Here is a 288,358-nt window from a genome sequence, read left to right on the forward strand (position 1 = left end):
ATGCTGCACGATAAATAGTAGGGTCTACAACCCACATAAGTTAAATAAGAGGCCAGCCATGATCCAGGAAGTGGACCAGGGAACTTGTGGGTATGATAGATTCCTTGTATGTCCACTTTTGCAAGAAGGGTCTTAAATATTTTAAAAAATTTTTTTTTATATATTCTGAAAGACAGAGAGAGTAAGCACACATGAGCAGGGGAGGGGCAGAGAGAGAGGGAGAGAGAAAATCCCAAGCAGGCTCTGCACTGTCAGCCTACGTGGGGCTTGATCTCACGAACTGTGAGAGCACGACCTGAGCCGAAATTCAAGAATGGGACGCTTAACCAACTAAGCCAACCAGGTACCCCAGGTCTTAAATATTTTTAACCAATAGTCTACTAGAGGAGGAAATGGTATCTGCAAGAAATCATATTGATAGTATGTCTGCTTGGTATCATGTGATGAAGGGGCCACTTTATCTCTGTGGTCTTCCTTCCAAAAAACCACAACCCCTGTCTAATCATGAGAAAAACATTAGAAAAATCCCAATTTAATTCTACAAAATACCTATTCAGTACTCCTCAAACTGCTAAGGTCATCAGAAATAAGGAAAATCTGAGAAACTGTTATAGCACAGAGGAACCTAAGGAGAGATGAAGACAGAAAGCAATATGTTGTAGTGAAATGTAGTCTCTTGGATAAGAGCCTAGAACAGAAATGGGACCTTAGGCAAAAACAAAAGAAATCCAAATAAACTATGAACTTTAGTTAATAATAATACATCAATATTGATTCATTAATTATGACACATGTACTATGCCAATGTAAGATGTTACTCATAGGGGAAACTAGTTGTGAAGTATATGGAAATTCTCTATATTGCTTTCACAATTTTCTGTATATTTAAAATTGTTCTAAAATAATACATTTATTTTTTTAAAGTTTCCTTAGATTGCCATCCATTCCACTCTTGCTTACTACCCTAAAAAGCAATGAAACTTCCCTAATATGCCTGGGAAAATGGTATGCTTTCCAGAAGGTTAAAGGCCCAACCTTACACGCCGACATTTAATTTTCTCCAAATATGCCTCAGACACTGATCTCTCTCCACCTGGATTGTCCACAGTTTTGGGAACCTATATCAAGGAGAGACACTAATGGATGCTCAATCGATACTTACCAAGTGATAGAGTGATTACTAAGTAACTCTTCATTAAGTGAATTCTAAGTTCCGGTCAACCTAGAGTTCTGCAAGAAGTGAGCCCGTGATCTCGGCTATGGGGACTATACCAATAGTCAGTCTGCAAATGTGCATACAATCCGGCTCTGCTCTTATTCACATTCACATGTGGCAATCAATCAGCCTGGGACATAGAGCACAAGATTCAACCATGGGAGTTCATCTTTTAACAGTGGACATAGCGGCTTCACTCTCCTTGCCTACAGATTTTGTTTGGGTATGACATAGTTTTTGGGTTTTTTTTTGTTTTTTTTTTTTACGTTTTATTTTTATTTTTGGGACAGAGAGAGACAGAGCATGAACGGGGGAGGGGCAGAGAGAGAGGGAAACACAGAATCGGAAACAGGCTCCAGGCTCTGAGCCATCAGCCCAGAGCCTGACGCGGGGCTCGAACTCACGGACCGCAAGATCGTGACCTGGCTGAAGTCGGACGCTCAACCAACTGCGCCACCCAGGCGCCCCAGGGTATGACATAGTTTTAAATACAACCAGCTCAAGGGCACCTGGGTGGCTTAGTCAGCTAGGTGTCTGACTCTTGGTTCCAGCTCAGGTCATGATCTCACAGCTTTGTGAGTTCAAGCCCCACATCAGGCTCTGCGCTGGCAGCACAGAGCCTGCTTGGGATTCTCTCTCTCTCTCTCTCTCTCTCTCTCTCTCTCTCCCCCTCTCTCTCTCTGTCCCTCCCCCACTCACACTGTCTCTGTCTCTCTCAAAATAAATAAACTTTAAAATAAATAAATAATAAATAAATAAAACCAGATCAGGCAGAAATCACTAATTCACCATTTAAAAACAAGCAAACAAACAAAAACACACCATCTCTCAGCTAGACAGTGTGCTAAGAATTTGCCACCCTTTTATGTAAATTAATGAACCAAATCATTTATCTGAGTAACTGACTAACATAAATGTGCACCTTCACATGAACGCCTACTCCAAGCCAATTTGGCGTGTTATCCATCTATGCACCCTGGAGTGCTGTACTATTCACAGAGCATGTGGGATATCGAGGAATGTCAGGTTCACATCTTGTGCATGCATGCATGTATGTGTGTGAGCATTTTAGTAAATGGGTATGTGTTGGTGTGTTGGTATGTTTGTTACTAATAACATTGAACTGGAGGAAGGAAGGAGGAGAAATGTTTTATTATTTAGTAGTCTTTCCAAATCAAAATGAAATGGTTGCTTAGTGTTTTCCTTTATGTTGGTAATGAAAATGGTGGAGGTGAAGACTGAATGCTGACTTTTCAGGTCCTAAGGAGGGGAACAGAAGGAGCCCAGCAGGCCTGCCCACTCCTGTTGTTAATTAAAGTATTTTCCCGTCCTCCAGGGTGTAATGCACTCTGGGCACTGAGCCCCAGAGAGACTTGTGCAGTCTAATGATCACACATTCAAATAAACACAGTCGGGGGCCACTGGGGAACAGATCGCTTCCCCCACCTCATTAACAGCTGCAACGTTTTGCAAATCTCTGAAATGCACTGGCTCCAATTCTTATGAATAATAAATATTAGGCTCCCAATTGCTCAGTGGTTCCAGGTAAGGTGGACCCCTACCTGCTCAGCTGAGACCTACACGTGGTAGGGAGTGACATTTACAGCTCGGAGCTATCTGCATCGCATCTGCTATGATTCTTGCCAAAGCAGATTTCCTCCGACTTATTACACCCCTTTGTCTGAATTGCACTGTAATTCTCATTTGCTGGCACTGTTAACAAGTTTGTCTGGGTATGAAAGGTGGAGAGCTTTATAAAGCTGACTTTGTGTTGTCAGAAGGCATGTCTACAGACACCAAAATCATCTTGAGGCTCTCACAGCCTCAGAAGAAAAAAAAAAAGATGTATTTTAAATATTCAACATCCTTCCAAACTGCTAAACTAAATTGTATATAAGTCTCCCAAATACTTCAAAGTTTAGTTGAAGGAAAGCAAGGGCAATTTTATGTCACAGAGGTATGTGTGTGTGTGTGTGTGTGTATATATATGTGTGTGTGTGTGTGTATACATATATATATACATATAATGTACATATAATGTATATATATACACATATATATGTATATATATACACACACATATACACACACACACACACACACACACATATATAAAACAAAAATGTAGGAACTAGATGACAAAAATAATGCCAGGATTTTGATACTTTGGGCTGTTTTTAGAGGATTTCACTTCTTTTTCAGGAAGGATAACACAAACACCACATAGATAAACAAGAATTACAACTTGCATTTTATTGCATATTGCATTTCCCAAAGTGCTATACACATACATAAATATCACCTAATCCTCACAACAGTCCATATGAGATAGATGGTTACTATTTTTATTGTGTAAATGATAAACCTGAGGCTCAGATAGGTTGACTGACTGGCCCAGATCACACAGCATGTAGCAGAGTTTGTCCTCAAATTCAGATCTTCGGACTCCAAGAATGTTTCCACCCGCAACCTCTTTCCACCCGATAGCGATTTATGTGTGTCAGCTTTTTGCTTCTGAGACAATTGGCCCTCTGTCTTTATTTGGTAAAGAAACCTGTGTTACATCTGTGGCATGTAAGGACTTAACTCTTTTGGACATGGATTTGGTTAGTTGTGAAAAAGTCTGGCTGCTCTCAGCTAAGAAGTTTAGGTTAACAAAATATCAAGTTTTGCTGAGTCATTCACGTGGTGGCATCTTGAACTGAATTAATTACTAAGCGTTGGGGTGGTCCTCGGTAACACTACCTCCCTTGGTATATAGAAAGACACATCAGATGCTCTAGATGAAGGAGACAGAGACCAGAGGAAGAGGAGGGGGGTTCCTGTCCCTCTTCCGCCTCTCTTCTTTCTCCCCAAACAGGTAAAGTTGGTGAACGTGACCGTGATATCTCATCTTTGTGTAATATTTTGGTGTACAATTTTTGTGTCCAAAAAGCACTTTAATGTGGTTGATATTATTGAAGCCTCACAAAAACCATACGTAGTTAGTAGATATCATCCCAATTTACGGATGTAGCTGGGCCATGGTTTGCACTTGCAAACTTCTTCCTTCCTTCTCCCTTCCCTGCAGATTACCTGACTTGTCCAAGGGCACACACAGAGCTCCAGGGGAAGGGTGTAAATTCAGCGCTTCCGACTTCCAGTCTCACTCGTTTGCTGCTAGCATTACCTTCTCACTCAGGGCTAAGCAGAGACTCCCCAAAATATACTCAACTCCTGAATGCACAAAAACATTCGTTTATAATGCTCACTGGGGCGAAACAGCAACAAAGAATATTGCACTCATCTGTCAGTTGGGACAAGTGGGTTCCATGCATCTGTATTCCCACTGCTTTCCTGGGAGGGTTGCCTGATAAATAGAAGGATCCCCAGTTACATTTGAGTTATTTTTTTTAGTGTAAGTATGTCCCAAGCCATATTTGGGATACATTTACTGTAAATTATTTATTTGTTGTTTATCTGAAGTGTGAATTCACAGGAACTGGCCTTCCTACATTTTAATCTGCTAAATGCACAACCCTATTCCACAGGGGGTCTGGACTCTGCCTGCCCCTGGGCTACTTTGGACATTGGTGTCTATTCTCTTGATATCTTTCAGGACATAGTTGGCATCATTAGGACAATGGCTCTCCTGGGGTCTGCCACGGGCACTATGTGGACGAGGGGATTTATAATCTTTAAAAGCCTTGGCACAGCATGCCATCTGATTCCCACATTGACATTTTTGCTCCGTTGAGGCTTCCTCAGGGAGGGAAGGTGATAAGAACTCTGGATCTCCTATTCTTTAGTTTCAAAATTTTTATTCTTACTCATTTCAGAAAGTCCTTAACGGGTGCCTGGGTGGCTCTGTCAGTTGAGCATCCAACTTCAGCTCAGGTCATGATCTCAAGGTTCGTGAGTTCGAGCCCCACATCGGCCCACGGCTGTCAGCCTGTCAGCCTGTCAGCAAACAGCCCGCTTGGATCCTCTTGTCCCCTTCTCTCTGCCCCTTTCCTGCTTGCACTCTCTCAAAAATAAATAATTTTTTTAAAAAAATAAGTCCTTAAGACACTCCCCAAGCAACTGTTATTGCATGAAAAAAAACCTTTAACACTTTAATATCTTTTAAAACTTTAATATCTTTGACTACATTCTACATTCAGACAATGACTACATTCAAAAAAATGTTAAGTAAGAAACAGTTTCAATGTAGAATGAACATATGAGTAAATATCTCTAAAAATAAGAATAAAATAAAAGCAAGTATCAACAGCATAAATGCCAGTTACAATTAGTAATAACCAATTAACAGTGGGACTAATGAAGGTCTAGAATTTCACAATGGGTAAATAACCAGACATTTGCACTTAAAATAGATTTTTTTTGTTCTTTGTACCATTCGGTAGCAGGTTCTTAGAAGTACATTTAGACTATTCCTATTTTTATCTGAGGTAAATAAATGTATAGTTTAAATGCAACTTTGTGAAAGCAGACTTTCTCTAACTTCAGTGTGAATTGCTTTAGTGTGAATTGCACCGCAATTAACAATTGTTTGCAGTGTTAACAAAGTCATCACCTAGAACTCTCTTTATACAATGTCTAAGTCTTTGCAAAGCTGAATTTGAATGGTCGGAAGGTGCACATGCACATACCCCCGAATCATTTACAGAGTTTGTAACCTGGAAGAATAGCCATGTAAAAACCCTAATACTATACCAGACTGCTCGAGTAAGTTCCTAAATTCTCCCTTGTGTGTCCTTGTCCAGCGGAGAGCAAGCAGAGCTGGTATAGGGAGGGGCTGGTGGGCTAGAACAGAAATGAAAAGAGGGACTCTTTGAACAAGGATTCATTGCAAGCTAGTTGTGTGACCTTGAATGTGTACGTTAACCTGCCCAACCTTCAGTTTCCCCATCTGTAAAGTGGGGTAAGAAAAGCAACTGCAGTGCTATTTTGAAGATTAAATGAATTCTCATTTGTAAAGGTCTTGAAAGAGTGTCTTAAGCATAGTAACCAATATGTAAGTGTACATAGGAATTGGTGTGTAGGTGTTTGTTAATTAAATAAAAGATTTATATTTTTTTGTATGGATGTATATATACTATATGATATGTATATGTGTGAGTATATATATATATATATATATTTAAATTTTCTAATGTTTATTTATTTATTTTTGAGAGAGAGAGAGAGAGACAGAGAGGTGGAGATCAAGCAGGGGAGGGGCAGAGAGAAAAGGAGACAGAATCCCAAACAGGCTCCATGCTGTCAGCACAGAGCATGATGTGGGGCTCCAACTCACTAACCGTGAGATCATGACCTGAGCTGAAGTCAAGAGACAGACGCTTAAACAACTATGAGTCACCCACGCACCCCTAAAATTTTTTAAAATTTTTTTAAAGTTTATTTATTTATTTTGAGAAAGAGAGAGAGAGCAAGGGAGGGCCAGAGAGAGGGAGAGAGAGAATCCCAAGCAGGCTCCGCACTGTCAGTGCAGAGCCTGACACAGGACTTGAACCCACGAACCATGAGATCATGACCTGAGCTGAAACTAAGAGCCAGATGCTCAACTGACCGAGCCACCCAGGTGCACCTATTTAAAAATAATAATAATAATGAAACCCAGAACCCAGTGTCACAAGAGACATCCCTACATTCCTATGCATTTTGGCCTCTTGACCACCTGTGAAGAAGCACCTCTCACCATGCGGTAGACACAGCCAAAGATAAGGAAAAACTGCCAGGAGGGCAAAACACCTACCTAGACATGAAGCCTACATACCTCACACTAGGGTAGAATGTATGCATTTGCCACAGGCAGGGTGCTGCCAACCTCCTTCACAGGCTTGCAGATCCCCAATAGGTCTCAAGATGCACCCTAGGTGAACACCTTTGTCTTTCTTTCCAGGCAAATGAGCAGTGTCTGAAGCTTCTGCAAAGGGCCGTGCTCCCCACCCCAGAGGTGAGAGCAGCCCCTCAGTGCAGGAAAGCCCTGAGACTCTGACACTTACCGAGTCTGCAAATCCTTTCATCATTAAAGGGGGATAGATACTCCGCCCACGGCTCAGACATCTTTCCAGAAATGTAATTCATGCTGTCTCTTATGAGTGAGAAAGAAGTATTTACAAACTGCTGCTGCTGCTGTTGCTTGGGGTTTACTGTGCAAATGAATAGTGTGTGTGTGTGTGTGTGTGTGTGTGGTGTGTGTGGTGTGTGTGTTTGTGTGTGTGTGTGTGTGTTTCCTGTGCACATATTTCTGTGATTTGTCATTTGTGTGCATCTGGTCCTTGCCTAGCTTAGGTTCTAGTTTTTAAAAGCATCTTTCAGATTCCTCTCAAATATCTGATTGCATCAAGAGACCATTGCTTCATGTTTAGGGAGCCTCCACTGCATGGATAAGACAGCTTTAAAGTATTCCTCAGCTAGTCTGCTGTCCTCCTAGCACTGGCTCAGAACAACAGCCAGGGGCTTAGTTAAAAAGCACCAAGGAGTTGTCTCCAAGCAAACAGGACCCACAGCTGCAGTTTCGCTGGGAGATACATAAGTGGTTGCAGTGCTCAGAATCTCCTGCAAAATCTAGGCACCAGAACCAAATACCCGCCTCCCCACCTGAAAGAACGAGCGGTGGGAAGTGCCTTCCCCTGCAACTTGCAGAAGACCCTCTTACCAATGATGGCAGAAAAGGGCCCAAAGATTTGCCTTTCAAATGCTTGGTTAAGTTCCTTAAAGAGAGCCTATGAGGACAGTTTTGAATCTGTCAGCTAATGAGCACTTTTGGCATTGAGATTTCAGCATGGCCTCAGGTTAGGAGCCAGCTCTTGGCCGGTAGGCTATACAGTTACAGGCAGTACTGATGAATCCATATATTTCCCCACATACAGATGGATTCTCAGATGGCTGGCCTTTTTCCCACTTTAAAAAAATAAAAATTTTTAAGTTTTTTTATTCTGAGAGAGAGAGAGAGAAAGAGGCAGGAAAGTGCAGAGAGAGAATCCTAAACAGGCTCCACACTGTCAGTGCAGAGCAGGATGTGGGGCTCAAACTCAAGAACCGGGACACCATGACCTGAGCTGAGATCACGAGTCGGATGCTTAACTGACTGAGCTGCCCAGGCACCCCTGCCCACTTTATATAGTCCCCATGCCCCTCCCTCCTTCTCTCTTGGCCCCTCTTGAATGTGAGCAGTCTTCAGTGGACTCCTTCTCACTTTCCCCTTCTTTGGGGCAGGTGAGTGGCCATCACCCCATTTGTACACCCCAAACTGCACCTGTTCCCGTGTGAGCACAACTTCCAGAATTTGCTTTGTAGGGTTTTCACTGTCTTGTCAGCTACTTGATCGTGCTTCTCTACCAGCAAAACTGCACACTGACAGCGCTTGGAAAATCCCTTGGGTTACAGCCACCTCTGCACCCGTTTTCTTAGGACAGATGGTATTTTGTGACAGCTGCCAGATTTACCAAGACCTTCTGAGTCTAGGAAAAAGATTCAAGTAAAGGCAGAAATCTTACTGGTTGGGGGGTGGAGGGGTGAGGGGTGCTCTTGGGTTTCAATTCTCTTTTCATCTGACTGCAGATTGCCAAGATTTACTGCCTGTTGTCCCTCCCATGCCCAGTACAATCTATACATATGCTCTTAGGGAAAGGTCTTTGAAAAAGGCTAGTAACAGTTTTTATTGAGAGTAATTTTCTTTCATCATGCTTATTGTACATTTCCTCTGTGGCTACTTGATTTGCTGTTCTCAAGATAGATCCTAGCAGTTTTTGTTGTTGTTTTTGTTTTTGTTTTTTACTTTTGGAAATAAATGGACCACTTCATCTCCATTTTAGCCTTTTTCTGTCCAGGTGGGAAGTATTCTGAAGTATATTCCAGTTTGCAGCCTGTCTATCTAAAGTACTGTATTAGAGGTCATGATCATTTTCACTCAGACTATCTATTCTTCTTGGAGAATCTCTGACTGTAGCCCTATTTGAGAGTTCAGGTGACCATGTGACATTGTCTCTTCTCTCTTAAGCCACCTGTGATTAGACCAGGATGGACACCTGTCCTAAAGCACTTCATGTATGTTGTGGTCAACTTCTGTTCTTTCACAAAAGTATGGGTGGGACCGATCAGACGTAAATGGGAATATCATGGGCACTAACAGTTGATAGTACAAGCTGCACCTGCCACATACTATAGACTTGGGAACTGGGAATGCCATGTGGAGTCATATATGAGGCAGGTAGGTAGAGGAAAAGGAAAGTGGAGGTGAAGGTAATTTGTGCCCCATGAGAAAGCATGATAATGAGGAGCCTCAGGCCTTTTTATTTTCATTGCAGACCACATGAAACCAGAGCATGGTATGGTTTCATTCCCACCCATGAGATCGCCTGTAATAGCCTTAAACTAACTCTTCCTTTTATATGACCTTGTTCTTTTAACCATCAACTTCCCCAAGAACATGTGCTTTTGGACTAAGACCACTAGTTTCATTCTAGTATCTCTTCTCTTCCTCTTCTTGGGTAATAGAACCCTGATTCTTAGCCAGCCCATTGATACTTGGCATATAGGCTGAATTTCCCATTTTCCCTTAGGGCTAGGAGTGGTCAGGTGATTCTCTATCGGTAAAAAAAGATATCATTTTTTATAACTTCAGTACAAATATTGCAACCAAGAAGGTAACACGGATACAATGCTATCATCTAGTCTCATCTACAGACATTCTTATTTTTCAAATTGTCATACTAATGTGCTTTATAACAAAGGAAAATTTAAAATCATGTATTACATTCAGTTGTCTGTCTCTTTGGTCTTCTTCAATCTGGAATAGTTCGTTCCTCAGTCTGCTTAATTTTTATGACCTTGGCATTTTTGAAGAATGGGCCAGGTATTTTGCAGAATGTCCTTCAGTTTGGGTTTGGTGTTTCCTCACAAGGAAGTTCAGATTGTGCATTCTGGGCAGCAATATCTAAAAAATGATGTGTTCTCAGTGTATTGTATCAAGAGGCACAAGATGTTGATTTATTTCATTATTGGATTTACTTTGATCCCTTGATTAAAGAGGTGTCTTCCAGACTTCTCCTCTATACAGTTACTATTTTTCCACTTTTATCATTTTAGAGCTGCTTCTATCAGGGGCTTGTCTGTGCAGCTGTTCCTTTTTAAATGACCAACAAATAATAAAGAAAGGAACATGCAAAGATAGTTTACTCCGTGAGATCGTTTTGATGAGCTGGTTGAGCAATCATTTAAGGACCTTGGCTAGTTTGTTAAATAGTCCTTTTTGATGCTGTGCTGCTGGCAGTAATAAAACAAGCAAGAAGCCAACAGACCTTCACTAAACAACTCTTTATTTCTGCAAAAAGTACTCTGAGCTAACTGTATACTAGGGCGAATGCAACATAAATGTGTAGAAATAGAATGGAAGCAATTATGAAAGAATGATTCAATAATCCAAAGGATCAAAATTAATTATATGGACTGTACCCACTTCTTTATTTTACTGGGTCTTTTAACCATCAAAAAGACACTTGATAGGAGTTTGCCTGGATTGCAAGTGGGTGTAGAAATACTCGAGGATTAACACCATGTCCAGTTATGATTTATTGCTTTTTAAATTCTGACTCTGTCAACTTCGAACCTCTTAAGTCTCAAACCCCATTAGGGTGAAAAGAACCCATTAGAATCTAGCACTTGATTCCTAAAAATGGGTAACTCTTGTGATTAAAATGGGCAGAGCTCATGCAAGAAACAGTGCCCAGAAGCTATTTTTGTTTTTAAATCCTTCATCTAAGTCAGAGCAGAGACAGAAGCAAATGAGAAATATTACTCCATTTATAATCCAGCAAGTCTGACTCCTGTGGTCCAGCATGGGCTAAAATGATGAGACCTATCAGGCAAGTCCATTTAGCAGACCTCTCTGCCAGTATGACATTCCACAGATCTTTCAGAAGTCTGCAGCAGTTTTTAACCTAGCCAGTTATTTGAAGGTGATGAAAAGTTTAAAAAAATCAGTAAATATGAAATGCACAAATTTCACAAGCCTAACTGATACAAATGCAAAAAAAATGCGTTGTCAGAAATAATAAAGTGACATAATCCAAGTGTAGCAATAACTAGACAAAAAAAGTGATTGTTAAAGTACATTTAGTGTTAGGAAAAGATACATTTTAGGCCATTTTGGCAGTGTATTTATCTACCACAATCCAATATATTTATTTCCGTGGTATGATCTTACAAAACTAATGCAGACTTTGTTTGGGTCAATATATTTAAAAAGATATGCCAGATTGCCCAAAGTGACTTCATTTCTTTATAGTGTCCTCAACATCAGAACCATTTTTTGAATTATCAGATTCATTTCTTGCAATTATTGGATGCAAAATGTGGCTTAAGGAATTAGACAGATACTTTTGTATACTGCTGGTCAAAGTAAGATTTGCCAAAAATATTTTCAGATGACAATTTAGTAATATGAAACAACAGTCTTTTAGATTTTCAGTCATTTAGATTTAGATTTTAGATTTTTAGCTATATTTCTGCTTTTTAAATTTTATTCTAATAAGAAAAAGATTCCCACTGTTATTGTTATTATTCAACATTGTTTTGGAGCTTCCAGACAATGCAATAAAATAAGAAAAAATATGAGTTTTAAATACTAGAAAAAAGATACAGAACTTTAGAGGTTTTTTTCCAGATGGTAAGCCAGTATATTTAAAAAATCTAAAATATATGAAGGCAAACTGAAAGAAGATTTGAACTAATGAAAGACTTAGCAAAGTAATCACTTATAAGAACAATGTTTAAAAAATCAGTATATTTTCCATAACAAATAACCAATTGACCATGTAAAGAGAAAGAGTAATTTACTGTAAGAATAAAAACTATGAAATCCTGAGAAATAAACCTAGTAAGAAACCTTTACCAAAAAAGTATAAAGCTTAATGAAGTACAGAAAAAAATTAACAAATGGAAGGATAGATTATGTTTAAGAGAAGACTCAATATTTTAAAGACAGGTATTTTTCCAAAATCAATATATAAATAATCCAACATCAACTAACATAATGGCAGGATATTTCATGGAAAGTAGTGAGTTGATTTAGAAAATTATCTGAGGAGGTGGTTCAAGGTGACAATGTAGGAAGATCCTGAACTCACCTCTTCCAACGGACTCACTGAATCTATAGCTACATATGGAAAAATTGCTTCTGAAAAAGACCTAAAAAGTAGCTGAACAGCTTCTTCACATCAGCAAAAAAGAAAAGGCCACATTAAGGTGGTAGGAGGGCTGAGGTATGGTCTTGCCATAACTGCCTCCCCCCACCACCTCCATCTGCATGGCAGCTCACAATTGGGAAGGAACTCACACATTTGGAGCTTCTCTCTGAGAAGCAAAGTGTTTATACCCCACATCAGGCACCTCAACCTTTAAGACCTGCACCTGACAGATGAGCCCTCAAAACATATGGCTTTAAAAATCAATAGGATTCACATCCACAAGATGCAAATGGATTTAGTGAACAAAGAAACTGCTCTTAAAGGTTTGTGTGCACTTATCCACCCTACAACCCAGTGCAGAGACAGCAGTCTATATGAAAGATATTTCTTTGCTAATCTAAAAACATCCACCAGAGGGGAAAGGGTCTGTTGGGATACCCTCTGGGAATGGAGGCACTGATGGGCAACATTTCTGTGCTCTCCCTCTACTTTGTTAAATCTAGTAAGCACCACTTTTTTCTGGTGGATATCATCTTTACCGTCCAACTTACAGACACCATTTTTGTACTTTCCTTCTGCCTTGTGTAAGCTGGCAGGTACCACTTTTTTTTTCCCTTGGTGACTGTGAAGTGTGTCATCTTCATGCTCTCCCTTTGCCATGCTCCAGAGTGTCAGTATCCTCTCAGAGGGGCACTTTTGCACACATCTGGTGCCCCAGTTTTTGTGGCTGTCACGCAGGGGACATATCTTGATCTCCTAGTTCCAGTGGCCAGAGGGGCTTGTGTTCCTGGGTCCCATGAGATTGTAACAATTCAAGAGAGAGTTCTTGTCAGGCTACAACCCACAAGGCACTACAAAGACAACAGACTGAAACATACCCCCAGTCTTTCTGTGAAATTAAAAAAAAAACTATTTACTTGGCCTGGAGCTTTGGCATGAGGGGCAGGCTTCAGGTTTGCCTATGGAGCTGCCCTAGGAATCATAGGCTGGGGAATGCCATCTCTGAGTTCCTCTTATGCCTTATTCCAATTTGCTGGTATCCCCCAGAAAATAAATTATACACTCATCTGGAGCCCTGATTTTTGTAGTGGTTGCCAAGAGGATACCTCTAGGTGGCCTGGTCTGGAGGCTGGTAGGGTTTACAATTACTGTCCCACAAGATAGTATATATTTACATACTTTAAAAGTGGCAGCCTGGGGCGCCTGGGTGGCGCAGTCGGTTAAGCGTCCGACTTCAGCCAGGTCACGATCTCGCGGTCTGTGAGTTCGAGCCCCGTGTCGGGCTCTGGGCTGATGGCCTGGAGCCTGTTTCCGATGCTGTGTCTCCCTCTCTCTCTGCCCCTCCCCCGTTCATGCTCTGTCTCTCTCTGTCCCAAAAATAAATAAACGTTGAAAAAAAATTTTTTTTAAAAAATAAAAAAAAATAAAATAAAATAAAAGTGGCAGCCTGAGGGTCTGGCTTCTTTTCAGCCTAAAACTAAGTGCTGACTGAGATTTCCCCCCCACCCCACTTTGGGACACTGACAGGTTTTGACAAGCACTCAGAACTGAAAGTTATTGAAAATATGATCAGCTGTTTGGACAATCACAAAGTTTTGAGAGACTAAAAACTGAGGCAAAGTTGAATAATAAAGTTTATCTTCTACCCAAGGCCACTCCTTCAAGACTGGGAGAGGTGGCTATTTTATCCAATACATACAAACAAACACAGAGAGCCAAGCAAAATGAGGAAACAGAGGAATATGTTCCAAACAAAAGGACAAAATAAAACTTCAGAAAAAAAATACTTAATGAAACAGAGGTAAGTAATTTATCTAACAAAGAGTTTGAGAAAATAAAATTGCTCACCAAACTTGGAAGAAGAATGGATGAGAAAAGTATGAACTTCAACAAAGAGGTAGTAAATATAATAAAAAATCAAATAGAAGTCACAGAGCTAAAAAATGTAACTAAACTGGAAAATTTATTAGGGGGTTCCAAAAGCACACTAGATGAAGCAGAAGAAAGGGTCAGTGATTTCAAAGACAAAGCAGTGGAACTCACCCAATCAGAACAGCAAAAAAGAAAAAAAAAGGTATTTTAAAAAGTGAAGATAGCTTAAAGATTTATAGGACAACATGAAGAATACTAACACATTACAAGGGTCCCAGAAGAGGAGAGAGAGATAAAGGAAGAAAACTTATTTGAAGAATAATGGTTAAAACCTTCCCTAACCTCAGGAAGGAAACTGACATCCAGATTCAGGAAGCCCAGAGAATTCCAAATAAGATGAAGCTACACAGATCCACGCATAGACACATTATAATTGAGGTGTCAAAAGTTGAAGACAAAGAGAGAATCTTAAAAGGAGCAAGAGAAAAACAACTTATTACGTACAAGGGAACCCTAATAAGACTATCAGCAGGTTTTTCACCAGGAACTTTGCAAGCCAGAAGAGGAAGCATGATATATTCTGTGCTGAAAGGAAAAAAAATAATGTCCAGCAAGGAATACTCTACAAAGCAAAGTTAACATTCAGAATTGAAGGAGAGAGAAAAAGCCTTCCAGCCAAAGAAGAACAAATAATCCTCAAAGTTAGTAGAAGGAGGAAAAAATAAAGATCAGAGTGGAAATAAATGAAATAAAGACTGAAAAGACAATAGAAAAGTTCAATGAAACTAAGACCTAGTTCTTTGAAAACACAAATAAAATTGACAAATCTTTTGCTAGACTCACGAAGAAAAAAAGAGAGGTCTCAAATAAATAAAACAGAAATGAAAAAAGAGACATTACAATAGATACTCCAGAAATACAAAGGATCATAAGAGACTACTATAAACAATTATACACCAATGTATTTGACAACCTAGAAGAAATGGGTAATTTTCTAGAAACATAGAACCTTCCAAGACTGAGTCATAAAAATAAAAAATCGGAATAGTAATAATACTGCCAAGGAGATTGAATTGTTAATCTAAAACCTCCCAACAAACAAAAGTCCACAACTGAATGGCTTCACTGGTGAATTCTACCAAACATTCAAAGAATTAATAGCAATCTTTCTCAAGCTCTTCCACCCTATGTTTATTGCAGCATTATTTAGAATAACCAAGATATGGAAGCAGCTCAACTGTCCATTGATAGATGAGTGAATAAAGAAAATGTGGTATGCATGTTTATACATATACACATACATACACACACATACATACACACAATGGGATATTATTCAACCATAAAAAAAGAATGAAATCTTGCCATTTGCAACATGGATGGAGCTACAGACTGTAATGCTAAGTGAAAACATCAGTGAGTGAAAGACAAATACCATATAATTTAACTCCTGTGTGGAATTTAAGAAGCAAAACAATTAAGCAAAGGGGAAAAAAGAGAGGGAGAGAGAGAGAAAAACCAAGAAACAGACTTTTAACTATAAAGAGCAAACTGATGGTTACCAGAAGAGAGGGGGATGGTGGGATGGGTTAAATAGGTAAAGCAGATTAAGAGTATAGTTATCATGATGAGCACTGAATAATGTATAGAATGATTGAATCACAATGTTGTCCACCTGAAACTAATGTAACACTGTATGTTATCTATACTGAAATTTTAAAAACAATAATGAATAAGAGCACCTGGGTGGCTCAGTTGATTAAGTCCAACTTCGGCTCAGGTCACAATCTCACAGTTCATGGTTTTGAGCCCCCTGTTAGGCTCTGTGCTGACACCTCAGAGCCTGGAGTCTGCTTAGGATTCTGTATCTCCTGCTCTCTCTTCCCCTCCCCCACTCGTGCTTTGTCTTTCTCTGTCTCTCAAAAATAAAGAAATGTTTAAAAAAACTCGTAAAAAATAATAATGAATAAATAAATACATAAATAGGATGAGATTTTGCTAATTGTGACAACCTGGATGGACCTAGAAAGTATGATGCTAAGTGAAATAACAAATACCATATGATTTCACTCATATGTGGAACCTAAAAAAAACAAAAGAATAAACAAACAAAAAGCAGAAAGATACCCCAAATTATAGGGAACAAACTGATATTGCCAGAGGACAGGAGTGAGGAAATGGGCAAAATGGGTGAAGGGAAGTGGAAGATACAGGCTTCCAGTTATGGAATGAATAAGTCATGAGGATAAAAGACACAGCATAGGGAATATAGTCAATGGTGTTGTAATAGCGTTGTATGGTGACAGATGGTAGCTACACTTATGGTGAGCGTAACGTTATGTGTAGACTTGTTGAATCACTATGTTGTATGCCTGAAACTAATGTAATGTAACATTGTGTATCAACTGTACTCCAATTAAAAAATGCATTACTGAAAAACTGAAAAAAGAAAAAAAAACGTTTCCAAAATACAGAAGCAAAGAGAAAGATTTCAGACTTATTTTATGAGGCCAGAATTACCCTGAAACCAAAGCCAGACAAAGACACCACAAGAAAAAAAAAGTATAATATCCCTGATGACCAGAGATACAAAAATCTTCCACAAAATATTGGCAAACTGTATTCAACAATACAAAGGATCATATACCATGATCAAGTGGGATTTACTCCAAGGATGTGAGGATAGTTCAACATATGCAAACTAATCAATGTGATACACCACAATAATAAAATGAGGGATAAAAATTATGTTATCATCTCAATAGACAGAGAAAAATCACTTGACAAAATTCAACATCCATTTATAATAAAAAAAAATCTCTCAACAAAGTGGGTATACAGGGAATGTACATCAACATAATAATGACCTTGTATGACAAGTCCTCAGCTAACATATTTCAACAGTGAAAAGCTGAGAGCTTTTCCTCTAAGGTCAGGAACAAGACAAAGATGTCCACTCTCACTACTGTTATTGAACATAGTATTGGAAGTCCCAGCCAGAACAATTAGGCAAGAAAAAGAAATTAAAAGCATCTGAATTGCAAAGAAAGACGTAATACTGTCACTTTTGGCACATGACATGATATTTTGTATAGAAAAACCCTGAAGACTCAACCAAAAAAATCTGTTAAAACTAATAAACGAATTAAATAAAATAGGGTATAAGATAAATTTACAAAAACCTGTTGCATTTTACATACTAATAACTATCAGAAAGAAAAATTAAGAAATCAATCTCATTCATGATTGCATCAAAAAGAATACCCAGGAATAAATTTAAGGAGATAAAAAATCTGTACATTGAAAACTAGAAGACATTGATGAAAGAAAATGAAGAAAGCACAAACAAATGCGAAGATAGTTCATGCTGACAGTTTGGAAGAATTAATAGATAAAGTGTCCAATTTACAGATTCAATATAATCTCTATCACATTTTCAATGGCATTTTTCAGAGAAATAGGACACACACACTCCTAAAATGTGTATAAAACCACAAAAGTCCCAGAATAGCCAAAGCAATCTTGAGAAAAGTACACTGGAGACATCACACTCCTTTATTTCAAAAAATATTACAAATCTTTAGTAATCAAAACTATATTTTATTGATATAAAAACAGACACATGGATCAACAGAACAAAATGAAGAGCCCAGAAATAAACTCATACATATACGGCCAATTAATTTATGACAAAGGAGGCAAGAAAATGCTACAGGGACAGGACAATACATGGTGTTGGGAAAATGAGAGACAACCACATGCAAAAGAATGAAACTAGATTACTGTTTGCACTTACACAAAAATTAACTAAAAGTGAAGGCTTGAATGTAAGACCTGAAACCATAAAAATCCTAGAAGAAAACAGGCAGTAAGCATCTTGATATGGGTCTTAGCAATATTTTATATCTGACTCCAAATGCAAAGGCAATAAAAGTAAAAATAAACAAGTAGGACTATATCCACCTAATAACCTCTGTACAGGAAAAGAAACCATCAACAAAATGAAAAGGCAACCTACTGAATGGGAGAAAATATTTACTAATCATATATCTGATGAGAGGTTAATAGCCAAAATATATAAAGAACTCATACAACTCAACAGCAAAATCATCATCATCATCATCTAATTAAAAATGGTCAGAGGATCTGAATAGACATTTTTCCAAAGAAGACATACAGATGACCAGCAGGCAAATGAAAAGATGCTTACCATCATTAATCATCAGGCAAATGCAAATCAAGACCACAGTGAGATGTTACCCCCCACTTGTTAGAGTGGTTATCTTCAAAAAGACAAGATGGGGCGCCTGGGTGGTGCAGTCGGTTGAGCGTCCGACTTCAGCCAGGTCACGATCTCGCGGTCCGTGAGTTTGAGCCCCGCATCGGGCTCTGGGGTGATGGCTCAGAGCCTGGAGCCTGTTTCCTTTTCTGTGTCTCCCTCTCTCTCTGCCCCTCCCCCGTTCATGCTCTGTCTCTCTCTGTCCCAAAAAAATAAATAAACGTTGAAAAAAAAATTCAAAAAGACAAGAAATAACAAGTGTTGGCAACAATGTGGAGAAAAAGAACACTTATGCACTGTTGGTGGAAATGTAAATTGGTGCAGCCACTATGGAACACTGTATGAAAGTTCCTCAAAAAATTAAAAATAAAACTACCATATGATCCAGCAACTTCATTTCCAGGTATGTATCCAAAGAAAATGGAACGCTACAGTTGATGCTTGAACAACACAGGTTTGAACTGTGTGCATCCGGTTATACACAATACACTATTACAAATGTATTTTCTCTTCTTTATGATTTTAGCTTACTTTATTATAAAAATACAGTGTATAATACTTATAAAAACATGTATTAAGCAACTGTGTTATCGGTGAGGCTTCTGGTCAACAGTAGGTTATTATTAGTTAATGTGGGGGGAGTCAAAGGTTATACATGGGTTTTCAACTGTGCAGGAGGTCAGCATCCCTAACCCCTGTATTATTCAAAGATCAACAGTAATTTGAAAAGTTGTATACTATTCATTGCAGCATTATTTAAAATAGCCAGATATGAATGTAACCTAAGTCTCCATTGATGCATGGATGGATAAGGTATTTGGAATAAGAGAATAAAATCTTGCAATTTTGCAAAAACATGAATGGAACTTGAAGGCATTATGCTAACTGAAATAGGTCAAACAGAGGAAGATAAATACCATATGATCTCATATGTGCAATCTAGAAAAACAAAATAAGCAAAAAAATTAAAAAAAAAACAAGCTTATAACAAATTTGTGGTTGCTGGGGCAGGGGGTAAAATGGGAAAAAGGAATCAAAAGGTACAAACTTCCAGTTATAAAATAAGTCATGGGATGTAATGCACAGCATGATGACTATAGTTAAAAGTATTGTGTATTCAAATTTGCTAAGGGAATAAATTCTAAAAGTTCTTATCACAAGAAAATATGCAAATATCAAGTCATTATATTGTGTACCTGAAACTAATATGTTATATGTTATCTATACATCACTAAAAATGCATACATACATACATCTTAAAAGCAAAAAAAAAAAAAAGGCCATCTGACCTACCCATTGTCCAATGAACTAGATCCTAGTTCTCGTATATCAAAATTCATGTCTTTCCCAATATGCTATGCTGTCTTGTAGTGTCTCTGAGTATTATCTTTTATGTCGCCCGTATAGAAATTGTCAGAACAAAAGAATGCCTCTGAAATTAGCATCAGGGTATGTGCATCAAACTGGGTGATGAAAGAAAGCAAAACTATATGCAGAAATGTTTTCTTTAATTTGTATTTAAAATATTATATCCCTTATAAAAACAAAAAATATAAGACCCAATTTTTAGGTTATAAAAATTACATACAAGGGGCACCTGGGTGGCTCAGTCAGTTGAGCACCAGACTTTGGCTCAGGTGATGAACTCATGGCTTGTGAGTTCTAGCCCCACGTCAGGCTCTGGGCTGACAGCTAGAAGCCTGGAGCCTGCTTCGGTTTCTGTGTTTCCCTCTCTCTCTGCCCCTCCCCCACTTGTGCACTGTCTCTTTCTCTCTCAAAAATAAGTTAAAACAACATTAATTTTTTTTTAATTACATACAGTAATTATTTAAAAACATTGAAAATGTAAATAAAAATCAGCTAGATGCTAAAAAAATCATCTCCAAAAGTAAATGAACAGGAATTGCTATAATAATTTTAAAAGAGAAGAACAATGAGAACTGCTCATATGGCATGAGACAATGTTACTAGATCTGTGGAAAAGTAAAATAGAACTTTGGATAGAAGCACGGCCACATGTCTATCTGGAAATTTGGTCTCTGAGAGCAGTCATACAGTCACTGTAAATCAACAGAGAAAGAAGAAAAATTCAACAAATTATGTTGGGACACTGGCTCTATACCTAATGGAAAAAAAAAAAAAACAATTTCTATCCTCCACCAAAGCCAAAGTAAATTTCAGATGCAAAGTCCTAAATATTAAAAGCAAAATTATAAATTAATAGAGAATTATTTTGTAACTGAAATGGAGAATGTCTTTAAGGCAAAACACAAAAGATTTATAGATATGAACCCATAAAATTAATATCTCCTCTATTAAAAAGACACTTAAAAGTTAAATGACAAATTATAATTAGATGAATGTAAATAACAGTTAAGGAATTAATAACTATTATAAATACAGACTTACAGTGACTAGTAAATAAAATACAAACAACCAATAATAGATGGACAAATGATATAACATATAATTCACAGAAGAAATATTATAGTTTAATTAAATACATTAAAATTTGCTTAGTTTCACTGATGTTGAGAAATTAAAACAATTAGATTTACTTTTATCAAAACAAATATGATTAAAAATCTATTTGAGTTTGATGGTATGTTCTGATGAAACTATAGAGAGACCAGTATTCTCATACAATACTATTGGAACATAAGTCAGTGTGGTTATTTTCATGGCCATTTTGGAAATAATTTATTAAAGTGAGAAATATTCATTCTCCATGATCCTTCATTTTCTCTTTTCAGTATCTGTTTCAGAAAAAATTGTTTTGTGAGGCAATTTTAAGCACACAACAGAGCACCTAGCCCATAATGGGCACTCAAAAATGTTGATTGTTTAGGAGGATTTATTTCACTTTTAGACACATGAATGTGAAAATGAAAATGAAATGAATGCAGAAAATGAAACATATTTTTCTCTATTACTGAGCTAATGAGGCTTCAGTTCTTACGAATGGAAAAAAACAATAGTCAATTCAAATTGAGCTTTCCAAAATAAATTCAGCTTATTTTTGGTGAGCACTCAGTGGATTTACATTTTTTTTTCTCTTTCTCTTCACCTTTCTTTCTCCCCATAGATGGAGCTTATTCATCATCTGGGAATCAATTACCTGACCTGCAGTCATGAGCGTATAACATAAGCTTCTGGGAGATGTAGGATTCCTACAGGTCTTTGGTAATTGGCAGCATCTACTGCAGCTACATCCCATAGGACATAATTTCTAGGCAATAGTGATGGCATGGCATCTCTACATGGCTATTCTCCCTTCCATTTTCCCCTGTATGGTTGATGTGGGTTTTTACCTTAAAAAGTATTATAACACTTAGAAACCAAATTAAAATGGGGCCCAGATAAAGGGAAAATGGTATAGAAGCTTAGGCCAGCTGGTTTGGGGAAGAATGGCTTGTTTTCCACCACTGGTTTTGTGTTTTTGTATCCTTCTTTCTTCACAGAAGCAAAGATAAGATCCAGAAGGCAAACCTACGGTGTAGTTTCAAGGAGATGGAACAAAGAACAGGCTATTTGGTTGGCTTCCAGTCTATGTCTTAGGATGACGGGGTAAACATAGTGTTTGAGGCTTACCTATTTTTTTAGCTTAGTTTCCCAGGATAGAAAATCAAATAGGAACTTGAGACCCAAGCCTCAGGTATGCTGAGTATGTGTTTTCATGGATTATTCTTGGTATGATGACTAAGACTCTGGAAATTTCCATCCTATCGCTGCACAGAGACATGAAAAACAACAGGCTCTCACAGTCTCATTGCTATGATCTGAAGATTCCTTGTTTAGTCAGATGTTGAAGCAAATCTCTGCTTTGGACCTCTGTTTCAGGTCTGGAGATAGAGGGTCTTGACTATATGATCTATAAAATTGTCTTTAGTTCTAAATACTGCACATCCGGCTTTTAAATGAAATGACATAATGGTTAGATAAGAACACTTTAGGTAATCTGTCAGGTTCAGTGGTTTAAATTTTATAATTTCTGGAGTAGTCATTCCTAGAGGTATAAATTCCTTTCCATGGAGATTGTGAATTCTTCCTTGCATTGATGAGCAGAAACTTCTCTATAAAGAAGACAAACTACTTGATTTTCAGCAAAATTAAACATGGGTTTAATTATGATTCTTGAAGAGTATATGACAGCCAAAAAAAAGCTTTTATAAAAGTGACTTGTGAGACGTCTGGGGAAGATAGCAGAGGAGGAAGACCCTAAGCTCACCTCGTTCCACAGATACAACTAGATAACACCCACATCAGTGTAAATAACCCAGAAAATGACCCAAAGATTGACAGAACAAACTCTCCACAGCTAAATGTACAGAAGAGGTGAGGTCAAAGAGGGTAGGAAAAACAGAGACACAGTTGGGAGCTAAGTGGACCAGTGGAATTGCCCACAGAGGGAGGGATGGCACAGGCACAGAAGGGGGAGAAAAATAGGCTCTCACACCAGAGAGCCCACACAGGGCATCCACCCAGGAGAGGCAAATCCCCATATTTGACTTTGAAAACCGAAGGGGCTGAATTTCATGAGTTCTTACAATCAGTGGAGCTTCACACTTGGAACTTTAAAAAATCAGCAGGCTTGGCTGAGCTAGGAGGGTAAGAGGAAACCTAATCCTCCCCTTATAGAGACAACACAACAAACAGCCCTACAGATATACAGCATAGAAGCAACAGTTTTAAAAATGCCTGGGGCATATGGGAGGGAGATTTGTTTACTAATCTTAGAGCATGTGCTGGAGGGGCAGGGATGTTAGGAGTCTTCTCCATGAACAAGGAGTTGGTGGACACCATTTTCCTCTCCTACCTCTAGCATAAACACGTGGACACCTACAGGAATCAGCTCAGTGCCAACACTTGCTACTTAACTTACTAATAGCATGCCCTGTCCCCACATTCTCCTGTGGACCTGCCCCCTCCAGCCAGGCCTCTGTTCCATGTCCCTTCCCATAGAAGATCCACCAAGCCTTATTAGTACTGATGCCCCACAGCCATCTGCTTCTGCAGATCTTCCCCCTCTAACCTGCCCTGCCTGGTTCCCACTGTCTGCAGGTCTACTCCTGCAGTGGACCAGCAAAAACGTTGCTAAGGCCACATGCCCTGCCCTAGCCAACACAATCTTGGCTGAACCCTATCTAAAGCAGTGCCATGAGCCTGGTGGTGTGTAAGCAGCCCCAGTAGGGGCCAGCACCACTCCAAAGTCCCTGCCCATGGAGAGGGAAAAATAACCACACACAACAATCAGATTAAGGCTCTAACAGTGGGCTGAAGGTAGACAAGTAGTTTGACTGCAGGTCCCACCCACCAACAAAAGTTTTTCAGGGCAGAACATTGTTTGGTGCTACTGCATCTCTGGCAAATGCCTGGTCTGACTCATCTCAAGCCCAGGGTGACCCTAGATTGGACCACTAACAACACAGGGAGTAAACCTTGCCCATAACGCACAAAATAAATTATTGCAGATGACTGGACTGAAGGCAAACATGGCTCAGCCACAATAGTAGGGTGCACACAGCATACATAGGAGATACCCCAGAAGGGTCAGGTTCTAATGAACAAGGGATGTTGCACTGCAAGGCACTACTAGACTTCTTCTTTATAAAGCCACTATTTTCAAAAGCAGGAGATAGCTGATTTTCCTAACACATAGAAACAGACACAGAGTATTAGGCAAAATAATGGGACAGAGGAATATGTCCCAAATAAAGGAACAGGACAAAACCACGGCAAGTCACCTCCTGGAAATGGAGATAACCTTATAGAAAATGTAAAGTAATGGTCCTAAAGATATACATTAGACTTGAGGAAAAAAGTGGAGGATCTCAGTGAGACCCTTAACAAAGAGATGGAAAACATAAAAAAGAACAACCAGAGATGAAGAGCTCAATAACTGAAATTAGAAATACACCAGAGTGAATAAATAATAGACTAGAGAAAGTGGAAGAGCAGATTGGTGACCTGGAGGACAGAGTAATGCAAAATAATCAACTTGAACAGAAGACAGAAAAATAATTTAAAAAAATAGACTTAGGGAACACAGCAACATTACGATAACATTCACATTATAACATTCACATAATAACATTCACATTGTAGGGATACCTGTACAAAAGAGAAAAGGGGGCAGAAAATTTATTTGAATAAATAATAGTTGAAAACTTCCTGAGTCTGGGGAAGGAAACAGAAATCCAGATCCAGGAGGCACAGAGAGCACCCAAAAAAATCAACCCAAGGAAGCCCACACCAAGACACATAGTAACTAAAATGGCCAAGGGTAGTGATGAAGAGAAATTTTTTTAAAGCAGCAAGAATAAATGAAAACAGTTACACCAAGGGAAACCCCATAAAGCTATCAGCTGATTTTTAAGCAGAAACTTTGCAGGCCAGAAGAGAATGGCATGATATATTCAAAGTACTGAAAGAAAAAAACCAGCAGCCAAGAATACTCTACTAGCAAGGTTATTGGTCAGAATAGAAAGATAGATAAAGTCTTTCCCAAACAAAAGTTAAAGGAATTTGTTCACTACATCAGTCTTACAAGAGATATTAAAGGGGACTCTTTGAGTGGGAAGTAAAGACCGTAAGTGACAGTAAGAAAAGTAGAAAGTGCAAAAGCAGTAAACTAAGTAGATCTATAAAATTAGTCCAGGGATTCATAAAATAAAAAGAAGTATGAAACCACATACTTAAAACATGGTGGGGGAGAAGATTATAGAATGGGTTCAAACTTAAATGAGCATCAATTTAAAATAGACTGCTACATACAGAAGATATTATATACGGGGGTGCCTGGGTGGCTCAGTCAGTTAAGTGTCTCACTCAGTTTTGGCTTAAGTCATGATCTCACAGCTCATGAGATCAAACTCACATTGGGCTCTGTACTGACAGTGCAGAGCCTGCTTGGGATTCTCTCTCTCTCTCTCTCTCTCTCTCTTTCTCCCCCCCCCACCCCCTGTCCTTTGCACACACAGTCTCAAAATAAATAAATAAACATTTAAAAAAGATGTTATATACAAACCTAATGGTAATCACAAATCAAAAGCCAGCAACAGATACGTAAAAAATAAATAGAAGGGAATCCATGTTTATCACTATGGAAAGTAGAAAGGAACAGAGAAGAACTAGAAAAACAACCATAAAACAAGTAACAATGGCAATAAATATGTATCTATCAATAATTATTGTGAATATAAATTGACTAAATGCTCCAATCAAAAGACATAGGGTGATGGAATGGATAAAAAAGTGGGAGCCATCTATATGCTGCTGACAAGAGACTCATTTCATGTCTAAAGACACAGGCAGATTGAAAGTGAAGGGATGGAATACCATTTATCGTGGAAATGGAAGTAAAAGAAAGCCAGGGTAGCAATACTTATATCAGACATAATAGGCTTTAAAAGTGACATGAAACAAAGAAGGATACTGTATAATCATAAAGGGAACAATCCAACAAGAAAACATAACAATTGTAAATATTTATGCACCCAACATAAGGAGGGAAGAATAGGGTAGAAGTAGGGAGATAATAAAAATTAGAGCCAAAATAAACAAAATAAATAAAATAGAAACTTAAAAAAACAACAATAGAACATATCAATGAAACCAGGAGCTGGTTCTTTGAAAAATCAACAAAACTGGTAAACCTTTAGCCAGACTCATCAAGAGAGAGAGAGAAGACTCAAACAAAATCAGAAATGAGAGAGGAGACATAATAACCAACACTACAGAAAGAAATACAAAGAATTATAAAGGAACAATATGAATACTTGTAACAAATTGGACAATATAGAAGAAATGGATAAATACTTAGAAACATATAACCTCTCAAAACCGAATCAGGAAAAAACAGAGATTAATTACCAGCAATGGAATTGAATCAGTAATCAAAAAGCTCCCAAAAAACAAAAGTCCAGGATGAGATGGTTTCACAGACAACTTCTACCAAACCTATTCTTCTTACAATATTCCAAAAAATAGAAGAGGAAAGAAAGCTTCCAAATTCATTCCATGAGGCAGCATTACCGTGATACCAAAACCAGATAAAGACATCACCTAAAAAGAGAACTACAGGCTAATATCTCTGATGAATATGGATGCAAAATTCCTCAACAAAATATTAGCAAACCAAATCCAGCAATACATTTTAAAATTTCATTCACCATGATCAACTGGGATTTATTCCTACGATGCGTGGTTCAATATTTGCAAATCAACCAATGTGATGCATCATATCAATAAGAGAAAGGATAAAAACCATATGATCATTTCAATAGATTCAGAAAAAGCATATGACAAAGTAGAACATCCATTTATGATAAAACCCTTAGTAAAGTAGGCTTAGAGGGAACATACTGTAACATAATAAAGGACATATATGAAAAACCCACAGCTAACATCCTACTCATGATGAAAAACTGAGAGCTTCTCCCTTAAGGTCAGGAAAAAGACAAATCCACTCCCATCACTTTTATTCAACATAGTACTGGAAGTCCTAGCCAAAGCAACCAGACAACAAGAAGAAACAAAAGGCACCCAAATTGGTAAAGAAGAAATGAAACTGTCACTATTTGCAGATGACATGATACTATATATAGGAAGCCTGAAAACCCCCCACTAAAAAGCTACTAAAACTGATAAATGAATTCTGAAAAGTCGCAGGATATAAAATTAATATGCAGATATACATTTCATTTCTATACACTAATAATGAAGCAGCAGAAAGAGAAATTAAGAAAACAATCTCATTTACAATTACACCAAATAATAAATAATAATAAAATAATAAAATACCTAGGAATAAACTCAACCACAGAAGTGAAAGACCTGTATTCTGAAAACTATAAAACATTGATAAAAGAAATTGAAAATGACACAAATAAAAAGATATATCATGCTCATGGATTGGAAAGACAAATATTGTTAAAATATCTACAATACCCAAACTGAACTAAAGATTTAATGCAATCCCTATCAAAATATCAATAGCATTTTTTCACAGAATTAGAACAAACAATACTAAAATTTGTATGAAACCAGAAACCTGAATAGCCAAAGCTATATTGAAAAAGAAGAACAAAACTGGATGTATCACAATCCAAGATTTCAAGGCATACAACAAAACTGTAGTAATCAAAATAGTATGGTATTGGCACAAAAATAGACACATAGATCAATAGAACAGAATAGAGGACCTAGAAATAAACCCACACTTGTATGGTCAATTACTATTCAAGAAAGGAGGCAAGAATATGCCATGGGGAAAAGACAGTCTTTTCAACAAATGATGATGGGGAAACTGGACAGCTACATCCAAAAGAATACAGCTGGACCACTTTCTTAAACCATGCACAAAAACAAACTCAAAATGGATTAAGGACCTAAATGTGAGACTTGAAACCATAAAAATACTAGAAGAGGCAGTAATTTCTCTAACATTGACCATAGCAACATTTTTCTAGCTGTCTTCTGAGACAAAGGAAACAGAAGCAAAAATTAAATATTGGGACCACCTCAAAATAAAAAGCTTCTGGAGTGTCTGGGTAGCTCAGTTGGGTAAGCTTCCAGCTCCTGATTTCCACTCAGGTCATGATCTCACGGGCTTATGAGTTTCAGCCCCACGTTGGGCTCTGCGCTGGCAGTGTGGATCTTGCTTGGGATTCTCTCTCTCCCTATCTCTCTGCCCTTCCCTTCCTTGTGGGTTCTCTCTCTCTTTCAACAAAAATTTTTTAAAGATAAAAATAAAAAGCTTCTGCCCAGCAAAGGAAACAACCAAGGAAACTAAAAGACATACTGAATGGGAGAAGATATTTACAAATGACATATTTGATAATGATTTAATATACAAAATATATAAAGAACTTATATGACTCAACACCCAAAAATCAAATAATCCAATTAAAAATGGGCAGAAGACATGAACAAACATTTCTCCAAAGAGAAATGTGTCTGTATGGCCAACAGACACATGAAAAGATGTTCAACATCACTCATCATCAGAGAAATGCAAATCAAAACCACAATGAACTATCACTTCACACCTGTCAGAATGGCTAAAATCAAAAACACAAGAAACAGCAAGTGTTGATGAGGATGTGAAGGAAAAGGAACCCTTATGTACTGTTGGTGGGAATGCGGAACTGGTGCATCCACTGTGGAAAACAGTAGGGAGATACCTCAAAAATTAAAAATATAATCTTTATCAAATTAATTAATTAACTAACTGAATTAATTGATTAAATTAAAAAAGAATCACCATAGGATCCAATAATTCCATTACTGGATATTTAACCAAAGACTATGAAAAACACCAGTTTGAAAAGATATATATTAACCCCTATGTTTATTGCAGCATTACTTACAATAGACAAAATATGGAAGCAATTCAAGAGTCTATTGATAGATGAATGGATAAAGATGTGGTATACATATACAACAGAATATTACTCAGCCATAGAAAAAAGAATGAAATCTTGGCCATTTGCAACAACATGGTTGGATCTAGAGAGTGTGATGCTAAGTGAAATACTACAGTCAGAGAAAGACAAATACCATACGATTTCACTCATATGTGGAATTTAAGAAACAAAACAAACAAACAAAAGAAAAAGAAGACAAACCAAAAAAACAGACTCATATAGAGAACAAACAGATGGTTAGCAGAGGGGAAGTGGGTAGGGGGATGGGTGAAATAGGTGAAGGAGATTAAGAATATACTTACCTTTTTTTAATGTTTATTTTTGAGAGAGAGTGCGCAAGTGGGGGAGGGATGGAGAGAGAGGGACACAGAATCTGAAGCAGGTTCCAGGCTCTGAGCTGTCAGCACAGAGCCCATGAACCCATGAACCGTGAGATCATGACCTGAGCCAAAGTTGGACGCTTAACCGACTGAGCCACCCAGGCGCCCCAAGAGTACACTTATCTTGATGTGTACTGAGTAATGTATAGAATTGTTGAATCATTATATTGTACACCTGAAACTAATTTAATACTGTATGTTAACTATACTGGAATTGTGAGCAGATCTCATCTAATATAACTTTATTGCTTATTGAAATCCTACAGCTGGAGACAACAAGGTCATACCTTCTGATTATGTTCAGCTATGTCTGAGGACAACTGTATTGCAGTTGTGAGCATATTACTCTGATCTTTAAAATATGTTACTCCATACTTTCAAGTACTATTACTAACAAAAACTTTAGAACTGTATCTCAAAATAGTCCTTTCTCTTGCAAAAGTTTTTCATCCTCAAATCTCCTAGCAGTGAAATCATCTGAGAAACAAGGAGGAGTTGGTCATGTTTAAACTGGTCTGCAGCTAACCCAGAACATAGATTTCTTTTTTCTGTTATCTGCTTCCTGATAGTGTTCCACCCTCTGTTATGGAGACCAATTATATTAAAGGCTTCTTAATATAGTTTCATTAACCAGAGACTTTTCTTGAAGGTCAAATTTGATTCAGCCCAGAAGTACAAGTCACTGAAGCACAATTTCATCTAAGAAATCTCCCAAATGTTGACCTGGTTATAGAACTCAAATATCTATCCAATGATTGTCAGACCTATGGAGACATATACTTTAATAATCTTAACAAATTTATCAACTGCCTTAGTTTTAGAAAACAGAAGAGCTATCAGAAGCTATTATTATTTATCATCATCATCATCATCATCATCATTATTGGAAACCTTTACAAACTGAGGATCTCTTTGTAAATTTCTATTCAGGATCTTCTATTTAGTTAGCTTTAGGATATGATAAAATTCTTTCAGTATATGAATTCCAAAAAAGTGACTGATTGATAGCAATTTCTTCACATGCTTCAAAGAAGCCACAAAAAAAAAAAAAAAGGTTTAGGAATTTCACTTCTTGTAATGGATGAGGAGCTTATGTAGATCAATTCTTCCTCAGGTAAGAAAAACAAAATGCAAAATATGAACAATCTGAGATCCCTGCAGAGGGACTAAAGCAGAAACTGTAGGGGAGTCCATGCTTGGAAAAATGATATGGCAGGAAGTGGGTTTCTTGTTTTTCTCACCTAAGTACAGGTCCCAGTCAGTGACCTGGAAGGCAGCTAGAATTAAGATAGGAAGCAGCCATTTTATGATTGAGAAATCAGAAGACCAGAGTTTTGGTTTTACCCTAGCCACCAGAAAGTGAAGGGAGAATCTTGGAAAGGAAAGAGCCATAGTGGGAAGCTACAAATTCTATAAATAAAATCTGCCCACATCTTCAGCATGCATGCAAAGGTTAGATCCCAAGAAGCCCATAAAAAACTGGAATAACTAGAGATTTCAGCCATTGCCCACTGAAAGGGAGACAGAATTTGGACTTTGAGTTCAGTTAAGTTAACTGACTGCCAAGACAAACAAACAACAAAGCAACGCTGTGTGGAGGAACACAACACAATTCATGGTCTCTACAATACATTATTCATATAATATCCAGGATGTAATCAAGGATTACTACACACATAAAGAAACAAGCAAAGATGATCTATGCTCTAAAGAAAAGGAATTAATGGAGACTAATTTTGAAATGACTCAGATATGGAAATTACTAGACAAGAAGTTTAAAGTAGTTATTATAACCATGTTCAAAAACATAAAAGAAAGTACGGTCATATCAAATGAACATATAAGATATCTCAACAGAGAAAAGAAACTATTAAAAAAAACCTAATGGAAAACTTGTTAAATAAATTTTCTGAAGTAATAAATTCACAGATGGATTTAACAATGAATTGGATATGACATTAAGAAAGAGATCAACAGAAACAGATTAATAGAAATTAATCCAATCTGAAGAGTGGAGAGAAAACAGATTAGGGGGGAGAAATTAACAGAGCCTAAATGATAAAATATCCAAAGTCTTAACATGCATGTAATTGAAATCTCTGAAGGAAAGGAAAGAATGAGTCATAAAAAAAATATTTGAGGAAAAAGAGACTAAATTTCCTAAATTTGGTTTAAAAAGCCCCCACAAAATATGTAAGTATGTTCCATACTGGAAACTATATTCAGTTGCTTCCTAAAAGAACTAAAAAGTGGATTGAAACACTAACTTGTCAGGTTAGACTTCTTTGAAAAAAGGATATTATTCTTAATGCCAGATGACATTTTATTTGGGTAGCATAAAAAACAGGCAAGGTATGTACAGTCTTGCAAGATACATGATTTGGTGAAATAAATAAAATTTAAACCAGATATAAGTAAATAATTAGAGACACCTAAAACCAGAATCGTAACAACAATAACAATGACAATAACAATAGCAAACTAGTACTATAGAACCATGATGGTCTTTCTGGATATATCATATTTTATTAGGTTAAATTTCAAATTATCGCTGAAGAACTACGGGAATGAGGTCAACTGAGAGAATGTGATTTGTTAGTGAACTTCTATCATATCTAAAGTAGACTTGGAATTTGAGAGATATAAGGGAATTTTAAAGGTCATTGCAGTCAACAAAGTTAGTGAGGATGTTGAGGCCAGTGCAGGTCTTGAAGACATAAATCTCAATTTTACTTCTTGGTTATGTTACCCTAGGAGAGTCAGTTAATTTTTTCTCATTTAGAAAACAGATTTTTAAGGACACTGCATGAAGGATTTTAGCACCTACCAGTATTTGGCCCATTGTCCACAAAGTTAGCACCCATCCCTAGCGATTTTTACCAAGACCACATAACTAGTTGGGTACTGATCTTAGACTCTACCATTCAGTGCTCTTCCTGGCCACATTCCCCACTCTTAAAAGATTCCTTCATTTCTTTATCCTTAGGGTCTAGGAACATAGTGTATTCAGAAGGCTCAAATGAGACATTACCCCTTTTTCTTTGGAATCCAGAAGTGGTTCCTCAAAGAAACTACTACTTAACCTGAGACTACGTTATAATTATCACACTTACATAATTATGATATTTATCATAGTATCAGCTCTAATTATCTGGAAAGACAATTGTAAGATCAACAGGAGGCATTACATGAGAGTTACATCAAAATATAGTGAAAAGAACACTAGAGATCTTCTAATGTTACTCCTTACTAACTGTGTGATCCAGTCAGATTCCTTCACCTTTTTTAGCCCTAGGTTTTCTCAACTGAAAAATGTGGATATGAGTCCTTGGCTCATCTATTTTACAGAGTTCTTGTGAAAGACAAATGAAATAATACATGTAAAGGGGTTCTGGAGATGATGAAGTGATATGTAAATGTGATTTCATGTTGCTCATTTATGAAAATTTTTGAAAAGTTAACAGCACAAATCAAAGACTGATTATTGTTAAAACCAAATTTGTTTACAGTGTGCTTCTTTCATGTCGGCACTCTTAGCATCTTTGGTTTATGTATGATAAATCATAAATGTGGCACCAGATGTTCCTTGGTCCCTGAGTTCTGGGAAGCATGTCAGAAAATGTCAGGGGTGACCACTGAGAAGCATTCAGAGTGCCTTAGTCGAGCTGTTGGTATCTAAGACTCACAGCAAAGAAGGCAGATGGTTTACCTATTTAGGGCTTGATTTATAATCCAAATGATGTTTAATCCAATGTGCTTATTTGTAAAAGTCTCTATTATGGTACAAGGCTTTCCAAATGAGTATAAAAATCCTTCAAGGATAATTATCTAAACACACATCTACAAAAATAACATGGTTTTTAATTCAACTAATACTTGTTATATTCTTTCCTCTTTCTGTCTTGTAAAGTGTGGTGGACTGTAGAACAAGCTCATCTTCTCAATCATCTGCCAAGTAGACTACGGTCTATGCTACCATATTTTCCTAAGTGATCTAAATTCCAAAGAAGAAGCAAAAGTTAAAAGCTAGGAACGGACATATGACAATGTGTCCATCATTACTAAAAAAATGAAAAGATTTCTTTCAATTCGTGAAAAAACTCATCTCCTGCATAACTACAAATTGTCTCATAACAGAAAAGGCAAAATTCCAAATTGACCTTTATTGTCTTCAAGCTTTATTTTAAGTTATACATCTTCTCCATTTAACCATCTCCAAGTGAAATTCAAATTGGCCACCCTCCTTTATTGAGCCACATAGAATAAGGCATGTACTTACTCTTTCCTCCATTAGGGGTGAAGGGTATTTGTGAGATGGCTGGAAAAGGCACAAGCACAGTCTGAAGACATGGCATAGATTCTCATGGTTATGCTACACAAGTTCATATGTTAATTTGTCTTATTTTCATAAAAATGTGATTAAATATATATGTCTCCATATACCCATAAGTGGAAGAACCATAATTGACTGCTCTCTCTGCATTGGGTGAACAGATCAGGAATGTGTCATCAAACTTTCTGGAGTCACAGACTCTTTATCCAGAAAAAAAATGCACAAATATACAAAATTTTTCATTCCATTGATGAATGGAATGCTATCCACAAGGTAGCAATTGATCTCAGAGTCAGAAACCCAAAAGAGTGAGGAAGGCAATATCTTTGCTTCATTTTTAAAAAAGATCCATTATGTTCTCTTCTTACCCTGTACATGCCGTGTGCATGAAAGATCAATTTCCCATTAGTGTCTGACAGATGGGTGCATGATCAAGACCAGTGGGTCCCAAACACATTCAATAAGGATATCATTTTCCATATTCCTCAACATGTGAGAAAAAATGAGCACAACCAGAAGGTGTACCTTTTGTAGGGTAGAATTTTTATTCTTTCTCATCTTCTCTTTCTTTCTTTTTCCTTTGGGGAAGAACAAGATGTTCTTAATTAACAAAATAACACCTGAAGCTATTCCATAGGAAGTTACCAATATTGGCTAAAAGAGATGGTTTTGATGTGGTTTTTATTTATTTTTTCTGCAGATGCTCCCCTCTAAGGAATCTGAAAGACCTCAGGCCTCCTCCCTCAAAGCGTAGTAAGGACATGGTTTTGGAGCCAAGAGCAATGCTCAGAACTTTTGGAACCCGCTGAGACTCACCTAGGGTGGGCCTGGACCCTGGGAAAAGTAAGCAAAGGAGGGGAAGCAGTAAGGAGTGTTTGGGGAAGTGAGGTGAGGGATAAGGGGAAGCAACATCAGAGAGAGGGGGGAGCCCCCAATTAGTTCTTTATGAGCTGAGTAGCAGCTTGAAAGGAATAGCTAGAAAAAAATGCTGTACACCATTATAGAAACTCTCTGTATATGTGATTATCACATAGAGAAGAGAGTTTCCTTTCTGGTAATGAAATGAACTAGCACACTGTCCCAAACATGGCTTTGTTGGTGAGAAGATGGCAACCTATTTCTTGAGGAAGACCCACTGTTATTTGGGTAGTATGAATGCTTTCTTCACTGGAAAAGACTTCCTATTAAAGCAAAATCATCTGAATTAAATGGTGCAAACAGTTTGCAAACTTGTAGTGGACCTGAACTAGAAAACATCTTAAGTAGTTGAGGTCAAAAACAGGGACTTGTTTGGTCCTAGGCACTCAGAAGACACAGGCTTTGGTGCAGACATGGCCAAAGCCAAGAACCACACTACACACCACTGATCATGAAAATGGCACAGAAACAGCATCAAGAAACCCCAATCACAAAGACAGGAATCTGTTAAGGGGGTGGACCCCAAGTTCTTGAGGGATACACACTTTGCCAAGAAGCACAAGAAGGGCCTGAAGAAGAGGCAGACCAACAACACCAAAGCCACGAGTACATGTGCCGAGGATATAGAAGCCTTTGTCAATCCCAATGGGGTTAAGTCCAAGATCCCAAAAGGCAGCAGCCACCAGCTCAATCAACTTGCTTACATTGCTCACCCCAAGCTCAGGAAACATGCTTGTACCCACATTGCCAAGGGTCTCAGGCTCTGTCAGCCAAAGGCCAAGAGCAAGGCTCAAACTAAAGCCCAGGCTGTAGCTCAGGCTCTGTCCACCAAAGGTCAAGGGCAAGGTTCAAGCTAAAGCCCACGCTGCAGCTGCCACTCCAGCCCTGGCTCCTAAAGGTTTCCAGGTTCCCACAAGGGCTCCAGTCCAGAGGTCTCTGTTAGTTGATGTGAGGACAGATGGACTGCAGTGACCCTCGGGCTTCTTTCTGCACGAGGCTGGTGCCCTCCTGTGCTATTTGTACAAATAAACCTGAAGCAGAAAATAAATAAATAAATAAATAAATAAATAAATAAATAAATAAATAAATAAAAAATAAATAAGAACTTAGGCTCTGAAATCAGGCAAGTTGATTGAAATCCTATGAGTGCTCCTGGGCAAGTAACTTAATTTTTCACTTTATTTGATTAGTGGGAATAATCATGGTGGCATGGCATCTGATTGGGATGTGAACATCTAAAAGAAACAATTGCTTTGTGTGTTTTGGCAAGTAGTAAGCACCCAACAAATGTAAGCTGCCAATATTATCTTTTCTTATTCATTCATGACATATGTATTAATTGCCTACTCCCTTGCTAACTTGTAAGGACACAAAGATGAATGAAATGTAGTTTCTCTGCATAACAACCTCACAGCTTAGGTTCTTTCCACTGCTGAGATTCTAGACAAACTGGACACTGCTGGTGAGTCATTCTTAATACTTCCTCCACAGCGTGCTGCACGAGTACAGAGGAAAGACTAGCATGAATGAATATTTCAAGTACAATGAAATGAAAATTTCAAATGTCTGTCAGTAGGAACCAGAGAGCACCAATTCCAACTGGCTAGCTCCAGTAGGAAATGTGTTGGCTCATGTAACTTTAAGTGCAGAGTAGGGTCAACTTCAGTGCTAACTTTACCCTAGGTTCTGGGTCCATTTTTCCCGGAAGTCCTTTGACTCAGCTTTTCTCAAAATATTGGTGTCACTTCTAGAGTAATAGGGAGATCAGATTTGACATTCTGCACCCAACCAGATCCAGAGAAAGAGAGCAGAAGTTTTCTCAGGAAAACAAGTATAAACTTTCCCAGGACTCTTGATTTTAATGTTCCCAACTTGAGTCACATGCCCATTTCTGAACTGATCACCAGCAAAGGACTCTGATTACTCCTAGATCTGGGGACCTCATAGAAAGGATCCCAGAGGTGAAAGCAATGGTGCTTCCAATAGGTGTAAGGAGAAAATGACAACAAGAGCTTAGAATTCCTAATGGGAAAAACAGCTGCACATAGCCATAGTAAATGTCAGATGTTGAAAAGCATTTAGAGTTAATCTATTTAAATTCCTCAGCCTATTGAAAAGGAACTAAGACAAAATAAACTGAATTGTCCAAGGTTGCACAGACAAAGGTGGCCCAACTGTGACTCTAACTTAGGTATTATTATTTCAAATTTAGAGTGCTTTCAATATCAGCCTATTTTTTTCCCACCTTAACTAATAAAAACAAAAACAAAGCAGCAATTCTGATTCTTTTCCCATTGCTTAGGGATTGCAACAGCTGGTGGAAACCATAACTTGGACTGAGGAGAAAAGTAAGTGTAGCTTAGGTGTTATAACTTGTTTACAATACCTTTTAGTTTCTTTTGAGAATATAGATTATCTTTCAACAGTCTTGTCTTGTGTAGTTATTTTTCCCTTTATCAGTAAAATCTTAAAAGGACATCCACTGTTCTGAAAAAGAACTATAGTACCTGTGGAGGAAAGCTGTATTAATTTGTGATGACTACTGTTTCGTATCATAAACTTTTGTATCCTATTGAACCAATTTTATGCTGGCTGGATTCTTTGAGTTTCATTACTTTGTTGTGCAGAATTTTAAGAATGTTAGAAACAAGTTTCTTAATTTTAAGCTTTTGTTGAGTGTATTATTTCATTGTATTTGGGATGGATCCCAGGGTAACTCTTATTCTAGTGGTTGACTTCACATACTAAAGGCTTTATCCTTTAATTATTCTAAAAATAGCCACATACAATTTGGTGGACTCTTTAAAATCCCTATCTCTGAAACAGTCTGGGGAGAGGAATCAATGCATGTGGGGAGCCTCACTGGTATTCTGTTTTAGGCCAGCCACTGAATCTTTAATGTAAATCTTTAACCCTAAATCCTTATTGTAAAAAATCAGTCACTGGACCAGCAGACCAAGTGACTGGCCTGTGACCATCAGGCTTCTTCCATCCTATAAAATATTTAAGTGGGATTTTAGTGTTACCACTATAAAGACATATGCAAAACTTATAATATTTTTTGGATACACAGTCCCATTGACTCTGCCTCAAATTCCACTAAGAAGGTTCTTGTTTTCATAGGGAAAAAAAAGCCAGTGTTTTAATACAGTATCTAGCTTGTGCATATTTAAACCATAGAACCTAAAAATTCCTTTCTTATCCTTTTAGTTCCTTCCAATGAACATTGTACCATTTCTAAATATTTGATGAAGGCAATAAAGTGGATTAGCCCTTCACACTTCAGTGACTTGTGGATTTACTCCCAGTTGGAAACATCTCTGTCCTAGGAATATCAAAATCAGTGACCTTTTATATGTCAACTTGTTTCTCCATCTGTCCCACAATGTAGATGTGAGAAATTGGGTTGATGCTATTGAACCATGCTTTCCTCCTTTTAGATGTCAATGTGATGATTCCTATATATTGAGCTTTTTTGGCAAGTTTTCATACGTGCTGTTTACCTTCATTCAAGTAAAGATGCTGCCCAAGTGAGGAGTGTAAGGATAAACTCTAAGATTTGTGATTCACTCCTAGCTCTTCTTTTCAGTGCATGTTCTCATAGTATCTTCTTTTTTTAATTTTTAAAAATGTTTTTATTTATTTTTGAGACAGAGAGAGACAGAGCATGAGCAGGGGAGGGGCAGAGAGAGGGGGAGGCACAGAATCAGAAGTGGGCTCCAGGCTCCGAGCTGTCAGCACAGAGCCTGACGCAGGGCTCGAATTCACAGAGTGTGAGATCATGACCTGAGCTGAAGTCGGACGCTCAACCAACTGAGCCACCCAGGCGCCCCTCATAGTATCTTCTAATATTCTAGTTCTTTTGTGATATCAAATGAAATTATCTATTTTTTTTCCTAGCAAGGTAATTAATTCAAGTACAGTGTTATGCCTGGAAAAAAGAATGTTATAGGAAAATGTGTTTTAATTTTCTGAATTGTTGGCTTTTTCATGTGGGGTGTTGGACCATGTAGCCTATCTTAACCATAGTCTATGAAATACTGTTGTATATTTGTCAATAACCAAACTAGAGACTAAAGGGAGCAGATATATTCCTAATAATTTCTAAGATCATACACTTATTTAAATTAAAGGGGATTTGGACCAAGTAGGTCATTAACTCAAGACTTTGTTAGTAAGTCTTTTGTTAATTATTAATTATTTGTTAACTATTCTTTTAAGTTCATTTACTTATTTTGAGAGAGAGAGAGAGTGAGAGTGTGCACATGCATGCATGAGTGGGGGGGGGTGCAGAGAAAGAGGGAGAGAGAGAATTCCAAGCAGGCTCCACCCTCAGCACAAAGCCTGACGCTGGACTCCATCTCACAGCCAAGAGATCGTGACCTGAGCTGATATGAAGAGTCAGTCACTCAACCAACTGAGCCACCCAAGCACCCCATGATTTTATGTAATCATTTTTGAGCCTTGTATTTTTGGGTGGGTAGATGGGAAGAATGACTATCAGCCTATCAGTCTGTTTTCTGCATATTTTCCTTCCTGAACTTAACCCTGACTGTGGTACACATTACAGGTTACTTTTTGTCATATATGCTTCAAAAGACTGATGGCTCTGTACACTGTGCACCTTGAACATACACAATATTATATGTCAATTATAGCTCAATGAACCTGGAAAGGAAGAAAACAACTGATGGTTTACTGTTTGGATTTGAAACTCTCGTTTTGAAAATTAGGTATCTCTGGATCCCAGCCTGGCTGTGTACCTCCTTCCTTTCTATCTAGTACTTGGGTTTTGGTTTCTGATCTGGATCATTCCCTTAGCCCCCATACCTCATACCCAGTTCAAAAGTAACCTTCCCAGATTATAACTCCTGATCCTAATGAGGCATTCCAGTGTCTAAAAGTCAACATGCAGACAGAAATTGTGTTCACCCATCTTGCCTTCCTTCCCTTGATTATAAACCCCTTTGCCGCCTGAGCATGTCTGGTCCCAACAATGGAATCTACTATAATCCAAAGCAAATGTTGATCAAAATTTACCAGAGGCACCAACTTGTAGCCCAAACAGCAGACCAGCTCACCAGTGTGTTTTATTTGGTCAGAAGCATGTTTCAGAAAAAGGTGAGTGTGTTCAGGCCAGGCATGGATTCTCAGGTTTTGAGTATGAGTTCCTGCCTCTCCAGTAGTCTTAAATCACACTGCATTTATATAATTTGCTCATCCCTGAAGGTATTTGAAATTGAGATTGTGAAGCCTGGCTTTTACCATCCAAATATTTTATGCTAATTCTGTTCTATTTTTTTTGTTTGATTGTTCTTTTTTTTCTTTTTTAAGAAAACTCATTATTTCTAACCTGAAGCTTTCCTGATATGATGATGTCATCACCGCTTCCACACTTGACATGACGTTATTTTATTCTTGGTGATTACATGAAGACAAACATCAGTGGCTGGATATAATGACCTCTCTTTTATCTTGTGTATATAAGCAGTTCTAACTCATTAAAGACTGTGAGCATGGTGGCTTACAGTCTGAAACTCCAAGAAGTAAGCTTTTGGGTCGATTTAGAATGATAAAATATAGAGAAGTCGTGTGTGGCATAAATGTTCTTCCCATCCTTTAAAGAACAATGCAACATTATTCTTTGTTCTTTGATTATTTTGGTGTATGTATCAATTAGAATTGGGTTTGGTTGCCAAGGTTTAGAAAACAATAACAAAAATAACAGTACTTTAAACTGGACACCTGTTTATTTTACTCTCACCTAAGGGTCTGACAAGGTGGCCCAGGACTAGGAGCCATCAGAGCTCAGGCTTTTTCTAATTTGCTGCTTCTTTCACTATCCTTAAGGCTTCTGCCTTATTCATGAGGCTGCTTTAGCTCCAGCCATAGTGTTCACATTCCAGCCAACAAGAAGGAAATTAGAATAACAGAGGATGCACTCCACCTTTAAGGATTCACACCAGACATTTTACACACATTTCCATTTATTTCCCATGGTCCAGGGTTCCATAACCTGGCCATAAGTAGCTTCAAGAGAAGTTGAGAAAAAAAAATACACATGCCCAAACATACTCAGCATGTCTGAAGTCAAAACTGAAAAAGTCCTACTTTCCAGGTGTATTGTTTATTTTAATAATATCTGTGTTTATTGTAAATGATAAATCTTTGCTATGGAGTTTTCAAATGCTAAAATATTTTACATTGAGTGTTTATGGCCATTTTAGCTTCCTGAATTAATTTAATTTGTGATGGATTTACCTGTTGAATTTTTCCATTAGTAATGAATTTAAGTGCAGCAAATAAGCAATTCAGAGAAAAAGTGAAAAGATGGCCAACACATGGGCTTCACTTAGAAAATTTAATTAAGTGCTCACAGATCACTAGAGATCCTGGGACCACATCAAGAGAGTTTCAGACAGCAAATGAAAATGGGATAAAGAAACAGGGTTGAGCCACCTGCAGAGCAGAGAGATGGCTAAGAGATTATGGACCATCAAGAAGCTGGTCAAGAAACCTGAAGGAAGGACATCTCTGCTGGAAGATATGAATTGGTAGGCCAACTCTGAGGCCAAAGCAGCAGCAGGCAGATGGTGAGAGCAGAGGGTATTCCCGCAAAAGCTCAGCATGATGTCTAGGAACTGCTGCTGTGGAGCCTTTTTAAGTGCTTGCCAAAAAAAGAGATGACCTTGCTCAGTTGCTTGGGACCTGCAGGCCTTGTAGGATGTTAGCTTTGGCAACAAAGGATACCAGGCTGAGTTTCCACTTCCCTCCATCAGCAGAGGAACTGGGGCCTGCGGCCACGTGCCTCTAACAAGAATCCGCAGCACTCCCCTCTGTCTGGAGACTTGGAAGCTCCTGCAGAAAGCGCTCAATTGTCCTTTCACATGAGGTCCAGGGGAGAGCTGTGGCCTTTAGTCCTTGATGCCTCCCCAGAAGCCTTGGCATCTCTGCAGTGATATAGGTCATAGCTTTCACCCAGTGAGCAGCAATGCAGCCCAAAGTTTGGGCTTTACTCAGGGGACCAGCATCTTCTCCCCCAGAAGTTTACTCATTATCTAGCTGAGGAGTTATAGAATACTTAGAACACAGAAGGGGCTCCTCAGTGCTCAGGAAGAAAGAAAAAGAAAGAAAAGGGGGACTCATAAGTCACCAGTGAAGTGGACTGAGGCTACAAGCCCACATTCCCAAAAGATGAATGGAAAAAAAAAAATGAAGGGATGGATAACATCAGGAAAACCCACAAAACCCTAAAGTATCCAACTTGAGAGACTGAATATACAAACAGACAATGGCCAGACCATATATAAAAATAGAGTTCTGGCCCGTGACCAGCAGCAACCTACCCAGGAGACCAGTGTCCTATGTGCAGAACAGGCATACTTTGAAGATACTGCAGGTTTGGTTTCGTAGCACTGCAATAAAACAAATGTGGCAATAAAGCAAGTAAAATTCATTCTTTGGTTGCCCAGTGCATAGATAAGTTATGGTTACACTATGGTCTATTAAGTGTTCAATAGTGTTATGTCTAAATATATATATATTTATATATACACATATATACATACTTTAATTAAAATACTTTAAAATAAACTAAACTAAAAAATAAACATCATTTCAGCTTTCAGTGAGTCATCATCTTTTTGCTGGTGGAGCGTCTTGTCTCCATGTTGAAGGCTGCTGACGGATCAGGGTGGTGGGTGCTGAAGGGGGAGTGGCACATACAACTTCTGAAATAACACAGCAATGAAGCTTGCCACTCTGACCCTTTCTTTCATGAGCAATTTCTCTGTAGCAGGTGACACTATTTGATAGCATTTTACCCACAGTAGAACTCCTTTTAAAATTGGAGTCAGTCCTCTCAAACCTGCCACTGCTTTATCAACCAAGTTATGTAATATTCTAAATCCTCTGTTGTCATTTTAACAATCTTCACAGCATTGTCACCAGGAGAAGCTTCCATCTCAGGAAACCACTTTCTTTGCTCATCTGTAACAAGCAGCTCCTCATCTGTTCAAGTCTGATCACGAGATGGCAGCAGTTCAGTCACATCCTCAGGCTCCACTTCTAATTCTAGTTCTCTGGCTGTTTCCACCCCATCTGCAGTTACTTCCCCCACTGAAGGAAGTCCTGAACCCCTCAAAGTCATCCACGAGGGTGGGAATCAACTTCTTCCAAACTCCTGCTCATGTTGATATTTTGGCCTCTTCCCGTGAGTCACCAATGTTCTGAATGTCATCTAGAAGGGTGAATCCTTTCTAGAAAGTTTTCAATTGACTTTGCCCAGATCCATTAGAGCAATCACTCTCCATGGCAGTTCTAGCCTTACAAGATGTATTTCTTAAATAATAAGACTTGAAAGTTGAAATTACTCGCTGATCCATGGGCTAGAGAATGGATGCTGTGCTAGCAGGCATGGAAACAACATTCATCTCATTGTCCGTCTCCATCAGAGCTCTTGGGTGACCAGGAGCATTGTCAATAAGCAGTAATATTTTGAAAAGAATTTTTTTTTCTGAGCAGTAAGTCTCAACAGTGGGCTTAAAATATTCAGTAAACCATGATGTAAATAGATGTGTTATCATCTAGGTTTTGTTGTTTTCATTTATAGGGCACCCACAGAGTAGATTTAGTATAATTCTTAAGGGCCCTAGAATTTCTGGAATGATCAATGGCCACTGCTTCAACTTAAAGTCACCAGCTGCATTAGCCCCTAACAGGAAAGTCAGCTGGTCCTTTGAAGCTTTGAAGGCAGGTGTTGACTTCTCTCCAGCTATGTAAGTCTTAGATGGCATCTTTTTCCAATAGAAGGCTGTCTTGTCTACACTGAAAATCTGTTGTTTTGTGCAGTCACCTTCATTAATGACCTTAGTTACATCTTCTGAATAATTTGCTGCAGCTTCTACATCAGCACCTGCTGCTTTGCCTTGCACTTTGATGTTATGAAGATGGCTTCCTTCCTTAAACCTCATGAACCAACCTCTGCTAGCTTCAAACTTTTCTTCTGCAGCTTTCTAACCTCTCTCAGCCTTCATAAAATTGAAGAGAGTCAGGGCCTTGCTCTGGATTAGGCTCTGGATAATGATGTTGTGGCTGGTTTGATCTTCTATCCAGACCCCTAAAATTTTCTCTATATCAGCAATAGGACTGTTTTACTTTCTTATTATTCATGTATTCATTGGAGTAGCCCTTCTAATTTCCTTCAAAACCTTACCTTTCCATTCACAACTTGGCTAACTGTTTCACGCAAGAAGCCTAAACTTTTTCTGTCTCGGCATTTGAGACAGGCGTCCCTCATTAAGTTTCATTATTTCCAGCTTTTGCCTTCAAGTGAGAGATGTGACTTTTCCTTATACTTGAACACTCAGGGGCCACGGTAGGGTTATTAATTGTCCTAATTTCAATATTGTTGTGTCTCGGGAAATAGGGAGGCATGATGAGAACAGCAGTTGGTGGAGCAGTCCGGACACACATTCATAGATCAAATGTCTTATATGGGGTGCGGTTCGTGGTGCCCTCAAATAATCACAACAGCAACATCAAAGATCACTGTTCACAGATCATCATAACAAATATAGTAATAGTGAAAGAGTTTGAACTATTGTGAGAATTACCAAAACATGACCCAGAGTCATAAGGTGAACAAACGCCATTGGAAGAATAGTGCCCAAAGATTTCTTTGATGCAGGATTGCTACATACCTTCAATTTGTAAAAAATCAAATACTTGCCAAACACAATAGAATGAGGCCTGCCTCCAACCAATCCAGAAAGACAGCCTTCTGTAAGTTGGGCTTGCAGGAAACCTGATTGCCATCTTGAGTAACATCCCAGAACACGAAACAACGACTTTAACAATCAGCCCCAAATGGTCAGGACCTAATTAATGACAGCTTCTCTCATTTTTCTCCCTACCCCCAACTTAGGACTAACAAAAGGGAATCAACTATGTATCCCTAACAAATCACACACAATGCCTTATGTTGTTAGCCTTTCTAGAGCTTCCCTAAGCCAATGGCCTCCAATCAGGGCACACCTGCTAGCTTCCCTTTATTCCACTAGAAAGCTATCCCCCTCCTCTGCTTGCCTTTGAGTCTCTCCTTGGCTGACTCCCTCATTATAGCAACATCAGTATAAGTGGCATTTTCTTTTTCTTATTTGTTAATCTTTGTTTATTTTCACAGGACTATTGTTAAATAACAAAAATTCAACCAACTTAATTTTAAAGATCTAGTTGACCTTATTAATCAGTGTTTGAATCAGACAGCATCCTACCTAGCAAGTAAAGGGGAGTTCCAAAGGTCTACAGAAAAGAAAGTGTTGTTAAAGACAGAGAGGGAGTGGAAAAAAGGAAATTATTAGCAAAGAATCCACTGTTTTAGGCAAGGTCATCCTCTTAGGGGAAATGGAAGGGATCTATCAGTAAATTTCCTGTACTGACCAGGAATTTCCTATGTTGACTGGTCTTTAGTTCCATTTCTGGAGGGTTGTAACTGCAGTTAACTCAGGTAGCAAGTCTTAGTTTACTGACTTGGGCCCTTAACCTATGTGATGCCATTTTGGGTTTGTGAATTTCTTTTTAAAAATCCCCCCCCACGCCCCCCGCCCTTGGATCAGGCTCAGCTTAACTGAGAGACATGATCAACATTTAAGGCATTAGAGCTACTCTCAGCTACACTCAGTGGTTTTGCAGCTCTTGATGCTCCTTTGTGTACTAGTCACAGGTCATGCTTAATTTCTGTGATAATCACAGGTTATAACTTCAGGTTCACATGGTTTGACTTGGTCTATTTTCTTTTTCTTTGATGTTCTGTATAAGGAAGATCATTTACTCGATGGTTAGTGGCTGCAAAATGCATTTAAAGCTTTTGAGAGACTATAATGCACCAGGGAGATTATTGTGATTGCTATAAATAGGATAATTCCCAATGTTTGGCATGCACTTTGAAGCCATGGTCCCCAACACCCAAACCAATCAAAGCACTTAAGTCAAAGAAAGACTCTACTGAAGGAGTCACCCTTTTAAGCCAAGTGGCTTGCTTGGTGATCTTCTGTAATTGAGTTTTAACTTCCCCGGAAGTGTTAATCCAGGTATAGCAGGCGGTTTTGGCCAGAGCAGACACCTCTTTGCTCAACTAAAAAATAATCAAGGGCTTTCTTATTATCAAGAACTATTTTGGCCATAGTGACTAAGGATCTTTGTTGGGCAGCTATTGCTTTAGCAGCAGATTGTGCAATAATTTCAAGAATTAAGGAGAAGCTCTTGATCAAAGCCTCATTTATTCCTAACCAGGGAACTAGGGACATACCAAAAGGAGTGAATCCTAAATCATGAAACCTCCTGGTAGGTTATTTGTAACTCAGTGATGTAAACTTAGGGGAGTTGACTCATGAGATGTCTTAGTTTCTTATGAAAAGTTAGAGGCACACTTAGATTTTCTCCTAGCATGAAATAAAAGATTGCTCTAAATTCTAGAGGTTACCCTCCTTGGCTATAGCCTGGGAAACACAAATGAAGGTATTATCTTTCCAGGCCAATGCCAGAGTAAAGGAAAGGAAAAGGGGAAAGGTTTCATGTTTAAAGTACGAAGTCTTAATTTGTTACCTTGGGTGGAAGTAGTCTACTCTAACATCAGCTGCTTCTCTTCTCGTCAATTTGATTCAGAGGTTTCCAGTGTCAATACAGGACCAAGTTTCTTTAGCTGTGTGATATGTACCCAAGGCTCAATGTCTTCTAGTTTTGCAACAGTGTTAGACATTAAGAGTACTTGGTAATGTCCTTTTCATCTGGCCTCGAAGGTTGTCTTCCTCTGATGACATTTCCAGAATACTCAGTCAGGCTTTACACTGTGAGTACCAGGATCCTTTGAACTGGAGATCTGGGGAGTCTTCTTTAACCTGTTGATGACATGCTTGAGCATAAGACAGTAGAAACTTACAGTAGCTGGTTAGATTATCACCAGACAACAAGGAATCAGCAGAAGTTTATATGTTGATAGAATTCCAAGATGTCTGCAAGGTTTTTGTTAAGGCTGGTGTGATTGAGTGGGTGCTCTGTTCACCAAAGGTTATAGAAGGTATATTCCAAGTAGGAAATACATTTTCTAACAGTTTTTTTTCTTTCGTGAGGGCATGATTACTGTGGCAGGAAAAGGCTTTAACCCATCAGAAAAACATATAAACAAAAACAAAAATATATTGATAACCTATGCTAACTGGCAGTTGAATGAAATCCAGCTGCAAGAGTTCAAAGGGCCCAAAAGGAGGAAGTCTGAAGCCTCTGGGGACAAAAAAAAAAGAGTTTTCAGGGATTATGGACCTGACAGGTTAGACATTGATGGTACACTGTTTTTGCAATTTTATGAAAGTCTCCTCACCAATGTTAATTATAATCTGAGTCATCTTAAATGTACCATGGTAGATGAAGGAAGGTAAAAATTTTTAAATAGGATTTTCCAGGGAGCTTTGAAGAACTAAGTAGCCATCCTGGACTTCCCATAGCCTGGACTATTCATTAAATTTACAATCATTATTTACCCATCTTAATGTCTCTGATTCAGGAGCAGACTGTTGCCATGTTACAAGGACATAGGATGGCAAAAGTCTGACAAGGAGGGGCCATTTTTTGTAGAAGCAGAATAGACTTCATCCACATGTGCCATATTCTTATTATACAACATAAAGAAAACATAGTATTACTTTTTATTTCAAAATGCTTTCCATGTAATTTAACATATCAAATAAGCCTAATTAGTTAATTAACAAATCCTTTGGAATATTCCAGGTCAAAAAGACTTAACCAGACCCAAAATCCACCCATCCAAAAAAAGAAAAAAAAATGGAAATGTTTGTCTTTCTCTCTTTTTTTTTAATGTTTATTTATTTTTGAGAGAGAGAGACAGATCATGAGCGGGAGAGGGACAGAGATAGAGGGGGACACAGATTCTGAAATGGGCTCCAAGCTCTAAGCAATCAGCACAGAGCCCAAGAAGGGGCTTGAACTCACAAGTTGTGAGATCATGACCTGAGCCAAAGTAAGCGCAACAGACTGAGCCACCAGGGCACCCCCCCTTTGTCTTTCTATTAGAGAAAACATCAAATTCTAATTTTGTACTAGCTTACTTTTGATATTAAAATTTCATTTCAATCTTAGTCAGTCCTGATCAGGCATAAAGTTCCTTTCCAAAGATTCCTTTGAGCAAATCTTCTACAACTTTCTTTCTCTCTTTTTCTTTGTTCCTCCCTCCCTCTTTCTTCCTCCCTCTCTCTTTCCCTCTCTTCCTCCTTCCCTCCCTCCCTCTCTCCCTCCCTCCTTCCTTCCTTCCTTCTTCCTCCTTCTTTCTTTTCTTTCTTTCTTTCTTTCTTTCTTTCTTTCTTTCTTTCTTTCTTCCTTCAGATTTTGTCCTGACTTCTCCCTCTTTAAATAACCAGCCCCACTTTAGGACAAAATTACTTTTTCCTTCAAAGAATGTATTTCCATTTCTCACACTAGTTCTTACCAAAACACACATCTTACATTCCTTGCATACAGAGTTGTTTCCCTTATTATTTCCAATAGTCTTAGTTATATTTACTAGAATTCTTAACTATTAGAAACCTTAATTTCTACTAAAAAGTAATAAGTAAGCAGTTATGAACTGTCTATTACACCAACATTCTTTCAAATGGCAAATTTATGAATACATTTCAAAAGCTCTAGAAACTATAATCTTTTAATAAAGCACAAAATGTATTTGTTAACAGATGCAAATTTATCTTCACTTACTCCATAATAAGAAAGAGAAAAATAGATAAATCCATGTTCAGTAATTAATGTTTCAGTATTTTATCTTATTTGGAAATGATCTTGATATTTAATAGATTTAATTTAATTTATCATTTAACCTAACTCAGCAAAACTGTAAGGTTTTAAGTTACCAAATAGATTTGGAAGACTGTTTAACATTTACCTAAACATTTTAATTTTATACACACCTATTTATTTTACTTGCTCTTAACAGTTATGCTTAAACGACCCAATAAAACCAATATTGCACTGTATGTTAACTAAATAAAATTTAAATAAAAACTAACTAAATAAAAACTTTATGAGACATCAAAGTCAGTTATTCTCCCACGCTATTAAAACAAAAAACATTTTATAACAGAGATCATATCAACTTATTTGACTTTAGTAAACCCAGGTGGAACAGAAGTTTGAACTTCAATGCTGATAATTCTAAAGATGGGTCTATTTAAATTAAACCAACAGCTAAATATTTTCCCAGATCACATGAACTTGAAAAACATTTGAGTTAGTTTCTATCATTTTGAGTTTTAGAATGCTCACTCCTAGGGTTCCTGGGTGGCTCAGTTGGTTAAGTGTCCTACTTTGGCTCAGGTCATGATCTCACGGTTCATGGTTTCAAGCCACACGTTGGGCTCTGTGTTGACAGCTCAGCGGTTGTTGCTGCCACCAAAGCTGTTAAATAACAAAAAATCAACCAAGTGAATTTCAAAGATCTATTTGGCCCTATTAATCGATTCATGAGTCTGGCACCATCCCATCCAGCAAGTAGAGGGGAGCACCAAAGGGCTACAGGAAAGGAAAGGTTTTTACAAGAAGATAGGGAGTGGAAAAAAAGAAATTATTAACAAAGAATCCATTGTTGTAGGCAAAGCCACCCTCCTAAGGGGAAGGAAAAGGTCTATCAGTAAATTTCCTATGCTGACCAGAAAATTCCCATATTTACTGGTTAAATGTTCCAATTTGTGTTGGGGGAGTGTGTTGAAACTGCAGTTGGGTTACGTAGTAAGCCTTGGTTTACAGACTTGGGCCCTTAACCTAAGTGATGCCATTTGGGATTTGTGGTCTTTTTAACACTGCGTACCTTGAAAAACTAATCTCATCAACTCTCCGTGCAAGCTCCCCATTAAATAATCACTTTTATTATCATTAAATATCATCTTTACTTTCCTGTCCCAGACAGCCTTCCCCTCTTCTCCACCCATCCATGTTATGCCCTTTCTTCAAAACTGCCACCTCCAAACTCCTTCCTCAGGCTACTATCAACTGACCAGTCTGATGCCTTTGGTCCACATTGTTCTCATCACCTTCTGAAGGCACTTGGCATTCTCTCTCTCTAATGTGCATTTGAGAACTTGGATAATTTGATTCTGCATTATGGGTTGTCTTATTATCTAATGTGAATATGTTTGAATGTCTTCCCACAAAACCCTGCAAATTCATTGAGGAGTCTATCACAGCAATGTTATTCAAAGGAGAGTCCACAGACCACATCAGCATCCCTTGGCACTTTTTAGAAATGCAAATGAATGGGAGCCTACCCCAGAATGAATGGGAGACCCATGCCATCAGAAGCTCTCCAGGTGATTCTCCTTGCGCACACCAGTATTTGAGAAGCACTGCCCTACAGTGCCCTATGGCACTGTTCTTAGGTCATAGGAAGTGTTCAATGAATGCTTGCAGAATTGAATTGATTGCTTCCCTTTGAATGAACCAAAGCTTCTAATGGAAGCACTGCCTTCTGCCTTCAAGGACTGAACAAATGCAGCTGAACAATACTTCTTTGCCCTGAGAACACAGGGTAAAACAGACATTAAAAGGCAGCTCCTCCCCACACATTCAGCTTTCACACACTTGAGAGACTTCAAGGAGCAGGTTTTTATGGTCTGTGATGAGTGAGTTAAATACTAGCAAATTCAGACTTAACAGTGGTGCAGAAGCTGTCTAGTAGATGGGAAGATTTGCAGAAGAAAGGAGGCTAATGACCATGGAGAGTGCGGTTTCTAACCAGGGCCCGGATCAAAAGCCAGACACTCCAGTGAATGAAGTCTAGGTAGCTTCGAGCTGCTAGCACACAAGACAGGGGATATCTCCAACACAAATCCAAGATACCCTCGCCATGGGGAGCAGTCAGGAAACCGGGAAAAGTGCCATCAGGGCAAAACTGCCAAAAATGAAATGTTAATGCAAAATCTAGGCTTTGTAAAAAGTTGAAAATGATTGGGGAAGTCAAGGATAAGGGATTAAGTGTCAGGGGAGTCTTGCATGCATTCCACCAGGGTGTGTAGCTACAATCACTGTTGGAAGAAAATCGGCTGCAGTAGGCAGACCCTGTATATCTCTGGTAACTTCCCTTTAGGGAAGTAGGGCCAGATGACCACTTTTTTTCTTCTTATTTTTTTAAATGCTTATTTTATTTTTCAGAGAGAGAGAGAGAGAGAGACAGAACGTGAGCAGGGAAGGGGCAGAGAGAGAGGGAGACACAGAATCCGAAGCAGGCTCCAGGCTCTGAGCTGTCAGTCCAGAGCCCCAACGTGGGGCTTGAACCCATGAACCACGAGATCATGACCTGAGCCAAAGTCGAACACTTAACTGACCCACGCAGGGACCCCATCTTCTTATTTTCTGAAAAGCATTTGCAGTTTGGTAGAAAGAGAACATCTGAAGTTAGAGAAAGATATTGGAGTTCTGGCCTTGCATGTAGACCCTTGGTAACCAGCAACTCTCCAGGCCTCTCTTCTCATTTTTATAGGACTGTGTTTTCTAAAAGGGCCCTGAGGTCCTTTGCTAATGGGGGCCACAAAGAAGGTCCAGGGACGGGCTGTGAGAGCCACTAGCTGGCTGCACTAATTTAATACAAAATCAGGCTCCTGCTCTTAAGGGGAGTGAAGACGCCCCCTCGGGCCGACCTGGCCTCACATCATACATCACTAACCACATGAGTGTGTTTTCTACCAAGAGCAGGCTTCCTTTGAAACAGGCCTTGCTTTTACTGCACAGATTTCATACTCTTCTTAAAAATCAAACTGAAATTAGAAAATAGAGTCTGAGGTTTGTTGTTGGCAATGCTCTGTATGCTATGCCACTGATGTGAAAAATGATAATAAAAAGAAAATCTATAAATAGCCCAATAATTCCTCCTTCTCTCCGCCAAAGGAAAAACGTGATTAACATTCCACACAGAGATGTGAGCTTGCCTGCAGATGGGAAGGCTGGTAAATACATTAAAGCCACCTTAAAATGTGAGCCTTATCATGGAACCATCTCAGCAATTAGACACGACACGCAGAATAAAGAACTAAAAGCCAATTACTGGTCTCCTGGGTCCTAGAGAGATTTCATAAAAAATTAATGCAGAGTAAAATAGAAACCATCTGAACTACAGCTGACGAACACGTGCAATGCACTTTGATCGCCAAGTCCCAGAAACAAAAGCATTTTCCGTTATCATTTGTTAGACTGGAAAGTTCTTCTGTCATATTTCCTGCCTGTGGTGAAAGGCATTTTTATATTAGAGAAGAAGTGAAGGCTGGAGCGAGGATGGTAATGGCTGAAGTACTTGGTGGTTCTAACCTGCTCTGGGGAACCACGGTGGTACACAATCCAATGAACAAAATGCCATAAGACTGAGCCATGCGAAAGAGCTCTCAAGGGTGGGAATATCAGGGTTGAAGTGTCCAGGATGGATGATAAATGTTGCTCTTTTCCTTCATTGATGAGCATAGGGGTTGACTAGTAAGCCCTGCGGGAAAGGCCAATCTCTCATGCTTGCTGCTGAATTCCCTACAGCCACCAGCAGAATCCCTGGCCCATACAGATGTCCAATAAAAACTATACTTTATTGCAGTCTCTTTACTGACAAGGATTGGGTAGAGGTGTGACTAGCTTGGGTTCTTGGGCTCTCTAAGCAATAGAAATTGACTAGAGGCCAAATGGGAGTTCCAGGCAAGGCTTCACTAGGGCTTATGCTCAAGCACAAGGGAGATAGCACAGAAGAAAGAGTCCTTTGGGCTAGTTCTCAGAACAAAGGCTGGGAGAGGTTTTAAAGGGACAGGAAAGAAGTGACATTTGAGCATGTCCAGGTGGAGATTTCCCGGTGCCTGTGCACTTACAGGTCATGCTTCTCTGCATCTCATGTCTCATGTTAATCTCCACCCCTGGGTGTGGTTTTTAGTATAGTGAGGGATAAGGTTGGTTAAAGGTCAGTGCTGGGGTCCACCTTGACGCAGACTTGATTTGGTTCAGTCTTCACCGGTCTTCCTAGTGGAGTCCTTCCTTCAGGTGAGCATCCTGCTCCCGCATTCCTGCAGGATAGGTTACTCAAGAGCCACAGGGTTTCAGGGGCGCCTGGGTGGCGCAGTCGGTTAAGCATCCGACTTCAGCCAGGTCACGATCTCGCCGTCCGTGAGTTCGAGCCCCGCGTCGGGCTCTGGGCTGATGGCTCAGAGCCTGGAGCCTGCTTCCGGTTCTGTGTCTCCCTCTCTCTCTGCCCCTCCCCTGTTCATGCTCTGTCTCTCTCTGTCTCAAAAATAAATAAATGTTAAAAAAATTAAAAAAAAAAAAAAAAGAGCCACAGGGTTTCAGTCAAGGAATGCTGGGCTTTGTGGTCAGGGTTGAGGGGACCCAAGCCAGTCCATGCTCTGTCCAAGGGCACTCCACCCACGGAGATGGGGTCCACTAGGTACAGGCTAGCCACCTCATTTTATTGTCTCCTACTTACTCTACTTGCTGACATCACCACTCAGAGGATTTGGATAGAAGCAATCAATTGTCTTCTGAGAGTAGCATGAGTCCAAACCTACAGGAATCTTGGAACATGTAGGTTTGAAGAGGAATTTTGAGTAAGAAAGTGATGGTGGCTTGACAAAAGTGTATTTTAGCTGAGACACTGAATTTTACTTAAAAAAAAAAAAACTCAAAACTTTAGTTCAAGTCCCAGATGTATAACTTACCAGCTATGTGATTATGAACAAGTCCCTTTGCCACTTCAAGCCTCAGTTTCCTTGTTTGTATTCAGAGATACCGCAGAGGACTGTTTTGAGGCTTAAATAGCAGTCATAGAAGGGCTTTGTATGATATAAGTTATTACAACTAGAAGGTATTAATATTGAGCAATAAATTATAACTGTGTTTTTCATAATCAATCCCAACTTAAAGAGTGATAAGTACTTTTTAGTATCTATTGCCTTTTTATTTTATTTTTTAAAGTTTATTTTATTTTTGACGGACAGAGAGAGAGAGAGCACACACTCGTGCCTGTGAGCAGGGTTGGGCAGGGAGAGAGGGAGAGAAAACCAAGCAGTCAGGGCAAAACCTCACTTGGGGCTCCATCCCATGAACTGTGAGTTTATGACCTGAGCCGAAATCAAGAGTCAGATGCTTAACCAACTGAGCCACCCAGGCACCCCCCTTTTGCCTTTTTGGTTTAAAACATTCTGAAGGCAAATGTTAAAAATCAAAATAATTTCTAATTTCTTTTTTTTTTTTTCAACGTTTTTATTTATTTTTGGGACAGAGAGAGACAGAGCACGAACGGGGGAGGGGCAGAGAGAGAGGGAGACACAGAATCGGAAACAGGCTCCAGGCTCCGAGCCATCTGCCCAGAGCCTGATGCGGGGCTCGAAGTCACGGACCACGAGATCGTGACCTGGTTGAAGTCGGCCGCTTAACCGACTGCGCCACCCAGGCGCCCCTAATTTCTAATTTCTATATCTTTCTGTAAGATGTTCAACCCTATGATATCTATTATACATATATGTAAATATATATATACACACACAGTATATGCTTTATGTATATATAAACATATGCTTTATATGTATGCAAATATATGTAAATATATCATAGAACTCCTACATAATAAAAAGATAATATTCATATGAAAATTTAAAATGTGCACTAATAAATTATATATATGTGTGTATTATATATACATATATTAAAATGTGCGGTAATAAATTATGTGTGTGTGTGTCTGTATATAAAGAACTTAGTACTATGGAAAGCTATATAAATTAGTATTCTCATAGGACAAAAGACTTGAAAAACATCGGACCATGTTAGTCTCAAGTTGATTTAATTAGCTAGATTGTGTTCATCTGTGACATACTTTATTTTTCTTTTCCTGTAGCACTAGCTCCCTCTCAAAATGAGATCTTGCCTGAAGTTTCCAAGTTTATACAGTTGATAGTAATACAAGCAGGGAGGGGAGAAGTTGGCAGAAGTGGCTCAAGGTATTGAGTAGATTTACCACCATTCATGGATACCAAGTGGCTCTGCCAACATTTCCAAACTCGGAACCTATCTGGGACCCCCTCTATTTGTTCTCAGATTCGGGATGGGCAGTAGTCACCCAGGTGTGCATTACAGGTTCCCAGGAGCCCCCTGTGCTTCCCTTTGTACTTGCTCCCTGATTAAAACAAGTTTGATTTGATGGACATGAAAGCCATGGGATAAGTGGCCAAAAAAGTGTGGGGGAAAGAGAAACATCATGAATTAGAATGTAAATGGGTAGTTGGTTATTATCTGGAGGGGAAGGGATTGGGCACATAGCACTTAAATAAGGACTCCTATGTTTGAGTAAAGCATTTTAGGAAACACAAATTATTATTTACACTTGTAGTTATTTGATGCTTTCTTTTATGTGGCTCTCAGATTTGGACACCCAGGTTTAAATGAGGGGCTGACTGTTTAAGGCTTTTCATACATAATTTACTAAAAGCCCTCACTTCCCATTTTTTGTCAGCAACCCATATTGCTTTCATCGATCAGATCGTCTACTGACTTTAATTCATTAACTAATCAACACGTATTTGAATATATATTATATGGTAGATTAAGTCCACATGACAGATACTTGTCATGGGAGTGAAAAAGAAAAAGTCTATGAAATTTGTAAGTCTATGAAATCATTGAAACAGACTTGTTGACTAAAGTCCAAAAGACTAGCTTTTAATATACTTTCCCACTCTGGACTGTATGCCATAAAGGGGACATTTCTTATTCATTGTGCATTCTACCAATGGTAGGTATTAGGTAAATATTTGTGACTAATGTGTCTCAGTTATCTATTGCTATGTAACAACTATCCCAAAGCTTAGTGGCTTAAAGTAACAGTCATTTTATTTAATTGCTCAAAAGTTTATGATTTGGGAGGGGCTCAGCAGAGTAGGTTGTTTGCTCCACGTGGCATCAGCTGAATGTCTTGCTTGAGGCCAGAGGATGCATTTTCAAGATGGCTGACTCACGCCAGTGGTAAATTGTCAAAGACAGGTGAAGGTTGGACTCATTCGGGACACTGGGACAGCCGGGCTCCTCTTTCTGTCCACGTGGCCTTTCCATATGATCCCTCCACATGGTGGCTGAACTGCATGAGTGTGTATATATATAAACTGTTTTTATTTAAGTTAAAAATAAGCTGTGGGAAATATTTTCAGTGGATCATGATATATGTCCATATGGTGCAGCTAATATTTCAGATGCCACCTTAACAACTTCTCCCTACCGTTGCGATTGCAGAAATGCACTAACAAGAAACACGTTCACAGGAAAGACTCTGCACCTCACTGCAAGCCTCACTCAGAAATTGCTAAGTGATGGTCCTTATTGTCAATGCAGTGCCTGCTTGGGATTTTCTCTCTTCATCTCTCTCTGCCCCTCCCCCCCCAAAATAAATAAATAAACTAAAAAAAAAAAAAAAGAAATTGCTGAGTGAGCACCAAAGGAAAGAGAACTTGTCCTCTTCTTTGCACCCACACATGATTATGCAATGGCCTTTGGCTTGCTTTGGAAATTCATAGATCCTTATCCAGAAGCTCTGCTGCTAGGAAGAACCTGCAGAACATCACGTTCTCTCCATTTCCGGCCTGCCCTCACTTGAAGGTCCTCTTCCGGTTTCCAACTTTCAGTGTTTGTCTCTGCTTTTGCTCCCCTTCAGAAGAGTCTTGCTTGCCTAGGTCCAGTGCTTTACCTCATCAGCAAGAAGGCAGTGTTGTGTGACTACAACAGGGAACAAAAGGGCCGTGGGCATAGTGCCTGCCATAGACTGGGGCACCCCTGCTGGCTGGCAACCACGGGCCTTGTTAGAAGAGTTTGATGTGATGCCCAGACAGGTCTGACCTTTGACCAACTTGGAAGCCAGCTTCCAAAGAAAGTTGAGGACCTCACAAAAACTCGTCCATTTGCTTGGCGTGCTCTATCCTAAATCCTTCTCTGACCCACTCCCCTGATGGCTTCCTTGTGTTGGAAGGTTTTTCATTCTCTTCAGTTAGAAGTAGACCCACATGTATCCTTACATATGCAGTTGCAACCTGCCAATTACCAATCTCCTGAAACTCCCAAAGAACTTCTGGACTGAAAATTGTTATGATAGGACCTCCTTTCAAATATCTGAAATTAGTAGCAAGTTAAACATTCACTTCCCTGATAATGAGAAGGTACAGATGGTATCAATTATTATAAAAAGTTAAAATATTCATCGTGGTTGGGACAGGGTTGTTCAGCTCACACCTGCCATCTTTGGTAATGTTGTGTTGGCTTCCTGCCGATAGTGCAGTGTTTCATGTGCATCCTCTTCTTTGACCTTCATAACCTGCGAGGTAGACACTATTCTGATCACACTCTACAGGTGAGGGAACTCTACAGGTAAGGAAGTAATTTGCCCAAGGTCACACAGGGAACAGGGGAGAAAGCCTAGATTCTAACTCCAGCTGCCATATTATACACTTGGGGACACTGGCAAGGTTCCTGCGGAACTTCAGCACACGAACATGCACACATTCTGGCAATTTTAATGGAGCAGGCATTATTTGTAGTGCCTTCCCATTATCCAGAGGTTGTTTGTGGCTTTCAGTTGCTACTGTTCTTTCAATCAATGCATTTGTAACAAATTTGTGGAATTACAGTTGGGTTTCACTTCTGCTGGTCAGTTGGTTTATATGCATTGCTATGTTTCCATTTTAACTGCTATTTTTTTCATAATTCTTTGTTATCACTGAATGCTTTTCCTCCTGAAAAGTGAGGTGGGTGGGATAGGAGGATGTGGGGTCTCTTGCTTTGCTTCTGTGGTCAGTAGGGTCTGGCACCAACAGAGTAAGGAGTGGAATCAACAAAACCAAGCAGGCTTTGTCATGTGTCTGTGTGACATATTGGTAAGGCCAGTGATAGCCTTGTAAGGGCCCCTCTCCCCAGTCTGGATGCCTTTAATTAATCAACATTTTACAAGATCTACCTTCAACTTTGAAAGCCTTCATCTGCAAGAGATCCAGTTCTAGGTAACTTCTGTCATATTTTATGAAGTCTTTTAAAGTTTAAAAAGCTCTTGTAGTCTCCTTAAGTCCAACCAGAACTCAGGAGGTGTTGTGAAGCCAGGCGAGAGTGTTGACTGAAGCTAAACCCATCTCCAAGAGTCCACATAGCTGAGACAGCCCCTGGGCAATTCTTCTGTCCTCTCTTGTCCCTGTGCACACACTCACAAACACCCTTACATATACACTCAGACACATACCCACTTACACAGACAGGCACACACTCACAAATACCCTTACACACACTCACACACACACACACTCACACACACACACACCTACAATTATTTAATGGGTACAGAGTGTCACTGCTGCAAGATGAAGAAATTCTGAAGGTTGGTTGCACAGCACTGAGTATACTTAACACTGTTGAACTGTACACTTAAAAATGGGTGTGGTGGTAAATTTTATGTTATTCGTGTTTTCCCAAAAAGAAAAATAACAATAATAATAAAGACAGAGATGTTCACTGGGAGCTCATGAGTGCATTAGTCAAATCTTGCTTTCCTCCATTTGTTTTCCTGGAGGACCCTGCCATGAGGAGATTGAGCCCAGCAGTGTGCTGCTCCAAGGAAAGTAGATTAAGGAAGATGGCAGAACACTGGCAAGGGGGGGGGGGTCATGCCTAGGGAAGCCTGAGCAACAAGAAGGATCTGCCATCTGGAACTGTCACTGGTGTGGATTTACGTCTCTCCTAAAAGAGGAGGGAAGAGAGCCATTTGAGGAACGATCCTCTCTCAGGATCCAAGCCCTATTGCAGAGGTGCTTTATGAATTCCTTCTTGATGTTTTAAATGTCATTGTCAGACTTCGTGAAACTCCCCTGAGGCTTCTACAAGACATGAATGGATGCAGAAGGCCACTCTCTACCAACTGCTCACTCCGGTGACTGGAACGTGATTATACACTTTCCACCCAGCCTCCCTCCCATCCTCTCCCCAACCCCACATCCTCTGGAGTGGAAAGTTCCCCCCAATTCCTAAGGCTCAAGGTCACTGGAGGAGAAAGTCTTCCCCAAGAGAGAGACTTGGATCAACTTCTGTTGGAGGGTATGGCATCTTTGTAGGAGGACAGTTGTTATTTATATCCACTCCCTGTGCTACTACATCTATAACCAACAAACTCCAGGTCCTGTTTCAACTGGAAAAACCCACTGGGTCCAGACGTGACTGAGGTTTTTGTTTGTTTGAGACATGATGTTGTGCATGTAAATCAAATAGAGTTTGCTGGAAAAGTCATCTCCTGAGCAAATACAGTCTGCTTTTGGGTATTGCCAGGAAGGAGAGAAGTGGTAGTTTATCTGAAGAGGGGAGTGTCCATACCATAGAAATGAAAACTCAGAAAGAGTCAGAGAACTTGGAATCCCTCCTCCCAGGCATCTTCTGTTTACCTACAACTCCCAAAGCTCCTACATATTTCTGGCAGGGGCCAGGATCCCTAAGTGATGGGTTTAGGCATCTTTGCTCTGCCCCTTGAGTAGGCAATGAGGGGTTTCTGTTTCAATCAACAGTACCCTGGGATCATGGCCCCTCCAGCTGTAGAGAAGTGAGAATATGTGTCTGGGGCCATGCACTCTGAGAGAATGCACATGTCCTCAGGTCCCATCCTGAGCCAGTGAGGTCAGGGAAAGTGGGGGGCAGACCTGTATCACCCCAGTCTGGGACCTTCTCCTTGGAGTTTCCTCTTGCTCCAGGCCACTGCTATGGCCCCAAGAGCAACATCTGCAAGACAGAGTGAGAGACTGGCCTCACTGGAACTTTTTGCCCTGAGACCCACTCTTCACTTTGTCCCTGCTCCCCTCTGTCTGGGATGACAGTGGGGTGAGAAGCAGGGAGGGTACAGAGAAAGAGGAGTCAACCCAATGGACCTGAGACTGCCCTCCTCAGAAAGACTTCTTTGCATGGCTGGCCCTTGGCTGGCATCTGGGAACTTGGACTTCAGGAGTCCCACTGTTCCCTAAGTGATGAGCATGGCTCTGCTGTGTCTACTTTGTACAGATGGTTTATGCTGAGCACCTGCATTCCTTCTGCAAGGCTGGAGTCTGGTACGTGCTCAGCACAGTGCCTGTGTGACCAGCCTCCAATAAAAACCCTGGACACTGGGTCCCTCATGAGCCTTCCTGGTGGACAACATTTCACAGGCATTGTCACATTCGTAGCTGGGGACTTTGCATGTGTCTGACTCCACTGGGAGGGGACTCTTGGAGGTTTGCTCCTGGCTTTCTTTGGACTTCACTCCATGAGGCTTTTCCTTTGTGGATTTTGATTTTTATCTTTTTGCTGCGATAAATCACAGCTGTGAGGATGACAGCCTGGTGAATCATTCAACCTGGGGCTGGTCTTGGGAACCCCTTCTCAACACAGGTGTGGTAGTGCCAGCTTTGTGGACTGTGTTGCCCTGACTCCTTTGTCAACTGATTTTCACTAAATTGGACAAATGCGAGACAATGGAGGGAGAGTGAAAAGAGAAGGAAGAGATGAGCAAGGGTCATTCTTCTCTCTCTCTCCTGACCTCAGACAGGCAGTGTTTCTGGTGATGACCAAATCTCAAGCTGTTCCAGTCCCGGCCACATAACCTCAGCCCTTGTGCTGTGATGACACCACTCTTCCCTGTTGTCACTAATTGCTGAGTTGACTTGCTTTCCCCTTTTTGGCTTCCAATCTCTTCCATCACCTGTGTAACCAATCCCCTGTGCTAAATTCCCCCTTTTAAAAATATCCAACCTGGTTCTTGTTTTACCAGCTGGAAACATTCCTTACATACATATGTTGTGTCACCTCCATGCCAAGCAAGAAACATTCAGAGACCAAAGACACCACAGAGTTCAGAGTCTATTCATCCTGCTGCTTCTATAGCAGTCACATTTTCTGGCATGGCTTAAGGTTCATTGTATGGCCAGGAAACTTCCTTCTGACTTCTAAGCCTCAGAACTGTGAGGAAAGTCTCTGTAACATGGCTGGGCTTTAACCATGTGCTAGGAATTGGTGCCCTCAGACATTCTCTTATGGACACTATCTTTTAGGTACAAGGAAAGCTATTGCATTTTCTTTAATTGAAAAAATTTTTTTGATGTTTATTTATTTTTGAAGGAATGAGAGACACAGCACGAGTGGGGCAGGGACAGAGAGAGAAGGACACACAGAATTGGAAGCAGGCTCCAGGCTTCGACCTGTCAGCAGAGAGCCCGACGCGGGGCTCAAACTCATGAACAGCATGACCTGAGCCGACTTTGGAGGCTTAACCAACTGAGCCACCCAGCCTCCCCTAAAATTTTTTTTAAGTTTATTTATTTTAAGAGAAACAGAGAGAGCCTGAGCAGGGGAGGGGCAGAGAGAGAAGGAGAGAGAGAATCCTAAGCAGGCTCCACATGAGAGCAGAGCCTAATGTGGGGCTGGAACTCAGGAAACTGTGAGATCATGACCTGAGCCAAAACCAAGAGTCAGACACTTAACCTACTAAACCACCTAAGCGCCCAGCCATTGTGTTTTTAATCCTTCTGGGTTGGTGATTTGGAGAAGTTAGGAAGCTAACCAATATGTCTGCATGTGCACACAATACTTAGTGAGTCTCGGGCCAAAAGTGGCACTGAAGTGATGGTTGTGAGGCTGACAAGCCTGTTCTGAATGCACAGCACAGCCAGGAATCACAGGACCTGGCAGCTGTGCAGCTGAATCTGGAGGGCTCTTCCCCAGACCCACACAGGCAAGGATATTTCTAGGAATCCGGAACACCAGGCTTGATTTTTGCCAGGACAACTAATCAGAGTAGGATGGTCCTTCTCTAGCACTCAGCAAAGAACATGGAAAGGATGGACATTTTTTAATGTTTATTTATGTTTGAGAGAGAGAGACAGAGAGACAGTGTGAGCAAGGGAGGGGCAGAGAGAGACAGAGACAGAATCTGAAGCAGGCTCCAGGTTCTGAGTTGTCAGCACAGAGCCCGACATGGGACTCGAAGCCACAAACCGTGAGATCATGACCTGAGCCGAAGTCGGACACCCAACCAACTGAACCACCCAGGTGCCCCAGGATGGACTTTTGAGTAATTGAATGGTCAGCAGACTCTCCCTGGGAACTCCAGTTGGGGTCTCTACCCTCATGTAGTCTAGCAGTGGTACAAGTGTGAAAGTCGCTGGGCTGGAGCATAGCATAGGGGGTGGGGGGCAGGGTTCAGGTGGAGGGGGGGGTCCCCGGCAGCATGCAAGAGAGAGTAAAGAGATAGGAATGGAGAGAAAAGCAGGGTCAACATGACAGAGGCCAGTCAACTGAGGTTTAGAATTTATTCAAAGAATTTGATCTCAGATTTGAGCCCCACTGAGCTGCTTCTCACTGCAGTGTGGAGAATGGATTAGAGGAGTCAGGATCAGAAGCAGTAGGTGGCTCTTGTGATTTTGACAAGAGAGGATGATGTGGAGGTCTGAGCCTCCACAGTGGGAGTGGGAGAGAATGGGTAGATTCAACAGACATTTAAGAGGAAGAATAGAGAGTATTTGTTGAGGGATTGGATTTAGGGATGGGGTGGGGGGAAGGAAGTGCCAAGAACAACACCACAAGTCTGGCTTGGCAAAGGAAGGCGGGGTGGTGGCATACTGGGACGGGGAACTTCTGACATGGACCAAGTTTCCAGGGGGAAATTATACATGTCATTTTAGATATGATGAGTATGAGTTATCCCTGGGACATGACAAGTGAAGATGGCTGGGAAGCAGTTAAACTGGGGAGTCTGAGGTTATAGAAAAGATCACGGCTAAAGACGTAAATTTGGGACATGTCAGGACACAGATGTGTCCTGAGACTCATGGGAAATCAGGGCAGTGAGAGCCCTCAGATGGGAAATGAGAGCAAGGGGGACATAGAGTTTATCCAAGGGGGTGTGTGCAGCACTGGAGGAACCCACCCCCCCCCCCAAGAGTGTCTCAGAGGTGGGAGGGGGAAGGGGAAGACCTTTCAGGCAAGAACGGGCAAGTTCAATGTCTCCAAAGGTCAAGTAAATAACCAAATCCTGTCCTTTGGATTTGGTGTGGGCCATTGGTGAGCTTGGGCTGGTTTCAGCAGAATGATGGGGGCAGATGCCAGAAGCTTGCAATGGTGACGAGAGAGAGGAACAATAGCTGGTGGGGGGGGCGGCGCTGGGCTGAGGGAGAGTTGTAAAAAGTATTGAAGAGACTTGCCTTGAAGTTGTGTAAATGCTATTGGGAAGCAGCTGCAGGACAGTGAGAGCTTGAAGACAGAGGAGAGAGAACAGATACACAGCAAGGCCCTGGAGAAGAAGGTGGCATGGACCACAGGCAAAACAGCAAGGCCCAGGGCACTTTGCCATGTAACAAGGGGGTAGATGGGAATCTTCCCCACTTGAATGAGAGGAAGAAAGGGAAAAGGTGGGTAAGTTTGCAGGCAAGTTCATAGATCAGTAGCAGAAAATGTAGAGAATCCCTAACCAATGGCATTTTTTTACCGTGCTCTCTATGAAATTAGATCAAGGGGCAAGGTCAGAAATTTGAAGACAGTAAAGAAGGTTAAAAATAGGTTGTTTGAAAATAGGACTATTTAGAGATACAAAGACTCAGAAAAAAATATATACATAGAAGAAAAATTTTCTATTTCTCCTGTTATTTGAAGATAAACCAGAATGGTTTTCAGGGGGAAAAAAAGATGTTATTTTCTAATGTTTTTGACACTCTAAGTTATTTACTCGTCCCCTCCTGTGGGAAGTCTTGCAGTAAGGTGGTAGCTGAAGTTCCCATGGATGTTTCCAGCACGTAGACCAGGCCCCTCAGCCTTATTTACACAAGAAGGGGATGCTTCATGCATGGTCACAGCTGTCTGTGACCTGTCTGCAAGAGGGCAGAGGCACTCTTCATCCGAGCCGCACCAGTGGCCCTCAGAATTCCGGAGGGCAGGGACATTGCCCTGTGCAGAAAGACATTTCCAGCCTCTCTGACCAAAGGGCAGAGGCAGGGTCTGCTTGGCACTGGAGAGGGGCTGCAGAACCGAAGGTGGGGATGGCCAGGAGAAGCAGGGCTGGACACTTGGGAGTCAGGGGGGTTGTGGGTGGGAGGAGGGGCTCACTCCGGAATAACACAGCAGGGTGGCAGAAGTAAATAGGAAGTCCTAGAAGCTGCTTGGTTTGCTCCAGCTGTCAAGAAGGGGGAGGAGAAAACCCTGTGGGACGGGGGAAGAGGGTGGGGGCTGTTAGGATGTTATTTAAGAGCCAACTTTCTTGTCCTTTTAACTGCGTCCTTTTGAGGAAGTGTCCCTGAGCAGCACAGCGCCAGCCTGAGGCTAGGGCACCTCGGGAGGGGACCGCAGGTAAGCAGCCCGGCAGCTGCGAGCCTGCAACCAGGAGCCAAGGGCCCCCCCCCCCCCCCCCGCTCGGTCTGCCCCCTGCCTGGGGTTTCCCGAAATCCCTCAGCGGGCTGCTCCGGGTGTAGGGGGCGGGGGAGGGGCAGCCTCCTTGTCCAGTTCTGTTCCTAGTCCCTATCTCCGTGCCTACCCAGCGCCGCGCCACTTCCATCAGAGGGGGCTCCTCAGGCTCTCTTCCACGTAGCCCTGAAGGCACTGCTTGCAAGAAGGCCACTAGCTGGGAATGAGGGACTTGGGAGTGCTCCCCCAAGGGAGGACTCTGGAGGGGTGAGACAGAAGGATGGAGAGAGATAGAGAGATAGAGCTAGGTAAGAACACCTACTTGGCTCGGCTTTCTGTCCCTGTGCATCCTCTGTTCCCTTCCCAATTCGAGAGCTGAACTTGAGCCCCTGCCTAGCCCCCTACCCCCCACTCACCTGTGAGAAGGGAGTGCTTCTGCCCACCCAGCCAGGCCTGCACAAGATCCTTTTACTGGCCAAGCACCTGGGGATCCCCAGCTCTCTGCTTTCTGGGTTCTCTCTCCCAACAGGCCAGTGCCCTGCTGGGCTCTGCTCTGTACTACCCCCAAACCCTCTCTCCCCTAGTGATCCTAAGCCCACCCTTTTTATTCCCCTGCAGAGGACTGCTTTTTCCCCTGCGTTCCCTCCATCATTAACCCTTTCTCCTTGTCCCCTGAGTTCACTGGAGACTTTGTGTAAATATGTCTGTAGGTATTTATGGAAACCTATTCAGACTTTATACTTGGAAACATTGCTATCTCCGTCCCAGACCAAATACCCTAGTAAGTGATTATCTTGTCTCCAGCTGTGTTGCCTTTGCTTCTAGAACAGTCTACTCTGGTTTGCCTCTATAGTGGAGGCTCTTCATCTTTGGAGGGTGTGCTTGGTTTTAAAAAAAAAAAAAAAGCCAAATAGCCAAGAGTCATGACTGGGTGATCCAGGTGATCAAGGTGAAAGCTTCATTTGGGTCAGAAACAAGGGCTCCCTTTATTTGGTCAGTCGGTCAACAAGTACAGACTGGGGAGTGACAGTGAGGTGTGTGGTATTTGAGCTGGCTCCTTGCCTGCACAAACTCCGGAGGAAAGGGAAGTAGGCTTGGAGCTAAGGCACTGTTAGCACCACTGACCAAGTACATTTAGAGAAAGGCTATTTATAGCCTTATTTAAAATTGCCAATGTCCCCCCCCCACACACACACACACAGACTCCATCTGCCTTCTCCTCTGTGTGGTCCTGGCTCCAAAGTAATGGCCACCTTCTTATACCCCTTTGTGTTTACTTCTGGAAAGTGTGGGCTCCACCCTAACCCTCACTAGACTCTAGGTCAACAATCCTCTGTTTCGTTCTCCGGTGTACATCACAGCCTGGCACATAGTAGGCCCTCACTAAACATAGGTTGAATTACACTGCAAACATGAATGCTTTAGAGGATGCTGCTTATCTAAACACGGCTGGATGAGGTTGTTCTTAAAAGTAACTTAGGCTTCCTAAGCCTGTATGAAATGGACATACATACAGGCATATGACAGTAAACATTTCTCACAAAGATACAGCCTTTAGAGGTAATGAAGGGATTAAAAAAAAAAAACCTGCTTTCTAAAATCGTTTACATTTTTCATTTCTTCAAATAACGCCCCTTTCTTCTGCTTTCCATATGTTTTGACAAACAAGAAATCTCCCCAAGATCCTTGGGGAGCTATACTCCATCATTAGACTAATCCTTACTGCCACTTCGCAAGTTTTATTTATGCGAAACTCAAAATGTGTTGCTCCAGTGCTATCTCACACAGATAGTCTGTTTCTCTATTTTTGAATCCTTGTCTCCAATGTAATTCACCTCACATTCCTTTTCTGTGTCTCCCTTCCCCTCCCCCCCATCCCTCCTCCCAAGGAGTTTGTGAAGCTAAGAATGTCGGAGACCTCCGCACCTGCACTTGGAGGCAGGCGAGCCCTGCCCCGAAACGCCTCCAATGCGGCAGAGGATGACCTCCCCACTGTGGAGCTGCAGGGGCTGACCCCCCGGGGCTTCAACCTGCAAGGTACAGGCACAGCCACCTGCTTCTCCCTGCAGGTGCTGGCTGGGTCAGCACCCTTTGTCTCCACTAAGCTCCCACAAAAGAGATGCCCCTGCCAGTGTCTGGTATTAAAGAAAAGACTCCCAGGCCTTCTTTGGAGTGGTCAAAGGACCAAAGACTCAGATTCTTGTCCCAGTTCTGCCACTTAATAGCTTTGTGATCCCAGGGAAGTCACTTTGTCTTTCTACCTCTTGGCTATTTCCTCTATAAAACAAGGGCGCTGGCTTAGCGGGTGCTTCTTCCAGGGCTACCGTTCTGTTTTAAAAATACTCTCTAGCTGGAAGTTTCCACTTCCAAAATATTGTGGCTGTTTTGATTGTCTGGCTTGTGCCTCCTTCCTTCTCCCTCCTCCCTCCTCTCTCCATCACTGTGAATTTCAGAGCTGGAGAAAGATGCCAGACTCTGACAGTAATGGAGATGGAAACCCTCTATTTGTCTCCAGAGCAGCCTGCTGAGCAGGTGAGGCAAGCTGCTTCCCCTGCTCTTGCCTCCACTGATCCCCAGGGACCTGCTCTGGGAGTAGCAGCCAGAAGCTGACCTCCGCTCAGCCCTGTCAGCTGTGATGGGACCCAGGTGCCAGCAGTGGCTTGGTGACACAGGTGCCATTCCCTTGGGCCATGGCAGGGACATTCAGACTCATGTCCCTGAATGGCATCTAGCAGGGAGCACTTTTTGTCAGTAGCACACTGCACCAAGCCCATTTTTGGTCCTGAGGGGGCTCTGTGCTAAGTTTCATTGGGTGTGAACACCCACTTGCTTGGGTAGGTGCCCACCATCACCTTGGGGTGTGTGGCTAATTTGCCTCATCAGAAAGAGGTCAGCAGTTGAAAGCAAAGAAAAAGAACAATGCCGATCACTAACAAGTACAGCAAATCAGAACTTCTCGACATTGTGGACAGATTTGATTGTGTTACTATCACATCTAGCTGGTTGATATTCAATTGTGAAAACAGAGAGAGATCTAGTACCATCCATTAAGGTACCATCCAAATTTGGAGGAGAGAACTCACAGAAGGGCATCTTCAGCTTAATAGAAGGGTCCAGACAAACTTGTGAACTTGTAGTTCTGAGCTATCTCTCCCAGCTGGGTGCCACATTCTCTACAACTTCATCAGTAGAGCCACAGAACAGAGTTAAAAAGGACTTGCTAATCCTCATGTTATAGGTGAGGAAGATTCAATCATCTAAATTCTCATGTTACAGGTGAGGAAACTGAGGCCAAAGCAAGTAATTAATGTCCACTCCTTCACGGACCAATCTAAGATAGGATCCTTCCTTCCTTCCTTCCTTCCTTCCTTCCTTCCTTCCTTCCATCTTTTGAATGTAAATAAAATTGGAAAGCATGAGCATGTAAAATTATCAAGCAGATTACCTTGGTGTATTCAGTTTTCTAGAAAAATTCCCCTCTGGCAGAGAAGACTCTGGGCCCTGGGGAATGGTGGCCAAGGTGCTAAAAGAAGAGGGCAGGAAGAACAGAAAGAGAGAGGGGCACAGGATCAGTGAAGAGAAATGTGCACAGAGACAGTGAGATGTAGCAAAGAACACCCCGGTCCGAGACTCAGAAGACCTGGGTTCTGTTTCCACATTTGCCACTTGCTTACTTTGTCACCCAGGGGAGCTTCATTTTCTCCATCAGGAAAATGGAAGCAATACCTACTTTACAGCTGCCATTGTGATCAAATGACCAGTGCCCATGAGACACCTGATCCATAGGACGCGACCTACAAATGCTCCTTGATTCAGAAGCAGGTTATCATACCCTACTAGGTTAGGGGCCCACCACAGTGAAAGGGGCCCACCACTTCCAAGGGGAATGTGTAACCACCTGCAGGGTCTGTCTACCTGAAATCTGAACAAAATGTTGCTAATAAGAAATCAAAACTTCCAGAAAACTTGAGCAGGTGGGTTGATTTAAAAAACAAACAAACCTGGGTTTACTGTTTTTTGTTTATTTTTGGAGGCACAGGTGGGGAATTATATTGAAGAGAATTATTTGGAAAAATCAGTCATCATGTATCCACAGCCCAAGTGACATTCTGGGATACCTATTACAGACCTTGGCAGAGGTGTGTGAGTGTCCAATGACTGTACAATGAATGAACAGTCAGTCACTGGAGAATTGAATGACTCACCAGCCCTAGAGTCATTATAATCTTATTATTAATAGCATGTTCCAGATTTCATAAACATGCATGCATTTAATGTGAACTAATTGCTACTCACTATGAGAATAGGGTCTCAGAACCCAGGGAGCATAGAGGAAAGTCCTAGATGAGTAGAACAGAAGAAAATACCAGCGTATAAACCACCTGATCAAGGAGGACTGTCTCCTACTTATCCTTTATATTTCAAATTTCTCTGACACGAAATACATCAACTTGTCCCAAGTTATCCCCTGCTAAAGTAGTCACGGTATTTAACTTCTGTCTTCTTGCAGTTTATGCAGTGACCACTAGGGGCGTCCAAGAGGGCTTGGATATCCCTGAGCCCTTGCCTGAGGACGCTTTGGCTCTCAAAGTCATAAGGCAAACTCTCCTCATTTTTTCCAAAAGCGTCCCTTTAGCAAGCTACTTGTACCAAGCTGACTGAAAAGGCAGAAAAGCAAGAGGACGAAAGGGGGGAAATGGCAGATTTTTCGCTTCAAACAGCCTTGTGGCAGTCGATGTATATAATATACACTGAATGTGAATAATACCCTTAATTCATAGCTTTTGTGAGTATTTGGTTAAGAATGACTTTAGCCTGCATTTCAGATTGTATAAACTCACATAAAGTTCCTCCCATCCAGCAGCACACTATTTACAAAAAATTGAAATATTTGAGGTGACAGTGAAACCCCAGAGATAGGACCAGCTAGTCTCACTGGTGATGTTTGACATCTTCATGTGTTTTTAGGGGTCCTTAATGCCCTCTTCCGAACTCAGTTGTAGCTGAGAATGGTATGTGAAAATCTCCTCAGATTTCTAGATTTGCATCTCTTCCTATTAGACTGTTCTGCATGCTCAGTGGTTATTTCTGAAAATCTCTTTACAGTTTTCCTGGTCTCAAAGGTTATTTTAGGAGATGTAATGTTCAGGAAGATAACCTCATATTCTTGGTCTGGTTTGACTCTGCATTGTTAACCATAGTGATCATTTACAGTAATGATTATAATCCTTATTGGATACATCTAATGTGATCAATTCAACTGTAAAGCAAGTCTGGATTTCTAAAAAAAAAAATCAAATGCAGGAGAGATCTCGAATCTTTCAAGCTAATGGAGTCTTGTACCTTTCTGAGCATCTCCTCCTTCCCACCCCATTCCCTGTCAGAACCAGATCAACTAGTTAACTAATTAATTATAAATCTCTCCTTTGTGCAGAATAAACCTCTCTGGGTTGAAGATTTTTAAAAGAATAAGAAAGACATTTAATGTATGATTCAGAAATGAGGTTGTATAGAATCAATTCATTCTTTCATTCGGTTTGTGTAAAAGCATTTAATGACTGCCACCTGTGTGTCAGGAGCTATGCTAAGTTCTCTCTGGGGACACAAAGATGAGTAAGCCAATCCCTGGCTTCAAGTGGCTCTCGATTTAGTAGATGATATAGACACAGAAAAGATCATTGAAATTCCATGCAAAAATAGCGTAACAGAAATTATGCCTATTGCAGCAAAAGAACAGAGAAAGGAATAACTTGGTGTGGGTACAGTGAGAAAGAGGACAACTGAGTTGGGTCTCAGAGGATGAATAGGAGTCTTCCAGACAGGCAATGCATGGGAACTGCATTTCTAGCAGAGAGAACAGTATTTATCAAGTAATGGGGATATGGTGGGGGATAAGCCTGGGGAAAGTAGGCAGGGACCTATTGTACACTGAGGTACACTGAGACCTTACCTTTCCTCCTTGCAAAGGATTCTAAATAGCAAAATGAAATCATCAGAATTATGTTTCATGAAGGCAATTCTAATGGTGAGGGGGAAATGGAGAGAAGGAAATATACTTGGAGGCTGCTGTTGAGATACTTCCAGCAAGAGGAGAGGTAGGCCAGACAGATTTCAGTCCCTGGAGAAGATGCTGGTCTCACTTCTTACTCCAGCTTGCTCTGGGCAGCTAAGCATTTCTTATACAGTTTACAGTACAGGACATTTGAATAGCAACAGTTGAAAAACAATAAGCTTCTTTTTAAGAAAATGTTTTTAATCATTCTAATTAATGATACTTTAAAACTTGAGGTTTCCAAAGGAAATATGAGAAAGGAACTTTTATCCTGTTGTTTCAACAATAAGCAGACCTACTTCCCCATGGACAGTATTTATGCCTACACTTTGGTAATAATATTACCGAAGATTGCATGGGGATTTCATTTCACTAGGGAATTCCTAGGATATGAACCTAAACATTTAACTTATCTCAAGATTCCATCTGTGACAGGTATAATCATTCTCCAAAGAATATTTTTACAACCTAAGGAGAAAATAATCTACTTTTTTTCATATTAGGGAAAGGGTAGGAGGACCAGGAAGCAGCTGGTTCATGAGGAGAGATTTTTTTTTTTAACCAGTCCATTTTCTGATGTGTTTGGAATTAGGCTAAATTGTGTTAGGTAGACTTTTTGAAAGCTGTCACTTTGAAAGAGCAAGCTGCCAACTTTCCAGCTACAATATCTCTCTAAAACAAAAACAAAAACAAAAACAAAGTAGCTTAGCAATGAGTGGCTCTATTTTGCCAGGAACTGGGCTTGGACAGGGAGAAGCAAATTCATTTCCTGTTTATGGCGAATGGAGCCTAGATGAGAAGTCTCCTTCAATCTAAACTATGTCTCATTAATCCAATAAGCAAAGCAAAAATCAATATGCCAGCTTAATGAGTGTTTACTGTTTACTACATGAAGAGGGACAGCACTGACCAAAATGGACAAGAGAAAGAACTATGATGTTTTTATATCTATGCTCAAATTTTACAACCAACATCTATAGACCCCTTGCTATTGCTAGGTATTGTATAAACACCAAATACAAAGCTTGATCTGTGGTGACTGTCCATGAGCAATGAAAAAAGTGTTGTTTAATCAGTGGTTTGATGACCTCACCTTATTCCCCAGTGCTCAGGCCAACCCCTAGCAAATCCACAGAGCTATGCTGTCCTTTCCTTCTCCCTCTAACGATAAACAACCCTGCTGGTTACCCTTCCATATGTCTTGTCCATTTGACTAAAGTCTACAACATTAGTTCTTTAAACTCTTACTTTTAATGTCGCTTTTAATCTTCCGCGTCTTGGTCAAGTTTTATTTTTTAAATGAAATGTTTTCATTGGTTTAAATTATTTTAATATGCAGTTTTATTTTAAGAGATTACAAAGGGAAATCTTACTAATCATTGCCTTGGTTTTTCCCCACATAGAGTACAACCGTAGTTTTCCATGATTTTTTTTTTCCTTTTTTCCTGTAGGCACTGACCTGTTGGAGGATTGTTGCAGTAAAGAATGAAAAGATCATTTAGAAAAAAATAGAATTTTTTAAAACTCCATACTTAGAATAAGCATTATCAAAATTATAACATTGCAGACTACATTATTTTAAAACAAATTCTTCATGTATATGCTAACATATGTTCATTTTATATATTATTATTTAATTTATATTTATAAATATATTTAATATATATTTATGTGACAAATGTAAACATATTATATATGTTTTTGTTTTCACTATGAAACCATAGTGGTTTTTTTGGCTTATGTTTTATAGACTCAAAAGAATCTATTAGTACTCTTATTTACCTTATGTTATAAGTAATATATGAATTATGAACTATCAAGGCATGGAATCTTTATTCCTGTCTGAAATGAAAGTGCTACTCTGGGGGCCTCATATTATGAAACCACAGATCACTATCTTCAACGCTGTACAATATATAATATACTATACACACATATATACAATATACTATATATAGTCCTGAAATTGGTATCTGTTAAGAATGAAATTGTCTGATAAATAACATTTAAAGGACTCCCGTGATTAATCTTCTGATAAATAGAATATCCATTTTATGATGAATAACCAACTCTAAGTTCCAAATTTTCAGGCATTACATTTGTTTAAAGTAAAAAGTGGCATATTTCCCATGGCGTCTTTTCACGTCTTCCCAGGTACAGTGAAGATGAGATCTTGTCCGCAAAGGCTTATAGTTTCATAGATAAATGGCCTATATTAAGATGACACAAAGTGCTTCATGATGATAAATTTTTATTAAAAAAAGGAAAAACATATTCTGGGAATATGGAGGGGAATAAGGAGGGGAAATTTATTTCATCCACTTGTGGAAATGCAAGAAAAGAAAAGCAAGCCTGTCTTCTCAGAATACACCTCCCCATTTTGCAGGTGATAAAACGGAGGCACAGGAAGTTTGTATAACTGGTCCAAAGTCATGGTGATAGTCAGTGCCAGAACTGGGATTTGAGTCCAGAAAATCTGCCTCGAAAATCTATACTCTTATCCACTATGCTATTCTCCTCTCTTAATAATAACAATGATAATACAATGAAAATAATTTGTGAGAATTTGCTAGGGCCAGACACTGTGCTAAAGCAGTTTATATACATTTTTTCATTTAATCCCTACACGAACCCTGTAAAGCAAACATTCCATTATCTTTTTAAAGGAAAGAAAACTGAAGCTCAGAGAGATTAAATAACTTCTCTGAGGTTGCACAATTAGTAAGTAGTGAAGCATCACCCGGAACATATTCTGCAAAACACTGAACTCCACAGAAAATAGTCCCCATGAGCATTTAAGTTTGGAAAACATGGCACCTATAGGATATTTACAATGCACATCAATATATTAAAGTCTCCCATAAATCCTGCAAGAATCCTGATTGACTTTGGTTAAGCAGCATTTTCCCAAACTGGTTTAACCGTGGAACTCTTATTCTTCCAATAGATATCAGTACCCCACAGAAGTAGTACTGTGTTTCACTACTTCAGGGATAGACTGACTTTAACCAGACTCACTAGACATTAACCAAATTCATTAGACAAGTTCATGGAACTAGAAAGCCAGAGTTTTCATTTGCAATAAGAATAAAACCAGTGAGAGCCAGATATTAAAACAAAACAAACAAACAAACAAACAAACAAACAAAAAACCTTGAATTTGTCTTTCTAGCTTTATATTTCCCTTTGGCAAGGCTGCTTGGGAAGCCAAGGCATAAAGCCAATATACTTATTTTCAGGGGCACATTATCATGGAAGAGGTGGTGGGATGAGATGAGGCAAATCCTGGCAGTGCTCCAGAACCAGTGCTTTCATCACCTGGAGGCAGATTAGACTCATCCCATCCTTCACCTGGAGTGCTATAGCAGACTCTCAGCCGACCTTCCTGCCTCCAACACTGCCACCATCCATTCCTTTTCTTACTCTGTCACCAGAAGCAGTTGAAATTTATATACATAAATCTAATCATGTCATTTTGCTGTATCAGATTTTTCACTGGATCCCCAGTGCCGTTAAAATCCAAATTACTCACGTGATCTACAGGACTGGCATGAGTGGCTCCGGCTTACTTTTCCTCTGTGGTCCCACTAGCACATTCCAGCCAACCAATCATGCTTCAATTTCTTTTTTTTTTTTTTTTTCAACGTTTTTTTTTATTTTTTTTATTTTTGGGACAGAGAGAGACAGAGCATGAACGGGGGAGGGGCAGAGAGAGAGGGAGACACATAATCGGAAACAGGCTCCAGGCTCCGAGCCATCAGCCCAGAGCCTGATGCGGGGCTCGAACTCACGGACCGCGAGATCGTGACCTGGCTGAAGTCGGACGCTTAACCGACTGCGCCACCCAGGCGCCCCGCTTCAATTTCTTAAGTAAACTACGCACTCTCTTGCCTCAGTCTTCACTCATCCTCCTCTCTCCCTGAAACATCCTTCCCCACCCCTTTTTCTACCTGGAAAACTTGCTCACCTTTCTGACCATTGTTTATATACCTCACTTCTTCCAAGGAGCTTCCTTAATCCCCCCTGCCAAATCTTGGTTACAGGTTCCCTATACCTTCCAGATACCCTCCTCCATCAAATACCCTGTACCACTTTATCAGAATATTTATGGTGCCATGTCATAACTATCTTTTCAATTTTTAGTATCTACCACTGTTTATTTATCTAGGTTGTATTTACTAGGCAGTGACCTAATCAGCATTTATATTCATATCTTGAATGGCAACATAAAATGACACACGTAAAATTCCTGGAGGACAGCAAGTTGGGGAGAGTATTAAATACACTGAATATATGCTTAGGGTCTAAAATTACATTAAAAGCTTGGAGCAATTAACCAAAATGCAATAAGATGAAATTCAACATAGATACATGTAAAACCTTAACACTGAGCTACAAAGAAGAAAATCTTTGCATAGATATGGCTAAATAGCAACATAAGTGAGTGGTTTCTAAGGGTCTAGATTGAGTCCTAATCATAGAAATGACATCACAATGTATTTTTAAGGCTTTCTCTTTATCAGGTGCTTCACGTTGATCAATAATAAGATAGAACTATTTAAAATACTAATGATATCTTGGACTGAAATAACAGAAATATACTATTTATTTGGAAAGATGTAGTGGTCTCATTGTTTTTTATTGGGAATTTATAAAATGGAATATATTCCAGAACAAAGTAGTGGGTAAAAGGTCTGGAAAAGAACAGTGGAAGAAATGGTGAATGTTTTAGTCAAAGGAATAGAAGCTTTTACATACCTAAGGAGTACCAGATGAAATGAATAGAATGCATTCTATATTTATCCAGAAGTCAGAACTAGGATCCATTGTTAGAAAAATTGCAAGGAAGCAAATGTCAGTTCATCTTACAGGAGTTTTTCAAATAATTAAAATTGTTTAAAAATGGACTGTTCGCCTTGCAAGATAGTGGGTTTCCCATTCAGATGAAGACAAAAAGCCTAAGCATTCGGGCTTTCAAGATGTTTCATGCAGTACATAGGTCTATCAGATGCTCTAGAAAGTGCCTTTGCCCTCAGAGATTCTGTGAGGCTATATCAGTGCATTCCTTCCAATCATGCTGATGGAGACCTGATTAAACCCATTTCTGAGGATTAAGTTTTTAGACATTTAAACAAAATGAAACGTTATGGAAAGGTACAGTGTGAAGAAAGATGACCAGATGAGTTGATTACTAAGGTCCTTTTCAACTAAGACATTTATGATTCTCTAGCTCTTTCTGAAGTTGGCTTAACACTGGGGACTGTAACCTTAATAAGGTCAGAGAACTTAGGGGAAAGGCAGCTTAGAAGAGAGAGGTCTAGAGAATTAAACATCTTCCACCCACAGCATAATGGAAGGAAAGTGCCCTTCAGGGGACCATGTTCAGGGTTCTGCGATGGGGTAAAAATAAAACTGTATCTTGCACTTTCTATGTGCTGTAATATCACAGTCACAGTAACCCACTGAGCATCACACCGACCATCAGAGTTTATATTTAAGCTCTCCACAAGTAAGACTATGGCCCCACTATATGCCAGGCATGGTATGAGAGCCGTCGTCATGTTATGTCATTGAATCTTTGTAGAAATTCTCAAAGTTTTAGTATCCTCATTTGAAAGGTGAGAAAAAACTCAGCTGCTATGAGGCAACATCCCTTACCTAAGTAATTAAGACGCCTGAGATTCACACTCAGGATTACCTGGACTTTGAATTAATGAAGAATGTTTCAGGAACTCCTAGACTTTTGAACTGGAGAGTATCTTAATGAGTCCAACTTCTTGATTTCACCTATGAGACAAAAATGGGTTCAGAGGGGACCAGGTGTCCTTTTACACAGGATTCCTGTGTAAAAGCAAAGGAAGGCACTGGAGTCTTTGAGGGTGATGATCCAGCGTGATACAGACTCAGCAGCTGTGCACCCTGTGTTCACAGCCGTGAGGGCAAAGCATGCAACAGGTGGGTTCAGGGAAAGGGTGGGTGGGCAGGAGGCTAGTGTACCCCCACCAGCCTCTCTCATGAATTCCCCTTTAGAATTCCAAGTGTGAGCACAGAAATCTGTCTCTAGACTAGATCTTGCAAACTACAATGTAGATGGGTAGAGTGACCTCCACATTGAGTGATCATTTGCAGAGGGAACGGGAGAAAGGTGGGAGGGGATCTAACTGTTACCTGGTGCTATCATGTCTCAAATAAGTGTATAACTGACATATACTCTCCCAATTCCAAAAACCAAAGGAAAAACCTATAGATTTTTTCAGCATACCATGGTTTGACTTCCAGACTGGTTATTTAGGAGCTAGGGAAATGTGAAGCTTGTTCCTGCATGTTCAAAGTGGAAACCGTTATATGTATCTCAATGAAATGTCAGTATCCTTTCTCCACACTTGTTCTTTTCTTTCTTGCCTTTGAGGAATCAGATCTACTTTTAGAAATAACAAAAGGAGATTTTTGACCCTTTCTAAAGTAAGAGGAGAATTTTGGATTAAAGGTTAACTTTGTCCTTGTAACATCTCTTTGAGGGTTTATCATATTTGATTCTTCCCTTTTTAAAGATAAGAAAATTGAAGTGGCTATACTCTGCTTATCCCTAGTTAGTGACATAGTGAGTTGGTAGTCATGATGGTGACCACCTGCCATCATGAAAGAAGTGTGAGTGTAGGAATGTGAAGACTTGAACTCTGGTCCTAGTTTCTCTGTACCTAGACCTGTATGGGAGGCATCATCAACACTGCTCTGTCTATCCTACAAAAGTGCCCTGTGGTATAAAATGAGATTAGAGGGGGGGAAGCTTTTAAAGTCATTGTTAGAACAGGAATGTCACAAGAGACTGACCCCCAAATCCACCAGCCCCCTGTAGAGGGTTCTATCTAACAGGCCTCATTAACTTGCTTCTTCAAGAAAAAACAATCTATTTTTTTTTGAGTTTGTGGTTAAACCAAAGTTACTCAATGGTTTCCCTTAATTGTTTTCTATGTGTGTAGACTACCTTAATGTCACAAATGTTCACCTGTTCAAGGAGAGATGGGACAGCAACAAAGTGGACCACCACACTGACAAGTATGAAAACAACCACCTGATTGTACGTAGAGGACAGTCTTTCTTCATTCAGATTGACTTCAATCGTCCATACAACCCCGGAAGGGATTTCTTCAGAGTGGAATATGTCATTGGTAAGTGCCACACATAAGTCATGTCATGATAGTCCATCTATGTCATCACATCATGATTGTCATGATATCATGGGTTGCATAGTAGAAAGGGATACAGGTGCAATTGTGTTATTTCCTAGAATTATACTGTGACAATTGGCTGGACCTGGGACCATATCCAGCTCCAGGACAACCTTATATTCTAAGATGGGTCTGTATAATGCCAAACACAATAATTTGGGCCTACCCTGGTAAAATTCTTACATACTCAAAGTGAGTATAATTAATACAAAATGTTAGTTAATTAAATTATTTTTCACAAATGGCTTTGCAATCCTATAGTGTGGCTTTTAGTTTATCAGCTCTACTCTTATGATTTATTTGGTTCTATGTACCAAAATTATTTGCAATTCTTAGTATTATTTGAAATTCTTAGTATATAATCTCCATACAAGCATTTCCCAAAGTTTGCTTTGCTCTAAACTGCTCCCGTGTAATGGCTCATAAAATATAGACCATCAAATAAAGTTCACTAAACATTTATACTCTAATCTCCTTTTGTAGGCTGACAATACACATTAGCTTAACAGTTCAAGAAGGTACCATTTAAGTCTGTTTGGTTCAGTGTTTCCCCAATTAATTTTATCCTGGAATCCTTTATGTTATAGCTATTAATATTTGACACATTTTAGTAAATATTTATCTAGACATTACAAATATAGCAAGTAAACACATGCACAAAAAAGCAAAAATGGTTCGATATCAAAAAAGCTGTCCATATAATCCTATATATAAATAAAATAAAAACCAGGCAATCAAACTAATACTCACTGAAAGGAACATATTAAACTCAGCAGCTGTTTTTTTTAAAGACTTTAAATAAGATAAAAGTAAAAGAAATCTCCTCAATTATAATAAAGATTATTTACCCCAAACCAACAACTTTTGGTATGTTAAGTGGCAAAAAATTCATTTAATTATAATCAGAAATTAGGCAGAGATACCTGTTATTGTCATTCTTTTGTTGTTGTTGTTGTTGTTGTTGTTGTTAAGCATTGCTTTAAGGATTTCAGCAAATGAACAATTTAAGAGAAATATCCTATAAATACTGGGAAAGAATAAAATTACATATTTTGCTAATGCTATGATAGTATATATATATATATACCCAACAGATTCAAGAAAAAAAGCACAGTGTTAAAACTGGTAAGATGGCTGGATATAAAATAAATTTTAAAAAGTCAATAGCCTTTCTCTTTAGCAGTGAGGACCTAGAAATAGAAATAAGAAAAAATATTCCACATATAAAACTTACTAAAACTATGAAATGTAAAAACAAATTTTAAAAACCAAGACACACAGTGCAAATAAAGCAGCTTTTAAATCTTAAAAAGAGACATGAAAAACCAATGAAAAGACAAATATGGTTTTGGATGTGATATCTCCATTTTTTAAGTCTCCCCAAATTAGTATATAAACATAGTGCATTTCCAATTGGAATCACAACAGAGGATTTTTTTTTGTCTTGAATAAAATAACAGAGTTCATTTGTAAGAGTAATTGCTTGGCAATAATGAAGAAAATGATACAAAGAAAGAATGAATAGTAGAGCACTTTCTATAAGAAGTATCTATTAGAACATACTATCAGAAGTGTTTCGTGGAACAGAATAGAGAATCCAGAAATAGACCTCAGTATGTAAGATTATGTAATATAGTTGTTGGTTTCATGGAGTAAGAAAAGTACATGGGCTTTTTGGCTTTTTGTTTGTTGTTTTAATAACGTATTTTACATCTCGGTATTTTAGTATATATGTATATTTTATTGGGTGTATATATTTGTTACATGTAAGTATATGCACTTGACATATTTTTGTATTTAATATATTTATCTATACATGTGTAATTATATATATTATTTTACATGTATATATATTTGGTTTATACATACCAAAATACCATAAGTGACCATATATATGAACAAATGACCAAAATATAAATATCACAAGTGAAATCAATGGATAAAAGATAGAGCTGGAAAAATATTCAGAACATACATATGAGATAAAAGGTTAATGTAGAAAAAAATCTCTTACAAATTGACAATCTGAAGACAAGCAATAGAAAAATAGACAAAGTATATGAAGAAACAATTCAAAACAGAGAAAATCCAGATAACCTGTAATCATATGAAAACCATGCTCAAATTCATTGGGATTGGGAAAGCCAAAGTCATTTATATCCAACAGGCAAAAATTTAGAAAAACTGTAATTGAAAAACACACATTGCTGATATAAATGTACAATTTCATAACCTCCTTAGAATGCAATTCGGCAGGATCAGTTTTAGGATTATCAGTTTCAGGATATTAAGAGGACATATGCCTTTGAGCTAACAACTCCACTCTTAGAAATCTATACCATAGGTATTTAAAATCTAGTTTATAAAGATGGCTATTATTTACTGCAGCATTATTTATAGTGGCAAAAAATAAAAAAGTCTCTTAATAATGGAATGGCGGAAATATTCACACAATGAATTGTTACTTTTAAAAAAAGAATGAATTAGACCTATGCCAGATGATTTCAACAGAGGTAGTATTGAGGAAGCAAAATATGGAGGAGTACCTATGATCTTCTCTACATGCAACTGTGTTCATGCATAGGTCAATAGAGTGTTGTGAGTGCAGAAAAGAGTAAGAAGCACACACATAGGTGATGATATGCATTCCTTGGTGGGAGGGTAGGAAGGAGGGAGAAGCAAAAGGAAAGGGGAAACTAGTGAGGAAGAGAGAAAAAAAGCAAGCATGATGATATCATTATATGTACACATCTAGATAAAATTATTGATCTATGTGGAGATATACATATGTGTATATATGCATATGTATAATTTATATATACATCTAGATTTATACATATACATTATATATATAAAGAAATTACAAATAATACAATCAGAACTAAAAATAAACAGCACTTCCTTAGAAAAAAAGTCTCTGGCCCCTAACTACTCAAGGTATATGGTTTGTACTCACTTTCATTTACAGTGCAAATTCATACATAAATGTGGGGAAATTGGTTGAAGCCAGAGTGGAAATGGGAAAGGAGGAAAAGAGATCCCTGAGTCAGAATGAACATCATCAGTACGACGTGTGGGTTCTGGGCAGAACTGTTTATTATCCCAATTGTGGGGTAAGAGAAAGAAAAACTAAATCACTATTCCTGTATGTTAAGTGAAATGTAATAACCACAATTTCATTACATTTAGGGAGCAGACTATTATTGTTCATATTTTTTAATACAATTACTTCAGGTGAGAAAAGACTGCACAGCTAATATTTTTCACAGTATTTTTAAATCTGATGAAAATTTATTTTTATTTCTTTCCCTAAGTGCATTTATCTCTTTCAAGTGTGGGGTGTGTGTGTGTGTGTGTGTGTGTGTATGCACATTTGTTTGGAGTAGAGTCGATTAAAATGCCCTTCACACCTTTATAATGTAATGATCACTCCATGTGAGTCAACAAACACACTTTTGAAGTTCCGTCCCCAGTTTTGCTCCAACTACACAGGAATTTTATCTCCTTCACAGCCAAGTATTTAGTGCAGCAAGGAGGGAGGAAGCCTTTGTCCCTGAAGTGGACTTGACTGAGGTGTGAGGCTCTTTCCACAGACCGTTCAGAAAATAGCTACGATAATGGAAGTCTTAGGAAAACCGACACGATGAGTGTGAGGTCGGGTTCCTAGTGAGAGCTGGGAGCCACCGGGACAGCATGCCTAGTCCTGAGGGAGAAGGTCTGGGCACTACCACAGCATCCCCCCAGCGAGCATGTGAACTCTTTTACAAAGGACTTTTTTCCTTCAGTAAAAAGGTGGGATGGGGGAAGCATAGCAAATTTGCCTTTGAGATAAAAATCTATATATTTTAAAAACCAACACGTATTCTAAATCCTTCTTAGAGCCCATGATGTGTACTTTCAGAGTTAAGCTGTATTCCAATGCGTATAGCCCATAATAGGCATCATTACATTTGAGGATTTTGTATTTCCAAATTTATTGCAGAAACAAGGAAAGAAAACTAGCAAAATTCCAGAGTCTACTATTTAGTGCATGAGAATTCAAACACATTTCTAAAGGGCTGTAAAAGACCAATGATAGAGGATTTATCCAAGGCAGTCTCCTTTGTGCATCCCAGGTCATTCAGGGGATGCTATGACCGCCCGAGGTTTCACCACCAGTGGTAGGACCAAGAGTGAAAAAAAGCACATTGTGGGACGCTCATGGGGCTCAGAGATTTTTCTCTTAAAATGCAGTATTTCTTTCAATAGGGTTGAATAAAACCATGAAAATTGGATTTTAAAAGTGATTATTGTAATGAGAAGAAATGTGTCAAATGTGCACTGGAAATGAAATTAAGATCAAGGGGCGCCTGGGTGGCGCAGTCGGTTAAGCTTCCGACTTCAGCTCAGGTCGCGATCTCGCGGTCCGTGAGTTCGAGCCCCGCGTCAGGCTCTGGGCTGATGGCTCAGAGCCTGGAGCCTGTTTCCGGTTCTGTGTCTCCCTCTCTCTCTGGCCCTCCCCCGTTCATGCTCTGTCTCTCTCTGTCCCAAAAATAAATAAACGTTGAAAAAAAAAAAAAGAAATTAAGAAATTAAGATCAAAGTGTTATACATGTGGGTGCACCTCCATTTCAGGAAACATAGAAAGTGGAAGTAGTGATTTAAAAAACAGAAAAGAGATGGGCGTCTGGGTGGCTCAGTCATTTAAGCATCCGACTTCAGCTCAGGTCATGATCTCACGCTCTGTGAGTTCAAGCCCCATGTCCGGCTCTGAGCTGACAGCTCGGAGCCTGGAACCTGCTTCAGATTCTATGCCTCCATCTCTCTGCCCCTGCCCCACTCACGCTCTGCCTCTCACTGTCTCAAAAATAAATAAACATTTAAAATTAAAAAAAAAAAAACAGAAAAGAGAATACTTTGTAAAAAATAAACAACACATAACAAATCTCAAATATTTATTTTAAAGTGTTTATAACACGATTAGATTTATCAGCACAGATCAATTTATGCACTACTTTCAAAGAATATAACCATGGCCTAGAGCTAGCTATTATTATGTTAAAAACACATAAAAAAGTAACTTTACACTTAATTGTTTCCAGTTTGCATTCAGTTCCTTATTATTGTTACCTTCTCTTCCCCCGTAACTTTATGTAAGATGAACTGGGATGTGTTAACTCACGGGAGTTTCCTTTTTAAATGTTTATTTTTTGAGAGAGAGAAAGCTCAAGCAGGGTAGGGGCAGAGAGAGAAGGGGACAGAGGAGCCAAAGGCTCTGAGCTGTCAGCACAGAGCCCAATGCGGGGTTGGAACTCACAAACCATGAGATCATGACCTGAGCTGAAGTCAGATGCTCAACCAACTGAGCCACCCCTGTGCCACTGAAGTTTCCTTTTGTTACTGTCTTCAGAGCCTAAGGCATATGATTTATTTATAAGTGATTCTGCCTTTAAATCAAGTTTTTTTTTCTTTCTTTATATTTATTTTTATTTTTTTAAACATCTATTCGTTTTTGAGAGACAGAGAGAGAGACAGAGCATGAGCAGGGGATGGGCAGAAAGGGAGGGAGACACAGAATCTGAAGCAGGCTCCAGGCTCTGAGCTGTCAGCACAGAGCCTGATGCGGGGCTTGAACCCACAAACCGCAAGATCATGTCCTGAGCCAAAGTCGGATGCTTAAACGACTGAGCCACCCAGGCACCCCTTTCTTTATATTTAAATATTTAAATAAATAGACTCTGTCAGATGGTCCCAGCTTAATCCTTTGCTGGATCCTCTGGTTAGAGAAGTGAACAGGGGAATTAGTGCATCTTCTTGGCTAGGGCTTTCCATGCATGAGCTACAGATGGTCTCCATGCTTTGGTAACTGTGTTCATTAGTTGCTGGAGGAGCACAGCCATCTCTGTGAGTTTGGTGGGATGTGTTAATGGATTTGAGGAGGTGGGGTATGGCTGAAAAATGTTCCCAGTAAGGTCTATGGAACCTTTTCTTTCTTTCCACCTCTGAGCCTAAAGCCATGACATATCATGAAAGGAATGGAGCAGGATTAATTATAGATTTTGCTAACCTGTAGCTGCAGCCATGAAAACTTAGGAATAGCTGATGGTGACACTTTGTTATACTTTAACATGGGGTCTCCTTCTTGTTTGATACTCTGTTGAGAGAAAGTCATTCTGAGGAAAGAATTCTGAGCTGGATTCCTTACCAGCCATCCCCCTCAAAGCAGCCCTACCCAATTAGCCCTCCAAGGAGAAGACAGGGTTCATAAGCAAGTTCCTTCCTCCCTGGGCCCAATCACACAGCCCAAGGTGTGCAGGCCAGCACCTGGCAGATCTTCTTGCCTTTTCCTCAGTCCCTCGGTGGCTCCCCCAGCTCCAAGCTTCATATTTCTGGTGATGACAGAAAGAAGAGGGGAGGCATGGCCTCAGCAAAGCCTGTTCCTCCCATCAGGACAATGAAAGCAAACTGGTTCAGCAAACTATTCATGTCTCATTTGCTACCCTTATCTGTAAGAGAAACCATTAGATTATTTCATTTTTTCAGTCTCTTCAGAGGAGAGGGAGAGGGAGTGCTAAGAGCGGATACTGGTGGACACCCAGTGGTGTGTGTTAGCAAGCCCCTTCCAGCTTCACCATCCCGTGAGTCTGAGAGTGCAGCTCACTGACAGCACACTGAGGATATTCATCCTGAGCCCAGGTGTTTACGGGACAATATCAATTGCACATATTCTGAATTTTTTTTTCTTTTTTAATATTTTTTATTCATTTTTGAGAGAGAGAGAGAGATAAAGAGAGAGAATGAGCATGGGAGGGGCAAAGGGGGGAGAGCAAGGAAACAGCCGCAAGCCCGATGTGTGACTCAAACTCACAAACCGTGAGGTCATGACCTGAGCCTAAGTTGGATGGTCAACTGACTGAGCCACCCGAAGCCCCTATATTCTGCATTCTTAATCACATAAACCATTGAAATATCCTCAATGCTTCAATATTTCTCTTCCACGCATTTCTTGAATAGCATTCATGGAAAGCCAGTCTGGAGTGTCAGACTCTGATGCATCTTAAGGATGGGTGTGACATCAAAATTTCTCAGTGGGGGGTTCAGGATTGGAGAGAGGGTTAGAACCTGGATTAGGGCAGTCATTGTAGCAATGGAGAGGTTGGATGGGATTTGAGGAACATTTGGGTGGCAAAATCCACAGGACTTGTGATTGGCAGTCTGTACAGGCAGAGGGGTGGAAAGAGTCAGGTACAGCTCCCAGGTTGCTGGGTTGTGTGACTATGACAATAGAGGCTGGCAACTCCAAATGAGATAAAGAATGCAGGGTAATTGGGAGAAAAGGGTGAGTGTGGGAAACGGTAATGATGATAGTGGTTCCCACTGATAATTCACTCACCAGCACTGGGAACTGTGCAGAGGTTCTGTGTACTTTCCATTTAATGCTTTAGGCACCCCTGTGGGCATGGGACTAAGGTCATCTGCATTTTTCAGATGAGTTGAGTGTTGGAGGAGTATAAGTAACTTACTCAAGGTCACATCTGGAGAATGCTGGGGCTACAATTCGATCCCAGACATTCTCTCCTAATCACAATGCAGACTACCTCCACCAATGAAACAGTGGAGGCATAATGGGATTCGGTTTGAACCTGCTGAGTTTGCAGTACTTGAGGGATTACCAGATAAACATGTCCAATAGACAGTTGCTGAAGCTTAGGGACTTGGTTTGGATTTCATAAATTATAGATGGGTGGCAAGATCATTCAGACAAAGTAAATCAGGTAAGAAGCAGACTGAGGCTCAAATCCTGAGAGCAAACAACTCTTAAGGAATCAGTCCAGGAACTAGAGCCCCTGGAGGAGACAAAGACCATGTGAATAGATAAGTATAAGGGAAAATCAGGGAGTGCCGTGTCACCAAATCCAAGAGAGTTGGGTGTTTAAAGTAGAAAGCATGACCAGCTTTATCAAATACAACAAGGAGATGCAGAGACATAAGAACTTCCAAATGGACTCAGCAATTATGGGGGCACTGGTTACTCAGGGAGAAACCAAATTTTAATGGTTTGAAAGTAAATGAGATGTGAAAAGTGGGCATAGAAAATGTGGACTTATCCTTTTGGAAGAGAAGAAAAGACAATTTGGATAGTAACTGGAGAAGAATGTAGGTTAGATAAGGTGGTGTTTTGGTTTGGGTGTTTACGATTGGAGGTACTTGAACATGAAGGGAGCCATGGGGGACAGAGCCAATAGATGAGGAATCCTCAAGAATCAAGAGAAACGCTGGTGGCTGATGGAGAATGCTGGAAGAAGTGAAGAGACATGGATGAGGGATTGTCTAGGAAGAAGAATCTGTTTCCTCTGAGGGTGTTGAGAAAAAGATATGGGAGAATGTGACTGCATTAGGTAGAAAGATAGGAAACTGATCATGCCTGATAACCTCACGTTTCTCAAAGATGTAGGAGGTGAGCCGGTATAGCAGGAGCTGAGGAGTGCAAAGAACCTCGTCTTATATCTGAAAGCATCATCCAGACCCTTTAAGACTTCTGGTTCCCTTTAGATTTTTGGCTCAGAGAATCCAGATAAAGTCACCATCCATTGGGCACCTGGGTAGCTCAGTCGGTTGAGCATCCGACTCTTGATTTCTGCTTGGGTCATGATCCCAGGGTCGTGGGATTGGGCCCCTCGTCAGGCTCCATGCTAAGTATAGAGCTTGGGATTCTCTCTCTCTCTCTCTCTCAATCTCTCTCAATCTCTCTCTCTCCCCCTCCCCCACTCATACTCTCTCTTTCAAAATAAATAAATAAACATTAAAAAAAATCACCATCTGTGGTTTTCATAGACATAGCGCAGTTTCTCTGCCAAGATATTTCTTGCCCCAAATCATGTAGCTGGTAAGATCTAGAGAATTATTTCTTAGCCTATGCTCTCTCTACTATCTCATGCTGTGTTTTAATAAAAATAGGACACCCATTCCATCATTTTGAAGCAGCATTTGTATGGGATGTCATTTCAAATTTTTCCTTCTGTGTGTTTCTGCATTGACGATAAGTATGTTCATTTTTAAGCCTTTGTGAAGTGACGAATAATGGCATCTAAGAAACTAGGACAATGTTTCCCAGAGTGTGTTCTCTATGAACACGTGTCATGTGAAAGACTCCTTTAAAAAGTGGTCAAATGCATTTAGGTCATGCTGTGTTTCATACCTTTTCTTGGAGAGTCCCAGCACACATTAGTATTTTAAAGTCTCTGGGGATACGCAGCGTTAAAAAGCAAATCTTCTTTAGCCGTTAGCTTCCCCAAATTGTCTTCCTATAAACACTACTCTACCATGTTTTTATTTTCATAACACCCTTCAGTAAAAATGCACAACTCAGTCTAGGAGAGGCTGAGCTACTGTTAAAAATTACCTTAATTCTACAAAATACTGTAGTCTATGGGTTATGGTAAGTTAATATACTATCTGCTTTTTTTTTTTCTCTTTGACACTTTAGATTTTGTGCCAACATTAAAATAACTAATAAATTTGGCACTTCTGTTCACCAACTTTTCTTTTCATAAAGGATTACTTTACTTTTCTTTTTACATTTGTATATAGTTATTTGCCAGATTTTTGTTTGGCTTCTGTTACCATAAAGTCAATTTACTTTCCTTTTTAATGTGTTTATTGGACTCTTACTGAACACCTTTCATGTGCAAAGCACTATATTGGGGTTGGAGTAGTAATATATGTTCATTTTCTGCTCCCAAAGACTCTGGAGGGGACAGCCAGCACACTAAGAGTTGAGCTGAATGCCTGTATCTTGAGCACAATGGTTGGAAAGCATCTTGGAGAGAGAGATTGACCATGTGACTAGTTGGAAGAGTCCCCCGGAAAGTGCTGGATCTCAAAGGATGAGTAGGAGTTAATGCCATGAAATGGGAAAGTATATATTCTAGAAAAAATAATGTGAAGTTCAGTGGGGAAAGAAAAGTTGGAAACATATTGATGGCCTCCTATGCCTTGACTTGAAGTTTAGATATTATTCTATAAACAGTCTCTGTGGAAAATTTTTTTTTTTTTAATTTTTTTTTTCAACGTTTATTTATTTTTGGGACAGAGAGAGACACAGCATGAATGGGGGAGGGGCAGAGAGAGAGGGAGACACAGAATTGGAAACAGGCTCCAGGCTCTGAGCCATCAGCCCAGAGCCCGACGCGGGGCTCGAACCCACGGACCGCGAGATCGTGACCTGGCTGAAGTCGGACGCTTAACCGACTGCGCCACCCAGGCGCCCCTGTGGAAGATTTTTTTAAAGGAGTATATTAAAAAGCTGTAAGTGTCTTCTTTTTAGATTACTGTAGCAGAGCATGAAAGATAAATCGGAGGGCTGAGATTGTTGTCAGGGACAGCAGTAGGAGACTTGGGCAGGGTAGGAGAAGGACTGTTACTATTGGATGACAGAGTAAATGTGCAATACATCATTCTATATGATTTTTTCCTCTTTAAAAATTTACCTTATAACAAGAAGTAGTAAAATTGAGGGTTTGTTTGTTTTTCTTTTTCTTTTTCTTTTTTTTTCATGGTCAAATAAGACTCACCTGTAGTAACGTAATATACTATGGTCTGAGGAAAAAGAGTGTGCTACAGCGACTGATACTTTGCCAAGCATGGAGTCACATCAGGGATGATAGCTCCTCTGATAAAGGGGGTGGGAACCAGCACAGTGGATGGGGAAGCTTTGGGGTCAGGCAGACCCAGTGAGAGTCCCAGTTCACCACTTAGAACAATGACAAAATCACTGAACCCCCAAGTGACTGTTTTCTTACCTGAAAATATTTACTTCTGGCAGCTATTTATGGATTAAAGGAGATAATGTATATGAAAGCATTCTTCTTACTCTCACAACAACACTGGGAGGCAGGGAGGGTAGGAGTAAGCCTCACTGAAAAATCTGGAAACTTAAGTGCACAAGGATTGAGGGATTGACCCAGGGTTAAGCAGGGGAGGGGAGATCCCCTGTCCCTAGCTTCCCCTCAGATGATCAGAATCTTAGCTCAGTGGTCTGTCCACTTCAGCCCCTTTAGAAGGCAGATGCATGGCCAAGATTGTAATCAAATAGTAAAATTAATCCTAGTTATGTTGTTTGGTATATTAATCCATTTATTCTCCTCTAAATTCCGTGATTGTCTACCTGTAAATGGGTACTTTTGCTGAGGCACTAGCTTAGCTTGACTCTAGATACAGGTGACTCTTCTGCAGCTTTCTATGGGATCAATTTCCCACTATTCTGTATTCCGCTGGTAATGCCCCACCCTCACCCTGGGTCTGAAGAGAGGGCAGTGAGAGAGAAGACGGCAGGGTGAGCCCTCAGAGACTATGTAGTCAGGACCAGTGGCACTGAGTGAGGTTCTCCAATGAAGGACTATTACCAAATAAGAACATGCTGTCAAAAAGGCAAATAGGAGGCCATTGCTCTCTCTTTTCTTTCCTGGTAGCAAAGCAAAGGTAATGACCATTGAACCTCCAAACAAAAATATCCAGTATTTACAACATCCATGCTGACAGCTTAATTAATCAAATAGAAAGCCTGACAACCCACAGGCCAAGTTCTGCTGGGAATTATTTGCCTACAGTTCCAGCTGAAGTGACAGAGGTTGTTTAGTCTCAAAGTAGGAGGAATCTACATCCATATTCTAGTGCAAGAGACCTGCAGGAGGCCCCTCAGCCCTGCCTTGTGACCCACATCCCATCCTGCAGAGCTGGAGATTCTAAGTGAAGCTTGGGATCCTTAGGGCAATAGAGCTGCCAGTGCGTTTCATAATATCAAGTGTGCTGTGTGGCACAGTCGTAAGGGACCTTGGAGTTTAGAACAAGAATCCCACACAGATGCCTGGCTTCTTCCTCCTCTTTCTCCCTCTTTTTTATTCCCCTAATTTTCCATTGCCCTCACTCTCCTCTGTTTCTGTCTTCATGCTGTGTCTTACATTGACCTCTTTCACTTATGAGAATTCATAACCTTGACTAATTAGCACCCACATAATTGAAACTGTACGTGACCAGAAACCCATGGTCTGAACTCAGGGATGATTCAGTGTGAGCACTGCCGGGCTTTTCCATATAATTCTAAGTCTTTCTTGCAGTATGTGAAGTTAGGGGTAAAAAGGGAGGGGGGAAAACATTTAATGAAAATTAATGTGCCCACTGTTAGACTTTGCTCTTAAGTCTCCGGTCGGTAAAAGAGAGACAGTGTCCAAGTGGAATGAAAATCCACTGAGGAAAGGGTAAAACTGAGCTAATTGTTCATAATCAGTGCCCTCTCATTACTCCACGAGTGTGTTACATGGACTGACGAGGGACTGACTGGAAAGCTCTTGGAACTCCTTAGTGATAGTTGCTTGCTAATAAGATGACCCAATTATCAGCCTTATTTTGAATATTGCAACTGTATAGGAAAGCTAAATCCTTATTGTATTCCTTAAGGCAGTATAACCTTCATACAACATTACTGTAACAGCAGCCAGAGCCAGACAGGTGTTAGATGACCACAAGGCAAGCTATAAATAGCTGCACCTCTCTTTTGCTTTCCTTTTCACCTTTTGTTTCTTCTCGGTATCTCAGCCCTTGTGAATTTCTACCTTTTCTTGTGATTTCTCTTAACTCTCCGTCTCTTTCTCTGTTTTTCTCTTGCTTTGACTCTTGTTCTGTCTCTCCTACACACATACACACTGTCCTGTGGGTGAATGTTTTGGTATTTACCCATCAGGGGAGTTGCAAGAGTTATAGCAATTTGTGCATGCGTTCACAGGTTTTCTTCAGCCTTCAGGAAGCCAGGTTGGATTCTCTGACTGCCCTGGACTATCTCTGGCTAAAGTGTATCTTAGTCCCCTAAAGCCTCCTTTGCTGTACTGTTGGAGTTTCTTCAGGGGGTCTTGATGTAGCTTCTTTCATTTCCCTACTTCCTTTCCGTTTCTGTGTAGGTGACTTTATAATATCTCATCTCATCCCTGGTTCAGTGAGTTTTTGATGCATAAACTTTTCTGTGTCTGGCACTGTGTGAGATACCACGGAGAATTTAAGACACCATTCCTGTCTTTAAAGAGCTTGCTATAGTTGAGGTGGGAAGAATTCCACAACTGATAAACACAAACCATATAGTATAAAATCAAGGGCTGAACTGACACAGTTCTCTACCAGAAATGTGTCACAGAGGCAGGCAGGCATTGCACTTGTCAGGCAGGAGGGACCTAAGCTAGAGTGGAAGGGTGAAGTCTTGGACAAAGCAAACAGGTCTTGAGATAGACCTTAAGGAATTGGGAGTGTCACAAGAGGGACAGGAAGTGTATACCCTCCAGGTTGAGAGAAAAGCATTCTTTGAAGTCCAAGAGCATAGTTTTTGCTGATGTACACATGTTTCTAATGAAAAAGAAATCCTGAATGGAATCAGATCTCATGGCTATATCTAGTTTGGGTGCCGCTGGTTCTAGAGGACCCTGGAGTTTCATGGAGCTTGCAGGGTGGTATGGAGACCCAGCTTGACAAGCCCATAAGGAATGTGTTCACCCTATGGAGTCAGCCTCCACTTATTGTTTGCTTAGTGAATGTTTACACTAAATAGAATTCAGAGCCCTTCTACTGGGTTTGTAGAGGTGAGGCTTGGAGAGGCTTCTCAACACAGCAGGATCATTATCGTCCCTAAGCAGTCCACTTCATCATGTCAGATTAAAACATGAGCCCTGAAAAACTATCTTTTGTCAAAGATCAGAATCTCATTAACGTGATCGAATGCAATTAAGTCACCATCAGCTTTCAAGAGCATTTTAAAGGGGGCTCAATAAGTGGTGTAAGTCTCGGGGCATAAGAGACTTGAATGATATTCACATCCTTTTTACTTACTCACCCAGTATGCCTGTAGGGGGAGGAGAGACAGGGATATCTACAATCCATGCTTCCTTGATAATCTTAGAGGTGATCACTGTCTCACACTTCAAACTGGTAAACCAAATATGCTATAAAAATAAAGGCTTCTGGGGAGGAATGTGTAGAATGAAACTAAAATGGATTATAATAAAAACAGATTTTCAATCACATTCACTCATTCATACATTATGTTCACCAACATATGAATGCCACCTGCCAAATCTGCCACTTGCCAAATCTATAGCCAGGTAGAGAGACAGCTGCCTATATGATGAGACATGAAAAGTATTCCAGTAACAGTATATTGGATTCCTCTATTATAGTTACTCCTTCAAATTAATGCATAATATCTGAAGCTTCCCCTAACGAAATGAAAATGCTCTGTGAGGATAGATAATACTATCCAACTGACCCGTTTATAAATTTGCACAAATTGGCTTTGCAGAATAACTAGCTGACACTCTGCAGAGAGCAATGTCCTGAGGAAATAAGATATTCCAACAATAAATATTGAGAGAAAAGATGAAAAGCATGGGGAGTCAGGCACAAAGAGATGCAGAGAAATAGGGTGCAATAAGTTGAAAGTATGTGGAATTAAAGAGGCTGAGGGTTGAGCTTGTATTCAAGGCAGAAACAGGATGCTGAAGGAGGAGAATTGCCCAGGAGTAATGCCCACCAAGCAGTTAAGATTGGCTTCTCTGAAGAGCATACCTGCTCCGCTCATTGTTAAAGGTAAAGCAGTCCAAAGCTTTGTTCTTTTCATAAAATCACAGACTCATAAATATTTGGGCACTGGAAAATATCATAGCCATCTTGGGCCAACTCATTTGTCTTACAGGTCTTGAAACTGTTCATCCCTAAACAAACGTTCAAATGCATTCTTGCACAAGGTCAACCAGGACTTAATAGAGCTCAGTGGATCACAGCTAGGGTGACCTATAATGCATCCTCCAAGCTAGGACACTTTTGAGAGAGAGGGAGGGAGTGACTAGAGTACGTGCTAAGAAAACAGGCATAAGCTGGACTGTCCTTAGCAAACCTTGGATATATGATTGCCAAATCAGAGCTGAAGCAAGAGGAAGCTACTAGAAAATAAGAGGAATGTAGAGGGAGAAGGAGAGCAATCTCATGGTATTAAAAAATGGACTAAGTGCCCAAACAGGGCACAGAAAAACTATTTCAGATGGGGAAGACATGATGAGTCAAGAGCATTGGATTGAGTGGGATGCCAGGTCGACCTGGCTTTGGAAGTGCAGATGTGGGATGATGACTTCCTCCAGCATAGGTGAGGTCAAGCAGAGACATCCATTCAAGGTGAGGGAGAGCAAAGGGAGAAAGACCCAGAGGCAAGAAATCGGCAAATAGGCACAGAGCTGGAAGCAAGCCCCAGTGTGCCATCTGAGGCATAGTTGGGCTCCTTTGTACTTCCTCACTGCAGCAGCAAAGAGACCCGAGCTACCCATGGGGGCTGAGAGGGAAGGCAGCCACTTTTGCCCTCTACCAGATAAGAACTAAGCTTCTCTCCAGATCTCTTTTGGGAGTGTGCAAGGTACTGCTACAATCCTCTATAACCTCTCAGGGTTCTGGGTGGCAGTGACAGCCTTGAGTTCTATGGATGTTTAATCAGATCACCAGGGAGCATACTAGGACTGGACATTAACAGATACTGGGAACAAATAGTGGAATAAATGGGCCAAAGTCCATGTGTGGCTTAACCAGTGTGGAATCCCAAGACAGGTCTATGATCATTCTCTGTGCACGTGGTCTAGCTCCAGGAGGTAGTTACAATTACAGTCTACCTTTTGCATATGAAGAAACTGAGGCAGTGGTCTTCCAAATGTATCAAGAATTTTGCACTGCCCATCAGGCAGCTCAGAAGTTCTCATGCTGACATGCTGACACTTCCTTTGCACCTGCCTTCCCTGGCAGCAGCTGATCACTAAACATCTCCACACTGTGTCCCATGAAATCAGCCTTTGGAAACTCATTCTAAGGGAACTGGTCCCAGCTAACAGCTAATGGCAAGATTCTAATAAACCCATTCTTGCTAAATTTGAAATATCTGATAAGACTAATTATGCTTCCCCTCACCTCCATATTTACTCTTCATAGAAATAATACCCTAATGTTTTAAATTAATAAGTTGCCATATTTTAATTTCATTAATTGCACACAATTTAGAGAGGAGAATGGGTTTCTGTCTTTGTTTCCCATTCAATGAACCTTTTATCCTTCCAAGACCTTTCTAGATCCCAGGTCCAGCATCAGGTGAGAAATGCTAGGACAAGCTAGTATTCAGAATCTGATGAATTCTACTGATTTTTCCTTGAGGGAAGAGACTAAGTATGAGGAGCTCGGCTAAAAAAAAAAAAAAGTCCTGGAAGGACAACCCAAAGGCCTTTAGTAAGGAAGAGGGGACAGACATTGCTATAGGCTGAATGTTTGTGTTACCCCATCCATCCACCAAATTCCTATATTGAAGCCCTAGCCCCCATTGAAATGATCTTTGGAGCTGGGGCCTTTGGGAAATAGGATTAAATGAGGTCATGACCGCGGGGCTCCATGATGGGATTTGTACCCTTTTAAGAAGAAGAGCAATCAGAGCTATGTCTCCCCACCACCAAGTGAGGACACAGCTGCCATCTGCAAGTTAAGAGAGTTCTCACCAGGAACCAAGTCTGTCTGTGCCCTGATCTTAGACTTCTCAGCCTCCAGGACTGTGAAAAATGAATGTCTGTTGTTTAAGCCAGCCAGTCTATGGCATTTTGTTAGCTGCCCCAGCAGACTGAGACAGACACCATAGAATGAGAATCTGTGGGGTTGACCCTTCTTGCAGTCCAGCAGCTAATCAAGTGTGTGCAACACTGTGCGCTGTGGTGTTTCCAGGGAGAAACATATGTGCAGGAATTTCTTTTGGAAAGTAGCAGTCAGCACAATGATATCAACTCTTCCATTAAAGGTGTTATGCTTTCCATTTGGACTTATAAGAATTAATGCTATCTCAAGTCCTGTTTCCTTGACTGGGAAAATACAAAGGCAAAATATCTTTCCCTCTCAATCCCCTAACTGGCTCCCAAAGAGACAAGCCACATTTGATGTCCAGCATCTCAAAGTTAGGTTGACATATATGCAGTAAAGTGCACCAGAAAATTAGCACACAGGGTAGACAAGAGCCCTTAGTATTCTGAGGCAGTTAATTCCACAGGAAGAGACAAAAACAAAGTTCCTATGACTAAAATGATGGAAACGAAGTAGTGGAAACAGCTAGATTGGCATTTTCCATCAAACAACTTTTTTATTTGTGCAACATATTTCTAAGTGATAGAAAATGACACACTGTCTCCATTACTTCATTTCCGTCATTTCAATTTTTTCTAACTTTCATATTTGTGAAACAAATTGCTTTAAACATGTCAAAGACACTTGAGTGGAGTGTTAGCCAAATTTTAAAAATAAAGATGATTCATAAAGACAGCATTTGTGTTTATAACCACCAAGATAAAACTTCAAGAAAAAGAATTGCAGTCCTGATTATTTAGGGCACAACTCTAAGGTAATCATCTTCAGAAGTTAGAAAGAAGTCTGTTATTGCTCTCTGCTTCATTTCCCCTAGATTTATATGACACAGTATACCTGGCCTTCTGGGTGCTCCATCATCCTTATTTCATTGATTTACTGAATAACCACCCCCAGATTGATTGTTTTGGACTTGGACTCTGGTTGCATTATTATGCAACAGGCTGAGCCCTTTGCTCCCAATCACTCAGTTCTGTATTCTCCTAGAGCCGATGCTTCTTGAGGGAAAGGCTGTATTTTGCCTGTTGCTAAGATAGGATTTAGCAGGGTATAAGGCAGCCAGGAGGGTATTCCTTCAGCACATACTTTTGGAGAATGGATATTGGTGTTCCAGAGAAAGAAAGCTTCACAAATATTGCTCAGTATAGCAAACTGGAAGATCTATATCACTGATGGCAAAAAAAGAATAAGAAGGAGAAGGAGAAGGAGAAGGAGGAGCAGAAGGAAAAGGAGAAGGAAAGGAGGAGGATGAGGAGGATAAGGAGGAGAAGATGGAGAAGGAGAAGGAAAGGAGAAGGAGGAGAAGGAGGAGGAGAAGGAGAAGGAAAGGAGAGGAAGGAGGAGAAGAAGGAGGAGAAGGAGAAGGAGGAGGAGAAGAAGGAGAGGAGGAGAAGGAGGAGGAAAGCAGAGGAAGAGAAGGAGGAGGAGGAGAAGGAGAAGGAAAGGAGAAGGAGGAGGAGAAGAAGGAGAAGGAGGAGGAAAGCAGAAAGAGGAAGAGAAGGAGGAGGAGGATGAGAAGAAGGAAAGGAGAAGGAGGAGGAGGAGGAGGAGAAGAAGGAGAAGGAGGGGAAGGAGAAGGAGAAAGAGAAGGAAACGAGAAGGAGGAGAAGGAGGAGGAGGAGGAGGAGGAGAAGGAGGAGAAGAAGGAGAAGGAGACAGAGGAGGAGAAGGAGAAAGAGAAGGAAAGGAGAAGGAGGAGGAGGAGGAGGAGAAGGAGGAGAAGGAGACAGAGGAGGAGAAGGAGAAAGAGAAGGAAAGGAGAAGGAGGAGGAGAAAGAAAGGAAGAATGTGGATAATTGTGCAAACAGTGGATACAACATGTTCTGTTGTTACAATTTTTTTTTAATTTGGAAACAAACACTGCACAGGAAATTTACAATAACACTACAAAGCACTTTTTTTCAGAACCATTAGAGAGGTGTCAATCTGATATCCCATGAGCAAAGACGTTCTCCTATATAGCTATCAAAATCAGGAAATTAACATTATTAAATTGTGATCATCTATTCTTCAGAACCCATTTGAGTTTCACCAGTTGTCACAATAATGTCCTTTATAGCAAGAGGATCCAATGCAGAATCACATATTGAATTTTGTTGTCATGTCATGTTTTTTTTTTTCAGTTTGAAACACTTTCTTGGACTTCCAAGGCAGTAATTTTGTAGAACGCTTCTCAATTTGGGTTTGTCTAGTGTTTCCTCATGATTACAATCTGGTTATGCATCTTTGGCAGTAATACACAGAAGCACTTTGCGTTCTTCTCAGTGAATCCTATCTGGTTGCATGTAATTTTTTTACACGTCCCATTACTGATGATGTTAACTTTGATCACTTGATTAAGGCACTGTCATAGGTTGGTGTTTTAGTCTATTTGGGCTGCTCTACAGAATGCCATAGGCTGGGTGGCTTATAAACAACAGACATTTATTTCTTAACAGTTCTGGAGGCTGAAAAGTCCAAAATCAAGATGATGACAGATTTAGTGTCTGATAAGAACCTACTTCCTGGTTCATAGACAGCTGTCTTCTCACTGTGTCCTCACATGGTGGAATGGGTAAGGGAGCTCTCCAGGATCTTTTATAGGGGCACTGTTCCCATCCATGAGGGTTCCGCCCTCAAGGACTAGTCACTTCCCAAAGGCCTCCCTCTAGATACCATTACATTGGGGTTTAGATTTCAACATAAGAGTTTGGGGGATGGGAATACCAGCATTCATTCTATAGCAGTTGGGTTCCACAAGAAGTAGACTTTGAAATCAGTATGAAAGAAATTGACTAGGGAGTGCTCTTGGGTATACTTAGACAGAGGGAGAGGTTGAGCTGTGAGCAATCCTAACAAAGGCCACAGCTGATCCCATGGAGAGATATGGAGCTGAAACAGGTCTTCATAGGCAGTTTTTCTCAGCTTAGGCAATTCCCAAAGAGACCTGACCCACCAAGGATCATTTTCTGGCATCACTCCCAGTAACTGAAGATACGTCTGTCATTTCTGAAGGGACTCTGGGCAGCACATCTCAGAACCCAACACTATGGTGTCTGTCAGGGTTCCCTGCTGCAAAGTTCTTGTTTTTTCTCTTTGTAGTTAACAAGTACTTTACAATAAAGTACCTTGAGACTATGAAATGTTTTCTATTCATCACAATTTCTATTGATACAATGATTGATTGATGTACATATGAATTCATGATTTCCTCTTTTAATTAAACAGGTTACTTAAATCTGTTACTATCATTAATTAATTTGATGTTCAAATTGTCCTAGATTTTGCCAGTTGGAAGCTCTTCCAACTGGCTTCAGTATCCTTTCTTCCTTATTTTCTGGCACAACAAGATGTCTCAAGCTCATCTCATATTTTCCCTGCCCCAGCCCTGAAATCAACCATTTCTTCAAAGAGCTCTGCTTCCTTTTAATAGAAAATAGTATTTAAAAATCACAGCCTGGGTCCTGTGTATGCTCACTGCTATTTTACCTCCTGTCAATATTTTCCAATCAAATCTAGGTTTATCTCACTTATTGTTTTTGCTTCCATGATGTACCTATGATGACCCCTGGCCCCTGACCCCTGCAACCTTCATAGTGTTTCTCATCCTTGAGGTTTCTCCTATTTCATACCCAAGCAGACCTGAGTAAGTATGGTGTAATGCAGATAATAATACCACTCATAAAATGATGCTCAGTGAATCTTCACAAAATGCCAGCTGTGTACTTTGTGTTTCTTTTAGCTTTCTATTGCTGATGCAAAACATTATTATAATTTTAGTGGCTTAAAACAACACAAATATATTATTTTGACATTAGGCATAATGACAATGACTGAATAAGGTATATTAATATCTTAACCAAGCTCCTTTTGCCTAATCTCTTCCCTCAGGGAGGAATCAGTAGAATTCAGATGACAGGCATAGATTCTGGAAAGGTCTTGGAAGGACACAGGATCCACTGATTGGGAGGTGAAGACAGATAACCATTCCCTCTCCAAATTGTGTGCAGTGAATGGATTTCAACCAAGGGAATTATTTCCATAAAGAGTGATTATGGAGGTGGGAGGGAGTGTAATTATTTTATCAGATATTAAAATTTTAGCAAGAGTAGATTTATTAGGCTCTTGCTATTTACTGTTAGCTGAGACCAGATGCCCCAGGATGAATGGCCAAATGGCTATTTATTGGATATAGCATGGAGATGTTTGGCCACTAGGAGCTGCTGGGGAGGCAGGCTCAGAGGAAGTCCCAAAGTGAGGATTTCTTGGCCATTCAGAAGACAGTGTGAAACTTCAGAGCACATGCCCTGAGTTTGGGGTTAAACTTTGGAGTTCAAGAGTAGACAGATGTTTTAGACAAAATTCCCTCATTGTGCCATTTTCCAAAGGACGGGTGTCATTCATGGAAGACCAACGTGTACACCTTCAGTCCACAAGTGAAGAGATACTTGACAATTACCTCTATTTAAAAATTTTTAGGTAAATCAGTGGGTGACAAGTTGGCAGAGGAAATGAGAGAAGACTGGAGTATCTTGGGCCATGGGGAGATGTCAAGAACAATCGCCTTCTTCCACAGGCATCTCTAGGCGGGGCTCCAGTAGTCCAACCCGGAATGTGGTTCCTTTACATCCTTGTGTTTAAACATGGTTTTCTTCACAGTCACTTATGTAGTTGATTTATGTCATTGTCATAAACACCAGGCTTGAGTGCAATTGTTTTTATGATGCTTTTTTGTAAATAATTTTTTAAGTTTATTTATTTATTTTGAGAGAGAGAGAGAGAGAGAGAGAGTGCACAGGAGGAGGGGAAGGGCAGAGAGAGGGAGAGAGAGGATCCAAAGCAGGCTCTGCTCTGTCAGCACAGAACCTGATGTGGGACTGGAACTCACGAGCCATGAGATCATGACCTAAATGAAACCAAGAGTCAGATGCTTAACCGACTGAGCCACCTAGGCACCCCACTTTTATGATGCTTTTATTTTTTTATTTTTTTTTCAACGTTTATTTATTTTTGGGACAGAGAGAGACAGAGCATGAACGGGGGAGGGGCAGAGAGAGAGGGAGACACAGAATCGGAAACAGGCTTCAGGCTCTGAGCCATCAGCCCAGAGCCTGACGCGGGGCTCGAACTCACGGACCGCGAGATCGTGACCTGGCTGAAGTCGGACGCTTAACCGACTGCGCCACCCAGGCGCCCCTATGATGCTTTTAAATGTAAGCAGTGATTAGCTCGTTACACAACTATGAACATCTCTAGTAAGCAAATGATCATCCACCTCTAAATGTACATATGAACTAATAATTATGCAACGTGCATGTCATTCTTTTTGCCCATCCCTCAACTTCTATTTTTGTTGTTATGTCTTTAATAAAGTCGTTCCTGACTCCACCATTGATCCACTGCTCTAGGTCTGTTACCATCATGTGGCATTAGTTTTCTGACTTAAATTACAGCCTAAACTTGGATGTTTGATTATGAACTCACTGAATGCCAGAAATGTATCATATACATCTCGTATACCTACCTTTGTCACTCCAGTAAAATGATATTACTTTGCTCATAGTAAGCAATTTATAAATATCTGTTTGAATAAACATTTATTGAGTATGTACATCCACCTGCAGACTAATACCAAATGGACTGCATCTTATTGCCTAGAATATTTTTCTATGCTGATTTTTGCTCTATCAGCAATTGGTTTAATTTCTGGCAATGCAAACTCATCTAACACTTGCTGTTATGAATTGCATTCATATATTTGCATTCCAAAGACAGACAAATATTTTGTTAGATTACCAATGATTTGTTCTTATTCCTATCATTTTTGATATTAAATTATCAGCAAGAATTGACTGTTTTAGTGGAAATTTCTTCAGAGGTCTGCTTTCCTTGGAAGATATTCAGCTAAACTTTTGATCTTATCCTTGTTGGCTAATGACAACTGCTTTTTAAGCCAGTTGCCATTATTGTAAATAAATCAGTCTTTCTCATAAGGCTCACAAGTCTCAGTCTGCTTACATGATGGATACAACTCAAACAAAGGGAGCTTTGGCTCCATGCAATTGCCATTTGCTAGGGAGATTTAGTTCTTATAAGAGAGAATTCCTTCTGGCCTGCTTCCTGAAGTTGGTTGAGAATGTGAAGGAGGTAGGCACTGAAACTGCTAGCTGTTATGAATCTGGTTAGTGATCCCCACTTTCAGTTCAAAGTGCATTTTCTGCCCCCTCCAAACCTGCACTGGGCTTCCAGAGCCCAGCTTGAGGGTGGCAGAACCCTAAGAAATGTGGAAACATCCTTTTTCCCCTGAAAGTGTTGCTAACAGAGTGAGGACAAAAACTGGTATGCAGTTTGGTTTGTAAACCCTGAAATCCAGCACGGTACAATAAATTAAACATTGTGACCTCAACATCCTATCTCTGTCCTTGACATCACTAGAATCTGAAGGATTTAGACCTCGATGAATTGGCAGAGCAACAGAGCCTTGTTTAAACTCATGCCAGGGAAGGACTAGAAATTGCCCTAGAAACAGTTGTTATGTAGACAGACTTTGTACTTCAAGTACTTCCACATTTTTATACCATTTTCTATGAGCAAGTTTCCCTATTCTTAACATCCGGTTCTCTTCCAGCTGTGAAACCAGTTTTTAGGAAAGGTACGTTAATCAGGTTTCATATCACACACTCATGAATTTAAGCAAATGTCCCAGGGATATAAACATTTTTAGCATTATCTCTAATTTGTCCTCTCTTGGAAGTATTTTCATGATCAAAAAGCAAATTGGGAATATTTTGAGAAGTCAAGAGGTCTTTCTATCATCTAGATTGCTCTCCTACAGTCTTCCCAGATTGTGATTTTTAAGAATAACTTAAGGCAGACCATGTGTCTTTTCTAGTGATTTCTTTTCTTACTCAGAGTCAGTTCTAGAGTCCTGACAACAGCCTTCAAGGCTCTATTTGATCTTCTGGCTCGCTCTCTCTCTCACCCCATCTCCTATGATTCTCTCCAATGTTCCCTCTGCTCCAGGCACATAGTCTCCTCAAGCATGCTGAGTATCACGTTCCTCAGGACCTTTGCACTTAAGGTAATTCTCTTCTCCAGATGTTTGCTCGGCTCATTTCCTCACTTCTCCTGCATCTCTGCTCAAATGTCACCTTACCAGAGAGTCCTACCTGGTCACTTTCTCCAAATCAGAACCACCACCCCATTACACTCTGTCCTCTTTAATTGCTTTATATTACTTTTTCATGGCATTTACCTCCATTGATGTAGTATATATTGATTTGCTTATTATCTGTTTATTCCTACTAAACTGTATGCCTCATGAACCTGTGTTGACATCACTGTTCTCAGTATCTACTATCTAGTACCTGGTACCTAAATGGTGTTTGGTAAATGCCTGTGAATAAATCTCTGAACCATGCCACATCAGCAGCCACCTTCTTCACTACCCATGTGGTCATGCTCAGAAATAAAAATAAAATATAAGTTTAATGAACTTCATTTTCTGTTGTGGCCATCAGACACTATAGAATAATGAGAAAAATAATAATTTGTTCAACCCTTGGCATGCCCTTCACACACATTATTATTTAAACCTCATCCTGTATAAAGCTAGTTTACTGATGGAAATTGATTGAGAGGCTGATTAGCTTCCCCGGGCCTGAGTGCTAGACCAAACAGACCTGGGTTCAAATCATTGTTCTGCAATTGACAGCTAGTTACTTAAGTTCTCTGAGCCCCAGTTTCCCCAGATGTTACATGGACATAACTGTTAAAGCCAATACAGAGTGTTAGTGCAATATCTCACACAAAGCAGAGTCAGGGTTCAGAGTGCACAAGAGAAACTTCTCTAGGTTTTATAAGCAATGGAAGTTTAGTCAAAGGAATTGGTTACAGTGAAGTCACAGTGAGGCATCTTGGAAATTAGTGACAGCAGAAACCTCCCCCGACACCTGGGGCTGGAGGCACATGGAGGAGGAGGAGGTCTTACCAGAACCCAGAAGTCATCCCTGAGAACTGGAACCATGGCAGTGCCCAATGGGAGCTGAGAGCCTTTGAGGGAATTCAGCAACTCCAGAAGCAGAGACAGAAGGGGGGACAGACCTGCTTAAAAGCCAGAGGGCAAAGGAGCCTGGGAATAAGATTTTCTGTAGAACCAGAATGAGGTGGGGTGGCATTGGGTCTGAGAACAAACAGGTGGTCAACAGGCACAGTAGATAAGCACAAACAGTAGTTCTCTTTCCCACGTGGACAACCTGGAACTCAAATCCAAGTTCTCTGATTTCCACTCCTCCTGTTCCTTAGAAATTGGATCAGCAATATGAACAAATCTTACAAAGTGTTATGTTCTATAACCTACCTCATCTAAATTGTAGAGATTTTATGTTCATGATTTTTTTTTCTCAAAGACTAAAAATATTCTGTCTTCTCTCAGATGAGGCACACATCCATGTGGTTAAGGGAATTTCCGGAAAACTAGTTATTGAGTAAGTCTGTATGGCAGTTAACCACACCAGGCCTGATTTTTGGAGCAGACCCTTATAAAGCATCATGCTCATCAAGTCTTGCAGCTTAGTCATGAGTCAGGGTTAGAGGGGATGATGTTTTACTCATAGCTGTATGCCCAGCAATGAAAACAGTGCCTGGCACCCAGTAGCAGTCAGAAGCTCTTGAGTGAAGAATAACCAAAACCTAGGGTCACCTTTCGCTCCACCCATCTCACTCTTGGCTAAGCCTCTATTGCTTTCTCCTGCTTCTACCTTACATCCATCCACTTATCCTCCCTCTTTAGGTCATTAGCCAGAGCTAGGCATTGTCACCCTGAGGACACCATCATGTTTTACCTAAATACTTCAGCAGCCCTCTGCATGCTTTTCCTCCATGCTTGTCCCCTCCAAACCATTCTCCATCTGCAGCCAAACTGATCTTCCTAATGTGAATATCTCATGAGGCCACTTAGAGCTTCTCAATGGCTCCTGCCCCATCTCCTGGGAAACAGCCTAATGTTTTTGCACAGCATCAAAGGTCCCTTTGGCTCTTACCCTGCCCAAGTCAACTGCTTCTACTGCCACAGGGGTTTCATCATTCCCTTATGCCTCGCATTTTCCTTATTCCCTCTGCCAAGAAGGCTCCTCCCCACCTTGTCCATCTTTAAGATTCCATCCCAAAGCCACCTTCTTTGAGGGATCCTCTCTTACTTCCATAGCACCTTCAGCCCCTTCCTCTTCTGGGTTTCCAATGCACCCAACAGCTGTGAAGATTATGTTTCAGAAGCTCTGCCACTCACTGTTCCTCATGGCTAACAATCCTAGATAAAGCCTGGCGTACTGTAGGCACGTTTACAGTGAGTGTCAATACTTTGTTGCAGGACCCCTGGAGTTTTATTTCACAGATGAGGAAATCCTTATATTTCAATACAATTGAGTTTTCTCTGATTTTTTCCTCATGTTTTTTGGCTCCTCTCTGTGTTGTTGGCAGACCCCTGGGCCAGGCTCTGGCCTTGCTGGGCCATCTAAGATATGTACTTCTTAATGCTGGTGGTCTGCATCAAGAGGTAGCTTTTATTATTATTATTATTATTATTATTATTATTACCATTATAATTATCATTATTTTAGTCACTCAAAGATCCTAACACAGTGCTGGTTACTTCACAAAATTTTATCTTACTCCCAAAAAGATTGTAAAAGATGTAGGAAATAGTGAAAAAAACGTAAAATAAAATTAAGGTAAACAAGCCTCCTTGAAGAGTGTATCTATCTTCAATTTACCAAATATTTATTGAGCACCTACTATATTCCAAGCGTCTTGCATGCCATTCAGTATATGACATTAAGTATAACTCAGTCTCTGTCCTCAAGAAGTTTCCCCTTCCTTCCCCAGTTTACTGGAGCCACAGAATAAACATTGCCAGGAAGCTTCCTTTCTTTAGGAAATATCTGAAAATATATGTATAAACTCTCCCACTGACAAGATATGAAATAGGGCAAATTCCTGAGGTCCTTGATGAAATGATTTGATTTTGAACAAAAGAATCTGTGCCATTTTTGATTGTTTCTTTCTTTCTTCCTTTCTTTTTTTTTTGTGGTGGTGTTTTGTTTTTGTAGTTGGTAACCTGATGTTTCTAAAAGTACATCCCGGCCCTGTGTGCTCCTGTTCCGTCCCAAGACTGATAAAACAAGGTTTGCTTCCCTCTGCAAGGCTACTGTATTCTTGCTTCTAGCTCTGCCACATACACCATGTTGCCACAGCAACACTTCCAGGGCCCATTTGGAAATAGATTGATTATTTTGAGCATGAAAGGTGCGTCTTGGGAAAAACAAATGAATCAAATGGAAAAATGAATTAACATCATGAAATTTACCTTCCCAGCTGGAGACATGATATATTCATATGTTCCCTGGAGATGATCCTCTTCTAAGAATTCACTATTAAAGAAAGTCTGCAGTTAGGTGGAGTCAGAGCTCAGCTTAAAACATATTTGTATGTGAATGGAAAACACCCTTTGAAGGAAAAGGTTTTGGACTAGAAATTTTTATTTTTTGTGAAGGATGCTTGAAATTGACACCTGGCTCGCTACAGGCGTCTCATTCCAGAGCTTCTAAAGTCTCTGTGATGTCCTTAATGGGACCTGACATTTGTGAAAATGTTCAATTCAGTCCCAGGGACATTTATTGGGCACCTATTTGGTGCATGGCATTGTGGCATTCTATGGGAGCTTTAAAGACAAGTAAGATAATATTTTAGTTGCATAAGAAAAATAGATATCTAAGTGAATATGAAGAAAAAGGTTTTTCTGGGGTTTTCAGGTGATTAATTAAGCCTTGAACAACCAGAAGTGTCTTACTATTTGCTACCACTAAGTCTAGCATAGATGGAGCACAGCTATGGTCACTTGACTCACAGATGTGCTTCCCAAGAGATGAGAGAAACAGGGGTGTCCTGAGATATGAGCTTCATTTCAGAGCGTCAAGGGCAAGTAGCTGACAGGCATGTCTTCTTCAGTGAAAGGTGCCTACTCCTCCTCCTGGCTGATTATGTTCTTCCCGGTTCTAGATCTGAGCAAAGTGAAATCAGAATAATTCTATTAGCAATAATTTTCAACCATACTGACCATACTATATGCTGATTAGTGGCCTTCCTGGACTACCTGGGAATCTAATTACCGCATAGTACATTGTGTTTCAATATAAAAATATTCCACACCATTAACTCACTAAAAAATGAATTTCTAAAATGCAACTTGTTCCTCCTTGGAATTTTATCTATGCAGCGCTTTGCATGAAGAGGGTTCTCTGGTCTGTGCAATGACTAGTTGAGAGCAAATTTTCCCCAAGGGCACATAGGACTGAGTCTGAGCTGGAGGTGGATTTCTCTTTGTCTTTTATGTGAATAACACAAATATGACAAATCCATGCAAAAAACTCAGAACCAACAAGCCAACGTTAGTAAAAAATGAAATCTTAAGGAACTAAATATGTTCACCCTCTTCCTCCTGGCTTCAGAATCGGGGTGTTAAGTTAGGTGCATCTCTCTGTATTCACTCATATATATGTAAGGAGAGAGTGAGGTTAAAGAATCCACAGGGACATTTAAATCTAGACATATGGTCCAAGTGAATTTTGCCTTACAAATAGTATTGCTGTGGCCTCAAAAACAATTTACAAATGAAAACAAGCACTTAAACTAAGAGCATGTGTTAATTTCTAGATCATTTGGGAAGATGGCACCAATTTTAGGTAAGTGTGAAAAAATGCAATTGGTAATTGTATTTTTCATGGTTGGGTAGTCCAATTCTAAAGATTATGTTATTAAAAGAAAAATTAGAATAGTTTCTGTGATATTTTGTTTCCACTTCTATTTTTCTTGCTCAGGTATTTTTCAACAGAGAAGTCACAATTTGGAGGGGTGTGGGAACCAACTCTCTGAGCATTACACACTTTCAACAAATGTGCATGGTGATCACTTGTGTAAGGCTGAGGTTCACATCCAGATTTAGCCAAGGATAGTTGATGGGCAGTCATGGATGTTGATGGATAGGTGTTCCGGATTGTAGCCTGATTGTGGTCTCTTAAACATGCTACCTCCTGGGGGTGAGAAGGGCTATTTAGTGAAATGAAATACTACTCTGTCACAACTTCCTCACTCACAACTCAATCATAGAAAATTCTCCCCCAGAGCTGTCATTGAAATCATTACATTTAGAATTAAACATGTTGTATAGAGCAGCCGACAAGACCCTGCGGTACTATTGACATGTCAGGTCTCACATTAATAATCAGCTCTCCCATACAGTGAATAGGAAAACGTCTGTGAATCTGGGCTCTTTTTTCCTTCCTTTGGGATGAATGTACTCACTACCTGTTCCAGGTTTGCTTCTATACACTGGTCCGGTGCCACCTGGCCTGACCGTATCAGCAGTATTGTTTTCCCTTTGTCTTTCAGTCGCTAACACCACTGACTCAAATCCATTATAGCCTGCAGCCCCTCTTTGCAAGCAGGTCTTCTTTCTGATGATCAGTTGGTTGTTAAGCCCTTGGATCCATGTTTTGGTCTCACGTCCCTTCTCTACACCATGGCATATTCCCTCACTGTCCTTTGACCTCATATCTCTTCAGATGTTCCAATTTATTCTTATCTTTCCTTCATCTTTGTTTTTAAGCGGTTTATTTTAGAATACTCTTGGGGTTAAAGAAAACTATGAGGATAGTACAGAGAGTCCTTATAAACCCTGCATCTAGTTTTCCTTTGTATTCACGTGGTACATTACTATGGTACATTTGTCAGAACTGATGAGCAATAGTGATACATTGCTATTATTATTATTTTGTAAGACCTTCAGTATCCTCCCCCTTAGCTCCATGTAGGCGACAAGATGCAGAGAAAAGACAATGGGTTTAACGGTGCAAATATCTTGGTCTGAGCCCCATGTCTACCTCCGCCTAGTTATATGGATGTCTTCCAAGTGACAACCTCATAGAGCCTCAGTTTCCCATCTGCAAAAATTCCCTCACAGGAAAGGACCCCAGGAAATAAACCTTCTTTCCTGTTACTTTATTTTCATCATTATATGAACGGCCTTAACAACTCTAAACAACTGGTACAGTAATAAAATTGGACTTTAGCTATGTCTAGTGAAATCAATAAAAAATCACAACCAGCTTCCTATGTCTTCAGCACCCTATAAGACTGTGAGGAATTTAACTACGAGGTGTTAAGGAAACTAAATGTTGACCTAATAGTTCAGATGCTTATTATTGGTTTAGTGATATATTTCTCTTTGGAAGGAAAAACTAGGTGATATTTTTTTCTTCTTAGATCCCAGTATTAGACGCTGAGTGTCTATAATAAATCACTCCTTAAATAAAAAAAATGTAAAATTCTCTAAGTCACAGGTTAGCAACCATTTACTGTAAAGGCCAGATAGTAAATATTTCAGGCATTGCAGACCATATGGTCCCTGTCACAGCTACCCTACTCTACTGTTTTAGCACACTAATACTCAAATGAGTGAGAGTGTGACAATGAAACTTTATTTATACAAATAGGTCATAAGCTACCTTTGACCTGTAGACCATCGCTTGCCAGCTCCTGATCAAGGCATGAATGAATGAAGATGACAGTGACCATAAATGATTTGGAAAATCACGAGTTAGGAGTGAGGGACAGGGTTCAGGTGATTCTTATATGATGATTCTGGAATTATTAAGGCTTTTTGGTTAATAATGAATGATGCTACTTTTTTTAATTGATTGTGGGAGTGAGCTGTATGTATTCCCCTGACAGAAAAATTACTCAGCTCAATGTATTTTACTCAGGAATGAACTGGCCTTTGAAAGTAGATTTGGGTTCTACAGGTTGACTGTCCATGAACCTAATCCTGGCTTCCTGCTCCTGGAGCAAAGGAAGGATCACTTATAGGAATAAGAAAGCCTGAGGCAATGGGGGAAAGTATAACAATACCTGCCATTTATTGAGCTGCCTTCCCCATCACAAACAATGACCACTGTTATCCCATTTTACAGAACAAATGAGAGACAACAAGTAAGTGCCATGATCACACAGCCAGGGTCTAAGCCAGCTGCATTGCTCTCCTCTTGGCCACAACACTTCCCTCCACAAAAATAACTGGCTTTCCCTGGAACATTCACATTTCTTCACATTTAGAACTAGATGGGGAAGGAGGGTGAGAATCACCTCTTCTTCCTTCTAGTTTTACTTTCCAGTAGCTGTTATATTTAAACACAAACAATAAATGTCTCCTGAGCCACCCCCTACCGTGCGCCAAGCGTAAAGCTTTCACTATGTTGTAAAATCTATTTTTTTTCCATTTCCAGAACTGCAGAGACAAGGAGGTGGAGGCTCACAATTAAGCAATTGGCCCAAAGGGATGTCTATAGTGAATTGTGGTGTCAGAATCTGAACATAGTTCTCACCAGCTCCAAAGCATTTTCTACACATACAACTGCCGTACAGCTTAGTGATTAAACACCCAGGCTCTAAAGCCAGACTGGTTGGGTTCAGATCTCAGCCCGCTACTTGCCAGCCACATCACTTGGACAGATTGCTTAATGGCCCTGTTTCTTGATTTGTCAAGTTAGGATGATGATCATAATTTCCTTCTCATAGTTTGATATAAGGAATAAAGCAGTAACAGGCATGTAATAAACAGCACAAGCGTTGGCTTTTTCCATAGACTACAAGCTCTAAGAGCAAAGGAGACTGTTTGGTTCACTGTTGTATTCCTAGTACTGAGAATAATGTCTAGCACATGGTAGGGGATATGGTTGCATGAATGAAAAGTGTTCAAACAAATTAGTCTTTACATTAGGTCGTGACTGTATTCAAAGCCAGGAAGAATAAACATGGCTCCTCTTTTTCTTTACTTTTTTTTTATGCCATGAATTTGATAGGTAAAATTTAATATGAGTCTTAGGGCACCTGGGTGGCTCAGTGCGTTAAGCATCCAACTCTTGATTTCAGCTGGAGTCGTGGTCTCGTGGTTCATGAGTTTGAGCCTTTCATTGTGCTCTGTGCTGACTGTGCATAGCCTGCTTAGGATTCTCCCTCTCTCTCTGTCCCTCCCCTACTCACATGCACTCTCTGTCTCTCTCAAAATAAAATAAACCTTAAAAAATTAATATGAGTCTTCAAAATCATAATTTCAAGTGTAATAATGGAAATAGTGATCATCTTAGTTATTTCAATGTTCCTAACAGAAGTGGGTGTTAGTGCAAAGTTGAGGCTCACAGCACACAGTACATGGCTTCAGAGACATTCTCCTACTTCGTTGCTATACTCCTAAAGGAGCATTCTTATGTAATACATTTTAAAGTTCCTTTTATCATTTTTGTTTGTTTGTTTGTTTTTACAAAACTTAAGTCTGTCATTGTCACATAGATTTTATCTCTGAACATTTATTTTTACTGAGCTTGTATGGTATTTGATACTGTGTATTCTAAATCCAAGCCAATATTTAGTGACAACAGCTTCCAGGAGCCCCTGTAATGAATGAATTATGGTTCCACTTAGCTGGTGAAATTGTGTTTGATGTCTACTCTTCAGTAGTGATGGGGTCTCCAGGGAGCAACAACACCTTCAGAGAAAAGGGCAGCCTCAGCCTCCCCACCACCCCAGTTTGAGCAGGCACAAAGAGGAACCTACCCAGGAAATACAGAGATGGAGGTGCCTTTGGAACAAGCAGCTCTGGCAGGATTTATGAGCAGGATTCCCATAGACTAAGCTCCATATATTCCCAAGAACACCACCTCGACACTGTTACATCTTGGCAGCAAACCATGTTTAAGACTTTATTGAATTTATGATAATATCCATCCTGAGTGGTGATTAACTGATAACCCCTAACACATAGCAAAGCACTGGGGTTCTAATCTTTCTCCCTAGCTTGCACTGGGTAGAATATTATTTTCATTAAGATTAAGTATCTCACAAAATTACACTGCAATTATCTTATGCAACCTCCTCCTTAGAATGCTCTGTCTTTGACAATATGCCTACCAAAGAATCCTTTAAGACCTCAGTAACTGGAGAGGCCCAAATGAAGCGTTGGTTTTGTTCATTTTAATGTAGAATCCTCTGCATGTTTTCTATAAAGCAAATAGGTTTTTCTCTTAAAGATTCTTCTGCTTGCAACCAAAAAAAAATTACAGACTTAGTAGCCTGATTTGTATTTTTCTTCAAGTCATGAAGAATTAAATATCTAACACATTTTGGAAAAGTTTGTAAATGAAAGATTTGCTCTAGTTTAAAATATCTATATGTTTGATTATCTTGTAAACTAAACTATAAATTAAACTATAAGCTAAAAAGCTAAAAAATGCTGTCACCTTCATGTTTTTCAGGAGTCCATGGTGAAATTTAGTTTTGAGGTTAACACCATGAAATAACAATTTGGTCTAAAATGACAGCAATAAAGAGAAATAACATTTATGCTGAGATAACTTATATATAAAGTGTGATGAGCCTCAAAATATGGTAAAATGCCCTGATGCTTAGTCTTCTATTTATTTTTTAATATAAAATTTATTGTCAAATTGGTTTCCATACAACACCCAGTGCTCATCCCAAAAGGTGCCCTCCTCAATACCCATCACCCACCCTCCCCTCCCTCCCACCCCCCATCTACCCTCAGTTTGTTCTCAGTTTTTAAGAGTCTCTTATGCTTTGGCTCTCTTCCTCTCTAACCTCTTTTTTTTTCCTTCCCCTCCCCCATGGACTTCTGTTAAGTTTCTCAGGATCTACATAAGAGTGAAAACGTATGGTATCTGTCTTTCTCTGTATGACTTATTTCACTTAGCATAACACTCTCCAGTTCCATCCATGTTGCTACAAAAGGTCATATTTCATTCTTTCCCCTTGCCACGTAGTATTCCACAGTGTATATAAACCACAATTTCTTTATCCATTCATCAGTTGATGGACATTTAGGCTCTTTCCATAATTTGGCTATTGTTGAGAGTGCTACTATAAACATTGGGGTACAAGTGCCCCTATGCATCAGCACTCCTGTATCCTTTAGGTAAATTCCTAGCAGTGCTATTGCTCTATTTTTAATTTTTTGAGGAACCTCCACACTGCTTTCCAGAGCAGCTGCATCAGTTTGCATTCCCACCAACAGTGCAAGAGGGTTCCTGTTTCTCCACATCCTCTCCAGCATCTATAGTCTCCTAATTTGTTCATTTTAGCCACTCTGACTGGCATGAGGTGATATCTGAGTGTGGTTTTGATTTGTATTTCCCTGATGAAGAGAGACATTGAGCATCTTTTCATGTGCCTGTTGGCCATCTGGATGTCTTCTTTAGAGAAGTGTCTGTTCATGTCTTCTGCCCATTTCTTCACTGGATTATTTGCTTTTCGGGTGTGGAGTTTGGTGAGCTCTTTATAGATTTTGGATACTAGCCCTTTGTCTGATATGTCATTTACAAATATCTTTTCCCATTCCATTGGTTACCTTTTAGTTTTGTTGATTGTTTCCTTTGCTGTGCAGAAGCTTTTTATCTTCATGAGGTCCCAATAGTTCATTTTTGCTTTTAATTCCCTTGCTTTTGGGGATCTTAGTTTTCTATTTAAGTAACAGCTGAGATTGGTTACGCATAAGAAATTATGGGCAAAGCATCATACATGCGTTATTTTATTTCATCCTTAGGTAATATTGTTCTCCTCATGTACCGATGAAGAAACAGAGAAGGAAATAGGGATTTGTAAAGGCCAAGTAATTTGCCAGAAATTGCCAGGGTAAGGAAGTAGCAGAGCCAAGAGTCAAATCTAGATAATTTGCCTCTGGAGCCTGAATTCTTGCCCATGACATAAGCCTAAATCACTAATGAGACTGGCAACAAACACATGTTTCAGTTGAATGTGAAAATGGCTACATGTGTAACCTATAAATATAATCCTGTTATAGGTAATATAATAAATTGTATTCAGAATAAACCCCAAAACATTTGCCTATCTCCCTAAAATAGCAATTCTGACTTTTTAGAGGGCAGCATTTTAGGCATTGGTAACTTCACAGTACCCTATAAGCTCTGTTATGTTTTTGCATCCCAAATTACTATTGCTACATCTTATTTGAATTCATCAACTAGCCAACGAGCAAAAATTCCTGTGATTATCATTATTCTTTTTTTTTTTATCTAGACATGACAAATCAGAGCGTCAGAGAAGTTCAGAAAATCAACTAACATCACGTAGCAACTTGGTAGCAGAAATGAAATTCATACCCAAGTCTTATGATTTCAAGTCTAATTAATTATTTTAGCCTTCAGCCATAAGATGACAGAGTCAGAACAAAAATGGTTTGTGAAATCATCTCAATGCTTCTTCCCACAGGTCGCTACCCTCAGGAGAACAAGGGAACCTACATCCCAGTTCCTGTCGTCTCACAGCTGCAGAAAGGCAAGTGGGGGGCCAAAGTTGTCATGAGAGAGGACAGGTCTGTCCGGCTGTCCATCCAGTCTTCTCCAGAGTGCATTGTGGGGAAATTCCGCATGTATGTTGCTGTCTGGACCCCCTACGGCGTTCTCCGCACCAGCCGAAACCCAGAAACAGACACATACATTCTCTTCAATCCTTGGTGTGAAGGTAAGGAAGGGGCAAGCATTTTTCTCATAAAAAAAATAGTTCATATTTTTCTAGTATATCTCTTTTTTGAAAGGATAGCAGAATTATTCTACAAGATATGCCCCTTTGCTATACACAGTGTTTCGCATTGTTGAAAGACAGAAAAAACTATGAAATTTGTCCTTAATGTATATAAGGACAAAACCTGTGTATATGAAGTTAATGCTGCTACACATTTTTTCCAGGACATAATTGAGGAATGCCTGAAGTTGCACAATTAGTTAAATTGTGGAGTGATGTGTCGATGGTGTCACTTCTGTGTATATGCTATTACTCTGTAAACAAAATAGGCTTATTGATCTTGGCTTTCAAAACTCTTAGGATCTATATAATCTGGCTTCAGAAAAATAGGATAAAGTTGATCTTGCCTATAGCAAAACTAACTTCTCTCTCTTCCTAATTTAAGAACAGAAAGCCTGAATGTTAAAAGAATCCCATAAATTTGTATATATGAAGAGTGGGTGCAGATTTCATAAGCCATAACTTTGGATGTACAAACATGTAACTTTAGTTTAATATAATACAACTTAATCTCTATACTATTTGGAGTATTCCTTTCTGTCTGTTACAGAAGCTTAATCCAGTTATATTCAAATAAAATAGGTCAAAGTCCAAGGATTTCTCCCTATTCCATTTAAAACCTTCTTAGTTACACACAGTATTTTCCCCCCATGACCATCTCTGCCCTTCTGTATCTGCCCCCTGCTTCATATTTGGTATGGAGCTGATTTTCAGTTCCAGAGGCAAAAGCAAACATTGCAACAGCATTAAGGGGAGAAAGTGCACTTTTAGATCTTAAGAAATAAGGTAATGAAACTTATAAAAGCTGATATAGGACAGATTATCACATTATCTTACTTCATGTGTATTGCTCTCCAATGTCTTCCCAAATAAGTCTACATTTTTTGCTGATTTTGAATGACCATTATTTGTGAGAGTTGCATTTGAATAAGGGTTGAGCTGCATTTACAGGTAGATAATAAGTGAACAGCAATGTTGTCTGCTTGTATATAACATAAATCTGGATCCAACTGCCCTTTTCTTTGAATTCTCAGTTCCAATGTCGTTGGCAGATGGCACTGAGCTAATCCTATACTCCCTGCTCACCACCCCCATCATCTTGTCCCTGATAATCCTATCTATGAGACAGATGTCCAAGGTTGATGGTAATAGGAGATGTTACTGGGGCCATGTGCCATTCAAAGGTGCACTCCTATTTACAGTAATCTAGTCAACCAGATATAAAACATTCTGTGATGGAGGAGATGCGGTGCTATTTATAGAGATGAGGGGAGTGAGGTTGTAGAGACAAACTAAGATTTTGAAAATGTTGAGTTGAACATAACTGTAGATGCCTGAGCAGAAATGGCAAGTAGGTATTTCAATATGTGAATCTGAAGATGAGAATCAGAGATGCAAATCTGGGAGATGTAAATCTGAACATAGAGAGGAAATACAGGGAGGAAAGAAGATATAGCATCTAGCCCCAAAGGACACCAGCATTTGGGGGGGTCTAATAGGCAAGGAATTAGCAAAGGAGACTGAAATGGAGGAGTATGTGGGAGACGGCCAATTGTGAAAAAAAATTGCATTTCAAAACTTCATGTTTGTAAAACAAATAAACTAGGAATTTGATATTGACTTTCTTTGCATTACAAAAAGAAAATCATATAACTTCATGTAACTATCCAGCACCCTAAGGGGTTTGTAAAATGATACGATTTACCCCAAATTTGGTATGTTTGCAGATTTTCTGGATTATACCACCTGTGTATCAGAGGGTACGTATTTACATGCATTTTAACTTATGTTGCCAGTTTTCCAGAGATAAAAAGGGTTAGTCATATGCCTCATGTATTGAGTTTATAGGAGAATTATTCAGGAGGTGTAGAGTCTAATAACTTTCTACTGCCTGACCACTGCCTTGGTCTTCAGTTGTATCCCTGGTGAGCAACTTCCAGGTTTCCCTGTTCAGAAGGAGTCACCTAGTCCAGAGATAATGTAGCCCCAGAACTCGATGCTGCATTACAGAAAAGGAGCAGAGGGACTTTCCCTAGGTATCACTGATTTGAGGCAGGTGAGAATAAAACTAGACAGATCAATTTGGAAGCTGTGACCCAGGACAAAGATGATGATGGATGGACTGGACTATGGTGGTGGCAGTGGAGATGAGGAGGAAGGGATGGGTTGGAGATCTACTTTAGATTTAGAACAGAAATTGCAGAAGGGTTATCATGAGAGGTGAAGGAAAGGGAGAAGTCCAGAATAGCTCTAGGTGGCTGGTATATGACCAGCTAGGTTGGTGGTGGTGCCATTTTCAGAGCTGGGAAGACTGAGGGAAGTGGAGAGGAAGATCTAGGGATGAAACTAGGAATTATATTTAGAAATGTTAATTTGGTGATATCTGTGGAATATCTAAGTGAAAACATCAAGTAGGCACTTGAATAAGTGAATCTAGAGCTCCAAGGAAATGAGTGAGGTTGGTATGTAAATATGGGCACTATCAGGAGCTAGCAGGGAAATTTAAAGAAAGAACAAACATGGATTTAGTATCATCCACAAATAGAGTCTAGACAAAGGAGAAGGAGACCAAGAAGGAGTAGCCAGGGGGTTAAAGGAAATCAGAAGAGCCTGGTGTCACAGAGCCAGATGACTGATTAATTCAAGAAAACAGCAATTGGTTCTTTGGAATACGGCTGATGAGTTAAATAGGATAAGGACAGAAAGTGGCCATACATTGTGGAAATATGGAAGTCGCTGGGGAACTTGGAAAGATTTCTTTATCACAGTGATGGGGACAGAAGCCAGAGAGACGGGTGCTGGCTACAGTATAATGGGAGGTAAGAAAGTGGAGATAACAGGTGTTGCCATTTTCTGCAAAACTCTCTGCAAAACAGAGGTGGGATATGAAGGTCAATGAAAAATTGTTTTAAGCATAGAGTAGGCAGAATTTTCTGGAGATGGAGACAAATCAGGAAAAGATGAGTTTACTGCCCAGAGAGAGGATAGTGGTCCACAACCTTGGCTGCATATTGGAATCACCTGAAGATGTCTCAGACTTCCTGGTTGGTCTGCACGTAGCATGGGCTTTAGGGTTTTTGAAAAAGTCTGCAAGTGATTTTTAATTTTTTTAAGTTTATTTTCTTATTTTGAGAAAGACTGAGAATGAGCATGAAGCGGGGAGGGTCAGAGAGAGAGAGAGGGGAAAAGAGAGAATTCCAAGAAGACTCCATCCTGTCAGCACAGAGCACAATGTGGGGTTTGATCTCACAAACTATGAAATCATGACTTGGGCCAAAATCAAGAGTCGGATGCTTAATCAACTGAGCCACCCAGGTGCCCCTGCAGGTGATTTTTAAAGCCAAGGTTGAGAAGCACTGACTTAAGGAATGAAATCCTTGAATGGGTAGGAGCCAGGGATCAGGTGAAGAGCCCTTGATAGGTAGAGCTGTCCATCCTCCACTGTGACAAGAACAACGTGGAAGATGGATGAAGTGTGCCACCTTTCTAGATTCAGTGGAAGGAGGATGAGGTTGTTCACATTTTGTGATTCTGTTTTTCCTGGCAATGTGAAAAGCAAAGTCATCTGCTGAGAACCAGAAGCAAGGAGGGGAGCATTGGAGGCTTGATAGAGAAGATCTGAGAGTTTGGAGGTGGGAAGTGGGCTTATTCCAGGGACAGGACAGGTGGGTCCTCCCTGCTCCCCAGAGCACAGGGAAAACCACCACAGTTGCCTTAGTTCCTTGGCCTGTGAATGACCAAACATGTCTGCAAATTACTTGGGGATATCCTTGTTGGTATCTCCACCTCCCAGAATCTGATTTCTCCCAGTGCCAACATCTGTGCTGCCTCTGAAACATCAAAAAAGGTCACATAGAACATTTGTGTGTCTACACATTGGCTGCAGTTTGGTGTGGAGGATGACAGGAGGGAAGACTGACTGCTTCTCAAACTTGGAGCTCATTGGAATGGCCTGGAGGGAGTGTCAAAGCATTTCTGCCCAGTACCCACAGATTGAGTATGTCTGGTGGGGCCTGAGAATTGCATTTCTAACCAATTCCCAAGGGATGCTCATGCTCCTGGGCAAGGACCACACTTAGAGAACCATGGGTTTACAGACCAATCACAAAACAGTAATGACAAAATGTAGGAGAGTGTACTTACTCCGCGTAAAATTTCACCAACTCCTCCCCAAACCCACTCCCAGTCTCTCCTCGCCTTACTGCCTCTTCTCTTTCCCCTCCCATTCCTCCTTGTTTCCAAATTCCTCTTGCATCCTCTCTTGGGAGCAGATTGTCTTTCTTCTCTCATGCAGAGCGGTTCAGCAGGCTTTTTAAATTTTGTTGTTTGGGCTCCACCAACAATGAGACTTTTGGGGACTACACACTTTCCCAAGACCATTCCCTCCAGAAAAATTCTGGTGCCAGTTTTTAAAATAATACCCTTGTACATTCTTATATTAATACTCACAGAGGTCTCCAAGGGAATTTTTATGGAATGGGAGAAGGACGTCACCTCCTCACGTCACTCGCTGGGTGGTTTTCCCAGCCTGGAAGCCGAGGCATAAAATCCAAAAAAGGAATCCAGTGATGCACCTCACGCACAACCAAATGCACTGTAACCTGACAACCAACCAGTTCTGTGCTTGCATGTGCTAATTCACAACAAGGGACTCACAGAAATATTGTCTGGTAATTGGGTAGTAGGTAAAAAGAGAGCCAATGCCTAAATGGAAAAGATAAGAAAAGAGGAAATCAGAAGTTGACAAAATAGAGCATGGTGAGCAAGATGCTGAAAACACAGCACATTTGATGTGGAAGTGACGTCCCAAGGTGGCTTAGGACGCTGGGTTGAAAATTACAGGCACATACAGTACTTACTGATAAAAGAATGTTCAGCTGGGTTCCTGGGGGCCTTTCAGCTTGCTTTGCATTCATAGGCAATTTATTCTCCTTAATCACTAAATCATTAATGGGGATCAATAGCAATACCACACTAGTGAGGGCAGGGGCGGATGCAGGGAGAGTTATTGGTCAGTTTTTTTTTTAATTTAATAGTGGTAACCAGGCTTCATATCCATTCCATGAGGGAACCCTTCTCCAGGCTGTTGGAGAGAAAACTGTACTCACAAAAGCAGCAGGAATGAGTTGGGCATTTATTGTGAACTCATCTTATTTTTCTAATTGCTCAAGAGTTCTGGATAATGGAATGTATTTCCTTATTTAAATTCAGGGTGTTCCAGATTGGTAGTCTAGCATTAGTGCCACATAGTGTGTTCTAAAAGATTTAGGTGTGCCATACCTGTTCTTAGTACTCAGGGTCCGTATTTGATTGCTCTGTTTGGTTGGACACCAATCATTTCCAGTGAGTCTTCCTTCTTTTAGTAACTTGTTTCTCCCCACATTCCCCACTGCTGATTTTCCCTTCCCTCATTCAACCTTGTATCCCAGCACCTAGCATAGTGCCTGGTACATACCTAATGTTTAATAAAAGTTTACTGCATTGATATAATAATTCTAACTAAATGCTTTTTTAGGTTCACTGAACCTACCATCAGATAAGTTGTAAATGTAATCTCACACCTTACCTTCTTGAAGAAAGTCAAAAACATATATGGTGTGTGTGGGAGTGAATTTGTGGGCAAAGTGTATGTATCTCTCTCTCTCTCTCTCTCTCTCTTAGCATCTGACACCAAATTAGCATCTGGTATTTCTGACCTTTTATTCAATATGACTTTTCTATTTTCCTTTAAACAAAGAAATCAATTAAATTTGGTATAAAGATATCAATAAGTTTCTAATATCTGGATATGTTTAACACACAGTAAATAAATATGACCAGCTTCTATTTTATTATGACATCCCTTTTTACACTATATACTTTGTAATTATACATGGTCTTTTAGACCCTTCAGTACAGAATGTAGTAATGGACCAGATCTGGTATTCCTGGAGTAAGAAAAAGCAACACCCCTTTATTTGGAGTCCCTTGTGCTCAGGGTCTCAGAGTTTATGCCCTCAGACTAGAGCCATTATCCATCAATCCACAAATATTGATGGTATATTTTTCTCCCCATGACAACAGAAGTACTCATGGGTAGCACAACAATATTAATTATTCATCCACAAATGTTAAGGGTCAATGTTGAATTAGGCAGTGGGAATATGGCAGTGAAAAAGATGACAATCTTTGACCTTATAGAGCTTCCACAAAGATTTCACAAATGAATTACTAATAAACATGAATTACAATTGTGAAAAAATACTAAAATAAGTCATGGCACAACAAATCATATAATGGGGCACTTGGCCTAGTCGAAAAATGGGAAGAGACGGGTCAGTAGCTTATCTTTGTGCCCTCCCCAGCCTCTTCGATAGTATTTGCATCAAATAGCAATCAGATAGTTGCTTAATTGACTCCTTATGAAGTTTTATTAAAGCTTATGTGAAAATTTTAAGCCTTTATTTATTCAAAACCTCTATTTAATAAAATAGCATACATCACTCTTGCAAGTGTCTGAAACATCGGAGGCTTATTCATCCTTTCTCCACCAAGTGAGTATTACTCGGTATGGCATTGTGGTCAGAAGGGAATTTGCAGTAGACATTTTTTATGATGACATTCAGATGACTCCAGAATCAAGGTCCAAAGGTGTTTATGAGATGCTTCTGGAAGGAGCAGAGTCGAGAGGGTCTAATCCAGAATCACAAACATCTGCCAGTCTTTCTGTGCCTAGTTGTTTCTACTCTTCAAAGAACGCTCAAAGCCGGTATCTCTCTGTCTCGTGTAGCAAAGAAAATAGGATTCTTCTCTCATTCAGCCCAGCATGGTGCCAGGCACCAAGTTCATGCTCAATGAATGTGTGCTGAATTGAATTGATAACAACCACTCTGGGAATAAGGAAGAGAATTATGAGCCTCACATTTCAAGAGAGAAAATAGACTCTGTGGCGTTAGATAAATTTCTCAAGGTCCTGTAGAAAATTAGGAAACACGCTTGGGGCTAAAACTTGGATATTCTGATGTGGTCAGGATAAGCTCTTTTATTTTGAAAACCAGAACCATTGGTATCCCATCTTGTGTAACAAAAAGTAAGTGCCAGCTGGGAAGCTTCTATGATTTTCAACACTGGAAAGTCCTGCTGTGAAAAATAAATAAATAAATAAATAAATAAATAAATAAATAAATAAATAAATATAAAACCAGGTTGATAGCTATAAGATCAAACGACAGTTTTCTTTGCAAAAAATAAAAAAAAAAGTAAGCATGCCAACAAGGGCACAGACTCCCTTTGAGGATATGTGCTAAGTAACAAAACTCTGACATTTTCTTTGTAGAACTGCTTTGTGAATAATAGTCTATCTTCTGAAGATATTTAGGTACCCTGAAAAGTCCTTAACCAGCAAAACTAGCAAATTAGCACAAATCAAGTAAACTTCCCAAGCTGGTCTGAGCTGTAATGTAATGCAACATATTTGCAAGGAACGAAATGGACCCAATTGTTGAGGAACTACTTGCCTGTGTTTCATGGATTCTTTTTATTCCAGACTTAATGGGTACAAAGGCAGGCCTTGAAATTGTCTATATTGAATCATTTTAGGAAGACAGTGGCTTTGGAGCCTTCCCTGGGAAGAAAAACAAAAGCACAGGCTCTGGAAATGCTGTTCTTTCATGTGATTTACTATTTCCTGACGGGAAGTGATTCCTTAACATGCCTATAGAGTGCAGAGCCTGCTGGAGTTCACCACCCCTTCTGATCTACTTTGAGATGGAAAAGGTATCATGATGACACCAACCCAGAGTCACATTTGCTCTGCAGATGAAGCCAGTCCCTTGAAGAGTGATTACCCTCACCCAATATGGCTTCCCTCTTCCTTCAGTGATGCTCAGCTTTTATAGAAAGAGGAGGCAAGTAAAAGTTATTCCTAATCCCCTCACTTAAAATTACTCTCTTCTCTAAAAAGGTGACACATTTTGCCCTTTTGAAGGGACTGAGCTATTATTTCTTCCGAAGGATCAGAAACAAAACCAAACTCTGATTTAAGCTGGTAGGTAGTCTTTTGGGAGAGAACTTATATGATAGCATTCCTGGCACTGTAGTTTTCTTTGATCCGTGAGTTCGCTTTGTGGAGCTTGACTTTAATGACTTTGGAAATGGGACTTGCTTAAACTTTAAAATAGCATGTAAATAAGCAAAAGGAAATTTTCAGCTCAGGCAGTGATGAATAGCCCTCCTTCTCCCAAAGAAGTTACACAGATACTAAAATCAATAGGCTTAGCATTCATTTTTACCTGTTTGTTATAAATTCCTACTTTCTTTGGGTATGGGGAGGTGAGTGGTAATTTCCAAGGGGGCCTGAAATCAGCCCTATAAATGAATACCAAAAATTTCTCAGCCCACAGTATTTGTTTTTTTTTAATTGCTCCATTATTCCCATCAAAGGAATAGTAAAATAAATGAGATCATTCTTCTTTACTACTTGCTTCACATTAGTCACCCTGGAAAGTTATTTACAAAGCATGTTGAAGGTCTGTTCTGGTGGCAGAGCTATGGGTAAGGCAGATGGAGGTGTCATGCCACATTCACCAATGACACCATGTGGAATCTGTTTTCTTCTTGAGTTTTATTTGCCAGAGGTCACTTAGGATCAAGAGGTTGTCAGTAAGTCCTTGGTGCTGCTGCTAACTCTATAAGCTATTTAGACCTACCTCCTCCTACCTGGGAGATATAGCTCCAATCCCTACACTTATATACAAACATACACACGCACACGTGTTTTCTAACAGTTCAAACTGATGGGTTTCTAGAATAGTGAGTTATTTGTCACTGTTTTTACTTTTAGTAGCATTCTCTATTTTACTAAGGTGGAGAACCAATTTTCACCCCAGGATCTGGTAAAACCTCCTATGCCTCTAAAGCATATTAAAATTTCTTTAAAAAAGTAAATATAAGCCCCCCCCCCCCAAAAACCAACAACAGAAATCTCCAGAGACAAATGATTAAGTTTTCTTATTTTTGTTAGCCTATCAAACATAGGGAGTGTTTTGGAGTTTCCATGGTGATGTAATTTTTTTTTTTATCCTAGCTTTGGACAACTATATTTTAAAGTGACAGATCTGAATAAAAACGGGGGAAAGAAAGCACCGCTTTCCACCTTCAATCTTCTTTTAAAATCATAAATAAATTTAAAATTAAAATCAAGGCTTCCCACTTGACTTCCTTGCCTTGCTGTGGATTCATGATTATGCCTTCCGGTTGTGAGGTGAGATTTAATTCACCTGCTGGAAGGAAAAGGGTAGCCTAATCTTGAGCTCAGAACTCCTCCTTATTCATAGTTTGCCATTTAAATTTATAAGTGCCCATCAATAATAACCCAAAGCCCAAAAGTAAATCCTTCACTTTCTTCTTCTCTCGCTCTCTAAGCTCCAGATATCTGTCCCCACCTCTCAATCTTACAGGACATATTCATTGTGCCACATTCCCAGGCACTCTGTGCTGGGGATACAGAGACCTGATGCCTTGGACCCAAGAGTCACAGTCTACCTGGGAGACAGCTTAGTATTCCTGACTTCACTTCTTACCAGCACTATGGTCCTGGGAAAGATACTTTACTTACTCTTCCTTAGTTTCCTCACCTGTAAAATGATGCCTTCCTCTCAGAGACATTATGAGTTTTAATGAGTTCATTGGTTTCTATACCACACTCAGAAAGTTCCTAGCACATGGTAAATACTAAAAACATACATTTTCATTTAATAACTAAATCACAGAATAATCTCCATATGAATGGATGTTAACTACAGCATCCACAGGAAACTGAGCAAACAAGGCTTAATCTAGCTTGTGCTGGGAAGAAAAGGGTGCAGGGACATTTAAAGGAGGAAAAAGTATGGTTATATGATGATATTTAATAAGAAGAAAAATTGGTACTTGAAAGTTGATCTTAACCTCTTATTAAATAGCTTCACTTAAATGCAACATTTAAAACTAACTTTTTAAAAACTTTCTTAAATGTTTATTTTTGAAAGTGTGAGCAGGAGAGGGGCAGGAGGGGTGGTGGGGGGGGGAGGGACAGAGGATCCAAAGCAGGCTCTGCACTGACAGCAGCAAGCCCAAAGTACAGCTTGAACTCACAAACCGCAAGATAATGACCTGAGCCGAAGTTGGATGCTCAATCAACTTAGCCACCCAGGCACCCCAAACTTAAAAAAAAAATTTTAGGTTTCAAAACTAACTCTTTTCTGATGATTAAAGCCTTATAGAAATTAAAATAATGAAAGCATAAAAGGAAATCAGAGATCTACATATCACAAACACTTTGGTGTATTTCCATGCATTTGATGCATTTTTGAGTGGATTTAATTTTAATTGACAATTAATTGAATACATTACACTTTTCAAATATATACATGTAGTCATATATATGGTAAAACATTAACTTTCCTTTTCACCTACTCTCTGATCCTTGAGAACCTCCACAGAAAACCCAACTTTAACTGTGTGTACTGTCTGGATACTTTGCTATAAGTATACATTTCTATAGAGTTTGGATTTTTCTAAAACACAAGTGGAATTGTTTGTGCATGTTACTCTATATTTTATTTCCTTGCATAATATATCTTGGAGAATTTTCTATATCAGTACATACATATTCTTTTTAATAACCATTGGGTGTGCTTGTACCATAATTGATTTGGTCTCCTGCTTACAAATATTTAGATTGCTTCCTATTTTCACTATAGCATACCATGCTGTATTGAATGTTTCACACAGATGTTAAACAAATGTATTTCTGTAGAATAAATACATAGAAATGTCATTGCTTGGTCAAAATCAATTCACATTTTAAATTTGCCTAGATGGGGCGCTTGGGTGGCTCAGTCGGTTAAGCGGCCGACTTCGGCTCAGGTCATGATCTCGCGGTCTGTGAGTTCGAGTCCCGCGTCAGGCTCTGTGCTGACAGCTCAGAGCCTGGAGCCTGTTTCAGATTCTGTGTCTCCCTCTCCCTGACCCTCCCCCATTCATGCTCTGTCTCCCTCTGTCTCAAAAATAAATAAACGTTAAAAAAATAAAAAAATAAATAAATTTGCCTAGATACAGCCAAATTACTCTTTAAAAAGACTGCTGTAGTTTATAATAAAGCCCTAGTACAAGAGAATATCCTTGTCGTCATACCTTCATTGACACCAGGTGTTATCAATTGTTTTAATATTTGCTAATATTATAGGCAAAATATGGTATTACATTGACATCTCATGGTTTAGTTCATATATCTCTAATTATTAGTGAAGTTGAACTTTTTAAAATACATTTATTGATTGAGTATTGCATTTCTGGACCTGTTCATATCTGGGACAATTTAGGTGAGTTAAGGGATGGCAGGAAGAGATGTACATGAATCTTTTAAATCTATTGACAAATTTTCTATTAGTTCGAAAAAAGGTCTTACTGAAATTTTTTTCCCACAGGAATAGCCAGTTGTCAAAATATCATTTATTGATCAGATGTATCATTACCTGTTGATTTTAATGCCATGTTTAGCATCTACTAAGATCTAATATACATCTAGCTCTTTGCATATGTTTTTCTATTACTGTGTCAAAATCAGTTTTCATTATAACTTTGCTTTAGTAATCATAGTAATGCATAGTAATGCTATATAAATATGTATATATATGTATGTATACACACACACATACACACACACACACACACACACATATATGTATATATATGACTGTTATATAAGAAAGAACCAGAAAGAGGCACCTGGGTGGCTCAGATGTTTAGCCATCCTACTCTTGGTTTTGGCTCAGGTCATGATCTCATGGTTTATGAGCCCTGCGTGGAACTCCATACTGACAGAGCAGAGCCTGCTTGGGATTCTCTCTCTCCCTGTCCCTCTGCCCCTCCCCCACTCGTGTACACACGTGTGCTCTCTCTGTCTCAAAATAAATAAAGTCGACTTAAAAGAAAAAAAGATTGCAATAAGTTTTAAATGTAGACCAGAAAATGTCATTGGTCTATAACAGCAAGCATTTTCTCTCATGAATCCGGGACTTGTCTGTGGTTGAGCTGGGCTGAACTGGCCAGCTCTGCTTCAGATGAGAATAGCCAGAAAGGTCCCACTCCTCACCACACAGCTATATAGATGTTCTGCTCCATATGTCCCTCATCCTTCTGTGACTAGTGGGCTTGCTAGGACAGTTTTTTTCTCATGATGATGGCAGAAATGCAAGAGCGTATGGTCAAGTGTGCAAGCACATTTCAAACCCCTGCCTGCATCACTTCGACTAACACCCTTTAGCCAAAGTAACCTCCAAGGTCCAAAGGGGGGTGTTCTAATGGCAGCTGAGTGGCTCAGTCGGCTAAGCGTCTGACTTCAGGTCAGGTCATGATCTCACTGTTCATGGGTTTGAGCCCCACATCAGGGTCTGTGATGACAGCTCAGACCCTGGAGCTTGCTTCAGATTTTGTGTCTTCCTCTCTTTCTGCCCTTCCCCAATACATACTCTGTCTCTCAAAAGTAAATAAATGTTAAAAAAATTAATATAAATAAATAAATAAATAAATAAATAAATAAATAAATAAATATTTTAAAAAGGGAGATGTTCTACCTTTAGATAGGATGACTGGTTACATGGCAAGGGGCATGGATACCGAAATGGATAAATTAGAGCCAAAGTGAGAAAAGTTCCTCAATATTTCTTCATTTTCAACATTTTATTTTTTGACTATTTTTTCACATTGCCTTTTTAGATGAAATTTTAAAATGCGGAATTCTCAAAAAATCTGAGTAGAATTTTGGTTGGGTTTTCATTGACTATATCAGCTAATTTGAGTAGAATTTATATCTTTACAATATTGAATCTTTACAGGAATTAGAAACATTTTGAAATTTTTTTCTTATTTATTCAAGTTTTCTTTTATGCCCTCTGGCAAGGTTTATTTTTATTATTAAAGTTTTCAAACAAGCTCAAAAATAGAAAGAATAGTACAGTAAATATCTATTTATATATCTCCCAGATTCAATGATTATCAAGATTTTGCCACATCTTAGGCTATCTCCTGGTGTCATGTAACATTTCTGTAGCCCCTGTATTTTCTGTTAAGCAGTTAGCTTGATCTGAGACTCAATCAAATTTGTCTTAAAGAGAAACATTTTCTTTTTGTGGCAGGGGCGGGGGTTGGGAAGGTAGAGCAAGAATGCTATGTAAGTCATGCTGTATGCTTCTCAGGGCATCCATCCCATCAGGAGATACATAATGATTGGTTGTCACTTTTTTAGTGATATTTAGATTTATCAATAGGATTAGGTTTTGTCAATCTTATCCATCCATTATGAAGTTCCCCACTAGCCATTAACAAAGCCTAGATTCATTATTTCATTAGCAATTGCAAAAATGGTGATATTCTAATCTTACTATTCCTTCTGCATTTATTAGCATCACTTATTTTGTTGCCTTGAGGTAGTTTTCATATAAGAAGTCTAGATATGTGTCTCTTTCCTTATTTCTAAGTTATCAGAATAATGAGTTGGTTTTTAGCACCCTGCAAAGATAACCAATGAATTTTTTTAAATTACTATAAATTTATGAATATTGAAATTTTTTGTGTTTTAATCCTTTGCAGTGACTTCTTTTTCATATTTGAATTGTCTTCTTTTTGGACAGTGAATGCCCCTTCAAATTTATTTCTGATTCCTTGTTGTGACTCTTAGAATCTTTAATAGCCTCTTTATTTTCTGGTAGGAGGAAGTATTTCAAAATGGTCTTGTACAATTCTTGACCCAGATTTGTTATGAGTCATGTCTCTTAAGGAACCTGGGTACTTTCTAGTAAGGAGAGGGGAGAGAAAAGAATGATACTTAGAGACCATAATCTAGGCTCAAGAGACTCACTGCTACTGCAATGGTTGTTTCTTCCAGTTCTTTTCAGTGGACAGAAGTTGAAAACGTAGTTTTTAAAGAGAAAATGCATTATGAGCTATTAAGGATATTTTCAACTTAAATTTATTTTTTATAAATTCCTTTTATTTGATATTTTATTATAATGGAATTAGATTTCTGACTATCATAGTATGCTCTGATTGAAACACTTCATAGTGTTGCAGGGACTAGTAGAAATAGAAAAAAATATCTTAATGATATTTGTTGATGAAAAATCATGGTAAAAGCAAATCTCCAAAAATGTGTTTGAAGGCCATAAAAGAATAAATACAAAAATATGGGAAAAGATAAGCAGTATCTTCATATATATTTTTTTAATTTTCTTGTTATGTCTTCCTAAAACAGAGATATTTGACAGCAGTTAGAATGTCCACCTTTCAACATTAAAAAAAAATCACACTCCCCAATGGGTGAACAAAGTGAAGAGTAGTCACCTATAATTTAGCTGAATAAGCCACTTTGGAGTCTTAAGTGAGGAGTTCTTCCAACTCCAGAGAGTGCCATCAACTTGTATCATCATTTTAGTGCAAATACAATTTAATTTTGGTGAAATGAGATTCATCCCCCCCGATAAGATTAGTAACTGCATTCACTGAATTTCACATTCTTCATTTGTGAACTGTGAGGAAATGAATGGTAGCTAGAAGATCAATGGGATCCCAGCTATAGCAGCAGGTGGAATGATGATGTACTAAGACAAAATTACCTATACTTTGAATTACAAAACTAACAGTGGTTTTAGATTTGCAATTTAATTACAGACCAACTACCTTTCATATGGAACAAATACCAAAAAAAGTTAATTATTACAAAATATTTCAGAAAAAAATACATAATCTAATAAAATAAAAGCACTGAAAAATATCTTGCTAGAGCGGGGTCAGCTTGGAAAAGTTATTACCAAAGCTAAATACTTTTCCTTCACACAAACTATACTCAAAAATAGCTTTACGAAACTAATTTCTGGCTTAAAACATCAAAGGATTTCTTAGAAACAAATATCTTAACTGACACGGATGGACAGAGAAGAAACAAAGAAGCCGCTTAACCCCAAATTCATACTCTTTAAGACTTCTGAAGTATTACTGCACTGATTTACATCTCTTAATGGAAGAATGTGGTAATCATGGAATGAATCAATGCTAAAGTCATTTTCAAATGAAAAACAAAACAAATTAAACCTGATGCAATCCGACCAAACACGTGTCAATATATAGTTTCAAGATTATTTTACAAAACACCTGCATTTACACAGTAGGCTCCAGGCAGCATTTTCAGACAAGTTCTTTGGCTTTATCCTTGACATGATTAAGTTACACTTTTAAAAGAATTATTTAATAATTTTATGTATTAAATTTCTTTATTCAATACATTTTTCTTTCTCTGGAGTAAAAAAAAAAAGACTGTGCATATAAGATTCAGAGAGGATGCACAAGCAGATAGGGAACTTCTAGAAATGGATGGCACTGGGAGGGTCAGCAAGCATGTGAACCTCACTCAGTTATGACGCTTTCCAAGGATGAGTCAGTCTTGTAGCCATTTTACAAAGATTTTAAAGAAAAATTTCTTTTTGAAGTCAGATTTTTTTAATGCTTTCATTCTTATTCAAAATCGGTCCAGCTCTTAGTCTGCAACAGCAGGAGTTATGATACCCATTTCTGGAGGCTGCAGTACCATCAGAGCATGCCTGTAAGTCACTAAAAAAAAAAGAGAGAGAGAAAAAGAAAAGAATGCCTTTCCCTCCAGATTAAAAAGAATTAATAAAACAATTGAGGAAAGATAGCACTAAATCTAAAATGATTTGCAAAAGAATACTAGGTAAGAAGTGGCTTGAAATTAAAATATGAGGTTTCAAATTCCATTTCTTTGATTTTACTTATGTATTTTTTCTCTTATCCTGCAAATCTTGGCTTCTAATGCCATTAACATGATTGCTTATATCATATTCATTTCAAAATAACAATATCAATATTATCAGTAACAACATGGTTACTAAAACAGTTTACTTTCTCTTTTTTTTTGTTTATTTTACAGTTTTTCTTGTCTTTATGTTATATTCTACGGCAGATATATAGTAAAATTACTCTGTTTTAAAGTAATTTGAGGGGTGCCTGGATGGCTCAGTCAGTTAAGCATCTGACTCTTGATTTCAGCTCAGGTCCATGATCTCAAGGTTCATGAATTCAAGCTGTGCCTAGGGCTCTGTGTTTGACAGTGCAGAGCCTACTTGGGATTCTCTCACCCTCCCTCCCCTCTCTCTATCTCTGCCCCTTCTCTGCTCACTTGTGTGCACTTTCTCTCTCAAAATATTTTTTTTTTAAATAAACTAACTTGAAACATGGGGCACCTGGGTGGCTTCACTGGGTTTAGTGTCCAACTCTTGATTTCGGCTCAGGTCATGATCTCACCCTGGGGAGATTGAGCCCTAAGTTATGGGGCTCTGCACTGGGCATGAAGCCTTATTAAGATTCTCCCTCTGCCCCTCCCCAACTGATGCACAAATGCCCACTCTCTTTTGTGCTATCTTGCTCACTCTCTCTCTCAAAAAAATACATAAATAGGGGCACCTGGGTGGCTCAGTTGGTTAAGCATCCTACTTCAGCTCAGGTCATGGTCTTGCAGACATGAGTTCGAGGCTTGCAGCAGGCTCTGTGCTGACAGTTCAGAGCCTGGAGCCTGCTTTGGATTCTGTGTCTCCTCTTTCTGCCCTTCCCCTACTCACACTCTGCCTCTCTCTTTCTCTCTCAAAAATAATTAATTAATTAATTAATTAATTAATTAAAAAATAAAACCAAAGTAACTTGAAATAGTTCTCTTTTTCAAAGCCACTAATCTATTAGAGTCATATTCATTTGTTTCATTTTGGCTTCGTTTATTTAGAAACTGCTTTGTCTTTTATTTCTATTTGGTTTCGTTTTATAACTTTACAAAACATTTACATAACCTCAAAGTCAAATTACAAAACAATAAAGACACTTCAGAAAGAAAGTCTAACTCCCAACCCTCCCTCCTACACTTTAGATAATAACTTTGTTAATTTTTGGCTTATCTCTACATTTAAAAATGTAAGTACATATGTGTATTTATATAAATATGTATTTACCTACTTACCTATTTATCTCCCTTCTTTCTTAGATAAAAAGTAGTAATCTATATACATATTTTTCCACTTTTTTAATCTAACAAGAGATCCTAGATATCCCTCTGTAGTAGTATATAGAGATCTTCCCAATGCCTTACTATAGTTGCCCATTACCTGGATAATCAAACTTCACCCAACCATTTTTTATTCCAGGAATTCCCCAATTCTTCTGGAGATGGTATTCTTTCTTGCTCCTACCTCTAATACTGTAAAATATATGGAATAAAATATATACATATTCTATGCACCTTATCATACTTTCTTATATACTGCATACATATTTTTGTGTACACACACACACACACACATACACACACAGATATAGATAGATATAGATATAGATATATAGATATACAGATATATATATGTATATATATATATATAGAGAGAGAGAGAGAGAGAGAGAGGGAGAGGAAAGTATGATAAGAGGCATGGAAGACATCGGGAAAATTTAATATCTGCCTAAAGGTCACTTTATTATAAGAAAATGCAGAAAAATAAAAAGAATAAAATAGTCAAAGATAAAAGGGAAAGAAATTCCCAAAGCTGAAGAAAGACTTACATTGTCAAACTATAAAGGATCATAGTGCATCAAACCTGGTAAATGAAAAAAAAAAAAAAAAAAAAAGACCCACACCTAGATGCAAACTGTTTAAATGTCAAAACTTCAAAGAAAAATCCAAACTTTAAAGTCAAGTTAAAAAATATTATCTGTAGAAGAATGAAAATAGATTGAAATTATATTTTTTGTGGATAAAAATTTATTTGTAAACCTTTGCAGTCCTTGGGTTATTACTCAGTTAAAATTGCTTTTATACATTTGTTTTCTATGTGCATTTTCTCTTCTGTGAACTGGTTTTCCTTTTGCTGACTTTAAATGCACTTTATGACTTTCTCATCAATTTATTGAAATTCTTTACATATAAGGAAAATATGCTAACATTTCCTGTTGTTGGACATATTTCTCTAGTTTTTTATGTCCTTTAAATTTTATTGTATCTGAAATTCAAGTTTTATATTTATATTAAAAAACCACATTAGTTATTTCCTTTTTTACCTTTTCTATTATTTTTGTTTGTATAAAACTTTTTCATCTAGAGACCAAATATTCAATTTATTTTTTTCTTTTTTTAAGTTTTTATTTACTTATTGTTTAATAATTTAAATTTTTATTTTAAATTTCCTATGCATTCTATTTTTTAATTCAGATTTTAAATTAATTTTCAATTTATTTTGATGTACAGAAAATTTACCTTTCCCACACAGCCAATTTTCTCAGCTGAATTTAATAAACACTCCAGTCATCTTCTTTGATTTATAATATTTTCTTTACCACATATTAATTTCATAGAAACATGCATATAGTAACATCTATTTCTAAGCTCTCTATTTTGACCCATTAATCTATTTTTATATCAATCGTTTAAATTACAGTGGCTCTATAATACAATCCAGTTTCTAATAGCTTATAGGACAAGGCCATAAACATCTCATATTGTAATGACATGTTAAAAAAGCATTCCCAAATGGCACTTCTAGACCTCAGTGATCTTAAGAGATTTCGATCTCAATAATAGGCATTTGAAACCCATCTGACTACAATGTTATCATTACAATGGTCACAACAGTTAAACCACTATCATAAAAGAATGAAAACAAATGAGGCCGTTACTTTTCAGGATGTTTTGATTGCATCTGGTGAAGGACTTCGCATGTAAATGATCATTGCCCCTTCAAGCACACCCTCATGTTATTTTCTTTTAAAAATGTTCTTTTGTGCTTCTCTACTCAGAAACATTGACTTCAGACTCCGTTGGCACTCCTTTATGTACTGTCCCTGGTTTGTTCCACTGGGAAATGAAGCTCTCGTTTCAGTTTAGGGCCCTTTGCCTAATTGGAGATTGCTGTAAAACCATGGCATTCTGCCTCCAGACCTGGGAAGGCCTGTATGAAGCATCAGAGCTCACATCTGCCAGGATGGAGGGAAGCCCGTAGCACATTTGTCATGTGACTCTGATTGTTCTGGAAACATGAAATGGCTTTGGGATGAATGAGCCATTGATACATATGACATGGATGAATTTCATATAACTAGCCTGAGTGAAAGAAGCCAGAACCCCCAAAAAGTAGACACTGGATTCTTCTTGTATAAAATCTTAGGAAATGCAAATGAATTTACAATGACCAAAAGCATATTCGGGGTTCTCTGGCAGGAGTGGTAGGTCAGAGAGAGAATCCAGAGGGCAGGATTACAAAGGGACATAAGGACATTTTTGTGGTGATGGGTGTGTTTACTATTTCGATTGTGAAATTGTACACTTTAAATGTGTGCAGTTTATGGGATATTAGTATCCACATAAATGTGTGTGTGTGTATGTGTGTGTGTGCATATTTGTTTACAGTTGCATGAAACCAGGCAAATAGTAGGCAAAAGGGAGAAGAAAGAAAGAGGAAGGTAGAACAAAGTACTGGAGATAAGACAAGAACAAGGATTCTCCCAAGAATCAAGCAAAGTTATAATGTAGCCCAGAATGGGGATCTAAGCTGGTTGGACTGAACAGTGCTTTGCAAACCTTAATGTATAGGTAAATCCCTACAGGTGTTGTTACTATGCAGATTCTGATTCAGTAGGTCTTGAGCTGGGGCCTGAGACTGGATTTCTCACGAACTTCCAGGTGCCACTGATGCCACTGGTCTTTCAACAATTTTTTTGATAACAAAGGGCTAGAGCATTTGTTTTCAGTTTGGGTTGCATATCAGAATCACTGATGTGTGAAATTAATTAATTAATTAAATGAAAAAAAAAAAACACCTGATGCCTGGATCTCCCCTACCCCCAGAGATTCTGATTTAATTAATTTAGAGTTCTAAGAGGAATCAGAAGTTTTTGAATCTACTCAGATGATTCTAATGTGCAGCCAAGTTGACAGCCACTCCAAAGAGAGTGGTAAAAGTCTTATCATGGAATGAGAAGGAAAGAGTCCCCAAAAGGTAATAGGGGTAGCATGTATGACCTGGGCTAGAGAAACATAATAAGTCATGTCCCCAATCAGAATCAAACATGCCCCTGTTCCAGACATGCAAATTGACTTGAGTGTAACTTATATCTGTATTGTCCTGCCTTTATTAATGATGCTTTTGACGCTTTCATACCTGGCCTGGGAATAAGTACCAGGCTGATTACTAAGTATGCAGGTGGGGAGCATGGCCTTTCTGAGATTATAGCCACAGGGAAGAAAAGTCCTTGCAATGGAAGAAGCTGACTCAGCAGGCCAGTCAGGCATACACACTTACCAACACATTCACAAAGGATTGTTCATTGATAGGAGATGACCCCCAGCCTGCCTCCTCCTGTCAGTGATGGGCCACACACACCAGGCATGACAGACCATGCTGTATTCTAATATGCCCCAGACTTGTTTTAAAAATCATTTCAGTTCGGCTAGTTTTCTATTAACGTTAATAGCTTGGAAATTATTCTTCGCTCTGTGTTATAGATTCATATCTGCATCATGGAATTTTGATTCTGAAACTACTGATGTCCCAGAATCCTAAAAATGTTTAATGAGACATGTCAATTTAATTGTGCTGCTTGGAACTTAAAGCCAGAGTTTGTCAGCATTTTGCTGACAAATGCCATCCTTTACATGCTGATCTCGGCCACTGATTAGGTTCACCATTGCTGAAATTACATATTGGGAAATGAGCTCTCTTTAGTGGAAACAAAAGACATTTTTTTTTCATTTAGTTGATTAAATTGCAGTTTAGGACCAGAACACACTTACAAGTCTATAAAAACAGTCTGGTTTGGTAATTGTCATTATGTTTAAATTCTGACACAGAGGATGCTGTGTATCTGGATGATGATAAAGAAAGAGAAGAGTATGTCCTGAATGACATCGGGGTTATATTTTATGGAGACTTCAATGACATCAAGACTAGAAGCTGGAGCTATGGTCAGGTGAGGCATTTACAATTTGTCACTGTCAAGGACATTTTTCCTCGATACTTTTTTGTCACATGTTTCACTGCAAGGCACGATATGTGGATATTAGACATGCACAATTCCCTGCTTTTCAGGATCTGAGGCTCCAAGCAGCCTAGGAGCAGAGACTTACAAAGGCATCTGCATAATTTAGCCACTGCAATCACGTCTCTTCAGGTATTACAACATTCCAAAGATCAGAGATTCTATGGATAACATGGCATTCTAGTGAGAAATGCTTGTCATCCAGTACAGAGAAGTCTCATTAGCTCAGACATCATTCTTCAACATCGAATGGACTAAAGTTCTCTTTTTCTTATAAGGAAAAGTGTTTTGATAATGATAACTGCAAGGTGTGTGCTCAACTCAAAGAAATCACCTTTTTTAAATGTTAGTATAAGATACTAGAAAATTAGAAATTAGAATTAGAAAAGACGATCACCATTTCATCAAAGGAGGGCCCACTGGACTTTTGCCTTGAGACATTTTATCAACTGCCATCTCACATGACTGCCTGGATATAAAATAGCAAATGATATTCCATTTTAGATATTCAATAATTCAAACTATTTCAGCTTGGTATCTTTAACAGTGGAACAAGTGACTGATATTTCTACCATATTACCATAAATGAATGCATTGTCCTGTGGATCAGCAAAGGTTCCTCCTTAGCAACATGAGAAAAGGTGAATGTGTTATTTAGTAGAGAGTTTTGGCTGAGCTGATGGGAATTGTGCACCATTGTTCTGGGTATCTAGGGGGCACATTTCATGGAACCCGGCGTCACCAGGTCCCATGATACTTTCTTGGCTTCTCATGTCTTCTTTTGACTTCCATGTGGGCTCCCCTTGCATCCCCTACCCCTGCTCCAGCTTGGCCACTGGGACCTGTGTCATCACTAGTTCTTGCCTTGTCTGCCTGACGTTATGTCCTGCTCATTCACCCGGACTCCTGAGAAATCACGTGCCCACCTGCATTTCTGATGTCCTGCCAAGAGGATCATCTGTGTGTTCTTCTGCTTTTGCAGTCCCACCTTGCTCCCTGGTTACAAGCCCTCCCTTCCTGAGTGACATACAATCCATGATATTGCCTATTGTCTAGTGTTCTAAATCCTAATGTGTAGGTGTGATTCTATTTATGTCCCCAAAGTGACATTATGTAGAAAACTAATAAGAAAAAATTCACCAAGGTGGGTAACAAGTAGGACTGGGAAAGAGTCCCAAGCATGATCAGGACACTCCTCAGCCAGCATGCTGAGTAGTTTTTGGGTATACCCCCTTGAGCACAGCCACCATCTGTCTGTTGTCATCAGAGTCCATGAATACGGGTCTTTCAGTCCAAGTAACCAGCCAAGCCAGTAGTTTGCTGTGATGCAGAGAAACAACTAGTCCTATAACTATTTCTTTACCTCTTCAATTCACTGCTTCATGTCCCACAGACAGAGAAATGGTGCTTAATAAGAACCAGAATAATGAGTTCTTTATTATATACCTGAAGAAATAGTGCCCTTACTTTACTGCATCCATCCCATCAGTTCAGGGTGCACACAAAGTTGGTATGCTAACTGTATTTAATAAAGAACTACATGGCTATTAGCCATTAAGACTATGGTTTCTGTCACAGGTACGTGGGTGGATAATATGCAAGGTGTTTATATTCAGGGAAGTCTCTTGTACAGTGAGGTGCAGTATAGGTGAAGTATCCCCATTTTGCCATTTTATTACTATTTTGTCCTTGTCCCCCTCCTTTTCTTTTAAAAGAAAATCGTGGTGTTTCATGGGGTCAGTAGTTCTTTCTAAGGAAATCAACTATGAACAGCCTCCCGTGCTGCTCTCTGTAGGGGATCCTGAAACATCTTGAAGAACACAGAGATTCTGCAATGGAGCAGACTACCAGGCTGTTCCCTTGATAATATAAACTTTCTCCAGGCCTTCTTGCCTGCCCTTTGACCCTAGAGTCCACTTTGTTTTAAAAGAAGGGAGACCTTGGGCAGACGTTTGTGACACGAGGTCTCCTACTACTTCCAGTGCAAGGTATACAGGCCCAAAGTACCTCCCTGTGATGTACCTGAGAGCCATTTGTTTTCGAAAAGCACAAGGATTCATGTTACTTTTGAGTGGATATTAAGAAGTTTCTCTTGGGGCGCCTGGGTGGCGCAGTCGGTTAAGCGTCCGACTTCAGCCAGGTCACGATCTCGCGGTCCGTGAGTTCGAGCCCCGCGTCGGGCTCTGGGCTGATGGCTCAGAGCCTGGAGCCTGTTTCTGATTCTGTGTCTCCCTCTCTCTCTGCCCCTCCCCCGTTCATGCTCTGTCTCTCTCTGTTCCAAAAAAAAATAAATAAACGTTGAAAAAAAAAAAAAAGAAGTTTCTCTTTTTCTTTTTTTTTTCATTTTATTTTTTAATTTTTCCCAAATAGTTTGAGGATGGCATCCTTGATGCTTGCCTGTATGTGATGGATAGAGCAGAAATGGACCTTTCTGGTAGAGGGAATCCCATCAAGGTCAGCCGTGTTGGATCTGCAATGGTAAGCGAGTACTGATTACTAATATTGACTACACATGTCATTAGCCTCAGCATAGATGCCGGTTCATTAAGAGCTGTTGAAATGATGACTGACACTTTAACTTTTATTTGTTAGAGTCTTGAATTCCCTGAATTTGTTCAGTGCTATAGAACAAAATCTTATCTCAGTACTGTATGTTTCTTTGGCTTCAGACAAATGGTGATAGATGAAATGATACTATAGACCACTTATTCTTAAGAATCTCTTGCTTAGGGACTGAGGAGTGACTGTGACAAAATGTCAGTGACTATTATCTATTAATCAAACAAACAAACATCAAGGAGCACCAAAAAGTAAAAAAAAAATGTGCAAGACACTGCTTTTCTCCATTTTCACACCCATAGTGAGAGTAAAGAAATAAATGACTCTAAATCCTAGCTTCTGTTCTAATGATACCTCACCATAGGGCTTTATAGTTTATAAAAGGTAGTTTAGCTTATGGTTTATAGTTAATTCTTCACATTAACTGCATGAGATAAGTAGGGTGGGCATTACACATACCATTTTACAAGTTAGAAAACAGGATGGTAACAGTTTGTCAGTGATTAAAGCCTCAGCTGGAACCCAGGTCTGCTAACTCCAAATCTAGACACTTTCTACCTCCCATGCTGCTCTCTGTAGGAGATCCTGAAGCATCTTCAAGAATTTAGAGATCCTGCAATGGAACAGCTTCCTGGAGAGGAGATAGAATCACCATGAATGGGAAGGTTGGGGGTCAGGTGTGGAAGGCAGATTAAATGTGTTGCTCAGGTTCTGTGCAGTCCTAGACTGTCCTGATAAAGACAGTACATACATCCTGCCCTTGATACATTAAAGCATACCAAATCTGGTTCATGCGCGGAATATTCCTGAGAAACATTCATCTAGGTGCTATTTCATTTACTCAAAGACTGAGCCCTTCCCCCTCAAAATCCTTTATTATCAATTTCCTTAAGTTTTCTAAAAAAACCAAAATTCTCTCTTCAGAAAAATTTTGTCTTTGAGTTTGGTTTGAGTTAAATAAAATCAATATTGTTCATGTAAACATATTAGAATGAGAGTGATATGAAATTTAATTTCTGGTTAGCTTTTAAGAAGCTGCTTGTTTTTTTAGAGAGAGAAACAGAGAGAGTGAGGGGGAGGGGCAGAGAGAGGGAGCGAGAGAAAAAATCTCAAGCAGACTCCACACTCAGTGCTAAGCCCAACTTGGGGCTCAATCCCACAACCCTGGGAACACGAGCTGAGCCAAAATCAAGAGTCAGATGCCCAACTAACTGAGCCACCTAGTAACCCCCAAAGGTTTTTTTTTACTAGTACTTAAGCTACATGTAAATTTAGAAGATCATGGACATAAAAAGAAGGTAAAAGCCAGTATCTAAAGGCAGTTTTGTTTTTTGTTGTTAGTTTATGTATGACACAATGAAAAGATGATGAATTCTAAAGAATTTAGGAATTTCTTTATAATAACTATTTATGACATACATAAGACCTGTAGTTGATCACTGTTTTTCCTGCTTCCTAGACAAGATTCCCATTTTTCTTTTCCTTTGAAGTTACCATGGCAGGTTTGCAGGGAGAAGGAGGCAACAGCTCTCATGGTTGAATATGAACTAATGCCTTCGTAAGCATTCTGAAATGGCATGTTCACCAGCCTAAGCTTACTCATATGTTGTGTGTATTTTTACTAATCTAGAAACCACTGTCTAACACAAGCAATGCGAGAGGGAAGCAAACATGGAGGTAGACGCACCTGGCCAATGGAAGCAGTGTAGTCTTGTTTTAAGCACACAATCCTAATGCAAATTGCCCTGAATGTTATTAATCACAAAAAGCCTATGGAGTTCTAATTTTGAAAGCCTATAACCCAATGATAAGATTTAGAACTAAACAGAATCTATGGGTGGTCAGGGAGGGATAGTTTGGTTTGGGTTGCCTTTATTTGTAGAGGGGGATGTCTTTCTTGGATGTTAGGGGGCAGAGGCCCCACTGTGGGCCATTTTGGACCATATTTCTGTTTCCACCCCCACCATTGTTTACATATACAGAATATATGTTTGATAGTTTTCAAAACCCTTTCATAACTGTTTTCTCTTTTAATCCTTAGAAGAGCTCTGCAAATCTTTCTAAAATCTATTCCGTTAAAATGATTTTAGAAACTGAAATATTGAGCCTCTGAAAAATCAATAAAAAACATGATCCTTCAAAAAAAAAGTCAACTGTTCTCTGGTCATTCAGACAGTTCCTCTCCTGTTCACAAATTCTGGATATCTATCCTGAAATTGCTGAGTGAAGTTAAACAGAGACTGAAAGAAAAACAAAACAAAGGACCCCCCCCCCAAATTTCTCAAAAATTTGCCTTAAAATAGGAGAAGATGCATTTATTTATTTTTTGAGAGACCCTACGTGTACATGAGCATGAGTAGGGGAGGGGCAGAGGGAGAGAGAGAAGCATAAGCAGGCTTCATGCCCAGCATGGAGCCCCATACAGGACTCCATCTCAGGACTGTGAGATCATGACCTGAGCCAAAATCAGGAGTCAGCCGCTTAACCAACTGAGCCACCCACGTGCTCCAAGGTGTACTTAGAAAGCCCAGAAAGAAAATGTTCTGCAGTTGCACGAGTCCAGCCAGAATGTTGATTCCCAGGCAAAGGAGTCTGTGCCCATTTTCTCAGGGCCTGGCCCAGTCCGTTGGAAAACAGAAACTGCTGGGGGGCTGTTTTAGGAACTCTTCCTAAGCATCTCCCCAGCCTGGTCACCGAGGCTGGAAATCCCTTACAGTGGATACAATACTAAGACAGGCATACATCATGACATGCAAATTCTCTGAGAGGGGCAACAACAATGATTTCCTGAGATCAACTGCTACCAGGAAGGAGTGGAGATGAACAGCCTGGTCCTGGCTGGACACCTGGAGAGGGCCAGGTAGGAACAAGAGGCAAGAGAAGATGATTGGGGCCTCAAAGACAAATTTGCCTACTTTGTCATGGCAAAGTCTAGCACTGAAGATTGGCAGGGAATTTGCAAGGAGTTGGTGAGTGCACCATGCTAAGTGAGTACAGACAATAACTCAGGTTGTGCAAACTTTCTAATGATAACTATGATAATATAAATCTGGGTGTTAAGTGCGCAATCCCCAGATAAAAATCTTTATTGTCCAGTGTCAATGATCTTGACATGTTCTTTGTCATGGGGGCTGGTCTGTGCACAAGAGGATTCTAGCAGCATCGCTGACTTCTACTCTAGAGATGACAGTAGCACCTTCTACCCTCCAGTTATGACAACCAGGATTGTCTTCAGATATTTCCAAATGTCCCCTGGGGGTCAAAAATCACCCCCAAAGAGGCCACAGCACTAACCTCCTTTGTGGTTCAGTTTCCCAGTCCATGCAATGGACACATAACCCTCTCTTCTCACCCGCATAGACGATCTGTCTTCTTAGCTCATTCAAAACTTGCTGGTTTTCATTCCTCTACTGAAGCAAAAGTGGAGGCAGCATTGTGTGGGAAGGGCCCTGGCCCTTGTCAGATCAGACCTCTCAGCTCTGACTCTACCACTAACTTACTGTGTGACCCAGAATAAATCACTCAACCTCTGCAGGTCTCACTTCATCCTTAAAATAAAATTTTGTGTCTCTGCTCAAACCACGTTAGTTATTCCCAGTGGTAACATGGATATCCTTTTATTCTTCAAACCAATGCTTTTCTTTCTTCTATTTTTTTTTCCTTATAAATTCAGTATCTTATTTTCTTCTTATTTGGAGTTGCTGTTACTTCACTTTGATGTGAAAACTGGAAAAGTTTATGACAATCTGGACAGCCTTGAGCTACTGGATTTTCTCTAGAGAAAGAAAGCCTAAAAATCCTGTAATCTCGTTGTTGGGGGATTGGGTCTGAGATGTTATAACCTTACATAAGATAACTTTTATTCAGGCTCTTCTAAACACTGAGGGGTACATTTTACCAAAGCTACACTGCAGAACAATTTGAGAGACAAATATTTTAAATAGAGGAAATTAGAAAAAAAGAAGAATGTTGCCCAAAGTTACACTTTCTCCTTTAAATTACATTGTTTGATTGCTGTTTTTTTTCTACATCATATCTGATGCGACACTCCCCATCAGGACAATTGCCAAGTTCTGGGCCAGGGAAAATTGTAGAAGGATGCTTTGTACCGCCTGAAAATTTATTTTGCTCACAGGACATTAATAAAGCATTCCATTGCTGGCCTTGAATTACTGGGAAGAAACCAGACATGGACTCTGAGCCACTGTCAGACTATCAAAACAGTTGTGCTATGCCATCTGTGACAAAAACAACACGGTTCTGGGAAAGAGGAAAGGCACTGACAATATAGCCTAGCATTACTGCTGGGTGGCTACCTGTCCTCTGACTGATTGGATCTGGCAGCAACTATGGGCAGAGAGGTTCTCCAGGGAGACACACTGCTGCTTCAGTGGCCACTGTTGCGGATGCAACTTGCTTATTCACTGAGAAACCCCTAAAATCTCACCTCCATGGCAGGTTTTCTCCTTTAGGTTGAGATTTTATCAACAGAAAGTCTATGTTGAAATGCACACAAAACCGATTCATGAAATCTGCAAGACCCTCAGGGATCTTCTAGGTGAAGAAGCCCTTGGAAATGATGTCACTCAATGTCACATAGCAAATGAGGGGCTGAGTTGGAACTAGATAGTATTTTTGCTGTCAGATCATATTTCCTAGGAAGGTCACTACCCACACATTAGTACGAATAACACAATTACTACATCAAATTACATAGCTGTCTCCTAAAGAAAACAAACACACACACACACACACACACACAAAGGAATGGCATCCAAAATAAGTGTACTTTGAAACAGGGGATAAGCGAAAGAAGGTGGAAATATAAAAGAATTCTGACTAGCTACAGGCATTGAATCCCTGAGGAAAGAGTTCCAAAAGAGGATGAGGTACTAAATATGGCTTGATGGTGGTATTGGTGGTAGTGACTGCTATAATGACGCCTATGGTGGTAAAACACCCAATATTAACTCATGCATTCAACAAGTAATTGTTGAGAATCTACCAGTCTAGATAGTGGGATACAGGGGCGCCTGGGTGGCTTGATCGGTTAAGCGTCCGACTTCTGCTCAGGTCATGATCTCACGGTCCGTGAGTTCAAGCCCCACGTCAGGCTCTGTGCTGACAGCTCAGAGCCTGGAGCCTGTTTCCGATTCTGTGTCTCCCTCTCTCTCTCCCCCCCCCCCCCGTCCATGCTCTGTCTCTCTCTGTCTCAAAAATAAATAAACATTAAAAAAATTTTTTTAAAAAGATAGTGGGATACATCTGTAGGCAAAACATAATTTCTGCCTTCCAAGAGCTTATGGTTTAGTAGAAAAGACAGACTGATGAATAGAAAATTTCAACACAGCATGGCATATTCTCTGATGAAATAAGCATGGGGTTGTATGGGAAACCAAATCTCTCGAGCTTTGCTTGGAGTTTTCCCAGGACTAACCACTGGCCTGACAAGTGTTGGGATATTGGATAAAGAAGTAAAAGCATGGCTGACAAGGGCCCATAGCAATAGTAAACCATGCTATTATTCATGGAAACCCTTCTCCATGGTGGAAATTATGCTCAAAGATCCAGTTACCAAAAGCAGTGCAGGAAAATGTAGTTGGAGCTAATTTACTCTTTTAGGGGCTTAATTCAATGATGATGATGATGATGATGATGATAATAAAATTGTGACATTATTGGGAAATTTTAGAAGGAAGGAGAGGAAAAAATTCAATATAGTTATATATTTTAAAATTCCAGTCTTTATATGATGCCAGCCTGGACTTTTCTGCTTCCCTTGAGGTATGCACATTTATTTTTAACCCTGGTCTTTTGCTAATATCGAACCACAGTGCCATCATTAATCCCCATTAATACCCTGTTCTGACTGTGCCTTTTGGGAACTAACTCAACACTGAACTTTTTTTAACCAATCGATGTTTGGTATACTCCTTTGTGTTATAAAAAAATACCTTGAACTCCAGTTAGTAAATCAAACTGACCACAACTGGAGGGAGGTCCTAGAGTTTCATAGGGCCCAGTACAAGATGAATGACTGCAGGCCTTGTGGATGAGACGGACTTCAGGGCTTCTGATACCTCAGTATACATGATCTCACGGATAAACTGAAAATAGAGTTATTTTTTACCTTACCCATTTTACTTCCACTCCTCTTTGTCCTGGTATTTAGAAAGGTTTTTTTTTTCTTTCCATGTATGTAAAAAAACAGTAGTGACATCACTACTCCTTTGATATTTTTCCAAGGAGTTCCACAGGAGGCTTACTACAAAACCACATTTTAATTTTTCTCTAGTTGTTGACTTTGGCATCTTACTGGAAACTTCATGTTGAGCAAACCTCTTCAAGCAATAAACTAGCATGATTACTCAGTACATTTCAAAAATTCACTTAGGTTAGAAATTCCACCCCTCAGTCATCCCAGCTAAACTATAAAGTCATAGATGAAAACATGAGGTCTATTCCCCTAATCATTCAGACCAACCACAACACAGTTCCCTAACAGTTTTACTTACTTATTTTTTTTAAATAAGATATAGGGGCACCTGGGTGGCTCTGTTGGTTAAGGGCCTGATTCTTGATCTTGGCTCAGGTCATGATCTCACGATTCATGAGTTCAAGCCCTGTGTGCTGTCAGCACAGAGCCTGCTTGGAATTCTCTCTCCCTCTGTGTCTGCCCCTACCCCACTCGTGCTTGCTCTCTCTCTTTCAAAATAAATAAATAAGCTTAAATATTTTTTTTAATAAATAACAAATAAAAATAAGTAAAATACAAATTTAAAAAACACCATCTAGCTGAGTCTTTGGCTTATAAGCAACTAAAACCCTCTTTATTGGAGTGAACTGAGGACCTATGTACTCAATGGCTATTGTCCCCATCATGCCACCACTGTGGAGCTTTTTCACATTTCCCTAGGTGGATCTTATTCTTGAAAAAAATTCATCTATCAAAAAAGCATGATTATGTAGTAATAATTAGTTTCCCCATTCCTGTGTCAAAGATTTATATAATTGCAAATCAGAACTTTTAATGGCAGTAGAGGTGATCACCACCACCAGGTAATCAGTGAGAGCACACTGAATGTTATTTGCTGCCATCTTTGCAAAAGTAAAGATATCACTTCCTTTTGATGTTTTGGAAGAGTGGCAATGACACACACATACACACCTGCATTACTAACTCTACAGATGCCTAGGAGTTAAAATTTCCAGGCTGTTGACCATTGCCAGAGGTAGGCTTCATGATGGATTTGAGTCCCCACCCAGAGTTTTTAGGTTGAAAATCGATTTGGATTTTGTATTTTAATTCTTTCTCTATGATTCAGGCCCAGGAATGTCAGAAATAACATTCTTCACTTTGGGATAGCAGGAAAAGTTAAGAGCCTTCTGTGCCTCTTTATAACTTTTCCAATGGTGATGTACCTCAGTCAGTGAGGGCCCCCAGTGATGGCAACTTTCCAGAATCTATAGGTTAAAATTAATGAAAAATGTGATTGTAGTCCAAAAGCATTAAATACTAAAATACCAATTCTAAAAAGATTGTTTTAAACCCTTAAATTTGGAGTTGAGGGTTCCCTAAGCATAGGAGGCATTTCTATACTTCAGGAATGAGGGAGGCAATCCAACAATGATTTTAAGCCAAACATGCTACCTTAATGTCACCTTATTCACTAGGGATTTTCATTTTCGCTTTTTGAAGAATTTTGACAGTTAACAAATACATTGGAAACCAGTAGGAAAGTGGAATTTACCCAACAGAATTGTTTTCATAGCCACTTTTAAGAAATTGTATTCATTCTATGGACAAGCAACATGCAGATGAAGAAATGAGGTATCAGGAAGTTAAATGACTTGCCCAAGATGACTGGTAGTACTGCAAATGGATCTCAGGTTGCCTGACCCCAGCCTTCCATACACAATGTCATATTTCCCTAGGTTTGTCCTTTCCACCTGTCTGCTTTCCATATCACATGAGCTCCTTGGATACAAATATAATACCTTTTACAAGCCCTGTCTGATTCAATCCTTCCCTTTTAGGTGAGGGGGTGGTGGGGAGAGGACAGTAAACTGACATCATTTTTTTCTCTTATAAGTCAGCAATGTAATGAAGTTTCCATTTGTGGGCAAACAGCTTGATTTCTCAATTATTAAGGTTACATTTCTTATGCCTGTTCTCCCCATATTTTTGGAGAAAAACAGACATTTATTACAAACCATCTCTCGAATGTGATAATCATAGTCAATCTAAATGTCTGCTGTCCCTGAATTGCTTCCTGGAATGAGGTTTCAATGCTGCATCTATTTTGTAATCACATAGGCAATTTCTGAAACACAGGGATGCTTTTCAGAGCTCCCACCAACTTGTGCAGTCGGGGCTGCTCTGGTCTCCTGGGACAACCACTGCCAGGATGGACAGATAAAATGCAGGAAAGCCTTTAGGATACACCACACACTATTATGCACTTTGGGTTCTTTTCTAACCCTTTCCTTCTCCTCTCTCCTCCATGACAGCTTTCTCCTTTCCTGTTTCTACTCTGATTTTTTGCCTTTCTGGTTCATCTATTCCTTTCATTCAGATGTTTTTGGAGGCTTATCTATACCAGCTCTACACCATACAGCAGTGGGATAGCAATGTAAAAAGCAGACACTTGAAGAGTTTAAAATCCCAATCTCTCTCTTTGTCCACATTTGGTTATTTCTCTCATGATTATCAATTAGTAAAATATGTTTTGGCCAAAGAAGAATCCTCAGTTACTAAGGGAGACAAGGTTAATAATCTCTAGTTGTAAAGGATTTCATGAAAAGTGAAACTAATTACCCATCCCTGTCAGAGCTTGTGTTGAGTAAATATACCAAAGGCCATTTGCATAAGAGTGATTATATGCTTCACAATATAGGGTAGGGTTGATTCATTTTTTTTTCTTTCTTGAAGTAAAATTTATGTACAGTGAAATGCATTGATACTAAATGCAAATTTCAGTGAGTTTGGATTGAGGTAATCTCTAACACCAAAATATAGACATTATCTTCAGCCCAGAAATTTCCCTTGTGCTTTCTCCTAGTCAATCCACACCCTCATAGGCAATGGCCATTCTGTTTTTTTTGCAATAGGTTAGATTTGCCTGTTCTTAAACTTCACATAAATGGATTTATACAGTATGTACTTTTGGGGACTGGCTTATTGTATTCAATTGGTTTTTGCACGTGTCTTTAATGTATCCTTTCTTATTGCTAAGTGGCATTTCATTGTATTCTGTGTCATAATTTGTCTGTCCATTCACCTGTTGATGGCCATTTGAGATATTTCCAATTTGGGGCCATTATGAATAAAGCTGCTATGAACATTCTTGTACAAGTCTTGTACTTAATCTTTCATATCTCTGGGACAAGTAGTTATAGGTGGCATGCCTATGTCATAGGGTCTGTGTAAGTTTAACTTTATAATAATCTGCCAGTTCTCCAAAGTGATTGGTCCATTTACATGCCTGGTAGCAATACAGGAGAGTTCCAGTTTTTCCACAGCTCCACCTTTTCTTGGTGTTTCAGCTTTCTTAATTTTTAACCATTCTAGTGGGTGCATAGTGGTATTTCATTGGGATTTTAATTTTTATTTCTCTGATAACTAATGATTGAGCACTTTTCCATGCATTTATTAGCCATTCATATATCTTTTTCAGTGTAGTATCTTTTCAAGTCTTTGCCCACTTTTTTATTGGATTGGTTGTCTTTTTATTATTGAGCTGTAGTTCTCTATATATACATGTCCTTGTCAGATGTGTGTAGAAGATATTTTTCCCAGAATATGGTTTGCCATTAAATTTTCTCAATAATATGTTTTAAGGAACAAAAGTTTAAAGTTATAGGTAAAGATTTCCAGAATGAAACCAACTGAGTTGCAAAGAATCAGTAGACATGCGCTATGTAAAGAAAGGGTTTGAGAATGGAAGGGCATTCCAAGAAGAGAGTATGACATTTCTAATAGTACTGAGTCAGAAAAAAAGCTTATTAAGCCCACCACTATGAAAAGCCAAGGAGATAATAGATGGCTTTCTCACTCAAAATCCCAGCTGTTAGAGGTGTTATGAAAGCCCCAAAAGGATCAGAGATGAAAATCCAGGCAAGGGAAGAAAGAGAGTTCTCACTACCCTGTTTCTTTCATGTATTTGCTCATCTCCCTTTTTACACTCACCACATGACTTGACAAACAACAGGACAAATACAAGTAACAGATCTCTACATTACAAGATGAATGAATTTTCAAAGTTTACTTTTTGGAATGATTTTTAAAGCAAATATCACTTGAACCCAAGTACAGGAAGGAAGGAAGGAAGGAAGGAAGGAAGGAAGGAAGGAGAAGAAAGAAAGAAAGAAAGAAAGAAAGAAAGAAAGAAAGAAAGAGAAATAGAGAAAGAGAGAAAGGAAGAGCTGTTGTCATTGCAGAGAGATGGTGCCTGAAGCCAACACCACTACCACTCAATCATCTCCTTCTCCACTCCCCCCAACACAGTGACCGCTGAGCTACTTTTGCAAATCCCTAGAATGTCATGGGTACTATTTGACATCCACTATACCACTTCCACCTACAGCTAAGATTGATCACCACCAGATTGTAGCTGGGGGCTGTGGTTCACAAAAATCTGGAAAGAATTTTACTCAAGGAATAATTATTTTCCTGCCCAAATTTAACTCTCTATCTTTGAAGCTAGTTCATGTAACCCAGATTTTATATCCAGAGGTCTTCCAGAAACCGTCATAGACAGGATTAGGTATAAAACTGTATTCTACAAGATTTACAGAAATCCTAGCCTTTATGAGAACATAACTTTTAACAATGAAATTTAACAAAATATAATAGGTTTATAACAAACAAAAGTCATTTCATCATAGCCATATACAGTGTGCACACAGGGTAGGAAAAATACCTTTATATAATTAAAAAGAAGCAGAAAAAAACTGTAATTATACAAAATGTAAAAGTATAGATTTTGGAAATTGGAGAATCAAGAAATGTCACTTCTCTTTATTGTTCAATATCAGTTAAAAATCTGTCCAATTCTCCAAGACCAAAATTACAGAGAAATCCAGTATTGGTTATGCTTTAAGTCCCCCCCTGCCCTTTGAATTGTACAGGAACCCAGGACTTATTCTGACCCTGGAGTGGAGGTCTACTGTGCAATGCCAGCACCAGGCCTTAACATCACAGTAGCTGATCTACTGGCAATCTCACTTCAGAACAAAGCATAGGCCAGTCCTGCTGCAGCCACACCATTCAAAGGGCCTCTCACCCAAAAAGCACTATTTCCTGACTGGATTTCCCACAGTCTCCAGTCCCCAATGGCTCAACTCCTGAAATGTTGGCCTCAAAGAGCACTGTCTTTGCCCTTTGCTATATATGAACAAACCCAGTGTAACCACACCCCATGGGCCTAAGCCTGGGATTCAGATACACACACACACACACACACACACACACACACACATATATATATATATATATATATATATATACCCAAGTACAGAAAATGCTTTCCTTAATACCCATCACCCATCTAGCCCATCTCCCACCCACCACCCTCCATCACCATCTCAGAGCCTGGAGCCTGCTTTGGATTCTGTGTCTCCCTCTCTCTCTGCCCCTCCCCTGCTCACACTCTGTCTCTCTCTCAAAAATAAATAAACATTAAAAACAATATAAAACAATAAATGGCACTATACTGTAGATGGTAGTTTAAAAAGTAGTACACTTACTTTTTATAGCCTTGTTAAGATATAGTTAAGTTACAATAAAATGCACATACTTAAGGAATGCATTTTGATAATTTTGATGCACCCATGAAATCATCTCTAACATGAAAATAATGCGAATATCTGCTGCTCCTCAGACATTTACTTTCTAATTTCTCATTTTGATGATTCTCTGCTTGGTCTACCATCCCCAAGCAATCACTGTTGTGCTTTCTGTCATTACACATTGATTTATATTTTCTAGAATTTTACATAAGTGGAATCATGCAGTTATCACTCTTTTTTTGTCTAGCTCAGGCTTCTTTATCTCATTTTGAGATTCATTCATGCTATTGTTTGTATTCCTTTATAATGCTGAGTAGTGTTCCATTCTATAGAAGAACCACAATTTGTTTATCTACTTTCTTGTTGATGGACATTTGGGCTGTTTCCAGTTTTTTCCTCTTACAAATAAAGCTAAGATTGTTCATGCAAAAGCCTTTGTATAGACATAAGCTTTTATTTTTCTTAAATACCTAGGAGAGGGATGTCAGGTCATATGATAGGTGTGTGTTTAATTTTTAAGAAACTGCCAAAGTGGTTGTACCATTTTACATCACCACCAACAGGGTATGAGAGTCCCAGGCATTCACATCTTCCCCAACACTTGATATCATCAGCCTTTTTTTATTTATTTAAATTTTAGTTAGCTAACATATAGTGCAATATTGGTCTCAGAAGTAGAATTCAGTGACTCATCACTTACACACCCAGTGCTTATCACAACAAGTGCCCTCCTTAATACCTATCATCCGTCTAGCGCATCTCCCACCCACCACCCTCCATCAATTCTCAGTTGTTCTCTATTGTCGAGTCTCAGATATCACCTCATGCCAGTCAGAGTGGCTAAAATGAACAAATCAGGAGACTATAGATACTGGAGGGGATGTGGAGAAACGGGAACCCTCTTGCACTGTTGGTGGGAATGCAAACTGGTGCAGCCACTCTGGAACAGTATGGAGGTTCCTCAAAAAATTAAAAATAGATCTACCCTATGACCCAGCAGTATCACTGCTAGGAATTTACCCAAGGGATACAGGAGTGCTGATGCATAGGGGCACTTGTACCCCAATGTTTATAGTAGCACTTTCAACAATAGCCAAATTATGGAAAGAGCCTAAATGTCCATCAACTGATGAATGGATAAAGAAATTGTGGGTTATATACACAATGGAATACTACATGGCAATAAGAATGAAATCTGGCCTTTTGTAGCAACATGGATGGAACTGGAGAGTGTTATGCTAAGTGAAATAAGTAATACAGAGAAAGACAGATGCCATATGTTTTCACTCTTATGTGGATCCTGAGAAACTTAACAGAAGTCCATGGGGGAGGGGAAAAAAAAGAGGTTAGAGAGAGAAGGAGTCAAAGCATAAGAGACTCTTAAAAACTGAGAACAAACTGAGGGTTGATGGGGGGTGGGAGGGAGGGGAGGGTGGGTGATGGGTATTGAGGAGGGCACCTTTTGGGATGAGCACTGGGTGTTGTATGGAAACCAGTTTGACAATAAATTTCATATTTAAAAAAATAAAAAATAAAAAAATAAAAATAAAGGGATAAAAGAGTCTCTTGTACTTTATTTCCCTCTCTTTGTTGAACCCTTTCCCATGTGCTCATCTGTTTTGTTTCTTAAATTCCATACTTGAGTGAAATCATATGATATTTGTCTTTCTCTGATTGACTTATTTCACTTAACATAATACATTCTAGCTCCATCCACATCATGTCAAATGGTAAGATTTCATTCATTTTTATGGCTAAGTAATATTCCACTGTGTGTGTATACCACATCTTCTTCTTCTTCCATTCATCAGTTGATGAACATTTGGACTCTCTCCAGAGTTTGGCTACTGTTGATAATGCTACTGTAGAAATCAAGGTGCATGTTCCCCTTACAATCTCTATTTTTGTATCCTTTGGGTAAATACCTAATAGTGCAATTGTTGGATCATAGGGTAGTTCTATTTCTAGTTTTTTGAGGAACCTCCATACTATTCTCCAGAATGGCTGCACCAGTTTGCATTCCCACCAGCAGTGCAAAAGGGTTCCCCTTTCTCCCATCCTCACCAACACCAGCTGTTTATTGTGTTGTTAATTTTAGCCTTTCTGACAGGTGTGAGGTGGTATCTCATCATGGTTTTTACTTGTATTTCCTTGATGATGACTGATGTTGAGCATCTTTTCATGTGCCTGTTAGTCATCTGGAGGTGTTCTTTGGAAAAGTGTCTATTCATGTCTTCTGCCCATTTCTTAACTGCATTGTTTTTTCAGTGTTGAGTTTAATAAGTTCTTTATAGATTTTGGATACTAACCCTTTATCAGATATGTTATTTGCCAATATCTTCTCTCATTCTATAGGCTGCCTTTTAGTTTTGTTGATTGTTTCCTTTGTTGTGAAGAAGCTTTTTATCTTGATGAAGTCCCAATTGTTCATGTTTGCTTTTGTTTCCCTTGCCTTCAGTGATGTGTCTAGTAAGAAGTTGCTGCAGCCAAGGTCAAAGAGGTTGCTGCATGTGTTCTCCTCTAGGATTTTGATGGTTTCCTGTCTCACATTTAGGTCTTTCATCCATTTTGAATTTATTTTTGTGTATGGTGTAAGAAAGTGGTTCAGTTTCAATTTTAGACTTTCTAACAGGTGTATAATGTTATCTCATTGTGGGTTTAATTTGCATTTCCCTCTGACTAATGATGTTGAGCATCTTTGGTTGTGTTTGTTTGCCATCCATGTATCTTCTTTGATGTGGTATCTGTTCAAATATTTTCCCCATGGTTTTAAATTTTGTTCTTTTTCTTATTATTGAGTTTATAGTGTTCTTTACATATTCTGAATACAAGTCCTTTACCACATATGTGATTTGCAAATATTTTCCCTCACTCTGGACATACCTTTTCATTCTCTTAATGATGTCTTTCAATGAGCAAAAGTTCATAATTTGATGAATTCCAATTAATTTGTAAGTATATCCTTATGAATCATTTTTCTTTTCTCTCTTTCTTCTTTCTTTCTTTCTTCTTTTTTGTACTATATCAAAGAGATCTTTGCTTAACCAAAGGGTATAAATTATTTTTCCTGTTTTCTTCTGGAAGTTTATAGTTTTAGGCTTTATATTTAGGTATATGATCCATTTTGAGATAATTTTTTATATGGGACAAAGTATGCATCAAAGTTCATTTTTGCGTATGAATATCCAATTGTTCCAGCACCATTTGTTGTAATGATTATACTTTGATCATGAAATTATCTTTGCAACTTTGTCAAAAACTAGTTAACTATATTGCTGGAGTCTATTTCTGTTCTATATTGTGTTCCATTAATCTGTTTGCTTCCCTTTATGCCAAATAGTGTTGTGCTATTTTATTTAAAAAAGCATTACATTTAAGTGTACTCAAATTCTATTTAATTTTAAGTCTTATTTAATCATTAAGTTTTGCTTTCACAGAAATAAAACTCTGAATTGCAACAGAAGACATTTTTAAACTTCAAATAAATGTTTCTTCACTACAAGAAATACTGTTTTTAACAGATCCCTCTAAGATTATTTAAAAACTATTAAAACCATTAAAAGAATAATTATATATTTTTAGATTATGTTTTAATTTTAGATGATGTTAATTACCTAAGAGAGACCAACACATTAAAACATCAATACTTCCATTCTCCCTCTCCTCTTTCCTCCCTCATGTCTAATCTTTTTAAAATTGTTATCATTATATTATCAAATTTTAAAATTCATATTCATTCTGATACCATAATTCCCAAAGGTTTTTAAACATACATGAGTTTTTCTCATCACTAGATCTCTTACCACAGTGTCTCTGTTCCTGGGTTCTTTGTTTGATTCAGCCTTTAATTATCTTGATATCATTTTTCAAGTAGTTTGGTTATAATGGATGGTGTATTCCCTGAGATTCTTCATGTTTGAAAATGAGTGCTGGCTGCCTTTATACTTACAGAACCTCTTAGCTGTGCATAACATTCTTGGGCCAACCTTTCTTTCTCTCAGGACTGTGTAAATATTGATTGACTGTGTTTTGCCAGTGAATGGTGTTGTGGAGAAGTCTAAAGACAGCCTAATTTCCTCCCTTGTTGCTAGTTTGCATTTTCTGTCTATATGACTGAACAATTATTTCTTTATTCTTGAGTTCGAATAGCTTAATTAATTAAAGTTCCTAAGCAGTGAGAATTCTACATCAAGTCACCTCAGAGCACAGATTGTACTTTTATTTATTTATTTTTAAATTTTTTAATGTTTATTTATTTTTGAGAGACAGAGACAGAGCATGAACAGGGGAGAGGCAGAGAGAGAGGGGGGCACAGAATCCAAAGCAGACTCCAGGCTCTGAGCTGTCAGTACTGACCCTGACATGGGACTTGAACTCACTGGCCGTGAGATCATGACCTGAGCCGAAGTCAGACTCTCAACTGACTGATTCACCCATGCACTCCTCAGATTGTCCTTTTAAAGTATAAATTCAATGTTTCCTCAATTAGGTAAAATTTTCTTATGTCATAAATACATATTATGCTTCATTTATTGGGTTCTCTGTTTTAAAGATAATAATTATTCTTATGTTGTATCATCCTTTTTTCAATAACTATTACCTCATCTCCAAATAACTTAATCTTATTATATTTTTCATAGTATTTCCTTTATCTCAAGCTTTTTTCTATATCATTAATTTTATTTTTAACAATATCTACTCTGTTCCTTATAGTTTATACTTTATTTTGAGTTCCATGATGATGTCATTTGATCTTCAATTTGTTCATTTAGATCTGTGATCTCCTAAGAGATTGTGAGAAAATTCCTTGTTTCCTACTTTTACTTTCTTCTATGTATTATTTTTTTTCATATTCTCTCTCCCTCTCTCTCACCCTCCCTCTCTCTCTCCATCTCTCTCTGTGTGCCTCTTCCTCCCTCTCTGCCCCCCCTTTCCTTCCTCCTTCTCTGCCTCCCTCCCTCCTTCTCTTTCTCTCTCCCTTCCTTTCTCTCCCTCTTGCTCTCTCTCCCTATATTTCTCCCTCCCTTTCTCCCTCCCTCTCTCTCTTTCCCTCTTTCCCTATCTTCCTCTCTTTTTCTCCCTCCCTCCCTCTCTCCCTCTTTCTCTGTCTCCCTCCCTCTCTCCTCCTCTCTTTATCTCCCTCCCTCCCCCTCTGTCTCTCATCCCCTCTCTCTATCCCTTTCTTCCCTTCTCTCCCTCCCTTTCTCTCTCTCCCTCTCTCTCTCCTCCCTTCTTCCTTCTCTCCCTCCCCCTTTGCAAGTATAAATACTTGCATAACTTTCTCCAAGTGTCCTGTTTGCTCTAATATACTGTAGGTGAAATGTTGACACTTCCCAATCTAAGACTAGTTGGATTTCTCCTCTGAACTACAGTTTAAGGCAAATGTATTTCATTCTATCTACTCTCCAGTACCCTGAGAAAAGCTGGAAGGGGGAGGGAAGGGAAGCTGAAGAGATGGCAGAGTCTCTTAGAATACTGGAGCTCTGCTCTTCCTTATAAGGTTCTGTTAAATTTCTCATCCGAGAATCCACCCCATCTAATTGGAGATGTAGCTCATGAAGGGCAGGGCAACTTTCAGACTCTAGGTCATTTCCCCACTGTAGTCCCAGAATGTCTCCCTCTTTAGAGGTGCAGACCATTTCTCACCCATTTCTCCACAGCAGTTGTTTCCACTGTTCTGGTCAGAACAAGAAAAAGATCAGCATTTTAATTTGGTTAGTTTCTTTACAGATTTTGAAATACTACTGAGAAGTCTCAGGATTTTGTGGACTTGACAGTAGGGCCTCTGAGAAACTGATGAGGGTCAGGTGCTGAGTCATGCTGCTTCTCTAGTCCAATATATATTCCTCAATTTTTCTTGGAACCGGGTTTTGTAGTTTGCTGAATTATGTTATGCCACTGGGTTGCTGATAATGACTTAGGGGGGGCCTGGTTTTTCACTTTTCCCATATTATAGATATTACAGGAGGACAATTTAGTGCAACCTCAATGTAGTTGAATAACACTCCCTGTCCAAAATCCTTGGCTCATAATGTCTCCTAGACTACCAATGATACAAGTCCAAGACATTTCATTCTGACACTGGTCAAACTCTGAGTTCATGACAGGGTATTAAAACAGTCAACTGTGGCATGAAGAAAGACCAGCATGCCCTTGAAGTTTCCCCCCAAACGTATCTTGTTGTCTATGGAGGGAGATATTACTTTAACTCTTTACATGTGTCACTAAAGACTTACCTCTTTCAGTGTCTGGGCTCCTCAGAAATCAATATTCTAATTAGAAAACAGTAGCTAATCCAACCAAATGCTAATAAATGAGAGTTGTGATTTATCTAGCAACAGGGAAACAGCTCAGCATTCACAATTATAAGGTCTGTAGAGGAGAGAGCTTTTTTTTCTCTTCCCCTTAGCTGACTGGGTTCAGCCAAATGCTATAAATAGTCCTCCTAGTTAATAGCTATCTGTTTGAAAATCAGTCATTAGAACCATAATTTAGGAACTTTTTTTCCTCTGAGATTCATAGGCCCTATTCTATTTCTCAAGGATAAGGATAAGGCAATGGTAATGTGAGTTAAACCTGAGACTGCCTATCCACAAAGACCAAACTACATCATAGCCTACCAAGGCACTCTTCAGGCTTCATTATAACAGACACAGATTTTTAAATAATCAATTCAACTGCAAAGAGAAATGTTGATCATAAATAGAGCCAAAATGGTTGACTAAACACAGTTGCACCCCAGTCATTTCACAGAGTTACATGATAAAGTCAAAGTTTACATCCAAGGCATGAGTTTGCAATTAGCTGAACAAGGTCCTTCAGAAATCTTGAAAGAATTACTTTTTTTCTACATTAAACAAATCAACCAACTTTAACCTGACCAGACAGAATCAAGGAGAAGAAATAGTTTATCTAAATCAAATTGAATGGTGATCTAGAGAACACTTTCCAGAAGGACCCTCTTTGGGAAATGCCAAATACTCAGTGCTAGAGTAAATCTCGTATTTCAGTGGAAGGTTTGTCATTCACAGTAGAAGGTGTTTGCGCATTTCACATGTTTTCTTCTGATATTTTATATTTATTTCATCTGCTATTGTTTATTTACATGATACCCATGCAGAGCTCCTAACAGGTGCCTGAACCTGCCATATTGTTTCATGTCACTAAGCATTTATTCAAACTGTTTCCACTATGTAGATGGTCTTGTCTGGCTCTCAGCCACTCAAGACCTAGCTTTCATGTAATTTCCTCTATTCAACCCACAACCACCACCACCCTCCAACCTGTTGAAACTGACTACTACCTCCTTTGGGCCTCCACCTTACCTGTACATCTTTCTGTCGTAACATTAGTAAACTTTACTTCCACTTGATTATTTTCTTGTTCATTTCTCTCCTGGGAGAAGGTCTTATTCCTATTCAGATATACAATACCTATATGCTTGTTGAATATACAAGTGGTTATTCAACCACTATTGAGCACCTACTCTTTGCCAATTCTTGCTAAAAGTAAAAAGACATAGATTTTTTTTAAATCTCTATTCCTAATGAACTTATGACCTAGTGAGGAGAATAGACTTCTATACAACTAAACTCAGTAAGCCTAAGAGAGGGCTCTGAGCAAGTGCTGAGGCTGAGCTGTTAACTGGCAAGGCACTGAACACATAAAGGCACTATATTTTAATGTATCTTCCATGGTTTTCATAATCCAAACACACCTGCTTCAATCATACATTTCACATTGCTTGCTAATATCTTCTCAGCATAGACTAAACCTAATGTTCTCAAGCTAATGTGCATGAAATCACCCTGGGATTTTGTTAAAATGCAGACTCTGACTCAGTAGGTTTGTGGTGGGGACTGAGATCCTGCATTCCTAACAAGCTCCCAGGGGGGATACGGCTGCTGGTCCACAGACAACATTTTGAAGAGCATGGCTCTAACCCCTTGTCATGTCACCATATAACCATTGTTGAAGTGGTACCAGTTTTTAGAAAAGCTCCCTCTGCTCCTTACCTAGACGATCTTCTAACTATAATTAAACATGATGAAAGTAACACCAAGAGAGGTAAGATTCAATAGTGCCCTCCAAAAAACTGAGGCCATGAAAGGGTTACTTCTTAACCATTTTAATGTCTAAACACACAATGTCTTTTTTCCTGCTCTCGAGGTCTGCTGCTACCAGAAACTGTGGTCTGAATGTGCAGTAAGATTTTCCCAAATATTCAAGAATGCTATTTTTAAGTCTCCCCCATACTTACACCATAATACCCAGGCCCTTCCTGTAAATGAAGATATCTTTTAACATAACCATAAACACTAATCATCTTTTTTTTTACTTTTTTTAATTTTTTTAATGTTTATTTATTTTTGAGAGAGAGACAGACAGAGTACGAGCAGGGGAGGGGCAGAGAGAGAGGGACACATAGAATCGGAAGCAGCTCCAGGCCCGACGTGGGGCTTGAACTCACGAGCCATTAGATCATGACCTGAGCCAAAGTCAGACGCCCAACTGACTGAGCCACCCAGGTGCCCCTAAACCCAAATCTTAAGCAATCATAAAGGAAATACTTTTTTTATTGCAACTTGTTTAAAACAAACATTGTAAGGTATTCATAAGAATTTAATGTCTTACTAACTGTTAAGGGTTCCTATGACATCTGCTTACTTTTTCAGTTCATTAGAGTCTACAATTTATTATAAAAGTCAAAAGCCACTAGACCATCAGACTTTAGGCCCCCACTCTCCCTATCTGTCTTTTGTCATGTGTCAGTTTCGAATTCTCCTTCGACAAAGTCAGGGTCCCTCTTTGATCCCTATTTGAGCTGTCTTCTTTTGTGGGTGCTCTTCCTCTCTTCCTCACTACTCCAACCAGACCGTGTCCTAGGCATATCTTTTCCTAAGCATGTGGTGAAGACATTACAACTCTTCCTAGCTGCTATTCAATACCACCTTAACTTCGATAATATGTTATTTGAGAGGCAGCCTTGGCTATTTGGTTTTCTCTTGCACAGTTATTGTGTCACTTTCTCTGATGACACAACAGTGAATGGAACAGTAGTGGAATTGTTTTTATCATGAAGGACATTTGGAAGGCACTGGATGCCTTAGCTTGCTTGATGTCAGAGACTAGAGGGAACTCTTCTAAATGTTCCTTCTTCCTTCTTACCACTCATGGTGTCATTTAGGTTAATGCCAAAGATGATGAAGGTGTCCTTGTTGGATCCTGGGACAACATCTATGCATATGGTGTCCCCCCATCAGCCTGGACCGGAAGCGTTGACATTCTGTTGGAATACCAGAGTACTAAGAATCCAGTCCGGTATGGTCAGTGCTGGGTTTTTGCTGGTGTCTTTAATACATGTAAGTATCCAATTGAGTAACATTTTTTTAATGTAAAGGGAATTTTACTTGAAGACATTTTATCTATAAACTGGCAAAGAGATCTAGCAACCCCTGTTAGCTCTCTAGAATTTATGGATGGCTATTCTGGGATGTAGTCAATGCATAATTAAATTGTACTGGGCCAAATATGCTCATAGTTTCTCTTTGGCTGCAGAATCTTTATAGAAAGGATGATGGACTATTTCCTACATAATCCATCACTCAACACCAAGAGAAATGGGAGGAAGGGGCCCAGGGGCAAAGAAATTTTGTGAGGGAAAAGATATGCCATTTTCTTTTCAGTAACCACCCCTCCCCCCCGCATTTTAAAAAGACTAAATTAACAAAATTTTAAGTGATAAATAATAAAAGATATATACTGTTTATTTGTTATTGAAAATGTTATAAATATGCTTATTACTCTCCTATTGTTTATCACAGAGAAGTTTTATAAATATATGCACTTAATTTTTACCATAACTGTGGTAGGGATTGTGACAGGTGGTCTCATCTCCATTTTTACATGCAAATCTCAATGCCCCTGAGCAATTAGATATCAGAACTTAATGAACAATCTTTACTCCCTAGTTTCCCTTTTAGTTTTTAATCCACCCAACATCTAATCTATAGGGGAAAACATATGAGAACAGAATTATTCTCCTCAGCCTCATGCATCATTTTTTGAAATGGCATTTGCTTCTCTAGATCTGGACAACATTATTGTTAATTCAGTGAATATTTTTAAAAATACATTTATCTCAGTATGTCTTCATCATTGGTAATGATTTCCATTCACTTGCCATTTCTACAGCCTTGGAGAAAACATTAAGCTCAAGTTGGAGTGTCCTTTCTGCTTGCTCATTAATAAAAAATGTTTTTTACCTAGTTAGCATTTTTTCTTTTAATCAGAAAAATCAAGGAGGGACTGGTGGCTGGAAGCCAGGATGAGGCCATTTTTTATAAATGATCATGAAGCCTCACAGTTTTAGCTCAAAGTTGTAATAGTCCAAGATTAGTCAGTGATAGCCAAGTGGAAAGAAATTGTGAGTCTTGTGTTGTGTGTTTTGATTTTCTATGGGATTCAACTAGGTAAGATTATTTTCTTAGTCATTTGCATATATCCAAGGGCTAAAGTAATATATTTAGAAGAAATAAAGAAATAAAGGCCAGTGTATCAGTTTTGTAGAAGTGCTGGTCTCTGATGTTCTAGCAGAAGTTAAACTTCATGATGGAATAACAATTAGAGGTAGCCCCCTCCCTCACCGTTCCCAAGCCCAGACCATGTGGAGGGTACCCTATGGGAGAAGCTTCTCATAGGAAATTCCTCCAGGAACACAGAAAGGACCCTCTCTCCCTTGTGTCTTCCTGCTGTCTACAATTTCACTATCCCAATGTAATTCCTTCAGGCTTAGAACCAGATAAAATAGTGAACACCTTCCATCCATTTACGCTTTTCTTTCACTGTTTTTTATTTATAATTTGTATATTTGTTACTTTATTGCTTAACAATGCTAAACATTCACATCTTCAAAAATAATTATTTTTTTATTTTTTATTTTTTAAAATTTACATCGAAATTAGCATATAGTGCAACAATGATTTCAGGAGTAGATTCTTTAGTGCCCCTTACCCATTTAGCCCATCCCCCCTCCCACAACCCCTCAAGTAACCCTCAGTTTGTTCTCCATATTTACGAGTCTCTTCTGTTTTGTCCCCATCCCTGTTTTTATGTTATTTTTGTTTCCCTTCCCCTATGTTCATCTTTTTTTTTCTCTTAAAGTCCTCATATGAGTGAAGTCATATGATTTTTGTCTTTCTCTGACTGACTAATTTCACTTAGCATAATACCCTCCAGTTCCATCCACATAGTTGCAAATGGCAAGATTTCATTCTTTTTGATTGCCAAGTAATGCTCCATTGTATATATATACCACGTCTTCTTTATCCATTCATCCATCGATGGACATTTGGGCTCTTTCCATACTTTGACTATTGTTGATAGTGCTGCTGTAAACATTGGGGTGCATGTGTCCCTTCGAAACAGCACACCTGTATCCCATGGATAAATGCCTAGTAGTGCATTTGCTGCGTCATAGGGTAGTTCTATTTTTAGTTTTTTGAGGAACCTCCATACTGTTTTCCAGAATGGCTGCCCAGCTTGCATTCCCACATTTATGCTTTTTGTATGAAAGAGTCATCAAGTCTATTCCTGAAAACAGGCTTTGGTGGTAAGCTAAGGCAGAAGCACAATGTGAGGAAGTCACAGTAAGAATAAACCCCAAGAGGGAAGTTGGGAGGAAGGCGCTGCTGGTGCCCCAGTATCAGGCTTCACCTGTCCTTAACATTATGAGTTTGGCAGACTCCGGAACAAGCCTCATTTTGGGAATTAGTGGTCAGCCTGAAATAGAACTAGGGTGCCAATCATATTACTGGTAAAACTGTGCCTTGAATAGGGTCTGTGAATCAATAGAGGAAGACAGAAGCAGGAAGCGGGTGGTAAGTGCCATCATTTTTGTTTAGGGTATTAAGATTAAGTCCATTAATGAGGACACTTGAACGCTACCAGACTTAAGTTTGGACTTCCAAGGTTGTTCTATTGAAGGAGGTGGATAGTCTTTGGTTAAAAATGCTAAACTATTCTGAGGGGGAAAAAAAGGCAAGCCAAGTCATTAATCTTAAAATTGTCAGCTGAATTATTTTCAATGAGCCCTGATGTCTGGCATCCTGGGAGCCAGGGAGGGCATTTGGATTGAGTTTAATCATTAGGTACATATGGCAAGAGATGCATCCAGGTAATTTATTATCTAGCAATTAAAATGAATCTGTAGTGTCGCCCTCTACCAAGTGTCACAAGAGCAAATTCCAACCAGGAGAGCTAACACCACTGAGGCCACCTTTCATAGCTTCCTATTAGCTGAGTTTTTTTTTTAATTATTTTCAGCAACATAGTCCCATTAGATGAACTAAAATAATATGACTTTAATGACTGTATGATTAGCAAGTAAACAATTGTAACCCTGTTATTGGGATTTTATTCCTTTTATTCCACTTATTTTGAATGATCACACAGCAAGATTTCTCTCCATAGTCCCAAAGCTTGACAGTAGTCCCCCTTCTTCAGTATGGAACATTTGAGGACAACCCATGCAAAGAAGGAAATCCCTTATGAGAAGGGATTGTTCACTATGTATTTATTAAATTTTGGTGATGGGTTTCATTGTGGTCTGTCCTTGCTTCCAGTTTTGCGATGCCTTGGGATACCAGCGAGAGTTGTTACCAATTATTTCTCAGCCCATGATAATGATGCCAATTTGCAAATGGACATCTTCCTGGAAGAAGATGGGAACGTGAACTCCAAACTCACCAAGGATTCGGTGTGGTGAGTTTGATTTACAAGGGCATTTGCTGATATCATATTAAAGTGATATTACACATTTACCACAAGACAGGCTAGGCCTAATGTTTCTTCCCATTCTATTTTAAGGATTGTTCAATACCATAGTCAGAAATGTCTGATTGGCAGAGATTGTTTTCAGCTAATGAATGAGAAATGTTACTGAACAGGCAGTTTGTGTTTCTAGTAATAAAGATCGATCATTGCATTATGACAGCAACCACTGAAAAAGCCCATAGTTTTAGCTATGCCTTTAGGCCAGAGCCCACAGTAGCTGCTCTCTACTTTAGTATAAGAATATTATGGTGAATGGCAGACATATGGGAACCCAGCATTCTCTTTCTCAATACTCTAAGAGTAATATATCTAACAATTATTAAGCACTTACTATGTACCAGTATCTGTGTGTAGTCGATCGTATCTTATTCTTTGAACAGCTTTATCATGTGGGTTCTTATTATATCGCCATTTACAGATGAGGAAACTGAGGCCCAGAAAGGTTAAAGTAATTTGCTCAAGGTCAAATACTTGAGAAGCCGAGAATAAAATGCAAATACACCTGACCCTTAACCACATTTTTTTTTTTTTTTGCCTTTGCAATATGGGACTGCTCTTGGAATGTAAAGATGTGGTTCTTCTTGATTTGTGATTTCATCTTTCAATCAGAAATAGAAATGGGAGTCTGGGGCGCCTGGGTGGGTGCCTCAGTTGGTCAACCGTCTGACTTCGGCTCAGGTCATGATCTCATGGTTCATGAGTTCAAGCCCTGCATAGGGCTCTGTGCTGACAGCTCAGAGCCTGGAGCCTGCTTTGGATTCTGTGTCTCCCTTTCTCTCTGACCCTCCCCTCCTTGCGCTCTCTCTCTCTCTCTCTCTCTCAAAAATAAACATTAAAAAAAGTTTAAAGATTATTTTAAAAAAAGAAATAGAAATGGGAGTAAAGTTGAAATTGTTACTAATACCAACCACATAGTACTTTCACTGCCCTGAACAACTTCATCACAAGCTGACTATGGGGAGTTTAAGATCCCAAAGAAATTTCCTTAGTCCACAGGACCTGCTCAGTCCAAAACAACATTCTAAAAGGAGGGGAGAAATCCAAATGTAAAAGATATTTATGGAGGTCTGCATGGGGGAAAACTGCCAGGCATTGAACTAGTTGGAATTTCCAAGCCAAAAATGTGTCTCCTATGGTTGTTCTTTATAAGTAATAAAGCTAAAACACTGTCAGTTGTAAAAGCATCCGAATGGGGATAGGAGGAAGTTACAAGCTCATTTTAAGAGAAATTAAAAGTTAGAAGTGCCTTAACTCCCCCGTGTTACAGGAATGAATCCCAGTTGTAGGAGCAGCGTTAACTTGCCAGTGCTGGTAAACGCTCATTTGAGGATGTTGCAAGGAGGAAATCGCCGAACTAGTAGCAGAGTGCTACTATGAATAAAAAACAGTGCAGTTCATTTGAAGGGAATGATCTGAGCAATGGTAAGCAAGAGAGGACAGGCAAGACAAAACCTCACCTCTATAAATTGAACAGCAATTTAAAGCATCATTTAAGCCCTTGAAATTACAGTATAGCAGCCCTGAATGTATATGGAATGACAAAAACAGACCAAAATAGCTGCCCCAAAAGCCTGTTGTCACAGTTTAAAATGGCAAAATGAGAATTATTTGGTATTCTGTACTGCACACCTTTTCCTTAAATACACACACGCGCGCGCGCACACACACACACACACACACACACTCTTAATGCCCTCGTAACCAACTGTGGCTGGAAATGATTCCTCCCTATTCCTTGGTCTAAATGTCCCCATCGTAAATCTCAGTGGGCACCCTAGCAAATAACCCCATGTAGCCCTAAACAAAATTGATACAAAATTGTGAAGCTGATAGATTTTGTTCTTGGTAACCCTTTCCTCTTTCGGCTTTCTACTTGAATTCCTTTCCCTGTCCCTGTTGCCCGTTGCTCCCTCATTGCCTTCCACAAAAGTCCCATCACCCTGGGACTATGATTCCGATTGGAGACCCTTGCCCATCCTCCACCACCGGACCACTGCCCTAGGCTCCTCTTCCCTCCCCGTGCTTGGTGCATGGTGGGTTTTCAATATATGGTGACTAACGTCTCACTAACCCAACCTGGGACACAACTGACCACGGAGCACAAAGATTAAAGGCTCAGTAAGGTCTGAGTCCAAAGCTTGGCTCTGCCATTGACCAGCTGTGTGACCTTGGGCAAGGCATAACCTCTCTGTGCCTCTTTCCTCCTCTAAAGCAAATTTCCTATTTCATTCAGCACAGAGCCAAGCATAACAGGTGCCTAATGAGTGTTAGCTGTTATTATTGCCTTCATTATTAGTCACACAGCTGGAATTTCTTGGAGGCGGTATGTTGCCATCAACCTAAGCACATTGAAGCAGTCTGAAAAAGAGGGGTGTGTCCCATGTCCTAAGATGACTGAGCTATTTCTTTCACTTTGGAATATTTTTAAAACAAAAGCAGAAATCTGTGTCTACCCCAACCCTCCCAGTGCAAACACTAGTGGATCCTACCAACTATAGATGTTCCATAAAACCAAAAGTATTTCTGAGACCCTCCTTGATTGAAAAAGCTGGTAGGGACTTTCCCTGGACACATCAATCAGTACATGGTCCCCACCTCCACACACCCCCACAGCAAGCTCTCGCTTAGACAGTTACTTGCTGTGTGACCTTGAGAAAATGACTTCACCTCTCTGAGGCTTCAGTTTCTTCATCAGTAGAATGAGGATAACCATTTCCTGAAGGGGTAGCTGTGACAATTCAATGAGGTAATATAGGTAAAGTACTTACTGTAGTGCTAGGCCCAGACTTCTCAGTGCTCCTCAGTGCCTGCTCTTTAGATTAGTAATGGCCACTGGTAAGAAGCAGGAGCTGCCTGAGCTATAGTTTGGCGGGGAGCAGAAGGCTGACAGAGGCTGAGGTGAGGGCAGGGAGGATTTGGTGGTCATCAGCTGACCATTGAGAAGCCAGTACAGCATAGCTGACAACACACAGCCTAACGAATCTCCTAGCAGGGATCTCAGGAGTAAGTGCCGTCCCCACAAGGTCCTGGACCCACTACCCTCCTCAGCCTCCAGTCAGACAAACTTGCCCCAACTACCTCCTGATTTGTGTGTGATTCCTGCCCTCCTTGCCCTGCCCCCTCCTCTCTTTCTAAAGGCAACCATGAGAATGACTTCTTGGTATCTCTGTCTTGTGCCTCCATCATCTCTTCAACACTGAGGTGTCCTGGTGGTACACAGTTTGTGGTGAATTAATTTGTCCAGTGGGCCCCAGTGGCCCAGGGTGTCCTCTTCCTTGTGACTCAGCCAAGCCCAGTGTGCCCAGAGCAGAAGTAAGCCAGTGTGAAGGGTTCAGAGGGAGAGTGCAAGAATGCTTTCAAGGGCATATTATCCTCAGCACTCCCCAAGACCAAGGTGGCTGAAGTGTGGGGTTTCAGCCCATGCCTTGACTCTTCTCCCTCTAGCTCCACAGACTGTGGAGGGCTGACTGCTTATTTTCCTGCTTCCTGGTTTGCCACCTCAGATCCCTGAATGGTAGACGTTCCTCGAAAGTGCCTCGCCTCACAGGGGGCCGTTTTGCACAGAGAGGACACACCGCTGATGCCCACAGAGGGAAGAGTCAGTCCCCTTCTTAGCAATTCAGGAGAGGGAGGGGCCAAGGCACCTTGGAAGGGCACAGCTGGACAAAATAATTGGACCTCACAGTAGCAGATGAAATTCTGAGAGGGCCAACGCAAGGTAACATATCCTGGAAGGAACAATTTAAGCCTCCTGTCCCCTGTGTGCCAGTGGGTTTTGAATTATGTGTAACCTCTGGAGGAAGGCATCTATGAATCACTGCGGACAGTTTAATGAAGATGCTTGTGCGATGTTTAGCTGCAGTGCAAACAGTGAATAGGGATATGAGGGCTCGTTGAGGAGGGAGAACACAGCTCACTCTGATGGGCAGGGGTAAGGTGACGGTTTGGCCTCACCTTGAAAGAGCTCAGTCTGATCACCTCATTATATGACTATCACAGTGGAAATGGAAACAATTTTCAAAGAAAGGGATGGTGGCACTTATTAGTGTCACGAAGGTATTTCCGTGAACAGCTCTTCTCCTTGTAAATGAAAGCGTTTATCCTGTGTCCTTTTTGCTGGAGAGGATGTAGTCAGATTTGATGATTCTGGGTGAAAGAACTATGCCCACCTCATGGCTGGCCCCCACCAGACTGCAGCCCCCACAGGGGGAGCAGTGTCTGATCTAATTTATTTTCATTTGTTTTGCCAGCATGTAACAGGGTTCAGGGCACAGAGCAAGGACTTAATAAATGGAATTGGTTGGAAAACATTTTTAATGCTCATTTAACTGAATAAGTGTCATTTAATTCATTTAACAAACACTATTGTGCACTAATATGTCCAAATACCAGATGCTAAGGATTCAGAGAGAAATTAGTCAGCCACTACCCTTGAGGAGCTTGATCCAATGTTCGTGGATGAGACAACCATGTATAGAACTCTATAAAATATAACACCAGGCAGCATGGAGATGAGGGAAAGGGGCTTCGATTCTAAACCCAGGGGAGCAAAGGCAAAGGCTGTTCACCTGGGAAGTGGCCATGGGCTCAAAGTCATTATCCCCCTGTAATCATCTGGCTGTGCTGTTCACAGATAGAATGTCAGGGAAATGACCTTGGCCCACAGATGAAACTCAAGGATATTCCTGTAAAAGTCTAAAGCACGAAGATGAGACAACCAGAGATCAATCTGCTTCAAGAACCAGGCAGGAAGGAATGAAAGTTTATGCAGAGTTAGCCTGTGTTCGTATGACCACAGTTGTTGAATATCCAAACTTGCTCTAACTCACCTTCTAGCCCCTTGCCACTCCTTTCCTCTATGCCATCAAGAACACCTGGCTCTTTGCCTGCCTTCCTGAAGGAGCTGATACCCCCAGGCTGTGCATTCAGTGAGAAGTTGGATCCTTGTTCTCCATCTCTCACCACCTTTTCTGCTTCTCTACCCTCTAAGTGTCTAATCCCTGGCTTCTTTAAGGACAAACCCACTCCTCACTCTCTTAGTTTTAGAGGTCCAACAGCCAACAGTGTCCAAAATTCCCTCTGGAAGACAACAGCTCTCTAGATCCCATGACTTCTTTTTGTTCAGTTTCTAAGCCACTCCTCCCCATGTCCCTTTCCATCCTGCTCACATTCCCAGGGAAGTTGTTCAACTCCTGACAATGGAGCTTCAAGAGAGATGGGCAGAAGCTCGTGCTATCCATGCCCTCGGGATGTGAAGAGAAGGGGGCTGAGCACATGCGTGTATGCCAAGATCCATAGCTGACCCATCTGCTTCTCGAGGTCCAGCTGATTGGCCAATTGGCAGATGTAGAAAACATCCTAACTCGGAGTTTTAAACATTTTATATGATATTAAAGATAATTGGGAAAATGGTGAACACTAAAACAATCAGCAAGTCTTTACCTCCTTTATTGCCTTTTCATTTGAAATTCAGGAGGTTTGATTAAACTGGCGTTTTCAATTTAATTTTTGAAAATAATTGTGAACAAGCACATTTGTATTTATCCGTTTCAGCTCAAAGTTGCAACAATCTAAGCATTAGTCAGTGATCCAAGTGGAAAGTAATCACAATTTTATTTTGTTTTTCCCCAAGGCATCATGGAAAAACACTATATCAAGTCAGACTATTCTTGTAATTTTTTTCCCTCCCTCTCTTCTCTCCATGGTTTAAGGTAATACAATTAGCTCTGCCACTAATTAGCTGGGTCACTTTGGGCAAGTTGCTTGATTTCTCTGGGCTGTAATGTTCTCATATGTAAATGTATGAGTTTGGTCTTAATTATCTCTAGGGACATTTCTAGCTTCCCCCTCAAAAAAAACTTTTAATAAATTTCACTGTTCTTCCAGCAAGGGCTTTCCTCTCATAATTCCAGAAAGTTCTAGAAAGCAGAAGTACCATATGCTTCTACAATGGTAGAGCATAGTTCTCTACCACTTGCTCTCTGTGAAGACCTGTTCATCTGCACAGGGCCAGCTGTGATCCACTCACTAGGTGCTGCTTTGCAAATTGACTTCACATCAGCTCTCAAGGAAGGAAAAAAAAATCAAACAGACACCACAAAAAAATTTTGTAGTTTTTGGCATCAGTGAATCTTGTTCTTTTACAAAAATTCCAACTTCCTTCAACACTTGTTGGAAAGAGTACAGTTGTTATTTTATTTTTTTTCACTCTAATTGCAAAAATCTCTGCTGCAATGGGAAGTATTGACTCTATCAATAAAGCTCTTGGGAAACAAGTTTTAGAGCAGAAATTAAGCAGCCTTCACACCTGGAGGCCAGCACGGGATATAATACTGATCCTAATTCTCATTGCAGTCTCTGCACTGGGCATACTGGTTTGCATATTGTAGGTGTGTTTTTGAAGTTTAGATTGATCTATCTTGTACATTGCTTTAGAGACTCAGTGTGTTCCAGCTAGTTGGACTTTCAGATTCTTGTATAATACTAAGCTTTAATTACTGTATGTGCAAAAAGGATTATACAAAAACTAATTCCAGATGAAAAAAAGTAGAGAAAATTTTCTGAATATAGACCAAACTGCTTACAGATGTTTGTAAAACTAACCTGTGATACATCCAGGCTACCAATTCCAAACATCTATGGAAGACATTCTTTTCAAATAGATTATCTTTTTAATGTTACCGTCAGCCAAATTGTCTTTGAGGGACTCCTCTAGAACAAGATCATGAGTTCTGTCACTAGAGAACTAAGAATATGCACTCTGAATCTATACCAGAGCCTTGAAGAAAGGATGGTAAAAGTTATTTGCCACCTCCAAAGAATCAAAATAGCTCATGCTTATGGAGTGCTTTCATTGTGCCAGGTTCTGATCTAACTGGGTGACACATAATAACTTGTTCGATCTTTTTAACAACCTGTTAGGGTACTTGCTATTATTGTCTCCATTTATAGATGAAGAAACTGAGGCACAGTAACCTAAACATAGTCAGCAGCCAATAAGTGGCATAGCCTGAATTACAAGCCCAAAGGGGTTGACTCTAGAGCTCACTTTTTAAATAATACTTTTACTGAAATATAATTAACATAGCAGTAATTTTAAAATTACAAGATTTTATATTGGGCTTACAATATAGAAAGATATAATCTAAATTATAATAATAGCACAAAGGACAAAGGGAATGGAACAAAGTTTTTGTACGTTATTAAAAATAGGTTGGTATTAATCTGAGCTAGAGTTTTCAGTTAGAATGTTAATTATAATCCCAGGGAAACTACTAAGGAAAAACTGAAAAAAATATATAGTAAAAGAAACAGAGAAAGAACTAAAATGGCATACTAGAAAATATCTTTTTACACAAAGTAAAGAAGGAATGAGGAATAAAGAAGAAAAAGAACATAATACATACAGCAAGGAACCAGTAAAATGGCAGATGTCAGTCCTACTTATCAGTAATTGGATTAAATGTCAATGGATCAAATATTAAGATATGCTTTATGGCCTAACATATGGTCTATTCCAAAGAATGTTTCATTCCCATTTGAGAGATGTGTATTTTGTTGCTGTTGGGTAGGACATTTTGTAGACATCCATTAGGTCCGGTTGGCTTATTGTGTTGTTCTAGTCTTCTATTTGCTTGTTAATCTTCTACCGGCTTGTTGCGTCCATTATTGAAAGTGCAGTATTGAAGTATCCAACTTTTATTTGTTAAATTGTTTTTTTTTGTTTGCTTGTTTGTTTGTCTTTATTAGGGTACAAGTGACATTGGTTCTGGGTGTACAACATAATGATTAATATCTGTGTACATTGCAAAATGATCACCATAAATTACATAGTTACAAAATTTGTGTGTGTGTGTGTGTGTGTGTGTGTGTGTGTGTGTGTAATGAAGACATTTAAGGTCTCAACTACCAACGTTCAAATAACTGGAAGTTTGTATCTTTTGACCCACTTTACCCCTTTTGCCTCCCCCCTACTCTTCACCTCTGGTTGTTAAATTGTCTATTTTTCCCTTCTGCTTTTAGATATGGGTATGTTAATGATTATTATGTTTTCCTAATAGCATTACCTTTTTGTCATTATAAAATTTTCTTCTTTGTCTCTAGTAACAATATTTGTCATAAAGTCTATTTTGTCTGACATAAATATAGCTGCTCCAGTTATCTTTTGAGTCTATTTTCACAGCCTGTTTTTCCATCTTTTTACTTTCAACCTATTTGCATCTTTGAATATAAAGTGCATCTCTTGGATAAAACATACAGTTTTGTTATCCATCTTGCCAATCTCTGCCTTTTGACTTTAGTGTTTAGTCTACAAGTGTTTAATGTAATTACTGATATATATCTGCAATTTTACTATATCCTTTCCATATGCATTATGTCTTTTTTTTCCCCTATTTCTCCATTACTTTCTTACTTTGTGTAAAAAAATATTTTGTGGTATACTATTTTAATTCTTTTTGTTTCTTTTGACTATATATATTTCACTTTTTTCCTTAGTAGTTTCCCTGGGGATTACAATTTAAAACCATAAATTGCAACAACCTGGTTCATACTAATACCAATTAATTTCAATAGCATTCAAAAACTCTGTTCTACTCCTTCTGCCTTTGTTCTGTTATTGTAATACAGATTACATCTTTCTACATTATAAGCCCACCAACACAATTTACAATTACTGCTTTATGAAGCTGTCTTTAAAATCTGGGGTGCCTGGGTGGCTCAGTCGGCTAAGTGTCTGACTTCAACTCAGGTCATGATCTCGCAGTTCGAGGGTTCGAGCCTTATGTTGGGCTCTGTGCTGACAGCTCACAGCCTGGAGCCGGATTCGGATTCTGTGTCTCCCTCTCTCTCTGCCCCTCCCCCACTCACTCTCTGTCTCCCTCTCATAGATAGATAAATAAATAAATAAATAAAATCAGAAAGAAGAATTAAAAGCAAATATACATTTATACTGTTTTATTTCTCTATGTAGTTACCTTTGCCTTCTTTTTTGAAGGATACTTTTCTTAGGTATACAGTTCTTATTTAACTTTTTCTTTCAGCAGTTTGAACATATCATCCCACTGTCTTCTAGCTTCCGTGGTTTCTGATGAGTAGTCAGTTTTCATCCTATTAGTGATCTCTTATACATAATGAATCACTTTTCTCATACTGTGTTCAAGATTCTCTCTTTATTTTCATCATTCTGCAGTTTGAGTCTGAGGTATTTAGGCGTGTGTGTGTGTGTGTGTGTGTGTGTGTATCTATAAATGTATGTATACACACACACACACACACATATATACATATATATATATGTATATACATATATATATGTATATATATATATATATATATATATATATATATAGCTTTGAGTTTGTCCTATTTGAGATTTTTTGACTTCTCAGATATATACATTAATGTCTCATCAAATCTGGAAAGTTTTAGCTGTTATTTTTTTCAAATATTTTTTCTGCTCCTTTCTCTCTTTCCTTTTCTTCAGGGACCTTCACTATGAGTATGTTTGTACACCTGCTGGTATCCCACATGTCTCTGGGGCTTTGTTCATTTTTCTTCATAGTTTTTCTTCTGTTATTCAGACTAGTCATTTCAACTGACTTATCTTCAAGTTCATTTATTCCTTCTTCTTTGTGTCTACTCAGATCTGCTTTGGAGACCCACTAGTGAATTTTTGAATTTTTCATTCTAGTTATTATATATTTCAGCTCCAGAATTTCTGTTTGATTCCTTTTCATAATTGTTATCTTTTTCATTGATATCCTCTATTTGATTAGACATCATTCACATGGTTTTCTTTAGTTATTTGAACATGTTTGTTATACCTTAAACTTTTTGTCTGGTAAACCCAATGTCTTGGCTTCCTTGGTGATAGTTTCTCTTAATTTTTAATTTTTTTAAATGTTTATTTCTTTTTGAGAGAGAGAGTGTGTGCATAAGTGGGGGAGTGGCAGAGAGATGGAGATACAGGGTCCAAAACAGGCTCCAGGCCCTGAGCTGCCAGCACAGAGTCCGGCACGGAACTCTAATTCACAAGCAGTAAGATCATGACCTGAGCCCAAGTCAGACACTCAGCTGATACCCAGACGCCCCAGTGACAGTTTCTCTTGATTGTTTTTGTTTGTTTGTTTTTCTGTATATGGACCATACTTTTCTGTTTCTTTGCATGTCTTCCATTTTTAAACAGTACTAGACATTTTTTTTAATGTTTATTTATTTTTGACACAGAGAGAGACAGAGCATGAACAGGGGAGGGTCAGAGAGAGGGAGACACAGAATCTGAAGCAGGCTCCAGGCTCCAAGCTATCAGCACAGAGCCCGATGCGGGGCTCGAACTCACAGACTGTGCGATCATGACCTGAGCCCAAGTCGGATGTTTAACCAACTGAGCCACCCAACAGGTGCCCCAACAATACTAGACATTTTAAATAACATAATGTGACAACTCTGTAAATCAGATTTCCTGCTCCCCAGAGTCTGTTGTTGATGTTTGTGTTGTTGTTGTTGTTGCTGCTGCTGCTGTTTGTTTGTTTGATGACTTTCCCAGACTAATTCTGTCAAGTGTCCATTCTTTATCATGTGTGGCCACAGATGTCTCTGCTGGGTTAGCTTAACGGTCAGTTAACAGTTGGACAAAAATTTCTTTAAATACTTTGAACTAACAAGGCCTCAGTCTTACTAAGGAGCTCTCTGTTTGTTGGAAGAAGGTCTTCAACACTCCATCAGCAAATTTATAATTCTGCTGGCGCCTTTACTTCCTGCTTGCACAGTACCTCGAGATCAGCTAGAAATGAGAATTTAGAACCCTCTTAGGGCTTTCTTGGGAATGCTCACAGCCCTGCATATGTGTGTGGCCACCTAGACTCTCAAGAGTATGTCAAAGTTGTTCAAAGCCCCCTGTGAACATTTCAGTCCTTAGGGTTTCCTTTTAAGTTTATTAGGGAGCCAGCCTTTTATTATCACCAATTGGTGTCACCCCTTTATGCAACCATGATTTTAAACAGTTGCTTCTAATTATTTGTGAAAAACATCCTTTGGATAATGTAATTTGCACAGAGTGAAGTCTGAATCAAATCAAATAAAAAGAAGTCCTGGGAATGGAGATTTTCAGAAAACTGCCAAACAAGTTAGTGACAATTCTTTGTAGATGGCGCTTTTAGGGAGTTACAAACCCATTTTCTCCCCTTCATTGGTTGCTAGGCTGGAAGTTTTTATAGCTACCATGTTTGTGAAGCTGCTTTCATGACTACCATGGAGCTATGGAGAGGGGGAGTGGGAATAAGGCAAATTCAAATGCTACAAAACTTACTATTCTTAATGAGATCCGTTTGTTTTTCTTGACTAAGTCTTCAGATTGTTGTAAGTCTTCAGTTCATTCACAGAGTTCTGGAAAAGTTGGCTTTCATCATGTTTGTTAGTATTCTTATTGTCTTTGTGAAGGAGCACTTTCTTGGAAGTCCTTACTCTACCATTTTAGAAATGTTTCCTTAGAGCACATTTTTAACCACTACACAAGTGATTTCAAATTAGGAGTCTACCACACTCCTTCACAGTTTTACATTTTGTAGGAATATTTTAGTATCTAGTATCATCTTCCTGACACATACCTATTGAAAGACGTGTTATTTTATGTATATCCTTTTATTTCTCTATTTATTTTGTACTTTATAGGGCATTATATTGCTCTTTTAGAAATTGTGTGTAAAATGCTATCTATGGACTTAATTTCAGTATAATAAAGGAATGTTATAAAATATTTGCTTTAAAACTAGGAAGGGGCATTGTTTTTTGAAGGTTGAAAATCATTGCCATAGACTTCCCTTTCCTATGATAGTCCTATAAGAGAATATCTTCAAAGAGGGCCTGAAGTCCCTAATATACTCAGCATCCACTTGAGAGAAAGCAAGGAGGGAGTTTGAGAAGTTAAACAAAATCAAAGGCTACTACAAATACATCTCAGAAAATTAAAATTCAAGAGAAAGTGAGAGCCATCTGATAAATCACATAGAAAGCACTAAGATATTTTCATTAATAAGAAAAATATCATGTTTTGGTTACTCATAAATTCTGCCTAAGAGAGTCATCATACATACCATTCAATATTTACCAGTTTTTACATAATTAGAAGCTAATAAAATATAGGGGCCTCTGGGTGGCTCAGTTGGTTAAGTGTCGGACTTCAGTTCAGGTCATGATCTCATGGTTTGTGAGTTTGAGCCCCACATCAGGCTCTGTGCTGACAGTTCAGAGCCTGGAGCCTGCTTCTGATTCTGTCTCTCCCTCTCTCTCTACCCCTGCCTGGCTCATGCTCTGTCTCTCTCTGTCTGTAAACAATAAACATTAAAAAAAGAAGCTAATAAAATATACACCACAAAGGCTATACTGAATGTATTAATTTCTTTTGATGATTAATAAGACCTCTAGAAAACCTTGTATAAATAAGAGCTATCAACCCTAGAATTTTATATTCATAAAGAGCTTTATAATGCAAAATGATAATTTTGGTACCTATTGAGACTGTTGGCTGTATTTTTTTTAAATCCCTTCAATGATTATGGATAAACTTGGGCAGGATTTATTATAGGCATTTTTTATACATTAGAGTTATCCAAAACAAATCTTCTCAAAATCCAATTTTTTCTTCATTTTCAGATGGGATATCAATTCCTAATTTTCTATGCCAGAGAGAGTAGTAAAGGTGGACAGGGCCTTATGTTCAAATTGAATCCAGCACAGGGAACCCAGAAGAGTTACAGAGAGCCTTCTGCTAAGAAGTAATGGCAAATGCGGGTCATATGGACAGGTGACATCTACTTCCTGAGCATTTTAAGAGTTGTTTGTTTTGTTTTTGCTTTGTTTTTGCCAAATTTAGTTTTATTCTCTGTCTTACCCTTTTTCTGGTGCCACAATGAGAAAAGTAAAACAGATAATCAAAACAGGGGAAGGTATCAGGGCACCTGGGTTACTCAGTCATTTGAGCATCAGCTCAGGTCATGATCTTGCATTTTGTGAGTTCAAGCCCCTCATTGGGCTCTGCTCTGGCAGTGAAGCCTGCTTGGGATCCTCTCTTTCCCTCTGTCTCTACCACTCCTATGTTTGTGTGCTTTAAATAAATAAATAAATAAATATATAACTTTAAAAAAAAAAAGAGAGAGAGGTGCCCAGGAGGCTCAGTTGGTTAAGTGCCCGACTTTGGCTCAGATCATGATCTTGTGGTTATTGAGCTTGAGCCCCACTTCGGGCTCTGTGCTGACAGCTCAGAGCCCAGAGCCTGCTTCAGATTCTGTATCTCCCTCTCTCTCTCTGCCCCTCCCCCACTCGTGCTCTGTGTCTCTCTCTCTGTCAAAAATAAATAAACGCTAAAAAAAAAAGAGGGGAAACTATCAAAAGAAGAGAAAAAAAGAAATCTATGTGATCATCCCCCATTTTTTAAAAAAATTATTATTAATAAAGCTGCTATAAAATGCTCTCAATAAACATGCAAGAAACCAGTACCTGGAAGCTTAAGAAGGGAGTGGAAAGACTCAGGACTAAGGAAAGACACACTCCCAGAAAACTTCATAAATGGAAACAAACTTCTTAGGTACTATGGTACAGTATACCCAATTGAATACATCTGAGCTGGCATTTATCCTGTACATACTGCTAGGAACATACAGTATTTAGGCTGAGTGTCCTTTCTGATTGGTTGCAGCTTCCAGTTGATTCATGTCTGTTTCTAGCAGTTATTAATTATTCTGAGCATCACCTCTTCTATAAATGCACCTCATAGTTTCATTTTGGGAGTTATTGATCATTCCCAAACCCACCCCCCATCTTCAACCCCCCTCTAATGGCATCTCTCATGCTACATCAGACTGTGCTTAAACTACTTTCTCATTGGAGGACCCCTCCAATGCAAAGGACATGCAAAACAAATACCTTCATTACTTCTCTTTTTTCTTGGTGGGCAGTTGGTTTCTTTGGGGGGATGGGGGGGGTGACACTAACCTGGTCTCCCCCTGATTGGACCTCTGACCTTTGAATGACAACCCCAGAAAGATTTTAAATGTCCCTTCCTGGTTTTAGTATTTCAACAGCCCCTAACTATGAACAGCTGCATTCTGAAGTAGGGTAGTGCTCCCAGCTCCCAGCTCCCAGCACCATAAAAGATTCTTCCAGCATGCCTCCCTTTCTCTGAATAATTCCTTTTTGTTGTCTTGCTTCATTACCTTTCCTAACTGACAAGTTTTTTCTTGGTCCAAGCTTTCGTTTCCTCTTTGGAATGTCTTGTTAAACAAGCCTCAGAACCCACCAACTTGTCCCTACTTCTTTCAACAATTCCCACCCCACCCCGTGCCTACCGCCATTGGAATGGCCAGATCTAAACAATTTCAGGGTGTGCTGTCATTTCTGTCACCAATCTCATTGCCTGGATTAAGAGTATAACAAATGAGCCAGGGAAGTGGGGCCGTGCCCATCTGCTACAAATACACAATTTGCAAGATAGATAAGTATCTTTCTTCCACCCCCTGTCATTTTTAAAATAAAAGAATTCAAATATTTGGTTTACACTTGAAGTTGGTCCAACACATCTCCTCGAGGGCTTTCTCTCGATCCTGTTTGTACCTTCCCTTGAACCATAATAAAGCTGCAAAAACAGGGTTACAAGCCCACAGCTCTTTCTTCCCTTTTAGGGAAAACTTTCTGGACAGATTGTAAATGAGATGACCCTGTGGAGTGTTTAAGCAGTTAGCCAAGTTAAAGGCGGTAAAGGTCTCCTTGTTAAATTATCCACTTCATTTTCTTTGAACATCTAGAACACAGAGCCCCAAAGCCCATCTGGATCTCAGCTGTGTTCTCTATGTCTTCAACATCCCATGGGCTCTAGCAACTGTAGATATGACCTGAGCCAGTGGTTAGAACCAGAGCAAATTTTGAACTGTGCACTTAGATTTTTTTTTTGGAGGGGGGGAAGGGAGTACTAGTGCATGTTTATTATAAAAATTTCAAACATTGCTGAAAAAATCGTACAGAAGTCAGTCATCCATATTCTAACTGTTCAGAAAATTTCCAGTATCTCCTTAAGTATCCTTTGATATGTCTCTTTGCATATCATATTCATTTTTTTATTGCTGCATGACAAATTACAAAAAAACTTAGCAGCCTAAAACAACACAAGTTTATTTTCAGTTTCTCTGGGTCAGGAGTTTGGGCCAGGTTAACTGGGTCCTCTGCTCAAGGTCCCAAGTAAAGGCAATCAAAGCGTTAGCTGGGGCCGTGGTCCCATGTGATATTCCGGGCTTTCTTTGAAGCCCTTTTAGTTTCTTGTAAAGATTCAGTTCCTTGCAGCTGTAGAACTCATGGAAGCTTCCATCTTTTACAAGGCTAGTAGGAGAATGTCTCTGCTGCTTCAGGTCTCCACCTTGCTCTGTCCCTGACCTCTACACCCAGATTTAAAGAGTTTACCTGATTAGGTCAGGCCCACCCTGATATCTCCCTTTTAATTAACTCAGAGTCAACAGGTTAATTACCTTAATTACATATGCAAAATCCTCTTTGCCACATAAAGTAACATAATCACAGGCATGATACACCATTCTATTCATAGGTTTCACCCACATTCAAGGGGAGGAAATTATACAAGAGTGAAGGTCATTTAAAATTCTGCCTTCCACGCATATCTACATGTACAATGAACACATACACTGTGTGTGTTCTGGAGTATGATTTTTAACATTTAATATGCCATAAGTATCTATCCTGCCTAATAAATGTAGATCTGCATTTCTGTGGCTGAATAAATTCTGTTTCGTATTTCAAAACAATCACATATTGGACAGTTAGGCTGTTTCTGATTTTTCTTCTTGCAAATTACACAAGGATGAACATTCAGATATATTTGTCTTTGCACCTATGCAAAGATTATTTGGTGCATATAAATTCCAAGGAAAGGGGTTTACTGAAGGGATAAACTAAACCAATGCTATGACAGTCCCTCCTAAGGTCCCTCAGCAATGCATGATGCTATTTTTCCAGTGAGGATCTGCCTTTGGTGAAGATTCTGTGGGTCCTTTGTACCAATTCTGCTGAGTTATTAGCATCCTTGAAAGAAGTTCTAGAAATCACTAGCTGTCACTGCAGGAAACAGACAAAAAGTAACATAAAGCACTTGTCACTTGTCACCCCCATCGTTATTCTCCCTCAAAAAAGTTATTTTCAACTTGATTAAATAGCTCTCAATGAAATGAGGGCTTTATTTTAATTTCCACACCACTTCTTTAGAAACCGGCAACAAGAAAAGTAGATCACTTTGAAGGTTTATAATTTTCTTTTACCTTTAAAGTGACACTGTGCATTCTGATAGTAGAGTGAGAAGTCAGGTTTCAAATGAAGCCTCTGAGAAAATATAAAACCGTGAATCTTAATAGCTAACAAACAAACAAGAGTTTAATTACACCTGCCTTGGAGATGTCCTACACTTACTAAAGGTTGTCCTTGCTTTTCAACCAAGCAATTCCTAAGGGCTAGCTTTAGTGCTGGGAATGTGACGGTGAACCAGACAGAAACCCAGAAGTGAATCACTCATGTTACGAATGCATAATGAAATTACAAGATGAAAACAGAAAGACCATGACAGATCTAGATAAAGAAACTTTAAAATAACCTTTCAGGAAGCATATGTATTTCCCAACCTGCAGAGCAAGGAAATGGAATTCAGAAATGTCTGTAAATATTAGTCCCTTTCACGGGGGACCTTGAAATCAAAGACAAGCATGTGTAACCAGAAATACTTAACATCCAGCCCAAAGGGAACTCTCATGGCATGAGTTCTCCCTGGCTATTCTTCAGCAGTGAGAATGGCATGATTTAAAAAAAGCCCCATGGCTTCGGAGGTAGCACCCTCCCACTCTGTTCATGGCTGGCCTGGGAGCACAGCCATTGGCTTACCACCCACTGTCTAAGGCCCAGCCCCAACCTCAGTTCCTTATCTGAGATCTGAAACTCAAAGCATGCTTATCTTGTTCAAGGCTAACCTGGCTCAGGGTATTTGAATTTAAATAAGGAGATTCTGGCATCTATTAATCTAGGGTAGTGGTGTAACAGTGGAATCTTAGCAAGAGCCAGGATTGCTAAACACAGATTGCCCACACGGATTGTGTAGGAAGCAGGACTATGTCCATTTGGGATTTTGCAAATGTTTCATTGCTGTTTCTCTGTATCTCTCTGCCTAATGATGCACTTTCACTGTTCTGAAGGGAGGTGAGCAGTCGTGTTTAAGCTCACAGTGACCTTCCTTCCAGCTTTAGTGCAAAGATGCAGGCTCTCAAGTGGGAACCAACCTCATGTGCCTGTCCAACACCTCCACACCTTGACCTTGACCTACATCTACATCTCCCTCCCCCTGCGGACAATGCCTCCACACCCATGCATGGTCTGGCTCTCCACCTCATCCTCCTGTGCTCTTTGTATTCCCATCTTTTATTCCATCTCCTATTCTCTGTTCCTGCTTCCTGTCCACTTGTTCCTCCTCTGTAGGCACAACAATCTCTTCTAATGTGAAAATCACCCAAATGATCCTCCCTGTGTTGCATTACCTTCTAGCCACTGCCCTATCTTCACAACCTAGATCACTCTGAGGGGAGAAACCTGTGCTCCCCGTGCTCCCCTCCTCTGGCTCGGTCCTCACTCTCCTCCACCAGCAGTGCAGACACCAATAACTTGTCCAATCCCGAGTGTCACTTGTGCACGGAAAAATGTCTCTAGGATTTCACTTCCTGGGTTTCTCATGAGCACCCGAGTTCATCACGTCCAAAATTGAACTTGTCACCCACCCAGTACACACACCCCAACACAAACCGTCTTCTCTTCCTCCTTCATTCAGTCTTGGTAAATGGAGCCAGCATACTCCCTGGAAACACGAAAGTCTTCCTTCCTTCATCCATCTCCCTCACCACCACAAGCCTGTCGGCAGTACCCGCCCATGGCTCCCTGCCCTCCCAAGGGATGGAGGCCACCTCAGCTCTGTCACCCATCCTGCCACCCCACCCACCTTCCACAAAGACAGATCTGCAAATTTAACTTGCCCAAGAATAGAGCTCAATTATTTGATTTGTGATAAAAGGATCTCACAGTCTCATCCTCCCCTATGGCATAGCTCATGGTTTAAGAGCATGGGCCCCAGAGATCTACAGCTAACCAGCTGTGTGACCTCAGGTAAGATTCTTAACCTCTCTGTGTTCCAGTTTTCTCCCATGCACACTGGAGTTAATAGTACCTTTCTAATAGGGTATGGGATCATCAGATGTACCAATGAACATAAAAGTTTGACAACAGTGCCTGGCACACAGTGAGTGCTATGCTATTTGTCAGTTTTGTGACTTCCTGCCCATGCTTGCCTCCCACCCCTCCTTCCCCCATGCACACAGAGATGGGAGCATGGCGCCCTCATGCCACAACAGTGTGCAGTCCCCCAGACATGCCGTGTGGGCTATTTCATGCCTCCACAATTTTGTTCTTTCATCTCTTGACTTTCTAAACTCCCACATTTTTCAGGACTTAGCTCAAATATCACTCCTGCTGTGAAGCTTTTCTTCACACCCTGAGAGTTGCCCCACTGAGACCTCAGTGCATCCCAAACCAATTTCCACTGTAGCTAAAACCACTGCTACTAATTATTTTTAAAAGTCTGAGACTTAACTATTTTGGGGCACTTATTGCATTCCAGGCCCTGTTCTAAGTGCTTTATATGCATTATCTTGTTTAAGCCTCACAGAAAATTGGTTTACCTGTTCGTCACTCCTCCTGGATCATGAGGGTCTTTATGGGCCAGAACCTATGTGTTGGTCATTGACACATCCCCAGCACCTAGTCTGGTACATAAAGGGCACATCGTTAAATTAATAACTCTGACTTGAGCCAACCAAAGATGAGCCGAACTCAGAGATGGGAACATGTCCGAATTCCTGACATTGAAGGACATTTAGGCAAAGGATAACTGTAGTTGGATTTGAAATTCAACAGTGCTATAAACAAAGACTGCAAGAACTACCTCACCCCACCGTTAAATTGTTATTACTATATGAATATTTTCTATAGCACAGACGGGTTAACGTGCTCTCATTTTTTTCTATACTGTCATATAATTTCAGGTCTTTCCAAGGACATAATAATATAATTCGTGATACCATTTTATTCCATGCTTTTGTCTTAAGGGTCACATGCGAAGTTCTGAAAAGTTTTGCATGACCCTCAGCTCGTAGACTGACCACCTTTGATAAAGGGTAAAGAGATACTTGTTCTGACATCTTTTTATTCTTGTTGGACACCAAATGGAAATTTACCACAAATGTGAGACAATTATAATCAGGAGTTAATGTTATAGTTTCTATGGCAATGGCCTAAGCCCATAAACACAAGCATTTTATTGCTTAATTGTTACAGGAAATATGCTTTTTATAAATCTAATATGCATAAATATAAATATAAAAGAAATTCAAACATATATGTATTTCTATTTCAATTAACTTTTCTTTTCTACCCGTTTGGCACATAGTGCTTTCTGTTTCATTAAAACAGAGAGTGGTTAAGATTAAAAGATCAAAACTGTTTAGGGTGCCTGGATGGCTCAGGCTATTAAGTACTAGACTCTTGATTTCAGCTCAGGTCATGATCTTATGGTTCATGAGATCGAGCCCTGTGTCAGGCTCTGTGCTATCAACACAGAGCCTGCTTTGGATTCTGTGTGCGTCTCTCTCTCTGTCCCTCCCCCATGCATGCATGCTCTCTTTCTCCCTCTCTCTCTCTCTTTTTCTCTCTCTCTCTCAAAAATAAACTTTAAAAAAAACCTGTTTAATGCTCTGGGTGGCCTTGAAACTGATATTAGAGGGAAAGAGCCATGTTCAGATACCTGGTGCCCTCCCATGGTGCCAATGGGAATGCATCTTCCCAGCAAACTCAAGGCCAGAATATCTCTCAGAGTCTTCAATTTGGTTTAAGACATTCCAGCAATTTGTATATAGCATATTTGCAGGAGTTTCGGTCAACTTCTTATTGAATGGGATGGGAAGTTTAATCTCACCAGAGTGGTGTTTTCTCAGGAACTACCACTGCTGGAATGAAGCCTGGATGACAAGGTCTGATCTTCCTGTTGGATTTGGAGGTTGGCAAGCCGTGGACAGCACCCCCCAGGAAAACAGTGATGGTAAAACTGCATCTTCCCTCAGGGAACTTGTTTCACTGCCATCTTTATTTTGCTGTTAGGATTGCTTTTGATGTGTGGGAAACACTCCCTTTGGGAACCAACATCAAAAGTGTGCTTCCTGGGCACATGTACAGTATTAGCTGCCTGTCAATCAGGTTTAATTTCCTTTCAATGGCCAGCTTTCCCCTGATTATTCTATAACTGGTAAAAAAATTTTTTTTTAAAAAGCACAAAACTTAACATATATAATTCATCTACTCTTGCTTTGATAAGCAGTTTTGAAGACAAGAGAAAAAAATATATCTGTGTAAGCATTTTTGCTAGGCTCTAAAATATATCTCAGCCCTCTGTGATATACAGTTATAAGATATAAGGCAGTAGAGAAAATAAGGAACTCAAAAAATAGTTACAGATCATCCTTTGAATTGTTGTTTTCCCAGAACCTGATTTCTTTTTATGTTGTTTGATTTCTTCTAAAACTTAAGTATGTATTTGTCATCTAACTTACAGGCTATGCTAAGCAATGAGCGGCAGCTGTGACCTCCCCCAGACTTTTATAAAATCACATCATAAGCCTCCATTTCTCTTTAATATGATGATAAACATCAGTGGCCTGGGGACATTATGTTTACTTCCTCAGGTGTTGATATGAGATATTGACGTATGTATATATACATATATATCCATAAACATTCATTACTTATTCATAAGAGTCTCTTATGCTTTATTTATGCTGGATTTTGAGGAAGAATGTTCAACACTTTCTGGTGTTCTGGATTATATATCATGAGGAGACATCAGAGATGACTAATGGCAGTTAATTTCTTATTAACTAGAGTTCGCTGGTTAAAATAAGGAACTTTATCAAAGTATTCATATACCTACTAACTTCCTGAATGCATGTTGGGCATTGATCAACATGTGTGGTTAATGTCCAAATTTCCCTATTTAACACTTGACATATGTCTATAATGTCCAAAACCAAAAACCAAGAATCAAAACAAATAACAACACAACCACTAGGGACACATTACCCTTTCCAACATTTCAAACACCAGTTGGTTGTAAAAGGATCAATCCTATGTAGGCAAACAGCTCGGTACAAACACACTTGAGTATGTGTTGTAGGTGGAAGAACAGACACAGAAATAGTGATGCCCTGTATGCTTCTCATGGCTTCAAATTTTTTTTTTGAGGAGGCATTTCCAACAAAGCCATCTTGATTACACATGTTGGTCATTTGCCCTCTCTGACCATGGGAAGCATTTGGGCTAATTCAGCAATGAAGTTGGGAACACTTGCCTCTACAGAGCCTGTATCTGCGTCTGGACAGAATTGAAGATGACAAACTCATACTTCCCTTCCTCTGTGTGATGCAGGGATGTATCGGTGTGGTCCAGCCTCTGTTCAAGCCATTAAGCACGGTCATATTTGCTTCCAGTTTGATGCACCCTTTGTTTTTGCAGAGGTAAGTGAAAAACTGTAGAAAAGTGCTTTCTTCCCCAACCTGTTAACACTTGAAAAATAATACACCAGGTTGTTACTTCTAAATTTCTCAGGTACATGGCATGTGTTTCATGTCTACAAAGTTAACTAGACATCATTCCAACCTCTAGGCTCTTAAATCAAAATGCAGTTGTTACTTAACTTTTTTCTTTCTTTGATATTCTAAGATTTTCTCCTTGAAAAGCAATTGCATTACTAACCTTACCTTAGTTTTTCATGCCCATGAAATAGGTATCAACTGCTCCTAAGAAATTAAGTGGCTAAGTGAATCTTTCAGCTAAAGATTGGTAGAGACAGTCCATGAATTGAAATTTCAGAGCATACTGCTTCACTCCCAGACTAACCTAGCTATTCATGTAAAAACAAAATCAAATGCACGCCAGACATGGTCTTAGTCTGGGAACTGCAACCCATTTTCTGCCACTCCAGGCCATCCTCCGTCCACAGGGAGGGAGAGCCAAGTTGCTGTAATATGGAGGGGAGGGAAAGGCAGCCTGGAGGCAGCACACTTAATGGGTTGATGGGGACACTTTGGTGAAGCGTCTGAAATTCTGGAAGATGTGGATGGGGACTAGAAGCAGATGAGGTGGTTGGAGATTACTCCAAGGAGATCTCTAAAATTCAAATTAAATATAAGAGGTGTTGGTAAAGGAGAAGGCTGGGAGGCTGCTGAGGGCAGGGAGTAGAGAGCAGAGAAACATGTGACAGGCTGAGAGGCAGGATTTGCCCAGAGTATAGTTTCACCAATAAACTCAGTGGAGTAATGTCTGTTGTATACTGAGTTCTTACTATGTAATCACTTTGCCTACCATTTGAGGCTCTTAGTCACCCTTTAAAGTTGGTATTATGGGAGCGCCTAGGTGGCTCAGTAGGTTAAGCATCCAATTCTTCATCTCCACTCAGGTCGTGATCTCACAGTTTGCAGTTCAAGCCTCTTATCGGGCTGTGTACTGACAGTGCAGAACCTGCTGGGGATTCTCCCTCTCCCTCTCTCTCTGCCCCTTCCCCGCTTACTCTCTCTCAAAATAAATAAATAAACATTTAAGTAAAATAAAATAAAATCAGTATTATGATTCTTCCCATTTTACAGAAAAGAAAATTGAGGCAGAGTGGTTAAGTAACCTTTCTACATTCATTGAACTAATGAATAATAATGCTAAGATCTAAAGCCAGGCAGGTACTTGTGCTCATGCCAGTAACCATCACACTCTATTACTACTCAGGAATGAATAAATACCTATTATAAATATGTGGCAGGCACTGTCCTGTGGGGAATTCAGAAGCCTCTTCCCTTAAGAATATAGATTCTTGATGGGAGGTGACACTACACAAGGCACATCAAAAGTTAAATAACAGTAATACGAGAGACTGTGGAACTAATTGTCAGATAAGCAATGTGGGTGATAAATGATCTATATTTAATACATGCAGATTTGTTAGTTGAGAAATATGGGTCAGGAACTGAGTAGGACAGTAAAGGCCGTAAGACATTGTCCAGGGAGGGAGGGTGATATGAGGGCAGACAATAATGACACCTGTGTGATAGCCACAGTGGATGAGCAGAGCATTGTGGGAACACACGGAGGCCAAGGGGGTAAGAAAGATGCCGGAGGAAGGAAAGAATTTTAGGCAGAGGGGACAAATTGAGCATCAGGATGGTGTGTATGGGAAATTACAAGCTGTGCAGACTCACAAAAAGTGATGCATCAGGAGTGTCAAAGATGAAGGCAGAAGGAACTGGAAGTGGGGACTTTCTATCCTCAGAAATGGTTACTCCCCTCCACCACGGGGGAGAGACATAAGCCCGAAGGATCCTGGAGCCTGAAGGTGGTGCCCTGGAGGGGTGGGGGAAGGGGAGCTGGGAGGCTGTGCTTTCTCCATTCCCACCTGAGAAGGCAGGGGCCTGAACCCCTCAAATGACAACAGCAGAGCAGGGCAAGTGGAGGCAGCATCCAGAAATGTTTAGGAAGTAAACATTTAGGAAGTAAACATTAGGAAGTGTGAATATTTAGACAACAAGATCGGGCATTTGAAATACGCAAAGGGAACAGTATTTCTTCCACGGAAACTACCATTGCAGTTGCTAGAAGCCTGGGGGAAACAGGCAGACCATATTTAGAATTTCATCCCCTCGATTTCACTTTGGGATTTGAAGATTTCTCCCAACCTCCCCAGCTGCCAACTGATAATTTACGATGCTGGGAGAACCTCTTAATGGGAAATCACTCTAAAATTCACAAAGACTTGTTTTCATATTTTTATTGTGCTTTATTGCTGCAAAGAAGGAGACCTCTCTCCAAGAGTGCATTGCCTAATAGCTGTTAATGCAAACGCTTTTTGCTATTATTAAATATAGATCGGGGTGTTATGCGTGTCATCGGGATTCACAGATCATAATTACTCTTCTCTCAGCCACTGCAGACTTGTCTGACAGAGCATACAATTTGTTGCTTTGGCACGGGCTGAGCCCCAGGGCTGAGCCATTTATAAGAGACACTCAAGCTGTTCAAAGTGTGTGAGGAATATTTTCTCAAGGGTACCCAGAGTAGGACCGCATGGGGGGCATCGTATTTAACTTTAATGAGAGTGTCCGTGACTCAGGTTCATTCTACATCCTTCCTTCCCTTTTCCATCCGCTGGCTGCGGAAGCCTGCCTGTTGACACCCCAGGCGGTCGGCCGAGTTTGCCTTTTCTTGCCTCTCGATTCGCTGACTTTCTTGGTCATTCCTTACTCACTTCCGGGCTGGATTAAACATCATGTTCGCTGACGTGTTTTGATCTTCTCAGAGCCATGGTCTCCTTCAGTGAAAGCAGAATCCAAAATAAGAAGTGAAGGGGAGCAGAGGATACAGGCTTCCAGTTTTAGAACAAACCACAGGGATGAAAGGCACAGCACAGGGAATGTAGTCAATGATGTTGTAATAGCACTGTGTGGGACAGATGGGAGCTACACTTGTGAGCGCAGCATAGCGTATAGAGAAGTTGAATCACTGTGTTGTACACCTGAAACTTATGTAATATCGTGTGTCAACTGTACTCAAATTGAAAAAAAATAAAAAAAGAGGCATGTGCATGGGAAGCATTCCACCTCTGCCCCTTTCCCTCTCCTCCTCCATTGTAGAAATGTATTCTTCATGTGTCTGGATTTCTTCCAGGGCTTGATGCCATGCCCACTTCTCTGCCCTCCTCCCTTCTCATGCTTTGAGAAGGCCTCCGTTTTAGAAGCCCATCTGCCTTTTCTCTCCCTCACTCGTGGTGGCCTACAGCTTCTAAAGGGAGAGAGCAGAGCAGTCCTAAGTCCAGAGTCCCCTCCTGAGTTCCCATGTTCACTGAATGCTTGGGAGTTGCTGCTTCGCTTCTATCTTAGCTTCTTACTGTCTCTGTCCTCCCCTTCACACCATTCCATCCCAAACTTGCACATGCATGCACATTCCTGCACATGCACACTCCCCCTTCCCTCCCTGGCACTGAGCTGATGTTTGCAGCAATGACAGCTGGTCCCCCGGGGCCAGGATAACTGCTCCATTGCTCAGAAGCTACGTAGTATCTTCCCTTGCTCTTGGTCAGCAGTTCTCAACTCAAGGTTATTTCACTACCACTTGTTAGTCCATTCTTAGGGCTCCTATTTGGATCTAAAATAATTTCTCTGTTTATTCAACTGCCATATATGATTTGGGAATCAGATTGGCTTCTCTTCTTAATCTTCCTCATGCATCTTGCTGGAAATACCTTCCAAAAACACCATGTGTCCACCCAGGTCTGTGATTCCCCATTGTAACCCTTTGGGCTCTGTACAACACTGAGCTCTATGAACTTGACCCCTAGCCCACCTCCCTTCTGCTTTCTTACCCCTCTCCTGTCTATTCTCCATAAATCAGCCAGAATTGTCCTTTAAAATTGTAAATAAAACACATCACTCCCTTGCCCCCAACCTTCTAATGGATTTCCACCACTGTTATAATAAAATTTTGCATAATAAGTCTTTATAAGATTCTGTGTGATCTGGCCGCTGGCTTTCCTGCCACCCCTATCCCTTCCTCATTTCCTTCCAGCCATCTTGACCTTGCTCTTCTGGCAACATGCAAACATACTCTTGTTTCTGAGTCTTTATATATACCGTTCCTTTTGCTAGGAAAGCCCTCCCCAGCCTCCACCACACTTTGCATGCCTGACCCCTTGCTGTATCCAGGTCTCTGCACAGGTCACCTTCTCAAAAAGGCCTTCACTCCCCCCACCCCAACCCCACCTAAAATCTCACTTCCTGCCCTTTTATCCTTCTATCCTGCCTTAGTATTATTCCTTCTCTCCCTTCTAGAATATAAGTTCCACGAACGTATCCTCATCACTGAAAGCAAGTTCTAGCACATTGTAGTCATGAATAAATACTTGGTGAATGAATGATGGATGGATGGATGGATGGATGGATGGTTGGGTCAGTGAAGCAAGCCAGCAAGCTAACAAAATCTGATGCAGAGTACACTGCTGAGAACAGTCTCAGAGTGATAGGATCCAGATGGTGCCCTCAGGTGCTGGCAAGTCCTGGTGGGAGATGAGGCCCAGGGATGGGGCAGCAGGGAGCACACACAGGTGCCTGAACATGTAGCCGACCCCTACAGGCTGAAGGAATGGCAAGCACAGGGTAGACGGATGACAATTGTGCCAGAAAGGCTCTCCAACCAAGCAGGTACCCAGTGCCTCCATATGCCCCTAGAGGAGCATCACTTTCTCTGCACAGCCTATTTTGTAGTTATCTCTACTTGGAAGTGAGTGAACAAAGCAAATTTTCCTGGACCCTAAGAAGAGTTTCCATCCTTATTGGTAAAAATTGTAGCTTCTGCCAGCAGTAGACATATGCTCACATTCCACGGGCACAAGCAAAAGTTTGTAGAGAGGGGATCCTTAGCCAGCTGCCCCAGCCCACCTTTGCTGAGTCCCTGGGGCTCAGCACCTCAGCAGAGGCTGACTAGGAAGTGCCTGTGTGACAAGGAGGCAAAGGTGTGGTGTGCTGAAACCAGCACTGGGTTTCACGGTGGGATGCCCACATTCTGCATAACCACATCCCTTCACATGTAGGGATAGGACTAGAAGGCCACTAAGACTCCTTTCCATTCAAAAGAAATTACCCTTAAACATAGGACTTTCTCTAGCAGTACTAATCTACCTTTCAGCCCTGCAAGAATGGGAATTTTAAACCCAAGCTCAGAGATATTGAGTAATTTGCCTAAAGTCATACAGTGTAGGTCCAATATTCTTTCCAGCATCACCTGTATTTATAACAGTCTTCCACAGACATGCAATTGGCCTTGGATGGGGGCCTATCATTGGTACTTTTTTTTAAGTTTATTTATTTATTTTGAGAGAGAGAGAGAGAGAGAGAGAAGGGGAGGAGCAGAGAGAGAGGGAGAGAGAGAAAATTCCAAGCAGGCTCTGCCCTGTCTGCTTGGAGCTATACTTGGAGCTCATGAACTGTGAGATCACGACCTGAGCCAAAACCAAAAGCTGGATGGTCAACTAACTGAGCCACTCAGGTGCCCCTAGGTTATCACCAGTACTCTCTTAAGCACTCGGGGGCTCATATGCAGCCAAAATGGAGGACCATTACACTGGTGGCTGAAACCAAAAAGAAAGCTTGCTAATGTCGATTGGAAAGAATACTTTCCCTCCACACTCCCCCGACATACATATGCAATAGCCATTTCATATGTGGGTTTCTCCTCTCCTCTCTCCACAAGGGACAGTACTGCTGGGCTGGCCTGAGATTTTAGCCCACATAAATTTCCTAAGCTCTATACTCCAGAGGAAACAATGAGTTAGCCACTTTCATATTTAGCCTTGTCTCACTGGAAAACTAAACTGTTGTAAGGGCTGTTATTAAGAGGATATTTATTAGCATTGTTGCTATAATTAGCAAGTGGAGGAGGGAGCTGTTTGGGCTTGTATGGTCTCCTCCAGAGGGAAAGCCAAAATTCTCCGGAAGCTCATTTAGTTTCCTTAACTGCCCCCCCCTCCCCAAAATGATAAATATTCCTTAGGTGTCTGCTCTGTCATTGCCTATTTCTGATTTCATATTTTGGCCTTTCACATTCTATGGCTGGTGCTGTGAAGCCATGGTTATTCTGCTGAAGAACAAGGCCACCATTTATCACCCCTCAGACATCTGAGGCCCATGGAACCACCTGAACCCCAGGCATGAAACCATCTCACCATCTCATGGCAGCACTCGTGGTCTGGCAGGAGCATGTGGAAAAGGCAATGCACGATGAAGGTCAGGGAATGGGCGAGCCCAGGTTGAAGGTTAGGGAACAGGCTGTGGGCCAGCCCAGGATTTTCATTCTCTAGCAGGAACCAACTATGTGACTACACACACTTTGCTGACAGCTTCTTGACCCACTTAGCAGCCTCATCTGTAAAATAGGGATAATAATATATATTATTATCAGATGTCTATGGTTGTGAGGTTTCAATTACATAATTTGTAAGTGTCCCTGAAACCTCATGGTTATTCAATAAATGATGGCTACTTGTTTTCTCCTTAGTAGAGGTCAGATTTCATGTAAATCCAGAGCATTTTGTGAGAAAGCAGCAAAAAGTTGTTCTTCTTAACCTCAATTTGGAAAGTTAGGGTTCTATCATCAAGTTCCACATTACCTAATAAGAACCATTATATTTTTACTCAATTTTAAAGTTTATATGCCATGCTCACATAGATCCTATCTCACTAAAACGTTCTTATGAAATTGGCAGAACAAGTATAATTATTTTCATTTTATAGAAGCAGGAATGTAAGTTTCTAAAAGTACGCATTCCAGATCAGAACCCAAGGTTCTTGCAGCTGATCCAGTGTGTCTCTCAAATACCCTCAGATATCCTGGCAGTGGCCAATCTCTCTATCTGTCACAACCTTCCTCTCTCCATTCTGTCTTCTTCTTCTTCTTCTTCTTCTTCTTCTTCTTCTTCTTTTTGCTTTATTCTCTTTAGCTTTCTTGGGGTATGATTAATGTAAAAGATTGCACACATTTCACATATGCATCTTGATGAGTTCAGACATACCCATACACATGTGACACCCTTCCCACAATGAAGGAACTACACATAGCCATTCCCTCCCAAAATTTCCTTGTGTTCTTTTGTGAGTTTTGGTTGTTTGACTATGAACACTTAACATGAGATCCTTTAGCTTGCTAATTCCTATGCATCTTCCAGCTTTCAACTTGGCTGTTACTTCCTAACCACGCCCACCCTGGCCCACCGCACTGCCCCAGGTGCTCCCATGGTATCTTGGACATTCCCCCACAAGGTACTTATTGTACCATATTGCTGGGGTGCTCAGGTCTGGTTGTCCAAGACAATATTTCAGAACTTCTTTTAAAAATAATAGATGTAGGATCACCTGGGTGGCTCAGTCAGTTGAGATTCTGGCTCTTGATTTTGACTCAGGTCATGATCCCAGGGCTGTGGGAGCATGGAGCCTGCTTAGTATTCTCTCTCGCTCTCTCTCTCTCTCTCTTTCCTCCTCCTCCTCCCCCTCCTCTGCTTGCTCTCTCTCTCCCTAAAATAAAATTTAAAAAATTAAATATAAAAAAATAATAGATTTAGGGTCCCACCCAAGACCTCCTTGATTGGGCATCTATTTTTTTAAAAGTTCCCCAGGTGATTCTAATGCACAGAATCTCCTTTATTAGAAAGTAAATCCTACAAGGGCAGTCAGTTACCAAATGTATTTTGTCCATGTTTAAGACTATAGCACTACAGTATTTGGGCAGTACTACTTATATATTAACTTATGATATTATTATTATTATTATTATTATTATTATTATTTATTGACTGTTTGATCCACTCCAGGCCCTATGATAAGTAATTTACAGACATCTTTTTAGTTAATTCTGGCAACCACCCTGAGGAAGGTGCTATTATCGCCCTATTTGAAAGAGTAGGAATCTGCAGCTCAGAAAGCATTTTGTGAACACATCAGGGACTGTTTTCAGCTGGAGCTCCTGACAGCGCACCATAGTTGGTATTTCCTACCCACTCCCATGCTAGTAAATGGGATCCCAAGAAAGTGGTTGTAAAGAATATAAAAAGAGACGCTGTGGGAATCAGCCTTCAGGCACAGCTTTAGACATTGTTTCTGAAAGGTAGAGTATAAGGCAGAATGTCAGAAGAGTTTGGGGGTCAGCCAGCATGGCCCCAAGATGCTGTTTCCAAACACCACAAATAACATGGTTTAGTTGCTGAACCACTAGAAAATTACCTGAATTTTTCCTGATGGCCTAATATCATTTTTCAATTAAAATGCTTTTGGCTGCAAGTAACAGAATTAAAATGACTTAAACAAGAGGAATTTAACTATAATTTTTTCTCAGTCCTAAAGGAAGCAGTCCCAAGGTTGGCTCAGATATTTAACAGCACTGCTAAGCCCTCATGTGCTTCTTATCTTTCTACTTGGCCATCTTTGTATTGTTGGCGGTATTTCTCTTCACTGTCCCAGGGTGGCTACAGAAGCTCCAAGCATCATGTCGCTTCTTGTGAAAACATGCAAAAGCCAGAAGGAAAGGGCAAACTCTCTCCTTTATAATGGAGGAGAATCCTTCCCAGAAGCCACCCAGCAGACTTCCTCTTCTTCCTGGCAGTAGGTCACATAGCCACGGCTGGCTTAAAAGCAGTCTGGGAAAGCAAGGAACAGGCTTGGTGCTTTTGGCTCATTCTGAGGAGGTGGGATTCACCAGGAAGAAAAAGGGAAGAAAGAAATGGTTGATGCTTGAACAATCAATAGTCCAGATACTCTTAACTTATGACACCTGGTGGCTAATGGAAGCTAGACTGCCCTTGAGATTCATTTTAAAATGAGTCCAGCCCTGTGAATCCAATGTTGTTGAAGAAAGGAACATGTCAACTGTAGGGATCCCAGATGACTACATCCCTGAGAGAGATTTTGGTGACAAGGACATTGATGGCTAATGCTCTCCTCTCCTGTTTTTAGGTCAACAGTGATCTCATTTACATTACAGTCAAGAAAGATGGCACTCATGTGGTTGAAAACGTTGATACCACCCACATTGGGAAATTAATTGTGACCAAAGAAGTTGGAGGAGATGGCATAAGGGATATTACTGATACCTACAAATTCCAAGAAGGTAACTTACTGCCACTGAATGAAGATTCCTTTGCCCAAGCTTGTTTGGCACTTCCCCACTGTCACTATGAAATGTGTCCTGCAAAATGAACTATAAACTCTCATGAGGTAAACACACCACATCCACAATTTTCCTTGTAGTTCTCTTTGTTTGTTTGCTCTGAGCAAAATTCCCTTTCACATGGCCTGTGAAAATGATTTGGTTTAAAGTCATGTCTATTTTCATACAATATATAGAATGTATTCTTGCGCACAAAAACATGAAAGAATCTTAACTTCCAATAATAGAAAACATTGTCTAACTAGTATCATTTTAGTTCAATTACAGAAATTTAAACAACCATTCACATTTGTTTAGTACTTTACAAACTATTTTCACATACATTGTCCCACTGAATTATCACAAAAGTCCCTTGAGACAGATAATACAATATTAACAGGACAGTATAATCTCACTAATTCAGGCCCATTAGGTTTCAGTTATAAAATAATGTTAATGTTAATAATAGTTATTGTGTAGATGGTTTCAAATGGAGCCGTTGAATTCAAGTCCATTTCAATCAGTACCAGGTGCCTACTCTATGTCTGGAATTGGGTTTGGTGGCAGGGATCCCCATGGTGAGCAGGACCCAGTTTCCATTCCTGGAAAAGTAATAGGATCATCATGCAGAAGGAACTTGGGAAACAAAGAAGGAGGACACTCTGTCCAACCAGGAGATCCAGAAAAAGCAGACTAGGATAAGAAAAGTCACAGACCACAATTAAAGAAATATAGACAAGGGCTTCCAGGCAGTGGGAACATCAATGACTAAAGGCATGGAGGTGTGAAGTAGTGTGTGTTTAGTGTCCTGAAGACATTACTAAGCCATCAGTTCAGAATGCCTAGTGACTGGAGACAAAGCCACCCAAGGTCAGGAGTAGAGAGGAGGTAGAGGAGCTTGGGTGCCTTGATGGAGAATGTGGAGTATATTTTACAAATGATTCACCAGCAGAGGTTCTTAGGAGTGGCATTTATTTTACTGAATGGATAGAAATGACAAGTAATTAGCATATACCTAAATATTCATCAGTATTCCTGAAGTGCTAAGAAGTGCAGAATTTGTTTTAAATATTTTAGACAGTCTCTCTGCTCTTATTTAAAAAAGCAATTTGCACTATAAAGAGAAAGCTTGCTGAATTGAGAACTCTCATGCATTGTATTAGAAATTCAGGATTTTTGTCATCTGAACTAGTGAGATTTTGCTGCATTTCTGAAATGGTTCATTCTTCTCTTCTATTGGTTATCATCCATTGCACAACATAGATACAAAGTTGGGTTTTTTTTTTCTTTTTGGCTTTTTCCTGAAATGAGAGTTTTTTTCAACCATAAGCACAATGAAACCAAACAAACAAGTAATGCCCTCTTGTAATAGAGTTACAGGCAAAGAGGCCGGGAAAGGAAAACTAAAAGTCCATAGAAAAAGAGAAAGAAACTAGCTGCAATATACACACATTTATTCGCTCATTCATTCAACAACTTGCTATTAACCACCCACCATATTCCCAGCACTATGTAGGAACAAGATGCACAGTCTAGCTGGAGAGATTAGCGGAAGCAAGCCCTCACTGAGTTATGCAGCAGGTGTCTGGAACAGGGGCAGACAGAGAGGGGACTTCCAAGCCAGACTCAGGATCCTGGAGGACATTAGTGATGGGCTCACTGAGACAGAAGGATAAACAGGAATCAGCCAGCTGAAGCATGAGGAGAGAGTTCTCCAGGAAAAGGCAGCCCAGTAGAGACTGTAGATAAACTCCTGGTGTGGAAGAAGTCCTGAGCAGACAGTGTTGAGAGCAAGAGGCAACCCTGCAGGGAGCCATCCAGACAACCAGCTGTCTTGTGTAAACCACACAGCAGCGCACCATTTTCATTAGCTGTCATCTATGGAGGTGGCAGTGAAAGCCAAATCAGGGTCAGATGTCAAAAAAGAAAGGACCCCCTCCCCCCCAGAAAAAGAAAAAACTCCACAGCAGAGTCAGGGGCTTGACCAGGGGTGGACACAAGATTAAAAGAAATAAAATGTCCCGACTCTGAATGAGAAAGACCTCTGAGGGTCAGGCTTCCAGAATTTGGCAAGAAGGCAAGGCTCAGGGAGGTGGGCGGTGTGGGGGTCTGGTCCAAGCAGAAGAACCCCTAGATCTTCACAGAGAGCTGTAAGAGACTCCCCATCCTGCTTCTGGGCTGGAGTTTGATCCCAGGAGGTTAATTAGCCTCTTACTCAAGAATGGCAGATGCATTTTAAATTCTGACTTTAGGAATGACCAAGTTGGATGCTATTTACAGAAGGATGCAGAGACTGTGCCGGGATCTGGCGGGAAAGACTGAGTGATTATAGACATCGCCACGGGCCCCTAGGAAAGGCTGCTGGCATCCATGGTCATGCATTTGTCACTCTGATTCTCATTATCGAATCTCTCATATAATTTCTCTCTCCATAAATGCTGAATGTGGCCACTAAAATGTGGAGATGAATAAAAACAGATAGAAATTATTACCAGATTTAGGAATTAACTATTTTAATTAACTAAATTGTGGAAAGATCATTTTTCACTTGGATGAACTAAAGCTTAATATTAATTTTATACCTCTTTTCAAATATATAAGATTAGGAAACTATAAAATTTTGAAAACCAGAATTCTTAAAACTTGTGTGGCAATCTATCTTCTTTTATGATGGTGTCTGGATCCCATTTCCTTTTTCTTCCATCAATTATTCCCTCTGTCATTTGTATTTTTGTCTCTCCTTCCCTGTTAGCTCCTTCCCATTTGCATTTAAGCAGGATCAAGTGTCACCTGCGTTTAAAAAAAAGTTACGAAATTCTTTTTCAGCAATATATCCCCCACTGAACATACCCTGTTCTTTCTTCCTCTTGGCCTCCGTGGCCAGACATCTTGGAAGAGCTGCCTGCCCTTGGCGCCCTATCAGGGGCCTTTTCTTTTCATTTCGTGCCTAGCATACCTCAGTTCTGCTACTGGCAGCAGAACCTTGAAGTTCCTCTTCCCAAGTCTGCCAAGACCCCCTGATCCCGAGGTGAAACAAATGTTTGCAGATCCCTGCTTGCCTCAGCTTCCTGTGAATTTGACACCACTGCTCAGCCCTGGATCTTGAAATTCTCTCTTCCCTCTCTTTGTTCCACTCTGGTTCCATCCCAGCTTACCTGACTCTTTCTTCTATCCCCTTCTGCAACTCTAAACTCCTCTTTTTCCCCCTATCTCTGAAGGTTACTTAGTCTAGGCTCAACCCTTGGGCTTCATTCCTACCCACTTTACATTCTTTCTCCAAGGCTGATGTTAACATTTGCATATCTACCAATCGCCCCCAGCCCAGTCTGTGTCGTTGGCCCAGCTTCTCTGTTCAACTCCACATTCACTTAAGTCTCCCTTAGAAACCTGAAACAGACCCTTCCCGTATGCCACCTTCTCTCACTCCTCCGTTGCCCAGATGTTTCCCCCACTCCCGACCCCAGTGAAGAGAACACAGTCCCCCCCACCCAAGATTTTGCAATGTAGTCAAGCAGCAAACCTTCTAAACGTCCCCTTTGAAATAGTTCAAATTCACCTTCATGGCCACGCTCTGAGAATTTAAAGGCATCAGGTGTGGAAAGCCCTTAGCATAGTGCCTGATTCAGAATAAGTGTCCAGTAAGAGTCAGTTTCTGCTCCTGCCAGTAGTTCTATCATTATCACAATACTACTACTCTTAGCTCGGGCTTTGAGTATTTTTCTCCCAGCTACCTGCGGGAGCATCCCAATTCCACCTTCCCCCCACATCCTCTTTCCTTCTGTCTAATGCATGCATTGCTGCCAAAGTGACATATCTAAAATATAAATTTGAGTCTGCTGCTTAAAAGCCCTTCCTCTCCCCTGTTGCCTGAAGGGCATTCCAATAAGAGCTCGCCAAGCCTCTGCTAGTTGCCTTTTAGGGCACCCTCGCTGCACCTCCCGACCACATCCACAGGCATCCCAAGCAGCAGCCAGGAGAGCTGCTGACAGTCATCCACAGAGCCAGGCTGCCACTGTCTTCATGCCCTTGCTCTTACTGTGGAAAGAAAAACCCTTCTGAGAAGACTTCCCGGCCCCCAGTAGGTGTTGAGTCTCTCTCCCATGTTACTCCCCACACGCAAATGTCTGCCCCAGAGTCTGTGATGGACACATGTACAGTGATCTCTCTGCACTTGTGTCCAAGACCTGTGAGGGAAGGGCTGTGCTTCTCTTCGGAGCCTAGTACAGTGCCTGGACGTTATAGTGGCTCAACTCGCACCAAATCATCAAATGAATGGTAAGGCAGGTGACACTTTCACAGGTGAACTTACATGCACATCACATGTCCCAAACTGGACTATTTAGTATCTATCATAAAGATGAAAGTTTTGTCTCTGGATAAAAGCAATGTGCCTCTCTGATGTTCTTCTCCATCCTTCAGAGCCTCTGTTCCAGGCTGGATCGTAGGTCCTGGGGACATGTAGATGGGTTCTAGTGGGAAAAATGATGTCATGCAGAGTCAAGTACTGGGAAAAGGACAGAAAACCAGGCAATGTGTCAGTGAGAGCTGAGAGAGCTGGGTTCGGGGACACGTTACACAGGGTAATGGAGGGGGGTGCTCTCTGAGAAGGGGACATCTGAGCTAACACCTGAACAATGAGAAGAAACTTCCACAGACATAAAAGGGGGCTTTCATTATATCTGAGCTAATGGAAAGCTGCTTTTGACCTTGCTCCTGGAGGCCACAGAGGAATCTCAAAAAATGTAATCTGGCTTTAGATCATTCTCCCACGGCACTGAATTCATGGCCCTGAATTATGGAAGATGTCAGATCATAAAGCACAACCGCAGAGAGACGGGGATTCTGCAGTGCTCTGGGGAGACCCTGACGTCCCTGCCTCCTACGTGGGCCTGGCTTCCCGCTCACAGGGACGGCTGATCCTCAGAGGGGGGCCAGAGGCACCTCTGTCCATGACCCTATAGAAAGTCTCTCGTGGCTCACCACAAGTCTTCCGCAGCCCCTTCTCCTCATTGGGACCAGCTCGGCCTCTCTCCCCACCAAGGTGGCACTCTCTGACCAGGCCCCCGCCGCTGGGGTTCCCCTCCTGCATTTTGCCTAAATGCATATCTGGTGGCCATCCAAAGCAGTAATCAGTAATGCTCTCTCGAGGAGCTGTTTGCCAGGTGCTCTCTGCTAAAACATTTCCCTGAACTTTCCTTTTCATGGCCCCTCATTCCCCTTATTATTATCTCCCTCTTATTGATCTGTAAGCATGTGTGCTAGCCACTGCTTGTCCTAGACCAGTTGTTCCTGGCACATTCTTGCAATCTTGACAATGAGAGAAATTGTTAACACACACACACACACACACACACACACACACAGACACACACACACCACACTCAAGCTTGTTTGCAACACCTATTGTCATTTTCCGTCTTTGCAAAGTACTGGTAGCTGCTGATTCTCATGCGCATACTCCCTCTAACCTCCTAACAATCCTCTGATGAAGGCACCTTTTTTTTTTGTTTTTTACAAATAAGGACATGGATAGTAACAATAGTGCATGCCTTGTAGAGTTGTCTGAGGAGTAAATGAGACAGTGCCGAGCACACACTTAAACACAATACCTGTCACATCGTTATCAGTGGTAGATATTGTTATTGGCTTCTTCATCTGCATTGCATCTCATTACTAAGGTAGAAGACATTATTTTAAAGTTAACAAATTTAGAGGCACCTGGATGGCCCAGTTTGTTAAACCTTTGACTTCAGCTCAGGTCACGATCTCACCATTCAGGAGTTTGAGCCCTGCATCGGGCTCTGTGCTGACAGCTCAGAGCCTGGAGCCTGCTTTGGATTCTGTGTCTCCCTGTCTCTCTGTCCCTCCCCAACTCGCACTCTGTTTCTCAAAAATGAATATACGTTAAAATATAATTTTTAAAAATTAATGAATTTAAAAGTTTGCATTTTTATTTCAAAGTGATTTTTTTTTTTTTTGCTAAACATTTCCATGACTAGTTTTCACAAGTCAAAGAATTTGCCTCTGTGTCTTCCACGATGCACAAAGATACACCCAAAGGTAGTCAGGTGGTAAAGAGAATAATGACTATCTTTCCATACCTCCTCAAGCCCTGTCCCCTCAAGCCAAGCATTTTGTCCAGGGCTCTGTAAGGAAATATCAGCCCAGCTGAGCCAAGAGGAGCAAACCCTAAGGCTTGACTTGTACCTGTATGTTTTGTTTCCACACCTGCACAAAGCTATTGTTTGATTCTTCCAGAACTTACCCCTTTTCATCCCTGCCCCACCCCCGCCTTCATCTCCTCCCCCACCACCTTGGAAATTCCAACAGAAGACATTTACCTAAAAACAGCACACACATCTCAAACTGCATTAGAAAATATGGTGCACCACCAGATGCCAATAGGTGTCCCTCAAAACAAATGTGTTCAGTGTCAGATGAATTTGGGAAGTCTTGGTTAAATAAGTCTCCTCACCTTAGGGCTCAATCTCAGAACCTCTGACAGGCTCTAACGAACACAGTGAACATCCAGAGGCACTAGAGAACCCAGTGCTCCCCACGGGAGATTGGTCTTAGAGCCCTTTGGCAGGGAAGGCTTGTTAACAATTGGTCATGTCTGAGTGGATGGGGCGGTGCACTGCTTGGGAAAAGTGATCTCTGCACTCTTTCGGGGCCACATGGCAACAGGGGAAGTAGAGGGCAGAATGGCAGCTGCCCAGGGGTCAGCTCAGCAGGAGCAAAGGGGAGAGACCCAAGTGGAAAGAGAGATGAGGAGTACAGGTCTTACCAGAAAGATCCATGAAAAGGAGAAAACTCGTATAGCACCAGCTGGAGTGGTTAGATGTAGCTACTGCCAAAATCTTTACTTAGAGATCCCCAAATTCTAGCTAGGATTTGGGGAGAGAAGCAAATTGATGCCACTATTTGAGAAGAGGTAGATTGTGCCACTCTACCTGCTGAACCCTGTAGTAGCAGCACTGGGGAAACAGCCCTTAGAGCAAGTCTGTTAGCATCCCCCTTGCAGGTAAGCCCTGGTCATGCCACCTAACTCAGCAGCCTGGGCAGACCAGAACTCTGACTTTGCAGAATTGGTAACATAGGAATAATGGTGACACACCTGTCTTGAAGGGCAGTGGTGTGGCTTATGGAGGCTACCCAGCAAGGACAACACTGTCTGTTTATTAATTTCTCTTTGATGGATTGCATTTATTTTTTTCCTATGATTATCTCTGCCTCTTTCCTAGGCCAAGAAGAAGAGAGGCTGGCTCTAGAAACTGCACTGATGTATGGGGCTAAAAAGTCCCTCAACACAGAAGGCATTGTCAAACCAAGGTCTGACGTGGACATGGATTTTGAAGTGGAGAAAGCCGTGCTGGGAAGAGACTTCAAGCTCACCATCACCTTCCAGAACAACAGCCCCAACCGTTACACCCTCTCAGCCTATCTCTCAGGCAACATTGTCTTCTACACGGGAGTCTCCAAGACAGAATTCAAGAAGGAGACATTTGAAGTGACGCTGGAGCCCATGTCCTGTAAGCTAATGAGGGGGCTCTTCTCCTTGGGAATTGTTCTCTGCCTCCCTGTCTGTCTTGGTGGTATCACTCATTAATAACTTCCAAAGTTAAAATCCTGTCCCAGAGCTCAGGAGCATGAACCACATGGGAGAATCCCTTTCTCCCAGGGGGGCCTCAAATGTCACCTTCACCTCTCATGCATAGAAGTGAATACTGAGGGGTGCCTGATTGGCTCAGTCAGTTAAGCCTCCAACTCTTGATTTCAGCTCAGGTCATGATCTCACAGTTTGTGAGTTCAAGCCCCACATCAGGCTTTGGGCTGGCAACAAGGAGCCTGCTTAGGGTTCTTTATCTCTCTCTCTCACTCTCTCTCTCTGTCATTCTCACTCTCTGTCAATAAATATTTAAAAATTTAAAAAAAAGAAGAGAACACCAAAATTTTCAAAGCCTAGAGCCCCATGAGTCATGAGAATTAAATGTAATTTCTTGTTACTTGAAGTGTGGGTCGAGGACCTGAAACATCAGCATCCCCTGGGAGGTGGTTGGAAATGCAGACCCTTAGGCCCCACCCCACATCTGTCAAACCAGGATCTACATTTTAACAAGATCCCAAAGGGATTTTAGTGCCCAGGAAAGTTTGTGATGCACAGGTGTCAGACAGCAGGCCACCCACTGGTAACTCTCCCTGAGTCAGGTAAAGTTTTGCAGGCTACCCCAGTAGGAATGATGTGTTTTGCTTTACCATTTAGGAGGCAGGAGATCTAAGCTCTGCAGACAGGCCATTTCTGAAAACTCATCTGCTGAGGTATAGGGACAGCGATGAGCCCACCCTTGAGAGAGGATGCTAGAGACCCAGGATGTGCTGTCCAGGAGCCTTTGAAGGGTTTTGTTCTCTCTGCTGCCTCTTCTGGGATCTCTTTCTCATCCTTGATCCTAGCCAGCCTCCCTCAAATGCATGGCCTTCCAAAGCATCTCCTTCACTGTAAAAGTTCAGAATATTTTAAGCAGGATTGGGCTGGACAGGCTCCAGCTTGCATTGGAGGTTGCAATTTCAACCAGTCTTAAATAGTACCCATTTCTTGGGGTACTAGTATTTAGGGGGCACAAAAGTTGGTCACATGACTGGTAGAATCAGTTAACCAGGAAAACCTGGTCTCTAGGCCAAGCATGTCGAATTAGAGCAGGCTAGAAAGGACCTGAACGCTTCAAGGCACTAGATTTCTGTTGACCTGACATATGGCCCAGAAAAAGAAAAAAAAAAAAAAATTAAAGGTGAACAAATAATAAGTTTTTACAACATGGAGGCAAGCAAGACTAATATGCACCCCCCAACCCCAGACAACCAACTCATACACCCAATTGTTTTCAAGCTTTCTAGATTCACCAGTTGTCCCAAGCCGCTGTGAATATACCCTTCTGAGGCTTTAGAAAGATAGCCCCAGGAAAGTGGGGAACTGTTCTGAAAAATCCTAATTCCAAGACTGAGCTATTCCATAGCTGTAATAATGTGGCTAACAATTAGGAAATCACCATAGTATTTGGGGGTGGTGGGGGGTAAAACTGGGAGATCTAGCACTTTTCCTATATCCCTCGAGGTAGGGAAGGTAATTATTAATGAAAAGAGTAGTCAGTATAAAGGACTCAAGAGAACAGACATCCCAATTGGTTAGAACAGGCAGACACAGTGGAGTTTACAGAAACTGGATCTTGAAATTAGGTAAATAGAGATTTAGGTAAATCGAGACTACCTCACCTACCAGCTGTGTGTCCTGAGGCAAGTTACTTAAGTGATCTGATCAGAGCTCTTCTGTTCCTGGGAACAATACCACCCACATCACAGGGTTGTAGATTCATTCCCCAAACCTTTATTTCATGCTGAATGTCTAGATACTGTTTTGGAGGCACAGCAGTGAGCACAACAGAAGTGCCTACCCTCATGGAATTTGTGGTCTTAAGGGAGTGAACAATAAACAAACAAGTACTATATAGTATGATTATGCATATAATAGGAAAATATAAAACAGGGTAAAGCAGGGTGAGGGATGAAGGGGATGCTGTGTGGGTAGGGTGACCAGGGAAAACCTCTCTAACCAGGTAACATTTAACAGAAACCTGACAGAAGGAAAGGAGCAAGCTTTGCAGCCAGAAAAAAACTGTGAATGCAAAGGCCCTGAGGCCAGAGCATGTCTGATGTGTTCAACGAGTAGGCAGGAAGCTGGAGTTGGGAGCAAAGGTGGCCAGAGAAGAGTGGTGGGTGTAGATTATGTAAAGAACTGTGAGCCCTTGTGAGGACTTTAGCTTTGATTCCAAGTGAGTGCAGGAGCCCATAGAGGGTTTTGAGCAGAAATGAGGCATGATCTCACTCAGGTTTAACTATGCACCATCCTTTTCCCACTTCACGGGAGACCCAGAGCTCCATCTTCTTCCCCTTTTCTCCCTAATCCTATGAGATAAGAAGCTTATATGATTTCTTAGGCTAGAATGGCATGATCCATTAACCCTCTCAGTCATTGATCTAGGGACAGCTGGCCAGGTGGCATTGGCTGTAGGCAATAGGTTGCATACTGCAATTTAAAATAAATTTCAATAAAATAAAATAAAATAAAACAAAATAAAATAGTATAAAATAAAATAAAATAAATTGCAGTATATTGCAAAATGCCACTTGACTCTAGACCTTGATCAAGCAAGTCAGAGTACAGTCCCAGGAGGCTGTGTTACAAAGAAAGTTTTCCAAGTAGAATGGGAGGCATACTTTCCAGATTGATGATTAAAGAGAATGTGTGGGCTAGAATCAGCTTGGAAGATTTGAATAAGTTAAACCTTCCAGTACCTTCAAAGGTGCTATCATTTCCACTTGGCTATATTTAGTTTTCTTTGCTTTTTGGAAAAAGAGATGAGGCAGCTCCTGTCTGTGTCTCCCTTGGCTTTCCCCAGACACAGTAAATGATATTGGCAGGATCCCAGCTCCACCACTCATAGAATGAAAACCTATTCTTCTTTCTCTTGCCACGTTTAATAAACTTTATCTAGAACAATTTCTTGTGCAGTGGCAAAACACAGCACTTATATAACATACTATTTCAGGAGCACTGTTCTCTGGGGCTTGGAAGCACAGCCCAGTTTCCTTAGTGCTATGATTTAGAGAATGTTCCAGCCCCAGAGAATAATGCCCTGGTGCCAACATTATAAAGGTAGCCAAAGCCACCGTTAAGATTGGTAGAAAGAAGTCAGGCACATCTCGCCTGCCTAAAGGAACCCAGTGGTCAAACACAGCCCTCCAGTAATAATTAGAAGGAGTCCAATTTTTTTTTTTTATTATTACTGGAGGCAGCTAGAGACAAAATGCATGTTCTTCAAGGCATACCATTTTGCCACTGCATGCATCCAGATCTGGGGGAGTGAAAAAGGGGCCCTTTGTGTTCATCTGAGATTGTAGCCAGTCAAGGGATGGAGTCTTATGTGTCTGGACAATTAATTACCAGGGGAGCCATAGAGGAAGTAGGATCCAGGCTCAGACCCAAAGAAGGCAATATGAATGGGTCATTCAAAAAAGCAGAATTCAAGGGCCAAGGTCAAGCCAAGGTCATAGATTCTAAAGGCTGATTCTAAATGGAATAGGACTGGCCCAGAAAACCTAGCCACACTGTTTAGTACTTGTCTGAGATGGACCAATACATTCTAGTAACTCGGCATAGCCTAGGGGAGGGTTTCTCAGCCCGGATACCACTACCATTTCAGGCTGTTGTGGGGGCTATTGTGTGCATTATAGGATATTTTGCAGAATCCTTGGCCTCTACCCACTAGATGTTGGTAGCAATCCCCAGTTGTGACAACCAAAAATGTCTCCAGACATTACTAATCATTCCCTTAGGGGCAAAGTTACCCCCAGTTGACAACCACTGGCCTAGAATGACCAACCTGTCCAACTTACCAGGAATTGCATGGGTTCCAGGGTGCAGGACTTTCCGTTTTAAGATTGAGACTGTCCACCCTAATTCTGCCCTAACTCCACCCCTTCTGTTAGAACCTCCTTCCTATCTCTGGGAGCTTCTCAAAGCTGAATATGTGTCCTATGGACACTTATTCAAATGCAGATCCTAATTCAGTAAGCTGGGGTGGGTTCAAAGAACCTGCTTCTCTAATGAGCTACCAGGTGACGGCTGTGCTTCTGGGCTGCAGACCACACTGAGCAGCAAGCAGCTGCACTGGAAGGGCCATACCTTCTGGTAACCTGAGGCTTCTATAGAGCTGATTCCGTGGGGATCCTCTGGGGGGTTGCTGGAGCAGTGCCTCCCCACCCCAACTGCACATTAAAGTCAACTGTCCTGGAACATTTAAAATAATGCCTGGGCCTCAGCCCCCCAAACTCTGATTTAATTGGTCTGTGGTGGGACTCAGCAGGGCAGGTTTTTAAATGTCCGCAGGTGATTGTGATCTGCAACCAGGATTGAGAACTGCAGTCAGAGGCTCAAGACCATCACAGCACCTTCTCATCCATGAAGAGACTTTGACATAGATGATGAGCATGGCCTGATGTACCCTCGCCTGTGGGATGACAAGTCAGGGGGCCTTCCCTGTGCCCTGGCTCACCCCAAACAGAGTCCTGTCCTCATTTCAGATTTCTTCAACTGGGGACTGTCTCTTGCACTTCAAGTATGGAGCATGGGAATCATTCCTTTCAATAACTTCCACAGGGAGAAGGAATCTTGGGCCAAAGGCAGACATAAGGCAGGGAAGCAGTGGTGGAGATGTTCAATTCCGTAAACCTTTACAGAGCCTGTGTTCTGGGAGTGGGGATGGGGGTGTGAGCCACCCGTTTCCCCGTTGGGCCTGCCTGCTGAGCTGATAACACAAAAGTGGCCTTTGCTCTCTTGAATCCTGGGCAGTGGCAAATGAGAATGATAGAGAAAGTGGGCAATGCTGCTAAACAGAACCTCACTGTTTTACTCAGAACCACAGGAGAGTATTCCTGTCCTCAGCCCGGATGGTGAGCAGAAGGGATCCCAGACCACCCCTCCCCCATTTTCCAAATGCCCTCCTCACTGGCCTGTCCTCAACACCTGAAAGCTAACAGCAGTGACTTGAGGAAACAAGGATTTGGCACAGAGGTCTTTTAAGTTGCAAATAGAAAGGGGGTGGGAGAGAGCTGAATGCCTAGGGTAAAAACTGGTTTCAAAGGCTTCTTTCTCTTAAATAGAAAAATCATGTCAGATTGGTACATAAAAGGCTGGAAAGAAAATGTGGAGCACTACAAGGGAAGGGTTTAAGTAGTTGACAGTTTTGCTTAACGGTGGCCTATGGCCTATGAGATATTTCTTGTTGTATGAAGTGGCCTTGGGTTTCACTACTCCACATCTGCCATCTTGATATTGTCCTTGGTCAGCTCAAAGCAGCCCCAGTTAAAACCCCTTGGTCTTTGACTTTAAACATCTCTGTCGCAGCTTTGCGTTTCTACAACAGCAAAACCACTGTTGGGAGCAAATCGGCTCATTTTCTCTAGTAAGGCTTACTGAATATTAAGTTTTCTAGCACATTCCTGTTTTACCTGAGAAGCAGAAGGTTTTGTCCTTGATTGACTCTGTTCCATTTGCCCCTGACCTTTGCTGTGCTTCTGGTGGATGCTGGGCTAGTATGGGAAAGATGGGGCACTTGGGGCAAGTCAAGCAGGTCTCACTCCGGGACTAATGCTCTGTATGTTTGTTTCTCCCCCGCCAGTCAAGAAACAGGAAGTGCTGATCAGAGCAGGCGAGTACATGAGCCAGCTGCTAGAGCAAGGGTTCCTGCACTTCTTTGTCACAGCGCGTGTCAGTGAGACCAGGGACGTTCTGGCCAAGCAGAAATCCACCGTGCTGGCGATCCCCAAGCTCATCATCAAGGTCAGTTTTACCATCTCAGATAAGGGAGAAGGAAAGGTTGTTGATCAGACAACTAGGCTTAGTGCATGTGTGTGTGTGTGTGTGTGTGTGTGTGAATGTCCTGCTCTCAAAAAAAAAAAAAAAAAAAAAAAAAAAAAAAAAAAAAAACATGAGGAGGGGTGAGCTAAGCTCCTCCTGTTCTTTGAAAGAAGTAAACTGCCCTATATATAGACACACACATAGAACACTTTTCTCTCCTCTCCAGATTTAAATATATAGATGTGGCTGCAGATATAAATATAACCTATGGGTATAAACATACTTGTGGAGGAAGATAAAGATGTGTAATGGATACAGATAGAATTTCAGTGTCTCCAGAATAAAGTGGGTCAGGCGTGGCATGAAATGGAAACCACTGGGATCATCTCCCACCTGTGTTGGGGCAGTAATGTTGTTCATGGAGATATAACTGTATACTGTAGAATGCACACACTGAGATGTCAGCTTGGTGATGATGACTTTTTATATATGTATACACCTTGCAACCACTAGTCAGATAAAGGCATAGAGGATTCCCAAAATCCCAAAAAGTTCCATCCTCATGTCTTTTCCAGTCAATAACCGCCCCCCCCACACCCACCAAGACAACCACCTTTCTGACTTCTGTCACCATAGGGTTAGTTTGACTGTTTGGCTACTAGTTTTAATGTTGTCTCTCCATTTACCACCAGAAATCTCTGCCCAAGTGGTTCAAAGGAATTTGGCAGAAGAGGGCTGAGGATGGGTGGGAATGGAAAACAAATGTAGCAACCTAGTCGCTCCCTCTTTTGGGGGAGCACTGGCAGCATCTGTAACCACATCCTGAGACACCTTCCTGCCCTATGAGCAGAAATCCACGCCTCCATCCGTGTCCTTGGAGTATGACACCATTTGTGAGCCTTACCCAGGGATTAGAGGCCTTCCCAAGTTGCTGAAGAACATTTTTCCTGAAGTGATTAAAAGAGTTAGCACAGGTCTTAAGCTTCATTCTTCTAAAGTGATAATCAAAGTTTACCAAGTTGTGCATATTTTAAATGCCCCTAAAGGTGGTGGGGGAGGGGAGGTAGCACTCTTTGTGTCTTATGAATCACTTGCTGTGAATCATTTGTAAAGCTAATGACTATCCTGTAGCATTCAGTGGGGCTGTCACTGAGTCTTGGCACCCGTGTGGATGGCACTTGAGGACCGTGACATGAGTCACCCTAGGCGGCTCATCCAAACACAGACCCGTCATGCCCATTGAGACAGAGAGCCCAGGCCCTTCATTTCAAGGAAGGCTTAAGTCATCACGTGTCTTTGAGCCTTTCCACTCAGGCACCACCCACAGCGGTCTGTCACAGCACCATCCAGGAAAGAGGCCTTAGGAGACAGAGGGAAAATGAGTGTGTGTAGAGTCTGCAGGCAGAAGAGGAAACAAATGCATGGAGGGGTAGCAGAGGGCTCCTCCAGAGGTGTGTCAGTGCTGTGATAACACAAAATCAGTAGCATCAGGTGCTGGTGCATAACCAGGGCGGGGGCCCCCCTCCCATGGCAGGTGCTCCCTCAGGGGCAGGGCCACGTGCTCCGCTTCATTATGAACCCATGCCCTGTGCCTGTGAAGGGGCTCAGGAGGAGCCCCTCCAAGCTGTGGAACCCTCACACCACAGCATAAGATAGAATTTAATTGCACTGCTGCCAATAAACTGGATGTATAAAGGCAACTAATCCTTTTCGTCTTTTAGACATTATTTTTTTAAGTTTATTTATTTATTTTGAGAGAGAGAGAGAGAGAGCGCTAGTGGGGGAGAGGCAGAGAGAGAGAATCCCAAGCAGGTTCCACAACACCAAGGCAGAGCCAATGCAGGGCTCAAACTCACCAACCATGAGATCATGACCTGAGCTGAAATCAAGAGTCAGATGTTCAACCAACAGAGCCACGCAGGTGCCCCAATCTTTTAGACATTATTTCTGTGAAGGATTATTTGTTGGCTATCTTCTGGGTTGACTTAAAAAGCAATGTGATGGAAATGCCTTCTGCCACAAGTTGAGTGACCTGGGCAGGGCAAGTGTCCTTTAAAAGAGTTGCAGGGTCAGTTTTCCTTTTAATTTTTATTTCCAGAAAGGGATGGGGGATGCTGTTCCTGGAGGAAACTTATTTAGAGGCAGGGTCATTGAACCAGGACTCCAGCATGAACGAGATGGAAATCCTGGTTCCCGTCCAGTGCTGTTTGTGCAGGAAAGGAGGCAGGAGCAGCTTCACATCAGCTGCCCCTAAACCACTAACCTATTACCATATCAGCCCCAGGGATGCACTAAATCCAAGCAAGGGAAGAGGTGCTCCTGGATAAAGCACCATACGCTAAAAGCCATCCAAATGTCCCTGAGCTGTGAGAGGCCCTGGTTCCAGAAACTCTGGCTCACAGGCCTGGGCCCTAGGATGCTGCTTAGCCTACTGGAGAAATAAAATACGGAGTTGTGTGTCCAGGTAGCCATTCCTACCCTGAGAGTGACCAACAGAGGGAAAGAGGACACAGAGAACAGGAGAGAAGGGGGGAACAGGAGAGAGGGAGAGAGGAGAGGAGAGGAGAGGAGAGGAGAGGAGAGGAGAGGAGGGGAGAGGAGAGGAGAGGGGAGGAGAGGAGGAGAGAGAAGGCAGAGGGGAGAGGAGAAAGAAAATGTTATGTTGAAACATTGCCCAGGAGACCTCAGGGAGAGGGGTTAGACAATTTGTCTAAAGCAGGAGTTGGCAAGGGAGTCAAACACCATGAAAGCACAAAAGCACAATGGCTCAGGGGTCCACAATTACTTAGGACACATGTTCCCAAATTCTAGGAAAAATCTAGAACCCTTTGTTGATCTCTTTGAGCCTGGATCAGGCCCAGAGCAGACAGACTTTCTCAAAGTCACTGTGATGAATATGCTGGGCACAGGGTGATACCACATGAGATGCAAAGGGTTAGGAGGACATGACTGTCCAGCCCATCCAGTTTCATTTGGGACACCAGCATATGGTGATGACAATGACAGCAGCTAGGAACCACTGATCTCTAGATTATTGTACTTCTCTTGTATTATATTAGTTAATCTTCATGACCATCCTATGAGGTGGGTATCATTGCAGTCCCCATTTTATAGATGAGAAAACAGAGGCCCCAGGGGGGTGGTAGCATCTTAGTAAAAGGGCTCTGGAGCCAAATTCTCTGAGATCAAACCTGCTTCTCATCTGTGTGAGCCTGGACATGTCACTTAATCTATCACAGCTTCTGTTTTCTCCTCTGCACTAGAGCTGTGCTCACCTCATAGATCGTTGTGTGTGTGTAATGAGTTGATGGATACCTAAGTCCCATGCAGAGTAAACACTGAGCATCTGGGGGCATTGTTAGTATGGTTGCCATTCTGTCCATAAAGGACTTGCCCATGATCACGTGCTGATCAGGGAAGGAGTGGAATTTTTCTGACCATGCAGATAACCACAAGGCTACACTGCTCTCACATGGGAACTTCCACGGAAAGTGCCTGCCTTAACAAAGGGTCTGTGTTCTTCAGGGAAAGAGAGATCACATTGGGTTGAGGCATCAAAACTCAAGGCTACAGAACAATAGGCCATCCTCAAGGAATGGATAACATCTCAAGCAACAAGCAAGGAGAGAGATGGACAGCCCATGGAAAGAGCTAGAGGCCTGCCTTGACTGGAGTCGAGGGTGGCAACAGGAGACTAGTGAAGATAAACCTAGAAAGGCAGCTCAGAGTCATTTTTGCCTGAGAATTTATAATAGGCTGTGAACAGAAGCTCCAGTGAAGATTCCAGAGCATGAATGTAACATTATTGTCAGCTCTGCCCTCCCAATAGAACCCTGTTTTCTTTCTCCTTTTTCTTCAAAGCCTCTGTCCAAGGCACTCCCTTCTTCCATGAGTCCCCAGCCTCAGCCTTGGGACTGGAGCAGCCTGGCAACCAGTGTGCTGCTGTCCCTACCTTGCTCCCTTTGTAGAGTAAATAAAGATCAACCTGGAAGAATATTGGCCCACCTATCTGAACCCATGTCACTGTCAACCAAAGCAGTTAGCTCAGTGGACATGTCCTTACATCCTAAGGGGCCCCGTCTGGGACTACATTTGTCCCTGTGAAAATAAAGATTGAGACTAGGTTAAATCATGCTCCCAGTTAGCTATCCCCAGCACCCACCGTGTGTGGCCTTAGATGATCCTCATGTGGAAAATGGCAGAGAGAGACACCCAGTAAACTATAATGAACATGTATCTCTTTTTCCGTGCTATCAAAAAACATTTTGTTGGGGCGCCTGGGTGGCTCAGTCAGTTGAGCGCCAATTTCAGCTCAGGTCATGATCTCATGGTTTTTGGGTTCGAGCCCCACGTCGGGCTCTATGCTGACAGCTCAGAACCTGCAGCCTGCTTCGGATTCTGTGTTTCCCTCTCTCTCTGCACCTCTCCTGCTTGTGCTCTGTCTCTCAAAAATAAAATAAACATAAAACATTTAAAAGAAACCATTTTGATGAGAAAAGTATATTTTGTTAAAATCAGACATAGAGTTTTTCTCATGTGTTGATGGTTGTAAGACGCTGAAAGTCAGGAAAAGACTTCACAGTCTTGACTTTTAGTGAACAGCTGCTTTTGGCAAGAATGGGGCTATGGAGGGAGGCTGGTTGTCCTCCAGGCTAACAACTGGCTTGCCTGCAATCTGTGGTGTGTAACATGGGGACAGCATTCTGGTGGGTTTCTCCCACTCTCAGCAGGGAAGGCTTCAGTTTTCATGTCCTCTAATCAACTAGGGTGATAACACCCAGAGGGACACTGGCAGGCCCTTCAGCAAAGAGGCAGAACAGCACAGTGGCTTCAATGGCTGGAGTTGGATTTCCTGGGTTCACTATCCTATACTAATTGAGCTAATTACTCAACCTCCTCACATGTAAAGTACTGACTTGGTTGAGTTTCTGGGAGGGATTGTTGAAATAATCCCCATAAGGGACCTAGAATGGTACCATAATCATAGTATGCACTCAACCATTGATGCCTAGCCACCACCTTATTTTCTCTCCTCCTCCTCTCCCTCCTTTCTCTCTCTCTCTGTCTCTCTCACACACATCCTCTCTCTGAACTTCTATGTCCCCTTTTGCAGAATGTGTAACACGTTAATAATTATTACTCTTATTATTCAATACAGCCACATGCAAAAATTCACAGTTGTGGGGCGCCTGGGTGGCTCAGTCGGTTAAGCGTCCGACTTCAGCTCAGGTCACGATCTCGCGGCCCGTGAGTTCGAGTCCCGCATCGGGCTCTGGGCTGATGGCTCAGAGCCTGGAGCCTGCTTCCGATTCTGTGTCTCCCTCTCTCTCTGCCCCTTCCCCGTTCATGCTCTGTCTCTCTCTGTCTCAAAAATAAATAAAACGTTAAAAAAAATTTTTTAAAAATGCACAGTTGTGAGTATTAACATCAGTGATGGTTGTGAGAATGCTTAGACCACACCAAGACCTGGTAGTTGCTGATAAATGTCCCCTGCCTGGTCACATCCATGCCTGTGAATCCAGCTGGCGCACCCCAGAGAATTGCTTAGGGTAGCATGTGGCCGTCTAGCCTATAGTGAACATAACCTTATTTGGTGACATCAAATTTGACCTCTGGGTGTTCAGCACATGCGCTGTTCCCTGTGGAACCCTCACAGGAGGGGAACGAAACTCAAAGTGCCTGGGGTAAGACTGAGAGACGAGGCATTCATTTGTTCCTCAGACGACCTCCATTCAGTATCTGGGAAATAAACTCTTCCAAGTGCCATTCTAAAACAGCTCTTTAGTATTATCACGTGGAACACACCCTGCAACCTTTGCAGAACGTCAGGAAACAGCAGTAGAACTAATTTTCTCCTATGAACTGGGAACAATTTTGTGAGAAGAAAACATAACCACTTTCTACTTGTGTGATTTAAAAAAAATTACAACCATGACCCCTATGTTTATAGCAGCATTATTTATAGTAGCCAAGATACAGAATCAGCCCAAGTGCCCATAGATGGTTGAATGGATAAAGAATATGGGAGAGGGGTGTGTGTGTGTGTGTGTGTGTGTGCAAAAGAATATTTTTCAGACATAAAAAAGAATGAAATCTTGCTATTTGCAGCAACATGGATGGAGCTAAAGAGTATAATGCTAAGCGAGATAAGTCAGAGAAAGACAAATACCGTATGATTTCACTCATGTGGAATTTAAAAAACAAAACAAACAAGCAAAGGGGACAAAATAAGAGAGACAAATCAGGAAGCAGACTCTTTACAGAACAAACTGATGGTTACCATGAGAGGGGGGGTGTTGGGTGAAACAGGTGATGCGGATTAAAGAGGACACTTGTGATGATGAGAACAGGGTGTTATATGGAAGTGTTAAATCACTATATTGTACACCTGAAACTAATATCACACTGTATGTTAACTAACTGGAATTAGAATAAAAACTTAAAATTAAAAAATAAATTTTTAATTACAGCTATCAACACACAGGTGTCCCCAAATTAAAAAAAAATCTTTTAAACATTTAAAATGAGAACGATTGACTGTTTCCAAGCTTTTTGAAAAAAAAATTTTTAATGTTTATTTATTTTTGAGAGAAGGAGAGACAGAGCATGAGCAGGGGAGGGGCAGAGAGAGAGGGAGACACAAAATCTGAAGCAGGCTCCAGGCTGTCAGAACAGAGCCCGATGCAGGACTCGAACCCACAAACCGTGAGATCATGACCTGAACCAAAGTCGGACTCTTAACCGGCTAAGCCATCCAGGTTCCCCTCCAAACGTTTATTTATTTTTGGGACAGAGAGAGACAGAGCATGAACGGGGGAGGGGCAGAGAGAGAGGGAGACACAGAATTGGAAACAGGCTCCAGGCTCTGAGCCATCAGCCCAGAGCCCGACGCAGGGCTCGAACTCACAGACCGCGAGATCGTGACCTGGCTGAAATCAGATGCTTAACCGACTGCGCCACCCAGGCGCCCCCCTCCAAGCTTTTTTAACAGCATTTTGACCTGCCTCACCTCCTCCCCCACCCTGAGGTTGGGCCCCGCCCCCACCTGTATAGGTGTTGGCCAAGAGTGACATGAGCAAGATTTTATTTTTATCTTTTTTAGTTGTTATTTTTAAATTTAAATTCAAGTTGGTTAACATATAGTGTAATAATGATTTCAGAAATAGAATTTAGTGATTCATCACTTACATATGACACCCAGTATTCATCCCAGCAAGTGCCCTTCCTAATGCCCATCACCCATTTAGCCCATCCCCTGACCCAACACCCCTCCAGCAACCCTCAGTTTGTTCTCCGTATTTAAGAATCTCCTATGGCTTGTCTCCCTCTCTGTTTTTATCTTATTTTTGCTTCCCTCCCTCTATGTTCATCTGTTTTGTTTCTTAAACTCCACATGAGTGAAATCACATATTTGTTTTTCTCTGACTAACTTATTTCGCTTAGCATAATACCCTCTAGTTCCATCCACCCATGTTGTTGCAAATGGCAAGATTTCATTCTTTTTGACTGCCAAGTAATATTCCATTGGTGTGAGCAATAATTTAAATGTTAAATTATTTTTGAGAGAGAACACAAGAAGGGAGGGTCAGAGAGAAAGGGAAACAGAGAATTCCAAGCAGGCTCCACGCTATCAGCACAAAGCCTGATCTGGGGCTCGAACCAACTAATGTGAGATCATGCCCTGAGCTAAAATTAAGAGTCAGTCACTTAACTGACTGAGCCACCCAGGCATCCCAGCGTGAGCATATTTTTTCCATTGGATAAAAGAATTTTCTTCCCTCTGATTCTTCCCTTTTAGCCATTCACTCATTTATTCATTCATGTATTCAGTTCATTCAACAAATAGTTATTTGGTGCCCACTCCATAAATAGGTTTTAGCAAATGCTCTTAAAAAAATAACCAGAAATAAATAAACGTTGAAAAAAAAAAAATAACCAGAGAAAAGGTCAACACCAAGAACATTTTTATTGACTTTTTCTTTGAAATAGGGAGAGATTGCTGATTTTCCTTCTAGCAGTGGCTGCTCTAGGTCAGTTCCAGAAGCACAGTTGCTGTTTTCTCGCATGGGTTGGCTACCGTGTATACAGAGCCTGCGAAGGGAGGGAATTCACAGAAATCAACAGGCAGAATATCAGCAGGACCAGCACTGACCAGTGGGGTCTCAGCTTTCTGGGCTTGTAGTCATAAGGATAACACAGGCCACATAGGAAATGTCTCCCCAGCATGGGTGCCAAGACCTTCCTCTGAGTGGGCCCCACTCCAAGCCAACACCCACATTGGGGCAGGCTGCACCCAGCCTGGGGATGGGGGAGGTAAGAGGGGACCAAATCCATCCCACTCTCCACCTGCCATGCCAAAAAAGGCGTGCCCTTTTCCTAACTTGCACAGATAAACCCCAGTGCTGGCCCCACATCCACATCTCTTCTGACTTGAAACACCATCAGTTTTTCTTAACTGGCACTCAGCATTCTTACTGAGATTAAGTGTAGAATCCTTTTTGCTCCTTCTCTGTTTGTGCCCCCCAAGCTCCCATTTTAACCAGGGTAGAGCAAGGCAGAGGGTGGTTGTGGGGAGTGCCCAAGCCCTACTCCTCCAGCATCCCAATGCATAGACCTGTGCCCTGGAGGGGAGGGTAAAACTGGGAAACCACTTGAGAAATGGATGTCACCATGACGGTTACTGGGTAAATTGTGAGACGTTCCTATAGTTGCATTTTGTTCTGCGACCACCTAAATATTGATACCTTCCAGCGAGGCAAAAAAAAATGAAAACAAAGACTTGGTGTTCTAAATGTCCCCTGAACCCCAACCCATTTTTCCTTCCCTTGTCTCCAACCAAGCACATTTGTCCCTTCCAACCTCCCTTGGGTTCTCCATGTCTCTTTCACATGTCTGGGTCACCAGGACCATAGGTCACCAGGCAGGCTGGCACAGGGCCGTGGGGACCTGGGCTTCTCCACTTCTCTTTCAAGTGTTGGTGGAGGCTGGCAGCTTGTCTGCTTTGTGACTCTCTTCTCCAGTACCTGAGAAACTGTATCTGCATCATTCCACATAAGAGAACTCATGGGTGAGAAGGTTTTCATGGTCACTCTGGCAACATGATCTCCCTTTAAACCTGAACTGCGTTTAGATTCAATAAATTCTATATTTCAGATGCTCTGCCAGATGATTTCACATATAATAGCACATTGAATCCTCCCAGTAACCACACAAAAAAACCAAGGCCCAGAGAGTTCAAATGACTCAGTCCAAAGACATACAGTGGCAACCCCATTGTCTTTAGACCCTGAGTCCAGCACGTTCCCCTTGGTTTCCTCCAACTGTGGTCACTTTCTGTGTCCCAACCACTACAGTTGTGCCCCTTCCCACTGTCCTATCAATCTGTGGAGAAAAACAAAGACGTCAGCCCTGATGGGCTGTAAGTATCCCCAAAGGGTCCCAGGTGGGGCACCGTCAGCCATGACTTTACATGCTCGGGGAGCTGACTCTCCACCCAATCGTGGCTGTTGGTCACAGAGGAGCAGACAGTGGGTGTGCTCTGTCAGCCAGGAGAGAGCATCCTAGAGTACGTCTGTGAGTGAGCCCGGCCACTGTAAACTGAGCATTTGCATCTCCCCACTCAGCACAGCCATCGAACAACCTAGACTTGGGAATGAAAATGAGAAATTGCTGCTAACTGGGATGCCTAAAACATAATTTCTTCTCTCTATTTCCTGTTTGCTATTTTTTAATCGTAAAAAACACACACACAGACACAAAGTAAAACTTCAAGAATAACGAATCTTACCTACCTTTATATGATCCCACTATGTTCTAAAATGATATCTCTATCTTTACCTTAAATGGAAAATCCTATTATCGTCAAGTAATATATCAAGGCCCCAAGGCTACCCTGTCACATTTTACTCTGGCATAGGAATCAGATTCTTTTCCCATGAAGTCAAACACAAAGAGTTGGGTTGTACACATATTTTCAAATTTAGTTCAGGTTCTAGTATAATCATCGTGCTTACCTGGAAGTTTAGTGGTAACAGAAGGTAATACTGAGAATGATTCTTCAGTGGATTTCAGAAAATGAAGAAGCTATTTTCATTTTTAAAAATTACTATTTTTGCCTCTCTGCTGTCAGAGATGACAGTGTACGTAATGTTTAAAGATGAATGTTTCGGAGTCAGAAAGACCTAGATTCATATCTGTGTTCTGCCAATTTACTAGCTCTGTAACTCAGGTCCTTTGATTATCTTCTAAGTGTCAGAATGACATCAGTTGAATGAAGATGATGATAATGTTTGCCCCCAAGCCCATAGGGAGGGCTGGAGGGAAGACTATGTAAGTAAAATTATGAGTACATTGCCTGCATTACTAAGTAAACACTAAAAATAATGTGAGGTGCTATCGCTATTGCTAATGACTAATTAGTAACTACCAATTAATTAATAACTAATTACTATTATTGCTATCAGTATAGGGGGTGCGGTTAAGCCAAGACTCTGGCACCAGATTCTCCATATTCAAGTCTTACTTCCCCTACTATTGTCCATGTGACCTTGAACAAGTTACTTAATTTCTCTGTGCCTCAATTTCCTCATCTATAAAAAGAAGATTCAATACCTACCTCATAGGGTTGCGAGAATTAAATAATAAATATAAGTAAATCACTTAACAAAAATTGTCCAATAGAACTTTCTATGATTATGGGAATATTCTAAATCTGCACTGTCCAATATGATAGCCACTAACCACAGGTAGTTATTGAGTACTTGAAATGTAGCTAGTACAATTAAGGACTGAATTTTTAATTTAATTTAATTGATTTTAATTTAAATAGCTACATGTGGCTAGTGGCTACCATATTGGATAGTGCAGACTTAGAACATTGCCTGACTACCATAAAACCATTAGTATTATGTAGTAAATGCTAAACTCAGCAGTGGTTGTGCTGGTGCTGGTAAGCAGAGTTCACAAATAAGAAGCTACTTATTACCAGCAAGGCTAGAGAGAAGAAAAAATGTATTTTCCAATAATACATGTAATACATTATTGATGGCACTTGAAGTAAGTGTTGTGAGGTGAACTAATAATAAACTGTGTGAATTATATTGCTACCTAAACTACTTCTTTCTCAAACTTTTTCCCTCATTTCATTTCAATTTTGAATACAGTTATGCATATTATAAAGCATATGCTCCATGGAAGAGAACTTGTGACTTCCTACAAAGTAATTCCCTCTAAAAGTTTACATGTATGTGTGTGTATCTGTGTTAGTAACTATCTTGTTCACAAAGAATCAAAATAGCTAGTCATTATCATTAAGCAGTATGATAGACAAGAACTCAGGATGTCAAAATTGGAGAATGGTATTTAACTTGGAAAATCATCATATTTTATGTCAATATTTAAAATCATATTTTCATTGGAGTGCCTGGTTCAGTTAGTTAAGTGTCTAACTTTGGCTCAGGCCATGATCTCATAGGCTCGTGAATTCGAGCCCCACATTGGGCTCTGCACTGACAATGCAGAGCCTGCTTGGGATACTCTCTCTCCCTCTCTCTCTCTGCCCTTCCCCTATTCATGCTCTCTCTCAAAATATATAAAAACTTAAAAAAAACAGATACTTTGGGGGCACCTGGGTGGCTCAGTTAGTTGAGCATCTCATGGTTTATGAGTTCGAACCCTGGGTTGGGCTCTGTGCTGATAGCTCAGAGCCTGGATCCTGTTTCAAATTCTGTGTCTCCCTCTCTCTCTGCCCCTCCCCTGCTTGCACTGTGTCTCTCTCTCTCTCAAAAATAAATAAAAACATTTAAAAATTTTTTAAACAGATATTTTTATTTTTTTTAATATTTATTTACTTTCACAGAGAGACAGAGAGCATGATCAGGAGAGGGGCAGAGAAAGAGGGAAAGAGAGAATCCTAAGCAGGCTCTGTGCTATCAGCACAGAGCCTGACACAGAGCTCAACCTCACCCACCGTGAGATCATAACCTGAGCCAAAATCAAGAGTCAGACACAACTGACTGAGCCACCCAGGTGCCCCCAAAACATGTATTTTTAAATGGGATATTGAAAACAATCAGAGCCATCAAACACATGGAAAAGACTTTGATGTCATGCAGTATGACATAGACTTTATCTTTTTTCTTTGGCCTGAGTAATGGCTACCCTTCTCTAAAGTAAGTACACATAAAAGTTTCTCCGTGACCTAACTTTCTCTGGATTGCTTAGGGCTTCTTTTGTTTAACTTTTTATGATAGCAAGAAAATCCAAAATATAACTACAATGATATGGAATTATTTTTACAGCATGAAAGAGAGGGGAACGGTGAAGATTCCTTAAAAAATTAGATTTGGACAGACATTTTCATCCACCATGGCCTTCTCAGCATTTCACAGATACCATAACATGCTCCTTGCTCAAATCAGCACATACTGTGAAAATACCATATGTGCGTTCCATTTTCCTCTAAAGAAGGGAGGAACATATCTCCACTTAATTTCCCTAAACAGAAAACAGTGATGTTAAATGTTACACAGGCTTTTGTATTTGGTTTGGTTAGAGTCTCTAGGGTTCATTATCATCTCAGTAGTCAGGCAAAGGAAGTTTAAATTCTGGGTACAGAAGATGAATGTCGGGAAAGGGAGAATGAGTGTTCATTAACTGCAAAGGAAGCACTCTACAATGTGAGAATAGGCCTCTCCTTTCATTGCCCCCACTTCTCTCTGGCCTCCTGCCCACTCCATTGTTAGGGAAGCCTGGGCAGTATTTACATGCCCATGGTAGCAGCTGGCTACGATGATGACATCTGAGGGGAAACTGGTTAGGCATGAAGATATCTGAGAAGGCTTAATCTTCAAGTTATGGCCAGATCTAAAGCCTATCCGTGAAGGCCTGAGCATGGGCACCAACCTCTCAAACACTAAATTTCCCCATCACTGTCAAGAGTCACCTGGAAGAATGCACTTGGCTTTCCACAGTGCAGGAATCTTCCTGCAGAGCTAGCATGGAAATTGGCGTATGGAAGTGATTCTTCACCTGGAGCCCACAGACCCAGGGAGGGCCATAGACAGACCTTCTGGGTCTGTAATGAATCCTCTAAAACCACATGTGAGAGGTGTATGTATCTTGTATTCATCACTGTGTATGTCTGTGTTGAGGAAGGGCCAGTAGCTATTATCAGATTTTTTGCAAGGGGCTTATGTCCATATTTGTAATAGCATGCCATGAAGATGGCAGATGGCTCTAAAATAGTTCTTCCCTGAAATTAAAGGGATCCTAGCAGACTTCTACCAACAGCATCTCTGAAGTAGCCCCACTTTCTCCAATTCAGTTTTTGTAAACATTATCTTTATCTTGTATTTTTTTTTAATGTGAAAGTGTTCTGAAATTTTTTTCCCAACTTATGAAAAATATGTCAGCCACACTTGAGAATTAAGTCAAGAACACTAAGAGTACTCTAATAATGCACTTCTGTACTTCCAGTATCTCTATCGATAGAGTCAGGGCATCTGGGGAAGACAGTGAAAATTTCAGCCTGTCTTCCAAATGTGTTGTCTGCATCAGAGATTTTCAACTGGGGAGCAGTTTTCTAAGTTGGTTCCTAGAAATCAACAGGGGTGCTTAAAATAAACTTATTACAGGCTCTGCCTGAGATTCTGAGTTAATTGCTTGGGAGTGGGCCTACACCTCTGTGATTTTTAAAGTCCCCCAGCTGACTCTTTGTGCATGCCAGGCTGAAGACCACTGGTGACAGGCTAGACACACCACTTGGCATGCAATCTGTGCTCTCTTGGTGACACCTGCCATGGTCACCACCATGATCATTGCTCTACCCCCTGATCCCTCTGATGGCAGGATCCCCCACCCCCACCCCAGCGGGTGTGGATTTGAATGTACTAAACACAGAGCATTGGGCTGCAATTTTCATTTTTCTCATAGATTTTTAAAATCCCATAGACATAAATTTAGACACAAATTGTGTCTTAAACAGTGAAGCAATGAAGATTTATTCTTTACTGCAGATTCAGTAAGTGAGAGTCTTTTTCCTGGGCATTATCCTTCCTCTTTCCCTCTATTCATAAAAAGGTTCGTTTCCACATGATTTTTTTCTATATTATATGTCTGCTTAAAGAAATGGGGTATAACAATGGCTGGGCTGTTACGTAGAAAACTCAATCAATAAATTCCATTGTTAAACAGTGAAATTAATTTCACAGATGTTTGCTGGGCACTGGCTACATGTTGGAGTTGAAAGTGCACTAAAATATAAATATAAGGTGAATAAAACAAGCTACCTTGAACATTGCTATTCCAAAAACAGTATGAGCCATAAGCTATGGAGCTTCTGTCTCATGCTATGCAGTGTTTTAGCTATTTTACATGCATTTTCTCATTCTACCCTTTTCTTAGAAAGGAAGAACTACTATTATTATTCCCAAGTTGTATAGAGCTTATGCAGATCCATCCATTCAGCATACATACCTCTGAAACAAACAAGCAAACCCCATAGCCACCTGGCCATTTTCCAGCTCACTGGGTTGGTGTTGGGAAGGCATACCATTCCTGGCACCTAATAAACACAGCCAAAGAGCCAACAGTAATAGCATTCCACGTCAGCAATCCCATGGGAATGTCAGTCCAGTCTTAGAGACAAGAAAACTGAATCTCAAAAAGGTTAAGTAAGGCCCCACCACTAGTAAGTGTTGAACTGACACTGAACTCAGGCCACCTCATGTGACGCTTTGCCAAATACCCAGTCCTTCTGAGACTTGTCATAGATAAACTCACTAACAAAGAGCCTTACTCTCTCCTGGACTCAGGTGTTGTAGCTGTGGATGAAAAGTCTTTTTGGCCTATTTTAGCATCCAGATTCCTTTTTTTCAAGTTCCACAGTGATGACTCCCTCTTTGGCCATATTTCTTCGAAGTGTGCCTAAAAGTAAGAAGGCTCAGTCACCCTGGAGCCATCTCTTCCTCTTGAACTTAGGAATTCCTCCACAGACACCGCCCCCCCACCCCCGCCCGGTGTCCTGGCAGGAAGCTTGAGTCCTGTCCAGAAGCAGAGTTTGCCTGGCCACCCTCACCATGGAAATGTGTTGCTACACCAAGTGCACTTCCATCTCCTGCTGATAGAGAGCAGCTGGTGGTCACGGCTATTAACCTGAGCTCTAATTAGGGTGGTTTTCCTAATGAGGAAAAGAGTGTGATCCTAATTAGTAATTTTCCATCTTTGTCTTAATAGGTATCCCCCAGTCAAAGCAATCAGCTAGCCTCATCATCCTGGTTCCATTGCCAAAGAATAACCATTCTGTAAAACCAGCAAAAGTGAAGATGGTTAAGGACACAGGAGAGCAGAAAGCTTTTATGTGCTGCTAATGAACTGCATTTTCCTCCCCCAACTCATGTCTTAGGTCCGCGGCACTAGGATGGTTGGTTCTGACATGGTGGTGACAGTTGAATTCACCAATCCTCTAAAAGAAACTCTGCGAAATGTTTGGATATACCTGGATGGTCCTGGAGTGACAAAACCAATGAGGAAGATGTTCCGGTAAGGCCTGGGGTGGGGACTGAGAAGGTGAGAAGTGATGTGGGCAGGCTTATCTTTCTCTGTCTTTTCCCAACTTACATATAATGCCCAAGGAATGTGTCTGAGAAGCTGCTGCCTTCTTATTGGCCATTTCTATGAGTCATGGGGTAAAAGTAGGGTTGACTTGACTGGCACTTCCATCATTTAATCCATAAAACCACCCTAATGAGGATGCTATTAGCATCTCCCTTGAGGTAGTAGAGGAATTTGAGGCTTTGAGGGGTTGGCTGATTTGGCCCGAGTTTCACAGCTTATAAGAGTAGTGTCGGGTGCCTGGGTGGCTCAGTCAGTTAAGCGTCCCACTTTGGCTCAGGTCATGATCTTGCAGTCCATGGGTTTGGGCCTCACGTCAGGCTCTGTGGTGACAGCTCAGAGCCTGGAGCCTGCTTCAGATTCTGTCTCCCTCTCTCTCTACTCCTCCCCCACTCACACTGTTTCTCTCTCTCAAAAATAAATAAACATTTTTAAAAAATGTAGTGCCAAGATTAAGACTCGGAGTGGCTGATTCAGAACCTAAGTCTCAAGCATTGTGCCCTGCCACCTCCTCATGTAGCAGTGCTACTAATATCTATTGAGTACCTACTATGTGGCAGATATGATGCTGAAAGATGTCCCTTTGCAAGGGTCCTTTCTTCCCAACGCCACCCCACAGATTTTGCCGACACATGCACTCTAGAACTGTTCCTTTCAACAGAATAAAGGTGAGCCTCAAGACTTGCAGACTGGGTTCTCAGGGGACCTCAGGCTCTGTGATAATAAGAATGAAATCGCTTCATCCATGCCTAGTGCAATTGGGTTGTGCGCTGCAGTTTCTGGGACTTCTACTGACAAAGAGTATCACCCAACAACACAGCCCATTTCATGGTCAGGTAGATCCAATTGTTAGGAAAAAATTCTACCTCTTGATCCTACCCAGTAATCCTGTCATTTGGATTGGCACAGAACAAAGCCCAACTCTCTTCCACCTGGTGCCCTGCAAATGTTTGCAAACAACTGTCACATTTCTTCATACCTCCCCTGACTTCATCCCTCTGACCCCTGATGGGGCTTCAGCTTCCCCCATCTCCCACCTAACTCTAGTTTGTCAGGGCTTCTCTGAAATTGTGACACCCAGAATGGATCCCAATCTTTGAGGTTTATTACTTTCATTTCTACCACAAATAAGTCCCTGTCAGCATCAATCAATCTAGCATATTTCCTGTGGGTGACCTTCTAAAATAGAGAAGGGGAGGTGGAGGGTTGCGGAAAGTGCCTGATGATGTTAGGAATATCTTCAATGTGCTTTCTGAAAGCTACTTCTGAATCTGTGGGACCAGGCCAAGGCCTCCTTCACCCTTTCTGGGATGCCTTTAAAGAACACTTTGCCCACTAAGTGCTCTCTGCATTTCTTTTAAGTTACAGTGCTCACAGCCTATGCAATCCCATTGTCCAAGAAATGCCTGCTGCCCATGAATGCAATAAACAACAGAGATAATAATTTGAGTGCTTTTTAAAGAATGCAAGCACAAAACATAACACCCTTCCTGTGCTAATAGGAAAGTTGCAGGAAAAAAAAATTAAATTAGAAATCATCTTCAGCCACAGGGAGAGGTCAGCAATGATAGCCTTGCTTTTGTCAGAACCGATAGCCTTACTCACCCCTTCTCACACCTTCCCACTTGAATCAGATGCAAGAATCACTCAGGCAAAGTGAAACAAGTTTCTTCTTCAAAACAGCCCCCTGCTGCATCCAATTTTTCCTTCTCAGACGGTAACCCCAGAAGCTTCATCTGAAGCTACCAGAACCCCCTGGTCCCTGTACACCTTGGCTATGCCCCAAATCCCACCTTGCTCACAGGCCAATGCATGAAAAAAGACCATCTGTGTGTTAGAAGAAAGATTAATCATCATATGGTGTAAAGACCCACCATTTGGAACACATAGGGCTCCAAGTGGGTTGAGTGTCTAGGCATTTATTGTTACTATCTTACATTGGGGTAGTGAAGTGGAGTGAATCATGGAAAGGATGGAAGAGTCCAGTCCCTACATGGACACAAGGCAAATGCCCTGCCCACACTCTTTTTTAAGGTACCATTGGTACTTACTTCCAACACACTGGTCTATTGCAGATAGATAACAGACAGAAAGCCAGGTCCTCTGGGAATCCAGATCCATAGGGTGGATCTCTCAATGCAAGGGTAGCTTTATTTCTCCTAGACTGTCAAACATTGGAAAGAACTTGAGAGAGAAAATGTTTAATACCTAGGGTGGGCTTGGGACTTTGGAAAGAGCACTATTCTCTCTGTCTCCTCCTGACTCCAGCACACACATTCACAACTAAGACCTGAGCCAGCCAGCACCCACATCCATATTGTCAGATAATTACAAGAACTCCAGAGTACCCTCTCCTGCCAAGATCTGATCTAGAGTGGCAGATCCATGTAACAACTTGGACCCTTAAAAAGAGCAATTCTGGGGCGCCTGGGTGGCGCAGTCGGTTAAGCGTCCGACTTCAGCCAGGTCACGATCTCGCGGTCCGTGAGTTCGAGCCCCGCATCAGGCTCTGGGCTGATGGCTCAGAGCCTGGAGCCTGTTTCCGATTCTGTGTCTCCCTCTCTCTCTGCCCCTCCCCCGTTCATGCTCTGTCTCTCTCTGTCCCAAAAATAAACGTTGAAAAAAAAAAATTAAAAAAAAAATTAAAAAAAAAAAAAGAGCAATTCTGCAGAATCAGAATCCTTCGTAAGAGTGTATTCCTTTCTAGGATACACATCTTGAATCGTCAAGAGAATCACTACCCCTACCTATCCACCCACATTCCTGCCAGGGCCCTAGAAGGCAAGGGGTCTCAAGCTCAAAGCAGGGAGCCTGGAAGGCAGGAGCCAGAAAACATGCAATTGAACTAGGAACAAGGAAGGCAGTGCTGCTTGTTCCTTGTTCAGGGTAAGACCCAACTGTGCTCCGAGATGGTTTACCTGTCTGCCTTCTCCCACCGCCTCCCTCCTATCTCAGATGCTTGGAAGTGCTTGCCCCCACAGACTCTCAGCTTTCAAGTTTCTGCACTTGATCCTTCCAGAGCATCAAATAATTCATCTTCCAGATTCATTTTTCTCTTTAAAAAATGATCAGGTTCAGTAAGTTATTTCAAGAGAAAAGTTCCCTGACTTTGTAAATTTTGTTTTAAATTTTGAGTTTCTCAAGTAGGACAGAAGCTGAGGGCTAGACACACAGAGAACAACCCATAGATAGTTGCAGTTTATTGTAATAATAATCCCATTTTCCTGCATGCATTCAAGATGATAAATGGCCAGCATATCCTGATAGCTCAGCACATTAACCGAGAACCATTTATCACAACATCTATCCCCAGGCAAATAGGATTATTCCAGTATTACTCCACTTACCAATATGGGTAAATGATTCTTTTCTCTTTCTGTACATAGTTATCTGTAAGTAAATGCATACTTAGACATGCAAGTGTATCTTCATTTATGAGTATCTTTGTATGATTCTCTTGAGTAGGCATGTATACATGTATGAGATACATGTACAAATATCATTATGGGACTGAGTATAAGAGTAAGAACCAATAACAAAGTGAAGCTTGGGGATTATAGTTTCTGTTGGAGGTAGTCACCTGCATTACATGGCCCCAGACCAGATCCTTAAGCAGGATGACTATTTTGCTAAGTGTTTCTGATTGATCACTTGGGGAAACCAGGGAAGAAAGAATGAATGGACCAGGGTAAAAATAGCACAGCTCTTGAGAAATAAATATCTCAAAACATGTATTCATATTGAATTAATCACTGTAAATTAAGGACAGAGAACTGTTGCTCTGCAAACAGGCAGGGGGAGTTTACTTTCCTAGTTACATTACAGAGAGTTCAGGCAGAGGAAGCAATGACCACAAAGGGGATTGTGGTAATAATAATAACAATAGCAACAACAACAGTAATACTTTTATAAACAACACTGGGCACTTTACCATATTTTGCCATGCTTCCAAGTGCAGTACAAATAGTAATTCACCACCACCCTCCCCCCACTCTATTCAATATCCCACAGTGTCTGCTTTTTATAGGTGAAGAAACCCATGGTGAGGTCAATGTTTTTCAAACTTTGAATCGTAAAATCAACTTACTGAGTTTGAACAATACCTATATAGGTGATGTGTGTGCACTTTTCACATAATTTGCCTATTATATAATGGATGGAAATAGTGTATAGAATCACATTTATAAAGAAAAAAATAAGGAAAATAATTAGCAAATACCAAATTAACACATTTAGACCAGTAGTGTCAAAGTCAATGCCTAGAGAAGCTCCAAAGTGAGGAGTTCCCAAGGACTTAGATGCCTTTCCCAATTCACTGGGCACAGAGATAAGAGTTTGAAAAGAATTTCTTATTTAGTGCCTATATTTCTAAGATTTGGGGCATTTCCCCTTTTTATTCCAGAGGATGTACACCCACAGCCAGCTAAAATACATAGATTTTAGCTCTATTTAAGGAAATTTGGGGGTTCTAAGTTTACATAGAATAGGTTAAACACAGGTATGGGGCTCCATATTTCTCCTTGTACTTTGGCTCTGCTTAAAGTGATGCTCTATGGCCCTGGCATCCAGGGACAAATGGGGGCTTACATAGCTGAGGTCTTTGAACCACTCCAGACTTTCCTTCCTTGTAACCACCCCAGTTCTGAAGCTTGTTCTCCTTCCTTGTAACCACCTTGTTCTCCTTCCTTGTAACCACCCCAGTCTGAAGCTAGAGCATCTCCAGCTCTTTTGGTCTCTCAGCCCCTTCATGGTACTAGTAGTAAGTGCCATCCATTAGGGATGTATTCACAGAATGCCTCTGTACAACATGTTCCTCATTTCTGAGCATGAGCACACTCTTCATGTCCCCCAGCATATCTTTGTTCTTCCATGGTCTGGGCCATCAGACTGTGACTGTGGAGGATTCCATAGGATCTAATCTTCCTTGCCTGTAAAATGAAGTCACTAGACTAAATGATTTCTAAGTCCTTTCTAATTCTGATGCGCTGTGCCTCAATAATCCCATGAAAGCAGGTCCCTTTTCTAATATACACATGGTAATATATCCATCTCCCCAGTGCTCTCCCAGAGAAATGTTGGCCCAGGATTCCCTGCAAAGACACCCAGCACATACCCTCCCTGAGGGTCAGAGAGCAAAGACCAGGAATCCTCCATGAACAACACTGTAAGAAGCTCTTAATATTGAATAAAAGGGCATCTGTCTTGCTTGTGAAAAAAACAAAAAAACAAAAAATAAAAAAGCAAGTGTGGTGGTCAGAAAACTCATCTTTTGGCAGATATTGTATGAAATACAATAGTAGAAAGAGCATGAATTTGGGAATCAGAACATCTTGAGTCCAAAGCTCACCTCTGTCCATTAATAGCTGTGTGAACTTGGAAAATTGCTTTGCTTGTTTATCCCTCCACTTTTTTTCTTTTCTTTCTTTTATTTTCTTTTCTTCCCTTTTCTTTTCTTTTCTCTTCTTTTTCTTTTCTTCTTTGATAGAGAGAGAGAGCATGAGAGCCAGGGAAGGGGCAAAGGGAGAGAGAGAGAAAGAGGAATCTCAAACAGGCTCCATGCCCAGTGCATATCCCGACCTGGGGCTCAACCTCATGACCATGAGATCATGACCTGAATGGAAAGCAAAAGTTGGACCCTTAACCAACTGAGCCACCCATATACCCCTCCCTCCATTTTTCTTAACTATTAAATATGTTAAATAGTATCTATCTCAAAGGACTATCGTGTATATAAAACCTACATGTAACTTCCTCCTGAGGCTTCAGTAGGGTGATATATGTGAAGCATCCAGAGAAGCCTAAATCCCCTCAACCCCGATTGACCTCAGTCATTCACTGGAGTGGGCTTGACCATGAAGCTTAGGAAAACCTCAGAAATAGGCTGCAAAGGAAGAGGAGAATACCAGAACCATTAAACGTCAGTCCCATTATCAGGATGGATACAAATGAGGAGCAGAAAAGTGCATGGTCAAAGGGACCCATTTTGTTGGTTAAACAGGATTATGAATTATAGAGCATGCAAATACTCCATCAGTTGGCAGCAGGTAAGGTTATGTTCTAGATCTTGGGCCTGGGAACAATGTCTACTCCAAGGGAATTGGCAATAACTAATTAGATTATCAGGACCTCAGCAAAGGCAGCTGGAGATTCAGCTAGGAGTCTAATCCAGGAGAGAACCAGAGTGGCCCAGAGTGAGCCAAAGGAGATTAGTCACATCCATGAGGCTGCTGTGGAGGCTGGAGGACAACCTAGAATTCAGTTGGCTCATGGCTGTTGGGAGGCTCAGCCCCAGCTTCACCACACGTCTACTGGGTGGCCGGTTGATGCATTCAAGTGGAAGGAACCATGACCCAATGGGTCTGTCTCTAGCACATCCCCATCTAGAGGCCTTATTTGCATCAGAACTTTTGGAATCAGCCCTGTGTCTTCTAACCACCATCCATTGAGATAAGGAGAGCGTATGAATCAGGCAGGTGTTCTTACTGCTTCCTGATCAAGGTGGGAACTGGATCTGCCTCTCTGAAGAGTAAAACCTTTCCTCTCTTTTCCATCCTTTCAGTGAAATCCGGCCCAACTCCACTGTGCAATGGGAAGAAGTTTGTCGACCCTGGGTGTCTGGCCCTCGGAAGCTGATAGCTAGCATGACCAGTGACTCCCTGAGACACGTGTATGGCGAGCTGGAGTTGCAGATTCAGAGACGACCTTCTGTGTAAATGCACAGGGGGCTGAGATGGACCCAGGCACTGAGCTCCTTGCAGCCTTGGCTAAGGAAATTCTAATGCAAAAAATAGCTCTTGCTTTAACTTAGGTGTGAAGACCCAGCCAGGATTGCATGGGGCTCCAGAGTGGAGATGCCATGTATTTCAAACACAACTTTTCAGTATGACTATTCAATATGGAAGTTAGTTTTTAATCACTCCACCTTCCAAAGAATTCTGAGCATTAGCTTTAATTAAGCTCTAATTAAGCTCTCATAGCTCATAAGAGTAAAAGTCATCATTTATCATCACAAATGGCTGCAGCTCCAAATATCAGAGGACTTCATTTAACAAGGGGATTTGCTCAATACCTGGCTTCATGTAAAACAAGACTCTGATCTCCCACTCAGACTTTTGGAGGTAGTATACTCCCCAAAAGGGAGAGAGGCACATGATTTGGGCCCTAGAATTCTATTCCCCCTTTTTGGAATTAGATTCTACTCTCTGTGTCAGAATATTTTTCCCAGGAATTGAGTACAACATCATTTTTCTTCTTGGCAAAGCCAGGGCAAGGTCTTTCATGTTGCACCTGCAGCAAAGCAACTGCCTGCCAAATTTTACAGATTTACCTTCTGAGAAGATGTGGCCCCATATTAACAAATTGCATTTGTGGGAAACTTAATCACCTACGAGGAGATAAGATAGCAGGTGCAATACTCAGATCTATTAAATAATGTAATTTTATGGTGACTTCTATAGGAGGTGTCACACTGTGGCCTGATCAGCAGGAACCAATATCCCTTACTTTAACTCTTTTGGGACCACAATACTATAAAGTAACAAGGCTGATTTGGGACAGGGAGAATGATGAATTAATCTCCTTAATTGGTGATTATACTTCATGTGTCTCTCTGGGATCCTTTCCCTCACACAATAATGCCAGCCCAAGTACATTTTTAGAGATAGAATAAGACCTAGAAGTTGGAGACTCTGGCAGATTTGGTGGACAGACATGTGGAAGGATGAGCAGCCACTAATTTCCTATTGTCCTTCATATCACTCATGTTGAGACATCACCTCAGGACTCAAGCACTGAAAGGTAATATGGACTCCATCTTGCAAATAGCCAGTGCTGCCACAGACCCAATGACAAAGGATGCTAACAACATTTGTATTATGCTCCAAGATTCCAACAGGCAAGGCTATCTACTATGGATTTGCAAGCCTGATTTATGGCCAAAATTACCCATCGATAATGCCTAAGGTGTGATTCTTAACAAAAACAAAAACAAAGTGGGAAAAGCCATAGTGGAATTTTCTGATCTATATAACCACATTTATAAGCCTTTGAGACTGTTCCCAGCACCAGGAATCCATGAAGAGTAGGGGTCACCTCTATAGTTGCATCATACCTAATTCTATTAAGTAATCTCCCAGCCTTCCAATACTCAATTTTAAAATGAAATGCATTTTGCTATACTGTTAAACTGGCTTCATAGAGTGTATTCTTATTAACTAGAGTGTAATCGAAGCTTCAAATAAAGTTCATCTGATTGTGTTTGCATCTTCACAGAAGTGAACACTTTTTTATTTTTTTAATTAATTAATTTATCTTTGAGAGAGAGTGAGTGGAGGAGGGGAAGAAAGAGAGAGAGGGAGAGAGAGAATCTCAAGCAGGCTGTGCACCGTCGGCACGGAGCCCGATGTGGGGCTCAAACTCACAAACCATGAGATCATGACTTGAGCTGAAACAAAGAGTTGGACGCTTAACTGACTGAGCCACCCAGGTGCCGCCAGAACTGAACACTTTTAATTTTCAATACAACATACTACTCACTACAAGTGCTCAAGAAACCACCCTTCTTTAGCAGTAGATAACTGACTCTGCAAGGAAAACAAGCATCTCTCCTTTAAAGGAAATTACTTTAGTCGGTACTCATGTCAGTTAGCTTTCCTTACTGCTCTCTTTACATTTTATTAACCACATTCACCAAAGGAGGAAGTATACGTATTTAGTTCAAAACCAGCTTCCAGAAACTGCAAAATCTCTGTAGATACTTTTTCATGAATGCTCTCCTGCATCATTATGGTGAATCAGCGGACAAACCAGCATGGATACTTATCATAATGAATACCTTTTTTGGTCTTAGAACAGAGGTGGAAAATATATGGCAAGTGTGTATGGGAGATCTTACATTCATGGCAAACATCACTGAATAATTGCAACTCAGATAAGACCTCAGAATTCTCCTCCACACAGTACTCCAGGCAGCTATTACCAACTGATTTAGAGTTGGCACTCAAAATAAAACCTATTCATCATGCCTAAGAGCCAGCCCATCCCCTCTGACAACTGGGATTCTACACTGTATAATAATGTTGCAGCTCTAAAAATCATTTTAGCGGTGGTAACAAGCAATGAATCTCAGCACCAGAGACTCTGAATTCTAGACTTTGCCTGTGCTAGTCCCCTGTGATTCTGAACAAATCTTTATTTGTGTTTATAGCCTCAATAACCAAAGAAGGATAACAATACTTATGTTATCACAAGATTCTTCTGGGGGATATATCAAGCAAAACTTCACAACAACACATGTAAAACTATAGATAGATGGTAGACAATGAAATAGGTAGATAGGTAGATGAGATAGATAATAGATGATAGATAGATAATAGATGATAGATGATAGAGAGATAGATAGATGATAGATAGATAGATAGAGATAGGAGAGATTGTATGAATACATATAATTACAAGTAATTTCACTTCATCAACCCCATAAAAGAAGTAAATGTAATTATTTCCAGCCTGTTGTTGCAGAACCCAGAAAGGCCTAGGAAGCCATGAATCATGGTAAATCAAGGTACGGATAGGAGCAACCAGTGAAATCTACCCCTGGTTTACTATATTTTCTTTAAATATTTTGTGTCCCAAAGTTTTTAAGAGTATTGAATTAAAATCCGAGGGTCATGGGATGTTGCCCCACTTAAGATTCATTCTCTCTCTCTCTCTCTCTCTCTCTCTCTGCCCCCCTTCCCCACTTGCACTCTCTCTTTAAAATAATTTTTTTTAAAAAAGGTGAGAAAGGTAGCATGTCAAGGGAGCTGTCCATTTCAAAGACTGATACAAGTATATTACAGACAACTTCCTAGAAGCTGAAATTTGGGCAACCAAGTAATTACCATTGGTAGAGACTGATGAAGACCCAGGATCTTATTCTTAGGGCCATTCTCACTGCTGTCTTAAAGACAAACTCTCCAAGTGAGTCAACTGCTTCTACAGATACTCCTTCCCACCTTAGGACAAGTGTTTCCTTTGTTTTCAGCATTTCAACTGTTTCACCTTCTTAAGTCTCTGTAGAAGAATGAAAACACGATAACAAAAACATCTTTTGAGTATGTCTGTCAGAAATCTCTCTATAAAAACAAACATGTGAATAACTGAGAAGAAAAAAAACAAAGACCTCCACTGCAGCAGGATGAGTGACTAAGAGACTGTGCTCACCTCAAGTGCCAGGAGTTACACTGAGCATTTTTTAGCTCCAAAGACAATAGACATTTTTTAAAAGATGCTTGGTCAGCTTGCTGCTGATACAATTAGTGAACCCCCATTAATTTTCACACTAATCATTGTTCTAGGACTTAAGTAATTATTTAAGCAATGTTTCACCAGCCCTGAAACTAATTCAAACATAAGGGGTCTTAATAAGTATTTCCTATTAGTGAAAATAAGTACCCAAGATACAAAAAAAAAAGCATACTTTCCTCTTCTTTTTGGTTTGAGCAAGTTTAGACAGTGAGGAAACATAACATGAAAAATAATTACAATCAGACTTAGAGTTTGTTACCTAAAAATTGTAGATTATAGAATACCATAAAATTGTCATCACTGCTCCTATTGAGTGGTGGTGTCCACCTTCCCTCCCCTCAACTCTAGGTGGTCTCTATGATTACTTTGACTGATAGAATGTGGTAGAAACAATGCTACCAGTTATATGGCCCAGGCCTTGGGAGACTGGTGGCTTTCATTTCTTCATTCCTGAAATCCTTTCCATAGAAGACCTGAGCTGCCATGTAAAAGCTCAACTACTTTTAGACTGCCATCCTAGAGAAACTACATTCAATGCTCTGGTCAACCATAATAGATGAACTCAGCCTTCCAGCAACCTCCACCAAAGCACCAGACAAGATAATGAAGCCATCTTAGCCCCCACCCCCATCCCAGACCAACTCATCCACCAGCAGAATGCCACTGAGTAACCTCAGTCACTTAGAGCAGAATAATCACTCTGCCAAGCCTTGCCCAAATTCCTGACTCATCAAATCATGAAAGATGACAAAATGGTTGTTGTTTTACATCACTGAATTTGAGGTTATCTGCAATGCAGTAAGATGAAACCAGAGTACTTAACCCAACAATCTCAGAAAGGAGAGCAATTTACTGATTAACAGCTTTTTTTGATTTGGGGAAATGCTATGTTTTTGAACTTCATCTTTTCTTTCCAAAAATATATAGTGATATATAGTTTGCTGTTACTCAACAGCTTCCATGTATTGGAAGAGACCTAAACATGTATTCTTCCAAGTTTAATAATTTAAATATTGCCAGTTCCTTCAACTCTTCCTTTTAAGCTATGGTTTTTTGGGACCTTCATCAGCTTCATCAAGGATTGGTTAGATGCTGTAACTTGAAGATGAAAGAGAAGGCACAACAAAAAGGCTGATACTGCTCTCTCACAGCGACTTAGGAAGTAGGACCATTCCACTAAGAAACTCAAAGAGCAGGTCAAATCCTCTACTACCCCCATAAACCCAGCCTCCCCATGAGCTGAAGTACTGGGAAACAGTCTGGTCATGAACCTACATGCCATTGTTTTCTCCTTGAATGTTCAAAAATGCCTTGATTTGCATATAGGTCTACACCGATTTAGCTCTAAACTACTTGAAACAAAATGGAATGAAATAATTTATTTTTCTATTAGTTATACCTAAACCCAAAATTTGTGGCTACTATTACAGGTAAGCTGGATAATGGCCTGAAACCTGAAGTTTCTGGTTAAAGATGAGAAACTAGCCAATTGATGTTAGAGCAGTCTTACCCTCTAGAAATGTGTTCTCAGCACTCAGTAGTGGTGATAATGAGTAGCTATCCTCCTGCCCAACCTCTCATCTACAAGGGCCTTTTGGCCACAGTGAGGCTCCCCATTTTTGTGCTGTCTTTCACCAAAACATCCAAAACCCACAGAAGGCCTATATCCAGGTGGCTCCCTGAGATCCCTGACAGAAGGCACTGGGAGTAGTCAATCCCTGTTGTTCTTGCCCATGCTCAATACCACACAGCCCTCAGAAAGCAGAGGGGCACCTGCTTTTCCATTCTATACCTTTTCCTCAAAAGAGAGATTCCTAAGCTTAGTAGAGCATCCCTTCATATCGCAAACCATGATATTTAATATGGATTGTGAATAGTTTCCTACCATAATGACATTGATCACTTTTCCTTTACTGTTTCTGAGGTAGTTTCTTAAGGCTAACGTTACCCATATTTCAGATTTGGACAACTATATCATCTGGGGATTTTCAAGTGAGAAGTTCACCCTCCCACCAAGTATTCCCCTACCCAAACCATGCCTGTCTAGGCTGAAGTGCCCATGGTATTAGCCTGGTGTTGCCAAACTTGATTTTTGTACATCTCTTTTGGTATAGACACAAGGCCAAGCTTATGAGTATTTTTTCTTTTGTCTTGGCTATAACCATGAATTCAAAAAATATGACTCTAATAAAGGAATCTGCCTTTTATGCTGGTAATTAAAATGCTAGGTATCTTCAATAACATTCTAATTAACTTTATTGAGTATACAATGCTAAAAGCCCATATAGATCAACAAAGTGTTATTACTGATATAAAATTGAAAAATAGGTGTAATACAGCAAAATCTCTCTCTATGTTGAAAAACAATAGGCTTCCATTATATCTTCACTAGTAATGTTAAGCAGAAAGTGACAGCTATTATCTTGGAAAGGTATGATAAAATAAATAAATAAATAAATAAAAGCATGGGCTCACCTAAATAACCCAAATAGTGAAAATATAATATAAAAGTACTCTACTTCCATCATTTCTTTTCATTAATCCTGCTTATCTCCAAAAAAAAATCTAATTTAAGCAGAGCCACGGTATCTATGTATCCTAACTTGTGCTTAATGTTTTGTTCTGTTAGTACTCATTATATGTAAAATAATAACACATAATGAAATCCTGGCTATATGTTGCTTTTCAAAAATTAATACATTATATAATTAGGTATCCAAAAGGTTACCTTCACTGTTATTATTTTTTCATTGGTGTTATTACTAATAAAACATGCTGTTTATATCCCATGGCACCCTTGGTCCTGTGCTGAATTGAGCAGCAGTGAAGAGTCCTGCCCTGTCAAAAATAGTGACTGATCCAGGGTTCTTCTGGTGACAATGTAGAATTTGAAAAACTACTTGGCAGTATCTACTAAATCCAAATACATGTTGCGACCCAGTAATTCAACTCCTAGGTATATTTCTGATAGAAATATGTACATATATTTATCAAAAGATAAGACCGTTTAAGAATGTTCGTAACATTCAAAATAATCAAAACATTTTTCAGGAATCCAGATGATCCTTAACTGGGTACTCCGGCTTGGGATTTCTCATGAGGTAGCAGTCAAGGTTAGCCAGGACTGTGGTCTCATCTGAAGATTGCTCTCAGCTGTCAGCTGCCAGTTCTCTGCAGACTGGTGCACCAAGGACTCGGTTCCTTGCTGGCTGTGAGCTGGTGGCCTCTCCCAGTTCCTTGTCCTGCCAGCCTCACCATAGAGCAGCTCACAAGTTGACACTGGGCTTGCATCACAATGAGGAGTCAAGAGAGCAAGACAGAAGCTAAAATCTTTTTGTGACCTAACCTCAGAAATGACACCCATCATTTTTGTCATACTCTGTTAAAAATGAGTCACTGAGTCGAGCCCTACAGTCAACAGAAAGGAATTACACAGGGCATGAATATCAGGACGTGGGAATCATTGGGGGATATCTTAGTTATTCCTCAAGGAAATTTGAGTTAAAAAAATTGTTCTTAGAAGTGCTAAGATGAAGTCATACGTTTTTGGTTTTATGTTGCCCTCCTTCCAAGGCCTAAGAAGCTATCCATGCATACTAAGTGACTTCCAATTAAATTTTTTGAGGGTCTTTCCTCCATAACAGAAGACATCAAGCTTGAGGATTTACTTCTTGAAAGGCCACCATCTGACCAGAACAAAACGAGTCTCTTTGACCAACTAGTCTAGTTCTCTAGCTAAGAGGGTAATATCTGGATGCCAGAGAAGGAGGAGTTGGTGTTTTCACTTCAATACCACATAGAAACAGAACGCAAAAAAAGCCAACAGTCTTCACCATTGATATTCAGGCTACCTCAGCTAGGGTTCACCTTATTGTATTTAAAAGCCAGTAAATGCAGCAGAGATTGTGTGGCAGACCATATGTTAACACATGGAGAAATAATACCCTTTAATCTTAAAGTTGATTATCTCTTTCCATCTCTGCTGTGCCTTGGCATGGCTTCCCCTGACAATTTCTACCAAATGTTGAAAGAAGTTGTAGTATCTGGCTGACCCATCACGATGATTTCCTTTGCCAAAAATGACTAACAGTTTCAAATGACTAAAATAGATCCCATTTAGGCAAGCATCCACTTTTCAACTTATAAAAGGTCTGTGGTTCTGGTGTATACATCGCTATGTACCTGGTCCAGAATAGTCTGTCAGTAAGCGTTGTTGAATGAATGAATGGTCATAATGGCCACCTAATGGAGCAGGGAAAGTGTTACTCTCCCTGGTACTTATAGTTCAGGTTGGTCCTGTCATTTTGGTTACTCTCATTCAAGTATTTCCCATATGCCACTAAAATCCCAAAGCACTTTGTCTCCAGGCAATTTGTTTCCTTTTTACCATTCCACCCCCTAGAGTTGGCCTAAGAATTAAAGCCTAAATAATATAAAAAGGAATGGGAGTCGAGATGGGGCAAGAATGACAACTCCATCACTGAACACAGCTCATTTGAACAAAACCTACTGACTTTCTGCTTCTCCTTGGAAATGGAACATCCTGAAACATTTAACCTGAATTATCCTAACCAAATTTTCCCAGAACCCTAGCTCCTCTTTTCCCATGACAAACACCCTCAAAAAAATAGTCAGAGAATCTGGAATAGCCTTTTTCTCTGCTCAGACTACTGCCAACGTGATTTTAAACAATTCTGCAGATAACATTAGTCACTCTAGAGCATCTTTGGTTGCTGAGATTGGGGTTCAGGGTGAGGCTGGGTTTAGGGAACTTAGAGGTGAAGACAACAGAAAGGAAAGAAGCTAAGCTTTTATTTTCTATCTCCAAACTGGATACCACGTGCTGACCTTCCCACAAATACAGCTCTCACCATGGACTAAACAACCACCCAAGGTAGTGAGTCCTCAACCTGGACATGCCGAAGCAAAGGTCTGGTGGCAGCCCATCTGTTGGGGTTGGTTTCATGAGATTCTGCACTAGACAAGAGAATAGAGAAGATGATTTCTAGAATCACTTCCAAGTCTAGGGATCTATCATTTTAAGACTGCATTTTCTATAATACCTAATACTTCCACATCAACACAGTCAGCTGAAACACTCAGTGTGTCATTCAATCATTCTGTGACCAAGATGGCTATCATGGATCGTGCTTGCAGCATGTGTCCATAAACAAGAATTTTGCTACCTCACTCATAATTCATAACTGGAGCCTCCTGAGTATGCCATTGTAGCCAACTGTGTTTATCAGATAAGGACAACATGCTCTTGGACTGCTAGTAATGAAAATGTGGAAGTAACAAGAGTTAGAGACTTCCCAATTTATTAGCTAGGTTCCCAGGCTTTTTCCACAGCACGTGAGGCCCAATTTTTAATGACAATAGCCTTCCAATTAACAACCATGAAATATTAGTTAAAGCAGGTTGAAATAGAGGTCTATAAGCAAATTGATGTTAAGGACTGGGCAATTAATAACAATTCAGTTTCCAAAAATGTTAACTATATCAGTAGTTTGGAGGAGTTCAAATTTTCAAGAAATACTACATACATATGGAGGCATAAATTCATTGAAAAGCATGTGGTACTCTGCGTTGTACAGACCCATTGCTAGCTAGCTACCATCCAGAATGTGAATAAGCTTTGAGATAGCTGGGCATCAGAAGACAGGTCTGGGAGGAAAAACTATCAGCAGCAAGACAACTGAACAGCGTATGATGAGATGGAAGCTAATCTTCCCTCGAAGCTGGCTGGGAAAGGGACTCCTCCTTTAACATGGAAATGTTAGGGACCTCTGGGTAGGAAGAGTAGGCTAAAGTGGTGGGCCAGAATGAATACAACAGTGAAGGACCTGGGCCCAATGGTGGGCCCTACAAAATAAGGAGAGAGAACATTTAAATAAAGGAGTTACCAAATTATTGCCTACTTCACAGGTCCACATACACTTAATACTGCTGTTCCTTTCCTCCAAACCCCCCTCCAAGAATTAACCAATTTGCTCATTCATTGGCCTTGGACCTTGGGGATCTTGTTTCTCTTTATCCACCAGGGAGTGGTAAAAAGTCTTCTACAGTGCAGATCCGACTGGACTGTTAACTATGAAGTCTCAGCCTTTCCGTCTATAACACTACCTAAAGTAGAAAATTTCATAGAAAATTGGGATTGTCTGTTCTGTAAAGAATCAGGCATTAAGGGTTGATGATATAATTGCCACTTTCTGTGTCCCTCATCTTAACAGACCACAAGAAAGCAGCCCTGGAAAGAGTAGCATTCAAACTCCACTCTTGTGGAGTAATTTTCCTGGGAAAGAAATTTAAACTTCATGTTCCTGAGTAATTTTCAGGGAAAGACAAAGCCTATAATTCCAGATATAGAGATGTCTCATTTAGAGTGAAATGTAGATGTCTGTTATTTCCAAATTCTTAGGGCATTAAATGCACGAAAACTATGCTTTCAGGAAAATCTGAATTAACAAAAATGATGCTGTGAGAAAAGGGAAATTTCACATCTCAAAAGACCAAGTGCTGACACCATATATCCTGTTAGTAAGTGCATTGGTCCTTGTCCTAAGAAAGGGTGGGAGAGGCTGAGCATACTGGGAACTGACACACCATGACTGAACACCACTTCTTTTTTTATTTTTTTGAAGGTTAAGATTTCAATTTTTTTTTCTATTTTAATTTATTTATTTAAATTCAGGTTAGCTAACATACCGTGTAGTATTGGTTTCAGAAGTAGAACCCAGTGATTCATCAACATTACTTCCATATAACACCCAGTGTTCATCACAAGTGCCCTTCTTAATGCCTATCACCCATTTAACCTATCCCCTCCCACCTGCAGGCCAGCAACCCTCAGTTTTTTCTCTGTATTTAAGAGTCTCTTATTGTTTGTCTCCCTCTCTGTTTTTACCTTATCTTTCCTTCACTTACCCTATCATGTTTCTTAAATTCCACATACGGGTGAAATCATACAATATTTGTCTTTCTCTGACTGACTCATTTTGGTTAGCATAATATAGTCTAGTTCCATCCATGTTGTTGTAAATGGCAAAATTTCATTCTTTTTGATAGCCCAGTAGTATTCCATTGTGTGTGTGTGTGTGTGTGTGTATATGTGTGTGTGTGTATATATATATATATATATACACCACATTTTCTTTATCCATTCATCAGTTAATGAACATTTGGGCTCTTTCCATAATTTGGTTATAGCTGATAGTGCTGCTATAAACATTGGGGTGCATGTGCCCCTTTGAATTAGCCTTTTTGTATCCTTTAGATAAGTACCTAGTAGTGCTATTGCTGGGTCATAGGGTAGTTCTGTTTTTAATTTTCTGAAGAGCCTCTGTACTGTTTCCAGAGTGGTTACACCAGTTTGCATTCCCAACAGTGCAAAAGGGTTCCCCTTACTCCACATCCTCACCAACATCCGTTGTTTCCTGAGTTGTTCAGTTTAGCCATTCTGAAGGGTGTGAGGTGGTATCTCATTGTGGTTTTGATTTGTATTTCCCTGTGATGAGTGATGTATGTTGAGGATTTTTTCATGTGTCTGTTAGCCATCTGGATGTATCTATTCATGTCTTCTGCCTAGTCATTCACTGGATTATTTGTTTTTGGGGGGTGTTGAGTTTGTTAAGTTCTTTATAGATTTTGGACACTAACCCTTTGTCAAATATGTCATTTTCATAGACTTCATCTCAGATTCTCAGTAACTCTCTCCCCTTGCCTTCTCCTGGCCTCAGGGAAGGTTTACAGCATCTTTGTCTCCCCTATGCATCCCTTCTCTACCTTGACTCCTTTGCATATGCATGTGAAAACCGTTAGATTTTGGAATTCTAGGAAAAGATAATGAAAGTAGATGCACGGCCTCATTATGGCTGATCCTTAAATGGATCCAAATTGAAATGTGGGCAGTGCTGAGCCACAAGCAATATCAACTACAGAACTCATCCAAAGGATTCTAGATTTGGATACTAAAGAAACTTAAGATAAATACAATAGTTTTTCTCTCTCAGAATATCATGAGTTTTAAAAAAAGAGGTAATACACATGCAAACAATAGCATAGAAGTAAGGATAGCTTGAAGTGAACACGGTCACATCTCAAAAACAATGTTTATGTGAAAGCAAGTTACAGAATAACCTATATATTATAACTCTTAATTAAAATTTAAGACCTTTCAAAGTAAACTCTACTTTGCATATGGCTGCATATCCATGTAATACACGTGTGAAGCATTCATGAGTAGCATGCACACCAATTTAAAGGCTGTGATTATCACTAGCAGAGATCAGAGAGAGAGAGAGACATAAAGAATTTCAATCTGGGTTGTGGGTACACAGATTTCCCAGACTATATATTTCTGTATATTTGAAATGTCATAATAAACAGATCATTTCAAAATTTTATAAAAAACAATAGCCTTTCTTTCTAAAGACACAGTCACTCTTAGCAAGACCTAATTTCATTGATTTTTATGATAATTTCCTTTTAATTCTATTACAATTCTTTGTCTCATATATGAAGAGAAAGGAAAGATATGAAAAAGGTGAGTGAAAAGCTCTTTCAAATTTAAATAATAAAGAAATGCTTTTTGATAATCTCTTGATGGTCTGGGTAGCCTACTCTATAAACCAATAGTGATGATTTCAATATACCTTAGTTGCTGGAATGCAGTATCATTTTAGTCTTAAAAGGCTAAATCATTTTCTGCTGTTTGTAAGTATTCATGTCAAGGACATAGGCACTAAATTCTAAGGCTTACAAGTGCAAAGTTACACTTCCTGATTTGCAAAATAAATTATCTTTCTCATTGAGTCACCTATGCCAGGCTTAATTAACCATTTAGTAATGTCATCCAGATAAGATTTAGCTAATTCATATGATTTGTTTAACTTCCTATTTTTTTAATATTTATTTTTGAGTGAGTGAGACAGAGGGCAAGCAAGGGGAAGGGACAGAGAGAGAGGGAAACCTAGAATCTGAAGCAAGCTCCAGGCTCTGAGCTGTCAGCACAGAGCCTGATATGGGGCTCAAACTCACAAACTGCAAGATCATGACCTGAGCCAAAGTCGGATGCTTAACTGACTGAGCTACCCAGGAACCCCTGATTTGTCTAACTTCTATGTTTTCCACATCATCTATATAATGCTTTATATGTATCAAGTTCTCAATTAAATGTAAGTTGAATTTAATTTCATGTTTATTTGTTAAACAGGTTCATAATCCATATGAAAAAGACTGTTTAAACTCTCCTCCTTTACATCAAACTAGAAACAAGGCTTTTTTAGTTCTCTTTATATTCCTCTCAAAAGCTATGGATTAATGAGAATAAAAACTATTTAAGGTCAGATTCTCATGGTGTGTCAAAGTGGCAAAGCCCAGGAAATATAAGATGAAGGTGGTTCCAATGATGTGTGTGTGAAGAACAGAGACCCTACTGCAGCCCCTGCCCAGGCAGATTGACCAGAAAGTTAACGAAGCTTATGTTTCTTCAAGCCTTTCCAAAGCCCTGGAGGGGTCCTGGCTTGATTGCCGTATGGTCATAAATATTACAAAATTTGCAAAAGGAAAGATATTTTAACAACAATCAATGAAATTAGCAGTTTTCCCTCTGTCACACCTCTCTTTGTGTTAGGTGGCATTGGACCATTCAAGACATTTTGTGGATGCAGATAAGGGAACGATGAATTGAGAATAGATCCACTCTGTATTTAGTTGGGATACATTTGTGTGGTTCACTTCCCTTTTGTGTATAGGACATTTATTGCTAGTTGTCTCAACATGAGAATGGTTTCCAGGAATATTGCTATCTCTTCCTCACAAAAGGTGCAGGGAACAGAAATATGCTGTGGTATGACTGTGACTTAGGGTGTTTCTCACTGGAAGTATGTGGGAGAAACGAGGTTTCAAACGTAAATAGCTGGAAGCTAGTCTGTGTATTTATAAACTAAGAATTCACTCCCTATCAATAACAAATGAAAAAAAAACTGTTCTATCAGATATACACTAAATAATACAGCATATATAACTTTAAATATACCATGTCTGTCTTTGGGGGGAGGATAATGTAAAATAATATTTTGGGTTTTTTTTTAGGTTACAGCACATAAGCAATTACATCAGCATGTGGACTCACATGTTTTATGCATCCCAAAATATCAGATCACATCTTAGTAAATTTGATATGCCTAAACGTAGCAAAGTCTGATAGTTCCAGATGAAGTACCATGAAAATTTTCACTGATGCAATGAAACAGGCTGAAAAAACAAGTATTCCAGTGACAAACTCTTATGCATGTTCACCCATAAGTCATAATGTATGTCATAATAGTAATTTGACTACACAATTATGCTTCTAGGTGTAACATGGGAGTAATTTTAAAATGCATTCAAATTGCACTTGTTCATGCCCTACTACCAGATAAATTTTGAGATATTTTCAAAATTCTAGATCATACTAAGATTCAAATGTGACTAGAAGGAAGAATCCTAGTGGGAGCCAAAAAGTAAACTAAAAGACAGAAGACTTGTAGAAGTTTCAAAATGTAAAAACCTTCTTCAAGCATTTCTGTTTGCCTTGCCTCTTCCTATCATTCTTTCTTCCAGAATAATTCAAACAAAATACCTTTAGATGGAGCCAAGCAAAGTGGTGGGGTGACAACACCCCAGCAGAGGGTGTTGGAACGCAGGCAAATTGAAGAGGGGACCCATCTGGGGGGAGGGGGTGGTAATACAACATGGGCTGTCAGAGCCTGAATGAGGTGAGAGAGAGGTTCTCATAGGATGGGATAATGACAGCAATCAGGGAAATAGTATCAGAGCCCAAACAAGGTGAGGGGCAGTCTTTATAGGAGTATGGCATTGGCCCAGCACAGACTGTTGGATCCAGAACCAGGTGAAGAAGAAGGAGGAGGAGGAGGAGAAGAAATAGAAGGTGTCCATGTAATGGGAGGGTGGTGATATCAGCAGCCTGGCACAGGCCAGTGGAACCCAAACTAGGTGGGAAAGTAGCACAGTGCAGGTTGTCAAAGCCACAAGTCAAGTACGGAAGGCATCCTCATTGGAAATAGTGGTAGTGGCAGCCCAAGGCAGAGTATTAGAGCCCAAAGCTAGGTAGGTGAAGTGTCTTTGTGGCAGAAGAGATGGATGGATGCCGGCCAGTATTGGTGACAGGAGACTGGTAAATAATTATATTGCAGATAGAAATATGAAAAGGAAAAACACTAGAATGTTTTCAACACCCTGTAGTGTTAAATTGAAATTGTAAGTGTTGGTGTGACCTCACATGATAGATACATAGATAGATAGATAGATAGATGATGATGATAGATAGAAGGATAGATAGATAGATAAAAATATGTGTATTATGTCTATAATGTACATACATGCTTACATTCCCTCATTCTGTGCACTGTTACTGATACCTAATAGCAATGAACACACCTGACATACACATCATGGTTTCTAAATACCATTTTCCACAGAAGGGAACCAAGACTTCTTAGAAAAATGGCTAATTCTAGGTCTGGGACAGGGAAAATACAAGATGAGCCTGGGTTATCTTGTGGCAGAAAAATCGGGAAGTACTCAAAGAATGGTGGGAATATATAAATAGGACACAAAAGCCAGCTTGAGGGGACAACCACTGACTAAAGCTAAGAACAATTTTAGCACTGGAATAAATAATAGTAACAGATTATAACTGATTGAATAAACAATGGGTCTTTGCTAATATAAATAAATAAACAGAAGTGTCTATCTTATACCAACTCATGGATGTAAAAAAAAATAGTTGAATTAGAAACTAACCATTTAAACATTATGCTAAGTGAAATAAGCCAGACAAAGAAGAACAAATACTAGAGGCACCTGGGTGGCTCAGTTGGTTAAGCAGCCAGCTCTTGATTTTGCCTCAGGTCATAATCCCAGGGTTGTGAGATCAAGCCCTGCATTGGGCTCCATGCTGAGTGTGGAGCCTGCTTAAGATGTGTGTGTGTGTGTGTGTGTGTGTGTGTGCACGCGCGCGCGCATTAGTAACTTTCTTGTTCACCAAAGAATCAAAATAGATGCTCCTTATCATTAAGTAGTATAATAGATAAGAACTCAGTATTTCAATATTGGTGAATGGTGTTTAACTTGGAAAAGCATCATATTTTATGTCAATATTTAAAATCATATTTTTAGGGGCGCCTGGGTGGCTCAGTTGGCTAAGCGCCTGACTTCAGCTCAGGTCACGATCTCACAGTTCGTGGGTTCGAGCCCCGCGTCGGGCTCTGTGCTGACAGCTCAGAGCCTGGAGCCTGTTTAAGATTCTGTGTCTCCCTCTCTCTCTGACCCTCCCCCATTCATGCTCTATCTCTCTCTGTCTCAAAAATAAATTAACTTTAAAAAAAATTTTTTTTTAAATAAAATCATATTTTTATTGGGGTGCCTGGGTAGCTCAGTTGGTTAAGCATCTATCTTTGGCTCATGACTCGTGAGTTCAATTCGCACATTGGGCTCTGCACTGACAGTGCAAAGCCTGCTTGGGATTCTCATTCTCTCTCTCTCTCTCTCTCTCTCTCTCTCTCCCTCTGCCCATCCCCTACTATCTCTCTCAAAAAAGAAGAGGAAGAAGGAGAAGAAGAAGAAGGAGGAGGAGGAGGAGAAATATTACATGATACTATTTATAGGAGGAATCTAAAATAGTCAAACTGGTAGAAACAGAGAGTTGAATGGCGGTTGCCAAAGCCTGGGAGGAGAGCAAAACAGGGATGTAGTAGTCAAAAGATACAAAGTTTCAGTTATGAAAGAATAAGTAAGTCCTAGAGATCTCCTATACAGCATAGCACCTATAGTAAATAATATTTTATTTATACTTAAATATTTGCTAAGGGGGTAGATCTTATATTAGGTGATCTTGTCACACACAGACACACACACATACATGTAATAAATAAAGAGGATGGGAGGAAACTTTTAGAGGTGATGGATGTGTGATGGCATAGATTGTGATGATTGTTTGACCGTTGTATACTGTCTCTAAACTCACCAAGTTATATACATTAATTTTTTTTAACGTTTATTTATTTTTGAGACAGAGAGAGAGACAGAGCATGAATGGGGGAGGGTCAGAGAGAGAGGGAGACACAGACTCTTAAACAGGCTCCAGGCTCTGAGCGGTCAGCACAGAGCCCGACGCGGGGCTCGAACCCACGAACCGTGAGATTGTGACCTGAGCCGAAGTCGGCCGCTTAACCGACTGAGCCACCCAGGGGCCCCTAAGTTATATACATTAAATATGCAGAGATTTTTGCACATCAATACCTCAATAAAGTGTTTTTTTTTTTTAATTTAAGAAAATAACCACTTAAACATCATAGTTCATTTAGTCAAGAAATATCAACGGATACTAAAACTAGTAGGTGAAAGTTTGACAACAAATGGGATAGTTAAATAGTCTCCCAAAATTTCCCCCACAAATCACGTATTAATTACAAAAGGAAAAAAGGTAACATGGCAGAAACCTGGCAGACACTACCAATAATGGGATAAATCAAAATCATGTGCCACTTAATATAACACAACGAGAAAAAAGCAGCATGATTACTGTGATACTGTTGTCATTGATGCATAACCTGAATATAATCATGAAGGAATATTGGCGGTATCTAAAGGAACACTTTCAAAATAATGGGTTCATAATCACCAAAGATGTCTTGATCATGAAAAAAAAAGTTAGACAGGGAGGGAGCCAAACCATGAGAGACTCTTAAAAACTGAGAACAATCTGAGGGTTGATGGAGGGTAGGTGATGGGCATTGAGGAGGGCACCTGTTGGGATGAGAACTGGGTGTTGTATGGAAACCAATTTGACAATAAATTTCATATTAAAAAAATAATAATAAAATAAAATGAGTAGGTTAAAAAAAAAAAAACAAGGAGAGAGTGAAGAACTGCTCCAGATTGAAAGACTCTAAAGACATGATCCTTTAATCATAAAACACATTATTGGGATCAATGTAGAATTTGAAGGGGATCTGAGAATTAGATAATAATGATATGTCAATATTAAGTTTGTGGTATTGATGGTTCTATTACAGTCATGTAGATAAATGTCTTTGTTTGAAAGAAATGTATTCTAAAGTGTTCAGACAGTGATGAGGTATCATATCAGCAGTTTACTTTGAAAAGGTTGGGGAAGGAAAGTTTCTGCACTGTACTTTCAAGTTTTCTATAAGTTTGAAATTATGTCAAACTATAGAAAAAATATCAAAAACTCTTTGTTATTACAATGGAAAAAAACTATGATAATCAATTTTAGAAATATAAGGAAAATAATAATAGTCAAGAATATATAAACAATAAAAATGGCAGGCAAAAAATAAATATGAGAATCAGTACACTCACAACCAGGAAACAAAAATTTTAAATAATTACAGGGGTGCTCAGTGGCTAAGTCAGTAAAACATCTGACTCTTGATTTTGGTTCTGGTCATGATCTCACAGTTCCTGAGTTGGAGCCTTACATCGGGCTCTGCACTGACAGTTCAGAGCCTGCATGGGATTCTCTGTCTCTCCCTCTCTCCTTGCCCCTCCCCCACTTGCACTCTCTCTCTCTCTCTCTCTCTCTCTCTCTCTGTCAAAATAAATAAACCTTAAAAATAATAAAAATAAGGGGCGCCTGGGTGGCGCAGTCGGTTAAGCGTCCGACTTCAGCCAGGTCACGATCTCGCGGTCCGGGAGTTCGAGCCCCGTGTCAGGCTCTGGGCTGATGGCTCAGAGCCTGGAGCCTGTTTCCGATTCTGTGTCTCCCTCTCTCTCTGCCCCTCCCCTGTTCATGCTCTGTCTCTGTCTGTCCCAAAAATAAATAAACGTTGAAAAAAAAATAATAATAAAAATAAAAAATAAAAATAAAGATAAATAAAACAAATAGAAAATGATAGGAATACTTAATAATACATGCAATTTTACACTCAGCAGAGCATGTATGGAAGTCAGTGGCAGCTTCATTTGATGAATTTGTTGATTTCGATTTGTATGGTGTTCTTTCCAAATGACCTGTTATAGTGAGAAACAATTTCATTTGACATTCTTTATTAAAAGACAGTTTGATTATTAAAATCATGTATACCATACTGTTTAGTGAAGAATTGACCTCACCCAAAGAGAGGTCTGATCTTTGTCCTCAGCTTTTGGGAAGTGATCTATAAGCCCTTGGGATTTCCTGTCTGCTAAGAGTATCTTTCTTACCTGGAGGCATTGAACCATACCAGGGAGCTTAACAATGTGATTTATGGTGGGGCCTTTGGGCCACCTGCTATCAGCTTGATTTCCAGAAGGGTTGGAAACTAAGGTCAGCCACATCTATACAGACAAACCACAATAAAAGCTCTGTACACTCAAGGTTTGTATGAACCTCCCTGGTAGGCAATATTCCACGGGTACTATCACCCATCACTGCTGGGAAGAGTTAGTCCAATCTACAACTTCTGTAGGAAAGACAACTAGAAGTTGGTGCTGGAAATCCCCTGGATTCTGCTCCAGGTGAATTGTTCCTTGGCTGATTTAACCTATATTTTTTCCATGTAATAAAGTGTAACTATGAGTAAAATAAATAAATAAATAAATAAATGTATACATACATACCTACATACATAATAAAATCATGTATCCCAAAAATGATTAAAGAATCAATCATACTAGACAATGAAGTTTAACATTTTTCTTTTAAAAATATATTTTAGTAATAAAAGTTAAGTTTCCAAACTATTATCAGATCTGTGGTAGCCTATTACAAAACTAAAAATTTTGTTATTGTTTTGTCAGTGTGTTATTCATTTTGTTAGTGAACTATTTTCATCAAGACAAACATTACTTAGATCAAATGGACTAGATAAATATATTAAAATCTCACAAAAGTTATAAAAATTCCACAAAGTATAACAAGGATCTGTTTGCTTGGATTACATTTAAATAAAAGAAAAATATAGAGAACCAATATATTAATAACAGATCATAAAAAACATTATTTTGAGGTGCTATAAAAAAGAGTAACAGTTACTACGTTACTTACATGATAGAGGTTTTCTCTTACATGCTGAAAATAGCATTTTTCAAATATTAAAAATTTGATTGAAACTGTCAAACTAGTTACTAAATTTCATCCACTTTTCACGATCATTTGCTTGGAAAGAGTTGAATAAGAGAGAGCAAAGTGACTAATTTATGTTTAAATTAAATATAAAAATATTTCATAAAGAATTGAAATAATAGGATATGTGCACAAAATTAATTCATAAACTAAAACTACTCTAGTATGGTAGAGTCTACAATATATGTAACAAATATTAATTATCTGGAGATTATTCTGTACATGTATTTTAGTGTAATATGCTATGAATGATTTTTTATTTTTTACTAACTGAAAACCATCCATCTGTGAGTTTATTTATTTTTTTATGAAACAGTGCTTTTCTTTTTTTTAACTTCATTTATTCTGAAAGAGAGAGAGAGCAGGGGAGGGGCAGAGAAAGAAGGAGACAGAGAGAATCCCAAGTAGTCTCCATACTGTCAGTGCAGAGCCCGGCACAGGGCTCTAACTCACCAGCCGTGAGATCATGACCTGAGCGGAAATCAAGAATCAGATGCTTAACCAACTGAGCCACCCAGGTGCCCCTGTGAGTTTATTAAATAAACTGAAACAGGATCCGAAGGATTATAATGGGTGACTAAACAACATTTGTGACCTGTCAGCAATGAGGCTATTGTGAATTGTGAGAACAAAGGACTCCCAAGTCATTTTTCAAAACATTAGTTAGGGACTTCAACTTCTGATCATGATGGAAAAGTGGTACTATACTAGATCTTCATCCAAATAAAATTTAGGTAACAAGTATTTCAAGATGTTGAATATCTGGTAGTACAAAACTGTGATCCCTGAGAGAAGGAAAACAACAAAATGAGCTCAGAAAACTCCATTATCTCTCCAACTTTCTGCCTGGAACTTCTTCTCAGGTTGTAGTGCAAGAAGTTTGAGGTCAGATAAAATACAGCAGTCCTGCTGAGCTGAGGGTATTAGAAGATTGGAACTCAAGACTACTGAGATGTCCAGCATAGAACAAGGCATCAGATTGAAAAGAGCTGTAAAAGGAAGGGGCTTCAAAACTGAGCATATATGTCCTCATGAGCATTTGCCTAAAGAGTAAGCTGTGTATGCACAGGCTAAGACTGCACAAAGTTAAGGAAAGACAACTACAAGGAAAAGAACAACTACTGAGACCTGTAAACTGATCACCAGAGCACTCTCAGGGCTAAAAGACAACTGAAAACCAACAGCCTTCAAGGAGATCCCAGAAAGACTATGCCTTAGAAGTAGGACTAATCTAGTCCTGAAGTAAAGGCTACTCTTGACACAATCTAACAAAGCTTAAAAGCTAGACTGAAAGGATCAAGTTGATACTCAAGAAAATTAATTGCCTATAAAAAAATTAATATTTATTAACCTAGACAACAAAACACAGACACTCAAAAATACAGCATCTGTATGTTTATAGCAGCATTATCTACAATAGCCAGATTATGGAAACAACCCAAGTTCCATCAACTGATGAAAAGATAAAGAAACTGTGGCATATATTTGTGTACACACACACACACACAAACACACACAATGGAATATTATTCAACCATAAAAAAGTAAAACCTTGCCATTTTCAACGACATGGATGGAGCTAGAGAGAATTATGCTAAGCGAAATAAATCAGTCAGAGAAAGACAAATACTATATGATTTCACTCTTATGTGGAATTTGAGAAGCAAAATAAGCAAAGTGGGGAAAGAGCGGTGGGAGCAAACCGAGAAGCATACTCTTAACCATAGATAACAAACTAATAGTTACCAGGTGGAGGGTGGTGGAGAAATGGGCTAAATAGGTGATGGAGATTAAGAAGTGCACTTGTGATGAGCACTAAGTGATGTATGGAAGTGTTGAATCACTATACTGCATACCTGAAAGTAATATCACACTGTATGTTAACAAACTGGAATTTAAATAAAACTTTTAAAAAATATAGCATCTATAAAAGTGTAGCAACCAGCATACAATTAAAATGTACAAAGCATTCATGGAAGCAGGAAAATGTGACCAATAACCAGGCAAAAAAATTAGTCAACATGAACAATCTCAAAAATTACAGAGATGAATATAACAACTAATAACTAATAATGATAAGAACACTATAATAGTTAATATAAATATGGGCAAAAATTTCTAAAAAAAGTGGGTGCGTCAAGGGATACAGGAGTACTGATGCATAGGGGCACTTGTACCCCACTGTTTATAGCAGCACTCTCAACAATAGCCAAATTATGGAAAGAGCCTAAATGTCCATCAACTGATGAATGGATAAAAAGAATTGTGGTTTATATACACAATGGAGTACTACGTGGCAATGAGAAAGAATGAAATATGGCCCTTTGTAGCAACATGGATGGAACGGGAGAGTGTTATGCTAAGTGAAATAAGCCATACAGAGAAAGACAGATACCATATGGTTTCACTCTTATGTGGATCCTGAGAAACTTAACAGAAACCCATGGGGGAGGGGGAGGAAAAAAAAAGAGGTTAGAGAGGGAGGGAGCCAAAGCATAAGAGACTCTTAAAAACTGAGAATAACTGAGGGTTGATAGGGGGATGGGAGGGAGGGGTGGGTGGGCGATGGGTATTGAGGAGGGCACCTTTTGGGATGAGCACTGGGTGTTGTATGGAAACCAATTTGACAATAAACTTCATATATTGAAAAAAAAAGTGGGTGCCTGACTGGCTCAGGCAGAAAAGCATGCAACTCTTGATCTCAGGGTCATGAGTTCGAGCCCCATGTTGGGTGTGGAGATTACTCAAATAAATAAATAAACTTAAAAAAATTAAAAAGGAAAAAAGATTTCTAAGAAAGCATATACATAATAAAAGAACAATAGAGAACTTTAATAGAGAATTGGAAAATATTTTAAAATAATTAAACGGAAATTCTAGATTCAAAACAAAAACAAAATTCACTGTATTTGTTTGACAATTGGTTGAACAATTGAAGACAGGTCAATGGAAAATATTCAGACAAAAATACACAAAGAAAAAAGACTAAAAAATGAACTGAGCCTCGATGATATATGGAACAATATCAAGTGATCTAAAAGATAACAGAGTACCAGAAAAAAGGCAGGAAGTAGGCGAGAGAAAGAGAGAGGAAGAAAATGTATTTGAAATAATAATGTTTAAATTTTTCAATGTTTGATGAAGAACTGAAGTCCTGTGTGCTTATTCAACCTGCTCAACAAATCTCAAGCAGGATAAACAAAGAAACTTACACCAAGGCACATTATAGTCAAATAGATAACTAGGGGTAGAGAGAAAAAATGTTAAAAGCAGCTAAAGAAAAAAGGCACGTTTTATACAAAAGTGGAATGGGTTTTTTTGTTTTTGTTTTTTTAAGCAAAGCAACAATGTAAGGAACTTCCCACAACCTGAAAAAATTCACACTGAACATAACACTTTATGGAGAAAGACTTCAGAAAGACTGAAGTCTCCTCTGTAATGACTGGGAACAAAGTAAGTTTATTCTTTCTCACTACTTCCTTTTTTAATGTTTATTTATTTTGAGAGAAAGAGAGAGAGTGAGTGAGTGTGAGTGGGGGAAAGCCAGAGAGAGAGGGAGAGAGAGAATCTCAAGCAGGCTCTGAACTATCAGAGCAGAGCCTCACACAGGGCTCCACCTCACAGACTGTGAGATCATGACCTGAACCAAAATCAAGAGTCAGACACTTAAAGCCACTTTCTCACTACTTCTATTCAACCTTGTAAATGGAGATCGTAATTAGGGCAATAAGAAAAAAAATAAGAATAATAGGCATAGAGATTAAGAAAAAAAGAAGTAAAAATGTCTTTATTCACAGTTTACATGACTTCTACCTACAAAATCCTACGAAAGCTGCATAAAAACTACTAGATCTAATAAGTTTAACAAGGTCATAGGATACAAGATGACCTGTATACTAGAAGCAAGAAATTAACAAATCACATATTTTAAAATTCTATTTATAATCACATTTAAAGCATAAAGTAAATAAAAATTTAATAAAATGGTGCAAGACTTCTACCCTGAAAACTAGAAATCATTACTGAGAAAAAATGTTTAGACCCAAATAATGGATAGATATACACTGCTCATGTTATTGAATTCTTGATGTTGTAAAATATTAATTATCTTCAAATTTATATATAGATTCAACCCAATTATAATAAAAATACCGGCAGGCATCATTGTAGAGATTGAAATGCTGGTTCTAAAATTTATATGACAATGCAAAAGACCTAAAATACCCAAAACAACCTTAAAAGAGAAGAATAAATTTAGAATATACATCTATATAACTGGATTTTATTCTTTTATTTTTTTGTAAGTTTTATTTATTTATTTTGAGAGAGAGAGCAAGACCGAGGGATGGGTAGAGTGAGAAGGTGAGAGAGACAGAATTCCAAGCAGGCTTCCCACTGTCAGTGCAGAGCCTGATGCAGGGCTAAAACTCACAAACTGCAAGATCATGACCTGAGCTGAAATCCTGAGTTGGACACTTAACTGACTGAGCCACCCAGGTGCCCCTGGATTTTAAAGCTACTATATAACTACAGTAAGTAAGATATTAGTGTAAAGATAATCATGTGGATAAATGGAATGAAGTACGGGAATCCAGAAATAGACTCACATTTATAATATAAATTGATTTTTGATCAAGGCACTAAAGCAATTCAATGAAGAAAGAAAATCTTTACAACAAATGGTGCAGGGAACCACTGGATTATTCATATGGGGGACGAACTGAACCTTGACTCATACCTCACAACATATGCAAAATTAATTTGGAATGGATCATAGACCTAAATGCAAAAGGTAAAACTATAAAGCTTCTAGGAAAAAAATATAGACTATCTGGAACCAACAATTCGGCTTCTAGGCATTTATCCAAGAAAAATTTTAAAAATATGTATATAAAAAGAGTTGTATGTGAATGTCAATACCAAAACTTATGTGTTGCAGCAAAAGCAGTTCTAAGAGGGAAGTTTATAATGATAAATGACTATGTTAACAAAAAAGAAAGATTTCAAATAAACAATCTAACTTTACACCTCAAAGCACTAGAGAAAGAACAAACTAAGCCCAAAGTTAGTAGAACGAAGGTGGTAACAAAGATCAGAACAGAAAATAAATGAAATAGAGAATAGAAAAACAGCATAAAAGATCCACAAAACTAACAGGTGGTTTTTGAAAAGAAAAATTGATAAATCTTTAGCTAGACTTAACAAGAAAAAAAAGAGAGAGGATTCAAATAAATTATAAATGAAAAAGATGTTAAAAATGACAACCACAGAAACAAAAAGGATTATAAAAGACTACTGTAAGCAATTATATGCTAACAAATTGAGCAACCTAGAAGAAATGGATAAATTCCTAGAAACATACAACCTCCTAAGACTGAATCATGGAGTAATAAAAAATTTGAACTGATCAATAACAAATAAGGAGATTGAATCAGTAATCAAAAACTTCCAAAGAAAATTTCAGAAAGAGATGGATTTGCTAGTGAGTTATACAAAACATTTAAAGAATAATTAACACCAAAAGAAAAAATAATAATAATTAACACCAATTATTTCCAAACCCTTCTAAAAATTGAAGAGGAGCACTCCCAAACTTATTTGACAAGACTAGCATTACCCTGATACCAAAGTCAGATAAGGATACTACAAAGAAAGAAAACTACAGTCCAATATTCTTGTTGAATATAGCTGCAAAAATTTTCAACAAAATACTAGCAAATTTAACTCAACAGCACATTAAAATGACTATATACCATAATCAAATGGGATTTATGCCCAGGATGCAAGGATAGTTCAACATACACAAATTAATAAATGTTATACATCACATTAATACAATGAAAGATAAAAATCATATGGTCATCTCAGATACTGAAAAAGCATTTGACAAAATTTAACATCCTTTCATGATAAAAACTCTCAAAAAAAAGTTTGTGTAGAAGAAACATAATAAAGGCAGTATATGGCAAGCCCCCAGCTAACATCATACTCAATGGAGAAAGGTTGAAAGCTTCCTCTCTAAGATCAGGAATAAGACAAAAGTGCCCCCTATCACCACTTCTATTCAACATAGTCCTGGAACTCCTAGCCAGAGCAATTATGCAAGAAAAAGATTTAAAGATATTCAAATTAGAAAAGAAGAAAAACTGTTTCTGTTTGCAGATGACATGATCTTGCATTTAGAAAATCTTAAAGACTACACACACACACACACACACACACACACACAGTTAGTATAACAAATTTCGTAAACCTGCAGGTTACAAATCAACATACAAAAATCAGTTGCATCTCTATATATTAACAATGAACAATCTGAAAAGGAAGAGAAGAATCCCATTTACAATAGCATCCAAAAAAAAAATACTTAGGAATAAATTTAACCAAGGGAAAGATTTATACACTGAGCACTATAAAACCTTGATGAAAGAAATTGAAGATGACACAAATAAATAGAAAGATATCTCGTGATGTTCTAATCATGTATCAGCAGAGTTAATATTGTTAAAATGTCCATACTACCCTAAGCCATCTATAAATTAAGTGTAATCCCTATCACAGAAAGAGAAAATGCAATCTTAAAATTCAAATGGAATTACAGAAGTCCCCAATAGCCAAAGCAATTTCAAGAAAGAACAAAACTAGAGGCATCAGTCTTCCTGATTTCAAACTTTATTACAAAGCTATAGTAATCAAAATAGTATGATACTGAAATTAAAAATAGACACATACACCAATGGAACAGAATCAAGAGCTCAGAAATAACCCCATGCATTTGTGGTCAACTAATATTTGACAAGGAAGCCAAGAATACTCAATCTATTATTGAGCATTAAATAAATAAAGTATTGGGAAAACTGGATATTCACATGGGAAAGAATGAAATCACACCCTTATTTTACACAATTCATAAAAATAAACTTGAAATGGACTAAGGACTTAAATGTGAGACCGAAAGCCATAAAGCCATAAAGCCCCTGGAAGAAAACATAAGGAAAAATCTCAATATTGGTCTTGGTAATGACTTTTTTTATATGACATCAAAAGCACAAGCAATAATAGCAAAAATCACAAATGGGACTACATCAAACTAAAAGGCTTCTGAACCGTGAAAGAAACAATCAACAAAATGGAAAAGATAAGGCAGAGAAGGGGAAGAGAAAGGCCAGTGCCCAGTGGTAGATGGGTATTAACGATTTTAGGTGGAATAGCCAAGGAAGTCCTTAGTGAAGAGGTAACTACATGAAGAAGTGTGTGAGCCAAGCACATCTCTTGGGTAAATGCTTTTCATGCAAAGGGAACAGCAAAAAGCAAAGTATTGTGGGAGGAAAGTATCTACCACAAAGAACAAGGGAACCAGGTGGCTAGAGCAGAGAGAGAGCAGGAGAGTCTGATAACTGAGATCAAAAAGGGTGACTCTGGACTTGATCATATAGGGCCTTAGAGCCATTCCATGTCTTTTGCTTACTCTGAGGTCAGAAGCTTATTTTAGTGTATTTGAGCTGCGGTAACAAAATACCATAAACCATGTAGCTTATAAATAACAAAAGTTTGTTTCATACCATCCTAGAAGCTGGAAGTCCAAGATCAGGGTGACAGCGTGATCCAATGAAGACCCTCTTCCAGGTTACAAACTTCTTGTTGTATCCTCACATGTCCAAAGTGGCACTAATCCCATCCATGAGCGTTCTGCCCTTATGACCTAATCACCTCCCAAAGGCCTCACCTCCTAAGACCATCCTTGGCTGTTAGGATTTCAACATATGAATTTGGGGGGACACAAACATTCAACCTACAGCAAAGCTATCACAGTGTTTTGAAGAAGGAAGTCTATGACCTGACTTCAATTTTAACAGAATTACTCTTGCTGCTCTGTTGAAAATGACTGAAGGAAGTCAAGGACAGAAGCAGGAAGACAGGTAAAATCCACATGAAATGCAGTGAGATCACATAGTTTGACTGGAGATTTCTTTGCCTCAGCCTCTGACCCTTAAGTCTACACATGGAAGAAGTTAATAAATTGTCAGATGAAAGGAACAACTAAAGAAAATTAAAGTCTATCCTGTTTCTTGGCAATAAGACAAGCAAATTTTGATGGATAACCAGAGAAAGAAAATATGAAGAATTATTTTTCTCTTTTTAGTGAAGCACATTCACCTAAACTGGTTAGAGAAATGACTATTTGAGATGAAGGAATAACTCAGTGATTTGGTAGGACTCCTGCTGCCTTCTATTAATCTATGAATTAAAAAGGAAAGAAATGTTTCCTTAAAAGGACCAAAGGGAGTTAGGAAAGGTGAGTTGTAAAATGGGAGAGCTCCTTCCAGAAGGGTGTAGAAGGGAGAAAGAAAACCCAATGGCTTGATTCCATTAGGAAACTGACCCTAGAAAGATGGGCTTCGTGAAAATCATTGACCCATTAGCTATAAGGAAGAGAAAATACATAAGTAGTACATATTTTTTATAAAAAGGTGGAAAGCATTCGACCTCACCATGTGACTTGGAAGGGTCTTCAGGATTGAATGGGATCTTGAAGCTTGGGGAAGTAAAGCACAGGGGACACCCCCATAGTTCCATTGCTGTGATTTTATACAAAATTAATAAGGAGAAATGTGGGCAGAAGTCTCTAGGAGGAAAAGAGTTCAATTATTGCAGATAGCTTTAACCACATGGGAGAAAGCATCTTTACAGCTGTAAGAACATGGGAGAAAGTGTCTTTATGGCTGTAAGATCATCACAATATTTCCTACAACTGATGTGGTGACTGCTCATCGAAAGAGCTCCTATGAAGATAGTACCAGCAACCTTCTTGCTTTTGTTATCCGTGGAGCACAAGTGTGGCACTGCTGGTGCTTGAGGCAGTTCAAAAATCTATCATGAGTGGGTTATAGGGGTTGGCCAGAAATATAAAGTAGCATGAAATATGCTAGGTACTGGCATGAGGCCATGAAGAAAATGCAGAAACACTCTCATCCCACCTCATTGTTTCACACAGCATGATCAGAGTTCAAGAGGGGAAATGCTCAAATTGGAAATAGAAAGGTTTCTCTTTTCCCTGGATTCCATCCAAATGCAGTGTCCCAGCAGTCATTTTAAGTGCCCCACAAGGGCTGAACCTTAAAGACTTGGTGCTTACCATCCAAGCTCCTTATACACACATTGGTGCTCATTTTATCCTATGAACACTGCACACTGTTGGGAATTGTTTTAGGCATTTTTAGTTGTTGAACAAAAGTCCTTTGACTCACAAAATGGCTCCAAATGTTATCAGATTCTCCAAATAACTCCCTATACTTCAAATCTAGAACCATTAACATTAATCTTGAAAGTTCCCTGTTTCTCTGCCATACCCTAGGTATTATGTCTTTGGAAGACAGCATGATTTCATGGCAAAAGAAACAGAGCTATATTTCGAGGCTCTTTTCCTCAGTGTGTCACCTTCTCCCATTTTTCTTTCAAAGTATTCACTGGTGTGCTTGAGGGCAAGAAATGGCCCATATATCCTAATGCAGTAAGGACTGGTGGTTCCTGTCCTGTTGTGGCCCCTCAAGAAGTCTCTATTCTGCCTCTTTCACATTTGTCTTGCCAAGAAAGGGTGCTGAGTAATTAGCCCTAGATTTTTCTCTGATTTTATTCCTATTCTCCCCCCTCCAGACACTGTAGGTTGACTTTTCCTCTTACAGATTTACTAAAAGCAAAAGCAACCATCCTAACCACCTAAGCATGAAAATTATTATCTGAAAATAAAAAGACACTTGTGACAAAGAACAAACTTGTCACTCAAGAGTCTGGCCTGTGATGGTCTTGGTGGCTTGGCAGATCTAGTCCATACCACCTTCTTACTGTGGTTGCGCTGTTGTTGAGGGAACTCAGGGAATCATATTCTGATGGGAATGGGCATACTGAGCTCTGCTCATTTCTCTCAAAATTAAAACTCTAACAATTTATTTGATTGGGCCAGTTTCACAGTTTCTACAAACATGGAAAACTCACTCAAAATGACCTCTGACCACTTATTCATCGGACAGTTCAGGCATGAGACACAATTTCTTCTCCTTTGACCAGCAAACTAGAAGGTGCTGAGAAGATAAACTATTTTTAGTTTTCCCAGAAATCTTCATAGAGGTGGATGCTCTTCTCATGCTCACTAGTGTCATATCTACTGGAGGTAGATAGAATAAGTCATCTCCTGTATCATCCAAAGGTTGAGAGGGTCTAGAGAAGCACTGTCCAATAGAAGTGTAATGCAAGCCACACAGGTAATTGTATATTTTCTAGTAGCCACATTAAAAACAAGTAAAAAGAGACAGGTGAAAATACTTTAACTAATATATCTTATTCAACCCAATCTGAAAGATTATTATTTCAATACATAAGGCGGTAAGATTTATTTTCTATTGCAGCTATAATAAATTATCACACATTTAGTGGATTAAAACAAGACACTTATGGGGCTTCTGGGTGGCTCAGTCGGTTACGCTCCGACTTCGGCTCAAGTCATGATCTCGCGGTTTGTGGGTTTGAGCCTCGCGTCGAGCTCTGTGCTGACAGCTCAGAGACTGGAGCCTGCTTCAGATTCTGTGTCTATCCATCTCTTGGCCCCTCCCCTGCTTATTCTCTGTGTCTCTCTGTCTCGCAATAATAAATAAAAGTTTAAAATTTAAAAAAAAACAAGACATTTATTATGTGAGATCAGAAATCTGAAATTTGAAATGGGTCTCACTGGGCTAAAATTAAGTTGCTGACAAGACTGTGTTTCTTTCTGGAGGCTTAGGGAGGGATATGTTTCCTTGCCTTTTGAATCTTATAGAAGCTGCTCACATTCTTCAGCTAGTGGTTCCTCTTCCATTTTCAAAGCAATGGCTGGTCAAGTCTTTCTCTCTGACACTGACCCTTCTGCTTCCCTGTTTCACATTTAAGGACCCTTGTGATTACTTTGGGGTCACCTAGATAATCCAGAATTATCTCTTTATCTAAGGTCAGCTCATTATCAACCTTAATTCCATCAGCAACTTTAATCCCTTCACCGTGTAACATAACATATTCATAGGTTCTGGGGATTAGGACTTGGACACCTTGGGGGAGGGGGGGAAACATTATTCTGCCTACTACATTCAATATAAAAATTGTTGAGATATTATTTTACAGTCTTATTTTCATCCTGTCTTAAAAATCTTCCAAATTTGCTGTATATTTTGCACTTGGAGCACATATCAAGTGTCCATAAGTGTTTAATAGTCACATGTGACTAGTAGCTGAAAAAACTGAACAGCAGAGCTATAAAGTAATGGTTCTCAACTTGAGGTGCACATTAGAATCATCTAGAGAGCTTTTAAAAACCCTGACTCTCATCAGTGCATACATTGTTCCAAATAAATCAGAATCTAGACATCAGTATTTTTTAAAGATCCTGAGATGATTCCAATGTGTGTCCGAGATAGAAAACCTCTGGTGTGAGCAACAGTAAACCTCATTCTTTCTATGTTGCTGAGACATTTCCTCAACCTCTCTCTCAAGAACAAGAGCTATTTCCCTGGTGTCAAAGGTTTGGTGGTTGTGGCATCCTGGACATTCAAAATGGTAGACACCAAATCAGTGTGTGTGTGTGGGGGGGGGGGGGTAACATACAAATGCAACATGTATGCCCTTAGCTTTCATCATTTGAAAATATAGTACTCCGTTTGATTTCTGAATATTCTGATTGGTTTTACGAGCCATTCACACATGTTTATTTGTTCACCAGATACTTACTAGATACCTGCTGCATACCAGGAACTATATCTTCATTCTGGCAACTTCTAATGGTTGGTAGTAGAAACAGCTATGGAAAAACTATAAGGTCAAAATGTCCATCCCACAGTGCCTGTTGGCTCTCCTGGGGACACAGAACACACACACACACACACACACACACACACACACACACACACGTAGTTTTGATAACACAACATCAATATTGCTGAGATGGATCTGGGCAGTTAGTTTCTATTCCTGGAAAAATTGCTCAGGATAAACTCATGAAAGAGAGAGACTATGAAACTCTAGTGACTCTGCTACTAAGTCCAAATGATGAAATGGTCCTTGACCCCTGAAACACAAAATTTCCTTGAAGTCTCCTGAAGACCTTCTCTCTCAACCTCTGTGCCTTCATTTCTGCCATTCCTTTCTCTCTCCTCCCTCCTTCATGTATTTCTGGGTCTCCCTTTCTTTCTCAGGAAGATGGTCCTACATGATCTGGCTTTCCTGCCTTCTCTTTTCCTGATTCTTAGGTGACTAGATTATATCTGTTCCTTCAGTTTCTAATTCTTCTTCAACTGTCCTCTCCTACCATTTAATATAAATCACACCAAATGCTACCAGAATGGTCTTCCCAAATAGAAAGCTGTCCTCTCTCTCTTTTTCTTCTTTCCATACTTATTTCTTACAGAATAAAATTTAAACTCTTTATTTGTCCTCCACCATTGTCTTGATTACATTTGCACCTGCATCTCCCACTGTCCTCCTTCATGGCCAGGCCTCCAGGCAACAGCTGTGCTATTCCCTGAAGAGATCTTGTATTTTGCTCATTTCTCTGCCAGAGGTTCTCTCTCCACTCACATCATGGATGGACCTTCCACCCACACTTCCTGGCTTTTCTCAGCAAATCCCACATAACCGTCTCTACACTATATATGCAATGATGCAGTCTACTTCATGTGTTTGCACAAATATGTGTCTTAACCTCTGTATTAGTAAGGGTTTTCCAAAAAAACAAAACAGATAGGATGAATGTGTACAGAAAAGAGATTTATTTGAAATAATTGGCTCACATGGTTATGGGGGCTACCAAGTCCAAAATCTGCAAGGTAGGTCAGCATACTGAAGACCCAGGGAAGAGCCAATGCTACACTTCAAGTCCGAACGCCATCTGCTGCAGAATTCCTTCTTGCTGGAGGGAGGTCAGTCTTTTGAAGTATTCAGAACCTCAGCTAATTTGATGAGGCCCACATTATGGAGGGCAATCTGCTTTTTTTCAGAGTCCACCAAGTTAAATGTTAATCTCATCCAAAAATACCTTCACAGAAACATGAAGGATAACATTTGACCATGTATCTGAGCACCATGGCCCAGCCAAATCAACACATAAAATTAACCATTACCAACTTTCTTGAGACCTAAAGGGCAAAAGTTATGACTTTTTCATCAATGAATCCCCATCTTGTGGCCCCGTCAGTGTGTGTCATGATGATTCACCAGTAGCAGGCCTTCAATAAACATAGGCTGAATTGAGTTCAACCAAAGCACACCTAAAGGTCTTTACTGTGTCCAGCGCTGTATCAGCACCTGAAGAGCAAGCATTCTGTCAGCCAGACTAGGTTTGTGAGACCTTGTCCTTCTCCAGAACTTCTCTTGCCTTTGATGTTTTCTTCTCTCTTCTCATGGCACTTGCCTATCAGTAGTAAAAAATGGGGGAGAAAGCCCTCAAATCAGAGTAGTTACAAGTATTTTAAATCTCTCTGATACTAATGAAAATGTCAAAACCACACCTTGGGGGCGTTGGAATGAGCAAATATGCCCTTGGCCAAGTTAGCCCAAGGATATTAAATAAAGAGAGAGTTACTTCAAGGAGATCTGAGTAGCCAACCTGGGAATTTCTACAGGTTTGTAGCCCTCTTAACTTTCCAATGCAACAGGCCAAGGTCCAGGATGGTACACAAATGTATATATGCACAGACTCAGAGGACAGAGGTCTCATCAATGAAGAGTTTAATAAGAAAATAGGGGACCTGCACCCTCACCACATTCCAGCATGCCTGGTCTGCAGGGCAGAGCTGACTAAGCAGTTGGCCTGACAGCTAGAAAGCTCTGGAGGATTGTAGCCAATGAGAGTCAGAAAAGCAAATGCTGCCAGATTTCCGCATCCATGGAATGCCTTACTGGAAGATGATGGAGCTCTGAGAAATTCATTTCCTTTTTTCTCTTCCACTAAGACCTGTATGGTTTTATAATGGCATTTTAAGCTAGCTGTTAATGTGGGTAATGTAGTTTGGGAAAAGCAAAAAGGCCCAATTATATGAATCAATATATTGTGTGAAGGGAGAACAAAAGCCTCTATTAAATATGAAGCAGGGCTTCAGTTCCAACTAGAAGTAGGCCAAACAAGGAAACCAAAACCATCGTGTGAGATTGATGTGAGAAAGGAGTGCTTCTCTGATCTCAGCTTGTTCATTCTCCCTGCAGGTGGAAGTGCTGTGGATTCACTGGGCAAATTAGTAGTCCCAGACCCAACCAGCACCTGCACAGACCACACAATAGGTCCTTATATTTGTTGAATTAATGAACAAATGAATGAATAAAGAAGGTGACAAATGACCCCACCCTCCCTTAACCATGTTTTTTAGGCCAGTGCTTTCAAAATGATGTCCTCTGACCAGCAGCATGGGCATCACCTGGGAACTCATCCATAAGACAAGGCTGCCTCCCCCAAACCTCAGCAGACCTACAGAATCAGCAACTCTGGGCATGGGGACCCAGCAATCTGTGTTTTATGAGGCCCCACAGGCAGTTCTGATGTGCACTCTACAAGTGTGAGAACCTCTGCTTTAGACAAAGCCCAGGTTCCCAGGAGAAGAATTACCACTCAAGAAATATACATTGTTAGCACTCCAGGGGTGAAGATGAATCTAACATATTTCCTATCCTCAAGGAGTGTTTTGAAGCCATTTCTTGAACTGGTCACACTTCCAGCGTTCAATCAGAAAACTTTATTCTTCCCTCCAACTGTTCTTTCAAAGACAGTTCTAATCCAACTGTGGGCTCCCCGAGGTCAAAGAGGTAGGAAGGGATGGGAAAGGAGGAGAAGCAAGGAATAGGAGAGGTCTTACTTGACTAAGATAGAGGGAACGGGCACCCCCAGGGAAATCCTCCAACTTCAACCTCCTGTATATGGGCACTGCCTTGCAACTTGTGATTGTTCACCCAGCCTCAGTATCTGCTAACCTTAACTTTCTTTTGGGGTCACCCTCACCCTCATTCTTGGGTGGAATCGCAGAACTACCCCTAAACTGGCACCAGGCACTACTCCTTTCCAGGCAAAGCATGCAGCTTTGGCCCACCATCTTTTTGAGCAATGTTCCTATCCAATGAGTCATCTTGCTTCATTCCCTAACCAGGCAGGTGGAGTCCAGGACACCTTTTACCTTCAACTCTGGGTCCTACATATTCCAGGAGACAAAGGTCAGATACTCCTGTCTCCTCTTGAAGACCCTCTTGTGTAGCTTCAGGGAAGGAAAATCTTGCTTGCTTATTTATAAGGTCTTCTCCTAAATTCTTAACTTCCAAGGACTTGGCTGGAACGTGAATGATGGGTGGATAGTGACAAGCTGATTTCCAGAAATCTCGTTAACCAAACCCCCATGAATTATCTCATGCCTCACTTCAAAATGTGTGCTTGGTTGGCATCTAAGTTTGTGAAATCCCAGCAATTGAGACTGTTCTATTTTGACATCCTTTTATACTATACACATAAATAACTAATATTTATATGGTGCTTCCCAGTAAATAAAGTGCCCCCTGGTTTGATAAGATATGTAATGGCGTTATTAGAAACCCGTAAGATCCATATGAAACAAAGATAGGGTTAGAGTTTAGAATTTTATTTATTTATTTATTTATTTATTTATTTATTTATTATTTTGGGAGAGAGAGAGCACGTGCATGCGGGAGCTTCAGAGAGAGAGGGAGAGACAATCTCAAACAGCCTCCAAACTGTCAGCACGGAGCCTGAGGCGGGGCTTGAAGTCAGGAATAATGAATGAGATCATGACCTGAACTGAAACCCAGAGCCAGATGCTTAACCGACTGAGTCACCCAGGTGCTCCTAGAGTTGAGAATTTTAAAAGGGAGAAAGATCACTCTTACCTGGAGGGTCAGGTAGCCCTTAACAGCTATTCATAACAATACAGGATTTGTTAGTGTTTATCAGGAAAGGTGCTTCCCAAAGCTTCAACAAGTAAGCCTTCAAGGTGGCTCCATCAATTACTTAAGTCTCTGCCTGATAAAGCCTCCCAACCTCACCCCTTGCCTCTCCCAACTGCTCTGATGACCCTGCTTCCACCACATAATTTCCTTTTAACACTTCTCAAAACTTAGAATTTACGCAAGACCCTGTTTAAGACCCTCTTAAAAAAAATACCAACTGCCAAATTATCCATCTGGGGGAGCTGTACTGATACACAAGCAGTAGTCTGACTACATTTGAATGCTGCTATAGTCTGCATTAAACTGCAGAGAATGGAGGGATTTGTTCCCAACTGAGAAATGACCACACCTGGCCTGAAAGCTTTCTGCCACACTCTGGCCTTCATGCCCTGACCAAATTTCCATCTAGCTGAGTCCTACACTCCTATAGAACAGAAAACCCTGGGGGATTTAAATCTGTTCCCAAGACCTCATCCCTTTACTGGCCCATTTCAGACAACACAATTAATTGCCTTCTTCAAAATAATTCAAACATAATCTCTTACTCAACCAGAACTCAGGAGAATTAGTTTCTTGAACAAGTTCTGTGGATACTAAAAAGTTCATCTGTCCATTTGCATGTCAGGTGTCTTGCCTATAAACCAATCTCCAATATGTCATGATTGTGATCTGCTGTTAAGCAGACATCAGCAGAAAGTAATGCAGAACTTCTATACTTAACCAGAGATTTCAAATATTGATAAAGCTTGCCCCTTGCTGCCCAGAACATGGCCAAAAAACATTAAGTATTTAGGAAAATGCATAAAGCTAATTGCTAAACAGCACTCTAGAGCTGGGCTCTCCATAAGGGACCAGTAATGGAGCATGTAAATAATTTTACAGCGCAAATCACACTGCCTGCTATTGTATAGTATATGTCCTCTACAATGCTCATAAATGCGCTGACCACACCTCCTCCCTTCCTTCTTCACAACTGGCTTGCAACTTCCCTGGAACTATTTTGAATGCCTAGGATAGCCAATGCTGAACTCTTAATTCCAAAGACATAGATATTTTCCTGGTGCTTATGACCTTCTCCCACACTTACACCATGCCACTCTGCAGACACTCTCTCTTGCCTAACTTGCCTGATGCCCCTTCTTTCACTCTCCTAGCCACCTAAATACCATTTTCTCCAGATTTCAGTTCTTAGCCATTATCTCCCCCCATCATGCTCCAGACCCCCTATTTTGGGAAACATCCCTTTCCAGAGCTACAGGAACTCTGCCCTGAGCTCCAATCCAAATTTTCTAAGCCCCTGATTGGGACTTGTACTTGAATGCTCTTTGGGCTGCCTCACATATGACCCCCTTTCTTACTTTGGGAGACTTCCAAGAGCTAATGAGCATTGGTGGGGGACAGAGGCTGCATCCCACTGGAAAACTGAAAAATCCAGACACTACTCTCCCAACCACGCTTGCAGCCAGCTGCAGCGTGAGGTCTGTGCCCATCAGCTGCACCTGTCTCTCGAATCAGGCATTTGTGACATAGGGAATCAGGGACTGAACAGCATGGCAGTGCTGCTCACTGAGGCAGTGGCCAAGAGACCAAGAGGCTAGGGAAGCAGAATCCACCATCTGGCAGTCTATAGTGCACAGTGTCCAGACTCAGAGGCAGTGCCGGGGTAACTCATGGTTTAAACAGAGCATTGTTCCAGGTGGGTAGCTTTGAGCCTGATTCTGTAGAGCCCCTGAAGACTCTGCAAACTACCCAAGCTCCTTTACAAAGTTCCCTTGCTGCTTAAATCAGAGATCTTCATTGCTTCCAACTAAGAATCCTAACTGATGCAGTTTCTAATCCATCATCTCAAATTCAACTGGTCTAAAATTGAATTCTGCTTTCCCCCCCCTAAAACCTGTTATTTACTGTAAATTTCCTTTTCTTTCCAATGACATAATTCTCTCAGTCACCCAGAATGTAACTTCAGTTATTCTTAACTTTCCCACACATCGGGTGTTACTGATTTCTCTGTGACAATGCCTTTCTCGCCCATCTCTTCTGGTTTTTGCATGGCCACAAACCTTTGCTTCTAATTTAATCTAACTTTATCTAGTGTTGTACTAATGCAGTGAGCAGCATTCTAACTGGTCTCCCTAACTTCGAGCTTTCCCATGTTTCATTTCTGGCACACGGCACTAGAAATGCCCATAATGCTGTTATTGTTGTATCACCCCCTACTCAAAAACTCACAAAAGCCTCCCTGATGTCAGAGTAAGTTCCCAAGTGTTCAGTGTAACCAGAGACCAGCGGTCCTTTCCCCTGGGGTTCTTCCTTCCACACATGCAGTCCCTATTTTTGCCCTATATCATGCTAGATTGAGAGCGCAGCCCTTCTTTGTATTTCCCCAAACATTCCAAAGTGTTAGTGATCCATTCAGACCTTGAAGATTTCATAGGAAATATGGAACAAGAGTTCATCCTGCACACCTCTAAGCAAACATGCTAGAAATCCATATTAGGCATCCCTGTTTGTGAAGTGCTCTTTTGACCATAAACATGAAGATACAAGTTGCTTCTCTCAGTGCTCTGTTTACCTCCCTGCATGTTTGCTCATCTGTGAGGTGAGAATAGTAACAGAACCCACCCTCCAAGAGTTTCTTTGAGGATTAAATGGGTGGATAGGTGTGAAACCCTTAGCCTAGTGTTAGGCACCACACTTTTATTATCACCCCTGGATTTCCTTTGAGCCAAACTTCCTACTTTACTGAGGCAAATTTGAGCTGGGTTCCTGTCACTTGCCATGAATGATCATAAAAGACATAGAAGACACAACTGTACAAAGTACATTTTATTTTTCTCATTTTATAAGGAGTCAGTGAAGCCAAGCAATATTCTTTAGCAGCCATTTGTCTTTGGCCATAAGTGCCACTTTAACCATGAGAAATGAGAAAATGCCTATTTTATGGTTATCACAAATATTTTGCAACTTAGATTTTCTGAAACTACCCCCCCCAATGGCATAATTACCCGAATATCTGGTTCACTTACTTTTTTATTTTTATTAATGTTTATTTGTTTATTTTTGGAAGGGAGAGAGAGAGCATGAGTGGGGAGGGGCAAAGAGAGAAAGAGAGAGAATCCCAAGCAGGCTCTGCACTGTCAGCACAGAGACCAATGCAGGGCTCAAACCCAGAAACCATGAGATCACGACCTGAGGCAAAACCAAGACTTGGATGCTTAACCAACTGAACCACACAAATTCCCCTCACTTACTTTTCTCTTAAATGATTTTTAACTATGAAATATTTTAAACATATAGAAAAGTACTAAAAATAACAGTCATCTTGGGTTTATTTCTAAAATGCTTATAGTTTGTTTTTCATGATAGGTTTTTAATCTACTGAGAATTTGTTTTTCTGTATAGTGAAAGGTAGGGATTTAACTGCATCTTTTTCCATATAAATAGTCCATTGTAGCTGTGTCATTTATCAAAGAATCCATCCTTTCCCCAATAATTTATAGCACTATATCATTTAAGTCACCAAATATTTGTGCACCAGTTTCTAGATTATTTATTCTGTAGCATTATTTGTCAGTCCTATGGCACTCCTTACATCACCATCTATTTTAATTATAGCTGTGGACTGTCTTTATACCTCTTGTACCTCCTTTTTCCTTTTTCAGCTTCCATTGCTTCAGCTTCCATTTTTACCACTGATACTACTGCTTTTCAAAACATTTGTTACTGTTATTAGCTCTTCATTGTTTCATTTGAATTTTAGGGTAAGCATATAGAGTTCCATGAAAAATTTTATGAGAATGTTATTGATGATGAGTGAGATTTGTATTGGAATTGCATTGACTTTCTAAATTGTTTGGGGGAGAATTAGAACAATTCCAATATTGCCTTTTCATCCAGGAATGTGGTATGTTTCAACATTTATTTATATCTTCTGTTATATCTTAAAGGTTTTTAGTTTTTTCCATGAAGGTATCATATTTTTTGTAGCTCTACTACTGATAACCTTACAGTGTAGGGTAATATTATAAACTTCACCTTTTTCTAAATTACTTGGTCAATTATTTGATACTATTGTTTAAGAATGCTACTGGTTTCTGTATATCAATCTGTATCTAACAATTTTGTTGAATGTTCTTATTAGTTCCCACACTTTACCTATAGCGTTTCTGGAGTTTCCCATACGGACATTCATGTCATTTGCAAAAATATATATAATAGTTGTTTCTTCCTTTCCAGCTCTTATATGTTGTGCCCCTGTGTCTGGTAAGGAACTTCAGCCAATATTCAGTAGTGATGGCAGATATCCATATCCTGTCACTATCTGATTCTAAGGTATCCTTTGAAGGAAATAGCCTTCTATTCTTAGTTTATTAACAGTTTTATCATGGATGATTGTTGAATGTTAACAAATGTTTTTCCTACATCTTTTGAGATGACCATACAGTCTCTTCTTTAACCTACTCATGTGGTAAATTGCACAGATTTATTATGTTAAGTCATTAATGTTAGATGACTTGACCATTCCTCAATTTGGAGTACTAATATTTTATTTAGGATTTTTCCTTTTACGTTGATGAGTGAGAATTGCATATAACTTCCTTATTCATAATTGGTCATTGCCCTTGACCAATTTTGCAAAAAGTTATTACCAGCCTCACAAAAGGAATTAGAGAATTTGCCTTCTTTAATTCTCTGGAACACATTCTATAAAACAAGTATTATTAATTCCTTGATATTTGTTAGAAATGACTCATGAAATAGTTTGGGCTAGGGTTTTTAGGGACGTATATGTTCACTATTCATTCAATGTTTTAAAAGTCATAAGACTACTTATATTTTCTATGTCCCCTTAAATAGATTTGGGAGAATTATATTTTTCTAGGAAATTGTCTATTTCCACTAAATTTTTAATTTCCTGGCATAGATCATCTTATAATTTTTAGAAGTCTACACAGTCACTACAGTTAAAGGTCCTTTTTTAGTGTTTTCAAGATGGTGGCAGAGTAGGAAGACCCTAGGTTTGTCTTGTCCCACAAATCAGATAACTATCAAATCATCCTAAATGCCGCAGAAATTGACCTGAAGACTGACAGAACAAACTCCACAACTAAAGGGAGAGAAGGTAGGAAGTTCAGAGACTTGGTTTAGGGGGGAAATGAATCACGGGTGCTGGGCAGAGGGGAGGGAGCCATACTCACAGAGAAATGTAAGAGAGAAAGAGAGAGGAGCAGACATGGGAATGTACAAGAATCTTTCTCCAAAGCCATTGGCTTGGAAAACAAGAGGGGCTAAATTTTGTGAGTTCTTGCAAACAGTAGGACCTAAAGCCTGGAGTTTTAAAGGTCAGTGGACTTGGCTGAGATAGAACCCCAAGACACTGTGTACTCCTAGAAAGAAAGCAGGCAAACATTCCAGGGCAGAGAGCATGGAAACAGCAAGCTTAACTCAGTTCTAGTGTGGTGTGCACCAACCCCTCTCCACCTACCAGAAGACCAGCCTGTACTCCTGTTGTTTCGTCATGTTTCTGGAGATTTTCTCTGATCCTTTTTTGTCTTTGTCACTTTTGGTCTCTCTTTTGCACTCAAAGAGTCCTCTTCAACATTTCTTGCTGGGCAGGTTTAGTGGTCATGAACTAATCATGTGTACCCCTGCCCACACCATATCTCCCAACCAGAGTTCTGCAGAGCCTCAGTTCTGGTGGAGGTGGAGTCAGGTCTTATTTCATAAGCAGACCAGACCACAGGTAGTCAAAACTCACTACATTTAAGCCAGGGACCAAACACTGCCCATAGCAGGCAAGAAGAGCCTCTGCAGATGATGGGCCTGAAGGATAGAGCAGCCAAAACACAACAGCAGAGCACACGCAACACATAAATGAGACACTCCCCAAAGTACCAGGCCCTGGGCACTGCATGAGTGCCTTCTTCATAAGGCCATTACTTTCAGGAGCAGGAGACATAACTGATGGCCTGATGAAATGAACAGCAGGCTGGACAGAGCAGAAGAATGAATTTGTGACCTAAAAGATAAAATAATGGAAAATTATGAAGATGAATAGAAGAGAGAAAGAAAAATTATACAACCTGAAGATAGAGTTAGGGAACCCAGTTGACTCCATCAAATGTAATAACATTTGCATGACAGGATGCCCAGAAGAAGAAGAGAGAGAAAAGGAGACAGAAAATTTCAAGAAATAATAGCAGAACTCCCCACCCCCAATCTGGGAAAGGAAACAAACATCCAGATCCAGGAGGTACAGAGAACTCCCATCAAAGTCAACAAAAGCAGGCCAACACCAAGACAAATTATAATTAAACTTGCAAAATACAGTGAGAAAGAAAAATCTTAGAAGCAGCAAGACAAAAAAGTCCTTAACTTACAAGGGAAGACCCATAAGGCTAGCTGAATATTTCTCAACAGAAACTTGGCAGACAAGAAGGGAGTGGCATGATATATTCAAAGTGCCAAATGGGGAAGATCTACAGGCATGAATACTCTATCCAGCAAAGCTATCATTCAGAATAGAAGGAGAGATAGAGTTTCCCAAACAAACAAATATTAAAGGAGTTCATTACCACTAAACCAGCCCAGCAAGAAATGTTGAAGGAGACTCTTTGAATGCAAAAGAGTGACCAAAAGTGACAAAAACAAAAAAAGGATCAGAGAAAATCTCCAGAAACATGACAAAACAAGTAATAGAATGATAATAAATATATATTTATCAACAATTACTTTGAATGTAAATGGACTAAATGCTTCAATTAAAAGACATAAGGTTTCAGGATGCATTTTTAAAAACAAAACAAAACAAAACAAAAAACAAGATCCATCTGTATGCTACCTACAAGAGACTCATTTTAGACCTAAAGACACCTGAAGATTGAAAGTCAGAGGGTAGAAAAACATTTATCATGGAAAAGGATGTCAAAGAAAGCCAAAGTAGCAATACTAATATCAGACAAACTAGATTTTAAAATAAAGACTGTAAAAAGAGACAGAAGGGTATTATATAATCATAAAGGGCAAAATATAACAAGAAGATAAAACAATTATAAACATGTATGCACCCAACATGAGTCACCCAAATATATAAAACAATAAACAAACATAAAGGAACTAATTGACAAAACACAATAATAGTAGAACACTTTAACACCCCACTTATATCAATGGACAGATCATCTAAGGAGAAAATAAACAAGGAAACAATGGCTTTGAATGACACACTGGACCAGATGAACTTAGCAGATATATTCAGAACATTTCATCCTAAAGCAGCAGAATACACATTCTTTTCAAGTGCACATGGAACATTCTCCAGAGTAGATCACGTATTAGGTCACAAAACAGGCCTCAAAAAAATACAAAAGATTGAAATCATACCATGCAACCTTTCTAGTTACAACACTGTAAAACTAGAAGTCAGCCACAAGAAAACATTTGGAAAGACCACAAGTACATGGAAGCTAAACACAATGCTACTAAACAGCGAATGGGTCAACCAGGAAATCAAAGAAAGTTTTTAAAAAATATATGCAAACAAATGAAAATGAATACACAATAGTCCAAACACTAAAGAAAGAAATTGAAGATGACACAAAGAAATGGAAAAACATTGCATGCTTATGGATTGGAAGAACAAATATTGTTAAAATTTCTATACTACCCAAAGTAATCTACACATTTAATGTAGTAGCTGTCAAAATACCAACAATATTTTTCACAGAGCTAGAAAAAACAATCCTAAAATTTGTATGGAACTATGAAATACCCCAACTAGCCAAAGCAACTTTAAAAAAAGAAAAGCAGTTAGAGGCATCAGAATTCCAGACTTCAACTTATATTACAAAGCTATAGTGATCAAAACAGTATGGTAGTAACACAAAAATAAATACATAGATCATATAACAGAATGGAAAAATTAATCTTCAACAAAATAAGAAGGAATATCTAATGGGAAAGACAGTCTCTTCAACAAATGGTGTTGGGAAAACTTTTGCAACATGCAAAAGAATGAAATTGGACTACTTTTTTTACATGAAACATGAAAATAGATTCAAATGGGTTAAAGACCTAAGTGTAAGGCATAAAATCCTAGAGAATGCAGTCAGTAACCTCTTTGACATCAGCCACAGTAACTTCCTTATAGATATGTCTCCTAGGCAAGGGAAACAAAAGAAAAATTAAACTATTAGGAATTCATCAAAATAAAAAGCTTCTGCACAGTGAAGGAAGCAATCAACAAAACTAAAAGGTAACCTCGGAATGGGAGAAGATATTTGCAAATGACATATCTGAAAAAAGGTTAGTATCAAAAATATATAAAGAACTTATAAAACTTGACATCCAAAAAACAAATAATCCAATTAAAAAATGAGCAGAAAAGTGTCTATTCATGTCTTCTGCCCATTTCTTCACTGGATTATTTGTTTTTTGGGTGTGGAATTTGGTGAGTTCTTTATAGATTTTAGATACTAGCTCTTTATCTGATACGTCATTTGCAAATATCTTTTCCCATTCAATAAGTTGCCTTTTAGTTTCATTGGTTGTTTCCTTTGCAGTGCAGAAGTTTTTATCTTGATGAGGTTCCAATAGTTCATTTTTGCTTTTAATTCCCTTGCCTTTGGAGATGTGTCAAGCAAGAAATTGCTGCGGCTAAGGTCAAAGAGGTTTTTCCCTGATTTCTCCTCTAGAGTTTTGATGGTTTCCTGTCTCACATTCAGGTCCTTCATCCATTTTGAGTTTATTTTTGTGTATGGTGTAAGAAAGTGGTCTGCATTCTTCTGCATGCTGCTGTCCAGTTCTCCCAGCACAATTTGCTAAAGAGACTGTCTTTTTTCCATTGGATATTCTTCCTGTTTTGTCAAAGATTAGTTGGCCATACATTTGCGGGTCCAATTCTGGATTCTCTATTCTATTCCATTGGCCTATGTGTCTGTTTTTGTGCCAATACCATACTGTCTTGAAGACACCAAGATGGCCAACAGACACATGAAAAGATATTCAAAGTCACTCCTCATCAGGGAAATACAAATCAAAACCACACTGAGATACCACCTCATGCTGATCAGAGTGGCTAAAATGAACAAATCAGGAGACTATAGATGCTGGCAAGGATATGGAGAAATGGGAACCCTCTTGCACTGCTGGTAGGAAGGCAAACTGCTGCAGCCGCTCTGGAAAACAGTGTGGAGCTTCCTCAAAAAATAAAAAATAGAACTACCACCAATAGCACTGCTAGGAATTTACCCAAGGGATACAGGAGTGCTGATGCATAGGGGCGCATGTACCCCAATGTTTATACCAGCACTTTCAACAATAGCCAAATTATGGAAAGAGTTTAAATGTCCATCAACTGATGAATGGATAAAGAAGATGTGGTTTATGTATACAATGAAATACTACTTGGCAATGAGAAAGAATGAAATCTGGTCATTTGCAGCAACATGGATGGAACTGGAGGGTATTAGGCTAAGTGAAATAAGTCAGGCAGAGAAAGACAGATACCATATGTTTTCACTCATATGTGGATCTTGAGAAACTTAACAGATGACCATGGAGGAGGAGACGGGGGATAAAAGTCACAGAGAGGGAGGGAGGCAAACCATAAGAGAGTCTTAAATACAGAGAACAAACATAGGGTTGATGGGGGGTGGGGGAGAGGGGAAAGTGGGTGATGGGCATTGAGGGGGGCACTTGTTGAGATGAGCACTGGGTGTTGCATGGAAACCAATTTGACAAATTATATTTACAAAATTAAAATTAAAATTAAAAATTAAAAAGATAAATAAAAAATAAAAGTCCAAAAATGAGCAGAAGATATGAACATTTTTCCAAAAATACATATAGATGGCCAACAGGCACATGAAAAAAATTCTCAAAATCACTGATCATCAGGGAAATAGAAGTCAAAATAACAATGAGATATCACCTCACACCTGTCAGAATAGCTGAAATCAACAACACAAGAAATAACAGGTGTTGTTGGCAAGGATGTGAAGAAAGGAGAACCCTCTTGCACTGCTGGTAGAAATGCAATCTGGTGCAGTCATTCTGGAAAACAATATGGAGGTTGCTCAAAAAGTTAAAAATAGAACTACCTTATGATCCAACAATTGCACTACTAGGTATTTACCCCCAAAATACAAAAACACTAATTCAAAGGGATAAATGCACCCTGATATTTATAGCAGTGTTATCTACAATAGCCAAATTAAGGAAACAGCCCAAGTGTCCATTGACAGATAACTGGATGAAGAAGATGTGTTATGTATATACAATGGAATATTATTCAGCCATAAAAAAAAGAATGAAATCTTGCCATTTGCATCAACATGGGTGGAACTGGAGAGTATTATGCTAAGCGAAATAAGTCAGTCAGAGAAAGATAAATGCCATATGATTTCACTCATATGTGGAATTTAAGAAACAAAATAAATGAGCAAAGGAAAAAAAAAGAAAGAGAGGCAAACCAAGAAACAGACTCTTTACTATAGAGAACAAACTGAGGGTTACTAGAGGGGAGGTGGGTGGGAGGATAGGTTAAATAGGTGATGGAGATTAAAGACAGCACTTGCTGTGAGGAGCACATGATGTTGTATATAAGTGTTGAATCACTATATTGTACACCTGAAATTAATATTACATATTACACATATAGTGTACTATTAATTTCAGGTGTATAATATAGTGGAATTTAAATAAAAACATATTTTATTAAAGATACATTTTTTAAAAACTTCTAATGTTTTTGTTCCTTCACTAATCTTAAAGCTTTGTCTATTTCATCAAGGATTTTTTTCCTCTTCAAAAGAATAATTTTTGATAGAGTTGTTCTTCTCTATGGTAATTTTCTATTTCTTTAATTTATGTTTTCATCTCCATTATTTTATTCTTGGATTTACTCTGTTCTTATTCTTCTATCTCCTTGAATTGTATTTTTACCTTGTGAATTTTTCTATTCCTTCTCTTTTAAATTTTGTGCATTTAAGGATATAATTTTTCTCTAAATACTATTTTATTTATAGCCTCAAAGTTTGTTTGTTTTTTTTTTAATTTTTTTTTTCAACGTTTATTTATTTTTGGGACAGAGAGAGACAGAGCATGAACGGGGGAGGGGCAGAGAGAGAGGGAGACACAGAATCGGAAACAGGCTCCAGGCTCGGAGCCATCAGCCCAGAGCCTGACGCGGGGCTCGAACTCCCGGACCGCGAGATCGTGACCTGGCTGAAGTCGGACGCTTAACCGACTGCGCCACCCAGGCGCCCCTAGCCTCAAAGTTTTGATATGTAAGGATTATGTTGTCATACATTTCTAAAGATTTTTAAATTTACATTGTGACTTCTATTTGACCCAAGTCAGAAGTATGGTTTTTACATTCTAAATGCATAGGGTAAGATCCAACATGGTGAGAAGCAGGGGGACCCGAAGTTCCCTTGTCCCTCAAACACAGCAGTGTTGAGGCCAAAGGACTTTGAATTCCAGGAGTCCAGGCTGCAGAGTTACAGAGTTATCTCCAAGGGCCCACAGAGACAAGCTGGTGGGCCATAGGTGCATGACTGAGAACTGGGAGCGATAAAACGGGCAGCACAGCACGGATGGGAGGGATTCCCTTCTGCAGAGAGACAGGGAAGAGAAAAAGAGGCTAGAGAAGTATAGGACTCTGAACAAGAGAAAAACCACGTACCAGGTTGGACAAAGATCCAATCTCTAACTAAAGGGGCTTTCTCTGGACTGGGGCTGGCTTCTCTGTTCACGCACCTGGGGAGGAAGGGAGCCAGCCCGGGCTCGGTACTAGTTCAGAGGCACAGTCCACAGTGGGAGAAAGTAATCCCCTCCCTGGAGTGCAGTGGGAAGAAGGTATATAACCATTCAAAGGACAAAACTGCCTGTGCCCACCAGCCAGAGGCCATATATTATTGGTTCAGAACAGCACTTCCCCAGAACTGGTGTGCAGAGTGGGATTCTTTAAGACATAGGGGTTTAAATCCAAGCCAAGCACCAGGGAGGCGTGGAAGTTGGTGGACCAGGATAAACTGCCTTGTTCACACATGCAGCACTGTGAGGATGGCCTGAACAGAGTGGTTTGGGACACCCGGTCCATGGGAGGAGAGACTGGGGTGTTGCCATTTTTCTCCCCATCAACATCAAGGTGGGGCTTCAGGGAAGGAACAGTGGGCCCACAGTGGAGGCTGGACCTGCCTACACCAAACCACTCCCCCTGCCCTGCACTGGATAACTGCATATCTACAGGAGCGGGATTGACACTGACCAACCAGACAGTCCTCCTCCAGAGCAGCCCTGCCACTGGTTCCAAGGCACCCAGCGGTTTTGCATTTCTGGATTTAATTTTTGGTTAATTCTTATTATATATATTTTTTTCTTCCTTTTCTCCTTCTTATTTCTTCCCTCCTCTAGTCTGGTTATTCAGATTCTTGGTTTGTTTAAGTAGACATATTTAATCTATTCTCTTTATACCTGTTCTATATCTTCTTTATTTTCCTCTCTGTCTCTCTGGATTGTCATATACTTTCTCTGGTCAATTTTATTTTATTTTATTTTTCCCCACCCCTCTCATTTCTCTCTTTATATGGGATAAGGCCTCTTCCATCAACAACACCCCACCCCATTGTTTTTCTGTTGCTGGTGTTTTTGTTTTATTTTTTTTTTAATTTTTGTTTTTGTTTTGTCTTTGTTTGTTGTTGTTTGCTTTTTGTTTCTTTGTTGTCTTTTCCAGGGCTACTTCAATGAACAAATCAAAGCACACCTACTGGAGGGTCCAAAACATCACTACAAGTAGGGAGATAAAGCAACCAGAGTCACAACAGAAAGCAAGTAACACACTCCAAAAAACACCTCCTGAAGGGCCAGGCCCTGGTCAGTGTATGACCCCTCTTTAATATCGTAATGCTTATATGTGCAGGACATATAACAAGCTTTTAAAAAACATAAGGGACAAAAAACTGGCCAAAATGACAAAACAGAAGAATTCTCCTCAAAAGAATTTCCAGGAAGAAATGACAGCTAAGGAATTTATCAAAACAGATATAAACAATATAACTGAGTAAGAATTTATAGTAATAGTCATAGGATTAATAGCTGGGCTTGAAAAAAGCATAGAAGACAGCAGAGAATCTATTGCTGCAGAGATCAAGGAACTAAAATATAGTCATGATGAATTAAAAACCTATAATGAGGTGCAAAAAAACTAGAGGCGATAACAGCAAGGATTGAAGAGGTAGAGGGGCTAATAAGTGAAATAGAAGAAAAAATTATGGAAAAGGATGAAACTGAGAAAAAGAGAGATAAAAAATTTCTAGACCACCAGGGGAGAATTAGGGAACTAAATGATTCAATGAAACATAATAATATCCATATCATAGGAGTTCCAGAAGAAGAAGAAGAGAGAAAGGGGTGGAAGGTGTACTTGAACAAATCATAGGTGAGAACTTCCCTAATCTGAGGAAGGAAACAGACATTGAAACTTCAGATGTAATTTGAATAGATCTTCTGCACAGCAAATCATAGTGAAACTGGCAAAATACAAACATAAAGAGAGGATTCTGAAAGCAGCTAGGGACAAATGGGTCTTAACCTATAAGGATAGACACATACGGGTAATAGCAGACCTACCTACTGAAGTTTGGCAGGCCAGAAGGGAGTGGCAGGAAATATTCAATCTGCTGAATAGGAAAAATATGCAGCCAAGAATCCTTTATCCAGCAAGGTTGTCATTTAGAATAGAAGGAGAGATAAAGTTTTCCCAAACAAAAACTGAAGGAGTTCATCACCACTAAACCAGCCTTACAAGAAGTCCTAAGGGGGACTCTGTCAGTGGAACATTGCAAAGACCACAAAAGAACAGAGACATCACTACAAGCATGAAACATACAGATAATATGATGACTCTAAATCCATATCTTTCAATAATAACACTGAATGTAAATGGACTAAATGCTCCAGTCAAAAGACATAGGGTATGGATAAAAAAACAAGACCCATCTGTCTTCAAGAGACCCATTTTAGACCTGAGGACACCTTCAGATTGAAAGCGAGGGGATGGAGAACTATCTATCATGCTACTGGAAGTCGAAAGAAAGCTGGAATAGCCATACTTATATCAGACAAACTAGTTTTAAACTAAAGGCTGTAACAAGAAATGAAACAGGACATTATATCATAATTACAGGGTCTATCCATCAGGAAGAGCTAACAATTATAAACGTTTATGCACACAATTCATAGCACCCAAATATATAAAACAATTAAAAACATAAGCAATCTTATTGGCAAGAATGTGGTAACTTCAGAGGACTTTAATACTCCACTTACAACAATGGACAGATCATCCAGGCAGAAAATAAATAAAGAAACAATGGCCCTGAAAGATACACTGGACAAGATGGACTTGACAGATATATTCAGAACTTTTTATCCTAAAGCAGCAGAATACACAGTCTTCTCGAGTGCCCATGGAACACGCTCCAAGATAGATCACATACCCTATCACAAAACAGCCCTCAATAAATACAAAACAATTGATATCATACCATGCACATTTTCAGATCACAATGCTATGAAACTTGAAACCAGCCACAGGGAAAAGGTTGGAAAACCTCCAAATGCATGGAAGTTAAAGAACATCCTACTAAAGAATGAATGGGTCAACCAGGCAATTAAAGAAGAAATTTAAAAATATATGGAAAGAAATGAAAATGAAAACACGACAGTCCAAACCCTTTGGGATACAGCAAAGACAGCCTTAAGAGGAAAATATATTGCAATCCAGGCCTATCTCAAGAAATGAGAAAAATCCCAAATACAAAATCTAACAGCACACCTAAAGGAACTAGAAGCAGAACAGCAAAGAAACCCCAAGGCCAGAAGAAGAATAAAGATCAGAGCAGAAATAAACAATACAGAATCCAAAAAAAAACAGTGGAACAGATCAATGAAACTAAAATTGTTTTGAAAAAATAAACAAAATTGATAACCCCCTAGCCAGACTTCTCAAAAAGAAAAGAGAAAGGACCCAAATAGATAAAATCATGAATGAAAATGGACTTATCACAACCAATCCCTCAGAAATACAAACAATTATCAGAGAATACTATGAAAAAAATATATTGCAACAAACTGGACAACCTGGAAGAAATGAACAAATTCCTAGACACCCACACGCTACCAAAACTCATACGGGAAGAAATAGAAAATTTGAACAGACCCATAACTAGTGAAGAAATTGAATAAGTTATCAAAAATCTCCCCACAAATAAGAGTCCTGGGCCAGACTGCTTCCCAGGGGAATTCTACCAGACATTTAAAGCAGAGTTAATACCTATCCTTCTCAATCTTTTCCAAAATATAGAAACAGAAGGAAAGCTTCCAGACTCATTCTATGAAGCCAGCATTACCTTGATTCCCAAACCAGATAGAGACCCCACAAAAAGGGAGAATTACAGACCAATATCCCTGATGAATATGGATGCAAAAATTCTCAACAAGATACTAGCAAATCAAATTCAACAGCATATAAAAAGAATTATTCACTGTGATCAAGTGGGATTCATTCCTGGGCAGCAGGGCTGGTTCAATATTCACAAATCAATCAACGTGATACATCACATTAATAAAAGAAAGGATAAAAACCATATGATCCTGTAAATAGATGCAGAAAAAGCATTTGACAAAATACAGCATCTTTTCTTAATAAAAACCCTCAAGAGAGTCGGGATAGAAGGAACATACCTCAGCATCATAAAAGCCATATATGGGAAGACCACAGCTAATATCTTCAATGGAGAAAAACAGAGCTTTCCCCTGAGATCCAGAACACGACAGACATGTCCACTCTCACAGCTGTTAACATAGTGTTAGAAGTCCTAGCATCAGCAGTCAGACAACAAATGAAGTAAAAGTCATCAAAATTGACAAAGAAGTCAAACTGTCACTTTTCACAGACGACATTATACTCTACATGAAAAACCCAACAGACTCCACCAAAAGTCTGCTAGAGCTGATACATGAATTCAGCAAAGTCACAGGGTACAAAATCAATGTACAGAAATTGGTTGAATTTTATACACCAATAATGAATCAATAGAAAGAGAAATACAAAAACTGATCCCGTTTATAATTTCACCAAGAACCATAAAATACCTAGGAATACGCCTAACCAAAAATATAAAATATCTCTATGCTGAAAACTCTAGAAAGCTTATGAAGGAAATTGAAGAAGATACTAAGAAATGGAAAAACATTCCATGCTCATGGGTTGGAAAAATAAATATTGTTAAAATGTCAATATTACCCAAAGTGATCTACACATTCAATGCACTCCCAATCAAAATTTCACTGGCCTTCTCAAAGCTAGAAAAAACAATCCTAAAATTTGTATGAAACCACAAAAGACCCTGAATAACTAAAGTAACATTGGAAATGAAAACCAAAGCAGGAAGCATCACAAACCCAGACTTTAGCCTCTACTACAAAGCCTCTACCACATCAAGACAGTATGGTATTGGCACAAAAACAGACACATAGACCAATGGAATAGAATAGAGAAGCCGGAACTGGACCCACAAATGTATGGCCAACTAATCTTTGACAAAGCAGGAAAGAGTATCCAATGGAAAAAAAAGCCTTTAGCAAATGGTGCTGGGAGAACTGGACAACAACATGCAAAAGAATGAAACTAGACCACTTTCTTACACCATACACAAAAATAAACTCAAAGTGGATGAAGAACCTGAATGTGAGACAGGAAACCATCAAAACCCTAGAAGAGAAAGCAAGCAATAATCTGACCTCAGACGCAGCAATTTCTTACTCAACACATCTCCAAAGACAAGGGAATTAAAAGCAAAAATGAACTATTGGGACCTCATCAAGATAAAAAGCTTCTGCACTACAAAGGAAACAATCAACGAATCAACAATCAACTGACAGAATGGGAAAAGATATTTGCAAATGACATATTGGATAAAGGGTTAGTATCCAAAATCTATAATGAACTTATCAAACTCAACACCTGAAAAACAAATAATCCAGTGAAGAAATGGACAGAAGACATGAATAGACACTTTTCCAAAGAAGACATCCAGATGGCCAACAGACACATGAAAAGATCCTCAATGTCACTCCTCATCAGAGAAATACAAACCAAAACCACACTGACATACCACCTCACACTGATCAGAGTAGCTAAAATTAATAACTCAGGAAACAACAGATGCTGGCAAGGATGTGGAGAAACAGGAGCTCTCTTGAACTGTTTGTGGGAATGCAAACTGTTGCAGCCACTCTGGAAAACAGTGTGGAGGTTCCTCAAAAAATTAAAAATAGAACTACCCTATGACCCAGCAATAGCACTGCTAGGAATTTACCCAAGGGATACAGGAATGCTGATTCACAGGGGCACATGTACCCCAATGTTTGTAGCTTTCAACAATAGCCAAATTATGAACTAGCCTAAATGTCCATCAACGGATGAATGGATAAAGATGTGGTTTATATATACAATGGAATGTTACTTGGCAATGAAAAAGAATACAATGAAAAAGAATGCCATTTGCAGCAACATGGATGGAACTGGAAGGTATTATGCTAAGTGAAATAAGTCAGAGAAAGATATCATGTTTTTATTCATATGTGGATCTCGAGAAACTTAACAGAAGTCCATGGGGGAAGGGAAGGAGAAAAAATTACAAACAGAGAGGGAGGGAGACAAACCATAAGAGACACTTAAAAACAGAGAACAAACTTAGGGCTGATAGGGGGATGGGGAGAGAGGAAAATGGGTGATGGACATTGAGGAAGTCACTTGTTTGGATGAGCACTGGGTGTTGTGTGTAAGCGATGAACCATGGAAATCTACCCCCAAAACCAAGAGCACATTTTACACACTGCATGTTAGCCAATTTGACAATAAATTATATTTTTAAAAAATACATTGTGTAATTAGTATCTTTAACCAAATTTTAATTTAATGCATTGAGATGGGAGACTATTGTTATCATCAGACATCTGTATGGTATCAATTTCTTAACATTTTTGAGACTTGTTTTATAGGTTACTAAATATCTAGTTTTATTGTAAATGTTTCACATGTGCTTAAAAAGAATGAATTCTCTAAATAGTGGATTCATGGTTCTGTGTATACAACTCAAATCTTCTATATATTTATTCATTTTTGTACTTGACATGCCAGTTTCTAGAGAAGATATTAGAGTATTTGACAAATGCATGCATCTGTTTATAACTTCCTATCATTATATCAATGTTTGCTTTATATATTTTGGAGATATTTTGTTAATGGCATAAAAGTTTAGGATTATTCTGGTTTTTTTAGTGAATTATTCCTTTTGTCTTTGAGTAATGGCTATTTTTATCTCAAGTAATGCTTTTTCCCTATAAGTACATTCTGTCTGATAATTCCTGGTCCAACATTGATCTGAGACATTTTTCCATCCATTATTCTTCAACTTTTTTTATCTTTAATTTATACTTGTGTGTACTTGGCATGTAGTATATAGCTGGATTTGGTGGGATTTTCTTAATCTAATCTAATAATATCTAGTTTTGATAGGTATGGTTTATCTTTTAGTTCACATTTTTCTAATTATTAGTTTTATTTCTATCATTTTTTTTCTACTTAAGCATGCTTTTCATTTTTTTCTTATTTTGATCTTCTACTCTTTATTTTCATTATTAATTACATTTTTAATTCACTATTTTCTTCTACTGAGTTGAAAGTTATATATTCTATCTTTAACACTTCTGTCGTTTCATTTTAAATGTGTAATTGTTCAAAAAAAGGGAGATAAGAGTTAATATTTATAACTTCCACTCAAGCAATACAAATATTTTAGACCGTCTTTACTCTGATTGTGATCATACCATTCCAGCTTCTTTATTATTGTTTATATTTTCAGTTTCACATTATTTGTGTTCGTGAAATGGTCATGTTAGTTCTGTTATTGTTTTTGTTGTGGTGGTGGTGGAAAGGGTTTATATTTAACTTCATGTTTTCCAATTTCTTTATTCGTCATTGCCCTGGTATATCACTCCTAACTTTTGAGTTCAGTTTCTTTTCCCAGAATTGGTTCATTTTGTGAGTATCTGTGGGTTGCAAATCTCTCAGTTTTTGTCTGAAGGCTATCTACATTTTACTCAACACACTTAAGCAGTTGTTTCTCTGGGCATAGAATGTTAGGATAAGCCTTTGAATTTATTATTCCATTGACTTCAGACTTCTATTTTCCTCTTGAAAAGCCTGTTGACAGTCTATCATTATTTACCAGTAAGTTCCTCTGGTTGCTTTAAAATTTTTCTTTAGATTTTAGTACTATGCAATTTCACTCAAGTATTTCTATATGTGAGTTTATTTTCATTTAACCTGCATGAGGCTGAATTTCTTAAATCTGAGGCTTATTGTTCTTCAATTCTTGTAAAATGTCTACCATTATTACATTGTATGCCCCATTTTTTTTTGAAATCCTATTAGACACACCATACCTCATTTTATTCTCCATGTCTAGTAACTTTTTCTTTGTGTCTTCCATTTTTTGTCTCTTTTCTTGTATTCTGAGTAACTTTTAAAATATTATATATTTCATTCTCTCCTCAAAATTTTGATCATTGCCCCTCATCATATACAAAGAGTTTTATGTTAAATGGCTATATCTTTCAATTCTAGAATTTGAATTGGTACATTTTCAGATCTGTTCTTCTCTCAAATTTTATTCTTTTTTTTAGGGTACCAATTGCTTTTCATGTCTGTTATCATTGTAAATATATTTAACTTGTATTCTCTCCCAGGTGATCTATTATCTTAAGTTCTTGAGAATTCTAAATCTGCTATCTATGTCTACTGACTCTTGCCCATGGTAAATTATTTCCTTATCAGTTTTGTAATTTTTATGTGGATTCATTTTAATTTGGACTTCTTTTTCCTGTGGAATGCCTTGTGGTCTGGACTATGGATGCACCCTTCCAGAATGATTGGGGTTTGGCTCTGATACAATCCTAGGGGTATCAGCATCCCAGGATAAATTTCATATTAATATTTCTTGGTTTGACCCAGGGTTCTGACCACAAGAATAGTGAAATTCGAATCCAAAACTTGTGTAATGTTCAAGCTTGGGTTTTGGAAATCTCAGAGGAGACTTATTTTTTCCACTCAGAAACCATTAAATGCAAACAAGTTTTATTTTCTGTTCTGATTCACTTTTAATGGAAGATGCTGCCCATCAGAAGTTCTAGCATTATATCAGGGCTCCTCAGTTCCAAATGTCTACCTCATGCAGACCCAAGCCTCCATTTTTTTTTTCAACGTTTATTTATTTTTGGGACAGAGAGAGACAGAGTATGAACGGCGGGAGGGGCAGAGAGAGAGGGAGACACAGAATCGGAAACAGGCTCCAGGCTCGGAGCCATCAGCCCAGAGCCTGACGCGGGGCTCGAACTCACGGACCGCGAGATCGTGACCTGGCTGAAGTTGGATGCTTAAACGACTGCGCCACCCAGGCGCCCCAAAAGCCTTCATTTTTTGTACCCATATGGACAATAACACCCAAGCACCTAGGTTAACAAAACCAATATACCCCTCATCCAAGCGCTAGGATGTCACATGTATTCACACCACATCCCTCTTAGTTTTTAGTTGCCTCCCTTTTCTGGCACTGGAACTGGGGCTTTCTTTTCTCTTTTTTGAGATACTTAAAAGATCGTTCATTATATTTTTATTCACTTTTTCTAGGTGTTTGTGGCAGGAAAGCTTCAGGCTGCCTTAGCTTATCATATGGCCAGAGACAGAAGTCCCTCATACATATATCTTCTTAGTTGCAACCATCTATAAAAACAATATTACAGAAAAATTGAGATTAACCCAAAGAAAAGCTACAGTTAACAAACTTTTTCACTCATAGTGTTCTACCAAGCTTTGCTTAGTTTAAATAAAATCACATAGACTTTTGTTAGGAAACAATAGGTACATTACACATGGATGCCAAATTGATAAAGAGCCTGCAGGCTCTCATTTGAAACAAGCTTCTTAAACAAAGTTTCTAAGGAAGAAGTTAAATGAGCAAAAATACCTTTGAGAAAAATAATTTTCTCATTACCAGATGTGAATTAGTGGCAGAGTAAACATCTAGGAGTCTGTTGCAATGATTTCAGTAATTGAAAGTTACAGAAATGAGAAAGCATATCATGTCACCATCATGAGAGATATTAAAGGTGATGCCTAGTGATTTGGACAGATAATTCTTGACTTTTCATATTAAAATACATTCAGCAGGATCACATTTTTCTTTGAAATTTCCTAAGCATATACCAAAATAACAAGTTTTTCATAAGAAAAATAAAACAAGCAAAAAGAATATTTTATCCACCCTGTCAGACCATCTAAACTACTTCAAAGTTGAGAGAGCTTCAAGGTGATGAGGGGCCCCTTAGGTCAGACCTGCATAAAGCCTCTTAACAGCACTGTCAATAGCAATATAATTTGAGTTGCACATGCAAGGTTGAGTTTTCCAGTATCCACATTAAAAGAACCAAGTGGGGGCGCCTGGGTGGTGCAGTCGGTTAAGCGTCCGACTTCAGCCAGGTCACGATCTCGCAGTCCGTGAGTTCGAGCCCCGCGTCAGGCTCTGGGCTGATGGCTCGGAGCCTGGAGCCTGTTTCCAATTCTGTGTCTCCCTCTCTCTCTGCCCCTGCCCCGTTCATGCTCTGTCTCTCTCTGTCCCAAAAATAAAATAAAAAAAAAAAAAAAGAACCAAGTGAAATTAATTTTAATGATGTATTTTATTCAACCTAATATGTCCAAAATATTAGCAATTCAACATCTAATCAATATAAGAAACATTAAGGAGATACTTCATATTCCTTATGTATTTCTCATATTTCTTTTCTGCATAAAGTCCTTGAATTCTAGTCAATATTTTATACTAACAGCACATCTCAGTTTGGATTAGTCACATTTCAAGTGCTCAATAGTCTCATATGACTGATGGCTATCATATTAGGTCTAAACATCCATTATATACATACTTTGTTCTACAAATCTATTTTTTGCAAGAACTCTGTTATTTTATTAGAATAATTTTTGGAAGTGAAATTTTTGGACAAAGATAATACCAATATCATATTTTGGCTTATTGCCAAATTGATGTCCAGATGTGTGTGTTAATTTAAGCTTCCACAGCAGTGCCATTTCTCCATGATGGTGTTCTTTAACTGGGAGACAGAAAAACATGCAACTGAAGCTACCAGTGGTAAACAAAGTTTGATAGTCAGGATATGTTATGTATATTTAAAAATTATGTTGTCCCTAATTTTTAAAAATGATTGCTTTCACAATATATTGAAATTATTAATAAAAAAAAAGAAATCACTTAAAATCCAACAACCCATGGATCCCTGCTATGAATGTTTAGGTTCCTTTCTTTACAGATTCATATCTCATCCCTTACTTATATTTAAATAAAAATTCTGTCATACTGATAAAAAACACAAAAACACAGATTATAAACTAATGAAAACAAAACACAGGTATGAAAGAGATTTTTAAACTACAAAAGGACACAATATCTAATTCTACAGTAAAAAAATTAGAATCACAACAAAATAGACCACTTTATGAACAAATAAAAGCTGCCAAAATGACTCATGAAGAAGGTGAAACTAGGAAGATTAATAACTTTGAAAATACATGGGAAGAAGAAATATCTCCCCAAAAGTCTTCAGGATTAGAATGTTTTACAAAGAAGTTTCTCAAACATCTAAGAAATGGTGTTCCCAATCATTATAAGCAGTTTTTTAGAGCCTGGAACGGAAAGAGGGGAGAATCCAAACCGTTTCAAAAGCAAGAGACTATTAGAAAAGTTAACTTTGAATGTGAACTGCTTCCTGACATATGTACTGTCACTATTATTCTATACAAACTACTCATAAAAACATCATAGATTTATTATCTCATAATTCTATTTTATCTATTAGGTTTGGAATTTTTAAACTCTCTGATAGCCTGGCTCTTACTTTTGAGGACTGAGTACTACTTGGATATAAACTTAGCTTTCAACAAGATTCTACTCTTTGTAGTTAATAGAGCATCACATGACACAATGAAGAAAGAGATTGTTAAAGTATGACTTTCACTGAAGAATAAATTGGTTCACATTTACACTCATTCAAAAAAAAATTTTGACTACTTTCCCATAATAGTAGAAATCCAGCAAGCATTTTTTTTCTTTCTGATTTTCAGAAGTTCTGAGTATATTGTGTCATCTAGTCAAAGATGATTAATCAAGATTATTGAGTCTTGTTCCATTTCTTTCTCTTTTCTAAATCAGACTGTCTGATAAAATTCCTTATGTACTATGTAATAATTTATTTTAGTTATATGACAATCGCCTAGAGAATATAGATTGCTTGTGTCCTTCTACAATGTCATTTGTCTAACTCAAATATTATTTACACCTAGTGGGTAAAATATGGCATCAAGACTTCACAATACTAATAATCTTGAAATGTCCAGCAGAAGAATTAACTCTATGCCATTGACTTTAAAGTTGTTCATAATGCCAAGCAAAAGCAAAATCCTTTGTAAAATGTACATTGTCTCTGAGTATTATAAGGGAAAATATTGTAATGGATGAAATTATCTACCTCTGAAAAAATCCTAAAAGATTAAACTTTTTTTACTTCAAAAAGCATTTTATAAAGTTAATATTCTATCTTGAAATTTTAAAATAATCGTATCTTTTATACATATAATAAATATTTAGTCTATTAATGCTTCAATGTTGTGATAATATATGCTCTTTGAAATCTAGAGATGAAAGGCATTCAGCAGAGCAAATTATATTTTTTATTATTTTTTTGGCATATAGTGTTACTGTTACTACTTCTGCTAAGAATGTTTTGAGACACCAAAAATAAAATTCAAAAATGAGAAGAGATAAGAAGCTCTTTCTTCTTTCCTCTTTTCTACCTAACTATAAGTCTTGGAGATCATCCAATGCAAGTAGATACAAGTCTACGTTTATATGTACTTTTTAATTGCTCAGTATTCCTCCATAACATGGAGTGGTCATTAATGAGCACTTCTAGTTATTCACTATTACAAATAACCCTGCACTGAACAAAAGAATATGCATATATTTTTACAAATGTAAGTATTTCTGACAAAGAAATTTCTAGAGATAGAATTACTGGTTCAAAGGATATAATGAAATTTTGTTTTGATAGATACTGACAAATGGGTTATAATAAGGCCATATAATGATAAACAATATGAAAGCTCAGTAAAATACAGGAAACAGTAAATTTGTTACTAAGCTAGCACTCACACACACACACACACACACACCACACACACACACACCCGTAAAAAAAAAAAAAGCAAGGAATCTACAAAGGAAAAAAGTCAATGTGAAAGTGAGAATCTTAGATTAAAAAGAAACCCAAACTGGCTTTTGCCCCAAAGTTGACCTTCAAATCCTGGTGATCTTGTGCTTTCATTGTCAGGGCTACATGAATCATGGGCAACAGGCAATAAAACCCAGAGTGGAACCACAGTAGGATTCAAATAGAAAAATCTCTTAATGAGGTCCCAATAGTTCATTTTTGCTTTTAATTCCCTTGCCTTTGGAGATATGTCAAGCAAGAAATTGCTGTGGCTGAGGTCAAAGAGGTTGTTGCCTGCTTTTTCCTCTAGGGTTTTGATGGTTTCCTGTCTCACATTCAGGTCCTTCAACCATTTTGAGTTTATTTTTGTGTATGGTGTAAGAAAGTGGTCTAGTTTCATTCTTCTGCATATTGTTATCCAGTTATTCTAGCACCATTTGTTAAAGAGACTTTTTTCCATTGGATACTCTTTCCTGCTTTGTCAAAGATTAGTTGACCATTTCTGGGTCCAATTCTGGGTTCTCTATTCTATTCCATTGGTCTATGTATCGGTTTTTGTGCCAATACCATACTGTCTTGATGATTACAGCTTTGTAGTAGAGGCTAAAGTCTGGGATCATGATGCCTTTCACTTTGGTTTTCTTCTTCAATATTGCATTGACTATTCAGCGTCTTTTGTGGTTCCATATAAATTTTAGGATTATTTGTTCTAGCTTTGAGAAGAATGCTGGCGCAATTTTGATTGGGAGTGCATTGAATGT

General features: G+C 39.8%; 1 protein-coding gene across 3 annotated transcripts; it reads left to right on the top strand.

Moving 5' to 3' along the window:
* Positions 1-63,896: 63,896 nt before the first annotated feature.
* F13A1 (coagulation factor XIII A chain) lies at positions 63,897-229,080 on the top strand. 3 transcript variants are annotated; one of them, XM_030314906.1, is made up of 15 exons: positions 63,897-63,996; positions 65,940-66,087; positions 77,083-77,271; positions 112,330-112,581; positions 133,553-133,671; positions 136,111-136,218; positions 157,277-157,451; positions 160,713-160,851; positions 181,002-181,105; positions 182,485-182,573; positions 191,595-191,748; positions 199,032-199,319; positions 205,020-205,180; positions 220,602-220,738; positions 227,370-229,080. In XM_030314906.1, exons 2-15 carry the CDS (start codon positions 65,958-65,960, stop codon positions 227,521-227,523), a joined length of 2,199 nt encoding a protein of 732 aa, XP_030170766.1. In that variant the 5' UTR covers positions 63,897-63,996; positions 65,940-65,957; the 3' UTR covers positions 227,524-229,080. The 3 variants fall into 3 exon arrangements, with proteins under 3 accessions (XP_030170766.1, XP_030170768.1, XP_030170767.1); XM_030314907.1 differs by lacking the exon at positions 63,897-63,996 and adding an exon at positions 64,212-64,358; XM_030314908.1 differs by lacking the exon at positions 136,111-136,218.
* Positions 229,081-288,358: the final 59,278 nt, after the last annotated feature.

Source organism: Lynx canadensis, chromosome B2, assembly GCF_007474595.2.
Source record: "Lynx canadensis isolate LIC74 chromosome B2, mLynCan4.pri.v2, whole genome shotgun sequence".
NCBI lineage: Eukaryota > Metazoa > Chordata > Mammalia > Carnivora > Felidae > Lynx > Lynx canadensis.

Coding starts and splice junctions, on each gene's coding strand:
- F13A1 (XM_030314906.1), top strand. CDS start 65,958: ATGTCGGAGACCTCCGCACCTGCACTTGGAGGCAGGCGAGCCCTGCCC. Junction 136,219..157,276: donor GCCGTGTTGGATCTGCAATG/GTAAGCGAGTAC, acceptor GGTGTCATTTAG/GTTAATGCCAAAGATGATGA. Junction 157,452..160,712: donor TGCTGGTGTCTTTAATACAT/GTAAGTATCCAA, acceptor CCTTGCTTCCAG/TTTTGCGATGCCTTGGGATA.